The sequence below is a fragment of the Dryobates pubescens genome, chromosome Z (assembly GCF_014839835.1).
Source record: "Dryobates pubescens isolate bDryPub1 chromosome Z, bDryPub1.pri, whole genome shotgun sequence".
Lineage (NCBI taxonomy): Eukaryota > Metazoa > Chordata > Aves > Piciformes > Picidae > Dryobates > Dryobates pubescens.
The window spans coordinates 85,963,900-86,251,571 of record NC_071657.1 but is presented as its reverse complement, the minus strand read 5'-3'; the positions used below and the strand labels follow the sequence as shown (position 1 = coordinate 86,251,571).

The window sequence follows — 287,672 nt, the reverse complement described above, 5'->3', positions numbered from 1 at the left end:
GCTTGTTGAACATGCCAGAGAGCCCAAAAACCGTGGACAGATTTCTACACCACAAACAGCTTTAAAAGCTCACAATGCTTCTTGCTCTACCCTAATGGTTTGGGAGCCCTTGTGCTTTCCTGCCTGCCACACAGCCAGGGAAGGGGCTTGCACTCTCACTTCCTAATATGCGCTGCACAGAGCCCACTGGGTCAGGCTGAACATCTTGAAGAGGTGGCAGAGCACACCCTGAAAAGTAATCCTGGTTCCACCATCAGCCCTTCTCACCACCAGCACTGCAACATGACAGTCTCTAACAAGGGACAGTGGAGAGCAACAACAATTTCATTCTTAATTCTTGGACCCCAGCATAGCCTTGCATACCCATCTGAGCTCCCTCAGCTGCTGTGGTAGTCAATTATGGTCCAGAGCTTTCAGGAGCAGGGTGCCCCTAAAGGTTTTGGGATTCCACCTTCAACATTTCACCACTGTATTGCAGAGCTGTCAGGAGCTAGCCACCATATTCCTAGGTTGTAGCCTGCAGAAGAAGGACATTTCAACATTCATTAAAATGTCCCTGAGTCCATGCTCAGTCACTAATTTTCTGTGGGACCTGGGGGACTCAGACCCTTTTTAAAACCCATTAATTGCTTCTTTCTTTCCCCTGGAGAGGCTGGTAGCCCCCCCAAGGCTTGCCAGTGGATGAGCAGTTCAGACCCAAATTAAAACTCAAACTAGACAATTACTCCAAGAATGAGAATGTCCACTTCCCAGCACAGCTGAATTCCAAGGGTGCATCTGCAGCCCGTCATCCCCCTCAAAGGGTATCACGGCAACAGGACAGCAGCGAGGCCCTCTCCCCAGAGGCGTTGTGGAACATATGACTTTTGTCTTAGTGTCTTATCAAGGCCAGTTTAATCTAAGCTTCCATCTTTGCTCCCACTATCTGCATCACTTCCCACATGGCAACAGATAGCTGGCCTTGCTACCCAGTCATTCAGCAGTCTGGGCCAGGCATTGTATGGGTCTCAGGAGGACTGGTCCTGCCAACTGGCTAATGATCTGCTCTCTTGTTCAAGGCAGCACTCCAGTCACTGTGGCCTTTCAAGGATATGAAAAAAATTCTGTCAGATCCAGCAGCTCAATAACACTTTGCCTTGGACTTCTGCAGACAAGCACCAGGGACCAGAGGGATAGAAAGAGATACAGGAGAACCGAAATGGGGATTTCCTCCTGGTTGTATTTTATTTCCATGCTGTCTCTGCAGCTTCTCATTCAAGCCAGTGAGAAGAGACAAATCGCTGGAGACAACCTGCTTTACAGGAGTTTCTGTTTCCATTTTGTGGCCTCTGGGGTTCTTTCCATACTGCCCCCAAGCCTCCTAGTGAGTGGCTTGATGTTTGCAGAGGTTTCTCACCTCCTCTGAGCAAAAATACAACTGTTTGTTCAGCTTCTCAGGGGGCTGGTTATCTTGTTAGATTTGTAAGAGCATTTAACAGGTTGTTTAGCCATGTGCCCTTGAAATATTTCAGGCAGCATCTTCCAAAAGTACCATCAGCATCATGCTGAGCTCAAGCTAATTACCTCCATCTCCCAGCAGGACAATTGGCTGTATCCAGCGCAGTGCTGACCCAGCCTCATGGCTGCCTTGACAGGCACGTCTGTGTCTGCCTGCCTCAAAGTCTGGGCAGACACCAACTGAGCATCTCCTGAATCTCTCCCCTCCTCAGTTCCTTGCTGTGCCCACATGTGAAGGTAGTAAAGAGGACACAGAGGACACAGTCTCAGGCTGCGCCAGGGGAGGTTTAGGTTGGATGTTAGGAAGAAATTCTTCATAGAGAGAGTGATTACCCATTGGAATGGGCTGCCTGGAGAGGTGGTGGAGTCACCACCACTGAAGGCATTTAGGAATAGACTTGATGGGGTGTTTGGTGCCATGGTTTAGTTGTTTAGGTGGTGTTGGATTGGTTGATGGGTTGGATGCAATGATCTTGAAGGTCTCTTCCAACCTGGTTTATTCTATTCTATTCTATTCTATTCTATTCTATTCTATTCTATTCTATTCTATTCTATTCTATTCTATTCTATTCTATTCTAAAACAACTGCTGCAGAGATGGGAACCTGCCCAGATCAAGACTTCCCTTCTCCTGGCATAGAGGTTGTAATTCCATGACAGAGTCCTAAAACATTCCAGGTTTTTAAGGGCATTCTTGACATCTCTTGGCCACCTCTTCTGCCTGGGACAGAAGTGGCATCTCAGAGAATCCCTCAGGGCCATGAGGGAGCTCACAACTTCCCTGGTCTGCAAGTCCCATCCTGTATGCTCCCTATAAGCCGTCACAAAAGTACCCTTTCCTCTCTGCCCTCACTTATTCTCAAGATGGTGGTGGCCTCTCCTTAACATGACCCACTGAAATACTTGCCTATCTCTCAGGCTACTTCTTGGGCTGCAAAGGTCACCCTCTTATACCTGACATGTCCAAGCAAATATTGTCAGACCTCCTCAATCCTGCAATGCATAAGGCCATGTTCCCTATCATCTCCCTTGCATTGTGACTGTTCCTATTCAAACAGAAGAGAAGATGGCAGAGCTGTCTTGCCAAGTTAAGCATAGAATTCTGGGAGGATATGAAGTTCCAGAGGCCATCACCAAAACAGGCTCACTCCCTTCCATTCCCATAGGGTCAAGGTCAGCAGGCAGAACTGGCAGGGCTACCACAGCAGCTGGGGAAAAGGAGCAGCTCAAATATGCAATAACCATGTGGGATGAAGACGGTTACCTCAGGAGGAATAAATGTCACCAGTGTGAGTCACGCATCATCGCACCCTTGTTAGCAACTTCCAGCTTGTTGCATCTCCTGTGTAATTCATAACAACTTAACGAGGCTACTGATAGCAAATTAGCCAAACACCAGTAAGCGGGGAATGTGGTCATCACATTCATCCTGCCAACTGGTGGGTAATTATCTCACTGTGCCTAACAAGGACTGATTGCAGGCTGTTTCCCACAGTCTACCAGTATCATTTAAACTTTAGGAGGGGTCCTGGACAGCAAATGCTTTTTTTCAGTGCTTTTTGTACTTTTGTATATGGTTGATACTGGAGTATCAAGTATCTTCCCCATGTTTGTAATGGGACTAGAGATTCAGAGAGGAGCGTGTTGCATCAATGTCATGGCTCTTTTGTCCTTTCAGCATCATCACAGTATCACAGTATAACTAAGGTTGGAAGAGACCCCAAGGATCATCAAGTCCAACCTGTCTCCACAGACCTCATGACTAGACCATGGCACCAAGTGCCACATCCAATCTCCTCTTGAACACCTCCAGGGACGGTGACTCCACCACCTCCCTGGGCAGCACATTCCAATGACGAATGACTCGCTCAGTGAAGAACTTTCTCCTCACCTCAAGTCTAAGCCTCCCCTGGCGCAGCTCGAGACTGTGTCCCCTTAAGACACAGTCTTGTCATGAGACAGCAGGGGATGTTGCCAGTGTTCCTTTGGGAAATGGATGAGTATGGATGCAAAGCCAATCTCTGGGGGCTGGCAGCAGAGCTAAGGGGCTCCAGTCTGCAGGAAGCCACCAAGAAGTCAGTACAGACAGAAGGGACCTACTTGTCCAACAGGTCGCAGGAAGCTGCAGTTAGAGGGAAGCACAACGTATCTGAATGCCTTGCCCTGCACAGAGCTGCTTGCTTGGAGTTTGGGTACAAGGGATACAAGGGGATACAAGGGGGGCGATGCAGCCCAGAGCAGAGGAACAGTTGCTTTCCAAGCCTGGAAGGTGCTAGAAGAAAAACCCCAAGGGTATTTTACCCAGCTGCATGTGCTATGCCCCACACCAAGGAAAAAATACTGCAAACACTGCATTTAGCCAGACACATGCTGCTTGTCTCTGGGACACTCCAAAACAAAGCTCCAGGCATCTGCAGCAGGGTTCTACAAGCAGGGTTCCACCCCTCAGACTGTATTTTCTGTAGCAGCTTATGCTGCCCACCACCCTTTGGTGCCCATAGTGAGTCTGATGATTGAAGGATACTCCTGTGGCCCCAGACTTTGGGAAGGCCATTTGTCCACTTGGGCCAAGAATAAGTGTCATTTCAGGGTGTGTAAATGGCAATGTGCTGTACAGAAGAAACTCTGAGAGGAGAGTCAGGAGGAGAATGACTCCTAAAAACATCCTCAAACACCAGGGATGAAGTGGCTTCCTGCCAGATTCTCCAGATGTTTAATTAATACTGCAAGACCCCTGCTCATCTAGCTGATCCCAGGGCAAAAGTCTCAGCTCAGTTCTGCAATGGGATGGAGGCAGCTGGTGAGCTGCCAAGCTTGGAGCTCTTCCTACTGGCCTTTCTCCTCCTTCCTGATCTGAGTACCCAATATTTCTGCCTGTTAGGAGCAGTAAGACACAAACCTCAAAGAGAGACTCAAAGGGAGACAAAGCAGGGCTGAACCCAGTCCTTGGGAGACTCCCATCCCCTGCCCACCATGCAGAGATTTGTTTCCAAAGGGGCATCAAGGACCAACAGCATGCAGGAAATGTCCCTGTAGGGCAAACCAATGATGGCGTGCAGACTAACCTGATAAATCCTACCAGCCATAGTGCAGCTGGCCATGAAAACATCTTCTCTTTTTGCTCTGGGTCTACTGCAAGCATACAAGAGCACATCAGCATTGGATGACAACTCCTGGCACAGCATGGCTGGTCATGGAGGACTGCCCAGAGCAGACAAACAGGCTCAGGCATGATGAGCTGAAAAGTTACTCAAGATACAACTGAGCTGTTACACAATCAAAGGCTGATATCAAGAAGACCAAAGGAAGTCCCACCATGCATTTTCTCCCCAGCTCACCAGCTGATTTTGTCAGCTGGAGACCCTTCTTTCCAAGATGATCATGGCGAGGGATTTCATGGATCCAGATGAAGATGTCAACCCTCTTCTGACATAGCAAGTGTTACAAGGCAGGCAGGGGTGTCTGCTGTGCTTTGCTTCATTGCAGGCCTAGCTTATCCTCAGAGATGTGGATTTAGAGCAAGAAACCTCTCCTAAAGGAGAAGAAGGGGTGGGAGGTGGCAAGGAGAACACCAGGTTGAACACTTACAGTCTCTATACCTGCCATGGCTCTGAAACCAAATTAGCACTCAAAAAGCATTTCCCTTTGTGATTCCAAGATGATTTTTTTTGGCACCAGAGAGGATTTTGCACAGAGCATTTGGTCCCTGAGCCCACTAAAAGAGCCATGACACTTTGCCATGTCCTCTGAGCCAATGGTACTCAAAACCCACATGTAATGTCACCATTACATGCATGCAGAGATGGCAAAATCCCACCCTGTCAGTGCTCACTTGAGAAAAGGGAATGATGTTACAATGAGGATGTTTATTAAGAAGAATCTGAATGAGATAAAGAACCAAAGAGATGAAAGGTGCACAAGCCTTTTGAAGGCTCAGCACGGTCACATTCCTCCTTGCAGAAAGACCAGGTTAAACAGCAGGGGAAGGGAGGAAAGGAGATAGTCTTCACCATGTCCAAGTGGGGACTTACAAAGGCACACAGTCTCCAGCTGGTTATCATGACCTGATTTCCCAAGTCAGCCCTGGACAGTGGGGAGGTCATGCTAGATTCAAACATTCACTTGGAGTAAATTAGGCTAATGGGTTCTATTTGCTCTTGGTCACTTGAGCCTTAAAAATGCTTGGTGAGATGAGAGGAGGAGGAAACAGGAAGAAAAAGGAGAAAATAGGGAGAGAGAGTAAGATAAGAAGTAGGAGGGAAAGATATCACCACAGAATCACAGAATCACCAAGGCTGGAAGAGACCTCAAAGATCATCAAGTCCAACCTGTCTCCACAGACCTCATGACTAAACCATGGCACCAAGTGCCACGTCCAATCCCCTCTTGAACACCTCCAGGGACAGTGACTCCACCCTTGGATTCAGAGATTTCTTCACAGGATTAGTCCAAGTTCTGCAGTGGCAGGTGTACATCCAGCAAGGACTTCTGTGGTAGATACATGGGCCCAAGAAGCTGCAATCCTTTTATATCCCTCAGGTGTGAGGTGTCCTCCCCAGTTCACAAAGGGAGGCTGTGCTGACTTGCAGGAGTGCCCTCCAATGTAATGCCTACCACAGGCCTTGCAGTAGTATAGAGCAAGGAAAGGAAGAACTCCACCTTCACAGAATTTATCACTTCCTGGTGTTAAACTATCTGCCAGGAAAATTTCTGGCCAGTAGCTCCAGAAAGCAAATCGTTGAGAGAGGTGGAGGGCCATCAAAAGCCGTTGCCTTGTCTATTCAGGCCAGGTATTGCCACACATTATTTGAGACAGCAGAAAGTAAGGCTTTTGCAGCAAGTTGAATGCAAATACACAATAAGGCAGCCAGAAAAGAGTGTGAAGATTAATTGCCCTGGCCATGAAAGTGAACATCCCCTTTAGCAGCCACAAGAGCCACAGAGTCTGCAGGACCACAAAATTATGAGATGTGGATGACCCCACAGCAGGACAAAGAAGAGGACTGGGTTTATTCAAACACACTGCAAGCAAGCCTGGAAAGGCTCCCACCCTGGAAGTCTTACTGTCTACCTCAAAACAAACTTGAAGACAATCATGGAATCATAGAATCAATAAGGTTGGAAAAGACCTCAAAGATCATCAAGTCCAACCTACCACCCAAGACCTCATGTTCACTAGACCATGGCACCAAGTGCCACATCCAATCCCTGCTTGAACACCTCCAGGGATGGTGACTCCACCACCTCCCTGGGCAGCACATTCCAATGCGTAACAACTCTCTCAGTGAAGAACTTTCTCCTCATCTCAAATCTAAACCTCCCGTGGTGCAGCTTGAGATTCTGTCCTTTAATTATGGTGCTGGTTGCCTGGGAGAAGAGACCAACCCCTCCTGGCTACAACCTACCTTCAGGCAGTTGTAGACAGCAATAAGGTCTGCCCTGAGCCTCCTCTTCTCCAGGCTAAACAATCCCAGCTCCCTCAGCCTCTCCTCGCAGAGCTTATGCTCGAGGCCTCTCACCAGCCTCATTGCCCTTCTCTGGAGACAAGCATCAAAATGACCCTTAAAGGAACTGAGGTGGAAGCAGGAAAGCAGAGATGTTTTCTCCCTGGTTAGAGGCAGGAAAAAAGGCTGGGACACATGCCTGGTTTCTCAGCAGATGGACAGAGTCCTGGAAGAGGGGAGCATGCTTGGTCTGTTCGTGAATGCGCTAGGAAAAGAGACAGACAATGAGGCCAGAATTGTGCCAGAATCACATGCTTAAGGTGACCTGATTTTTAAAAGCTATCATAAGATCTGGCAAAACTGCTCATCAATGAAATGACAAGTGAAATACAAGGTCAAGGAACACAACGGGCTCAAGAACTGGGTACTGCTTCTCCACACAACAGGGAGCAGCTCAGAAGTGTTAGCAGTTGTCAGAAAATGACGACAACACCTCAAACACCACCATGCTACATTGCAAATCTTTATCCATGGACACTGTGTGCTTCTGCTCTCCTGGTTCAGAAAGGCTAAATGGAGATGACACAATGTCTGGGACATCCTCTTCACCATGAGGACCTGAGTCAGGTGGGACTGCCTCCTGGAAAAGACTGTGCAGGGCAAATGAGAAAAAAATCTGTAAAGAGCTGGAGAAGGCATGGAAGAAACAAATACATTCTTTACAGCCTCTTTCTATAAGGAGAGGTCAGCAGGTGAACTTATCATGCTCCAGCAAGCCCTGTGCTTGTGGCAGACTGAAATGTTGTCTGGGAGAGGAAGCAGGCCGTGCTGAGTACATGTTGTGCATGGGCTAGGTCCAGATTGTCTCTAGATCTTACAGTAGTGCCTCTCCCTCTTTTGCAAGGATAACTGTATCCTGAAAGATGATGGGTCTGCAGGAGTAGATTGGAGCAGGACCGGTGGCTCCAGTAGTCACTTTCATGCCTTCAAAGGAAAAAAAGATGCCTGATTTCCCCAGGATTCATGATCCTTATGTTCACCCTAGGATGGCCACAATGATAACATCCTGAAAACCCAGAATCTGTCTCCTCCTCTTCAGGGATTTCATCCCACACACCTCATGCACATCCAGCAGCCTACCTAAATACTCCACGGGCTCCCTCCCAGCCAAACTGGGTGACCCTTCCCTCCCAACATTGTCCTGTACATCACCCAGTGCACCATGAGACCTGCTACAGGCATCTGGCAAGTGTCCTTTTTTGTCATCTTCTGTCTGTGGGGCAGGTGAGCATTCAGGCTTTGGAGGTAATGAGCTCATGGTGACAAGGTAAAGCAAGATTTCTTGGTGGTGTGGCTTGGCCAAACAATTAACATAAATGCAGCTACTCTCAGTCCCAATGCTGGGCAGCCCAGAGCAGCATGGTTGGTGATGCCTATGGTGAAGTTTGTGCTAGTTTTGCATGGACAGTAATGCCTGGATCAAAGGAGCTTGTGAAGGAAATTAAATGCAGTATGGGTAGGCTCCCTGTGCCTGCCTGTTATAAATACACACCACAGATGTTAGCTTTTAGGCTTAAATTCCACCTTCTAAATGAGCTATTATTTCAGCACAGCCAAGCAGACAGATGAGATTCTTGCTTTTGTATTTTGATGAGTAAAGAGGATCTAACATCTTGGATGCCTCTGATCCAGACCAGAGCTTTCTTCTGCACCTAATCAGCTACAATCCCTGTCCCTCTGCCCTAATACGGAGCAGCAAGAAGCTTCAGGTATTGATCAGGGAGTACAACATCTTTACCAAAAAGTAGCTAGATTATCTCCCTGATTAGATGTTAAACTTGATGCTAGAAAACCAGCAGGGACCTCTGAGATGCTGCTTCCCAAAGAAGCAGGATGCTGCTGATGGGCACTGTCTTGGATCCAGGATAAGATGTTTCTGGGGTATACCTACCCCATTTTCAGGGCAGGGACTCTTGAGGTAGCAGGGATGAGAAGCTCTTGCCTCCACCTGGAATCTCTTCAGATGTTGCAGATCATGGCCTTGCTGAGCCTCATTTTTGAGGCTCATCCCTGTGCATAGCAGAGTTCCTTTCTTAATCTCAGCTTCAATACCCTGTGAGCAGACGCCAGTAGCTGTCATGATCTGTAGAACAGTGAGCTGTTTTGGGGAGACCAGGAACAAACTGAAGATCTAAGGAACCAGCTATCCACATTGTTTGAGCTTCAGCTTTCTCATTTTCTTTACCAGGAGCCAAATCCAACTTTGATGCAGACCAGAGATCACAGCTGGCAGAATCAGACCCTGACAGCAGACCATGTCCATGTGTGCAGGAGGTCTCATCTGAACACAAACTCTGAGTCCCATGCTTCAAGGTCATTTGCAGGGCAAATAGCCCCTCACCAGCTCCTTTGCAGTTGAAATGGATTGTGGAATGTGACAACAGCATGTCTGCTGCTGAAAAACATCCTCCAAAACAGTTCCTGCACACAGGATGCTGCAGGAGGCTGATAGGCAGCTATCAAGTTTGAGACAAATGCTAAGGTTGAGCAGGGCTGTGGGATCCCACTGAGAAATGATTTTCCCCAGGAAATCCATGAGATGAGCTGCTATGGACCACTCTGGGCACCTTTGAGGAGCACCCATGGAGAGAGCTAGAAAACACTAATGAATCAGAAGCTGAGCTGAAGGCACACAGGAAGCAAAACTAAAGAAGCTTTTCAATCTGATTATCAAGGAAGCAGTGGCCCTGTTTCAAGGTAGACAGCAACCAAGAAGGAGAAATATTTCCAGAGCAGTACCACAGCAAGCAGGCTGCAAATTCACCTCTTACTTGCCTTATTAACAGCAAGGTGTCAAAAAGGGAACACTCCTTTCCCAAAATGTTTAGAGGCCAGACTCTGCTTGGTGCAGAGGAGGGCCTCTCCCTGCTCAAGGGGCTCCAGATTCACAGGACTGGAAACAAGAGCAGGATTGAGGCCCACAGACCTTTGTTTCTTTGATTATTAAAGGAAAAAAGAAAAAGAAGGGGAAAAAAAGCCCCAGACAACTTTGCTCTTTTTTAACAAATGGTACTTTCAGGCTGATGAAAGGGGAGTAAGTTGACATAGTGACTACAGGGGCTGTCTGCACAGAGGGAAAGTGGCTGACAGCCAGAAATGCAGAGTGCTGCTCCAAGCCTTCCCCACCTACTGATACTATGTCTTTACCCTAGGACTGTTTCCTTCTGTGACAAAGGATGCTCATCTTTGGAAAAGCAGCATCGGGGGATTAGGTCACTTGACACCAGTTCTTCATGCCCCTGCTGATCTCTGAGGACATTTCACAAGGCAAGGCTTCTTTCCTGGTACTTCATTAGATGTGGGAAAAAAACTTCTAGCCTCACCCCTTGGCAGGGAGATTTCTCCCTTATCCTGCCCATCAGTTCAGTCAGCCAATTTTAGCAGAGACCCTGTTCCTTGGGAGACAGATGGTAACCCACCAATTCATTTCATCCACCGCATCACACACGCATTGCTAACAGACCTTCATGCCACAGGCTGCCATACCCATGTCCCCATCCTGCTCCCAGGAGTCATCCACCCTCTGCCACCAAAACCAAACATCAGAAACTCTGCAGCTTGTTTTCATGTCCTTGGGTTGGTTTGTTTTTCCATGGGCTATTTTTATTCTTGCCCTGATCCCAGTCATACTAGGGATTTAATATTTCAGCCAAAGCAATAAGAAATAAAGAGCAGTGAAAGTGAATTGGGATCCAGAGCATTTCAATAAATTAAAAGGAAAAAAAAAATTAAAAACAAAACACATATTAAAGAGGGAAGAAAAAAAAGGCACACACACAAAAAGAGACATAGCCCAGCACAGAGGAAGCAAAGCAATCAGAGCAAAAGCTGTCAGCTTTGCCAGTTCCCGTTTGTTCTCAGATCAAATTCACTGCCTCTCTCATCCAAAAGTGAAAACTCCCAAGTCTCCCTTATGCTCCCCGTGGAAGTGTTTTCCATATTGTGCTTTGACACTCCTGATGCTCTTTTACCCAAGCTGCCCTCTGTCAAGCCACTTTGCCCATGTTTCTTTTGCACCACATTATGTCCTCAACACAAGTCTGGGGACAAGGTGACATCTGGCAATGCTCCCCTGGCCAGCAGGTTCCTCCAAGGCACCAGCCCAGGCTTCCTGTCCCCACATCGCTTTCCTACCAATACTATCTGGCCTTCAGGAAAATCTAGCCCTAGCCAAGGCTCATTCATCAAATAAGCCCAAGACCATGAGGTGCTCAGCAGGGAAGGGTTTTGGTGCTGACGTCCAATTGGTAATGTCTACAGAAATGTCCTCTCCCTGCAGCACCCTGAAGTTCCAAATCTCCAGTAAAATCTGCCTCTTCTCTGCTGAGGTCTGGTCACCAGACACTGGAAACGAAGAGTAAAAGCTTTGCAAGCAAAAGGACAGAGAATGTCTCTACAGTCCGTGTTGGCTGCAAACACTCCCACAGCAGCTTCACAATTAAGTATCTGATTAATTACTACAGAAGCCCTCCTGGTGGGAATTTCACATGATCCTGTCCTATCTGTGTACCCAAATGTGCTTATGTCCATCAGGGGTGGCAAGCCTCAAAGCATCCCTGCTGCCGCAGTGAATGCCCTCTGCAGAGATGAGGGGTTTGGAAGTCGTCAGTAGGATTGGTCATGTAGGATGGTCCTCTGTGTATAGTCAAGATATTTAAGAGATGTTTTTCATGTACTTGAGGTGTCAAGGGCACTAAGTTATGCATGTACTGGGTGATCAAGTAGGATTGTGGATAGTAAGACTGTAAGAACTTTGTGAGATAACATTTCACAGAGTCTCTTCTGGCCAAGCTGAAGAACCAACAGCAAAAACTCTTGTAAAAGAGACTCTCATCACCACCAGACAGTGATCAGCTCTCCCATCCAGTGGACTTATTTCCCCACACAAGGTTTATCCTATGTCAATATCCAAGTAAATTAATTGGTTGGACTGGGCTTTTTTGTAAGTTATCACTCAGTGCAATGTTTGACAGACACAGTCCCACACAACCCCTCTGTCTGGTTGACTTTTGCAGATACTGAATCCATAACCCAGAGCCTCTTCCTTAACTGTCCTGACCCATCAAAGACTCAGTCTTGCCAAGCCATTTCCCAGCCTTGCTTTTGTGGTGACTCTAAAGATCCCCAAAGCAATGGGATTTTGATCCAGGCACTCTAGGCATGATTTAATTTTAATCTGTTTTCAGCAGAGAAGTGGATCAACACCTCCATCTCCTAAAGTCTTTGCAGAGATGCACTCAACCCCTCTAAGACTGAGGCAGAGGTTGTAACAAGAAGAAAATCAAATCACAAAACACTAGTAATTATCAGTATCCCAATTATCCATCAGCAGTAGCAGCCAGCCACTGGGAGTCAGGGGAGGAGAGCCAGCAACCTTGTGGCATTGCTGTGTCCTCAGGCACACAGCTCACCTTCACACTGCCTGAACTTGCACCGGTCTGTACACCACTGAGGACAGCCCTGGGGACACACATGGGGAGACCTTTACCTCCTTGCCCTGGCTCCAAGATGGCATTTCAGCACTGCAGTCACTGCACTGCAGCTATGGAGACCCATGTTGACTTGCCTACTTGTAAGCTACACTCTCATGATGGATTGCTAACAGCATAGAAGTCAGTTTAATATCATTTCCCTTGTTATTATCTCTTAGCTGCTGCCCAGCAATTTGCTCAAACTTCTATAAAATTCCTTGCCAAACAAGCCCTAGCCCAAATAGGCCTCCATGTCCACAGGACTCTATTTATAACTGAGATCCCATTTAGCAGATAAGCCAAGAGAATTCAAACAGGATTTAAGCTAAGCAGTTATCTGTAGCTGGCGGCTACAGTGTGCATTCACATTAGATTTACTGGGGACATGGAAGGTGGAGGGACAGGAGAGCAAACAGCCTCTGGGGCAGCCTGCCAGAAACCCAAGGGATGCAATTGCATGGCAACAGACATGGGTCTGGGAGAATTTGGGAGCAGCCAAAGATCAGGGAGTAAATTCCTTTCCCTGGAACCTGGGGAGCCTTCTGCACACTCCAGAATCTTACAGGTGTCAGTGTCATTTCCATCTTCCTCTGGCTTCACACCACAAACCCAGGCATGTTTTGCTTGCAAGGGCTTCACTTGTCTTCCCAGATAGATATTACAGTGTAAGATGATGCACTTAACAGTGTTGTGAAATCTGCCATAAAGTTTACTGCCCTACATCAATATAATGCCTTGCAAAGTTAATACAGGGATATCTATTTTATAACAAGGGCAAATAAAAACATCTCCCATTAGCAGCCAGCATTTGGAGTTGCATTTCTGATAGCCAGATGCTGCAATGTGATGGGTGAAGAATACTAATACATATATGTATAAACCTATGCACATGTGCATACCCATACATAGCTATATCAAAATGAGAGACTATGGGATTTGCTCAGACATTCTGGAGTGTTCAGAGGGTTTATTTCCGTGCTGCAGAAGAGATTGGCTACAGATCCAGGGGCACTTTCCTGCTATTACACCATGTCAATTTTTCATCATCTCAGAGGCCCTTGCCATGGAAAAATGGATAACTTTAAATTGATCCAAGGGCAGGGTTAAACATCTGGATGTAAATGCATCAAGGAGTAAAAAGCAAAAAGGGATCAGTTACTTTCCATGCAAACAATGGTACTTGGATCAGTGATTCGGAGCACTGAATTTGGGGATTCCTCTGTCATCTCTAGGGAAGTGGAGGTTTGTAGAAATAAAAACTCCTTTGGTACCTGTGGACATTTCCAGTGAGCTGGAGCTCTGTGCCCCACAGCTGTCTGTGCTGATGTTTGTGGGGTGCACATGGCAGGCTGAGCATCTGTGGACCAAAATGGGGCTGCTGGCTGCAAATCCAGCAGTGCTGAGCTGAACCCAGCCCTTGCAGTTAACAGCCCCTCATCAACCCCCAGCCAGGCTCCATCCATATGATGGCTCTAGTCCAACACAACCAGCCTGAATGCCCTTAGCTCCTTTCTGCTCCTTCTCTGGCTGTCCTGGCTACTTGAAGCCAAAGATTTTGACAGCTGTGCTCCTGATTTCTCTGCTTCTAGCCCAAACATATCCTTTTGTTTTTATTACTCACTCAGACACAACCCTGGTGGGGAGAGATAATGAATTTTCACAGGGTCTGTCACAGTCTCTTCCCCAGAGGTCAACAGCTGACCCAGTAGCCACCTAGAAGATGCTGGGTGAGAGCTATGTGGTTGTTTGTCACCCCTGGAGCGTGGAAGAGGACACTCCAGCTTCCCAGTATACCTATGCTCCTCTCTGCTCATGTATTCCCACAACATCACCCCTGCCCTAGCTTTTCAGTCTCAAAAGCAATGGGTACACCCCAAAGCCACAGCAGCAGCTATTAGAGAAGGTGTCTCATTTACATTTTCCACTGCATCTTGCCTATTCCTCATCCCCTCACCATCCCATCCATGTTAGCAGTTGGGATGCAGCAAGACCAGTCCCCTTAGCTGCACCAGAGTCCTAGGGCTTGCACTGATGTCATGAAGAGCAGTATTTTTAGCTTAAGTTCAAGTTCCCATCACCTAGGGATGGAAACTCTGCCACCACCATCCTCCCTGGCATCACCCATGTCCTGTGTTCAGCCTCACCTTGCCTTGTCTCTCTCTACCCTCCCACTACAGACACCATGACATCAGCTTGTCATAGAATCATAGAATCAATAAGGTTGGAAAAGACCTCAAAGATCATCAAGTCCAACCTGTCACCCAAGACCTCATGATCATTAAACCACAGCACCAAGTGCCACGTCCATCAGGTAGTACTATGGACATGATATTTTTTGGTTCTCTTGCAAAGTGCTGAAAGATGTGAAATGAAAGGTATTAAATACAATTGAAGTGTGGAAAGACTGTGTCCAACAGGACTAGCCTTTTTTCCTTCCACATGATAGTCTACATGGCACAGCCTGGGGAGCACGAGAAGGGAGACTAGCACCAAACAATGCCAGCCCTGACTGCATACAGCTTTGCAAACATGAAAAGAAAGGTCTTAAGTCAGGGCAAGCCCCCACCGAAAGCCCAAGTGATGGATAATGCCAGCCTACAGTCAAACAAAACATTACAAGCCTCTGAAAAGAAAATGCTGGGAGGAATTGGTTATACATCACCACCACCTGCTGGGTAATGCAGGAAAGATCCACAGCTGCTGCCACCCTGTCAGGTAAGGTCATCCCAAAAAGTGTGCAGGAACCCCCAGACACAGTTGCCTACCTCTCTGGCAGGTATTGCCATGCAAAGAAAGCAGTGTTCCATCGGCAGTCTGCAAGCACTGAGATTTTAAGAGCGTGTGTGAGGCTCATCTTTTGTATTACTGCACCAGCAACAGGCCAAATAACAGACAGCTGGCAGAGGATGAGATTAATAAAGAGTTAAATAAAGGTAAAATAATTAGAGTCCTGCTTGTGGGGCATATGGAGAATTGGGCTTGTCAGAGCAGCTTGGTCTAATTTTTTGTGGAGATTACGAATTTGACGGAGAGAGATAATAGCGTTGCCATAATGTACTTAGGCTCTTGTAAGCCATTTGATCTGCCCCTGCCTGACACTGATTAATAAACCAGAACTACAGCAAGTCAACACAGTACATGAGATGTTTGAAAAAGCAGCAAATGAGGACACCCAAATGGGATTAAAGAAGGGGAGCTGCCTTCAAGAGAGCATTTTCTGGGTTGTCCCCAAGTCTCATCCATTGCATGTGTACATGAGAAGTGGACAAAAAGATACAACCTTCCTGCAAGTTGGGACGACACTGGCAGCACCAACAGGGCCCTGGCCAGGGGCACCAGTTCTGAGGAGGCTCTCTATGCTCCCCCAGGGAATGTTCATCTCAGATTGCAGGCTGTTAGAGCTGAAAAGCTTGTTGCAATCCTGGCCAGCCAGCATGGATTCAGGAAGGGCAGGTCCTGCCTGACCAACCTGATCTCCTTCTATGATCAGGTGACTGCCTGGTGGATGTGGGGCAGGCTGTGGATGTAGTCTGCCTGGACTTCAGCAAGGCCTTTGACACCGCGCCCCACAGCAAACTCCTGGCCAAGCTGTCAGCCCATGGCTTGGACAGCAGCACTCTGTGCTGGGTTAGGAACTGGCTGGAGGGCCGGCCCAGAGAGTGGTGGTGAATGGTGCCACATCCAGCTGGCAGCCAGTCACTAGTGGTGTGCCCCAGGGATCAGTGCTGGGCCCCATCCTGTTCAATATCATTACTGATGATCTGGATGAGGGGATTGAGTCCATCATCAGTAAATTTGCAGAGGACAGCAAGTGGGGGCAGGTGTTGATCTGTTAGAGGGTTGGAGAGCTCTGCAGAGGGACCTTGACAGGCTGGACAGATGGGCAGAGTCCAAGGGCATGAGATTGAACACATCCAAGTGCTGGGTTCTGCACATTGGCCACAACAACTGGGATCAGAGTGGCTAGAAAGCAGCAAGGTAGAGAGGGACCTGGGAGTACTGGTTGATAGTAGTCTGAACATGAGGCAGCAATGTGCCCAGGTGGCCAAGAAGGCCAATGGCATCCTGGCCTGCATCAGGAACAGTGTGGCCAGCAGGAGCAGGGAGGTCATTCTGCCCCTGTACACTGCACTGGTTAGGCCACACCTTGAGTCCTGTGTCCAGTTCTGGGCCCCTCAGTTTAGGAAGGATGTTGACTTGCTGGAATATGTCCACAGGAGGGCAACAAAGTTGGTGAGGGGTTTGGAGCACAAGCCCTATGAGGAGAGGCTGAGGGAGCTGGGGTTGTTTAGCCTGGAGAAGAGGAGACTTGGGGGACACCTTCTTGCTGTCTACAACTACCTGAAGGGAGGTTGTAGCCAGGTGGGGGTTGGTCTCTTCTATCAGGTGGCCAGCACCAGAACAAGAGGACAGAGTCTCAAGCTGTGCCAGGGGAGGTTAAGGCTGGATGGTAGGAAGAAGTTCTTCACAGAAAGACTGATTGGTCATTGGAATGTGCTGCCCAGGGAGGTGGTGGAATCACCATCACTGGAGGTATTTAAGAAGAGACTGGATGAGGCATTTGGTGCCATGGTTTAGTTGATTAGATGTTGTTGGATGATAGGTTGGATTTGATGATCTCAAAGGTCTTTTCCAACCTGCTTAATTCTATTCTGTCCTATTCATCCACCAGTACCTACAAGTCCTTCCCCATAGGGTTACTCTGAATCCACTTATTTCCCAGCATGCAATGGGAAACCAATACCTGGAGATCCTGAGGGTCTTCTCCAACCTGACTGTTTCTGCAATTCTGTGATTTATACTTAGAATTGCTTTGACTGAGATGCAGGACCTTGCCCTGGCTGATCTTCACATGGTTCACACAGGCCCAATTCTCAAGGTGATCCAGGCTCCTCTGGATGGCATTCCAGCATTCTCTCCAGCAGTTAACAGCACCTCACAGCTTGGTATCATCTGCAGTCTTCTGAGGATGCACTCCATTCCACTGTCCATGTTGCCAGCAAATCCCAATATCGACCCCTGAGAAATACCATTTTTCACTGGTCTGCACTTGGACACTGAGCCTTTGACCATAACCACACAGCTAGTTCCTTAGGAGAACAGTGGATCATGCCCAGCAGAGCCCTCACAAGTCCAAATCCCCCCACCTCAGAGGGTCTCAAGCAGTAATTAGAAGCACTTCCTATAGAAAGTTTCCAGTGATGGTCTACCCTCCTTCCTCAGTGAGTTATACTGACTGTGATAAATGCATGAAAGATACTAGAGGGATGATGATAAGGAGCAACTGGGAAGCAGGGAGCACCATGCTGAAGATCTGGACTGCCCTATCTCAACTCTCCCTGTTGCTGCCTGACAGCACTGAGCTTAGCCCATCAAAATCCCCATAAAGCCATCACACTGGAGCTGTCCTCACCACCTTGGTCATTAGCCCCCAGGTCCTGGTACCAAATTTGTCACAACCCCCAGAGCATCCCCCCACAGATCTGTGGCGTCATTCCCAAATTAGGTTCCCTCCCTCTGCATTTCTTACAGCCCCTCCACTCCTGCCCTTTTCCATGGGAATGGGCAGGCACTTTGGACAGAGATTATTTTTCATCCAGAAAATGCCATTTCATCAAAACACTTTCTAAGAAAAGATCACTTCAGAAGAATTTCTCTTTCCTCTTTCCAAAAAGCCTTCTTGGGAAAAAAAAGATGAAAAAAAAAAAAAAACAAAACAAAACAAAATAAAAGAAAAAAAGAGAAAGAAAGGGGGGGAAAAAAGCCAGCAAAAGACATGAAATGGTTTAACTATCCTGTTTCATCAGCTTTAAATGAAAAATAAATCTTTCCCCCCCCCCTTCACCCCCAACAGGTGCCAAATGACTTTTCATTTGGAAATGGAAGATCGTTATCATCTTCAAAAACAATCAGATAGAAAAGGGTGAAATCAAAAGAAAATCTCTGGAAAATGTTAAACACTCAGCTGAATCCAAAAAAGCAATCAGGAGATGGGGTGCATTCTGCCAGGTTCCCTGAGGCAGCTTTCATCCCAGTTCAGGGCAGGACAAGGCTCATGAGTCTTGACAAGCATACCAGAACTGTGGGGCTGATTCCCATGCCCTATCCCAGCATGGGCTCTACAGAATACAGCAAAACACCTTCTAACCTATACACTTGCTGAAAGAAGAGACCTCACAACTCACGACACGCCAAGGCAGCAGAACTTCAACATCTGAAGGTAGAAATGGGGCTGAGGGACTCCTGAGGAACAGGTCTTGTTGAAGGTGCAGAGCAGCACAGATGCTGGGGTGGGAAGCAGGGGTCTGATGTTTCTTTTTCAGCCTCCCCACACATGTTTGTAGCCCCCTGACATCCCCATCCCTCAGCTGTTACAGTTTAGGCTGCGTGGGGAGTGGGAATGCCAGCAATCAGGCATCCAGAAGGGAATGCAGGCCCAGTTCAATATTGAAAGAAGAAGGCTTTGAAAGGAGTACACTCATTTTCCTGTTTTGTCCATTGCCAAGAAAACCAGGAAGATGAAGGAAGGGGTGAAGGGGTGGGGGGAACAGTGGAAAAAATGTCTTGGCTGGGCTCTCTCTGCCTTTTATCTCGTAGGCAGCTTGCCAAGACAGGGTCTTCCCCCTGCTGAGCCTGTTGGCAGATCAAATGGAAGAAGAGAAGAGTTATAACCCACCCCCACCACTCCCTCACCCCTCCAGATCCTCTCCCCATAAGTAAAAGGAAAGGAGGAAAGAGTAAATGATGTCAGCAGTTCCCACCCCAGCTGCTGGACAACCAGCCATCAACCTGGCGTCCATGGTGGACCAGTAGACATCCCCCACAACCTGCAAAGGAACTTCAGAGAGATTCAGATGTGGTCTGTGGGGGAGCATGTCCCCATGGAGAGGACAGAACTGCTCCATGGCTTTGAACCAAGAAAGCAGGTCACCAGTGGCCCTGGTGAGCATCTCCCCAGGGTCTTGCTGTGCCCTTTCCTCCATCATGCCAGAACCTTCAGAGCCAGCTTCAGAGCAAATAGCTTAATTAAATGCCTTTATTCCAAGGACTCCCTGTGTGTGTGTTTATGTATTTATAGATTAGTAGTTAATAAGGTAAGAGGCTTTATTGTAACTAAATTGATTTCTTCACCTTTTTCCCCGCCATTCCTTCTGTATTTTTTCCCACTTCCCAGTCACCAGACTGTCCTTTCCTGTTGCAGGGTTTCCTGTGGGACCCTCACTTTCACTGCCCAGTAGTGCCAGAGGGATATGGTGGGAACACAATCACAGCAAGAACCTAACCAGGGAAATCTGAGGGACTGATGTCGCTGAAGGCATGTGTTTCAGGGAGGACAGATAAGTACACAAGCATTGGCTGTGACTGTTTGGGGGGGGAAGAAGAGACCCCCAGCATGTATGGTATGTCCACCTTGGCAGACACAGTGGACACCAGTGGGGTTGGGAGCTTCAGACGTCCCCCACCCAAGGACACTCCATTTCCCAACAAAGCCACAAGTCCACAGAAGGAAATTCCAGCTCTAAGCTCACCTGCAGACCCCTAAGGATTGCTTGTCAGTCTGTGCAATCCCGTCATCTTGTTCTTTCCAGCGCACTTCAACTTCCTTACGTTGTAAGTAAATTGTTAACAGCATGTTGGTCCCATGCATTGGGTTCTTCACTCAAAGCTATGGCTTCAACATATACACATGAGGAACCAAGACCAGGGAAGAGTACACTTTGCTAATTCATCACACAGCATCCCAGATGACTCAAAAATCTCACAGTGTTCACAGCTTCTTGCTATGATAATTACCAAAAAAAGTCATTAATTAAACTGGTAAATGCAGTCACTGCCCAAGCTGGGACCTGGGTATTACTCTGAGATGGGCAGAGATCTGTGTTGCACTTCCCTTCCTTACTGCCTGCCTGCTTGCTTCTTCCTGCTGCCCTTTCTTCCCTCTTTCCTCTCTCCCTCCCTCCTTCTTACCCCATGCCCCCTGCTCCTGCCAAGGGCAGACAGAGATACTCTATCCCCTTCCCATCCCTGGGCAGCAGAAGCCAAAGCCATAATTAAACTTGGCTGGGAGAAATGTGAATCAAAAGGCTGTTAAAAAAGAAAAGAAATGTGGGTACCTGTGGGATTACATGAGCCAGAAAAATGCAAGCCGGCTTCCAGCTGCCCATAAAATAGATGCTCTCTTCTTTCCCATTGGCAGGGTTTGGCTGTGCACAAAAAGGCTGGAAAGAGGATTTTTATGGGAGTTATTTATAGCCTAGATGAATAGCAGTGCGTCTGTCAGTGGGTTTCTGCCTCACACTGTGTGCTGAGGTTGGACTGAGTAAGGGGTGCCAGCCTCAGCAGGTGCCACCACACCGGGTTTGGGATGGCAGCAGCAAACCTAGATACAGCCCTAGGCCCCAGCCACCCCTTCTTGCAGAAATGGGAGTGGCATCAAGAGAGGAGAAATCAGGACAAAAAAAGGATGGGAATGAGCCCTGAAGGGCAGCTGTTTGCTCTCCAGCAGCTTTGTCTTGGACAGTGTTACTATGCACCTGCCTGGGGACAAGCAACAGGCTGTCCCAGCCCGAGAGCCACAACACACCAGGACCATCCATGGGATATCCATTGTGCCCCTGGCATCTTCACTCTTGGCCTAGATGCTTTTCTTTTCATTCCCAGTTAGATGGAGACATCTGAGAAGTCTTTTCCCCCAGGAAGCTGGTGCAAAGAATCATCTCTTTGTGAACAAAGTAAGCTTAAAATCATCACCAGACTCCAAGCGAAGCTCAGAAGTTGGCACTTCAAGGAGCACATTCATTAAATAAAAGGGGTGAGAAAAAGAAAAGGGAGAGAAGAGGAGAAACAGAAAAAAAAAATTACCTTGTTGAATTAATCAGGCTTCACTGTAATGTTCAGCCTCAGATTTTATTTCCTGTAATAAGCCCATTAATACGGGTGTCTATAGCAGGGGGCTTTTAGCAGCAGGCACCATTAGTGTAACGAGGAAGGGCTAATAGAGTTTTATTGGAATTTTTAGTCCAACATCACAGCCTTTTAAAACAGCTGTCTCAATAGGCATTATTATTCTGATTAACATTCAGACAGCACAAATCATAGTGATGCCCTTGGTGTCCTGCAGGCTTTGTCATAATCATTCCAAGTTCCCGACGTGTTGGCTAGTCCTCAGCAGGGGAAATTCTAGACCCTAGCAGAGGCTGGTGGTCATTTCTTTTCTCCTATGCCAATGTATCATCTACCTCTGAGGGAGCCTGCAGGGTTGTAGTGGAGTGGGGTCCCGCTGTTACTGAAGCATGGTGGAAGCAACAGGAACTGGACAGATGCTTTTTGAGCATCTCTGATCCTCAGGGGAATTTGAAACTGGGATGGGAAGATTTGGAAAATCAAGCTGGCATCCTGGGTACACATCCTGGTTTCACTCACTCTGTTTCTTGCCCACATGAGAATCCCAGGTGGGATGAAGCCAGGTCCAAGCTGGGGGCATCATGAGGGTGTCACAGCAGCTGTCATACAGACCCAGAGCGCTTGCAGGGCTGGCACAGGGGCTCCTACCACCAGGTCAGCCAATGCGGATGGGGTTCTGGCCTCTACATTATGGATCCTATTCAAGCCATGGGGAAACCAAGGCACAAGAACTGTGCACAGTGAACTGCCCACAAGGACAACACAGGAAGCCCAGGAGTCCTGCCTCCCAGCCACACAACCAGGAGAGTGGATAAGCTGCCATGAGTAACAGGAAACTGAGAGCAAAATAATTGAGAGACTTAACACCAAAACCAAATAGGCTGCTGTTGCAGTTTGAAGGAGGAACTTTAGCATAGTCCCTGACTGCAAGGAAGTAAAATAAATTAACATTGGATGTAAAAGGAAAATAATGATAAGGTCTATATAATTCATTGGATTGCTAATGGGAATATAAAGCAGAGGCATAAACAGTTCTTGCTCTCTTTTCTTCTGTCACTCTCTCCAAGGTTATCTCTGTTTTGACTCCTGTGTGAGGTAACGGGAAAGAAGGAGGGAGTGGGGGAGAAGGTGAATCGGTCCCCCAGATCTGTCCAGGGGGCTCTGAGGAGTTTCTGTGTTGTTTATAAATTGTAAATATACAGAGATTGTACATATATTGTAGATTTTGTACGTATTTATTGCATTTCATATTTCTAGGATGTGGTTTGCCTGTAAATACAGCTACATTTGCTTCCATCCCAAACTGAGCTGAGCTGAAAACTTATTTTTGGGGGTAGTTTCTCCAAATTAGCTGGGGGGTAATTTCAACACACACACCACACACACACAGAGCTGCAAATGCAGTTTTGGCTTTTATCTGTCACATTCTGTTCTATGGGGGTAATTGTTGGGGATGTTTTATGCAATCGAGCATGTCACCATGCTCAGGAAACAGCAGCTGGCTCATTGCAGCTCTGGCTGCACCCTGCAGGGTTTAAACCACTCTGGCTGCACTGCAGCAGGTGGTTCATTGTGGAGCTGGGCAAGGAAGCCTGAGAGCAGTGGACAGGCTGGAGACCTACTAATTATTCATAGAATCACAGAATTGTTTCAGTTGGAAGAGTCTTTTAATATCTAGTCCAACTTCCAACCTGAGGCCGCAATAGCCATTAAATCATGCTCTGAAGTGCCATGCCCACATGTTTCCTGAAGACCTCCAGGGACAGTGACTCCAACACCTCCCTGGGCAACCTATTCCAATGCCTGAGCACTCTTTCTGTAAAGATTTTTTTCCTAATATCCAATCTAAACCTCCCTTGGCACATTTTCAGGCCATTTCCACTCATTCTATCACTTGATACTAGGAAGAGGAGACCAACGCCCACCTCATTACAACCTCTTTCTTCAGGTAGTTGTAGAAAGCAATGTGGTCTCCCCCCAGCCTCCTCTTCTCCAGACTAAGCAATCCCAGTTTCCTCAACCATCCCTCATAAGATTTGTTCTCTAGACCCTTCACCAGACATGGTCCAGCACCTCAATGCTCTTGTAGTGAGGGCCCCAAAACTAAACACAGTATTTAAGGTGTGGCTTTACTAGTGCCAAGTACAGGGGCACAATAGTTTTCCTACTCTTGCTGGCCACACTATTCCTGATACAGAATTACTTTCTCATTAGTATCTGATTAGAATCTCTGCACCTCCTCTGCTCTCCTAAGGGCTCTGCCTCTGCCAGGCATCACCTTGTGCTCAGGCAAAACCCCAAGGGCTGAATTTCTATCGCAGATCCACCCAGGTGTTGCAATATCTCCCTGTTCCCAGTGCTGCCTTAGTGGCTTTTCAACATTGCTGAACATAATTAGCAGCAATTTACAGCTTCCTTCTCTGGAACATCAGGACAAGGGTGGATCCATCCTTCCCAGTGGCTACAAGATAGGCACAGATGTTTGTGAGCTCTCACAGCTGGCTCAAGCAGCAGGGGCATCCTGGACACAACTGAGATATCTGATCTCAGCTGTGCCAGGAGTTGAGCGGATTTTACACGTCCTGGTCACTGCAAGGTCTCCTGCTTTCTCCCAGCATCTCCCCAACTAGTGGATAACCCCATTCTGCAGCTGAGCCTGTCAGCTGCCCCTAGCTCAGACCCAGCCCCTGTCCTCTCATCCACACCTGCTCCCCTCCCTCCACAGATAGTTGTGTTTGGATTGAATCCAGTGGGAATCTGGACCCTTATGGGGATTCTTTTCTCTAAACAGAGGCCCTTGACTCTGGGACAGGGTCCCAGAGTGGGAGAGAAGCTCAAAACCACGTGCAATGACAGGCCCCAACTGCTACGAGCCAAGCCCCAAGGTATTTTCCCAACCCAAGACATGCAGGAAATTCAAAGGGAAGCTAGGGAAATCCACTGATTAGTAACTACATGGATGATGCAGTGTGACAGTATTTAATTACCTGCAGGTCTCAGATGTTTAACAAACTAAATTCCACCCCTGGGGGTGCTGTCCTAAAGCTCATGCAGATCCTGAAGCTGGCTGCTGCAGGCAGGCAGCATCCAGACATCTTCTTGTGTCCACATGGTACCAGCAGCCCTCCCACGACTCATGGTCCCCAAGGGCTCTGAAAGGGCCTTGCAGGGAGGTCTCAGTGACCATCAGCAGTGAAAAACACCAGCTGGCTGAAGCACGGGCAAGCTACCTCCAAAATTGTTTCCTGCTGGTCTCAGCCTTGAGGCAAGTCCCTGCCGAGGCAGATGCTGAGTCTGGGGAAGATGCTCCAGGTGACCTGTGACAAGCTGGATGCTGTTTTTTGCCCCCAAGGTTGCTCCCATGCTCCTGTGTGTCCATCTAAGCCAAGATCTAAAAGGGGGATGGGCTGTGTGTTTCATTCTCCTGGCACAGCATGTCTCCCCGCAGGATGGAGCTGTGTGATGCAGGGCACTAGGGTGTTTAGCATCTGCTTAAAAATGTTAATTGTGGCCTAGTTTAGACCAGGACAGATGCTCTGTTGCCCCAAAAGGGACAAAAGAATGACACTCACACAAATGGATTGGATAGTCATGGAAAGTTTAAATGGAAAAAGCAATTAATATTCTACAAAAACTACAAAGCATAGTGGTGAGCACAGCAAAGCTTTCAGAGTTCCTTTATACCTCACCAAAAGCCCCTTTCTTAACCCTCACTGCTAGGCTGGTCTCAGGCTGGCCAGGCCTGAAATTGACCCTCCCCCTCAGCCCCCCCTTCTTATCCTGGCATTGGGCCTAAATAGACCAAAGAGGCCTGAGATACTCCCTCACCATTACCAAATAAGAAAGCATCTCCCACATGAGCAGAGAGGGAAGAAAGAGAAAGACTTTGCATCCAGGTTTATAAGGGGTGCAGGATTTACGGGTAGAAATATGCTATTTGCTGTGTCCACCCACTAGGCCGGACGCTCTGGACCCTGGAGGTGTAACAAGAAAATGCCTACTGAAGTACCCCCTACTCCTGTGCAGTCTCCCATCCAAATACTCACTGGACCCGACCCTGCTTAGATCCTGAGATCACATGAGATCAGGCAGCTGCAGGCTGGGTTAAGCATTTGATTACATCTATTAGAAATGGGAAGGATTTCACTTTCCCTCACTCATCGTTTCCTCCCTCCTCCCCTCTTCTTCTTTCCTCTTTCTCCCTCCCTCCCTTTCTTCCTTTCATCCTTCCCCCGTTCCATCTTCTCTCCCTCCTTGCCTCCTTCCCTTGCTTCACCCCTTCCTTCCCTTTTTCCTTCCAACATTCCTGAAGTCCCCATTCAGTCACAGGTAGCAGGAGGCAAAGTGAAACTCAACCATAAGGGCAAAAAACAACAGTAAAACTGGATTGAAATGACAGCCATAAACCCAGCACCAGGAGGGACAGTAAAGCTACAGCTTGGCAGGAGCTGGCAAGCCTGCACTAAGACTTTTTTTTTTTAATTAAAACACTCTGGTCACAGATTAACTTCCTTTGCTTAATATTTATTGTTTCATTGTGCTGGAAGGCAGTAAGGAGAGGAAGAGGGGTGGGCACTGGGGATGGGACCTGCAGTAGCTCTTCAGCTCTGCAGCTGCCTAGGACATGGATATGTTATCAAAGATGGCAAACTTGCCTCCAGTAGTTACCCTTCACCATTGAGTGCTTGCACCAAAGGTGCATCAGGGAAGCATCCCTGAGTAGCATCCTAGGACTTACCTGTGGCTGCAGGAGTCAAGTGTCAGAGCTGGGGATGCTCTGGGTCTCCCAAACATACAGGACAGGGGCAGTGATGGAGACATACATTGCTACAATCCATAAGGACTGGTTTGCATCTGCTGAGACAAAGCCCTTGCAGCTTCACAGACTGACCCATTTGAATCTGTGGCACACAAAAAATGGGATGAAGAGCAGACTAGATTTCTGATCATCCACTTTCAAGAGTCTTTACATTTCTGATCCCCCACTGGGCTTATCCCTTGCTCCATGCAGGCTACAGGATGTGCAAGAAGCACCACAGCCCTTTCCTAATCTCTCACAGCCATATTAATGTGCCTGAGGCAGCAAACACCTCCATAGGACCTCCGTGCATTTTCAATGCAGTAATTCCACGCTTGAGCTTCGTCTCAGCTCTCATCGCCTGCCTTGCTCATCCTTCTAGAGCAGCTCAGGGCAGGGATCAGAGAGGATGTGTTTGCCCTGGATACTGGGGGAGAGGAGCTCAGTACGAGGGCAATTGCATCACAGGGACATTTGTCCCAGGATCTCTGATAGCTCCCCAGCAGAAGTGAAATGACATACAGACACATTCCTACAGGGAATCCCAGTGGACCTCAGTTTCCCTTTGATGTTTCCAGGTCAGGAGCAATGGCCAGGTGCCAGCAATCCACCATTACACACCCAGCCAATACCCTCACCATAAACCACCTTTTGATTACAACTGGACTAAGCATAAAAGGCTTTGGGGCATAACAGCACAATAGCAATGGTTCCTATGAATGCTTTTGCACCCCCAGCAGCTCCATTCACATCAGTCCAATGCTGTCCTGTGCCACAGGAAAAGCTTATTGCTTCTTTTCAGCCTCTCACACCCCCTCACACAAACTAGAAACGTCAGGGCAAGAAGAATCTAATGTGAGAAGGGGAAGCAGGATGGGGGACCCTCAGCAAAGACAGAAGCCAGTTCTCACACTCAGCTGTACCCCCACTTTTCCTCTACCTGTCACCAACTTCTACCCTGAACATTTCAGATTTCTTGGGTGGGAAAGAAAAAAAACAAACAAACTACTGTTTCTCAGGTCATGCCCAAGCTATTTTAGCAGCAGCTAAACTCCAGTAGCTGTTATGTGGCAGGAAGGGCATCCCAGCATGGGCACCAGCGCTTGATCATAAGCGCTGCATCCCCAGCCTCCATCCTAAATCACAATACAAGGGGCCGTTCATTAGGCAGTATTTAATTAAGCAATATGGATCCTGTCTCGATATTTACAATCCCACTTGTTCTAATTTATTAGCAAGAGAGTCTCATTTTTAAAGACAGCAACTGTAAAGTTTAATACCGCTTGACTTACTGCGAGTTCCATTTATGGCCATGGGCCGAGGCACTGCAGCCCTGCCTGGGAGCTGGTGGGCTATTAAATCAGACCTAACTGGGCATGCAGGGAGCTGACTAGCTTTGTTACAACCAGTTCAGCAGCTAATTACCCCAATCTGGATTCCCACATTTAAGTCAATTCGTTGCCACTTTTCCAGGGCCCTGGGGAAGAGCAGCCACGTTCAGAGGTTGGCATGAAGGCACTCACAGTGATGAGCAGGGACAGGGGCTTCACTGGGGGTTGTCTCAGAGCCTAGACAGATACTGAGTGCCCCAGGAGGATAGAACTGTTTTCAAGAGGCCAGGCTTTGAGATGGTGCATGCCACCTGCAGGCATGCTATATATAGTGATGGATCCAAGCTCAAAAGTCACCCAAAAACTCATTGTCTCCTCCCCAAAACCCTTGGGCATCTGGGGAGCCCTGAGGCCAGGTGGCAGGATGGTTTACGGGTTCTGTGACGGGGCAGTTGAAGAGGAGGATGAGGTTAGCGTGCTCTTAGTCTCTGGCCAGGTTCTTCTCTCTGCCTCTGTCCCATAGGTAGGGGAGCAATGCACAGGTGGAGCACAAGAACCACAGCTCTCCTCGCCACTTGCTGTCTTATAGGTAGGAGAAAAGGTCTCTCTCGTCACAGCGTATTTCTAGTGTCCAGAAGCCCACTTGTGGGTTTGACATGAATAGGAACCTCATCAGGAGTTACAAGAATGGCTACTTAGGGACAAAAACTGTTTGTGTGAAGATATGACAGCATTCCCCCACATCAGCTGTGAGACATCATCCATACCACAGATGGGCACAGGGATGGGGAAAGGGGACAGCAGCACCATGAGCAGGATGATGAAACAGTCCATTGCTGGATCCAGGTAGTCAGTCTACAACAGTCTCAGTACCCACAGCTTGCAGAAGAAGGGCTGCAGCGAAACAGCCCCAGATGGAGAGGAGGAAGGAAGCAGTTCCAGACCTGAGCAAGTCTCGATGATGTAAGTTTGCCCACCTTCAGCCCTCCACAAGCTGCTGGCTAAGCTTTGGGCGGCATCAATCTCTCACTGCTGCCCACTCCTCTGCAAGCCTGCAGCACTCAGAGCAAGCCCAGAGCTCCCTCCAGGGAGGAAGAGAGGGCAATGCAGAGACAGGAACAGCAGAAAGCAGCAGGGGGCTGATGGCACATTCCCTGCTGCCCACACTGTTATCCCTCCCGAGCAGATGGAGGTCCCCACCAGAGAGCCCAAAGCTTGCACCCAGGGCCGAGATCCACAAAGGCACAGGCAGAGGCACTTTGCTTAAAGGTTTTATTGGTGAGGGGGGCTGTGCCCCTCCATGGGGCAAGCAGCACTCCCAATCCCACCAGAAAGACTGGACTGGTAAGGAGAGTAAGCCCTTTAGTGGTGGTAGCAACATACTGCAGAGACGGAAGACAGCCTAGGATAGGGAAGACAGAAGAAACAGCACCACCTTTGCAAGGACGTCACAGGATTAGAACTGGGGCAAAACCGGTCCCAAGGCTGATCCAAGCTGTAGATCAGAGTGCTCAGAAGTGATGTGAGTTGCCAGGCCTCAGCTCGCACCATCCCCAGCTGACTGCTCTCACTGGCCCCAGGGAACACAGGCAAGAGCTGGCTTCACTGCTCACCATCACATCTCCTTGGCCCTTTCCTTGTAGTGCACCTCAGGGAGGTTTCTCAGGCGCTCAGCTGCCTGCAGGGCATAGAACAAGAAGCAGCCAGCAGCTGGTCCTGGGGACGGCCCTGGCACAGGACCCTCTGCTACCCACAATCCCTTCCTAAAATGCACTCACCTGCTCTGGGGTGAGGTCACGCTGTGCCTGTGCCAGCATCTCATAGCCCACCATGAACTTGCGGACAGTGGCAGAGCGGAGCAGTGGGGGGTAGTAGTGGGCATGGAGCTGCCAATGCCCGCAGTCCTCCTCCAGGTAGGGGCCCATAGGTGCTCCTGCCAGGGGTACAGCCACTGCATGAGCCCCAAGGAGGGGACGGGAACATGAATAAGGGTTGCAGCAGGTCCCACAGCCATGCCACTCACCATGCCAGCCCATGGAGTAGGGAAAAGAAATTTCAAAGAGATTGTCATACTTGATGAGCAGCCTCTTCATAATGGAGGCCAGACCTGCAGGAAAGTGCTGGGAATTCATATCTGGAGTTGCCAAGCCTCCTCAAAGGGCAAGCAGCACACCAGGCCTTGGCGGGGGGTCACTGTCAGCACTCCCCACCTGGGTCAATGACAGGTAGGAGGGATGCACTTCCCAGTTCCCAGCCTCCCCGTCCATGCAGACAGCCTAAGCAATACAGCAGGAGGAGGACCCATTCTTTAGCATCTGAATGCCTAAAGTATTGGGCACCACATGCTTCGACTCAAAAAGAGCACTAGTCCTCATACCACTGCTGCCTGTGTCTGGATATCCAGCTCTTGTCCTGGCACAACAGGAGTACCAGTCCTCATCCCAAGAGGTGCCCAGCAGCCCTAGACCCCAAGGGATCACGGACCCTCCATCACCAGCAGAGACTGTCGTAGAGTTGCCTCCTCATAAAGGATGAGCCCAAAGAACATGGGACAGGATCCAACAAGGTGAAGAGCCACTCACTGTCCCTCTCGCCCTCGCTGAGGTCCTGGAGGCGGCAGACATGGCGGCGGGGCAGCAGCAGGGTCTGGTAGGGCCAGGTGGCCCAGTACGGCACCACAACTAGCCAGTCCTCATTCTCCACCACCAGCCGCTCCTGCAGGACACAGTGATCCATGAGGACACACACAGCCCTAACAGGCCAGAAATGGGTTCTTATGGAAGCCTCCCTATTCAGAGGCTGTTTGTACATATCCAGCTCTCAGGGAGGGCATTCCTCAGTTCATAGATTTATAAAATGGTTTAGGATGGAAAGGACCTTGAAGATCATCTAAATTCCAACCTCCCTGCCATGGCAGGGACACCTTCCCCTAGACCAGACTACTCAAGGCCTCATCCAGCCTCACCTTGAACATCTCCAGGGAGGGAGCATCCATAACCTCCCTGGGCAACCTGTTCCCTCATTGTAAATAATTTCTTTCTAATATCCAGTCTAAATCCACCCTCCTCAAGCTTCAATCCATTCCCTCTCATCCTATCACTACAAGCTCTAGTAAAAAGTCCCTTCACAGTTTTCTTGTAGGCTTCTTTCAGGTAGTAGAAGGCTGCAATAAGGGATATGGACAAGAGACATGTTCTCACCTTCCGATGAGCCTCCTGCTCGGCGTACTCCAGCAGCATGGGCACACCATGCTGGCTCAGATGCTGCCGCTGGGTTCGATCCTCCAGGCGTGCCTCATTCGGGAGAAAACTGCTGGCCCACACCTGGGAGGAACATTTGGGCATGGAGCTTGGTTACCTGCATCCCACATTTGTAGGGGTGCCCCAGCCACACTGCCCATCTGCGGTTGCATGCTGCCATCAGGTGGAGAGTCAAACATGTGGCAGCCACAAAGGACTGTCCCTAGAAAGGAGGGTGACAGCACACTCTGTATAGCCTCACTGCAAAAAGCTTTGGGATCAGGACAGGGGGGATTGCCATGCACATTTTCCTTCTGGGTTTGTTGTAGGGCTGCCTACAAGGAATCATGGCTAAGCCAGGTCATGGGTGGTGCAGCCTCACCTGGCAGTGGGGGTGCGGGTTGGAGCAGCCCATCATCGCTCCCTTGTTCTCAAAGATCTGCAGAAGAAGAGGTGCAACCAGCAGGTCCCAGCCCCAGGGTCCCTGCTGCAGGCTGCCATGGTGTTCTCAGCACACCAGGAAAGCATCCCACAGGAGAGTGGAGCCTCACACCTGTCTGGAAAGGCTCAGAGGGGCAGGAGATGGGCACAGGGAACCCATGTGCAACTGGGATGGTCCCATGCCCAACTGTTGCCAGAGCACTTATCCCTGGCCCCCCATGTCCACATGAGCCCCATGGGGCAAGGAAAGAAGAGCAGCCCCCACCAGCTCCAGACCTGCACCCAGGGGTAGGAGGCACCAAGCTCCGTGGCCAGCTCTGCCCATGTGTTGATGACAGCCCGGATCTCTGCCACGGACATGAGAGGAAGCGTCAGGTCCGACCAGGGGTGGAAGCACATCACCTTGCTGCAGAGACACACGTGGCTAGGACTGCGGAGTGTTTTCTAGTACCCCTACAGCCCTGCCAGGTCACAGTGGAACAGGGAACGGGGACAAGAACCACGAAGTGCTCCCAAAACAGAGCAGGCATGCACAGAACAGGCAGCACAAGGAGGAGAGCAAGCTCAGTTTGGCTCCATCCCACAGGTCCTGGCTGACATTGTAGCCCAGGGGCCCTGAGTCACGGGGGTACTCACCACACCCCCCGGGCTGCTGCTGCTCGAAACAATGGATGATCACTGTCATCTAAGAAAGGACAGAGTTAGGGAGAAGGGAGCAGCCCTGGGGCAGCAATCTGAGGCTGTGGGTCTCCTGCAGCCTGCTCTCCCCCCAGAAGTTACCAGGCTCTGGGGCATCAGGCTGCAGCGCAGGGAAGTCATTCGGGAAGACAAAGGTGCCCTCGTACTGGGGGTTCACCTGCCAGGGCAAGAGATGGAATTAGGGGAGGACGAGATGGTGGAAGTAACCTAGACTCCAAGATCTCTGGTGGTACCTCGCCGTTGGCCCGGGTGGTCCCGGGGCAGAGAGGGTTGTTGGGGTCCCAGCGGGGTACATCCTCGGGAGGCGGCTTCTCCACCTGCCCCTGCCAGGGCCGCTTCATCCGGTGGGCAGACACCAGCACCCAGTCGTCCCGCAGAGGGTTGTAACGAGTGTGCTGGTGCGCTGCATGGGGGCAGAAGCGGAGCGTCAGCAGGGGAAGGACGCGGGGTGCAGGCCCACCGCAGGCGGGACACCTCCCGTCACACGTCCCATCTGTGGGTAACCCTGTAAGGCAGTCTGCACCCCCTCAGCTTCACCCTTTCCTCCCCGTCTCAGTCCGAGTGTGGAGGAGGTGTGGTCCCGCTGCCACCCCCTTGCGCTCGGACAGAGAGGGTCGCACAGCTCCCACTGCCCGGAGCTGGGGTGGGGTCCGCAGGGAGGCAACCCCAGCCGTACCACTGGCGCGGAAGCGGCCTCCCCGCTTCTCTTCGGGCCCTGCCGGCGACGACTCCATGCCGAGGCGCTCCCGGAAGCCCCGGAGGCAACAGCGACGACACCGCCCCCTAGGACCGTCCCCTTCCAGCCACCTCCACCGTCGCTCCGCTCCGCCCCGCCCCGTCGCGCCGGCGCAGGGCTGCCCGGCGCCGGGCGTGGCGTGGCCGCGGCGGGGGCGGTCTCGCTCCCCCTCCCGGGGGCGGCGGGGCGGAGCGGCGGCAAGAGGCATGGGGACGACGGGGCGGCGGGCGCTGCGGGCTGGGCTGGTGCTGGGAGCGCTGGTGCTGGTGCTGCAGGGGCTGCGCGGCTGGCTCGCCGCCAAACGGTACGAGTTCACCCCCGCCGAGATCGCCCAGCTCGCCCGGCACCACGCGGGTACGCGGCCGCCCGTGAGGATGGGGCCCCACCGGCCATAGGGGGTAGGGGGAAGCGGGAACGAGGAGGGGCCGGGACGGGGAGCGGGAAGTAGAACCGAAGGTGTGGCGAGGGGTTGCAGCGGCCTGTGCTGAGGAAGGGACCCACAGCCGGGATGTGGAATCGAGGAGGTTCCGTTGCGGGGGCCGGGGGTCAGGAAAGGGCTGTGGGGCTGGGACTGGGGCAGAAGGACTTGTGTGGGGAAGAGATCAGTGTCGAGGAGCTTCCAGGAAGTGGGGTGGGGGAGACTGGAATGAAAGAAAGGTGGGCACAGGGACAGCAACATCATTCAGCCTGCGTGGTGTTGAACTCGGAGTTAAAGAGTGCTCTCGGTGCTGGGACAGCGCCAGGTCGGGAATCAAAGCCCACGCTGGTCAGGGGCATAACCAACCCCACAGTCAGGGCTGGAGGGAAGGGAGAATTGGTCTCGTAGGGCATAAGGTGTTCCGTCGCAGCAGAGGAGCTGTATGGCACTGGGACAGGGACACTGGCATTTTGCTTGGGTTCCCCATACTGCCTCACACCTGTAGTGGGTTGTAGGGCTGGAATGCTCAGTACCATGCTTCCTTCCTTACAGCTTGGGGAGGCAGTGGTGCCATGGGGGCTGAAGGCTGAAAAGAGGAGGCATCTTCCCTGGGCAGATCTCTGTAGGGATGTGCTGAGACCCTGTGGCTGGAGGAGATTTGGGGGAGGGGAGGCAGCAAAGCTTTCTGCATGCTACGGATTCTCAGTGACCCCGGGTGCTGCAGGGCTGGACCATGAACAGGCTTTCTCCAAGATCATCGTGGAGCTACGGAAGAAGCATCCAGGCCACATCCTGCCAGATGAGGACCTGCAGTGGGTGTTTGTGAATGCGGGCGGGTGGATGGGCTCCATGTGCCTCCTGCATGCCTCACTCACAGAGTATGTGCTACTCTTTGGGACAGCTGTCGACACTGGGGGCCACTCAGGTAAGCAGGGGGACAGGGATGGTGAGCAAGTGATACTGCTGAGCGCTTTCCACTCCACTCATTCAGGTCCAGCAACCCTGGCCATGGTATTCCCAGCATGGGGAGCATCCTGCTCTGCTTCTCTTATGAGGGAAACAATGCTGGAAAAACACCCACTTCATGGGGACCAGCTCCCATGGTGTCCTGCAGCACCTGCAGGTCTCTGTGCATGCCATGACATGTGGCCAGGACTCTCTGCATCCAGCTGGCAGATCACTATCTGGCATCACATCTCTCAGTGTTTCAGAAGGGAGTGAATGCCAACCATGCTGAAAACAATGGGGCTTAAGGACACCAAGTACCCCAGGCTGGTGGGATACAGCCAGTCAAATGTAGCAGAAGTACCAGGCCTGGGTTGCACATGTGCATGGGCCGGGGCCCTGGGGCTGGCATCCTTACTCCCAGAGGGCTGCTTCATGGTTCAGATCTGAATGCCCAAGCTGTCCACAGCAGGGACTCGCTAAGCCAGTGATATGTGTCCTTCCCACAGGTCGATACTGGGCAGATATCTCTGACACTGTTATCTCTGGGACCTTCCGGCAGTGGAAAGAGGGGACCACCAGAAGTGAGATCTACTACCCAGGTAAGCATAGCAGCTGTGGAGCCCTGTGGGCATCATCCACATCCTAGGGATCAGACACTCTGCAAGCTGGTGCTCCATTTTTGCAGAGCCTCTTGCAGCTGGCAGAAGCCAAGGGCTCAGGATGGGGTGGTCTGTGTCCCTAGAGGCACATCCCAGCATCTTACTGGATGCCAATAAAACAAAAGCAAGCAAGACTTGGGAGGGTCTCGGGTGCTTCCCTCTGCAGGTCCCAGCCATACATGTCTCCTCTTTGGTCATGGTGTGGGGCAGCCACTGGGAGCTATGATGGTTGTATGTGTTAACAGGAGACACCATTGTGCACCAAGCAGGGGAGGCCACATCGGTGCAGTGGAGTGCAGGCACCTGGATGGTGGAGTACGGTCGAGGCTTCATCCCTTCTACGCTCGCCTTCGCCCTGGCTGACACCCTCTTCAGCACTCAGGACTTTGTCACCCTCTTCTACACCTTGCGTGTCTATGCCAAGGGCTTGCTCCTGGAAGCCAATGCCTTCTTCAGCACCTGGGGCTGCTGAGCCCACCTCACAGGGGCACCCTGCCAGGCACAGCTGGCTCCTCCTCTCCTACCCTTCCTCCTTTTTCCTCCACCTCCTCAAGCCCAGTTCTAGCAGAGGCAGCAGGAGATCCCTGTGCCTCCTTCAATTTGTTCTATCCTTCCCCATGGGCCCGCTGGGTGCTAGGACAGAGGGACCATAGTGGTCACAGCCATAAAGACTGCCAATTCTCTTTACTACCTGCCTCCCCCATCTCTTGATCAGGGCTATGTCCATCTCTAAGGCCTGGAGTGGCCTTGCAGGGCATGAACATACCTGTGTGCCTTTGGCATGCAGCAGGAGAGGTGCTGGAGCTGGTTGTCCGCAGGCTCTGCAAAATTTCTGCAGTTCCTGAGATCATCAGGAGGAGGACACCTCCCTCAGGGCAGGTTGTACTACTGGGTGAGCTGGGCCAGAGCACCCATTGTAAAGGTCAGCCAAGAAGTTCCCCATTTCCCTGGCAGTCTGACAGGGCTGCAGTCAGCACAGGGTGCTGTGTCCAGCTGGCAGCATCTCCTGTGGTTCCATCTCCACTGATGTGCATTGGCAGCACAGACTGTCACTCTGGCAAAAATCTGTTCTGGGACCTTCCAGCAGTGGGGGGATACCCAGCCTCTGTGCTGGAGGTCCCTCCTGGTCTGCTGTGTTGTCATCTGCCCCTGGGGATAGCTGGAACTATAAGAGTCCCTTTCCTGCAGCCCCTCCCTGCAGTCCCCCCACAAGGGGTTGAGCCACTGTCTGTCGCCTTACCCAAGAGTCCGTTCTTTTGGCCTCTGGGCTATGCACATAGGAATGTGTCTGCAGGTGCCCAAACCTCTAGTAGCTCAGGATGCAATCTCACCCCTCAGAATGCTTCCCCTGACTAGGGACAGACACCCTGTTTGGTTCCCAGTGTGGAGTCCTGGCTGCCATGGGAGTACTGTGGTCCCCTAACTGAGCCTCGCTGTGGACACTTCTTGCAGCCCAGTGGCTGGGCTCTTCTGGGCTTGCTGCTTGGTGGAGGGCTTTCACTTACTGTGCTGCTGCCAAATTTGTGTGTCCCTGGCCACCAGGCCTGTAGCATGTTGCCCCTCCTGTACTGTGGACTGTCCCTGTCCTGCTGACTGGCAGCCCCACACATAGGCTACTTCTGAATTTGCCACCTGAAAAAAGGTATCAGTAATAAAATTCATTCATCCCACCCAGCTGGGTCTCTGGGATAATCTCTGCAGCATGCTGATAGACTGCCATGAGGAATGGTGCTGAATCTGGCCAGCACTGGGCTCAGCAGGGGTCCTGCTGGCAGCTGCAGACAGCTGGGTGTACCCAGGGAAGCCAGCAGTGTCCTATCTGGGGCCCTGGGAGCTGTAGGTTGTGATTTGGGGCAGGATCAGCCCCTTCTCAGGTCCCGGGGACCAGCAGGAGATGGTGCTGTTACTCCTCACTCCAGTGGAGTCTCTGGGGAGCAGAAGCCTGGGCTGTTGCCTGGGCCCTGCTTCCATTGGAGACCCAAGAGTCACAAAAGCTCCATCCTTTTGGGGGGACAATGCTGATGGTGGGCATGTGGCCCTGAGGGTGAGTGGATCCTGATGTTAGAGGTTGGTGGTACCAAAAGGTTTACACAGATGCACAAAGGTGCACTCTGCAGTGTGAGAGCACAGGAGAGAAACAGAGTGCATAGGCTGCGTGCATGTGTGTGCGTTTGTGTGCTCACACTGTCAGGTCGCATGCACGTGTGCATATGGGTGCCAGCAGGACGGTTGTGTGTGTCTTGGCAGGGCAGCGGGCTATGTGTAGGTGTGTATACATCTAGGTGGAACAGTTTGCAGGTGAGTGTAGTCAGAGCAGTTGGGGGTTGCACCTGTGTGTACGGGTAGAACAACTGGGCTACAGACAGAGCAAGTGCGCGCATAGGAGCGCTCAGGCACGTACAGGTAGGAGACTTGTGCGTGCCCATGTGTGTGGGCAAAAGAGCTGTGCACACGTGCAGGTGAGACGAGTCCCCTTGCAGGTGAGATGTGTGTGCACAGCCCACAGTGTACAGGTCAGCAGGACATCCAGATACACACACGCACACCTCTCTGCCTATGGGCAGACGGCGTGTGTGTGTGCGTGCATGCGTGTAGGCAGCCTGTGTGTGCGAAGCTGCCCCGGCCCCATGCCATGCCCATTCCCTGGGGTTCAGCAGGGCGCTGTGGAGGAACACGAGCAATCCCGTGCTGGCCTGCACTGGAAGGCGCTAACTCAGCAGCTCGTATCAATACTACTCCACTTACAGCGAAGGCCACGTAATGAAAATCCAATGGGCATGCTGGTGGGAGTAAATAAGTATGCCATTAAAATGAGAAAATCAAAGCTCTGGACAGGTCTTTTCTCTTGCCCATTGATTTCTTTTATTACGGAAATATTGCTGCTAAATAACATTAGTGTGAACAATCTCAGCAGTGTTTTCTGTAGTGCCCATGTCAATAACTCCATCACGGGTGGGGGATCCCTCCCCACCCTGGCCATGGGGCTGGCCCCAGCAAAAGGCTGCTCCACAAACAACTTCCTCACTATCCCCAGCTAAGCTGGGATGTGTGCAGCAAAGAACCCAGGCACCATGGGGAGGCTGGGGCAAGTGCCACTGGAATGGAGCTGGGTTAGGATCCAGGAGTTCTGGCTCCTTTGCTGTGGCTGGAGTTGCCCCCAGCCCAGCACTGAGCAGGGACAGTGACAATACTCGAGTGTGCATGTTTCCAGACCGTTAAGGAACAGGTAAGTCTCTCCAGTGGCAGGCAAATTGAGATGAGACATGGCTAGAGTGTATCCTGTAGGTTCTTGCTGCCTCTGCCCATCCCTCTCCTCTCACAGTATCACCAAGGTTGGAAGAGACCTCAAAGATCATCGAGTCCAACCTGTCACCACAGACCTCATGGCTAGACCATGGCACCAAGTGCCACATCCAATCCCCTCTTGAGCACCTCTAGGGATGGTGACTCCACTACCTCCCTGGACAGCCCATTCCGATGATGAATGACTCTCCTCCTCATCCATGCCCGAGTCTGTGCTATACTGACCCAGTTCCACATGGCTTGCCATCACTTGCATTACATTAAGAAACGGATGGGAACTCCTGAGCAGTCACCCAGCTCCTGCACAGCACTAGTCTCAGGGCTGGGGCTTGCACTCAAGCCCTACCCTCTCTTTATTGGCTGCCCACAGTAGGCACCCAGCATTCCCTAAGATACCCATCAGTGGCAGGGACATCCTTGCAAGGCTGAAGGATGTGACCAAGACATACAGGAGATATGCACCCTTTGGTACCCAAAGGCTAGGTGGGACCTTAGGGCACATGATAGGACACACCTTGTGAGATAGCTGGAGATGGGCAAGGAGACTCAGCCACAGGTACCTGCACTGTGAGTCTGGCTCCGTCCCAGCCCCAGCTGAAGCAACCACAAGTGGCATCTCCCTGGAGCCATCACCAGAACAAATGGACATCGCTGCCCACAAAACACTTTCCCCCTGCAGCTCATTCTATCTTGCTGTCCCTCAACATGCAGTGGGTATTGATCAGCCCACAGGATCTATCTCCTGATTCTTCCTGCGGTATCTCTCTGCTCCAAGTATCCCTCAATCTGTTCTGCTGTCTACTGTGCCCATCTATACCTCCAGTATCTATCTGTGCCGCCTCCACTGCAGCCATCGATAGCCGTTTGTCTGGGTGATTTCTCTTTATCTTCAGCTAGGAGCCTCATCAGACCCCAATAGCACAAAGATGCTGAGCAGGAGAGTGAAGGGGACATGGTCCTGCTTTCTGCTCTGGGAAGAGCCTGAACACACACTTTGTGACACAAAGTCCCAGAACTGGGAGGCTCTAGGGAGGAACTGAGTTGTGCTGACTCATAGAGCTGGTTTCCTTGGTGGCTGTGCCCAGTGATGGGACACCTCATACAGACTTCAGTTCTGCCACTAGCCACCCTATCCATATCCCTCACCTCTGTGTGCTGTTGACCCAAGCACTCCAACCCTCTGCCTCAGAGAAGAGGAGCTTTTCCAAACATCCGAGTTCCCATTGGGCCATGGAGAAGTGCCATCATCACCACATCTGACTCATTCCCTTCAGACTATCCTTCATCTCTGGCTCTCCTCACTCCAGGGTGCAAGGGACAGGGCAAATCCCAGCACAGACTGCCAGCACAGAAAAAGAGGCTCAAGCCATGTGCACTGGAGAACATCATCCAGCCACAAACATAGTGACACTCACAGGGGCTGGTAAGCGCTGGGAGGCCCCTGCCCCTGCTGCAGTGGGATGGGATGCCCTAGTCCAAGCTACAGCTGTCCAGCCCTGAAACGGGACGGCTGACAGCTAATTTATCTCCTGTGCAAAGATAAACAGTGCCCGGGGCCCCTGTGGGGTCGGGAGCTGCCCTGGCCTTCCAGTGAAGGAGCTCATTTTTCCGGTAAAGCCTCTCTGGCAAGGATGCTGTGCCATGCTGGGTGCTGCCAAGCTGCCAGGAGGTCAAGGATTCAGTCTGACAGTCACCAGTGGCAGGACAAGAGGCAGTTTATCCAGAGATGCTCATGGAGAAGCTGGAAGGTGCAGAAGCAGCGGTGCTCAGAGGCACTGGCTTTTCTCCACAAAGAGATGCAGTGATGAGGACAGACAGCCTGGGCTACAGAAGCCTGAGAGTGAAGCCAGCTCCCATTGTAGCTGTGGCTAGCAGCTGTTTCCACTCCACACAAAAGGCAGGACTTGGCCAGAGGTGGCCCTGGACGAGACAGAGCCAGCAGTCCTCGACACCCAGAGCTCTTGTCACCGCATGCCACCAAAACCTGGTGCAGCAGCATCAGGTCTTGGTGACAAACTGCTGTGGCTGCAGGATGGAGCCAAAGCCACTGTTCACTGTGCCCCAAGTTGTTGAATGTTGCTGCTGCTCATCTCACAGGTACTCATGTAAATCCTGAAGCTGCCCCGGCCAAAAAAAAAAAGCACAGGGAAGAGCAGGCACTTCCTTTGCCTCCTGATGAAATTGGCTCCATAGGAAAAAGGGTCATAAAAACCACTGGCAAGCAGTGTGGGGATGTTGTTGGCAGGTGAAGTCCTGTACCTCTCCATGGGATCTGGCGCACCCACAGCAGTGAGGTTCATCAGTGGATGCATTTATGAGCTGGGGTACTGCATGCTCCCCCCAGTGTGATGTCTGGAGAGGCTTAATAGTACCCTTTTGCCTCAGGTAACGCCACTGTGTCCTTCCAGTGACAGAGGAGAAGCGTGACCTCATCCTGCCCATGGTAGGCAGGGGCCAGGGAACTAGGAGCCTGTTTAGATCTCCAGGCCATGTTGCAGTCTGACATTTCCAACCGCAGTTGGCACACACAGCACCCCTCAGGAGGACTCCTTGGTGGCTCCAGAGAGAGCTCGAGCACCAGCATGAAGCATGCTGCAGTGACACCCCTGTTCTTGCGGACAATAGTGTGAGAAATTGTATTGCCTTTAATATTTGGCTTTCGCAAGGACCGTGGGGTTCGGTCGCTGGGCTGATTGGTTCGTGATGGTCTGTATTGTGTAGGGCATTGGGAGAGAAAGGTGAGGCGCCAACAGGTCTAAAGACTGACCAGGTCAAAAGTGCAGGTTTTGTCTCAGTCCTGATGGAGAGGGGTGGGAGCGTGCTGGAGAATAGATGAATATGTACGTTTTAATATATTAATATGTATGTTTGCCGTCTCTATAAGTTCAGCTCGTGTTGTTAGGGTGCGCCTCTAGCAAACTCGCTCTGCGCCCAGAGCTGTGTTGCCTTTATTTTATAATAAACCGGTCATAAATTTCAGCAGTGAGCTCGTTTCTCACAATAGTCAGGGCTTAATGCTTGGGGCTCACCTGAAACACTTCTTTGCACCCACACATGGATTGACAGCACGGGTACACACACCCAGTTCCCCTGAATACAGATGCATGTGAACTCCTGCCTGCACACAGCACATGCACCCACCCCTCCCAAGGCAGACTGGTGAGCGCACAAAACGCACACACCCAGCACCCTGCGTATGCATACAAGCACTAACTGTTGTCCCCAACAGCACACACACATCCTGCACAGGCTCAGCCTCTCTCACACGGTGTGCAGCTGCAGATACGTATGTGCATGCAAACAGCTCTGTGTCCTCCTAGGATGTGAACACACCCTACATGCAGTGTGCACACACATACAGGGCAGCAGTGCTGGTGGATGATCATGGCCTTCCCTGCACACACAGGTCCCAGCTGCACAGAAACCTCTGTGCTCACTCTGCACACACATGTGCTGGACTCTTAGCTGGCCCAGTGGGTGCTCACCTGTGTGCACAAACCACACAGACGAACCACATAGACACTCATGAACGAAATCACAGAATGGTTTGCACTGGAAGGGATATTAAAGGTCGCCTAGTCCAACCCCCCCTGCAGTTAGCCCGGACGTCTGCAATTAGCTCAGGTTGCTCAGAGCCCCATCCACAGCACTCATGTACCTTGCACATACAAGGACCCTCTGCATATGTGTGCAATGGGCAGAGAACATTGTTAGGCATTGTTAGAACACCCACTCCTCTATCCCCACACATACATGTATGCATAGTTGGACACCACACCCCTCTCCCTGCATCTCCCTGCTCACATGCCTTGCCCAGACACACGAACACTCCGGCCCGCCCAGCCCCCTGTGCCCCGGCCCCATTCCCTCCCGCGGCCCCACACAGGGCGGCCCCGGGCCGGCTCTCAGCGGGCCGGTCCCGAGGCTATCCCCCGGGGCTGCAGCAAGCCCGGCCCTCCCCGGATGACTCCCTTGACGTGAGCTAGCAAATGGGAGCAGGGAGGGGTGTTGCTGCCTGCCTGCCACTTGTTGCAGGGGAAAAAAAAAAAAAAAAAAAAAGGAAGAAAGAGAGAAAGAAAGAAAAGAGGGGAAAATCCCACCCACCCTCATCTGCGACGGAATAAAAGAAATATCGGCAGGCGCAGAGCCATGTGAGCGGCGGGCCGGGACCGGGCGGAGCAGCCGGCCGTGCCCCCCGGGACGGCGGGGCGAGCCCCGGGCGGCGCTCCGAGCCGGCGGCATGGTGGAAAACCCCAGCCTGGCAGCCAAACCCGCCCTGGTGAGGGCCGGCGCGGCCGCACCGCGACGGGACGGGGTGGAGGGGCCCCGGCAGCGCGGGGGTGCACGATGGGAGCGGGCTGTGGGCACCCCCGATCGGACAGGGAGAGGGATCGGGGTATGCGATGGGAGAGGGGCGAGGATCCGGGGAGGACAGGACGCTCAGTGGGGCCATGGATGGGATGTCCGGCGAGACCAGGACAAGGTTCCCGGCGGGGCTGGGGCGCGGAGGAGGACCTCGGTAAAGACAGTCTCGGGACTATAGATGCGGGGCTCCCTGACAAGTTGCGATCCCTAATAGGACCGGGGCGGCTTGTCCCTAGCAGCCCCAGCTAACGGAGGAGAGGGGCTCCCCTCAAGACCTAGAGGCAAAGGTCCTGTCCCCAGTGGGAGCGGGAAGGGCGTCCCCCAGAGGAGCGGGGATGAGGTCCCAAAAGGCTGGGACCCGATGGGGTAGTCCACCGGGTGGGAGCTAGGAGGGTGCCGGGTGGTCCCTGCGGGGGAAGGAACCCGTTCGGCAGCGAGAGCCAAGCCTGGTGCGGCGGCAGCAGCTCCTCTGCCAACTTTTGGGGCAGGGCTCCTGGGAGCATGGGGGTTGGGGGCGAGAGCGGGTGGGGTGTGCTTCCTTCCCTCCCTCCTCCTCCGGCGGCGGCGCTCAGGCCGTGCCCTGTGCCCGCAGCCGGCCGCCCCGCTGCGGGGGCCGGCGCCGGCGGGGGGGCTGCGCTTGGCGGCTGTGATGGAGAGTCTGCAGCGGCAGCAGGCAGCCCGCCTGGCCCGCGGCCCCGACGGCGCACACCGGCGGCCTCCGGGGGAGCCCGATCCCGGGCCGCTGCTTGCCGCTCCCCGCCGCCGCCTGGCCCCTGACCCGCGCCCGCCGCCCGCCACCGCGGGAGGGGAGGAGGAAGAGGAAGAGGAGGAGGAGGAGGATGAGGGGGAGGAAGAGGAAGAAGGAGAGCCCCGCGAGCTGCCGCGTCCCCCACACCACGAATGGACCTACGAAGAGCAGTTCAAGCAGGTAGGAGGCATCTGCCACACCAGCGCACCGGCACCAGCTCCACCGGGCGGGCACTCCCAGTGTCCACCCATGGTCTCCGAACTCAGGGTTCAACCTTCCTTTAATGAGCACCGTTTATGCTCCCTCTTTCGCCCCCCCCCCCCCCCCCCGCCTCCAAACCCTGTCTGCATCCCACCTTAAATGGGTAACCCTACTGACCCAAGCTTCATCCCAAGCAAACATTCCCAGTATCCCCTTTACCTCCTGACATTATTGCCATGCCCCCATAAATGAGTCTGCACCATTCCCTTTCCTCTGCCCCCAAATCTTATCTCAGACAAGTATAGTCAGTGGAAGCCAGCACCCCCATCCTGGAGCCCCCTCCTGCTCCAAATGGATTCCCTCTGAATGTTTCTTGCTGTCTCTGTCCCTGAGCTCTGTCCTACCCCAACAGGCATCCTCATGTGCTCTCCATCTCCCTGCCACCAAAACGCATCTCACCCAAGACCTCCTTAGTGACCCCTATTCCTGTCCGCAGGCCCCACAGTAGGACAGGGTGACAGTGTGCCTACTCTGAGCCATGCAAGCTCCATACCTGGTGCTTTCTGTAAAAGGGTAAAACAAGGTGACTTGTCCACTGAAGTTATGCAGAATTGAGCAAGGGCAAAGGCTTCAGTGCACGGTCACCCCATGGAGCCAGTGGGCCACAGAGATGAACTCTCCACTAGAGCTGGGGCATGTTGCAGCTGGTCAGCGCTGCTCATTGATTTCTTATATTGGCTGGGGGGAGCAGTGCCTCGACCCTGTCACCTCACTCCTGGTGGACACAGGGGAGACTGGTGTCACAGAGACCTGGTGCAGGGGATGGGTTCCTGGGGCTTGTATATATGGTGGACAAAAGGCTTCTCTCTGTTAAAGTGTGTGTGGATCGCGTCTGTGCTGGGTTATGCACACAGGTGCAGGAGTGGAGTGCGGATTGCATAGCGCCAGGCTGAGATAGTGCTCCCTGTGTGCTCAGCTTCATTGTAGGAGGAGAGAGAGGCAACGCTGGTGGCAGGGTGGGTCGCAGGGAGGCTGTGGCAAAGGGATGGAGCAGGCAGAAAAGTTCCTGTACAACTGGTGGGTAGCTTTATAGGGAGGCATTGTATAGAGGGCAGTGGAACAAACAGACTTACTAGCTCATCCACAGTGGCTCAGCCAGGAAGGGATGGAGACAGCAGTAGGGACCAGACTTTCGGGAGTAATGGGGCCATGCCACTGCCTTTCTTGTTTCGAGATGGTGCAACACAGTTTGATGTGGAGGGGCAGGGCAGGGCTCACCCGCCCAGGCAGGAGCGCAGGCAGGAGGCAGGCAGCGTGTGCTCCTCAGCCGTGCCCGGGAAGGCTGCCCTCGCCCGACTCTGCCTCGAAAGCAGCCCGGGGAGATCCGCGATGGGTACGCTGCCGAGACTGAACAGCTTGTCCGGGAAGTATTACGTTACACCCCGCTGCCCCGAGAAAGGCTGACTGTCCGGTTCCTGGGGTCAGTTGGGCGGTGGGAAGTGGCTCCTCCCGCCCAGGCCTGGGCAAGCAGCACACACAGAAAGCATCCCCGGCATTTCTCGCCTTTCAGCCTCATGCCCTCTCCCTGGCTGGGGCTGTGGAGCAAAACCGGCAGCTCCGTATGAATACTGGGAGATGGAAAACAGCGGAGGTTGGGGCAGGAGGTAGGATCCACCACCTCTTCCCACGACGAGAGCTGTCTCCTTCCTTGCTTGCTCTGCTTTTTCCTCCAACCCTATTTGGAAAGGTAATGGATCCTTGCTCCACAGACCCTTACATGGGTTCCCAGCTGGTAACAGGTCCTAGCTAGCCCAGGGGTCAGTGGGATATCGCTGATGTTAGTACTTGCGAGTGCACAGGGTCAAAGGATCTGACTATCTCTGGGTGGCTTATATGGGATGAAACAGGGAGCAGGGAAAGGAGTTACTGGGACCAGCCCTGTCCTGCCTTTGCATTGTGCTGCCATGTATGTGTTCTCAGTTTGGGTCAGACTGTGGTGCCAACTTGCCTTGGGGTCTGCAGAATGTCTGTCACTTTTGTCCGTCCCCTATGATCATCTGGAATGGGATGTGCCTGGGAGGGACATACCTGCCCTGGGCTCTCCTCAGGCTGCAAGACTGTGCCTCGCCCAGCTTGGGGAACAGGTTCTTCACTCTCAGCAGGGGCTGAAAGGGGAGGGTGGCCATGCTCCAGCTTTTGAAGGTTTCCCAGGAGCTGGGCTGTGATGCTGTGGGACACAAAGGGCAGCATGTGCCTGCTTGCAAGCTGCCAGGGTACTGGCAGTTTGTGCATGAGGGCCCTGGCACAAGGTAGAGACTGCAGTGGCCAGGGCTGTTTCCCACTGCGAACCCCTGCTTGAAGTTTTTCCATGGCACTAGTGGCATCACCTGGGACAGGCCTCAGAGTCTGTCCCTGCAGTCACTCTCCTGCTTGGGGAGAGAGAGCTAAGTGAACAGAAACTACCAAATTTAGTGTGGTTTGTGGAGGGTGTGCAAAGAGCCACTTCCCTGATTCTCTGCAGTGAGGAAGAGGCTATGATGAGGATAGTGTTGGAGGTTGGTTTAGGACCAGCCATGAGGGGTTCTCCACACAGTGTGGTGTTGGTTAAAATGGGAGCAGAGGATGGGGCTGCAGTGGAGAAACCCGTGGAGGGTTAATAGGCAACCACTGCTTTGGCCAGATTTGGTTTTAGGGGAAGTATCCCATGTGTTTGACTTGGTTTTACATGTTTCTTGAGGCACCAGTTTGGGGGGGCTGGTGGGACCTTTGCTCTGATCTGGGAGGGCTGCTCTGATGTTGGGGGTTGTGAGACCACCTCACCCTTACCTCTTGCATCAGCCCCTGGCGCCAGTCTGTGTACACTTGATAAGGACACATTGGGTTAGAGACGTGGGCAAAGGTCTGGGAAGTTTTCTGGATCCAGTACTGCAAGGCAGCTCCAGCCCTGGGATGGGGGCCTCAGAGTGGGGTCTGACTGTGTGCTGCCCATGAGTCCCCCCTTCCCTGAGGACAAGCATGGCACCAACTTGTGGTGCAATGTTGCTGTGTCAAGTGTTTGACTTGGAGGGCACTAGGAAAAGCCTGGCATTGATGGTGCCATCTCAGCCCCATGAACTGAGCTTTTGCCCACAGGGAGTCGTGTACACATATAAAGACAGGTGCCCTGTCTTTCCTCCATGCAAAGGAATAGCAGCACCAGAAGCCAGGGCTTCCCTCTCCATTCCCTAGCTCTTCCCAGAGGTTGCATTGTGGGGAGGCTCAGGGCTCAAACACTTAGGTGTTTTCTCTGTTCCTCTGGCAGCAGACTGCTGTTATCAGCATGTCTTCTCTGTCAGAGCCCTGCCAGCACATTCAGATCCATCTGTTTTCTGTCAGGGACATCAGGGTAGCCCTGTCCGGGAGCAGCTGGGGAGACTTTGGGGTGTCTTGTAGCCTCACTGGCTAGTTCGGCGACTGGCTTTGCCAGCAGCTGTTCATCATGATCCTTGAACAGTGCTGGTGTGGCTCTTGCCATGGTGCTGTTCCTGCACTGTCAGTCCCTGATGCTGGCAGTTGCCTTTTGCACCCACTTGCCCTTTACATGCATTTATGGGAGAATCACGGGCTGTGAACCAGTGTACTTGCATCTCAAAGCCTGGAGGAACGTGCCTCAAGCTGACTGCAGCCCTCCTTGTGCCATGAACCTCTGCCCTATGCCTCAGCATCATCCTGAAAATAGAGTGGCAGGGCCTGTGGTGTACATCCTCCCATCTTCATTCTTAGTGCTTTACCCTGCAGAGTCGTCCTTGTCTGCGAGGGAATGGAGGTAGTTTAGAAAGGTGACCGCAGGGAGAGGGGGGGTAGTCTCTGCCTCACCCTGAAGCACGAATTCAACCCAGGTGCAGAGGCAACAACAGCAGGGTTCCCAGGGCTAAATTAAGAGGGTCTCTGATTACATCGCTGAGGTGGGGAGGATGAACATGGTGTTTGCTCCTGTCCATGGCTGCCTGGAGGCTTCTCAGTCCCTTCTTCTGGGACCACCTGCCATGGGGAGGCAGAGGTGGCAAGGGTCAATGTTACAATCGCTGGCAGTGGGAGCTCTGACTGCCCCTGCTGCCCAGTGCGAGTGCAAGGGCACAGGGCAGGAGCAGGGGCTGCTGGGCTACAGCCAGGAGTGTGTATAGAGGTGTATGTCTGTGCATACAGACCAGTGCCAATGTTTGAATCTGCATACATGCCCTTGAAAGTATGGGGGTGTACCTGTGTGTTTCTGAATCCATGTGAGTGTCAATGAATGTGGGACTCATAGGAATGCCCACGTGTGTAAGGATCCCTGGGGGACCTATGTGTTTATATGGATCTATCTAAGTGCCCACATGTGTACATACCTTGTGAGGTCTGGTAGGTGTATATGAGTGCCCAAGTGTGTGGATGTGGCCAAGTGTTCACAGACCCACATATGTGTGTGTGCAGGGGTGTGTATGGCACTGTGTGTGTGCCCACACACACATGCGGTGCCCACACATGTCTGAACACTCCCATGTGTGTATTTAGGGCCCTGTGTGGCGTCCCAGCATGTATGGACGCTCCTCCATATGCATGGACCAGTGTCTCCATGTAAAGAGCTGTGTGGACATGTGAGTATTTGAGGCAGGGTTTAGGGGTTGAGTCCCCATCCAAGACAGCCCCTGTGCCCCTTGCCCCAGCCCACAGGTGCTGAGTGGACCTGGTGAGTATGAGCCTCACTACAATACAGGGGATACTGAGAGCCTTGGTGGCTGCTGCAACACCACCTCCCAAGTCAAGGCTTGGGATCAAGGGCTCCAAAGATGAGGTGTGAAAACTAATCAAGGGTGTGAGAGTAAAGATGCTGTGGGTGGGAGATGAGGTGGCTGTCTCCAGGTCCCTCCCTCTCTGCCACATCAGATCAGATGTGAGTAGGGAATCTGTGATGACTTGTGCCTTTGCTAATCTGCCTGCTGGATTAACAATGGAGGTAAATCCCTTGTGCCAAGTGTGGGCTGGGTAGGGCTTCTGCATGAAAGTGAGGAGGGGGCATCTGGTCCCATTGGGATGCCCATGGGGAGTTTTCAGCATTTTGGGGGTATGGAAGTGAGCTCAGGTGTGTGTGTTGGGAGTGTGTGTAAGGGTCAGTGTGTATAGGGAATGTGTAAGCATGTTCCAGGGGGAGAGTGTACAGAATAATGGAATTATTTTTGTCAGAAAAGACCTCTAAGATCATCAAGTCCAACCATCAACCTATCACCACCATGGCCATTAAACCTCTTCCCAGAGTGTGCTATGTCCACACGTTTCTTGAACACCTCCAGGGATGGTGACACCAGCATCTCCCTGTGATACCTTTTCCAATGCCTGACCACTCCTTCCATAAAGCATTGTCTCCTTTTGTGGCAGGCAGCTTTCCAGCCACTCTGCCCCAGGCCTGTAGCATTTTGTGGGTTGTTGTGACCTGAGTACAGAACCTGGCACTCATCTTTGTTAAAATCTCATACAAGTGACCTCAGTCCATTGATCCAGCCTGTCCAGATCCCTTTGCAGAGCCTTCCTACCCTCAAGCAGATCAACACTGCCACCCACATTAGTGTCATCTGTCGACTTACTGACAGTGCACTCAATTCCCTCATCCAGAACATCGAGCACATTCAAGGTGCCAGTTGCATCCTGGGCTGCGTTGAAAGGAGTGTGGCCACCAGACCAAGAGAGGTGATTCTGCCACTTTGCTCTGGTAAGACCTCACCTGGAGTACTGCACCCCGTTCTGGAGCCCTCAACACAAGAAGGATGTGGACCTGATGGAGGGGGTCCAGGGGAAGGCAAATAATAAGGGAGGTGGAACACCTCTTATACAAGGACAGGCTGAGGGAGCTGGGGTCGCCCAGCCTTTTAAAGAGAAGTCTTTGAGACCTGACAGTGGCCTTCCAGTACCTGAAGAGGCCCTGCAAGAAGGCTGGAAAGGGACTGTTTACAAAGGCCTGTAGTGATAGGATGAGGGCCAATGGTTTTAAATTAGAGAATGGTAGATTTAGGTTGGACTTATGAAGGAAGTTCTTTACCATAGGGGAACAGGTTGCCCAGGGAGGTAGTTGAAGCCCTGTCCTTGGAGATATTCAAGGTCAGGCTCAATAGGCTTAGACAAACTGATCTAATGGAAGATGACCCTGGCTCACTGCAGGGGGGTTGGGCTAGATGACCTTTGGAGGTCCCTTACAACCCAGACCATTCTATGATTTTATGACACTGTGTACATAGGGGTTGCATGGGCGTGCACAGGATGTGTGTGCACGCAGGGGAATGACTGCGTCCACGGCAATCGTGAGCAGAGTGTGGATGTGGGTGTGCAGAGGGTGTCTGTGGGTATAGGTGGTGTGTGAGTGTGCATACAGTGTGTGGGGGTGTGCGAAGATGGTGTGCAAAGGGGATGGATGAATGTGCACAAGGGGCCTGTGTGCCCAGGGAGTGTGTACAAGGTGTGCCAAAGACTGCAGAGGGGTTGTGTTTGCCGGGGAGAGGGGGGATGTCCAGGGGCTGTGTGAGCATTCACTGGGAGGGCTGCTTGCCCACGGAGAGTATGTCTGCAGGTGAGCATGCACAACGAGAACAGGCTCACAATGTTTGCATGTGCAGGGCAAGCCGGGGGCCTGGAGGGTGAGGTGTGTCTTTGTGGGTGGATGTGCACTGGGTGCAGAGGGCCAGTGTGCTAGCTTCTGTGCATAGGAGTCTTGGAGACCTGTCCCCTGGCACACAGGGCCACCCACAGGGGTGGAAGCAGTCATGTTGGTGGGGCTGTGTTCCTCACTGAAGGCTGCAGCTTGGGGCTGCACCACACTGGATCCAGTGCACACATCCTGTGTCCAGCGGTGAGGCAGGAGTGAACACCAGTCCCAGAAGCCCTTTCTGCTCAAGGCATGTGGCTCCTCTGGAGGTGTAGGCAGGGTCCAGGGTTGCTGGCATCAAGGAGGGGCGCACACCAGCCCTTCTACCCTCTTGTGCTTTCAGAGCAGCCAGAGGAACAAGATGGAGATGCATGAAGAGGTCACCAGACACCCAATCCACATTACAGGCATGTGCAAAACTCCCCAAGGTGTATACTCCCATAACTCACCCAGCCCTGCAGAAGGTGTGTACATGCACCTTCAATGTGTGCAAGGGCATTCTGTGTGCACATCCACAGTGGGTGTGCTCATGCTCATCCCTCAAGGGACACCTGGGGTTGTGTTGGGGTTGGAGAGGGGTCCTCAGGCTCCGGTCACCCCAGGAGAGATTGATGTGGAGACAGGGATGGAAAGGGAAGCAGGAATGGAGAGGGAAGCAAGGATGGAGGGGGAGGAGGTGGCATTACAAGCACCAGCGGGTCAGAAAGGTTAACCTGAACAAATCCTCTCGTTGACTCACTGCCTGCTCAGCCATGAACAAGTAACAAGGGGATGATCGTGGGGGTCACAAGCTCACTGAGACCCAGACCCCCCTCCCATGCTGCCTCCTTAAGATAGGCAGATGTAGGGCAGTGTGACAGAGCCATGGATGGTGCTGACAGTGGCACTACACAGCATTTCTTCTCTGGCTCCAGCCCTTGGGAGAGCCATGCTGGCCCTCCGTGCCTCAGTTTCCCCTCCTGAGAAATGAGTTGAGGATAAGACTGGGGACCCTGCAAGCCCTGACTTCACCCTGGGGGGACAGGCTGGGGCAGGGGAGGGGGAAAGGGGAGATGTCCCAAGGCCAGCATGGCCAGCCAGCAAACAGTCCCTCACCTTGCACAGAGCCGGGTTAATGTTTGCAGCAGGCAGCTCTCCTGGGAGCGGCGGCACTGCGGCGGGGACAGGGATTTTAATGACCTGCTGAATCCAACGCATTATCAGTGCTGATTAAACCTGCTGCTCTATAAAGCAACGTTAAATATTAAGCATGATGAAAGCTTTGAGGGGAGGCTGTGGCACAAGGACAGGGTTCCAGACAGAGGTGTCCAGACACATCAGTGGGGTGACTGCTGAGGCCGGGGATGTCGGGACAAGCAGACACCCCAGTGCCCCTTGGAGCTGCAAGATCAGGGGAGCAACCCCCCTGACAAGAGCCAGCAGCACCTTCACATGCAGCCAATGTCCAGGCAAAGCCCTCCCATAACCATTAACTTATTAATGACTGGTGACAGAGGCAGGCAGTGGCTTGCAAGGTCAGGGGGTGGTTTGTGCCCAGGGGGGAGCAAAGTGTCCCCCGGCTCTGGCAGTGGAAATGTGAAGGGGACACAAGTGAGCCCTCAGCTCCTGCATGTGTGCCCCATGTCTGAGAGGGGACTATGGTGGGGTGCAGGGGCACTGGGATGGTCAGGGCTGTGTGTCAATTTGAAATAGCCAGTTCCTGTGCTTGAAATCCTGCAGAATGAACTGAGGCACTGATGACTTTCTGTCCCCACCCTATGCCACCAGGACACGGAGGACGGCACACCAATGTCTGAGTGCCTGGCTGTGCACCATCTTTCTGGGAAGAAGCCAGGGACCCCTAGTTCAGGGGCAACTGTCATGCCCCAGAGGGGTGCAAGGACTCCAAAATAGCCCATCAGCAGTTGGCCACCTGTAGTGTGCAGCTTCACGCTGGGGGGCTGTGGAGAAGTGTGGAGATGAGCATTACCTGAGCTCCCTGCGTGAGCAGTGGCCAGATGGAAAAATTAGCAGTGCGGCTAATCAATGCAGTGCATATTAAGTGGCTCAGGATTAGGTGGGGGGGATGTGAGGCTGTGGGGAGCCAAGCAGGGCCTGAGATCGATAAGGCTTGTATTAAGTGGATTAAATTTTGGTTGCTGATCTGAGCCCTCACTGCCAGCAGGAGATGGCTGAGGGGGGCTGCAGGGTCCCACTGTGATTGCTTTCCTTGGCAGCAGGGCTGGAGCTGGGAGGGGGTCTTGCCAGTGCAACACAGCCTGAAAATGCCTGGAGAGGTGGCTTAGCACCTCGCCACATCCACCCTCAGTCTAGGGAATCAGCTCTGCTTAGGGTGCCAGGGCCTCCAGCTCCAGCCCACCAGCTCCTTCAGCTGCAGGAGAGGCATCTCCTGGAAGACTGAGAGGTGGTAACGATGTTATTTAATCGTGATGAGAAGGAAGGGGAGGGAGCCACAAGGTCTATTCAAATCCCTTTAATAAACCATGTTCGACCCACTGACCTCTAACCTGCCTGACAGGCCCCGTTATCCCCATCCCCTAAGGAATAAAGACATCGCCATGGCAATAGGATGACAGGAGGAGGTGGAGTCCCCAGGGATGCACCTAGGATGGAATGGGTGGAAGGACAGCCTGCTCTGACCCTACACCAGCACCCAAGCAGCAGTCCTGAGTGGAAGTGGCATGGTGGTGTGGGTTATGGGGCTTTTGGGGGTCCAAGCACTGTGGACAGGGTCCTCAAGGCTGGCAGAGCAGAGTTGTGCTGCACACTTGGTGGGATATCGATCCTGGGCTTGACAGTTTAATACTTCTGTTTATAGAGGAATATAGTTACATCGATGGCATTAAATGAGTTACTAATTATATCAATACAAACACGATTAAAAGGGTCCTTGCTCATAGGTCACTACACGCAGGAGCCACTTCTCATGTTGCACAACTGCCCCTGAGCAGGGCTTGCCATGGCTGCTCTAAGGTGCACAGTGGCGGCATGTTCTGGGGTGGTGTGTGCTCCTGCATCTGAGGGGTGTCCCTCCAGGGAAGACGTGCCCATCTGGGGTTGTGCATGCCCATCTGGTGCTGGACATGCTCATCCAGGCTTGTGAGAGCCTGTCTTGGATAGCATGTGCATGTATGGGTTTGTGCATCCACAGTTAGGGTGTGTGCCCATGGAGGGCTGTGCATGCACTTGTTGGGTGGTGGATGCTCATGCAGAGTCGTATGCACCTGTGAAGGGTTGTGCATGCTCACCTGGGGTCATGCCTGCCCACCCGGGGTTCCTGTAGGAGTCTGTGCACATGATTGTTTGTGCCTGTGTAGGGACTTGTGCCTGTGCAGGTTGTGTATGCATGTACAGGGTTCTGCACACTCAGCTGTGCCCATGCAGGGTTGCGAACAGCAACGCAGGGTTGTGCACACTTGTGTAGGGTTGTATGTGCCCTTCCAAGCTTGGTGTGGCCCTGGGGGGGAATGTGTGCACACACTTTTGTGGGGTTGTACATGCACAAGAAGGGTTGTGCACATTTATATGGGCATGTGGGGTCATATTACTCACACAAGGTTGTACACAGTCATGAGGGGTTGTGTGAGCCCTATTGAATTGTACATGACTGCACAGGTTTGTTCAGGTGGGCTTACCAGGCTTGTGCACAGCTGTGTGGGGTCCTGTCAGCCCATGTAGGGTTGTCTACACCAATGTGAGGCATGTGTCACCCCACTGGGGCTTTCTGAGGGGTCCCTCCTTGCCTAGAGGGTGTGGCAGACCAACACCCATGCCATTATCTGTGCTACCACCCATGCCACCTCTCTGCCATTCTTATGAACTTGTAATGCCTGGCTTCTGTAGAGAGCCTTGACTGGGACTCAGCCCACACCACATCAGCAAGAATCCCCCCCAAACCACCTCATCTCCAGCCTAAGTATCCCCAAATGTCATGGGACATTCAGTGTTTCTGAGGGCACCCAAGGGCTCTGTCAACTGGTACCCTGTTACTCAGCTTCTCTCTAGTCCCCAGTTAAAAGGTGACCTTTTCTGCCCATTTGATGTAATGTGGTTTTGCATCTTTGTGCCCTGTAGATAAAAAGTTGGAAGTTAATAAATCATGGAAAAATAGATCCCAACACTTGGAGGTGCTTTGGGGACTGGATGCAGTGGTGGCATGCACTGGGTGGGGTCCTGCCAGCCTTGGTGGCAGAAGTGGCATGCAGGTGTCCGGCAGAGATGCGAGTGTAGGACTGCTTTGACATCTCACCCCCCCAGAAGATGGTGGCTTCACCTCGTTGTGAGATGGGCAGCAGTTGCTGGTTTGGGGTAGGGTTGCTTTGACAAGCCAGGAGATCGAAGAGGGGGGAAATGGGCTTGGTGTGGTGCAGAGCCCTGCTGCATGCAGGGACAGGCAGGGAAATGTAGGCAAAGCCTGGCTCACACAGCCTTCCCCGGGCAGAAATCAAAGCAACCCCCTGGAGCTCTGCTTCGAGCCTGACCTAGTTACCATAATCAATGGATGAAGTTGCTCCTGGGAAGGGGCAAAGCAATGGGGAGGGGGCACAAAGCAGGACAGGGAGGTCTGCAGTGGAGGAGAAGAACGGGATGCTACCACCCAGGGGTCTGGGCATGCCAAGAAAACCCAGCTGCATGAAGGCAGTGGGTGAGTGGCACCCAGAGGACAGGGAAGAGGCAGAGATGGAGCACCACAGAGTGACTCTGAGCCAGTCAGCCAGCACCTACGTTTGCAGTGGGAGACTGACAGTAACACCCATAGACTTGGTTAAGAACAGGTAGTTAACACCCATCTGTTAGATAAGGGACAGGCATCTGGCACTCATGGATTAGATGAGGGATTGTGTTAGATGTGATGGTGATGGGAGCCATGGGGCATCGCTGCATCCCTGTGTGTCCCCATATGCCCCCATCCCTGCATCCCCACATCCCTACATTCCCATGTCCATGCAGCCCTGCAGCCCCATATCCCTGCATTCATCTGTCCCCGCCGCATCCCTGCATCCCCCATCCCCACGTCCCTGCAGCCTGACATCGCTGCAGCACAGCTCCCTTTATCTTCCCGGTGAATGATGTGCTGTGTGGAGGTGGGGGTGCACCCTTTCTATTGTTTTTTAACGGCCTTTCCCAGCACAATTGTTTTTTTAAACGACTCTATTTTGTGCCTGACTTTGTTTTCCAGCTTGCATTTCTTTGTATATGTTTTGGAAATCCATTCTGGACTGCTGAGTTTTGTTTCTTTTCAATGTCTTTAAATTCTTGCCGGGCTTGCTGGGAGGAATTGGTGTCTATAGCACCTTCGATTGGTGCTAATTTTTCCTTCATGTGCTCTGACTTCTACTGCTGGGCCATTGATCTGTCAGGCTCCAATTTGTCATGGTCACCCAAGCACTGTGCTGGAATCAGGCGAGTCCTGGCTTTCAGATGGAGCTGGCATCTTACGTCCCTAGTGTAGGGGTGGCACTTGCCACCCCAGTACCATCCTTCAGCTCAGCCTGGGGAACCGTGTGTCCAGACCTGCAACCATCCAACACGCCTAAGTGTGAGAAAGGAACTCACTGCTGAAATTTATAACCAGTTTATTATAAAATAAAGGCAACACAGCGCTGGGCACACAGCGAGTTTGCTAGAGGCGCACCCTAACAACACGAGCTGAACTTATAGAGACGGCAAACATACATATTAATAGATTAAAACGTACATTCCCCAGCACGCTCCCACCCCTCTCCATCAGGACTGAGACAAAACCTGCACTTTTGATCTGGCCAGTCTTTAGACCTGTTGGCGCCTCACCTTTCTCTCCCAATGCCCTACACAATACGGACCATCACGAACCAATCAGCCCAACGACCGAACCCCACGGTCCCTGCGAAAGCCAAATATTAAAGGCAACACAATTTCTCACATAAGCATCCTGAGAGCCTTGTGTGTGCACGTCTGTGCAAAGCCCTGAATGCTCACCAGCTTGCACCCATGCTGGTCCATCCATGCATTTTCTGGGTCACACAAGCGCCAGTGTCTGCAGACACGATGATGCGCTCCTGGTTGTGCGCAGAGTGTGTGCCTCTTGCTTTGCACATGCACACCAGCTGCAAGAAGTCCTTGCACCCTGTGGGGACCTGTCGCTGCTGTGCTCACACTCCGGTCCCCATGGGCAGTTGGGGAAGGTGACTTTGGGGTCCCCAAAACTGGCCAGGAGAGAGAGATTTGAAATCACAATGCCCAGCTGACACAGGAGGATTTGCAGCATGTCCCTTTGCAGAGGCGCCTCATGCTGTCCTTGACCATTGATCAGGCCCAATCTTGCAGTGACACAGCTCAGGCCACGCTTACCAGGTCACTGATAGCCCTGTCAACCTCGGTTGTGCAGCAGCCCCTGGTACTTGCAGCTCCCTCACCAGCACCCAGCACTATGGCCCTGACAGCTCTCCTGGTGCTGGAACAGGACCAACATCTCAGCTGCACGGGTGTATGCGTGTCCCTGTAGATAAGGGTGCTGATCCCATTCTGGGACCTGGTGAACAGTGGCACTTGGGAAGTGCTGGGAGGCTGCTGAGCCAAAACGGGGCTGAGCATTCCAGTCTCGGGGACCTGCCCAGGGGCCCAGAACTTTCTGCTGCTCATAGGCAGACAATATATGGGCATCACCTTCCTGCACTGTGGGAGGGCATAGCGAAAACTGAGGTACAGATTCAGCATCTCTGTGGCAAGGGTGCAAAACAGTTAGTGGTGTGCAGGGAGCCTATGCTAGGCCCTAAGCATGGGGAGAGCCTGGCACTGCCAGCATCATGACACAGAGAGAGCCTTTAACTACTGGCAGAACAGGCAGGTGGGGCCAGGGATGATGCCAGGTGCTGGCACAGATCTTGATGCAAGATCCTGGCACAGGCAGGGTCCTGCCCCGAGCACTGCCCCCTCTGCCTCATGGACTCCCACTCTTCTTCCTCTTTCCTCCAGCTCTACGAACTGGATGAGGACCCAAAACGCAAAGAGTTCCTGGATGACCTTTTCAGCTTCATGCAGAAGAGAGGTAAAGATGGGTGGCTGGGGTGGGCATCACTGGCACACCTGCCTTGGCTGCCTGGGAGGGCTCAAGCTGTGGTCCCCTGGGACTATGAGCTGCTCTGAGTCTTCATGAGCCTCTTAGACAGGTTCTGTAGTGACTCCTGCTTACATAACCACACGTGAGTAAACTCACACGCAGCAGATTTGCCCCCATTGCCCCAGGCAGACCCCCCATGTACGGCTGGCCAGAGGGGCTTCCCTGGGCCCCCCAGGGATGGGGGTGATGACAGTTGCCAGTGCGTGCAGGGATGCTCTCTGGCAGTGCCTGCTGGTGATGATGTCCATTAGCATACCCCCTGGTGACAGCCAATAGCAGCACCCATTAAGGCTCATTTGCAGGGCTTTTGCCGTGATGTGGGGTTGAGATGTCCCTGACAGTTGCAATAAAATACATCTGTATGCATTTCATATTTAGTATTTCTGGTGGTGATATCTTCAGACACCGCCGTAACTTACTCACAAAGTGTACAGGTTCTGTTAGTCAGTTGTGGGTATTGCATTCCACACGTGAAGACAGTTAAATGATTTAAGCACAAACCTGAGAATTTCCAGTACAGCCATTTGAACTGGAAGGAAAGGTGCCGTGATCTGCAGTTTCCCACAAGGGGGATTCTGTAGCAGATCAGTCAGAGACTCACAGCTTGCTCCTTTGTCCAGTATCTTCACAGATGCTGTAACTGTAATTCAAGTGGCTCTTGGCTCTCTCCCCTGTGCCCAGTTCATGGTCTGGAGCCCTTCCTTGGCTCAGAGAGGGCTAAGGGACCTCTCTCATGTGCTCCATTGCCGGGCTGTAGCCTTCCTTCCCTTGGCTCCTCTGGGATTCGGTTCTCTTGGGGCTTTTCCTCTTTCTGCCTCTGGCACAGGGATCTTGGACTGTTGGTTGCCTTGGTCCAGGTGCAAGGCCCAGGTGTGGTTTGCCTGCTTGGCCAAGCTCTTTAGCTGCAACTCTGGCAGCATTTGGCTCTTGTTGCTTTCTGGGTGAGAACAAGGCAAGTTGCCTACCATCTGGGCTGGTTTAAATACCAGCTGAAGGCAACTTTATGCCCATTGGTAAGAGAAACTCTAGCAAGGTTATCAAGGCTGAACCTATAGAATGGGAAACACCCAAACAGGGCCAGGGGCACACACGGTTCACAGGTGTGTTACAAGGTTAATTATGTGTGCTAGACGTTTACCTGGACCATCTAGACCCCAGGGAATGTCCATCTTTGCACATTCATAGGTGCTTAATGCATTGTTAGGGCATGTTTTGGGGCTTATCCCTTCAGGACAGCAGTGCCCACTGGTGATGCCCTTTAGGGCTCCTCATTAGCTGTGCATGGTGAGGGTGCCAATTACTTGCACCTCTCAGCAGCGCCTGTGATGAGGCAGGAGTGGAGTCAGCAGTGCAGACAGTGTCAGGCACCCAGGGGTTAAAGGCTCAGCAGCAGCCCAACCCCATTGGAAATCTTTGCTATCGGCATGGGGGGCCATCGGGACTCAATAAATGCTTTAACCTTCGCCCTCCTGGCCCAGCCTGGGACAATTAAAAGTTGCAGAGCAGGAGCATGTGGCCAGCTGTATTAATTAGAGCCTTTTGTTGGTGTGTGGATTAATGAACATGCCGCTCAATAGCCAGTAAAGCCCAGACAGAGGTTAATGCCGAGCTAATTAACAGGGGATGGCTAGGGTACAGTGGGGCTGGCTGTGTGTGGGGCAAGGGTGATCAGAAAGGGGGACACACCCTGGCTGTGGCCATGGGAAGGGTGGTGAGGCAGCAGTGATTGACTTCTGTGTTTGAGCGTGACCCCACAAGCTCGTTTCACTTAGATCTGTGCTGCAGGTTGCTGGCACAGCCATGGGGCTTATGCTGGGGCCTGGCTGGAGGAGGGGGACACTATATATCATCCTGGGGATGCTCCCTGGTCCCCCTGGATGTAGTATGGAGCTCCAGGGAGCGAGTGGAAGCATCAGCGCTGCCTCATCCCCCAGCATCCATCAGCCACAAGATTCATCGGCTGTACTGCGGCTTCATTATCTCTCTCTCCAGAGCTAATTAACTTTCTAGCCATTGGGGCTGGGACTAATTAAGTGAGTGCTTGGTGATGCAGGGAGGAGGGAGGGAGTCCAGTGCCTCCTTGCCAATGCTGCTTCTCATCCCTTGGTGTCCAGCTGTCCAGTTCCTGTCGTCTCCATCCCAGTAGATGCCTCCTCCAAGTAGGTGGCACTCCTCTGGTGGACAGGCAGGTGTGGGAGTGCAGGTGTGGGTGTGCATGTGCCTCTTGGAGGACTGGGGGGCTTTGGAGCCAGGTAGCAAAGAGAAAGGGGGCAGAGAGGCTATAAGGCAAAAACAGCGTCCCAGGAGTCAGTGGTAGTTGGCTGAGAAGCAGCACCCCTGAGCCAGTGTGGGTGCTCTTGGGGTACTCCGGAGTGCATGGGCAAGGGGGCTGTGACCCCCATCTGTATCTCTAACGTATTAGTGGGCCAGAGCACATTGATGCCTACTGAATGAGCCTAATAAAAGGGGATCTATCCCCCCTTGCTCTCTGTCAGAGCAGATTCTGCACTGGCATTTCAGTGGGGTGGAAAGTCAGCAGAGATGAAAAATGGGGACATTGGGAACCCCATGGCACAGAGCAGATACACCTGGCACAGGTGGCACGTGGGGGTGATACCAGCACCCCAAAAGTGGAGAGCTGGGACATAAGGGGCTGCTCCTGCATTTTCTCCCTGGGGGTTGGCAAGGTCCCCCTTGTCTCCCTGCCAAGCTGAGTGTGCCGCTGATAACACGGGGCCATTAATTAATCAAGGAGCTAATTGCAGCACCACAATGGCCGTATCACATCCCTGGGCTTTTGTGCCGCTCACACTAGCCAGGGCCATCACTCTGCAGGGACGCAGACAGGTCCCTTTGTCATCAGGATGGGCACCGGATGCCTGCCCTGTGCAGCCCCAAGATTAATGGCGAGCCACTTCCATTAGCCACAGCTGGGGAGGGTAGAAGAGAAAAGATGTCTGTGGGCCATCGATCAGGGGCTGAGACTCTGCAAACTCGTTGGCATGTTGGGGTGATGGGAAGTCCTGGATAAGGCCCCTCACAAGGTGATGGAGCCAGTGCCAGCAGCCCCCAGGCAGGACTATTGAGGGACCACTGGCCAATATCAAGTCAATATCTCTGCCTTTTTCCTGGGAGAGTAAAATCTCTCAGCCTCCCTGACAGAGCAAACAACACAGACACACACAAAAAAAAAAGTTAAATGAACTCAGTAAAGGAATAAAAAGAGCTCATTTTTCAGGCTTATGTGAAGAAGCTGAGCCAATATCAAGGCCATAAATTAGGGATGCTGGAGGAGGGCTGTGAGTGACGGCTTCGTTTGAGGAGTGAAGCGCTGCCCTGACAGCCTCCCCTGGCCAAATGAATGGCTTTCCAATACTGCCTGTGCCCCGCCACCTCACAGGAGGAATAAATGTAGAGTGGAATGGGACAGGATAGGATAGGATCCTCATCCCTCTTCTGCCCTGCTGAAGCCTCTGGCTACTGCCCAGGCCATCACTCCGAGGTGCCATGGGGCAGAGCAAGGCAGTGAGGCTGTTTGGGGTTCTGGGAAAGCACGAAGGGTGCTGTAGCCAGACCTGGTGGCTGTGGCAAATACACCAGTCCATTCTGAGCTCACAGAGCCTGTGTAACCCCATGTTTGCTTGCCCTATAGCCTTGATGAGAGAGAGGGGTGATGCTGGGGAAGAGAGCTCTCTCTCTACTGGAAGCACTTGAAGGGAATTTGGGGTCAGATCTCTGAAGGCATTTCACTGAAGGTCTTTAGTAGTTGGGTGCTGCTGGGGAGATCTCTGGAGTGGGGAGTCTCTCCAACATCTCCTGGGAGAGTCCCTCTCTATGGGGCTCAGAGAGGGATTTTTAAGAGAGAAAACCTCTCTATAAGGCGTTCATAGAATGAATCTCTCTAGAAGGTTTATGGAGGGAGACCCTCTTCAAAGAGGGTTATAGAGTGAGTCCTTTTATAAAGTTTAGCTGGGATGTCTCTTCATGGGGCTCTGAAGGGGGTTACAGAGAATAACCTTCTAAGATGCTCTGAGAGGTTGTGGAGGAGGCACTGTAGGTACTGTGCCCCTGCATTCCAACAAAGAGTGTACCCAGCCCTACTCACAGCTTCATTGATGGGAACCCTGTGCCAGTATGAGAGGGTCTGCCCTTCTCACAGGCACAGTGCTTCTGTCCCAGGCACCCTGGTGTCCTGCCTGCATCCTCCTTGCACATGGGTGTGTGTCCCCCTGGGGGGCAGCTGATACAGCAGGGGCTGCATCCCCAGGGAGTGAGGGTTCCTAGTGGGCTCACCCCACACCCTTTTCTCTCTCATTTGTGGCCTGAAGGGACACCTGTGAACCGCATCCCCATCATGGCCAAGCAGGTGCTGGACCTGTACACACTTTACCGACTGGTGACGGACAAGGGTGGCCTGGTCGAAGTCATCAACAAGAAGATCTGGCGTGAGATCACGAAGGGCCTCAACCTACCTACCTCCATCACCAGCGCTGCCTTCACCCTTCGCACTCAGTGAGCTCCTGGCAGTGGGTGGGGGACACTTGCCCACTAAGCTTGGATGTCCCTGTGCCCTGAGTGGAGGTTGGCAGGGAGTACCCCAAAAGGGGATGAAGGGCTCTGCCCCTTCCCAGATGCCATCCAACCCTTGTCCCCAGCACAGGGCTGGTTAGGAGGCTGATTATAGAATGGAATGGAATGGAATGGAATGGAATGGAATGGAATGGAATGGAATGGAATGGAATAGAATAGAATAGAATAGAATAGAATAGAATAGAATAGAATAGAATAGAATAGAATAGAATAGAATAGAATAGAATAGACCAGGTTGGAAGAGACCTTCAAGATCATCACGTCCAACCTATCATCCAACACCACCTAATCAACTAAACCATGCAACCAAGCACCCTATCAAGTCTCCTCCTGAACACCTCCAGTGATGGTGACTCCACCACCTCCTCAGGCAGCCCATTCCAATGGGCAATCACTCTTTCTGTGTAAAACTTCCTCCTAAATCTAAATCTCCCCTGGCACAGCCTGTGTCCTCTTGTTCTGGTGCTGGTTGCCTGGGAGAAGAGGCCAACCTCTGCCTGTCTACAACCTCCCTTCAGGTAGTTGTAGAGAGCAAGAAAGTCACCCCTGAGCCTTCTCTTTTCCAGGCTAAGCAGCCCCAGCTCCCTCAGCCTCTCCTCATAGGGTTTGTGTTCCAAACCCCTCACCAACTTTGTTGCCCTTCTCTGGACACACTCCAGCAAGTCAACATCCTTCCTAAACTGAGGGGCCCAGAACTGGACACAGTACTCGAGGTGTGGCCTAATGGCCACATTATGCTGGGTCTCATCCTCATTCTTCCCCTATGCAGATACATGAAGTACTTATATCCCTACGAATGTGAGAAGCAGGCACTCAGCTCTCCTGGAGAGCTCCAAGCTGCCATAGACAGTAACCGCCGGGAGGGACGGAGGCAAGCTTTCGGCACAGCACTGTTCAACTACTCTCCAGCTGGCACTCCAACTCTGATGGGCTCTCCCAAAATGCCTCTGCCAGCTCTTAGCATCTCCACACACAACTGTGGCCAGCTGGGACAAGTGCATGCCATTAAGAAAGGTGGGTGAGGAGCACATCTGCCCTGCAGCAGGCATCCCTCCTGCCTGGGATGGATGCTACTTCAGCAGCAGAGTTAACTGCCTCTCTGCTCTTGCCCAGATGCTACTCCAGCAGCAGGGTTATTCCCTCTCTGTCCTTGCCCTTTTTTCTTGGGGAACAAAGGAACAATTTTGTTCATCTAATCCCCTTCTGGAACTGAGAAAGCTTTATTTCTCCTGTGTTTGTAGAGGGGCCAAGCCCAGGTCCTGATGGTGGCAGCCCACCTTGTCCCATGCTACTGGGATAGAGGTGACACTGGCTAATGATCGTGAGATGGGGTGACAACTCGGGGACCTGCTGAGCTTTCCTTGTCATTGCAGAGGATGGCATGCTGGCAGCAGCAGTGCCAGGGCACATTACTATCCCGGTGGGACTGGCCAGGCATCACCTCACAGCAGCCCAAGCAGCAGCTGCCTCGCAAGCAGCGGTGCTGGAGCAGCTGCGGGAGAAGTTGGAGACTGGGGAACCTCCAGAGAAGAAGGTGGCCCTGACAGTGGAGGAGCAGCAGCGGCTGGTGCAACACACGCTGCAGCACAACCTGCTGGCTGTGGCTTCCCAGTTCCCCATGAACGTCAAGATCTCCAACCGAGGTGGCGAGATGCAACACCTCAGCTCGGGTCACCCCTTTCCCTGGCACACCAGGAGGGAGCAGCCGCTGCTGGGAGGCTGGCACTCTGCTTCTCTCTCAGACGGGTTCTTGTTTCTGTTTCTCTTAATGCTCATATTGGTATTTCCTTTCCCCAGATGACAGACAGGAGACTGCATTGAACCTGTCCACCAACGGCATTAGCAGTATCAACATGTCAATAGAAATAAATGGAGTTGTCTACACAGGTAAATAGAAAGGCCGCTTGGCCCGTGTAATTGCGGCCGGGAAATCCAATAACTTATAGCCACTGCCTGGCCAGCGAGTCTTTCCTTCAATCTGATGTCTTTACTATAAAATCCATCGTAATGAAGTGGCAGGGCCTGGGGAGAGGGGGCAGAAGAAGGAGGGGGTCAGCGAGGGTGGAAATTGGTCCCCAGCAGGTGCCAGCTATGAAGGTCCAAAGTCAGGGAGGGAGGGAGGGAGGGAGTGACAAGTGGATGGATGGACAGACAGACATGGGCTGAGAAGTGCAAAAAGGCACCTGGGTTCATCCCCTATGGGAGGGCACTGAAAGCAAGACTTTGATCTGGGGTCACTCTATTGCTGGCGTGCCCAGAGGGTCCCTGGCTAGATGCAGGGGTTCGCTGGGTGAGTAGCACGGTGTTGAGTGCAGGGCAGGCTCCTGGAGTGCTTTGCTAGAGCAGAGGCTTTTTCAGGATGTGATTCTGTGATTCCACCTGGCTACGCAGTTCATCCCATGGCCCCCAGCAACCTGCCTGCCCTACTGAGGCACCTCCTATTAAAATCAATGGCTCTCTATTCAGGACTTAAATATTTAATGAGCTGGAAAGGTCATGGCTAATCAGCGCATAGAGTTGCCAGCCAAACAGCCCTAGGCCGCCACACAGGCTGCCCAAAGTGGGTGAGGGTGGTTGGGCTGGGGGACAATGTGATGAGAAGGACTGGAGTCACCAGGGGTACTGATTCTACCCTCCCCAGCCTGGATGCTGGGGCCAGATCCCCAACACTGATCTTGCCCTTAACCTCCTTACTCTTGCTCCTCAGGTGTCCTGTTCGCCCGCCGGCCCCCAACCACTCCGGCCCCCAGCGGAGGAAGTACCCAGAGTCGGCCAAACCTGGTGCCTGCACCAAACCCACTTCTCCTAGCCCCCTCACACAGCTACACTCCCACCAGCACCTCACTGTAAAGGAGATGTCAGCCCTCAACAAAAGCAGTGGGGATCCCCAGAGCCTGGGAGGCTGAGCTGTGAAACCCAGCTGGGCCACCAAGGTGGGATGGGGAGCCCAATGGTGCCTCTTGCTGCACTATTCAGCTGTATTTGTGCACGTCTGGGGGCACCCACATGGGCCATTTTGCCACTCACTGCCACATGTGAGACCTCTTCCCCACACATTCCCTCTAACATGCTCACCTTCCTTCCCAGGCACTGCCCTGAAGTGACCCACCCCCATACAGCTCCCATCAGCCCTGAGGCACTGCTGGGCCATGTGTGCTGCATCCTCTGCACACTGCAGCCTCTATACGCACCTCGATGTACCTGCTGCAGCCCCTATACGCACCTCAGTGCTTACACTATCCTCCACATTGTCACACTCAATGCACATGCCATATCTCATGTACTGTCTCCCCTATACACCTCTCTATGCACACTACTTTCCTTTTACACACTCTTGGTGCATACACTGTATCCCCTATACACCTCTTTGGTGCCCACACTGCATCACCTGTTCACACCCTCCATGCAAACACTGCAGTCCCTGCACACTGCAGCCCCTATAAACTGTAACCCCTGTACACTGTATCCCCTATATACTGCACCCCCTACACAGCCCTCCTGTGCTGCCTAAGCTTGCTGCCCCTGCCCTGAGGCATGCCTCAGGGCCCTGGGTGCCCCCTGGTCACCCCAGGGGTGATGTCACCTCCAGCCCCTGGATCCTCGACTCAGGCGGGCTACCCTGTGGGGCAGTTATTGGGGATATTGGTGGGAAGGGAGGGAGTGAGATGTTGCAGGTAGTTAGATGGGGCTGGAGCTTACTGGGGGTAGAGGGGCTAGAGCCTGTGCACTTGCAGGGTCTTGTTGGTGGGGTTAGGACTGGAAGGTTCAGAAGTGCTCTCCACCACCAAAGATTGTCTGGATGCCAGGTTCCAGGGCGGGGGGCAGGGAGACTGAGGGCACTCTGAACTACCTCGTTGGGTCCAGGTGGGTGCTTCCTCCACCCATCTGTACCCCTGGGTGCCAAAGAAGGTGAGTGTGGAGCAACACTCACCTCTACCTCAGCACAGAGGGGTCAGGGCTTGTTGCTGCCAGGCTCCCCTCAGCATTCCCATCACAGCCACTCAACTCTGTGTATCTATTAAAGGAAATTAGCTGCTGAACCCAACCAGTCTTGAGGGTGGTATGCATGACCTTTAGCCACCTACCAAGTCCCAGTGCCCAGGCTCGGGACAGTCTGTGTGTGCAGTACACCACCACAGGCTGTGACATTCTGGGGTGGCAGCTATGGTGCCTGAGGTTTCACAGCCTACCTCACCTTTGCCTTAAGGAAAAAGTTGTCTAAAATTCTTGGAGACTTTGGGTTGCATTCACCAGTGTTCAGGCATGCTCTGGAAAAGACTGGGCACCAACCCTGTATGTGCCAACCAGCCTGTGGCAATTTACCCACAGGTGAGTTAGACTGCCTGTGCCAAGCAAGGGGCATGGCTGTGGGACTGCTAAGGCCATGGGACTGAGGTTGCACTCGGCGAGATGCAAGCAGTGCTGGGTCATCCTGGCACCTGGGCAGTACCCACAGAAGGCCCAGGTAACCCATCTGGATCTGGGAGACACAGGCACACATGGGTGCTTGTGGGTGTGTATGTAGGTGCACATGGGAAAGCACTGCGATGTGTGGACACTGAGTGCCACACACATACTGGCAGATCACTTGTGCTGCCTTGCACAGACTTGGTGGCATGTACACCACACCCATGTAGACAGCCACACTTGCACAGACCTGTGCAAACACGTGCTCACGCACTTGCACACACATACAGCCACCTATACATTTGGGGCACAGAGGCCTCATAGGGACAGACGCTACAGCCTATGGCAGCCATCAGGACAGGCCCACCCATGAAGCTAGGACCCTGGCGTCCAAGGGCACAGAGCCTGCTGCTTCAGAGGTGGTCTGCGGGGGCATTCCGGCCCAGACCCCCAGGCCCAGCCGTGTAGTGGAGGCGCTGTCCAGGGTGCTGCAGCGGATGGGGGTACACAGGACACAAAGGGGTCACAGTGGGGAGATGGCACAGGACCCCTGCAGAGGACCCTAGGGCTGCCCCTAGTGGGGTGGGACAGGGAGGACCTGTAGGTGGATATGAGAGTGAGGGGAGTCTCAACATGGGAGAGAAAAGGGATGTGGTATATGCGTGAACCTGGCCATAGCAGGGGTTTGTTCTGGAGACTGGCAACAAGTGTCATCCTTGAAGGGTCCATGCTGCATCCAGTGCTGCTTAGTGTCTTCATCAATGGCATTGTGGAATCCAGTGCATCAGCCTTGCTGATGACACCAAGCTTCTTAAGAGGTGCAGTTGACATGCCTGAGGAATGGGTGCTATGCATAGCTTGGGAAGTGGGCTTGTGTGAACTTCATGAGGTTCAATAAGGCCAAGTGCAAGGTCCTGCACCTGAGTCAGGGCAGCCCCTGGTATCACTAGGCTGGAAGATGACGTGATCAAGATAGCCCTGTCTTGAGAGTGTTGGTGAGTATAAAGCTGGACATGAGCCAGAAATGTGTTCTCACAGCCCAGAAGGCTCAGCCTTACCCTGGACCTCATCAAAAGAAATGTGACCAGCAGGTTGAGGGAGGTGATTCTGCCCCTCTGCTCTTGTGAGACACCACCTGGAGAACTGTGACCAGTCATGGGGCTGCCAGTGTAAGAGTGACATGGACCTGTTTGATCAGGCTCAGAGGATGGCCACAAACTGATCAGAAGGATGGAGCACCTGGTCTGTGAGGACAGACTGAGACAGTAGGGTTGTTCAGCCTGGAGAATCCCCTAGGAGGACCTTACTGCAGCTTTTCAGTACTTAAAGTACTTAAACCTATAAGAAAGATGGGGACAGGCATTTTGGCAAGGCCTGTTACGATGGGACAAGAGGCAATGGCTTTAAACTAAATGAAACAAGATTCAGACTAGATACAGGGAAGAATATTTTCACAAAGGTGGTTAAACACTGGCACAGGTTGCCCAGAGAGGTCATAGGTGCCCCACAGCTGGAAACAGTCAAGGAAATGAAAGACTGGACAGGGCTCTGAATGACTTGATCTATTTGAAGATGTCCTTGCTCACTGCAGGGTGGTTGGACTAAATGTCCTTTAAAGGTCCCTTCCAACCAAAATTAATGATTCCTCTGTGTGTGAATGTGTTGTCTAGGCTGGAGTGGGGTTTCCCTCTGTGTCCACATGTGTTTGTGAATGTGTCTATGTGTGCAAGATGCTTCCAGGGTGTTTGTTCCAGGGTAGTGGTACCAGAATGTGAGACAGCTAAGCCGTGCCACAGAAGACCTGCAGCCTCAGTACAGCCCACCAAGCAGAGCTAGAGTGGGATCAATGCAACCTTAAGTGAGGTTTTGTGTCCCCTGTCACTGCTAGGGAGTGCTGGCCACAACTCATTGAGCACTAGGGCCCCAGGGAGCCGGGAGGACACAAGCAGACCCCTGTCCCCACTCGGCCAGGGGCCACACATAGGGTGATGTGTGTTGCCATGCTCCCTGGGGGGCTCAGGAACACAGCTGCTGTCACCTGAGTAACCAGCCCTGATCGATGCCCACTTCCCGTATCCTGCAGGGACTGTAATTGAGAAGGAAGGAAGAGACAGAGGATGTGGGGATGATCCAGCCCAGAAGAAGTTTTGGATATAGACTCAGTGCTGAACTAGTGGGCAGGTGGCTGTGGCATCAATGTGCCATTGCAAGCTCCAGGGATGGAGATGGGATCAAAGGCCTCCCTCTCAGCCCCAAGGACCAGGGGGCAGATTCACTGTGTATTCTTGCTGGGCTGGTGCTGGGGGCAGCCAGTGCTGCAACACCAAAAGCCTTATCCCATCCAAAACACAAAGCCCGAGTGTTACTTTAAAGGATGAATGTCCCCCAATCTCAAAGCTTCCCAGTGCGTGAGTCCCAGGGCTGCCTGAATTTCTCACCTTGGGGAAGCGGGTGATCTATGACTGTCTAGCAGTGGCATTTGCGTGGTCATGGACATTGCCTGTCATATTTGGCACAGTTCACAATAAAGCCAGTACTCCCCAAACACGGACCAGTGCTGTGTGCACAGCCTCCAGCCTCTCCTGCAGCCCACAGCCACTTCTGCTAATTAAGCCATTTCTATTTCTCGCCTTTGTTGAACAAAGCACAGCTCTTCTGCTCTGAAGATCCTTCTTCCTCAGCCCAGCTATCGATCCCTGGGAAAACCAGCAGAGCACACAGAGCCCCAGCCTGCACCACCTGCCCAAGTGCTCTGCGCAGCTCCTTCAGGGTGATATGGGTGGCCACAGGAGTTGCTGGGGCCCTGGGCCATCCTGTAGGAACCCATCTAGACAAAGAAAGCTTTTTCAGGGCACGGTGGGGTTTGTTCTCAGCAAAGGGTGCTGGGAGGGTTCCCAGAGCCGTCCAGCCTGTATTGCTAGCTATGCTAATGAAGTACTCACTATCAGCAGATGGTTTGACCTGAGCCTGTCTTGGGGCCTTGACAGGGTGTTCTCTGGTGCCTGGGGCATGGTGATGTAACACCCAGCCCTATGCTCACAGCCCACACGGGACAGAGCCTGGGGCTGCTCTGGCGCTGCTGAGGTTGCATGGTCACGATGGGGCAGTGGCAGACTGGGCCATGGGGGGCAGGAAACATCAGAAGGTCCTTTGAAGACTCCTGAACTTCTCCCTCTACGATTTGGAGAGTGTCTGGGCTTTGTGGCAGATGCTATTAGCGTGAATTCATCTCATTCCTCCGAGAGATCCCTGTAACGGTGAGTGCCAGTCGCAGGTAGTGGCACGGCTGGGGCTGGCTGCTCATTCATTCGTGCTTCACGTTTCGGCGAGCGTTACCTGGGGCGGTCGCTGGCAGACTGCGGCCCTAGGGGAAAGCCTGCGGCAGTCTCCTGGATTTTAAAGGCCCTGTATCCACGGGCAGGATCAATTTCTTTTCGTACATTCGAGCGCCCCCTTCCTGGAGCACCGCTCTGCCATGAAGCGGCGTTCGACCACTCCGGGTGGGGGAGACCTCCACACCTCCCTCTGCCGTGCAAATCACCCTCGAACGCCGCAGCCTCTCCCCTCCGCCCCCGCGAAGGGCTTCGCACCTCACACCCGGTCGCCGGGAGGCAGCTGCGCCTCCCCGCCCCGGCGCGCCCGGTCTCCATGGCAGCGGGGCCGCGCGCCGCCGTAGGGCGGGGCGGAAGCGCGCGCTTGCTGCTTCCGGCGGGCGGCAAGATGGCGGCGGCGGCGGAGCTGCAGCGGCTGCAGTGGCGCCTGGAGGAGCTGGAGCGTCGCGTTGGCGGCAGCGACGGGACCTGCGGGCCGCGCAAGGTGCACAGCTGTGGCGGGGGGCAGCTGCCGGGGGACGGCTCCCGCCGCCTCGGGGCCCGCCCTGGCCGCCTCTCGGGGTCCGCAGGCCGGGCGGGGTCTGACAGGCCCGTCCCCTTCCTCTCTGCCTTTGCAGGTGGCGGACGAGCTGGTGAAGGTGCAAGTGGCGCTGAGCAATATCGCCGGCAAGAGAGAGAGGATCAAAATCCTGTTTAAGAAAAGTGAGCGGCCTCGGGTGGGCACTGGGGGTGCTGCGGGAGCTTGCAAGCACTGTGTGGCGTTTCGCTCCTCTAACAGGAATCTCTTTTCTTCCCGCGTAACCTCCTGTTATTTCGGGCTCTTGTGTGTTTGGCTGAAAAATAAGTAACTGAGTGTGGTCTTTCTAATCGTAGTTCTCCTTTTTGGCTTTTCATTTAGCTTTTGCTGCAGCCAGTTGTTTGACGTTTGCCTATTTGCCCCGCCTATTCTTCAGGGCGTGGAGCAGCTGAGGGAACCGGGATTGGAGTATTTAGTCTGGAGAAGAGGAGGCTAGCTAGAGAGAGCGTGCTCTACAGCTGTCTGAAAACAAAAGGTTGTATTGAGGTCTCTCCAGTAACGAGCGATGGGACAAGAGGAAAGTGCCTCAAGATGCAGCAGGAGAAGTTTAGTTTGGACAGCAAGAAACATTTCTTCAACAAAAATATTGAGCAGTGAATTAGGCTGCCCAGGGAAGTTGTGCAGTCCCCATCCCTGGAGGGCTTTAAACTTTGTGTAGATGTGGTGCTGAGGGACATGATTTTGTGGTGACCTGGCAGTTCTGCATTAATGGTTGGAGTTGATGATCTTGAAGGTCTTTTCCAATTTAAACTGTTCTATGATTGTATGGAGTGCAGCCTTTGAAGGTTCTTGGAGCATGAGCTCCTGAAATGATTTCTTGCACAGCTGAACTTCTTGGGTATGCTGCTAGAGCAGCTCTCCCTGTGTGTGTAGTGGGAGCAATAAGGATCACATGCTGCCACTGCTGAATGGATATGGGGAGTATCAGCAGCAGACAGTGGGGTGGTGCTTTGTTGTGCAAAGCAGTTTCTTGGCCAAGTTTGCTGTCTGGTATCAGAGAAGGAGTAGGATGGATAGAGAATGTTGTTGTGGTCCAAGGCTGCAGAGGTCATTCGGTATAAAAATGTAAACCATCTATTTGTAGACAACTTTGAAGACCAGGATGGAGAGCTATTGGCTGATTTTGTTTTGAGGACAGAAAGAATCAGGTTTCACATACCTTTAATATCATCATTCAAGTAAAAAGCAAGGGTGTTACAGGTTAACACAGTGGTTGTTTAGCTGGAGCCATATGTCACTTCTTGGCCACAGTGCTCCAAAGTCACGTGTTTTCAAGTCCTATACAAATTTCATTAATCTGGAAAAAATTTACCCTAAGTCAACAGCATTTATGAAGTAATCTGATGTATTCAATAAGGTCTCCTACTTTTTGTCTTCATGTATGATTTTCACTCTAGTTGAAGATGTAATAAAGTACCTCGACCCTCAGTACATTGATAGAATGGCTGTTCCAGATGCTATGAAGCTGCAGTTCATCTTGGCAGGTATGGCATGAAATGAGAGGAGAGGGGGTAGATTTTCTAGCACTGCAAAAGCTGCCTTTTGCCTGAGATAGGTTGGGATGGATTTATTTGGTGGTGGAGTCACCGTCCCTCGAGGTGTTCAAGAGGGGATTGGACGTGGCACTTGGTGCCATGGTCTAGTCAGGAGGTCTGTGGAGACAGGTTGGACTCGATGATCTTTGAAGTCTCTTCCAACCTTGGTGATACTGTGATACTGTAAAGGTCTGGCAAGGCACACTCTTTAGAGCTGTTAGAGAGATGGTTTATCCCAGCATCTGTCCCACCCTGGTGCTCCCTTGCACATGACCATGCTGCAGTTTTATCAGTTCCAATCTTTGTCAGTTTAACCACAAATTAATAAAAGGTGGAAAGGCAAATCTGGAGCTAGAATAGTTTTCCTCAGCCCATTTCCAATTCTCTAGACTGTGACAAAATGGAAGACCTTTGGAGCCTTGTCTTCTGTTGCCACAAAGAACTTGGTTCAGCCTTATCTTGGTATCATCTGAGAATGAAACTTGGTGGAGATTCTCCTGCCTTAAACTGGTGTAAACCAAGATTCAGGGGTGAGCAACACAAAAGTGCAAAACAAATCGTGAGCAAGCCCCTTTGTGCATAGCTAGGTCAGCTGGGAAAGTTACCTCACCACCCTCTGAAAAGCCACAGCAGAATCTTGTACTCAGTGATTTTGTTTCTTGTCTCTTCCCCACCAGAGGAGCAGGTTATTCCTTCCCGAGCAGCCCTTCTGGAGCAGGTGAAGAACCTCCAGCCCATCTTGGACAGTGCCAATATCCAAGGTACACATGTTGTTCTGAAAGTCTGAGCTGCAAATGCAGACCCCAGGCTGTTGCCTATCCTGTTTCCTTTTTCCTGTTTTTTTTTCAATTTAGCTTCAGACTAGAGGAGAGGACAGCTAAGCACAGAACTTGGTGTGAGTAAAGCAGGTACAAACTTAGTGGCATGACTGCTCCTCCCTTAATGCTGCTCTGATGTCCCATGCATAGCACAGGAAGGAGGTGATAGAGTAGGTCAGGTAGCAGGTCAGAAACTGCAGCGTGGCAGAGCCGGTGGAGACCAGCAGACTGTTCCTGCTTGTGAACTCTTCTACTTCTAGAACACCCCTGCTCCTGGCATAGGTGAAGGTGCCTTTTTAATTGCTTGCCATAATACTCATCTGAGTAGTTTACTCTGATGTACTTTGATAAACCCACACTGCAGGCATCTCCTTACTTACACCATCCAGAAGCAGTTAGGAGGCAAACTTGTCACTTAATGTACAGGTTGGCTGGGGGATTTTTTTGTTGTATAAAAGGAGTGTTGGTGGCATGTGGCACTTGGATTCAGAGTGCTGCTGTGATTTACTGGTGGAGAAGGAGTGGTCTTTATTTTGGGAACTACTTCCTGGTGCTGTGAAAGAAACAAAACGGATTCCTCTTCTGTGCTTTCAGCTGTTCCTGACCATGCAGCCAAGCTACAGCGACTCTCTCAAATCCACATCCAGCAGCAGGTAGTGTGAATGTTCTTGACAGTCTTGGCTAGCAAGGAGGAGAAACCATTTGTCAGTGGCTGCACTGACAGCCCTGTATTTGCAATTGCTCAAATTGCTTGTGTATGGCAGATATTTTTCAATCCCATGATATTAATACTGCAGTCTTAAAGAAGTTTGAGCACTGTGGGGGAGAAGTAGCCAGTATTTCTGACAATTGAGTTGGAAATTGAGCTGGAAAAGTGTTTTGTCTACTATAACACAGGTCAAAACGAAGGTTTGTGATGCATTTAACTACTTGGCATTCCTCCTTTCACTGAGACACTCAGGTAAAGCATTAACACTTTTCCAGTGTCTTAGTCTCTGGAAGGCTTCTGATACTGTCACCATGTCACTCCATCCTTTCCTTCCCCATCTGAGCACTGCCAGAGCTCACAGTGAGTAGCCTGGGCAGTGCCTTTCAGCAGTTTGCTGTGAGTTTGTTCTGTGGCAGGAAAAGCATGGATGTTGAAGAGGGGCAGGCAGCAGTGCAAGCAGTGCAAGGCTTTGGTGCTTTACCTGCATAAGTGTTTGTAACCTTTCTCTTGGGTGCTAAAACCCAGCTGCAGCCGTGGCCTGAGCCCTAATCTCAGTACTGGCCTTAGATGAGTGTACCCTGGTGCTGTCAGGGACTGGAGGGACAGATAACCTGCAGCTGATTTATTGCTGGCTCACTCTGGCTCCTAATTTTGCAGGAACAGCGTCATGATCTCACTGACAGCGTCAAGACACTCCTTGAGGACTACAACAAAATGGTATCCTTTGAGCCTTGGAACTGACACAGCTGGGCTGCCTGCCTGTTTTCCTGGGCTGCCTCCTCCCATCAGATCCTGTTGGATCCCCAGGCCTGCATATAATGGCCAGTGCCCATTCTGAGGTGGTGACATCTGTGTTCCTGTCAAACTCCTCTGAGGAGCAGAGCTGAGGGTCAAAACTGCCTTCTGAGATAGGAAGGGCAGGGTGCTACTGGTGAGCCAGAGGCCCTGTGCTGAATCTGCTCATGGTGTGCCTCAGCACTAAGGAGCAGCACAGTCTGCCTGCTGGTGCAGACACCATACTGGCTGGCTGGCATCTCTGGTGACTACTGGTCCTTGTAACCTAAGCAGATAACCCTGGCTCTGTGGGATTCTAAACTCACAGTTGGTAGGGAGCTTTACTCCTTTCTGTGGAAAGCCCCTTGAAATGCAGCCCTGCACGGTGTTCAGAGGTGCATTCTGGACTCCCATTGGTGTTTGAAGCTATGCAGTGGCTCTGCACTTGGATGGCTTGAGTCCGTGCAGTTTTCTGCAGTGTGGTGCCCCAGACTTCCTCTCTCCCAAGGAATGAAGAATGGAGCTCTCAGGCTGTTGGGATGCTCTGACCTTGGTTTCTTCCCTGCAGTTTCCACATCTCTTTCCTTAAGAATCGTGTTCAGACCTTGCTTCTCTCCAAGCAGTTTGTCCAGTGGAATGAAATACTGACACGACTGGAAGTGGCCAAGGAAGCAAAACCTGTAGCAGAGTGATGGCAGAGTCGGGAGCACAGAGAACCCTGGGAATCCTGCTGGCCTTGTTCCTCTCTGGAAAGGCCGCAGCATGGCTTGCACCCTGCTGTCTTGGAATCTTCCTGCTTGGTGTCAGCATGCTGTGAATGACATCACAAGCAGCTGGGGTCATCCTGGCTCCACAACTGAGCTGTTGGCTCCCAGTCAAAGCCACACTACTCCTTAATAGGCCACTGTTTGCAAATCTTGCACTTCCCTAAAATACCTTTTGGGCTTTTAACATATTTAAGAATCCCTTTCTGCTTTTACTGTGGGCCATAGTAAAATCCTGAAAAACTAACTGAGTTGACTTTTCCTGTGTTCTAATTCTCTTGCCTGCACAGACTGTCGCTGCACATGTGTTTTCCCCAGGCAGTGAATTGGCAGTTGTGGCAGCCAGCAGGAGATTGGTGCTTTCATTCAGCCTTGGGCCAAGGTGAATCCCTGCTGGTTCCCCAGTTTCCCAAGACTGTGATATGTGCTCTTATGGATCATTCTTCCTTGCTGAGAGGAGGCAGAGGCTTGTGCCTTCATCTTGCCTCTGCTCAACCAAGTGACTGTGGCATGCCAGAGCCCATGGCCAGCTCCTTACCCTTCAGAGAGAGGTATGAGTTGTGCCTTGCCTGGTCTGTCCATAGCATGGAGTTTCTTACAGTGCAAAGGTGTACCTGAGTTTGAGGTCATGCATTTGAAAGGGTGTCAAACTGATCTACTTGATGAGATGTGCAACCTAGGAGTCCTGCCCAGAAGTCTGGAGGGCTGGAACCAAAGCAGGGCTTCGGTCTCCCCTGGGTCCCTCTGGGTGCCTGGGAAGCTCTATTGGGCCAGTGTTCAGGCTGGGACTTCACAGCATGGAGTGCTGTGTTCAGCTCTGGAGTCCTCAATGCAGAAAAGATGGGGACCTGTTGGGACTGGATCCCGAAGAGGGACACAAAAATCGTCAGAGGGCTGTAACACCTCTCGTATGAGGACAGGCAGAGAGTTGGGGTTGTTCAGCCTGAATGGGGGGACATCTTGTGGCCTTTCAGTACTTGAAGGGGGCCTATAGGCCAGGGGCAGGCTTTTTGGCAGGGCCTGTTGTGAATGGTTTTAAACTAAAAGAGGGTATATCCAGACTTGTATCTAAGGCAGAAACTTTTTCAGTGAGGGTGGTGAAACACTGCACAGGCTGCCCAGAGAGGGGGTGGAAGCCACCTGCCTCTGTACTCTCCAGGTCAGGTTGGAGAGGGGTCTCAGCAGCTTGGCGCAGCGGCTGACGCCCCTGCTGATTGCAGGGGCTTGGACCGGATGGCCTTCAATGGTTGCTCCCAGCCCCTTCCGTGGTTCGGCTGCCGGGGCCCCGCCCCGGGGCGGCGCCGCCTGCAGCCTCCTCCTCCGCCTGCCGCTCGCGCTGCGCACGCCTGCCCGGCCGCCATCTTGTCGCGAGGGGCGCGCGGAAGTGCCCGCAGGTGAGATGCCCCCGGCCCCGGGACCGTGCAGCGGCACCTGGCCTCCCCGCAGACCCTCATGACACGGCCTGTGGCTGTCCCCGCCTGCCTTATCTCCCATGGCCGCGGCCTGGCCTCTCCTCAGGCCCCTGTGGAAGCCTCCTGGCTTCGCTCCTCCCGCGGTAGCCGGCGTTCGGTCTGCCTCCGCCGTGCTTGCCCCATCACGGCGGCCTGGCCTTTCCCAGGGCCCTGTGACAAAACCCTCGTCTGCCTCTGCCCCCCGACGGCAGCCTCCCACATCGATTCCCAGCAGCAGTGGCTTTGCCGAGCACTCTCAGCCGCCCCCGTCGCAGCTGCCCGGGAACGGCTTGGCCTTCCTAAGCTGTACATCAGAGAGCTCGACCTTCCCTGCCCTCGTCTGACAGCCCCCATCCCCTTCCCCCGCAGCAGCCGCGTCCCCGCTGGCTACCGCAGGGTCCGGCGCTGCGCTCCCCCAGCGCGGCAAGATGCACCTCTGCCGCGGGCAGCGGGGTGGGCGCAGCGGGAGGGCCGCGCCTCCTGCGTGCGGAGAGCGGGCAGCGGCCGGCCCCGCCTCCGGAAGGGACGGCTCCCGGTGAATCGGGGCTGACGCTTCCACGGATATTAACGCCTCAGTGCTAGGCACCTCGGGCTCTCAGCGGTGGGAGGGATGTGCCATACGCAGTTTAGGCAGGCCTCGGATAGCACGCCGGTAGACGGGCCCTGCCTTGGCAGAGCGGGGAGATAGGAGACTCGACCTTTCTGTCTTTAGCTTTCCCTCAGAGAAAGTTGTTGGTTTTTTTTTTCTTTTCTTGTGTTGATTTCTGTTGCCCTTCTCAAAGGCCACATCTCTGCTGCTTGCAGCCCCTGGCTTGGCTCTGTGACCTGCACTGTTCTATCTAGTATCCAGTCCCTGGCCTTTCACCAAAGATGGCCATTTGCAGGGCTAGGAGCCCCATGAGCCTGTTCGTATGACACACCTGAGCAGGTGAGCTGTGCCTGGGTTAATCATGGGCATGTTCTGGTGGAGCTCATGGGGCACAGCTGTGATCAGTATTCCCTGTGTTTTTCCCTGGGATGCTGTCTGTATTTTTTTACTTTACCCTGCCCTAACATCAGCTATGTTCCTTTCACTGCCTGCCTGTCAGAGCCCAGGCTGCACTGTGGCACTGTTTGTGCCGTGGGTATGTGCTGAGGGAGATGGGGTACTAGTGACTGCTCAGTATGAGTGGAATGTTCTTGCCAGTCTTTTGGACTTGCCTTTTCAGGATCCCCAACTTGGAGTGCCCTTTAAAGAAAAGGCTGAAGCTGCCTGGGGTGAGAGGTTTTGTGCAGCAGTTATAGTGGGAGTTTCTATTGATGGATCTGTTTTCTTTTTCAGCACTGTAGAATGGAGAACTATAAGAAGGCCAAAGTAGTGGAGAAACCGTGTCCTCTTCCTTTCACCAACCTGCCCCCTGATATTATTGAAATGAAAGTGAAGGATGGGAGCAAAATCAGGAATTTGATGGGCTATGCCATCAGCAAGATGGAGCTGGACTCAGTGAGGCAGATCCTGTTCACTGGTTCAGGCAAGGCCGTGAGCAAGACCATTACCTGTGTGGAAATCATGAAACGAAGACTTGGAGAACTGCACCAGATCACCAAAGTGCTCTTCAAACAGATAGAAGAGATCTGGGAACCCATTGTGCCTGAGGCAGGCCTCGATGCCTTGACAGTGAAGAGAAACATTCCTGCCATATGTGTTCTACTCAGCAAGGATGCCCTCAATCCTCAGGAACCGGGATACCAGGCTCCAGGCTCTTTCGATGCCTTCTGGATTGAAACACTTAAAGCAGAGTCCCAGAGCCAGATGAAGAGGAAGCAGGGTGGAGGCAGAGGAGCCAGCAGCACAGGAAAGCACCCTCGATCCACTGGAGGAGGACCGGGGGAGTCCGGTGGCAAGTCCTGAAATGCCAGCACCGTGTTTGGATGTAGTATGGGGAAGTTGCTGAAACAAGCAAGCTGCTATAGCTGGACAGCTGCTGCTGAACATGGGGTTTTGCAGAGTTGTTAGGGGAGGGCAGGATAAGTTAACTGTTTAAACATGGATGTGATAGCTGTTTGAAACTGTTTTGACAAGTTTTCCTTGTCAAACGCTGCCCAGCCGTACTCCATAGCATGTGGAGACAGGAGTTGCCTCTGCTTCAGCCTGCTCTGTTGGTGTCTGGTCAGCAAGACTCAGTACAGGGCTGCTCACTGAGCAGGGTTCCAGCTGCATGGGGCAGTGTGGCAGCCCAGGCATCCGGTCTGCATGTCAGGCAGCTGCATGTGTGGCAGGCAGAGGTGGCTCTTGCTGTGGTACGGAGGGCAGATGGGACCTGACATGGATTCCCTGGCAGCCATCTGCATCACTGGGGCTTGCGTGAGTGGACAGTGGGGCACAGGGCTGTGTCGGCCACTTCTGTCCTCCAGAGTCCACCTACAGAGCCTGTCGGGTGGTTTGAACGTAGGGCTTCGGGGATACAGCTCTGTCTGAGATTGATTGGACGTAGCATTCTTTCTGCCCTTCTTTCACCTTGGTGGAGCTGATGGTTCCACCAGCCTCTGCCAAAGTGGCAGGAGTCTCAACTCGTGTCACAACTAGCCTGAAATCCTGTAGCTGTGCAAGTGCCCTGGTGTGGTAATAATGGTGAGGTCCAAAGGACCCTGTTTTCACATTCTGCTCCTTCATAATACACAGAGATGGGTTTAAAATAAAGTTTCCTCTTCATGTAACTGTGAAATTTGTCATGTCGTCTTCATCCCACTGGAGGTCACCCTGTAAGCAGTGGTGGTGATGTGGCTGCCAGCTGAAGTTCTCTCTCTGCTCTCCGAAGAAGAGGGAACCTGTGGAGGAAGAAGGGACCTGCTCCGCCTTTTAGTCCTCTTGTTACCATCAGTGGACTCTGATGCAAGGAGGGAAGGTTTTCTTCCTGCCTTCACTGTTTAATATCCAAGAAAGGTCAAGGTAGGGCTTTACCCTGGGAAGCTATTTTTTTGTTCTTTTAAATTGCCTAGAACCACAGCTTTGGAAAGACTCGGCCCAAGCACTGCCAGGTGAGGCAGAGGATGGGCTATCTTTTTTCTTTCTTTTTTCTTCCTGGAGCAGCTCTGCTAAGTGATGATGTGCAGGGCTAAAGTGCTGTTCGCTGTGAAAGGCTGAGCTGTCCCTGGGACAACTCTTGCTCACACTCTATATCCTGAGCACTGCCTTGTCCTGTCTACTCTTCCCAGGTTACTGCCTGTGTTGGTGAGCTGCAGTTGGACTTGATGGTCTGCTTTGTCAACTCTGTAGGAAACTACAAGCATTTCAAGAAGGGATTTTACCTAAATCAGGGGAGCAAGAGAGGGACAGCACATACCTGTCTGACCTTATGCCTGCACAGGCAAGACTTCACCTATATTTGATGCCAACCATTTGTTGGATCAGTGCTGGGTTTACACATCTTGTCCTACTGCTTTCTGGTGGTCTTGTCAGGCTCTGCCTGCATGTTGTCCCCAGGGCTCACAAGGTGCTTGGGGGAATTGCTCAAACCGCTGCTGTGCCAGCACAGGTGGAACCTGGAGATGGGGCAGAGTTAAGCCAATTCATCTGGTGCTGTTCCCAGCTGCTACTCCCCCAACTCTAAGGATGAGACATTTTTTCTTGACTGATTAGCAAATTGGCAATAGATGCTAAGGAAAGTACTCGAGTGCTTCTGACATTGCAGCACATGACGAGCTTGTGTTTGCTCACTTAAAAACACCGTCTTAGCCCGGAGCTAGATGCTCAAGCAGTCCATGTCCTCCTCCCTCACCAATGCCTTCTCACAAAAGATGCAAAGTGGTTTTAGTTTTTATTTCACCCTTTGAGTTGAGCCTTGGCTGGCTGTGGTGGTTCTCCCTCCTGGGTGCTGCAGCACCTGGCACCCCAGGGCTTTCCATCCCCAGGACCAGAGCATAAGCCCCTGACTATTGCAGCCTGGACCAGTCCATGCAGCCAGCCAGAAGGGGTCCCCAGCTCTCTTAGGATCTCCTCATCTACTCCTCATCTGCCTCCCGCTGTCTCCAGATCTCATGTAGCACGTGAAGCTGCTTGGCCCGACAGGCCCCCTGCACTCTCAGGAGCTGCAGCAGATTGTCCTCCTCCATGTCACTGCTGTGTGTCTGTGTCAGCGTGTGGACATGTGGCCTGGCCATGGCTTTTCAGAGCAGCTGTAGGTGCTAGTATCTGATCCCTAGGGTCTCCAGGAACCCCTGCAGCAGTTGGAAAAGCCCCTGTCTGTCCTTCCCTAGCCACCTCCCCTTTGTACCTTACACCAGAGTGTCTCTGGTTACAGCCGAGCACGTGTGGGACGTGCTGTCACATAGACAGGCTGCCCTGTGCCTCTGTTTCTCCATGGCTCAGGACAGGATGAGCTTGCTGTGCCTGTGAGGGTGCTGCTGCTCAGATTGTTGGGGCACTGAAGATCCCTAAATGAGCTGCTGCCCCGACCTGGTGTCTGTGTCCATCCCTGTCCAACTGCGGACAATGTGTCCCCATAGGGACCGCTGCCCAGCCTTGGCCGCTCCATCCTTGGTATCCTTGAGCCCTGATGTGCATGGAGCCAGGTGTACGTCTGTGCATGCAGGTGTGTGCACAGCTGTGAACAGATGTCAGTGTGCACAGGTGCATGTGTGCAGGGGGTGTGTGTGTGTGCAGGCTGTGTATGTTTGCCAGTCTCCAGTCAACTGCAGCCTCCCTATTTAGTCAAGACTGTTGCTAAATGATGGAAAGTGGCTTTGTGAGCAGTTACACCAGCTCTCAGTACCTGTTGGTGTATGCCATCTGGCCCCAGAGACTTGTGTATGTCTTAAGTGGTGCAGTAGCTCACTAACCATTTCCTCTTGGATTACAGGGGCTTCATTCTGCTCCTCATCCCTATCTTTTAGCTCAGGGGGCTAGGTATCTAGCAAACAACTGGCCTTACTACTGAAGACTGAGGCAAAGGGGGCAATGAAGAACAGTGAAGAGGTGATTTGGAACAGTCAGCATGGCTTCACCAAGGGCAAATCCTGCCTGACAAACCTGGTGGACTTCTATGAACAGGTGACAACATTAATAGATGCAAGCAACTGATGTCATTTCCCTGGACCTGAGCAAAGCCTTCAACACTGTCCTGCACCATATCCTGGTCTCCAAACTGGTGACACATGGGTTGGATGGGTGGACCACTGATGGATAAAGAACTGGCTTGATGGCTGCACCCAAAGAGTGGCTGTCAATGGGTCCATGCCCCAGTGGAGGCAGTGACAAGTGGAGTCCCTCAGGGATCAGTCCTGGGACCAGTCTTGTTCAACATCTTTGTGGGTGCCATGGACAGTGGCATTGAGTGCACCCTCAGCAAGTTTGCTGATGACACCAAGCTGTGTGGTGCAGCAGACACGCTGGAGGGAAGGGATGCCATCCAGAGGGACCTGGACAGGCTGGAGAGGTGCCTCATGAGGTTCAACAAGACCAAGGGCAGGGTCCTGCATCTGGGTGGAGGCAATCCCAGGCACAAATCCAGGCTGGGCAGTGACTGGCTGGAAAGCAGCCCTGAGGAGAGAGACTTGGGGGTGCTGCTGGACAGGATGCTCAACAGGAGCTCTCAGTGTGCACTTGCAGCCTGGAAAGCCAAGCAGATCCTGGGCTGCATCAAGAGAAGTGTGGCCAGCAGGTCAAGGGAGGTGATTCTCCCCCTCTGCTCAGCTCTGGTGAGACCCCACCTGGAGTACTGCATCCAGTTCTGGAGCCCCTATTACAAGAGGGATCTGGAGGTGCTGGAAGATGTCCAGAGAAGGGCCATGAGGATGGTCAGAGGGCTGGAGCACCTCTCCTGTGAGGACAGACTGAAGGAGTTGGGGCTGTTCAGTCTGGAGAAGAGAAGGCTCCAAGGTGACCTAATTGTGGCCTTCCAGTATCTGAAGGGGGCCTACAAGAAGGCTGGGGAGGGACTTCTCAGGATCTCAGGTAGTGATAGGACTAGGGGGAATGGAATGAAGCTGGAGGTGGGGAGATTCAGGCTGGAGGTGGGAAGATTCAGGCTGGAGGTGAGGAGGAAGTAGTTCACCATGAGAGTGGTGAAGCCCTGGAATAGGTTGTCCAGGGAGGTGGTTGAGGCCCCATCCCTGGAGGTGTTTAAGCCCAGGCTGGATGAGGCTCTGGCCAGCCTGATCCAGTGTGGGGTGTCCCTGCCTATGGCAGGGGGGTTGGAACTAGATGATCCTTGTGGTCCCTTCCAACCCTGACTGATACTAATGAGTTCCTCAGCCTTTTCCTTGTCCTTGACCACAATGTTCTTCTGTCCGACAAAGGACAGAGATTCTCCTTAGTCCTCCTTACATTGCTAATATATTTGCAGAAGCACTTCCTGTTCTCTTTACAGAAGAAGCCTCTGAGGACACCTCATTGTGGCCTTCCAGTATCTGAAGAGGACCTATAAGAAAGCTGGGGAGGGACGTTTTAGGGTGTTGGGTGGTGACAGGACTAGGGGGAATGAATCCAAGCTAGAGGAGAGGAGATTCGGATCCCCATTCCTGGAGGTTTTTAAGGCCAGGCTGGATGTGGCTCTGGGCAACCTGATCTAGTGGAGGGTGTCCCTGCCCATGGCAGGGAGGCTGGAACTAGATGATCCTTGGGGTCCCTTCCAACCCTGACAATTCTGTGATTCTGTGAAATTTCCAGTGGAGCTTTGGCCCTTCTCATTTCCCCCCTGCATAGTTTCATTGAAACTTCATAGTCCTCCTCAGTGCTCTTCTTCCAAATGTCTCTATTCAGTCAGGCTGGCCTTCTTCCACAATAACTCATCTTTCAACATGTGTTCCTGTGCCTTTAAGACTTCTATCTTGAGCAGTGTCCAGCCTTCCTTTCCTGGACTCCTCGGCCCTTCAGGACTGCCTCCCAGGGGACTTTGTTGAGTCAGGCAGCACAAGCAAAATAGCAGGACAGAACAACAGCATGGGCAGTGCAATATAAGCAGTTGGGAAAGGAGGGATCTGGACAGGATGATGTCAATGGTATGAGATTCAACAAGGTTAAGAGTCAGGCCCAGCACTTCAGTCACAACAACCCCAGGCAACACCACAGGCTTGGGGCAGAGTGGCTGGAAAGCTGCCTGGGAGAAAAGGACCTGGAAGTGCTGGTTGACAGATGGCTGAACATGAGCCAGCAGTGCGGTCAGGTAGTCAAGAAGGTGACCAGTGTTCTGGCCTGCAGCAGGAATAATGTGGCCAGCAGGGGTAGGGAAGTGATCTGGCCCCTATACTTGGTGCTAGTGAGGCCACACCTCAAACATTTTGTTCAGTTTTGAGGTCTTCTCTACAGGAAGAACACTGAGTTGCTGGACAGTGTCCAAAGAAGGGCAGGGAAGCTGGTGAAAGGTCTAAAGCACAAGTTTTATGAGGAGTGGCTTGAGGGAGCTGGGGTTGTTTAGCCTGAAGAGAAGGAGGCTGAAGCGCCACCATATCGCTCTGTAGAGGATCTTGTAGTGAGGTGGAGGGTGGTCTCCTCTCCCAGATAGCAAGTGACCGACAAGAGCAATCAGTCTCCCGTTGTGCCCGCGAAGGTGTCAGTTGGAAAGGGCTGTCCCGGGCAGCGCTGTGTCCCCATCCCTTCTACAGGGATGCTACAGGGATGCAGCGCTGAGAGGCGGTTTGGTGGCGGCCTGGCAGCGCTGGCTCAGCGGCCGGACCCGATGGGTCTCCATCACCGCCAGCCGCCCCGGGACGGGGCACGGCGCCGCGGGCCCGCGCCGGCAGAGCGCGCGCCGCACGGCGGCTCTCCCCGCCCCTCACGTGGGCGCCGGCCGAGGGGCGGGCACCGGGCCGAGCGCTCGCCCAATGGCGCACGAGCGGCGGGGGGGCGGTGGCCAATGGGCGGGGGGCGGGGCCTCCCCTCCCGGGAGCGGGCAGCTCGCTGGCTGCGGCATCCGCCGGGCGGCCGCGCCGGGACCGCGCCCGGGGCCATACCGGCAGCGAGCGCCGCCAGCCCTCTTTCGCACCGCCACGCCGCGACCTAGCTCCGCTCACCGGCGCTCCGCACCGCGCACTGAGGCCCGGCGCCGGTACTCCGCTCCGCCCCGGGAGCCTGCGCCGGGACCCCGCTCCGCGCACCGGGACCTGGCCCCGGTAGCGCTGCCCCGCCAGCCCGCCCGCCAGCGGGGTCCCGGCGGCTCCCGGAGCGGAGACAGGTAGGTAACGCCAGGGCCCCTGCGACGGGAGGGCGGATTCGGCGGGACCTGTTGCTGCCCGGTGCTCCGCTGCGGGCCGTGGGCTTCGCGGGTTTGTCGCCGCTCGTCAGGGCGGGAGATTAGAGGCAATTGGGTCCCCCGAAACTGGGACGAAAGAAAGGGTTGCCCCAACCCGCCACCAGCTGCCCACCCAGCCGTTCCCCGCGTTTTGCAGTTCGGAACCTCGCAGCGGGTGCAGGCGGCAGCAAAATCACGTGGAGAGGGCGTAAGGTCTGGGCCAAGGCTGCCTTGAAGTCATCCAGAGATATCCCGGAGAAGGAGGGTTTGGGCCGGCATGAGGCGACGAGTCTCCCCCTGGGGACACCTCCAGTTTGGTAGGGAACAGAGGGGTACAGCCGGGGTGTGGTGTGCTGGGAAGATCCCCCAAACAGCAGCTGACCTGGGAGCAATGGCAGCTTCCAAACCCCAACGGAGCCCCTGGGTCACTGTCTGCTGGCACCCCCACGGCTCAGGCAGCTTGTCCCCTCGTGCTGGCAGTGACAGTGACTGTCTCCCTTCCAGGTGCAGGAAGGAGGAGCAGGGTCCCCGTGTCCCCACTGCCCTGCCGGAGGAGGGGAAGCTGAGAGAAAGCTCTGATAATCCTTTCCAACAACGCAGTGAAGCCCAGGACACAGCTGCGAGCAGCCAAAGTGTGACCGGTGACGCTGTCCTGCTGCCCATCTGGCCCCATCCCCATCCCGCTGCCCGCACCATCGCCATCCCCTTTGTCCACTGCCAATGCCAGTGGGTGGAGGCCATGCGCTCAGTTGCTGCGCTGGCATCCTGAGCGTGGGGCCGAGTTGCAGGCCCCGCTTTTTCCAACGGGACAGTGGCGATGGGGGCTGCTCTCTCCACCGGAGCGGTTGTGGCAATTTCTTTTAACTGTATCATTGCGCTGCTCATCCTCATCCTCTTCCTCATCCTCTGCAAGGCATGCAGGACCCCCTCATGCCCCACGAAGAGCCCTGCTTCTGATGCAGATGAGGCAAGGAATGAAGAGAAGTACCTGCTGCAGCCGTGAGCTGCCTGGGGACTTGGGTACCAGGCTGTGTTGAAGGAGTTGCACCAGCCTGGATTCCTGCTCTGGGACTGGTGCGCTGGACCAGGCACTATGAGAGCAGAGGGGATGCCAAGCTGCTCACAGGGCCTGTGACACCGGGCAGAGGCCTTTGTTATGTGGAGTCCCTGTGGATGCCCACAGTGACCACAGGGATGAAGAGTGGCTAGGGACATGCTATGGGGATATTTCTGCATGTCCCAGCAGCCAGCAAGCACAGCAGGAGCTCTGTTCTCGACTGCATCCTGTCTTTGGGGATAACCTGTGGGCTCCTTGCTGGTGCTTGGGGCCTGGGCCAAAGGCCACTGTGTCACAGACCTGAGTGGGACCAGCTGGTGGCTTGAAATGGTGAGGTAGTGGGAATGGTATGGGCACCTGTCCCTTGGTGGGCTGGCTGCCCCATGGTGGGATGTGTCCAGGGGAACTTCAGCAGCCATGGTTCTATTAGCAAAGCAGGGTGTTACCAGTCTGGATGTCTTTAGGGGTGGCCCTGGGTGCCATGTTCCCCCCACCTCAGGAGGGCATCTGGCACCTCTCTGCCCTGGCACCCTGTTTAACGAGCCACAGGAGGGTCTGCATGGTCTTTCCATTTGTTTCTGGTCTTTTTGTCAATCTCCTCCAGCACTGGCACCAGCACTGCTAGGCAAACAGCCCTCCAGCCCTGCTTGCCTTCCTGCCTGCTCCCAGTGGAGGCCAGACAGTGGGGTCTGACCCCAGTGAGAGCAGCCTGGAATGGCTTTTTGCTGTGAAAGTGGGAGGTGTGGAGAGATGAGGACAAACAGCATTTTGTCTTTCAGCCCCATCACTCCCCAAGGACCAAAGTGGCTCTCTGAGGAGGGATGCTGGCAGTCTGGCTGATCTCCAAACCTGGCAGCCGCATTCCCCCACCCTGCCTCTGGTTGCTGTGGGTTCTGGAGGGCTCTGCCCTGCTCATCCTAGAGCTGAGCAATAGTCAAGCTGGCACAGCCACTGCAATAAGAGGACAGAGGAGTGGGCTGTGCTGGGAGGGATGCCAGCCAGGGTCCCTCTGCAGGCTGGGCCAGGCCTGGCAAAGCCTGCAGTTGCTCCCCATGTCAGATGTAGCTAATGCACCCTTTGCAGCATTGGTTTTATTAGACTAATAAACTAATTTTAGGACCAGGCAGTGTTTCTGAGCTCTGAACAGTGCCTGAAAAACTGGGAGACAGCCTGTCCTGCCAGTGCTGAGGAGTGGCTGCCCCAGGGCTGGTGGCCTATGTCCCTGCAGGACTGTGGGCAGTTTGCTGCATTATGGTGACAAGGAAGTATTCATCTGTCTGTGAATTTTAAATGCTGGGTGAGAAACCTGTCTGCTGGGGGCTGTCAGCAAGGAGCACTCGCCAGGCCCGGTGCTAGAGACACTGGAGAGTTTCCAAGCTGTGGCCTTAAGATACAAAGATGCTTGTGAGGGATGCAGGTAAGCAGAGGGAGGGGACTTGCCAACAGTAGTGGCAAGCATGTCCCTTTTCATCAGCATGCAGTGAGGCCACCCTGTCTCCTGCTGCCACCACAGCCACGTAGCAGCTAATCCCTCTGCTGCAAAATGCCAGAGCAAACCACAGTGTCCAGCTGTTCCCAGACACCAAATGGGCAGAGGTGGTCAAGCCCCATGGTGAAACAGGTGGGGAGAGGGGAACTGTGACTGTCCTGAAGATGGTGGCCAGCAGCTGCTTTGATAAACCAGCTGGAGTAATGGCACATCCCTCTCCAACAGCTGTGGGTGGTGAGGGCTGGGTCCTCAGTCACCTGTCTTAAGCTGCCACCCCAAAAGCCACCATGCTGTGTGTGGCTGACCCCACAAATGGCTGTGAGGCTGCAGCTCAGTGCATGTTCTCTGGCCACCTGGGACTGGGTGCCATCAAGCTGCAGCCCTGAGGTTTCCCTAGGGCTGGTGGAACCAGCCCTGACCTGCTTTTCATAGCACTGCCCTGGCGCAGGCCCAGCCAAGGCTGGGGAAGAACCGAGGGCTTTGCAGCTCTCGGGTACCAAGCGTGGGGAGTGAGCCTGACCGCAGAGACGACTGCACACCATGGCTCCCCCAGCACCTCTTTATTTGTTGGGGCACAAAGGCCAAGTGTTCCCACAATGCAAAGAGCAGCATCGTGGGCCGCTGGCTTTGCATGCTAAGCAGCTGCTGATCAAAGCTGGGCTTGTTCAGCCAGTGGCCCTCTGTAGAGCCACCAGCTGCCTCGCTCACTTCTCTGTCTTGCTCTCTGGATCTCTCACCAGGTTAAGCAACTTGTCCAGCTTTGGAATTTCCACCTCTGGGCCCTTCTTAATCTCCTGGCCTTTCTTTGCCTGTGAAGAAAGTAAGCATGGCAGAGCTGTGAGCAGGGAGATCCATAGGGATGGGTAGGGGTCTGGCACAGGGAGAGCTGTTGGTCTGCTGTGTTCCAGCTCTCATCCTTTGCCAGGGGCTCATCCACAGGGGGAGGCATTTGCCTATCCCTCTATTTCGAGCCCAAGCCCAAGGTGTGTTAAAACCCCCAATGGACTGTGGAAGGCCAGTAAGGAAGGGTTTGCATAGGCACGTGAGATCCGTTGATCCACCACAGTGACACAAACACACTTCTGCCTCTCTCCTCCTAGCCTTTCTCAGCCTTATGGGACTGGACCAGCCTCTAAGCCCTCCAATATTTCTCCTAGATTGCAGGGAGGTACCAGGAATGCACAACTTCAGGGCAGTGACAGTGATGTAGATGTTCAGACCTCCCCAAAATGATCCCACCATGCCCATCCCATGCTGGTGTTCCTTGGCAGAGGCACCCTCAGGAGTGGGTATCATTCTTTCTGCACCAAAACAACTTTTCCTAGGAAGGCAAGCCGCTGTTGAGAGCCCCTAACCTGGTGGGAAGAAGTGAGTCAGGGCTCCAAGATGGGCTTTCCTGTGCCTGGGCATGCCCTGAGCATCCACTGAAGCAGCACCATGCCTCATTGCACATGGCTGAGCCAACCACATGAGTAGGTAGGATGAGCTCTTCCCAGTGTCTTCCAGCACCTGTTCTAAGCCTCCATCAGCTTCCTCCATCGGTGCTAGAGAAAACTGTCAGCATCTTGGTAAAAATCATGTAGCATGAGGGAAAAAAGCTTGTTCAGTTCAATCCTTGTTTGCTTGGGAGCAGCAGAAGCTTCCAGGTCTGGTGGGGGATGATGTCTCTGCTAGGGGTACCAGTGCCACCCAGTGCTTCAGGCAGTGTGGCATACCTGCTGTAGGCTGCAGCATCAGTGCATTTCTCTCATGAGTGCTTGGGGCATTTAGGAAAGTGACAACTAGATTCAGGTTCTTCAGGTACATGCATGTGAGACAGCTGCAGCAGAGGAATTTTCCAGTCTGTGTTTAGCACACCAAGCCGTCCTGCAACTGATCATCTATCCCTCAGGGGTCCTCCAGAACAGCATTCACTCAACTGCTGCCTCCTGTCACACAGCCCTGCCTTCCATTCTCAGCCTTCCCCTTTGCCAGCCAGCCAGATCTCCCCTTGCCTCTGGATCTGAGGGGAAGTGGGCCATGCTCTGGGGCTTGCAAGCTCCTCTGTGCCCAACATGGTTTTAGGCAACCTATAAAGCATATGCCAGGCAGAGGTCAGTGGAAGGGCTAGTAGCCAGTCTGGCATGTGGCAGAGGTGGCAGCAGGTCCTCAACCTTGTGGCAGAGCAAGAGGGAACATCACGGCACAAGGCTTGGAGCCAGTCTATGGAAAGTTGCTGTGCTGGCTCCAGGCATTCCCAAGGCACAGCCTCTGCATGGGGATGCTCTTGAAGGGCAAGGGAGAAACACACAGTGTCTGAGCAAGGAGGCCTCTTGCTTTCTTCTCTCTCCACTTAGATCCAAAAGATCAGTTGTCATGCTGAATCAGCTTCTCCAATGGCCTCGTATGCAGCAGTTACGAAGATGGACCTTTCCTTCAGCACTGGAGAGAAATGCCTGGGCATGCCAGAGAAAGCTGTAGGGCTGCAGGGACCTTACTACTTTTCTCCAGCAAACGTGGGCATCACTCAAGGTGATGACCACTGGTGAAGAAGTCCCAGGGGATCCCCAGTCTGCTCCCTCATCCCAAAACAGCACAGCCCTGACAGAGCAGAGGTTTCCTTGGCTGCTAGAGGGCACAGCTGGGATGAAAGCAGCCCTGGGTGGAAGAAACAAAACATGGAAACCCCTCTGCTCCCAGGAAGGGAGCCCCACTCGTGACCTGAGTGCTTGGATGAGTTAAGGTTGATTTTATTTGCCAAGTCCAATGACTGCACACCGGGACAGGGCTGGTTTGTATTGTTGCTAAGTGAGCAGCACCCTTTGTGGTTCTGGTCTGGGCAGTGGGAGCGATGTTTGTGTTAATGGCCCACGTCACAGCTGAGCATCTCTCTGAGAGTGTTGGGATAAACACAGCTGCTCAGGGTATTTCAGGACTTAGCTATTTCTGCAGAAAAGCTGCTTTGCTATCTGACAGCACTCAAAACACTCCTTTTGGCAGCCCACGTCACACAGCACCATGCACAAGTCTTTGGGACAGGCTAAAGAGGACACTACTTTGCTTAGCCAGGAAAAGGAAATACTGAAGCTATATCCCATCAATCTAACTCCATTCCAAGCCTTTTGCTCTCCCCAGTGATGGGTTCAGGGGGAATACTTGGCTGATGCCTTCCAGGTAGTAATGCCAAGTCCATGGGGGCTATGTCTGAGCCTTGCTGAAGTCAACAGCCACAGGCAAGGCTCAGCTCCTAATCACTGAGCTGCCCCTAAAACCTTGACTTTCACAGTGGCTCAGCTTCTTTGGTGATTCTGAGCAAGCTGCAACAAAGCCACATGCAAGCCTGTAATGAGCTGTAACTGAACCAGAGGCCTAATTTAATGCCACATAACCAGGCAAGCAGGATAATACAGGGGAGGAAAATTAAAATGTCCTTTTGGAGGCACTGGAATGGAAAGTTTCCCTTTATTCCTCCATCTGCTTTTCCCGGGGCGCCTATGCATGTGAGCTGGCTGGGCTGCTGCAGGCTGGCTGATGGCACCACCACAGCACTGTGGCATCTGCTTGGATGCACGTGGCAGCTTCCTACAGATCCAGGGACTTTGCCTGCATCAGGCCTCTGAGGAGCAGCCCTTCTTGGAACAGAGCTGTTAGAATTTCCTGGAGCATATGTGACTCAGGGAAGCATCACCTTCATGCACAGCTGCCAATGAGCTCTGCTTCCTGGTGGATGTCACAACCAGGTGTGGAAAAGTTACTAATGGAGTTCTGCCACCTGGCACGTAGCTGAGCCCATCCTCTGCCTGCATCCCTGCTTACCTCACACCCATGGGGTTTACTCGAAGCTGAGGGGAGTCAGGGCACAGAATCCCCTGCATAGAGCTGACAGATGTAGAGCTGAGGAGTTTGTAGAGTTGTCTGTCCCTAAGGATCTTATAAACTGGGTACCAGAGTCACTCACAGCAGTGTTTACATTGATTTTATCATTAACAGTCCCCAGCAGGAGAGCAAAACGCTCTTGGCTGAAATAGTGATGAGGGATTTGTCAGGAAAGCTCATGGAAATGGTAGAAAAAGTACTCTGTGGGGATGGACTCTGCCTCTCTGACAGACTGTGAGCTCTGAGAGGTGAGATGCAGGAAGACCCCCATGCTGCTGTGTTCACAGCCAGGTCCGCTTTTGTCCTTATGCTCCCTTTGCCTTATGCCTAGGCTCCACTCTGGCTCTCCAGGCAGGGAAACGCAGGCATGGGGCTTCTGGCCCTATAGACACTGCAAGGCACAGGTGCTACAGCGCCCTTGATTGTTCTTTTAGCCCCAAAGGTGAATGCTGACAATGTAAGTGAAGCTGAAGGTGGAGGGTGACTGAGGTGAAGTCCCAGGGTGAGGGCAGAGAGAGGACAAGGATGAGAACAAGGATGAGGTCTGGCTCTTAGAAGACCCTAGATCCATCACCCTGGAAGCCCCAGCCCACTCCCTGCTGGCACATACTGAACCCTACATCCAGGATGTGGTAGTCAATTTAAACTGGATTCCTTGATCTTGGCTGATGCCTTCATTCCCTAGCTGAACAGCAAACTGCTGAGTTAATGTAACTCCCATAAAAGCCACGATGCTGGCACTTTCCAGCATACTTTTTCTTTGTCCCCCCTCCTTGGTGGAATAATCATAAAACATCTGCTTCAAGGTTTCAATTAAACAAAGCAAAACGTATTTATGTTTTAAAGTAGTGAGGAAGCCAACCCTGCTGGTATAAACATAAGCAGAAAAGTCCTCATAACTTCCTTGGGAGCAGACAGAACACTACTCCCTACTGAGTTTTGGTCAAGGGGTGCAGCCCTGGATTTGCCCTGATGTCATCATAACACTGATAGTTTCAGTCTCTGCTCTTCTTGACAGGATGGGATTTCTGGCACATCTGTGCCCAGATCCTGGCCACTTTACAAAGCAGCCCAGTAACCTAGGACATTAACTTCCTGTGCAAAACAGGGTTTTGAAGGAGGTTAGAAGCTCCAAGGAGCCACCAATGGGGCTTCCCAAAACTCCCATTCTTAGTGTCAGTGGAAAGGAGCACACAGCCTGCCAGGTATGTTGCCTCTGGAGAAGACTTTTTCTCATCCTTTCTGCCTTGCTCAGAGGTAGGTAAAGGTGACACCTGCAGGGTAAGGGCTCCTCCACTGGCAAAACACACCAGTGACAAGTCCAGCAAATTCTATTGGGAAGGCCAAGGAAACCCAAACTCCTTCATGAACACAGAAAACTATTCCTCCCCTGGGCTGTGAACAAAACATGGAGATGTGATATGACCTGCAGCTCTGAAGCCTTCATAAAACTACCCTGTCATGCTCTTATTTCTGTTGCTCTCCTGTTGCTGTTATATAGCTGTCAAAGGTGGAATTATGCTGAACTGGAGGCATTACCTGTGGCAGGATCACCTCTGGGCTTTCAACAAGCCCATTTACATTCAGGAGAAACTTGCTTATCCACAGAGAGCCCCAAGTCACCCTTGCAGTCTAGTTTGACAGTGTTGCTCCTGGCCCACAGAAGGATTAGCTGACACGATGGAGAGAAGGATTTAGGCTTATTTTGCTATTGTTTGGAAATAAATGATGCAGGAAATGTCCTGCTTGCAGGCAATGAAATAATCAGAAAACTCCAGGGGACAGCTGGGAGGTTCAGGTATCAGCAATGACAAAGGATCATTGCCCTCAAAGATGCTCATCTTTCCAGCTTCAGCTGAAAACTGTTCTGTTCAGGGCAAGAAGCTCTCCTTGCTCCAGCACACGTTTGACTCAGACTTCTGCTGGCATCTTCATCAGACCATGGCAAGGCACAACAGAGCAGACAGCTCTCATGTAACTGCACCAGTGCAGGTTAGGAGCTGATGCAAGAGAGCAGCCCTGCGGAGAAGGACCTGGGAGTCCTGATGGATACCAAGTTATCTATGGGACAGCAATGTGCCCTTGTGGCCAAGAAGGCCAATGGGATCCTGGGGTGCATTAAGAGGAGCGTGTCCAGCAGGTCCAGGGAGGTTCTCCTCCCCCTCTACTCTGCCCTGGTGAGACCTCACCTAGAATATTGCATCCAGTTTTGATCTCCCCAGTTCAAGAGTCCAACAGAGGGCTATGAGGATGATTAAGAGACTGGAGCACTGCCTTAAGAGGAGAGGCTAAGAGACCTGGGTCTGTTTAGTCTGGAGAGGAGAAGACTTAGAAGGGATTTAATAAATGTACATAAATATCTGAGGACTGGGTGTCACTTGCACCCTGTGGTAGGACAAGGGGTAATGGATGTAAACTACAGCACAGGAGGTTCCACCTATACATGAAGAGGAGCTTCCTCACTGTGAGGGTCACAGAGCACTGGAACAGGCTGCCCAGAGAGGTGGTGGAGTCTCCTTCACTGGAGACTTTCAAGACTTTCAAGGATGCATTCCTGTGTAACTTGTGCTAGGACTGTATGGTCCTGCTCTTGTAGGGGGGTTGACTCAATGATCTCCAGCGGTCCCTTCCAACCCCTAACATCCTGTGAACCTGTGATGGCCCCAGGTGACCTGCCCTTGCTTGCTGAAAGTTACCAAAGAAGCCACTGGAATGAGCAAAGACACAGCCAATAAAGGGGCAGGAGCAATATCGATCAGGCAGAAGGTGCAAATGAAACTGGATCAGACCCAGGAGGGGCTGGGAATATCACTGGGAATAAACCAGAAGGAATTCATAGTATCATAGTATCAGTCAGGGTTGGAAGGGACCACAAGGATCATCTAGTTCCAACCCCCCTGCCATAGGCAGGGACACCCCACACTGGATCAGGCTGGCCAGACCCTCATCCAGCCTGGGCTTAAACACCTCCAGGGATGGGGCCTCAACCACCTCCCTGGACAACCTATTCCAGGGCTTCACCACTCTCATGGTGAAGAACTTCCTCCTCACCTCCAGCCTGAATCTCCCCACCTCCAGCTCCATCCCATTCCCCCTAGTCCTATCACTACCTGAGATCCTGAGAAGTCCCTCCCCAGCCTTCTTGTAGGCCCCCTTCAGATACTGGAAGGCCACAGTTAGGTCACCTCAGACCCTTCTATTCTCCAGACTGAACAGCCCCAACTCCTTCAGTCTGTCCTCACAGGAGAGGTGCTCCAGCCCTCTGATCATCCTCATGGCCCTTCCCTGGACATCTTCCAGCACCTCCAGATCCCTCTTGTAATAGGGGCTCCAGAACTGGAGGCAGTACTCCAGGTGGGGTCTCACCAGAGCTGAGCAGAGGGGGAGAATCACCTCCCTTGACCTGCTGGCCACACTTCTCTTGATGCAGCCCAGGATCTGCTTGGCTTTCTGGGCTGCAAGTGCACACTGAGAGCTCATGTTGAGCTTCTTGTCCCCCAGCACCCCCAAGTCTCTCTCCTCAGGGCTGCTTTCCAGCCAGTCACTGCCCAGCCTGGATTTGTGCCTGGGGTTGCCTCGACCCAGATGCAGGACCCTGCCCTTGGTCTTGTTGAACCTGATGAGGTTGGCTTGTGCTCACCTCTCCAGCCTGTCAAGGTCCCTCTGGATGGCATCCCTTCCCTCCAGCGTGTCTGCTGCACCACACAGCTTGGTGTCATCAGCAAACTTGCTGAGGGTGCACTCAATGCCCCTGTCCATGGCACCCACAAAGATGTTGACCAAGACTGGTCCCAGGACTGATCCCTGAGGGACTCCACTTGTCACTGCCTCCACTGGGGCATGGACCCATTGACAGCCACTCTTTGGGTGCAGCCATCAAGGCAGTTCTTTATCCATCAGTGGTCCACCCATCCAATCCATGTGTCACCAGTTTGGAGACCAGGATATGGTGCGGGACAGTGTTGAAGGCTTTGCTCAGGTCCAGGTAAAAAACATCATTGGGTGACCTCAAGAGATAAAGGCAGTGGTTCCTGTATCTGAATTGTGGGTACTTGCCCACAGCATGACATGGGGCTGTCTGGCTTACAAATAGCCATGGGAGAGAGAAGAGATTGTTTGATGGGATGGATGGGCTCTGAAGCAGCAGAGAGCTATTAGCAAGTTCAAAACTTTGTCCACAGCCACAAGGGAGGACAGCCATCATCACAGCTCTGTCTGCTCTGCCAAAGGCTGGCTCACCCCGCTTGCAGAGTTCTCTGTCCAGGAAAAGAAGTCCACACAGGAGGAGCCAAACCCTTCCCTGTGGATGTCAGCAGCTCCACCAAAGCTGCAAAAGAGTATGGCTTTCACTTTCGTGCTGATTGGTGCCATGGTGCGATCTCTGCTGATCCTCAGCAAGGAGCTCAAGAAAAACTAAGCAGCAATCCTCTGAAGCATGTTGTGGCAAGTTGTGCTAACAAGATTTAATGAAGCATCAACAGTGCCCTCAGAAAGCACTTGCCAGCTGGCTGGAGCCAGTGATGTACCCTGGCTGAGTACAGGAAGCTGCCCAACAGCACAGCCCATCTCATAGTGACTACTGTGAGGCCTTACTAGGCCTGAGAGCAGGGGAGAATGAGGAGGGTGCTGGTGGGCATTGCAGGGTGCAGGACAAACAAGGCTCACATAAGGTTTAAGAAAGGCTGAGCACCAAGCTCTTCTTCTGGGGCACTAACCAAGCAATTTGGCTTCCAGCTACTTTGAATATTCCCTGTTCTTGCTAACTTCAGAGCCATGAGCAATGTCTCTAACACACCATCAATTTAGCCACCTAAAAATAGATATAAGAATACCACACTTAGCAGCCATGCATGAAAACTTTAGTGAGCAAGGCCAAGCTGAGCACAGACAGTGCCTGTGGCAGTCCCCACAGCTCCTCCAAGCTGGAAATTACAATGACTTACTAACTTCTGAATTTATCCCAGGACCAGCTACAGAAAGCCACCAAAACAATTCAAAACAATTATTCTTCTGCCTTTCCCATATCTGACATTTATGGGGTAAAACCAGGAATGTGGTTGATCACAGAATCACAGAATCAACCAGGTTGGAAAAGACCACAGAGATCAAGTTCAACCTATTACCTAATACTAACACCTCATGACAACTAAACCATGGCTCCAAGTGACAGATCCAGTCCCCCTCTTGAACACCTCCAGGGATGGTGACTCCACCACCTCCCTGGGCAGCACATTCTAAGGGCCAGTCACTCTTTCTGTGAAGAACTTTCTGCTCGCCTCAAGACTTAATCCTCCCCTGGTGCAGCTTGAGACTGTGTCCTTTTGTTCTGGTGCTGGTTGCCTGGGAGAAGAGACCAACCCCTTCATGGCTACAACTTCCCTTCAGGTAGTTGTAGACAGCAATAAGGTCTCCCCTGAGCCTCCTCTTCTCCAGGCTAAACAACCCCAGCTCCTTCAGCCTCTCCTCACAGGGCTGTGCTCAAGGCCTCTCCCCAGCCTCGTTGCCCTTCTCTGGACACGTTCAAGTGTCTTGATGTCCTTCTTAAACTGAGGGGCCCAGAACTGGACACAGGACTCAAGGTGTGGTCTAACCAATGCAGAGTCCAGGGGCACAATGACTTCCCTGCTCCTGCTGGCCACACTATACTTGATGCATGCCAGGATGCCATTGGCCTTCTTGGCCACCTGGGCACGCTGCTGGCTCATGTTCAGCCATCTGTCAATCAGTACCCCCAGGTGCCTTTCTGTTTGGCAGCTCTCCAGCCACTCTGACCCCAGCCTGTAGCACTGCATGGCGTTGTTGTGGCCAAAGTGCAGCACCTGGCACTTGGACTTGTTGCCATCCTGTCGGACTCTGCCCATCTGTCCAGCCTGTCAAGGTCCCTCTGCCCTCTACCTCCCTTCTACCCTCTAACCAATCAACATCTGCTCCCAACTTGGTGTCATCTGCAAATTTACTGATGATGGACTCAATCCCTTCATCCAGACCATCAATAAAGATGGAGCTTTCAATATGCAGCAAAATAAGGAGGAGCAATAACAGAACTCTTACTTTGGACTTCCAGAGGGCAGACTTCAGCTTATTTGAGCAGCTGATTTGGAGAGTACCCTGGGTAGCAGCCCTTAAGGGCAAAGGGGTCTAGGATGGTTGGACCTACTTCAAACAGGAGCTCTTGAAGGCACAGGAACAGGCTGTGCCCACGTGCTGAAAGATGAGGTGGGGGGAAGGCGATTGGCCTGGATGGGCAAGCAGCTCCTGAAGGAATTAAGGGCAAAAAGGAGGGTGTGTTGCCTTTGGAAAGGGGGGAGGCAACTCGAGATATGTTTAAGGATGTTGTTAGATCATGTAGGAGAAAGATTAGAAAGGCAAAAGCCCAGTCAGAACTCGAGCTGGCCACTGCTGTGAAAGATGAAAAAAGCACATTTATAAATGTATTAATGCTAAAAAGAGAGGCAAGAAGAACCTCCACTCCTTATTGGACCTGGAGGGGAACACTGTAACTAAAGATGAGGAAAAGGCTGAGGTACTAAATACCTTCCTTGCCTCAATTTGAACAGTAAGACAGGAGGGCTTCAGGACAACTGGCCTCCTGAACTGGTAGATGAGGTCAGGGAGCAGTATAATGCCCCTGAAATCCAGGAGGAAGCAGTTAGAGACTTGCTGAGCCACTTGGATCCTCTCAAGTCCATGGGACCGGATGGGAGTGCTGAGAGTTGGCAGATGAGCTGGCCAAGCCTCTCTCCATCATTTACCATCAGTCCTGGCTCACTGGAGAGGTCCCAGATGACTGGAAGCTGGCCAATGTGGTGCCCATCCACAAGAAGGGCCAGTTGGAAGAACCAGGGAATTCCAGACCTGTGAGCCTGACCTCAGTGCCAGGCAAGATTATGGAAGAGGTCATCTTGAGTGCAATCACACAGCACTTACAGGATGGCCAAGGGATCAGGCCCAGCCAGCATGGATTTAGGAAGGGCAGGTCCTGCCTAACCAACCGGATCTCCTTCTATGATCAGGTGACTGCCTGGTGGATGTGGGGCAGGCTGTGGATGTAGTCTACCTGGACATCAGCAAGGCCTTTGACACCATCCCCCACAGCAAACTGCTGGCCAAGCTGTCAGCTCGTGGCTTGGACAGCAGCACTCTGTGCTGGGTTAGGAACTGGCTGGAGGGCTGAGCCGAGAGTGGTGGTGAATGGTGCCACATCCAGCAGGCAGCCAGTCACTAGTGGTGTCCCCCAGGGATCAGTGCTGGGCTCCATCCTGTTCAATATCTTTCTTCATGATCTGGATGAGGGGGTCGAGTCCATCATCAGTAAATTTGCAGAGGATACCAAGCTGGGGGCAGGAGTTGATCTGCTAGAGGGTAGGAGAGCTCTCCAGAGGGACCTGGGCAGGCTGGAGAGATGGGCAGAGTCCAACAAGATGACAAATCCAAGTGCCAGTGGCCAGCAGGAGCAGGGAGGTCATTCTGCCCCTGTACTCAGCACTGGTTAGGCCACACCTTGAGAAAGTTGTCCAGTTCTGGGCCCCTCGGTTTAGGAAAGATGTTGATTTGCTGGAACGTGTCCAGAGAAGGGCAATGAGGCTGGTGACAGGCTGGACAGATGGGCAGAGTCCGACAGGATGGCAACAAGTCCAAGTGCCAGGTGCTGCACTTTGGCCACAACAACGCCATGCAGTGCTACAGGCTGGGGTCAGAGTGGCTGGAGAGCTGCCAAACAGAAAGGCACCTGGGGGTACTGATTGACAGATGGCTGAACATGAGCCAGCAGCGTGCCCAGGTGGCCAAGAAGGCCAATGGCATCCTGGCATGCATCAAGTATAGTGTGGCCAGCAGGAGCAGGGAAGTCATTGTGCCCCTGGACTCTGCATTGGTTAGACCACACCTTGAGTCCTGTGTCCAGTTCTGGGCCCCTCAGTTTAAGAAGGACATTGAGACACTTGAATGTGTCCAGAGAAGGGCAGTAAGGCTGGGGAGAGGCCTTGAGCACAAGCCCTGTGAGGAGAGGCTGAAGGAGCTGGGGTTGTTTAGCCTGGAGAAGAGGAGGCTCAGGGGAGACCTTATTGCTGTCTACAACTACCTGAAGGGAGGTTGTAACCAGGTGGGGACTGGTCTCTTCTCCCAGGCAACCAGCACCAGAACAAGGGGACACAGTCTAAAGCTGTGCCAGGGGAGGTTTAGTCTCGAGGTGAGGAGAAAGTTCTTCACAGAAAGAGTGACTGGCCCTTGGAATGTGCTGCCCAGGGAGGTGGTGGAGTCACCATGCCTGGAGGTGTTCAACATGGGATTGGACATGGCACTTGGTGCCATGGTTTAGTAGTCACGAGGTCTGTGGTGACTAGTTGTACTTGATGATCTTTGAGGTCCTTTCCAACCTTATTGATTCTATTCTGTTCTGTTCTATTCTATTCTATTCTATTCTATTCTATTCTATTCTATTCTATTCTATTCTATTCTATTCTATTCTATTCTATTCATAATCAGTGCATCCTAGACAGCCTTCTACCATCACATCTCCCACCAGCTCTTCTCTATTTGAGAACAGCAGGTCAAGCAGGTCCTCACCCCTGGTAGGCTCACATAGCAGCTGTGCTAAGAAGCTGTCCTTCATACACTCTAAGAACCTTCTGGACTGCCTCCTCTCTGCTAAGTTCCCAGCAGATATCTGGCAGGTTAAAGTCACCCAGAAAAACAAGGGCTGGTGATCCTGAGACCACCTCCAGCTGCTTGTAGAATACTTTATCTACCTGTAACAGACTCCAACCAGGATGTCAGTTTTGTTAGCCTTCCCTCTGATTTTTACCCATAGGCACTGAATCTTTTCATCCTTAACCTCAAGTTCTGTGGCACCGAGAGATTCCCTGCTATCCAGGACCACCTGTATATGATGGTCTGAAACAGGCCAAACAAGCAAATACCCTTAACGCTGCCCTTCCTCAATATTGTGATAAGGAAGCATCATCAACAAACAGACTCTCTCTCCTTCAGGAGGTCACAGTGCCAGCCCTGGAGACAATTTAGCCACACTCCAGCTTAAGCAGTGTGTGTTGTGTGCAGGAGGTGAGAGCAGCATTGCCTTCAGTCATCATCACCCTTGGTCATAGAGTCAAGCCAAGAGCAGCCTGCTCAAATGAAGCAGTGTGATGAGATGATAGACTCCTCGCAAGGTGCATGAATAAGATTTCCACTCATATCAGTTCACAAATTTAGTGGTAAACACTGGGACAAATCATTGTGTACTCAGTGCACAAGATAATTGTCCTCCCCACAGAGGCATTGTAAAATGGCTGGAGTGAGGAAAAAAGCCCAAAAGCTTTTGCCTTCAGCCCAGGGGGTTCTGATAATGCAAACAACCACTGGGATAAGGACAGAGGGATGAGCTGCTCTTTTCTTTGCCTCCTTGGTGCATCTGCCATTGCCTTTGAACCATGGATTCAGCCCTGCTGAGCTCAGACTCTCTGCAGTGCTGTCGGGTGCTCCTGGATGGGATGGATTACTTTAATTAGTCCTTAGCACTGCTCAATGGGAAGTGCCATTACCCAAAGCCTGCCCACATGCTGTGTGTTATAAAGGCTTGGGGGGGCATCAGCACTGGATATTTTAGCTGTGGGATCTCACAAACCCAAGTGGTAAGAAGCAAGGAAGTGAGAACTGCATTTTACAAATCACTGGACAGGCAATGCCTTGGCTTATAGCTCAACTTCAAATCCTGCTGCACTGCCAGCGAAACTCAGACACCAAACCTCAATGCAACCTAAACAACCTCAGAGATGCTCAGGCTTCCATAGCTCTTGTGCCGACCACAAAGAGCCATATCTGCAGCACCTTTTAACTTGAGCTGGCAGCCTTCAGTGGAAGGTTAGGGCAGGCACAGCACCTACAGGGCATGTACATCAAACACATCCAAAGGGGCGAAATGCCAGCTGCCAGGTAGCATCCTCAGCCACCCAGCGACATTCTTTTATCACTCAGCCTCTCTTTTCATTTTCTTACTTCAGCTTTACCTTGGTGTTTTTACATGATAGCTCAGCAGGCTGCTACAGATTACAGTTTAATGTAAGCAACTAAACATTGATGCAGCTCCTGCAATACTTTGGTACTGCTGTTATCTTGTGCAGCATGGCACCTCTTGAGAGGCTATTTGCAGTTATTTGAATGGTGTAATTTAAAAAAGTTGCAATTCTACCTCTTCCTCTGACTGTCAGTACTAAAAATACATATATTTATCCTGAGATCATTTTTTAAACAGTGCTAACAAAGTCCAGCTGCTTTTTCCCTTTTAGCACAGCACCTTCCTTAAAACTTTTGTTATGACAATTCATTATTTTTTTTTAATACAGCCCACAAAAATATTTGCATAGGAAATGTCTTCTTGCTTGCTATGAACACAAGAGTGCTTGAATATACTTCACTCTGGGTACATCCAAGCACACTGGAAACTGAGTTTTGCTCTAAACAGAAGTGAAGATAAATGTCTTCACTCACAGATGCCCCATATTTAGTAGGTTTAAATGCCAATGGCATGAAAATATATTATAGCTAATACTGCTCTGCTTACTGAAAGAGCTCAGTCTACAATCTGATGTCAGGCCACAGTGCTCTGTCCCTCTCTCCTGCTTTCCATGACTGCACTTGAACTCGGGGGTGCTCCAGAAATAGCACTAGATATTTCAACCACACGAAAATTTGTGTCGTCTCAACAGCACATTCTCGTGTGTAGGCTTCATTTAAATCACAGTGTCACCTGGGGCAGGGCTAAAAGGTTAGTCCACCAGTACACCCTTGTCCTTGGTGAGAGCAGGTAACTTCTAAATTGCTTCTGACAGATACTTGTCCAGCACTTGACCCAGTCCTTGAGGTGCCCAGCACAATGTGCCCCAAATGGTGGATTGTCACACTCTGCTCCTATCACCTGCATGGCCATTTCTTTTGAAAACTCCCAGGGATGGTGCTGCCAGCCTATCTCCTGGTGATGGCTGCAGCATGTCCCTCTCACACCCACAGAATTCTTCTCCCTAAGTCTTTTGCTGCCAACTTATAACCTTCCTTCCTTACCCTGATAACCCAGGACTTCTTTAGCGGTGTGCATATTCCTTGATTTCATCGTCTCAGTTGGCCTAGTTGTCCTTGCTGCTGTCCTCCATCTCATGACCTTCAAGCCTGGTACACCAAATTGGAACTCGGGCTTTTTGCTCTGCTAAGTGATGCAGCAGGGTCGGTTCATGTGCTCTGCTCATGCCTCCCTTGCCTATGCTCTCCAATACACCATCTCTGCTACAGAAGGGCACTGCTGGCAAGCAAGATCTTTTTCTGTTCACTTTCTAAGTCGATTATTCCTACATCTCCTTTCCTTATTCTACTTTGCCTCCATTCTCACCAAAGTGTATCCTGTTTACTTCAGACCATGTCTTTCATTTGCCACAAATTAGATGACTTGCACAGCTTCTCTCCACCTGCTGCACAGAAAACAGACAGGCAAATGATAAATGCCACACAAGTACTCCCAAACCTGGGATACACTGTTAGTCTGAACTGTGTGGAACATCATGCTAAATTGCATCAGTTATGCTGCAGCATGCAGATCAGGGCTTAAAAGGGGTCACTGAGAAGCTGGACACAGGATGAGCATGGGAAATCCTGAGCTAGAGTTGCTGCTTTCCTTCAGGATCTGATCCTGGTACAGTAGCTCAGAAACCTCTTCCTCCCCCACAGAGTGACAAGACTTAGCTGTAAACCATCACAGTGCCCCTTTTCCTTGGCAGCTCCTGGTCAGCAGCTTGTCTTCTGAAGATGGGCTTGGAAGTGTGCTGCTTGGTGGAGGATGGCCATCAGTGCTTGTTGGCAGACATCTCTTGAGCCCACACTGATGTTGAGGTTGTGTTACACACTCACTGTTCATGTTCACAGTGACCCAGCGACACTGGATTGTGCCTGTACAAATGCAGGGCCCAAGGACTACCTATCATCCAGGAGACAGGATAAAACAACACAGGAGAAAGCCAGTGATTTTCTGCAAGGCAGCGCAGGGAAATGATCCTCTGGGACACAGGCACCCGTGGACCACCTTGCTTCCTTCTGGGAGACACTGTCAGCAGTAGGCAGATCTGCCCTGACTTGATTAACAAGTGCTTTGCAATGCAGGGCAGACCTGAACACTGGCTGTATATGATGGGAATGGAGGCTGGATTTGAGGATGGTCCTGTCCCACCAGCAGACCCAGATTCTATATGAATGGTGACTTATTCCTACCCACGTCTCATTCTGTCCCTGCCACCCAAAAGCATTGAGTATTCCAGGACCTGCTTGCAGACAAAGATGAGGTGCAGGTCTAAAGGCTGTGTTTGGGTAAGCTGTACAGGCAGGAGACAGCCATTTTAATGACAATCCATTCTTAAGACTCTGATCTGGCTCCAGCCCAAATCTTTGTGCTAAGCTCCTTGACATCCTGTTTAGAAAAGTATTATTAAAACCTAATTGTTTCATGCATATATTGCTGTTTTGATTATAACAGAAGTAGAAGAGACATGTGAGCAATAATCAATCTGACTGATGCTAATACATATCGGAAGAAAGAACTGGCCATGGGAAAAGCCAATACGCCATCATCTCTGTAAATCACAAGGATATATTCCTGGTGGCTGTTCATGTGGCCAGCAGTGCAGTTACAGTGTGGCCAGGGACAGCCTCCACAAACTGCTCTTTGCTTTGAGTCACTGACCAGGATGCTGCACCTGAATTAATTTTACATGCTTGCTGCTGTGTCTCTGTTGTACCAAAATGTAATTACTTCAGTGCCATAGACCAGTTAAAACCATCTGCTCAGCTGGCTGCTGAAACTAATGGACTTTCTTTGAAGCAGAGTATTGCTAAATAAAATCAGGTTGGGAAGAAAACAATGTATAAGTCATTATGGTCCTTAAGGTAAGCACTTAGCAAGGTAATTTCTCCATCGCTCAGCAAGTCCCACCAGTACCAGAGATAGAACAAGGTTAATAAGCAGCTGACAGCTTCAGCAAGGCAGTGGCCAAGCTGGCAGGAGAACTATCTGACAATTAATTGCAAATTTAAGGACTGGAGGAAACCTGTCAGCAGAGGTTAATAGAAGCTGATTGTACATGCCTAAGACTAAGTAGACAGACCTGCTACATTAAGAGAACAAGTGGTACAAAGCCTGTCCCCTTATTGAGGGTGAAAACAACACACCAGCAAACATGGCTTGACCCTCGCCCTGCTCTTTGAGCTGATGAAACTGGGACAGAGGGGGATCACAGAATCACAGGAAACATCTGGTGGGTAGAGACTTCAAAAATCATCCAGTCCAACCCTTGACTCTGCTCTGAAGGGTCAACACTAAACCATTTCCCTAAGTGCTAAGTCCACACACTGCTTGAACACCTCCAGGGACAGTGATTCCACCACTGCCCTGGGCAGACCAGTGTTTGATGACCCTCTGTGAAGAAATATTTCCTAGCATCCAGCCTGAATCTCCCCTGGCACAGCTTGAAACCATTTCCTCTAGTGCTGTCACTTGACACCAAGGAGAAGAGGCTGACACCCTCGTAGCTTCAACCTTCCATCAGGTAGTTGTAGAGAGTCAGGAGGTCTCCCCTCAGCCTTCTCTTCTCCAGACTGAACAACCCCAGCTCCCTCAGATGCTCCATGTGCTCCAGACCCCTCATGAGCCTTGCTGCCCTTCTCTGGACAAGCTCCAGCACCTCAATGTCCTTCCTATAGTGAGGGCCCCAGAACTGAACACAGTACTGGAGGTGTGGCTTCACCAGTGCTGAGTACAGGGGGACGATGCCCTCCCTGTTCCAGCTGGCCACAGTGTTTCTAATACAAGCCAGGATACTATTTGCTTTCTTGGCCACCTGGGCACACTGCTGACTCATAGAATACATAGAATACATAGAATACATAGAATAAACCAGGTTGGAAGAGACTATCAACCAGAACCCCTAGGTTCCTCTCCAACTCACAGCTTTCCAACCACATACCCCCAGATAGGGAGCTTACCATGGGACTGTCCTGCTGCAAAGCCTCCCTACCCTCTAGCAGATCAGCGCAGGCACCCAGCTTGGTGTCATCCGTATTTACTGAGGATACATTCAACCTGCTGATCCACATCATTGGTAAAGACACTAAAGAGAACAGGTCCCAGTACTGAACCCTGGGGGATGCCACTAGTAACTGGGTGTCATTCAGACTTAACTCCACTCACCACCACTCTTTGGGCAGGACATCTAGCCAGTTTTTTATGCAGTGAAGAGTGCACTTGTCCAAGCCTTGTGCCATGAGTTTCTGAAGGAGAATGTTGTAGGACACAGTGTCAAAGGTTTTACTAAAGTCCAGGCAGACAATGTCTGCCTCACTCACTAGGTGGGTCAGCTTATTGTATGACTGGGCCAATGCTGCCAGGCAAACAGCCAGCATGTATCCTGGAAGGCTCATAGAGGAGGTACCTTCTCAGTGGAGAAAGTAGAGATCTTGCCTCAACTGGATGCCATTCTGGCTGCAGATTCCCTCAGCATGGCGAGATGATTATCTCAGAAAGAGTCACTTCTTCCCAGGCTTTCCTGTTTCTATTCTGATCTGCGTCCATGCATGGACCCTCCTGATATCACCCTGGTATGAGGAGCTCCCTGAAACCCAGAGAGGTTATCAGGCAGGAGGAAGTAATAAAGACTGAACAAGAACAAGCTGAGACACCTCAGCTGACCTAGAGAAATAGTGGAAGCAAGTCCTTTGTAGAAATAATGTTGCCTCATACCCTTATATCCCACTGCTTCTCCCACAAAACAGTTAACCATGTGGGATCCTGTAAGTAAAGCACTGTGAGATGCAAACACCACAAATGCTGAGAGATGGTGGTTTCTCCAGACACCTTCCTAACTGTGCTCTTCCCCCTTGATATGAGGGAGTGCTCAGCATCATTTAAGAGCTGGGAGAACCATAGGTCAGCAGGGGCTGAGCCCATTGCACTGCTGCATGCCTGGCACTGAGCATCAAGAACAATTCTGAAAAGAGACATTTTCATAGCTGGCAGCCAAGCAGGATACAAAAGAAAGACAGAAAGGGACCACTTATGCTCAGAAAATTAAATCCAAATCTATTTCCAGTAATTGTACTTCCATTAACACCCTATTTGCCATAAAGATGCATAAAACCCCTAAGTGAGAACTGCCACTGCTCTGAAAGTGAGAAGAAGGTAACAGGGGAAGTTGTGCCAGACTCTCCCTAGCTTGAGAAATCCTTAAGTAGCCTGGATCATTGTGAATGATTATTGTTTGTAATTTAGCATTCCCCAGCAGCCATCTGTAAATGAACCAGAAATCCAGTGACAGCAGCAGTGAACCCACAACAGAGCTGATTTATTCCACCAGCCACTGATTTAACCATAGACAAATGCAATGTTTCCTATATGACCATCTGGGGTTTGGATGCATTGTGGTGAATGTAACATAAGCCAAATTCCCTTGTCACTCCCTGCTGAAATCATAGAATCCTTCTTGCAGGCATGAGATTAGTGACTGGCTTGGTGATAAAAATCAAACTGTAAAAAGTCTTAAATTTCAGCTATGTATATGAGGCTTCCAGCTTCACCTATGGAAGCAGGGGCAGAAGGTACTTTAAGGAATGAACTAAGATGTTGACAAACATGACTGAGTTGAGCAAAGACTACCAAGACTGATGAAGGCTGAAGGATTTTTACTGAGAAGACACTAAGGGTGCTAGGATTGTTCAGCCTGAAGACAAGATAGTTTTAGGTGATCTAATAGGATACTGCCAGCATCTAAGTGGAGGATATCAAGAAGACAGAGGTAGACTCTTTACAGGAGTGCATAGCAGGAGACTGAGGCACAACATCCATAAACAGGGAAGGTGTGGTGGCTTGAAGATGACATAAGAAAGCTTTTCTCCACAGTGATAGCTAACTATTGGAACACAGCTCCAGAAAGAGTGTGGGAGCTTCCACTTTAGAGGTTTTCAAGATAAGTCTAAGCCCTGAGCTTAGTCTTGTTTGACCTCAGGGCTGACCCTGCTTTAAGATGGAGTTTAGACTAGAGACCTCCCAACATCTCTTCCTGCCTGAACATGCTTGTGCCTCTGAGTCCAGGATGTTCTTCACCACAAACTCTAAACTGAAGGATGAGTTTTGCAGCTCTCTCCCACTTTGTTGTTCTGTTCCTACTACAGGCAGCATTTCTAAGCAAATATTCTTTTAAATATACAGTGCTCACAGTGCTGGGACTGGTGCAGAGCAATCCAGCCCTTACCACGGCAATTACCAGCCCCTGGTGAATGCTGATGTGTTGTGAAAGGTGACAGGTTCCTCAGCAGCCACCTCCCAGGGTACCAAAATGTTGAGGAAGCTGTGCATATCAATTTGAATGTTGCTATTAGAGTGGTAAAGAGAGGAAGAAAGTCTCTCAGTGAAAAATGACAAGCAGGAAGCACTGGAAGAAATCCATGGAAAGCAGAAGCCTGAGGCAGATGGCTAGAGGACCAAGGAGGAAGTTGCATGAAGAGTCCCTGAGAGTTGGCACCATAAGGATCAAAAAGTGAAGACTGTTTCCTCTTGCTTACTGACAAACGGAAAAGCTCCAGTCTAACACAAAAGGGGAGCTTATATAATCCCAGGCACATAGGGCAAGTGTACCTTTTCCTCCTAGGCTTATTTCAATGACAGAAAAGGGATAAACACTGATTTAATGCCAATCTGTGCTCACTGTTACTGTAACACCTTGCTGGTTTTGAATACACATTAATCCATAAGCCAGTAAATAAGCCAGAATCAAAAGAGTTGAATTCAGGAGTCTGTAAATATATTCCTATACAGCTACCCAGCCTGTTCCAATATGTGATTACCTCTTCATGAAAGCTGTGGATCTCTCTCTAATACTGCCTGTCAATCCCTGATCATTTCAAGGAGGTCAAAAATGAAAGCAGATTTCATGTAAGACTAGGAATAACTGTTACAATGAACTCGGTCAGTAAACTGATCATGCCAATGACTCCTCATGGAGCTAGAGCACAACCTTCAGTAAAAGACCAGGAGTTTTGACCTGAAGGAGTTTCAAGGGATAGAGACAAACAAGTACCATGCTAAATATATGTGCTTTAGTGCTTGTTTGAATTGGTTAGCCTTTGACTTAACACCACAACATCAGCTAAACCATGCCACCAAGTGCCACATCCAGTAGCACAGCATAGCATAGAATAGCATAGAACAGAATTAACCAGGTTGGAAGAGACCTTTGAGATCATTGAGTCCAACCTATCATCCAACACTATCTAATCAACTAAACCATGGCACCAAGCACCCCATCCAGTCTCTTCCTAAACACCTCCAGTGATGGTGACTCCACCACCTCCCTGGGCAGCACATTCCAATGGCCAATCACTCTTTCTATGAAGAACTTCTTTCTAACATCCAGACTAAACCTCCCTGGTGCAGCTTGAGACTGTGTCCTCTTGTTCTGGTGCTAGTTGCCTGGGAGAAGAGACCAATCCCCTCCTGGCTACAACCTCCCTTCAGGTAGTTGTAGACAGCAATAAGATCTCCCCTGAGCATCCTCTTCTCCAGTCTTTTCTTAAAGACCTATAGTGATGGTGACTCCACCACCTCCCTGGGCAGTCCATTTCAGTGCCCAATCAGCCTTTCTGTGAGGAAGTGCTTCCTAATATCTAACCTAAACCTCCCCTGGCACAGCTTCATACCATGCCCTCATCCTGTCACTAGTTGCCTGGGAGAAGAGTCTGACCCTCAACTGGCTACAACCTCCTTTTAGGTAGTTGTAGAGCATGGTAAGGTCCCCCGTAAGTCTGCCCTTCTCCAGGCTGAACAACCCCATCCTCCCTCAGACATATCACATAACTCATGGCACTTCTGCAGCACCTTTCAGCCCACTCTGCCTAAGCCTTTTGCTAACTCTTGGCTTGCCCACTTGCAGAGAGGAGAAGGGACAAGGCACTGTCAGTGGTTTCATTGCAAGCTGTGGAAAGCAGAAACTGTCACTGTGAAGTACTGTGAATCATAGGGACCCAGGACATACCTCCTCCAATAAACCCCTGACAGTGACTCATCTCAGAACAGAACACAGGATGTTCCACCTAAACATAAGGGAAAACTTCTTTACTTTGAGGGTGACAGGGGCAGTGGAACAGGCTGTCCAGATGTTGTGGAATCTCCTTCTCTGGACTCTTTTAAAACCCACCTGGACATGTTCCTGTGCAACCTGATCTAGGTGAACCTGCTGGAGGGTTGGACAAGATGATCTCCAGAGGTCCCCTCTGACCGCTATTGCTCTGTGATTCTGTGACTCCAACCTGCATAAGGGGCTGGTACAGAGAGGAGGGGAGTAGCCTTTCTCCTGTGACTGCCAGCTCAGACTGGGACCACAACTATGATGACTGTTTCAGAGACAAAGGAACTGCCAAGCCTTCTCTTTCTCTTCCTTTGCAGGTTGGCAATGGTGGGTCTCATTTCCTTGTTGCTTTTCTGACTTACAGCTTGTGGTGGTGAGAGAAAGTTCAGTTCTCCCCCCACACACACAAGCTAACCTTGACTCAAAATGAAGATCTGACTGATTGCAGAAGACCTTGCCTACAGCACCAGCTGGGCTGGAAAAAATCATGCCCAGCAGCGCAGCCTTGGCTATGAGCAAGGTACAAACACAGTGAAGAATGACATTTCCCTACCAGACAAGAGGTAAAACATGAAGTTTCTCCTGCTTCTGCAGAAGGGATGGAAGATACCTATGCAAGTCTTTGTGCCCTATGCCCACCCCAGGATTTCCATCCTCAGGAACTGCATCTCAGGCTGAAGCTACTAAAGGCTCTTCCCATTGTGGAAACAAAACCCAGATCTCTTTCTTTTGATGCTGCTTTAGGTTGGGAAATCCTGTGAGGCTGGGCTGAGGTGCTACCTCCTCAGTCCTGCCTTTGGCTTTGTGGCAGCAGATCACCAAGTGTTTCTCATGCTGGGCTTTCCCTTCCCTTCTGCAGCGTGAGTTTTCCAGCCCCTTGGCTGCAGGAGCCATTTGGAATGCAGTGTTTTTATAGCATGGCTTCTCTTCTTGAACAAGCATTTGTAATTGAAACCAAATCCATCAGCCTTTTGCTCTGCTCTACAAACTCTAACCATGCAGCAAAGCCTGGCACACCTGTGTGTTTGTTTTTTAATGGATTGAAAGACACTAAATTATTAATTTCCTTCATTCCCATTGGATGTCTTTTCACTGTCAAGGCCAGATAAAATGAGAATTTTTGAGTTCCTTTTCCTGGTTTCTTCAGTGCAGATCAAAGCAGTAAGCCTAATCCTGGAGAGGGATAAGCACCCTTCAGTTTCACAGCTGCATTTGGTAAAGCAGTTTCTGGTCATTCTGGTTTCAGTGCCTGACTTCTGATGGTAAGTCAATATAATCCTCAGAAAGTCAGAGAAAGCTGAGTAGTGTTTATATCTATGCCCCCTTTGCACTCCTAGGAAGGCACCTTTTCCCTTTCCTGCCATTCTGAGTCCTTAGGGTATCACAGCTGAAAACAACCAAGTGGAGAGTCTGCTCCAGTAAGGCATTGGTTTGCATGTAATCAGACAGTGCAGGCTTGCAGGGAGGCACAATGCCTTTTATGAGCTCAGCTGATATGTGTTAGGAAAATACAAGACAAGCTTTAAGGCACATGCACCTCTCTTTTCTTCCCAGTTGTATTTATTTGCTTAATAAAAGGTGTTACTGGGCTCACACACTTTGGCTTGCTTATGTTGTTTGAGTCTATCCTGGCAACGATAGCCCCATGTGCCTTGGGGAGGCAGTTGTTTTCACACCAGCTTCACCTAACTGCCTTCATCTGAAGCACTTATCTTTGGGAGTTTCAGAGGATGACAGGGATCAGAAAGATGAAAAAGGTAAGTGCAATAACAATGTTTTAAAAAGAGAGAACCACAGCCCCTTTGGTTTAAACTCAATTTTCAGAAGATGAGTGGAACAAGACAGTGACCTATAAGAGCTTGTGAGGACATGCATCACAGACCTGATGGGTTTGTGTGGTAAGGTTTTGGTGCTAGAGGGGCTAGAGTGGTGGGCTCTGTGAGAAGCTGCTAGAAGCTTCCCCTCATGTCTAACAGAGCCAATGCAGCCAGCTCCTATATGGACTCACCTCAGGCCAAGGCCAAGGTCATCAGCAACAGAGGTAGCATCCCTGTGAGGAGATGAGAAAAGTTGCTGTGCAACAGCAATAGCAGCCAGAGAGAGAAGTGAGAATATGTGATGGAAACAACTGTGCGGACACCAAGGGCAGAGAACAAGGAGGGGGAGGAGGTGTTCAATACATTGGAGCAGAGATTGTCCCCCTGAAGCCTGTGTGGAAGACAACAGTAAGGCAGGCTGTCATGGAAGTCCAACGTGCAGCAGATATCCACCAGCAGCCCATGGAGAACCCCACACCAGAGCAGGTGGATGCCCAAAGGAGGCTGTGACCATGTGAGAAATCCATGCTGGAGCAGGCTCCGGGCAGGACCTGCGAAGAGAGAAGAGCTCAAAGCCTAGAACAGGTTTGCTGGCAAGACTTGTGACCTTGTGGGAGACCCATGCTGGAGCAGTCTGAAGGATGGCACCCTGTGGAAGGAACCCATAAAGCAGAAGCTTGTGAAGAAATGCAGCCCATGGGAAAGATTCACACTAGAGAAATCCACGGATAACTCTCTCTTGTGGGAGTGAGCTCATGCTGGAGCAGGGGAAGAGTGTGAGGAGTCCTCTCTGTGAGGAGGAAGGAATGGCAGAGACAATGTGATGAACTGATCACAACCCCCATTCCACATCCCCTTGTGCTGCTGCAGCAGGAGGAGATAGAGAAAATCAGGAGTAAAGCTGAGCCTGGGAAGAAAGGACAGGTAGAACTAAGGTGTTTTTAAGATCTGGTTTTATTTCTTATTGCCCTACTCTGAATTGAGTGGTAGTAAATTAAACTAATTTCCATAAGTCTGTTTCAATGGTAATCAGTGAATGATCTCTCTCTGTCCTTATCTTGACCCATAAGCCTTTCATTGTATTTTCTGTCTCCTGTCTAGCCAAGGAAAGGGAGTGAGAAAGGATCTGTGCTGGGCACCTGGCAACCAGCCAGAGTCAACCTGTGACAACAGCTAACATGGATTTGTACCAAAGAAGTCATGCTGAACCAGTATGATTTCTTTTTGTGATAAAGTTGATAGACCTTGTGGACAGGAAAGACACAGAAGTCATTCATCTCAACCTCAGGAAGTCTTTATCTTTGCCTACCTTGATATTCTGATCTCCCAGTGAGGCAAAAGTTCTGCATCAAGTGGCTAAAGGCTGGTAAAATTGAATAGCTGTTCCCGGAGCTGTCAGCACAGAATTGTGTGCAATACTCTCGGCTCCATGGTCTGGAGGGGTTCTGGTCAGCATTTCTATTGCTGCTTGGACAATGGGACAGATGGGAAGGCTGCAGGTGTCCAGGAAGGCAGGACCGGAATTGGAAATGACTTTGCTGGAGCAGAGATGTGACCTGGAAAACCTGTACCTGATTTAACAGGGACAAATGCAAGATATTGCAAGGGAGCAGGGACAATTCCCTGCACAAATACGGGATCGTGGGGAGAGACTGCTCCGTGATCAGGGTTGGTGTTAGAGAGATAATAATCTAGACAGCACCCACCCCTCCTGTGATGTTGAAAAAGTCAGCTGTGTCAGTGCAGAGAAATGGGAACATCATGACCATGCATGTCAAAGGATTGCTCTGTGGAGGGTAGTGAGAGTCCTGTGCCCGTAAGACACCATGCAGCAGGGGCAGAGCTTCTGGGACACAGTTTAGGGATAACGAGGAGGAGATTTCCTTCCAACAGGCTGGAGGTGGGAAACAAAACACTGCCCAGGCAGGACGGGTCTCTGCACTGCTCAGGACCCCATGGGGGTTTAGGAGCTCAACCATCACCCAGATTAAGAACAGTAGGATGTCAGGCAGCTCCTTGGTGGGACGTGGAAGTAGGAGAGGGTAGGAATGTTTGCCTTAAGGCGGCCTCACACAGCTGGCGTCTGGCATCCCATCCTGCAGAAACAGCCGGTGAATTGGAGCGTAACAGCTTCTCTCCAGGAGAAGCTTAGAGCTACTTTGTTTGCAGCCATGGACACATCTCCCACAGCTGGCAGGACTGTAAGGCAGCCCCTCTTCTACTCTGCTTTGCAGGGCTCTTCTCTTCTTTTTCTCCGTAGGATAAACATAATCCTTTTGTGTCAGTTCCATCATGGTGAGCACCAAGATACTCTATTCATCATCAGCTCCTTCCACTCCCTCATTTAAACAATTGCCCATTGAGCCCATCAAATTAGTTTGGGCAAGGGCCATTTATTTGGCATGCCTGCCAGGGTGCATGTCTTTTCTTTTGGACAAGGCTGGTAGGTGGCACGAGTGAAAGTTGGGGAGAAGATGGGCAGAGGCTGGGAGCAGCTCAGAGGTTTTGATCAGGGCAAGCAGGGACATGGAGGTCTGTAAGCAGACACACCCAGGAACAGCAGGTGAAGTCTGCAAGCTAAGAGACTAGATTTTACAGCAATGCATTTGGGATGTGTTTTACAAGGGCACAGACATAATCTCCCAGACAAATTTCAAGGCACTCTTCTGGCTCTTCTAGCCACATCTCTTCCTACTCCATGTCACACTCTTTGTCACTGCAGAAAATACGATCAAGCTCTGCAATGAGGTACATTGTCTCAGAGTGCATGGACGAGGTATTGAGTTCCACAAGCAAGGAAAACAGCTTGAAGAAGCCAAGTGAGTCCTTAGGTGCCCAGAACACTGCACAGCCACGAATTGCAGAGAAGGTTACAGTTCTGCACCTCAGTTCCACACATGGAGGCCAAAAGAATCCCTGTGGATATGCAGAGCTAACAGGGACCTGCTCATCTGCATTCCAGGGTTTTGTGTGCTTAGCTGGTCAAGAAACCCATGGGATACCTGCTGCTCCCTACTTGTGCCATGACCCAGCTCCTTGTCCTTGACCTTATACTACTGCCATCTCTTCCCTTGGCTGCACACTGGGACCTGCACTCTCATTCTCCCCTTCTCACTCCTCTGTCTGCCAGGTTGGACAGCTGAGGAATGACACAGGGCCAAGACGGTTGCAGGACAGGAGCTGTAACAACACACACATCACTGCTGTGCCTGTGGGCAAGCATCTTTCTGTGGCCCCTTGCTAAATTTCACCAGGTTCCCAGAGGCCTGGATGCCCCAACTTAAAATTTTGGGCTTGATATCCTGTGACACAGTTCTCCAGGCTGTTTAGCCTGGAGAAGACTGAGAGGGGATGTTATCAATGCTTATAAATACCTAAAGGCTGGGCTCTTTTCAGTCATGCCCAGTAACAAGACAAGTGGAAACTGGCACACACCTGAACATAGGAAGTACCACCAAAGCATAAGGTAAAACCTCTTTGCTTTGAGGGTGACAGAGCACTGATACAGGCTCTCCAGAGAGGTTGTGAAGTCTTTGGAAACTTCCAAAACCTGTCTGGACACATTCCTGTGCAGCCTGTTCTAGGTGAACCTGCTTTAGCAGTGGTGTTGGACTAGATGAGTCCTAGAGGTCCCTTCCAATCCCTGCCATCCTATGATTTTGTGACATTCGGCTGTCTTTCTATGATGGACAAGGCAGGGATGCAGAAACGCCTGCAGGTGCTGGGCCCTGGTAGGACAGGGGTGTCCATCAGTGCACCCCAACAGTGGCTGCCCTCCTGAAGAGTGAATGGATGTATCCCAAAAGCACTCAACAGGAGGGATGCACAGAGAAAAGAAGCTGTAGGACAGCAGATCCATGGTGTCTATGTACACCTCTTATTTGGTTGCTGTGAATCCCAGGGACATGGGTGTCCTCATCCCACTTTACCATGAAGAGAAGTTGCATCCTCACAATGAAAGAAGCAAGTTCTAGGTCTTCCAGGCTCCAGCCACTGCTTTGCACCACATGCCTATGACAACCCATTGCCTTGCCCTTCAAACACACCCTGTGGCTCATGAGCTGAGCTAACAAGATTTCCTCCTCCACAGCCCTGCGGCAAAGCCAGTGCTCAAGAATAACTACAGTCCCATGAGCTGCTTGGGGCTCTCTGGTAAAAAAGTAACTTGCCCTCAGATGACCTAGAGGCAGCTGTAATCAGTTACAGGAGTGGGCTGGGCACCATATAGCCTCTGCAGGAGATGCTGCAGGCTGGCAGGCCTGCTCACACCTAGCCATTGCTGGGGGCAATGAAAGTCTTCCTGAAAGTCTTCCTAAAATTCTCCCATCCTGGATCTTCCAAAGTCATCCTTTGATAAACACCTGTTCACCCAAGGGTTGCCCTACCCTTGTACTGGATATTTTATTTAGGCAAAGAACTGATAATTTCTCTGGTTCCCCCAGGGGCATAGAAATGAATTCATAGAGGACAGCTAAAGACAGGACAGCTAAGGACAGCCTCCTCTCTGCTGTGTTAAGTTCCCTGCCAGATATCTGCTGGGAACTTAACACAGCAGAGAGGAGGCAGTCTAGAAGGTTCTTTGAGTGTGTGGAGGATAGCTTCTTATCACAACTGCTGTGTGAGCCTACCAGGGGTAAGGCTATGTAGAATAGAATATTATAGAATAGATTAGAATATTATAGAATAGAATAGAATAGAATAGACCAGACCAGGTTGGAAGAGAGCTTCAAGATCATTGTGTCCAACCTATCATCCAACACCACCTAATCAACTAAACCATGGCACCAAGCACCCTATCAAGTCTCCTCCTGAACACCTCCAGTGATGGTGACTCCACCACCTCCTCAGGCAGCCCATTCCAATGGGCAATCACTCTCTCTGTATAGAACTTCCTCCTAACCTCCAGCCTAAACCTCCCCTGGCACAGCCTGAGACTGTGTCCTCTTGTTCTGGTGCTGGTTGCCTGGGAGAAGAGACCAACCTCCACCTGTCTACAACCTCCCTTAAGGTAGTTGTAGACAGCAATAAGGTCAGCCTTGAGTCTCCTCTTGTCCAGGCTAAGCAATCCCAGCTCCCTCAGTCTCTCCTCGTAGGGCTTGTGTTCCAAACCCCTCCCCAGCTTTGTTGCCCTTCTCTGGACTCGTTCCAGCAAGTCAACCTCCTTCCTAAACTGAGGGGCCCAGAACTGGACACAGGACTCGAGGTGTGGCCTAACCAGTGCAGTGTACAGGGGCAGAATGACCTCCCTGCTCCTGCTGGCCACACTGTTCCCGATGCAGGCCAGGATGCCACTGGCCCTCCTGGCTGCCTGGGCACACTGCAGGCTCATGTTCAGCCTACCATTGACCAGTACCCCCAGGCCCCTCTCTACCTGGCCGCTCTCCAGCCACTCTGACCCCAGCCTGTAGCACTGCATGGGGTTGTTGTGGCCAATGTGCAGAACCCAGCACTTGGATGTGTTCAATCTCATGGCCTTGGACTCTGCCCATCTGTCCAGCCTGTCGAGGTCCCTCTGCAGAGCTCTCCAACCCTCTAACAGATCAACACCTGCCCCCACTTGCTGTCCTCTGCAAATTTACTGATGATGGACTCAATCCCCTCATCCAGATCATCAGTAATGATATTGAACAGGATGGGGCCCAGCACTGATCCCTGGGGCACACCACTAGTGACTGGCTGCCAGCTGGATGTGGCACCATTCACCACCACTCTCTGGGCTCGGCCCTCCAGCCAGTTCCTAACCCAGCACAGAGTGCTGTCTACAACTACCTGAAGGGAGATTGTAGCCAGGCAGAGGTTGGTCTCTTCTCCCAGGCAGCCAGCACCAGAACAAGAGGACACAGTCTCAAGCTGCACCAGGGGAGGTTTAGGCTGGATGTTAGGAAGAAAGTTTTCACAGAGAGAGTGATTGCACATTGGAATGTGCTGCCCAGGGAGGTGGTGGAGTCACCATCACTGGCAGTCTTTAGAAAGAGACTGGATGAGGTGCTTGGTGCCACGGTTTAGTTGATTAGACAGTGTTGGGTGATAGGTTGGACTCAATGATCTCAGAGGTCTTTTCCAACCTTGTTAATTCTGTATTCTGTATTCTGAAAGTGGGAGGAGAGGTGAGCCAAGCAGACCATGAGGCTGGCCAGTGCCAATCTTACCATAACATGATGTGTCCACTCTTCTGCTGCCACAGATTGCTGCCAAAGCACCAGAGGAAGCAGAGGCTCCATCTTAAAGAGGAGCTGTGCAAGCTGAACAGGCACCAGAATTCATGACCTCTGCAGGCATTAAACAAGGCTCATTCTCACGCATTAGGCATTTCCCAGGAAAGGCAGTGATGGGCACACTGGGCTGTGGAGGAACCACCCGGGCTTCTGGGTCTTGGGGAACTCTAGGATGGTGGGCACCAAAGTACAGACACAGTCTGTTCACAGGGAAGAGGACATGAAGCTTGGAGAGAAAACAATTCTTGTAGCAACAGAACCGTGCTGGCATGGATCAATACATGGGAAGGAGTAAAATAAGGCTCCACTAAAAGACATTCTGCTTGGTCCAAATCCAGAGATTACTCTTGAATAACCATAAGACATCAAACCCAGTGGACATACAACAGATCTTACTCTAGAGAGAAGCATTTAGCTCAGGGACTTGACTACCATTTCTCACAAAACCAAATGCCCCTAACATTTTCCCCCAAACCCTCAGCACTGTAAAATGAAGTAGTCCTGCATCACTTTCAAACATGGACAATGCTTTCTATTGCATCAATCTTAAAAAAGGAAACTAGAAGATCAAAGCCACTCCTCCTACTTCTGTCCATGTCCCCCTGACAGCATGCAGCACCTCAGAGCATGAGACTTGCACTTTAGAAATAATTAATAGGTACTATTGAATTTTCATTAAATTGGACCTTTTCTTGCTTCAGTTGCCAGTGTTTCCATTAATGTACTAAACACACTCCATCCTCACCACTGAGAATTTACTTCAGCTTAAAATAACTTGTAAATACGTGGATGTTGTCTCTCCACCAGCTGTCAAGCCCAGTGGTCACAGGAAGTGACATTACACAGAAAAATAAGGTTGAAGACATGTGGCTAGTGCAGTGAAAGGAAGAAAACCCACATCTCTTTGACCCTGGGGTTTCTCAGTTACACAGAGCTCTTGACTCCCTTCACATAGTCTGGGTCCAAATCAAAAGTTAGTTCTCCAAAAAGAATAAAACTGATGTAATGAGCAATGATTCAAGCTCTTTAGCTCAGCTGCTGGCTTGTGTGTCAAACAGTACTAGTGTCTAAAGTTGCTATGTCTCTCTCTGGGATCCAGAAGCAGTACCTGTAATGTGATACTTTGCACATCTGAATTTGTGCCACAAAGCCACCTTTCTGTGCACAGTGGATATCGCCAAGGTCTCCACATGAATATCCAAAGACTTCAGTCCTGCTCAAGAAGGACTAGAGCCTGATGGCACAAGAGCCATCTCCTTTCCCAGGAAATGGCTTTTCAGGAATAAACATTTCCCTCATTTTCCTCAGGCTATGCTAGACTGGGAGGTATTCTCATGTGGGACAGCAGAGGAAGAAGAGATCCTCAAGGTCTGCAAAGGTCTTCCTCCCAGCAAATTTTCCAGCACAGTGGCAGGGCAGAAAATATGTTGGGCAAAGAGCAGGTGGAGTCACCAAGTTGGAAGAGACCTCAAAGATCGTCAAGTCCAACCTGTCACCACAGACCTCATGACTAAACCATGGCACCAAGTGCCATGTCCAATCCCCTCTTGAACACCTCCAGGCATGGTGACTCCACCACCTCCCTGGGCAGCACATTCCAATGCCTAACAACTCACTCTGTGAAGAACTTTCTCCTCACTTCGAGCCTGAACTTCCCCTGGTGCAGCTTGAGACTGTGTCCTCTTGTTCTGGTGCTGGTTGCCTGGGAGAAGAGACCAACCCCATCCTGGCTACAACCTCCCTTCAGGTAGTTGTAGAAAGCAATGAGGACACCCCTGAGCCTCCTCTCCTACAGACTGAACAACCCCAGCTCCCTCAGCCTCTCCTCATAGGGCTTGTGCTCAAGGCCTCTCCCCAGCCTTGTTGCCCTTCTCTGGACACATTCAAGTGTCTCGATGTCCTTCCTAAACTGAGGGGCTCAGAACTGGACACAGGACTCAAGGTGTGGCCTAACCAATGCAGAGTCCAGGGGCACAATGACCTCCCTGCTCCTGCTGGCCACACTATTCTTAATGCAGGCCAGGATGCCATTGACCCTGCTGGGCACCTGGGCACACTGCTGGCTCATGTTCAGCCCACTATCAACCAGTAGCCCCGGGTCCCTTCCTGTGTGGCTGCTCTCCAGCCACTCTGACCCCAGCCTGTTGCACTACATGTGGTTGTTGTGGCCGAAGTGCAGCACCTGGCACTTGGATTTCTTAAATGTCATCATGCTGGACTCTGCCCATGTGTCCAGCCTGTCAAGGTCCCTCTGCAGAGCCCTTCTACCCTCTAACAGATCAACATCTGCTCCCAACTTGGTGCCATCTGCAAATTTGCTGATGACTGACTCAATCCCCTCATCCAGATCATCAGTGAAGACATTGAACAGGATGGGGCCCAGCACTGATCCTTGGGGGACACCACTGGTGACTGGCTGCCAGCTGGATGTGGCACCATTCACCACCACTCTCTGGGCTCAGCCCTCCAGCCAGTTCCCAACCCTGCACAGAGTGCTGCTGTCCAAGCCATGGGCTGACAGCTTGGCCAGGAGTTTGCTATGGGGGACAGTGTCAAAGGCCTTGCTGAAGTCCAGGCAGACTACATCCACAGCCTTCCCCACATCCACCAGGCAGTCACCTGATCATAGAAGGAGATCAGGTTGGTCAGGCAGGATCTGCCCTTCCTAAATCCATGTTGGCTGGAAGGGGCAAGGCAGCCTGCTTTTGCCAGTGCATGCCAGTATGCCCTTTGGTAGACACTGCTTTATAGTTATGAGTCACAGATCTGCATAGCAAAATGGCCACAGGTCACATGAAATGCTAGTGACACATTGTTAAGATGCACACAAGCAGTGTGGCCTCTTGCTGGCCTCAGAGTGTGTTAGGACCATCATGCACAGATAGCAGGGACTGTCAAGCAACCACCTCCAGCCCCTCTTGCTCCAAGGCAGTCTCAAAGGGGCTTGTCCCTTCAGATATATCTCTAACCTACTTGTCTTGAAGGCCTCCAGCACTGGATTTCCTTCCCATAAAAAGGAATCAGTTCTGGTGCATATGTCCTTACGTAGCCCACACAAACAACACAGAAAACTGTAAACAGGCAAAAACCAGAGTTGCAGGATTCCCCATGGTGCTCAGCTCTTCCTCTAATAGTACAGAGAGCAGCTATCTGCAACTAGGCTAAATAACAGAGAAAAGACTTAAAGCAAAGCAAAAAGTATTTGCAAATCTCAGAGGAAGAAAAGTCATCAAGCTGCAGGTCGGTTTTTATGAAACCCAAGTTTATTTGGTGTGCCTCCTTATCAGGGGGCCAAGCTGCATCTGGAGGAGGCAATCCTGATGTAGGCAAGACACAGCAGTACTCAACACCAAATTCCTCCAGCACTGCTTGTGCTCTATGCTTTTGGGTCACTGCACAATTAACCAGCCCTGAAGAGACGCACGGAAATCAGCACTGCTCAAACAGCACAGAAGCAACCACAGGAATTTCAATGAGAGAGGAGGATTTGCATGAAAACAGAAGGACCAGGAATTAGACCACCAGAAGAGCAACACTCAAGCTGCTTGGAGAGGAGAGGTGATTGCTTTCCTCTCAGACAGAATGATGTTGCATGAGAGCTGTTGAAATAGAAACTTTGGGGACAAAATGTACTTCCCTCAGTGATAAAGTACTCACCAGTCCAGAACTGATGTGATTTCACATAACAGTAGGAGTTGGAAGTGACCTCTGGAGATCATTTAGTCCAACCTCCCTGCTAAAGCAGGTTCACCTAGAGCAGGTTGCACAGGAATGTGTCCAGGCAGGTTCTGAATATCTCCAGAAAAGGAGACTTCACAGTCTCTCCAGGCAGCCTTTTCCAGTGCTCTGTCACCCTCAAAGGAAAGAAGTTTTCCCTCATGTTTAAGTGGAATTCCCTGTGCTCAGATTGGTGCCTATTTCACTGCTAGAGACTACAAGGAGGATGCAATCTCAAGTCCCAGGACATAGCAAAGGAGACACTGCTAGGGAGAGGGATAAGCTGAAGAAGAGATTTCAGCCACTTTCCTACTGTCTCCTTAAAGCTTTGACCACTCCCGCCAGACTTCAGCAAATTCTCTTCCCTCCACCTCCTGAAAACTCGACCATTCTTCCAAAGTCAATCACAGTCCCCCAAATCCCAAATGATCCCTTCCAGACCCTGCCATCAGTCTGGTCAGAGTCAACATGCTTCAAGCAGCAAAACTCAATGCCCATTCCTTGGCTGAGCAGCCTTGGAATGGACCTAGCCAAGACCAGCTTCATCAGGGTTGCAGAGAGGGTGGGGAACACAAGGAGTCCAGAGGTGGTTCTGGCTGGAGTGGTAAGCACAGAGAGAGCACATCAGCTGCTCAGCCTGAGCACACGGACAAGAAGGCTCAGAGACACTCCATGCCCTTCTCTTGTCCCCAGACCACAAGCCCTTCACAGGCACCCAGTGTCAGACTCACAGGTATGTGCCTGCAGCTCCTGACCCATGCACAGTCCTGCTGCCATGTCCTGGGATGAGGGAGCAGCTGTGTTCCCCTTCCAACTCCACTCATACCCAGCTAGAATCTGTCAGCCAGAATTTGTCTGGCATGTAACTCAGTTGTTCTCAAGGGGCAGAGAAAGAGGTGACTTGCATGTGAAGAAATGAGTAGCAAGAACAGAGACTGAGATAATCTTCTTAGAAATTTGAAGATAAATATCCAAGACAAGCAGCAGGCCAAGAAGATGGCTGCCTCCCTGCTATCAGCCTGCGTACTGGTCAAGAAATTTGCCTTATTTTCAGCAAATGCTGTACTATAACCTTTCTTTGACCTGCTTTCTTTTCTTCTCTCTGCTGTATTCTCCCAACATTTCTAAAAACTCCTCACCTTTTTTTTGGTTTTGTTTTTGGGTTTGGTTTGTGTTTTTTTTTACTATCTCCTGCTTACTTTTGTTATTGACAGTGGCTGTGTCAGCCTGTTTTAGCTGGTTAAAAAAAAAGCTCACGAACAGCTACATTCTTCTGACTGCAATGACAAAATGCTTTAATTTCTTCCAACCCTCACATGAAACCTGGAAGGCTTACTAATTAAACAGCTCTGCCCCAAACTGATTCTTCTTACAGCAATGCTTCCCTAGGGTGAACTCAACCACAAAGGTCATTATGAATTAGGGACGATACTTTATTAGTTAAACAATTCCTGCCTGACAACTGCTGCAATATTTAAGGAGCGCTTGGAGTCCGAAAAGTGGCTTGGACAACAGCAGAGTGCCCTTTGTTCCTGCTGTTGCATCTTAAAATACTGCAAGCATTTCTTCTTCACCTCTGAGCTCTGAGCTAACAGACTTAAACTAGCATCACCAGGTTTCCTTGCAGAGGACTGTATTTGTTGGCATATGCGGGGCTGGATGCTTGGGGAAACAGGTGACCAGCATGGCCAGTGTAGGACAGTGTTGGTCATGGTTTGATTGCAAATCCATCTTCAGCAAGCTCTGCTCTCTGCCTCATGATTGCACATCCCACAATGCTTGGGTTCAGCCATCCTTGCTTTCCCTGTCTCTGTGCTCCCTAGGCTCTTAGGGCTAGTGCTTAGCATATGGGTATCATGCTCCCAGGACTCCCAGGGGACTCACACAATTTAGACACAACAGTCATAGGCACAGAAAACCTCTACTACAAGCACAACACATGGAAATAAGTACATCTTACTGCCTTGGGGCAAGAGAATGTCTCTGTCCTGCCTCAGAAACTTCAGCCTGAGCAAATCATCAGGGCAAATACACAAAGATGTCTGCTGTGCTTGGCATGAGCACAGGGATCTCTGCAGCCTCTGTACAAACAGATGTGTCCTTGACAAAAGTGTCTGATAAGTGCCCTGTCCCCAGTTTCCTCTCAACAACAAATGCATCTTCTCCCATGTGCCACTAAATGATTTAGGAGGCCAAAACTCAAAAGGAGTTTTAGGCATTTTTTGAAACTCTTACTGTGAGACTTTGTGAAAGTCACTTCTGAAAATGCCACCTGAGTGCTTTTGAGAAGTTCTCCCCTTGGCATATTTGTTCTGCCAAGTGCTCATAAATGAGGCTGCACTAACATCACTGACAGCAAAACTTACAGTATTAAATAACACTTCTTAAAGATCCCAAAGTGTTTTAGAAACACTAATTAATTAAGCACAGATCAACTCTGCAAATTATTTAAAGTGCTCTTGAACCTCTCCTCCTCACTCAAGGACATGAGGAATGAAACAAGGTCTGACAAGAACCCAGAGTCCTTAACCTCTCTGTTTCCACTTATTCACCACACCAGCTTTAACTAATAGGCAAAATAGAATAGATTTAGGATGGATGAAATCCCACTGGGATGAAGTTATCACAATGTCTCTTGGCAGGCCTATCTTGGAAGCACAGCAACAGCCAAGGAATCCACAGAACATGGAGCAGACAGCACCACTTCTATTTTTAGGAGACCAGGGTTTGGAATGACATGTGGCTGTTAAGGACTCTCTCAGAAAAGGGTGATTAGTCTGCTAGTCATACCTGTCAAAAGTAGTTGTCCCAGCTGTGTGGGAGGTTAGTAGAGAAGCTTCACAAGCAAATCTCGGTGTGAAACAGAGGGGCAGTGGGACCCAGATAAGCCCCTTGTCTGTCCTGTCCCATAGGTACCCTGAGTTCTGCCAGACCTCATCAAAAGCCACCTTCCCATATCCAAAGGTGTTAATGGAAGCAAGACCAGACACAAGAGCTTGCAAATGCTTGGGGGTATTGTGAAGGCCCCAGAAACACTGGCCATGTCTTGTCCTTCTAGATATTGGGCAAGTCTCTTCACTGGGCTCTGCAGGGATCAACTACCAGAGAAAACAGACTAGGATACACAGGTACTGAGCCAGGCACAGACAGGTTTCTCTATCTGCAAGGAGACAGCTGGGATGCCAGGACTTCCCTGCACAAATTTAGATCCCCTCTATTTACAAAAATCTATGGATATTTTGCCACTGATAACTTGGCTCTGGGGACTCATGAAAAAGAAGGAGAAGTGAAGTCAATTTTACAGAATGAAGCTGCCTGCACAGGGTAAAGGTTCAAAGAGCACGTTGACTTGATCTTCAGAGGAGCCAGGATCGATAACCCTGGAAGTACATCTGACTCCCCACAGTGAAAAGAGACTCTTGCAAACATGGCTTGAAGCTTGCTGCTAACTAATAACACAAAGACTGGTGCTGGCGCAGGAAGAAGGTAGAGAGGAGGACACAGTGGATGGCACTGCCTCTTCTGCCAGGGTTTCACTTCTCTCTGTAAAGCACCCTTTTGCTGCAGCTAAATCTCCTCACCATAGGAACCCTTAAACCACATTTGGTGCAGCACAGCACCCGAGAAAGATGGGCTTGGTAACCTAGCTCACTTGTCCACTTGTGGCACAGAAAGGCTGCTGAACTGGCTGGGCTAGATCTGCCCCTTTGCCACCACACTATGTCATCTGTTTCAAATTCTAAGCTCAGGGAAGAGGTGGCTGTAACCAGGGGACCTGGACACATCACCAGCCATGCCTGAATGGGTCTCCTTCTTGCCTGCATGTGCAGGAAACATTTAGTTCAGTGTTTAGAGTCACTTCAAACCTAACCAAGCAAGCAAAAGACAGATAGCTTAATAACATCAGAGCAGCAGAGTCCATTTCCATCCCATTTATATGTCGCCTGGGAAATGGTACCCATTGGTTTAAGGTAAGAGATAAGTGGCTGAGCTACTCATGAGATCACAATTTAAATTGCTTTGTCCACAACATGCAATTTGGCTCTGAAGAAAGATGACAAAAGCAGATAAAGCCATTCATATCTGCACAGAGGGCTGTTGCCAGCCACGAGGAGTGGGAGTCATTTAAATTCATTCTGACCCACAGTGCAGTATTGCTGGGTGCTGCTCAGCCCACAGCTGGGGTATAGAGGAGAGCAAGTGTGCTTATATGTGTGACTCCACTGATGAAGCCTCATGCTTTCAAGGTCCATGGCCAACACATTGCCTGCCCATGTCCAGGAAGAGCTCACAAAACTGCCAGGAAACTTGTCTTGAGCCAAGCCAATGGCAGCCCTGAGAGCTCAGATGGTCTCAGGCTATGATTTCAATGGAAATAGAGAAATGTAAAGCACATAAGATGTCCTCCACAACTCCTATACCCAGCCCCAAACAGAGTGGCATACTACTGTGTTTTCTATGCCTTCTCAGTACAGGGAAAATTTACATTTCCAGTGGTGTTTGGCTGAGGGAGCTAACTAAAACTCACTCAGAAGACCCTGGAGTGACACTATGGTGATTGGTTCCTGGCCAAAGAACCTGCCTAACACAGTAGGTTAGTAGATTATATAAAAGCTTTGGAGCATATAAGCAAAAGATGATTGTCTTGAGAGATCATTTTCTTGGTTCAGTTCTAAACAGCCTGACACTGAAAAGGCTTCACTAAAGAAGAAACAACTGGGTATGAGAGTTACAAGGGCTCAGAAAAGGTGCTCCATTTACAGGCATTCCATTCACAGTTTCATGAATCCCAGAAAGAAACTGTGTGGGAGAGGTCATCACCCTTCACGACTGGCCTTAATGGCTAGGTGGGGAAAGGGATTTCACCAATTCACAATGGCACATGCATTCCCTTGCTGTCACTTGAGACAAAGGCCCCAGGTCTCCTCATAAGGTAAAGACAGTACTTGCTCATTTACAGGTCAGATGACATGTCAGGGTACAGGCTCTGATGACCCAGGTAGTGGGAAGACTCAGGAAGGAGATGAACCTCCTTTACTTGGTTTCAAGAAGTTTTGCAAACAAAACCCAAAGCTCAGAAAAGATGTGAGCGCTTTGGGAAGCTAATGAACCTCTGCAGAGTTTCTGACTCTCTCCGGACCATGGTGAGAAAGTGCTTACATGCAGCAGACCCCCTTCCCACCAGTCTCCTTGTGCCCAAGAGCAAATAGAGCCTTCTTACTCATACAGGAACAGAGGCAGGAATCCAGTATTTCAAACACCCTATGCAAAAAGGACTGAGGAAATCTTAAGCACCTAGCTAAAAGAGAACAACTTTGCCAACATCATTGCACAGAAGAAGGCACACAGAGACCCACTGCAGTTTGCTTCCTCCGTTAGGGGAATGCAGGTTGTCTTTACCTTGGGCATCTTGCGCAGATTGGGAGAGAGCTTCAAGGAGATAATGTGGCCTCTTTCATCTCCAACGACGACAATGGGATAGACAGGGTTAAACTGGATGTGGCATGCTTTATTTTTCTTCTTGGTCACCACTAGCTGGGTACAGAGAGCTTCATACTTATTAATGTTCAGATCAAACACATGGGCCTGGGGATAAAAAGGCAAAGAATGCAAAAGGGATTAATCAGGCAGGAACATCCCTCAGTAACAGAACAATGGCTGAAGAAAACCGACAGAAAAGGCCCCATGGAAAGGCAGCCTCAGCACACAATTACCATCTGCAGTCAGGGCCTTTGTCCTCTTTTAAGTAATCAGTGTGCACAAACTGTCTACTGCTTTTGAGGCACTGTCCCCCTCCTGCAGGAACTCATGGAGTGAGGAACAGTTCCCTGCTGCGGGTGCAAGCTCTTTCCAAGGCCCTTGGCAAGGCTCCAGCTGATCTCAACTGGATAAGGATCAGAGCCAGTACAGCTAACTCCACAGGTCTTAATCTCCCTTCTCAGTGCTGCAAGTAATAAGACAACCAGGTGTTAAATCAGAGTCTAACACAGGCTGATGCACAAAGAGGGGAGTGATGTCAGAAATACTTCTTGCCTCTTTCCAACATTTGCAGTTTAATAATAACATTAAAGACTCAAACCAGCAATTAATAGGGAAGTGATGGGAACACGGACAGTATGACTAAGGGTGTACCCGGGGATAAAGCCAGGGAAGCAAATGCACAGCACAGGACTGCTCAGTACTGGCAGCCCACTCTGGCCCAGCTGTTTCAGATGCTGTGCCTGCTCAGATGTCCCTCTCCCACAGCACTGAGAGAAGTGCCAGGTAAATACAGGCAAGGCGATAAATGTGAGGATGGAGTGAGACAGGCCCAAGGCCCTGCTTAGGCCAGGTTCACACTGCCATGGAGGTCAGATCTATGGCACTGATAAAGCAGTGACATAGACCTGCCACATCAACAATTGCACAATAGTGCATGTTTCATCATGACTCCAAAGACAACAGTGGTAGTTACTGGAGAGAGTGTGTTAACATAACATTATCTCCCAATAACTGCAATTAGCTCCTGTCATTATTACAACTTACAAAGGCTAATAAAACACTATGTCCTTCTCTTCCCTGGTGCTGAAGAGAGAAGTGCCCAGCATGCTGGATTGCCACCCTGAATCCAACACAGAGACTTTCAGCCTGGTGTTTCTTTTCCCTTTTCTGTCCTCAGAATAACAAAGGAAGGAAATATTTTATGCTAAGTACAGTAGGAGTAGGGGGTGGAAATTAGAATCACAGAATCATAGAATCAAGAAGGTTGGAAAAGACCTCAGAGATCATCAAGTCCAACCTGTCATCCAACACCTCATGACTAACTAAACCATGGCTTCAAGTGCCACATCCAATCATTTTCTGAACACCTCCAGGGATGGTGACTCCACCACCTCCCTGGGCAGCCCATTCCAATGGCTAACAACTCTCTCTGTGAAGAACTTTCTCCTCTCCTCAAGCCTAAACTTCCTCTGGTGCAGCTTGAGACTGTGTCCGCTTGTTCTAGTGCTGGTTGCCTGGGAGAAGAGACCAAACCCCTCCTGGCTACAACCTCCCTTCAGGTAGTTGTAGACAGCAATAAGGTCTCCCCTGAGCCTCCTCTTCTCTAGGCTAAACAACCCCAGCTCCCTCAGCCTCTCCTCACAGGGCTGTGCTCAAGGCCTCTCCCCAGCCTCGTTGCCCTTCTCTGGACACATTCAAGTGTCTCGATGTCCTTCTTAAACTGAGGGGCCCAGAACTGGACACAGGACTCAAGGTGTGGCCTAACCAGTGCAGAGTCCAGGGGCACAATGACCTCCCTGCTCCTGCTGGCCACACTATTCTTAATGCTGGCCAGGATGCCATTGGCCTTCTGGGCCACTTGGGCACACTGCTGGCTCATGTTCAGGTGCCTGTCAATCAGCACCCCCAGGTGCCTTTCTGTTTGGCAGCTCTCCAGCCACTCTGACCCCAGCCTGTAGCGCTGCATGTCTCAATGTCCTTCTTAAATTGAGTGGCCCAGACAGTGTTCCTCTGTATTAAATAACTTTCACTGACATCCTCTGCCTGTTTTTTATCCTACCTCATATAGACTTTCACTAATTATTATAAACTATAATCAAAATGACAAGTGAATTCAAAATGAATGGTCCAAATTCGAAATCTTTTCCTGGTAAGAGATCAACTGCTCCTTTGATAGGGTGAAAAGAGTACAAATTTAGGAAGTCCTGATTTCTTTTGGAAAAACACAGCTCAACTATTCCAGGATTCTCTGCTGCTTGCCCTTCAGCTTAAAATGGTCCCATTATTCACATGGGAAATCTACACCCTGAAAGAAGATCACGGAAGAAGAAGCTGTTGAGTGTCTTGTTTACCAGCACTTACAAGACAAATGAGATATTATTTCAGCATTGTGCCACAATTTGAACCTAGGAATTATCTGAAATCAGTGTTATCCTATGAAAATTTATCCCACAGAGTGTGGAAGGCTTTGTATCATTTCAGTACATGTACGTTTCCATCATGAATCAAAGACTTGGTGAATTTGATCTGAATCCATGTATAATAAAGAGCTGGACAATGTGCAAGCATATGTCCCATGCAGCTTCATGAGCCACTGTGTTTTCATAGAGGGGGTTTGGAATACAAGCCCTATGAGGGGAGGCTGAGGGAGCTGGGGTTGCTTAGCCTGGAGAAGAGGAGGCTCAGGGGTGACCTTATTGCTGTCTACAACTACCTTAAGGGAGGTTGTGGACAGGTCGATGTTGGTCTCTTCTCCCAGGCAACCAGCACCAGAACAAGAGGACACAGTCTCAGGCTGTGCCAGGGGAGGTTTAGGCTGGATGTTAGGAAGAAGTTCTATACAGAGAGAGTGATTGCCCATTGGAATGGGCTGCCCAGGGAGGTGGTGGAGTCACCAACATTGGAGGTGTTCAGGAGGGAATTTGATAGGGTGCTTGGTGCCATGGGTTAGTTGATTAGGTGGTGTTGGATTAGTTGATAGGTTGGACACGAAGATCTTGAAGGTCTCTTCCAACCTGGTCTATTCTATTCTATTCTATTCTATTCTATTCTATTCTATTCTATTCTATTCTATTCTATTCTATTCTATTCTATTCTATGCTATTCTATGCTATTCTATCCATTGTGATGTTTTCAGTCTGAGCAAGAGAACCACACAAAGGTTTCTCAGAAGCATAAAACAAGACAAGGGAAAATCCATCCAGACTGAAGTAAAATAAGTATTTCCAAATGGGAAAGAGCTTGAAAAGTGGACAATGTTCTCATAGGTTTTGAAGCAATCCAGGAAAGTAGGGATGACAAGAAGAGAATCCAAAACATCAGGAAAAGGCAAGGATCTGCATTTTGGATAGTCTTTTCCTAGTCAGCAGAAGCATAGGTGGAAAAAATGTTTCATTTTTGTCTTCTTAAAATATCAGATGCCAGCATTAAATTCTGAATCTAGACCTCACACTTGAGGTCCCACAGTCCAGCCACAGTAATCTCAATTTCCTAACTCTAGGCATAAATAAAAGTGGTTTTCCTCATTTGTACTTTGCACCTGGTGTGTTACTATCTCTGAAAAGGGAAAAGCTCTCTTTCAATCATATCAGCCCCACATGACCCACTGTCACTGAAGATTTAATTACTTGCCTTCACAGAATACATTTGTATTAATTTAAGGGCATGATTCATCACCACCTCCCAGTAGTGCAAACTCAATGCCAGGTAACCTAAGAGCCTGGGAAATGTCCACTGTTTGAGTAGCATCAATTAATCTAGGAGGAAAAAAATAAAAAGGCAACATGGAATTAGTGGGCAGGTTTCTTTCAGGCAGACAGGTCTGCACTGCTGTTCTGTAAGCAGCAGAGAGGAGGACGCTGGCATGTCTGAAGGCTCAGTGCTGGTGTGGTGTGCAATGCAAATTACTCTGGGTAATGCCACTGACTGCCCAGACAAGCGCAATGCCTGGGACAAGAACTCAAAACCACCAGCATTGTGGAGAAGGTCAAGAGCAAACAAATTTAGGAATGTCTCCCTACTATAAAGCTCCTTTTAGTGTGAGCTTCTAAACAAATGGGCTTGTTTTCCATTGCCAGGGGAATCATGGAAAAGAACAAACTATTTCAGTTCTTCAGATCGAAACATCACTCTCATATCAGCTGTCAGACACTCCAGATGGAGGGGTGGACTATGGGTGTTTGGAAGAACTTAAGAGGCTTTGATTTAGAAGCTTGCAGGCATTCTCAGGAGAGAGGGAAATGGGGATAGATCAACAGTGTTATTTGTGCTTTGGGGTACAAGGCTTCCTACAACACTTAAGGGGTCTTGACAGTGCTGCAAAGCAGTAGAGTTGCATGAGACCAGCACCCTCTGCAGATTTGCCTGGGGCTTGGGACAGGATTTTCTGCCCAAAGAATGGGAGACTAAAAAACTGCAGATATTCCCTGAGGCTCCTAGTCCCATAAACTGTGTTGATGGCTCAGGTTACTAAGGATTAAGGATTATGGAGTAGGATCCACTTGGATCTCCCACCTCAGAGACTCACCAGCAGCACATAGCTTCTCTCCACCTCACCAACCTGGCATCTCCTATTCCTCCAGAATATAGGTCACTGCCTACTTGTAAAGACAGCCTCTCAGGTCTTGCAAGACCTTGCAAGACCCTCTCTATGACCTAGACAAGTGCAACCACGACCCACTGCTGCCCAACCCCAAAGTGTGACTTAAGTACCAGATTCACAGGGAGCTAGGATGACCAGAGCCACATCTAAACCCTCTCTGTGAAAATCAAGTGTCTTCATAGGGCAGCCTTCTTCTCCATTGTGTGTGACACTGGGGGAGATAATGCCTGTGTCACCTGGCTTAGCTGGAGGAGCCTCATCACTGTAGGGCTGCATCTCAGATTTCCCCCATTCAGTAAGAAGTGGGTCCCAATGTAGGAAAACAGTATCAGCCTCAGCTGATTTGACTCAGCTTCCACAAGTCAGCAATAAATCAAAGCCTCACCATGCAGAAGAGCCAATATTTTTTCAGACAGGCTGAAGACCATTTGACCTCTCCTGGAAACTGCTACATTGTTTAACAAGAGAAAGTGCTTGTTTATCCCAGCTAACTTCCTTTTCGGGCACCACTTCAGCCAGCTTTCCTCCGCTCTGAGAATCTTAGTGATTAGAATAACCTCCTTCATGTCTCAGTCCTGCACACTCCTCAATGCTGTTATCTGGTGCTAAATACCTCATATATCCTACCCTTGAGCTGGCTGCACTTCAGTTTGGTCTAAAATGATTGCCCATGACTTATTTTTGTTCCCCTTTAACATTAATAATATGCTTTGGAATGAACTACAAAGCCTCCTTCTGCTCTTCACTTTTGTACTAAATTTAATGTTACTTTCCAAATCACTCCTGAAAGGTGAAAGTCAAACAGAGAAATTAATCCTTGCTGAACTTTTGCCATAGCTGAACTGACGATAGCGGCCAGCACCTCTGCACTATGCTGCAATTCCTTTTGCAATAGCAGAGGTGACCCTTCCTTAGAGACCAGCACCCAAAGTCTAGCCTGAGCCTCAGCTGTGCTCATGAGGTGACTCTCCCCTCTATCTTCCAAGGTTTGACTCAGCCGTACAGTGTAAGTCGGGGCATGGCAGCACAGGCAGTCCTTGGCCCTAGCCTGCCTTACAGTCTTGCTGCTTCCCCAGTTACTCTGCATATTGCATGTTAGGTTTGTGTCTTTACTGAATTTCTTGTCACTGATTGCAAGTTGCTGCTGAGGGTGTTCAGGTTTTACAATTGCAGTTCAGGCACCAACCTACTTAAGTCCCGTTTGCTTAGTCCCCACACAAATACTGTTCAGTTTCAGTGCCTGCCCCTGTTTCTAAAGCATCCCTAGTTGTACTGCACACTCTGCTGAGCATGACTTCCATAGTGCCTTCTCATCTGTTTTCTTATGAGCTTGTGCTAACAGTGCTCCTGAAGTCAACCACTGAGCATGTATTACACCTCCTTCCTCTGATCCACCAGTTGTTAGTCTCAAGCACAGTATTAGATAATTTTTATATGAAATGGCCTTACGAAAGCCTTACTGGCTGTTCCTTGGGATCTACCAGTGTTTACAAATGGACCATCCTACCATCTCCCTAATCTTTCCTGCACGGCTCTGCTGTTGAATGCTGGGCAAAGAGACTTTCCTTTAGTTCTCTGACATTTTTCTACTCAGCCATCCCCAGAACAGGGAGACTGTTTCGACTAGTCCCTTTTGTGTCCTGGGGCGAAGCTCTCAAGGCTGTGCTATGTTAATACATTCTAGCTGTGCCAGTTTCCCTGTGCTCTCTCTACTGTGACCCACAGCCCAGCCTCTGATGTTAGGCTAAAACTATGTCCTCATAGACTAGGACTAAGATCCATTTCTTCACACATTGGCAGGGTCGGGTCTATGCCTCGCTATGGACAGACAGTGCTGGAGGCTGTGGCATGGATGAAGACAGGCAGCTGCACAAGCAGGGCAGCACTGAGTCAGACAGGAGAAGGGGTCATGCTCTCTGCCACCTGCAGTCCCACAGCAGGCCAACAAAGTTGTTCACAAGGCATTGAACAGTCCCACTTGGGAGACTAGCATTTTAAATGAACCAGCAAGTATTTATAAAATGCCAAGCAACAAACATCAAGGTTCAGGAGCTGCTGTCCCTGTACAGCATGATGGAGCAGACAGCTGGAGGCTCTCAGGAGCCCTAATGCCCATTGTCCTCATTCACAAATTGAAACCTAAGGGAGGGGCCATTCTTAGTGGTGGCCAATAATGAAGACAGGCACTTAGGAGCAGCTTTATAAACTCTTGCAAATGCTTCTGATGTGCTATGTGCCCCTAACAGAGCTTATTCAAAGTTGAACAGGTGAACCAATGAACAGGAGATGCTGCCCAAGTAATTTTTTCACTCATATACGTCCATGTAAGAAGGCAACATTGGTTCTTGTGTGGCTGAATCACAGAATCACGGAAACATTCAGGTTGGAAAAGACCCTCAGGATCACCAACTCCAACCAATAACCCTACTCTACAAGGTTCACCCCTAAACCATTTTCCCAAGCACCATATCCAAACAACCTTTAAACACACCCAGGGTTGGTGACTCACCCACCTCCCTGGGCAGTACATTCCAATGCCTGACCACTATTTCTGTGAATTTTTTTTTTCCTAATGCCTAGTCTGAACTTACCCAGCCACAGCTTTAGGCCATTTGAAATTCTTCATAGAGAGAGTGATTGCCCATTGGAATGGGCTGCCCAGGGAGGTGATGAAGTTACCATTACTGGAGGTGCTTAGGGGGAGACTTGATGGGGTACTTGATGCCATGGTTTAGTTGATTAGATAGTGTTGGATGATGGGTTGGATGCGATGATCTCGAAGGTCTCTTCCAGCCTGGTTTATTCTATTCTATTCTATTCTATTGACATTTCCTCTTGTTCTATCACTAATAATCTGTGAGAAGAGACTAGCACCAGCCTCTCCACAATGTCCTTTCAGGTAGTTGTAGAAAGCAATGAGGTCTCTCAGTCTCCTCTTTTCCAAACTAACCATCCCCAGCTCCTTCAGTGGCTTTTCACAGGATTTATTCTCTAGGCCCTTCACAGCTTCGTTGCCCTCCTCTGCACTTGCACCAGCACCTCCAAAATTCTGTTGTATTGAGGTGCCCAAAACTGGGCACAATAGGTGTGGCCTCACCAGAGCTGAGTACAAGGGAACAAACACCTCCCTACTCCTGCTGGACACAGCATTTCTGGTACAAGCCAGGATGCCACTGGCTTTCTTGGCCACCTGCTTGCTCATATTCAGTTGCTTGGTGATTAGAACCCCCAGGTCCCTTACTGCCAGACAGCTCTCCAGCCACACTTCCCCAAGCCTGTAGTGCAGCTTGGAGTTGTCGTTCCTTATCCACCAAACAGCCCACCCATCAAATCCGTATCTCTCCAACTTGGCAAGTAGGATGTTGTGGGGGACTGTGTCAAAGGCCTTGCAGAAGTCCAGGTAGATCACATCCATAGGTTGTCCCTTATCCACTGACACAGTCACTTTATCATAGAAAGCCACTAGGTTAGTCAAGCAGGATTTGCCCCCAGTAAAGCCATGCTGGCTGTCTTGAACCATCTCCCTGTCCTCCACGTGCCTCAGCATGGCATCTAGGAGGATCGGTTCCATGACCTTACCAGGCACAGAGGTGAGGCTGACAGGTCAGTAGTTCCTAGGGTCCTCCTTTCTACCCTTTTTAAAAATGGGTGTGATGTTTCCATTCTTCCAGTCCCCAGGGACCTCACCTGACTGCCAGGACTTCTCAAATATCATGGGGAGTGGTCTGGCAACTACATCAGCTAATTCCCTCAGGATTCAGGGATGCATTTCATCAGGCCCCATGGACTTGACTATCTTCAGGTTCCTCAGATGATCACACATCTTGTCTTCATTTACAGTGGCAGGGACTTTGTCTCCCTGGTCTCCAACTTGTGGTCCAGCAACATGAGAGCCATGAGGAGAGGGGTTTCCAGTGAAGACTGAGCAAAAATGTTGTTGAGACTCTCAGCCTTCTCATCCATTGTAACTAGTTCCCCACTGTTGCTTATCAGGTGGCTCACACGTTCTTTTCTGGTTAATGTACCTATAGAAGCCTTTATTGTCTTTCATTACATCCCTTGCCAAGTTCAGTTGCAGGTGTGCCTTGGCCTTCCTGACCTTGTCCCTACACAGATGGGCAACATCCATATACTGTTCCCAGGATGCCTGTCCCTTCTTTCATTTCCTGTGTAGTCCCAGCTTGCCCTTTAGTTTGACCAGCCCATAATAGCTCAGCCATAGTGGTCTCTTGCCTTCCTTGCCCAATTTCTTACACATGAGGACTGAGATATTTTGTGCTTTGTAGAGAGTATCTTTAAAGATCTGCCAGCTCTGTTCTGCTCCCTTGTCCCTGAGGGCAGTTTCTCTTGGGGTCCTATTTACTAACTCCTTGAAGAGCTGGAAGTTTGCTTTCCTAAAATTTAGCATCCTAACTATATTTCTGATGAGCTTCATACCCCTTAGGACAGTGAACTGCACTAGCACATGATCACTGCAGCTCAGGCTGCCTTTGACTATGACATCCCTGATGACTTCACTTGTGTCTATGACCAACAGATCCAATAATGTGTCCCCTCAAGTAGGCCTGTTAATTTCTTGTCTTAAGAAGTTGTCATCCAGGCACTCTAGGAGCCTCCTGGATTGCCTACAACTAGCCATGCTACTTTTCCAACAGATGTGGGGGGAGGTTAAAATCCCCCATCAGGACAAGAGCCTGTGAACACGATGTCTCCTTGAGCTGGAGCAAGAAGGCTTCATCAGTAGGCGCCACTTGGTCAGGTGGCCTGTAGTATGTGAGCATGTAGCATGTGAGTCAGCAGTGATGTCCTGAGGTACCTGATGCACATTGTAAGCTGTGAAACCCACCACAACATGTTATGATGGGATGGGAGCTGCAGCAGGACAGAGGTGAGGGCTCAGACCCTTCAGCATAAACAAAACTCTTCCAGCATGGCTTTATGCTCTACACCCAGCTTTTAGGGGAGAGAGAAATGTCAGTGTACAGAGAGCCTGGTGGCTGTGGGGGAAGAAGGGAGGATACCCTGACTGGCACAAAGTGGAGGTATCATTAATTCTAGGGATTCTGCCCAGCTGCCTCATTGAGCTTTGACATGCCACCAAACTTTGTTTTAAAGCAGACATATGTCTGCCCAGCAGTCCATATCAATCTCAAAGATTCAGCAGGGAATAAGAAAGAGCCTTTTAAGCTTTGTGGCAGAAGAAAATGAACAGTTTTACCAGCAAACAACCACTTACACTGTGAATGCAATTTCAAAGTTCTTTTAAGACAGCCCCTGCCCACTTCAGCTTACTCAAAGGCTCTTCCAAGCAATGGCAAAGGGTCATGCACTCATTTAGTGTTTTCACATCTCATCAGTTGCACCAGCCATGGTGCACAGAGCCAGGAGACACTTTTCCCCAGCCTTGCAGAGTTAGAAATGGCCCCATAAGGCATAGATGAATCCCATGGGCTACTGCAGAAGGGTGGGAGGAAAGACTTAGATGCAGTAGGGACATCTGTAGCTGTGAGAAATTCACAGTTTTGGCTTTCCTGGGCAAAAGCATCGACTGATATCAAGAGGCAGGTCTGATGGCACCTCTGGTTCATCCCCTACAAGGAGAAGCAGGATTAGGGCCAAAATTCCCAGTGAAATATTTGCAAGTCTGAAAGGTTTAGCAAGTATTTTACCTGCAAAATCAGTCAGGCTTTTAAAGACAGAGATTGGCATTTGCTGCCAGTCAGTGATAAATGGGCACAATGTCTCTGCAAACTGCTTTATGAACACACATGTATACTAATGCTAAACAAGTGGTTCTCTCTGAGCTGGGAAAAGACAGGTGTCAGGGCATTTCTTCAGCATCCTATCCTGTAAGTTAGATACAGCAGAAACATGGTCTTCATGACTTATCATGCAAAACATTTGATCAGTAAAACATATTTATATAAGCAGCAAAGGGCACACTCACTTCCCGAACAACACAAACCATCAGGTAATCTGCTGGAGGTTGGTATTGTTCCAAGTATTTCACATCTTGAAAGGTCAACAGCTTCAGTAATGGGGAAAAGTCCTGGCGTGTATGTCTGAGAGACTTTCTCTGCAGAGTGCACACTTGGATGGCATTTCTCTTGAGGCTGCCAATATTTACTAAAGATGACCATAACATCACCTTGCTCTTTCTGCATTAGTCACGAAGGGCACAGATCACAAAAACATGAAAGCAAATGGGCTTGTACTAAGTGCATACTTCTAAGCCTGTTGTTAACCCCCTGGGATCATCCTTCTCACACAAGGATATTTCATAGTGAAGATAATTCAGATTGGAGGAGACCCCCAGAAATCTCTATTTCAATGCCCAAACTAGAGCCACCTCTAAGATCAGATGCAGCTCCTCACAGCCCTACTCAACCTGATCTTGAAGACCTCCATGGACAGAAATAGCACAGAGATGTGGACAGAGATGGCATGCCCACAGACACTGATGCACCTCTGGGCAAGCTGTTCCATTGCTTCACTGTCTTCACAGTAGAAATTTTCCCTGCTGTCTGGTTCAAACCTCTTCTTTAAATTAATTTTAGCAGCTGTATCTCATCTTCCCTTTATGTACTTTTGTGAAGAGCTTCGGTCTAATTCCTTGATCATCTCCTTATGAGCACTGGCAGGCTGCTTCTGGGTTTCTTCTACAGATTGAACAAGTCCAACTCATCCACGAGCTATTGCATGAGGTGACTGTAGCCCACAGTCTGGGATCCATCCATCTGGGGACACTTGTGACATGAATGTCTTTGGCTTTTTTAACAAAGGTAACAATTCATGTATGAATTCAGAAAAAGAAAGCACCCACATGCTCTGAGTGAGCCAGAAGTGGGGGTCTGTAGCATTGCCTCTGTGCAGCACAATCTCCCAACACCACTCCCTCATTTAAGTGGACAAGGAAAGACCAATGGATGTCATCTATATGAAATTCTATAAAGCCTTTGACACAATCCCTTCTCTCTAATCTGGAGAGATATAGATTTGATGGGTGGACTGTACAGTGAATAATGAATTGGCTGGATGACCACATCCAAGGGTCGTAGTGAATGGCTTCATGTCCAGAGTGAGATAGTTGAAAGGTGGAGTCCCTAGGGGTCCATACTGGGAGTAGTGCTGTTCAACATCTTCATCAATGATACAGATAATGAGACTGAGTGCATCCTCAGCATATTTGCAGATGATGACAAGCTGAATGGTATGGTTGGATAGGATGCCATCCAGAGAAGGACCTAAACAGGCTGCACCTAGGTTAAGGCAATTTTCAATTGGGGCATGATGAGATTGAGAGCAGCCCTGAAGAGAGTAGCTTGGGGGTGCTGGGGGACAAAATGTTGGACATGACCCAACAATGTGCATTTGCAGCCCAGAAGGCCAATTGTGTCCTGGGCTGCATCAAAAGAAGTGTGGCCAGCAGGTCAAGGGAGCTCATTTTGCCCTTCTACTTTGGTGAGACTTCTCCTGGAGCAGTGTGTCCACCTCTGCAGCCCCCAACACGTGAGAGACATGGACCTGCTGAGTGAGTCCAGAGGAGAGCTACAAAGATGGTCAGAGGGCAGTATGAGGACAGGCAGAGAGAGCCAGGGCTGTTCAGCCTTGAGAAGGCTCCAAACCTTATGGCTACATTTCAGTATCTGAAGGGGACCTACAGGAAGGCTAGGGAAGGACTGTTTGGAAGGGCTTGTAGTGATAGGAAGACGGGCAATGGTTTGAAACTGGAGCAGGATAGATTTAGGTTGGACATCAGCCAGAAGTTCTTTACAATGAGAATGGTGAAATACTAGAACAGGCTGCCCCATTTCTGGAGACATTCAAGATCAGATTTGATGGTGCCCTGAGCAACCTGATCTAGTTGGAGGTGTCTGTGCTCACTGCAGTGGGGTTGAACAAGATGACATTCGAGGGTCCCTTCCAACCTGATGCATTCTGTGTGATTCTGTGTGTAAAAGAAGCACAAGAAGGAAATTTCAGGCATGATTAGAGCTTTACATGCTTTGTATTTTTTTCTGCTTTAAGCGTAAGGTTGAGATGGGCTTAAAGCAAACTCCCAAAGGCAAATCCTGCTGAATGCCACAGGGATTGAACTCCATTGCTCCCCATTTCTCTGTCCTTCTAATAAGCTATCCCACATCCCCAGATTTCCTATACCCTTAGTGCAAGAGTCCAAGTATCTACATCCACCTTCACATGGTTTTTTTTCCAAAGAGGGTCTCTCATCCTAGATATCCTTTTACTTCATGTGAGGCTTTCACCACTTACAGCCTAAACTAAGCTAGGTGTTCTCTAACCTCATTTTATTTCAGTGCTAATCACATCACTATCTGCACCCAGGTCCCTGCAGGAGATAGCCTGAAGGAATCACAGAGCTGCTGCCAGCCAACTAAGCTGCAGGACTCATGTTTGGAAATAATAGATCTCTCCACCTGTCTGCTATAGGAACCACTGTGGAGTCTTCAAGAAATGTAAGTGTCATCTGAAATGCAATCACAGAGCCAAACTGTAGTGGTCTTAGGACACTGATTGAAACCAAAACTGAATGCTCTATAGCAATGACTCTTAGTGCACCCAGCAGAGAATAGCTTCCATAAAAGCAGCTGGTTGTCCAGTCCTTTTAAAATCAGGCCACTTATTTAGGCACCTAATTACAGAACTGGGAGGTATTTTCTATTTTCCCAGGTGGTGTTTGCATGGATATGAATGCCTCAGTCATCATTTTATTGCAATTTTCATTGCAAATCATTTATGATCATTCTGAAATTAAATGGCCCTCACAGAGAGCAGGAGACTAAGGAAATTACCCAGAACATGATAAAGAGCAGTAGAAGCAGTTAGCATCCACGGCACCAGCAGAAGAACGTGCAAACTCAAGGTGTTTGGAACAAGTAGTGCTGTCCAAAGCAGATGTCCAGCTGCCAATGGACACATTTTATCATAATGCCTCTGCTCTTTACAGCTTTTCTTACATCTCCGTCTCCTGGATTTACAGGATCTTTCAGACACTCAAATGCCCCAATTTCTAAGTCAGTCTTTCAAGTTAGGGGGCTGATACATGCATTTTGGACACATAGCATCAGCTTGAATAAGGAAATATGCTTTTTCAAAATATGCCAGGTATTCCATAAAGACTTCAGTTAAGGCCTGAGTTTAAAACTGCTTTCAGGTACTCTTCAAGTTTTGCAGGTATGATTATGTGCAGATGCAAACCTAGAGGCTTTTAACACAGGAGACTTTTGATGGTTTATGTTCTGGCTGAACGTCCTATAGTTTTCTGTACCACAAAATCTTCTGTTAATATCCTGTTAATGTAGGTCTCTTCCCCCTGCCCCCTGCATTTACAGAGACTGCCCTCCACAAGACAGAGTTATTCCCAAGAAGTGTACTCTGCTACAAAGTGGAATATGTCTGGGAACAAAAAGGCTGTAAACAACTATTCATTCCACTTCCACAATAGATCACAGTATCACAGTACATTGGAGATTGGAAGGGACCTCCAGGGATCATCAGGTCCAACCCCCATGCCAAAGCAGGATCACCTAGGGTAGTCCACACAGAAATGAATCCAGACAGGTTTTGAATGTGTCTAGAGAAGGAGACTCCACAACCTCTCTGGGCAGCCTGCTCCAGTGCTCCATCACCCTCAGTGTAAAGAAGTTTATCCTCATGTTGAGGTGAAATCTTCTGTGATCTACAAAGTTGTGTCAAAATATAAATTAAACCATGTCTCAGACACACCCTGATGCAACCAGCATGGTTAGACAGAGGCCCAGGCAGCACCAGTCCTGGCCAGCCTGCTGCAATGGTAAGGCAGCTCTTGCCTTGACCTTTCCCAGTAGGCAGCCCAGTTCTGGAGTGCTCATGGCTGATGGCCACTCTCCTCAGAGTTTGTGTCTAAAGGCAGAAAGCAGAATTAGATCCTACTTGATTAGGATCTAATTAGTATTACTAAATTAGATCCAAGATAGGATACCCAAGGTGAGACATCTTGGGTGCAGTTCTTCTGGGTCATACAGCATTCTCTCTCATCCACAGCCTCATACATACTCCAGGCTCGCTGATGCTGCAGCTAATGTGATGGCAGCAATACAACTACAGTCACTGCAGCAGCAGCTAGAACAAGCTAAGGGTGGGATGGAAAACACTGTAGCACCAAGTCTTGCCAAGACCATAGGAGTTTCTCTGCAGCAGGTAAATCTCTGACAAAGAGCCTGACTCAGGTTACTAGCACGAAGCCTCCCTAGAAATGAGCTACCAGCACAGAAACCCGACCACATAAACAAGAAATGCAAGTACACCCAGTGTTTATCCTCCATCTGCTCATGCTGCCCAGAGTGTATCACTGCCTCCATACATCTCCATCCTCTTCCCCACAGTTAGGCACTAGAACACAGATAGGGTACCCAAAGTTCTCTGCACTGCTCACCCCTGCACTCAGTTGAGGCTGTGAATGTCAGCAGGAGTCTTGCCAAGTTTGACGACACATGCAACCTCACTTCACTTGTGGAATACAAGTCAGATGTGTAGAATAGAGTAGAATAGAATAAACCAGGTTGGAAGAGACCTTCAAGATCATCGCATCCAACCCATCATCCAACACCACCTAATCAACTAAACCACACAACCAAGCACCCTATCAAGTCTCCTCCTGAACACCTCCAATGATGGCAATTCCACCACCTCCCTGGGCAGCCTATTCCAATGGGCAATAATTCTCTCTGTGTAGAATTTTCTCCTAACACCCAGTCTGAACCCCCCCTGGCGCAGCCTGAGACTGTGTCCTCTTGTTCTGGTGCTGGTTGCCTGGGAGAAGAGACCAACCTCTGCCTGACTACAACCTCCCTTCAGGTAGTTGTAGACAGCAATAAGGTCACCCCTGAGCCTCCTCTTCTCCAGGCTAAGCAACCCCAGCTCCCTCAGCCTCTCCTCGTAGGGCTTGTGTTCCCAACCCCTCACCAACTTTGTTGCCCTTCTCTGGACACGCTCCAGCAAGTCAACATCCTTCCTAAACTGAGGGGCCCAGAACTGGACACAGTACTCAAGGTGTGGCCTAACCAGTGCAGTGTACAGGGGCAGAATGACCTCCCTGCTCCTGCTGGCCACACTGTTCCTGATGCAGGCCAGGATGCCATTGGCCCTCCTGTCTGCCTGGGCACACTGCAGGCTCATGGTCAGCCTACCATCGACCAGCACCCCCAGGTCCCTCTCTGCCTGGCTGCTCTCCAGCCACTGACCCCAGCCTTCAGCACTGCACAGCTCTGTGTAGCTCTGAATGCATCTATTTCATTTACATAGTCTCTTCATTTGGTATGTGGGAGTAAAGGCCCAAAACTAATCCTGCCTGCAAGGGAAAATCATCAGCATTGCTTTCTGCAGCCTGTGGTACTCTGAGCTTCCCAGAGAGACCAGGTGCCCCACTGAAGAAATTTTTATTACTGAGCTTGGAAAAGACAAATTCACAGCCCATGCTGGTGTATCAGTGAAATGAATTCTTTTGTTGTAACATAAAGGTTAAACTGCAATGAAGTTGCCAAGACATCACTTCAATGATAGAGACATATAAAGGCATCTAAGGCTAGAGTAATTTGCCCAAACTGCACATACTTTACAATTTATACCAGTAAAACATACAGCTCACGGTGTCAGATATTTACCAGGCCCAAATTAATCCTCTGAGCTACTAGGATGAATGGCTAGGGGCAAAAACATAACTGCCATCATCTCAATATTAGAACTGATCTAAGTACTTTGTTACCAAATCATTACTCTTGGAGACAGCCTCACACAGTGGGAAAATGTTTATTTAATTGGAACAAAGTTCTATTGGCTGACCCTGGGCATATTACTATAATTGATTTTTTTAACATCAACACAAGTATATAACCACTTTATTCTGTATCTTCTTGATACCTTGCATGTTCAGACCCAACGCCCTGATATCAGCTCATCCTAGGAGCATCATCTCTCCATTCCAAGGGAGGCACTGGTTAATAAGCTGATTTCACATGGGAGTTCAGTGTTTTCCCCCTGGCATGTGCAAGCTGCATACCTGCACTGATGTGGTCAACACATGAGCAAGCAGGGATTTAGATAGATTTGACACAGCAATGTTAATGCATCAGGAGAAGCACAAGAAGCAATGAGCAATTCACCTTTAGAGGTGCTTTCTTCTCTGTCCTCTGAGTACCTCTTATTAGGACTGCAGGACTGCACCCAAGAAGTACCTGTGCTTAGTGGAGAGGGACAACATGAATTGCTAAAGCTTTTGTCAGGGCTGTAGAGAGATATGCAGCTCATTCTCAGCACCTGCTAAAAGCCCTCTGATTTATGATATAACATCAACTGTTCAAATGATTGGGCTGCAGCTGAGAGAGATTTGTGGCCTTGATGCTTGTAGAGGTATGGTAGACCTTAAGAGGAGGAGTAAGAAATGCTGCTGCCCACATTTTCTCATCTCTGTTGCTTTATGACTTTTATGTCCTCCCTAATCAGACTGAGCAAAAAGGAATTAATAGTTTTACAGCCCTGAACTACCAAATGAACCTGCCATCCTGAGGCAAGCATCTTAGGCAAGCTGCAGCCAGCTCAGCCCATCACTGTGGTGGATGCCTGCTGGTGGGGAATCTACTGCTCCCTGACATGCCTGGACAAATTGGAATGACCTGTCCCCATGCTCAGCTATAATCTCCCTTGACTTTCTCTCAGCTTGAATTAGAGCAGTGCTGCTCCCAGCCTCTCACCTTGCCATCAATGGTGACTGCAGCAAAAACTGTGGAGGAGTAAGGAGACCAGGCAACATCCCCTACAGCAGAATTCAGGTCATAAACAAACATTGGAGTCCTGTAAAAGAAAAAAAAAAAAAAGACAGAGGGAGAACTCATTTAAACACATACCATTCTGGAAGTGAAGCATTGAGCTATGGCCACTTTGATGCTGCAGCCTGTGCTGTTGAAGGCCAGCTGCAGAAATGGGAGATGGGTTATTTCTGTATGTCAGATAACAGCCAAGGTCTGAGCCAATAGCAAATCAAAGCAAAGCTGAGCATCAACCCAAATGGGTCAGGATTAGCCCTGCTGCAAAGAGAAGGAAGCTGGGATGTTGCTTTCTTTCTGAAAGCATTATGAAACCTTCCCCACAACATGTACAGCAAGGTGGAGTCTCTCTGGTTAATAATCATATTGGAAAAAATAATTTTCCCTCTCTGGACTTCTGACAACAACATTGAGTATTAGAGCAGTATTGGCAACAGCAAACATTTGATTCTGATTTACAACAAATCGGTTTCCTGATTGAAAACAGACATTCCTCAACCAATAATTCTGACCTTCATGATGTATTTTTAAATGTTCAAGTTTCTTTTGTTTCCCTCTCTGTCTCTTAGGAGGTGTCTTGCTCCTAAGGCCATAAGCCAGCAGCTGACATTTCTTTATAGCATGGCTCCAGAAGAATAACCCTACCACAGTAGGTCCTGTTTGAAGAAAGCCAGGTCCAAAGTGAAGCAGGCAGGCTCTGTGCTGAGTTGCACTGTTTGGCAAGGTCCTGGGGCAACCAGTGCTAAATCTTGTATCTTACACCTGGGGCTTACAAGTCTGAGTCATCAGCCCCAAAACCAGATTTAAGATTGCAATTAGCCATACCAGCTACTAAGGAGGAAACTGAGACTGAGATAAGAGCAGAACAGACACATACAGCTGGCATGTCCCCACCCATGCCACCACCCAGCAGGACCTACTTGATGGTGTGATCCCAAATCTTGACTGTCCAGTCAGAGCTGCAGGAAATGAAGACTTTCAAATGGTAGGGATTCCAGCTGACTGAGTCCACAGCCATGTGATGGGCTTCAAACACATCCAGAAACTGGCTTGAATAGTTTTTGGAACACTGTGGTGGAAAAATGGAGTCAGTAATCAGAGCTAGACCTTCATTTGGAGCTCACATTCCTGCAGAAAGATGCCTCTGAATACTTGTATGGCCTCTCAGGCTCTTCTGGACTGGCTGGGAAGAGATGGCTAGTACCCAGCTACAGAAACTAAATAATCTAGCATATGCTGTTTCAGACCACTTGCAGGCAATACTGATCCTGAATTGAAGTTGTCTGGTTGGATTTACAGCCAGAGCCAGGTCACAGAGCCCATTCTGCACTACAGGAGTTCTCTCACCTTCCTGCCAGCCCAAGGCTCCTGCTATGCCTCTGTAAAAGGCTCTCAGGAAAGGCAAGAGGCTGTTGTGTGGCTCAGGAGCACACAGCACTATCGCATTTGAAATGCCACAGTTGAAACCTTCAGTAACAGTCTTCTCAGCACAGGACTGACCTAGCAGAGCCTTTGGCTCTAAAGATTTTGGGAAGAAGCCTAAAGTCCCTACCCTGCTATGACCCTGCAGCAACATGCTCTGAAAGCCTGCTCCATCACACAGCTCTGGAGCTCTTTTTCTTGTGCTACTTGTGACCTCTTGGAGGGGTGTGAGCATCACAAGAAGTGGGCCAGCACTCAGGCATGACCTCTACAGACAGGTGGGCCACTTTATATCCTAGCCAAGAGTAGCCTGTAAACGGGATAAACCCTGCCCCTGGACACAAAGGCCAGGCCAGCAGCTTCACAGTTGCAAATACTACTAAATGGCAAAATGCAGCATATGTGAGAGAGCTGGAAAATATTTGGGAAACTTGGAAAAGTCACTTTGTGACTGAATTCATGAAGGGAGGGAGAAATTATAATCCCCTTGCTGCACAAGCACAATATGGAACTTGGTCCAGATCCTGTTGGTTCTGTGGACACAGAAAAATGAAATTATCCTTCCCAAAACTCCTCCTCTCCAAGACAACTGAGGACTTCATCTTACATGTAATGTCCTCTTGCTTGTGGTCTTGCACACAAGTTGTATCCACACAGCAGGTTGGGATTGGTTTCAGGATTTTGTGTCAGTCTGCCTCAGTACTGCCACTACACAGAGTTTTCAGCACCTGTCATTACACCCCAATGAACACAGAAACACATCACCTGCCTGAGCAGCAGGATTCCTGAAGTGTTACATGGCTTTAATTTTTGCAAGCCAAAGCTCTAACTAATCATAAGAACTGTCTTCCTCTATAGCCCTTGAGCACTGGTGAAGCAGACATAAAATAGGGTGGGAGAGGAGTTGGGGAGATAGAAGTAGGTGGAGGATGCTAAACTATGGCAAAATTAATGCTGGGGGGGAAACTTCAACCCACCACAACACAGCAGCAGCTCCTGCACCTCCGGGAGGTTTGCTGTGGTAGAAGTGGAAACAAAAATGTAGCTCATGTCCCACCAAGACTTACTGGCAGTGCATATATCTTGCTACCAGTTTGGTGAGCACTCTGTCTCTGAATTATTGTCCTTGTGTGTAATTATGGGACTGAAGTCTGATTTAATGGCATGTTTCATAACTTTGCTTCATAATTATTATTGTTCAGCCACCAGGAAAATTGGTACTTGGCTGGTTTCAAAGTCATTTTTCTGGGAAACAGGTCACGAGTAATCAACAGAAAATAGAAGCTACTTTATTAATCTGTTCTTTCAATGTTGTGGATTGAAGGTCCCCAATACCCCCGTTTTGAAGGGTGAGATCCTAACCAGATTTACCCACATTCAACAGAACTGTTATGCTCTGTTTTTAAAGCCTTGTCGGGGTTGCGGCCTTGATCAGTGCAGCTCTCCAGGCACTGGTACAGGAGGACCAGCCCCATGCTATGTTCACCCCAGCCTTTGATGCTGTCTCTGATGTGTGAGAGAGAGCCTTGTTCTTCCCAAAACACATTTTGAAGAAACACCATAAACTTCAGGAAAACTCAGAAAGAATTATGACATTAATGAGTCTCTGAGCTAACTAGAACTGCTGGCAAGGTCTTCCCTTACTATTCACTGACAAAACCCTACAGTTATTAGACACATGTCAAGATGGAAACAAAACTGCTGGAAAATGTGACAAGTAAGTCCTGACAAGGCAGCTTTGAAAAAGGATGAGTAGATTCAGGGACCAGGCATTTGTGCAGCCTGTCTGATCTTCTAGAGCACTGGTCCAATTTGCTGAGAGTGTTTTTCCCCTATTTAGATGGCAGAACATGTGCGTGAACAGGAAATGGTATTTTTATGATGACACAGGAGGGCAAAGATGTGTCTATGGCAATACAGGAAACAAGTAAGGTCACTGGTGATAGAGCCACAAAATATTGTGGGGGAATACTGGGAGGAAAGGAGAACTCCAAGGACACAAAACGTATGAATAACCTTTATTAACAGCACTTTGCTTTGTTCTAGGCCTTAGTGTGACACAAAACTTCCCAACATCACTGGTGAATGGAGGGCTGTTAGTGTCCATATGATACAGATGGTTTCTTTAGTTCACTAACAGAAACATTGAGACCTTAGGCAATAAAGAAACCTAAAAACTAATCTTTTTCAAAGGAGGTTTGTATCTGGCAACAGTAAGTACAGCCCAACACTGGCACTCCCAGATGGATCAGGACGTTCAGCTGCCCGTCAGGAAGCGCTGACACAAATGTGTCCTGCATTGTGAGCTGCTGTTACCAACATCACCAGAGGGTCTCCTTGGTTTTTGTTCAGTGCCTTCTTATACAGAAGAAGCACTAAGATTTGTAGAAAGGCTTATGAATGCAAGCCAAGGCATGTGAAGGCATCAGAAGAAACAACAGAAAATGGTATAAGAAAGAGCCTGTGTTCATGGATGGCAAATTCAGTCAGTCAAGTGATGAAATAACTGGGCAGAACAAATAAAAGTCCCAAGGATAAGGTGATAAGAAGATCAGGAACAGAACTCAAGCCATAAAATACCTAGACAAGAAAAAAAAACTTTGCCTGAGACAAAGCAAGACTAGGCACTTAGGCAAATGATCTCTCCATTACTAAAGGGTCACTGGAAGTTGGAGCCTATCTAGAAACCAGTTTGTCATCATCATTTAAGGAAAAAACAAGAGATATGATAAGGATTCAATATCTTTTGTCATCTGTATAACCAAAAGAAATCCTGTCCTGACCACAGAGATACAAATGTCCTGGTGTTTAATATGAAAGAATGAGTATGAATGAAATAAGATTTGTTTTAAAAAAGAATCCCCTTTTCCTTCTCTACAGTCTTGCACTGAGTTTTATTTATATGCATTTGTTACCCCCCTCAATCAAACTGCCTAGGACTGAAAAGAAACCTCTCCTACATTAATATGCTCTCTTGAAACCCTGCTTACTAACAAGTAATTCTAACCAAAGAGTTGAAGCCTCAGCATTTCAGCCTGAATCTCAGAGACCATTTTTTGATAACAAAGTGGAACAACTCCTAAACAGAAAATAAGATATGCAAAGAGGCAATTTTGCATTACAGAATCATATTCATGCAGAAACAGTTTGTCCTCTATGTAAAAGGGCAACAGATAGGTCTGTGTGTAATTAAGATAACGATTTCTTGGCTTCAGAAACACCATTAACTAAGTAATTTTTATAAATTCACGATAAGTGTTCTGCAGCTAAAGCATTAACATAATATCATTCAGTTTGGGGGCATGTCTGCTCTCTGAAAAAATGCTTCACTGAAATTCACTTTCCAATTTATTTCATAAATAACCTAAAATCCATTCCATGTGGAGTGCAGCCCATGTCTGATCCCTGGCTCACAGAGCATGTAATGACTGTCAGGATTTCTGTTCCCTATGTTAGCCCATACAAGGTGATGGAAGATTGCCTCTTCCTGCCCATGGGAACACCTGAATTTTATAGAGTAGTGTTGCACAATGTGAGAGTAGTCCCACTTTTTGCTCAGGCTCACCAACACAGGAATGCTTTGTTCCTTACCAGTGACCCTGAAGGCAGACTCAGCAGCAATAAAAGATGAAAATCCTCTATAACAGGCTGTCTCTGCTGTGTCCACCCAAGAAATGGTCAAAATATGCTTGTTGCTGGGGATCACTTCTTATGCTAAAATTTCATCATAGTTCTAGTTTCACTGAAAATTCAGATTTGCCAGTGCAAATGCTGCCAAATTCTATTCCTGTTCATTACTCTTCTGTGAAGAATTTCCTTTGCCATGTAACTCAGACATGACACCAGCCTGAACATTCCTCCTGAAGGGCTACTGATGGCCGTCACCTAACACTCACATCCACTCTCATATTCACTGACAGCTGTCTCTCACCTAAGTACAGAGAAAATTGAAATATATGGTTCCTTACCATCTTTTGATGAGTACCCAATACCCAGGGTACCAGTGTAGAACATCTGCCCACAATTGAACAGATGCCTTGTATCCCAACAGAATCACCAAAAAGCCATTGCATCTGCCTCACTGCCCATCGCACATCAACCCAACACACACACCCCCTCCAGACACACTTTTCACACCTCTCTTCTGTATCTGTCTAGACTAATGCAAGTGGGCACTACTCAGAAATCCTCCCTAGATACTGCCTGGCAGAGGAAGACATTTCAATCAGCATCATCTCTCTGGGAGCAACATACATTTTTTAAGTCCATCTTGCCTAAATGATTGATACTTATTTCAGAATACAGTTTCCTTTGGTTTCTTTTCCTCTGTTTTGTTTCCCTTTTGCTAGTGGGACATTGGAAAGGAGCTTACAGCATCCTCTAGGGATGGCTGGATGGATCTGCTCTCTGTGTTAGGCTCCTGCTGATAGTCCACTCCACTGAAGGCCTGTGGCTATCACACTCACAAAGCCCCAAAGCCAGCTCAGAGGAATGCTGTGCAAACAGAATTTACATGAGGACTCACCATCACTGAAAGTGCTTAAAAAGAGACTGGATGAGGCACTTGGTGCCATGGTTTAGTTGATTAGATGGTGTTGGGTGATAGGTTGGACTTGATGATCTCAAAGGTCTTTTCCAACCTGGTTTATCCAATCCTATCCTATCCTATCCTATCCTATCCTATCCTATCCTATCCTATCCTATCCTATCCTATCCTATCCTATCCTATTTATTTCTTTTCAAGGCTAAATACTGCAGAGGTTGAAGCTTCCTATTTTATCTTGATATGTTAATAAAAACAAGGTCTGTGTTCTGTTCTCTGCTTGTCTGTCCTCGCCAACAACTTTTGTTCTCACTGGCAATCTCAGACAGCTGGTTGCATATGGGACTTGGCAATATTAAGGTCTTACACATTCTATAAAAAGGAATGGTCACTGAATGCAAATATCTGGGCCCCCACTCTTAGAGTGCCCCCACTCTAAGAAGGGCCAATGAGGCTCGGCTGCTGCCTTCACCACATGCCAGGAGCTGGCTGGCCAACAGCTTCTTGGTGTTGGGCACCAAGGTGTCAGGCTGCAGTAGGGAAGGATGTAGCCAATACTGTCTGCAGAAATACAGGGTTATAGCATTGAGGTGGGATCTCCAAGCTGGGCATGGTATGGTGGTGAATAGAGGGCAGAAGGATCAGAGTAAATAGTGAGGAATGAGAGATGGGTGAAAATGAGTGAAAATTAGAGGGAAGACCAGCAGGGCAGACATCCTGGTTGGAATCTGTTATAGACCACCCAACCAGGAGGAAGATGTTGATGAAGCATTCTATAGGCAACTTAAGGCTGTCTCAAGATCGCCTGACCTTGTTCTCACGGGTGACTTTAACCTGCCTGACAACTGCTGGGATCTCAACACAGCAGAAAGGAGGCAGTAGAGGAGGTTCTTAGAGTGCATGGAGGATAGCTTCTTATCCTAGGTGCAGTGTGAGCCTACCAGGGGGAGAAGGCAGAGTTACTTAACACCTTCTTTGCCTCAATTTTTACTAGCAGGACAGAATGTCTTCCAGACAGCTGGCCTGCAGAGCTGGCAGAAGGAGCCAGGGAGCAGCATAGTTTCCCTCTGTTCCAGAATGGGGTAATTAGAGATCACCTCAGCCGCTTGGATCCCCACAAGTCCATGGGACCAGATGGGATCCATCCTAGGGTGCTGAGAGAGCTGGCAGAAGGGCTGGTTGGATGAACCAGGGAATTCCAGGCCTGTCAGCCTGACCTCAGTGCCAGGCAAGATTATGGAAGAGGTCATCTTGAGTGCAATCACACAGCACTTACAGGATGGCCAAGGGATCAGGCCCAGCCAGCATGGATTCAGGAAGGGCAGGTCCTGCCTGACCAACCTGACCTCCTTCTATGATCAGTTGACTGCCTGGTGGATGTGGGGAGGCCTGTGGATGTAGTCTACATGGACCTCATCAAGGCCTTTGACACTGTCCCCCACAGCAAACTCCTGGCCAAGCTATCAGCCCAGGGTGGGAGCACACTGCGATGGGTTAGGAACTGGCTGGAGGGCCGAGCCCAGAGAGTGGTGGTGAATGGTGCCACATCCAGCTGGCAGCCAGTCACTAGTGGTGTCCCCCAAGGATCAGTGCTGGGCCCCATCCTGTTCAATATCTTTATTGATGATCTGGATGAGGGCATTGAGTCCCTCATCAGTAAATTTGCAGATGACACCAAGCTGGGGGCAGAAGTTGATCTGCTGGAGGGTAGAGAGGCTCTGCAGAGGGACCTCGACAGGCTGGGCAGATGGGCAGAGTCCAACGGCATGAGATTTAACACATCCAAGTGCCGGGTTCTGCACATTGGCCATAGCAACCCCATGCAGTGCTACAGGCTGGGGTCAGAGTGGCTGGAGAGCAGCCAGGTGGAGAGGGACCTGGGGATGGTAGGCAGAACATGAGCCTGCAGTGTGCCCAGGCAGCCAGGAGGGCAAACAGCATCCTGGCCTGCATCAGGAACAGTGTGGCCAGCAGGAGCAGGGAGGTCATTCTGCCCCAGTACACTGCACTGGTTAGGCCACACCTTGAGTCCTGTGTCCAGTTCTGGGCCCCTCAGTTTAGGAAGGATGTTGACTTGCTGGAACATGTCCAGAGAAGGGCAACAAAGTTGGTGAGGGGCTTGGAACACAAGCCCTATGAGGAGAGACTGAGGGAGCTGGGGTTGCTTAGCCTGGAGAAGAGGAGACTCAGGGGTGACCTTATTGCTGTCTACAACTACCTGAAGGGAGGTTGTAGACAGGTGGAGGTTGGTCTCTTCTCCCAGGCAATCAGAACCGGAACAAGAGGACACAGTCTCAGGCTGTGCCAGGGGAGGTTTAGGCTGGAGGTTAGGAGGAAGTTCTACACAGAGACAGTGGTTGCCTATTGGAATGGGCTGCCCGAGGAGGTGGTGGAATCACCATCACTGGAGGTGTTCAGGAGGAGACTTGACAGGATGCTTGGTTTCATGGTTTAGTTGATTAGGTGGTGTTGGATGATAGGTTGGACGCAATGATCTTGAATGTCTCTTCCAATCTGGTTTATTCTATTCTATTCTATTCTATTCTATTCTATTCTATTCTATTCTATTCTATTCTATTCTATTCTAGGACAAGAAGAAAGTGAGACTAAGAAAAGGATCTGGGTTGTAATTGTGGAAGGGAAGGCTGCAGCACACTAAGTCATAGGAAACAAGGCTTCATTAGCCTCATTGCTCATGTGATAACAGATCTAAAAAGTAGAACAGATGAGATTTTTCATGCCATTTCTCCATAGCCATGAGGACAGAGTTAAGATGCCTTTTAACTTCTGCTCTGATCATAGTTAGCACCTCACTTGCACAGCTGCCATCTGCAAAGCACTCTGGGATGCAGTGTGCATGAAAATCATTTCTGCAAAATAAGGCCTTAATTGGGTCTGTGCAGAGAGCTCCCTGCAACCCTCTATGGCTCTGTGCTAGTCTCAGGCTCACCACGGGGATCCAAGGGCAGGACTGGGCTCTGAAGTTCTACTTTATTACTGCCTCAACACACAGTTAGGATGATGAACATGAAAGACAAGCATGGAGCAATGGACAAAGAAACCATTCTTACCTTATAGATCTTTCCCTCTTCAGTACCAACAAGAAACAAATAGTCTATCTTTTTGTGAAAATCAAACGATGTCCCACAGCCTGTTAACAGAATAAAGGTTTGTCAGACAGAGAATTTGTTCATCTGGCCAGAACACACGCCCTGCCTATAGTACACACACACTGCCAGTGTTTTCAGAAGTGGTTCATTAGCCAGAAGTTCACAAAAGTAATTAGAGCCACTCCTTCTGCAAACACTTTCCAATCTGTACCTGTCCTCAAGACCTCCAGTTTGAAAAGCCAGCACAGAAAACAGAGAAAGGGAACTGAAAGAACTGTAAGGGAACTGTAAGAACAGATTGGCCCAAGAGTCACATTGATAAGAATTTAAAATGCCTGGTGCAATTTTAAGAGTCATGAGGATCAAGCTTGCCTCCCATTGGGGGAGAACAAAGCTTTTCTGTTTGTTTAGCATTCCCAAATATAGAAATGGTTTTCCATGCATAAAAGAGCCCAGAGAGGAAACCCCACATCATACCTCCCTGTGCCCTTGCCACCCTTAGCTCAGAAGGCATTCATCAGGCTTACTTTGGCAAAGCCAATAACAAAGGATGTGATTTGGGAAGAAATCTTCTGCCAGGCACAGAAGAATCCTCTTATCTTCAAAAACCCCTGAACTGAGCAACACTGTGAATCATGTTTAAACCAGGTTTTAACCATGACAGGATGTGACTTCTTGTAATTTTGTAGCTTCTGCTTCCAAGGCAGATGCAACATCATTCAAGAAAACCAATTCACATAGCAGTGTGTTTCAGCAGGATCCACGAGGAGCAGATGGGATGTCTGCTGAGTGCCAAGGCAAGTTGGGGCTGTTGATCAGTAGGGATGCCCACAGCAATCATCACACAAGAAATAGCAACAAGCAGACAAGGCTCAGAAGCAGGGCTGCAGAGAAGGTTCTGCAAAGGCGGCTGTCTTAAATGTTATGAAGGAATTGTTAAGGCTGTTTCAACCCTGTAATACTTTCTGCATTTTTAACTTTCAAATAGATTGTTAAATATTCAAGACAAGTCTTTGAAAATCCATTTCCCAGTAACACTAACAGATAATCCTAAAGCCACTGGGAGTTCTGTAGTGTGCTGCTTTAGTTGGAGTCTTGCAACCTATGCAAACCTCCAGCAGTTACTAAACTAGAAACACAGTAATATTTAAATGCAGAGCAAATGCCTGCTCCAAACCAAGGCCACAGCATCACAGCCAAAAGCAGGTGCAGTAGGATGATTAAGGGATTCCTCATGGCTCCTGGGTAGTCTTGGACCTCCAGCGTTGACTCATCCCATTGTATCTCAAACATAGGACTGTCAGGATGAGAAGATTCAGCCTAGAAGGACTACACTGTCTCCATTTTTTTATGGAGGGAATGTAACACAGTAGCTGAGAATAGATGCTGTGGTTTATGAGAGCCAAACCCCCATATGGCACACCTCACCACTGGTTTGACGTGTTGTGTACTCCAGAAAGAGCAAAGATTGTTTTTCATCGTGATTTGGCCAGTCCAGATCCATGTTCTGTACACAGAACAAAACTTAGTTTTGAAAACACAGGTAATCAGATAATCATAAAGTGCCCTGGGTTGGAAGGGACCTTCAAAGGTCTCGTAGTCCAACCCACCTTGCAGTAACCAGGGACATCCCCAGGTAGATCAGGTTGCTTAGCCCCAGCAAGGCTGACCTTGAATATTTCCAGGGTTGCAGCCTCTACCACCTTCCTGGGCAACTTGTTCCAGTGTTCCACCAACCTTGCAGTAAAGAATGCCTTCTTAATGTCCAATCTACATCTACCCTTCTCTAGTTTAAAACCATTACCACTTGTCCTAGAGCTACAGGCCATTGTGAATAGTAGCTCCACAACTCTCTCATGGGCCCCCTTCAAGTACTGGAAGGTTGCTACAAGGTCTCCCCAGAGCTTTCTCTTTTCCAGGGTGAACAACACCAACTCTCTTAGACTGTCTTCTTAGGAGAGGTGTTCCAGCCCTCTCATCATTTTTGTGGCCCTTTTCCAGACCTTCCCCATCAGCTCCACATCCTTCTTCTGTTGAGGGCCCCAGAGCCACAGTACTCAAGGTGAGGTTTCACCAGAATTGAGCAGAGTGGTGTAGGAGAAGGGTTGTTTTCAGATAGCTTTGGAAGGCTATAGGGAAGATTTGCCTTTGCTCGAATTAGAGAAGGCTGTGCTCGGTCTGTGACTCAGAAAAGAATGTCAACATCTTGTAACTGAAGGAGAGAAATTAGGCAGAATTTGGTTGGGTGTGTTAAAATACTGTTTTGTTAATTTAACCTATTGTATGCCTTAATTACACACATGCCAGTAGAAAACGACCAGTTGAGACGTGACACATGTGCCTTCTGATAGACTATATAACTTTGCTCTATAATGGAATAAATTTCTTTGCCTGTTAACATCTTGTCCTGGAAGATTGTGCTTGGGGTGAATCAAACATCTATATTACAACAGAGTGGCAGAGTCACCTCTCTTTATCTGCTGGCCATGCTTCCTTTGACCATCAAATGCTTTGCAGGAGTCCAGATAGATGATATCCTGTGGTCTTCCCTTGTCCACTGATGTTGCTACTGCATTGTAGAAAGCTGTTAGATTGGTCAGGCAGGACTTGCCCTTAGTAAAGCCTTAGTAAAGCTTAGTAAAGCCTGGCTGTCTTGAATCAACTCCATCCTCCATATGCCTTATGAGAACTTCTAGGAGGATTTGTTCCATGATCTTCCCAGGCACAGAGGTGAGGCTGTGAGGCTGTGAGGCTGGTAGTTCCCAGGGCCCTTTTTCCTACCACTGTTATAGATGGGTGCAATGTGTGCCTTCTTCCAGTCACCAGGGACTTACTGCCAGGACTTGACAAACATCGTGGAGGGTGGCCTGGCAACTGCACTAGCCAATTCCTTCAGGACTCAGGGGTGCACCTTATCAGGTCCCAGAGACTTGCACAGGTTCCCCAGGCAGTCATGATCCTTGTCTTCACTTACAGTGGGTGGGACTTTTTCCCCTTGCTCCCTGTCTTGTGGTCCTTCAGCTTGGGAGGAGAGAGGCTGCCAGTGAAGATTGAGGCAAAAATGTATTTGAGACCCTCAGCCTTCTCCTTGTCTGTTGTTACTAGCTCACCATTCTTGCTCATCATGGGGGTTCATTTTCTTTAACTTTCCTTTTGTGGTTGACATACCTGTAGAAGCCCTTCAGATTCAGGTTGAGCTGCACCCTGGCCTTTCTGACCTGATCTCTACACAACTGGGCATCATCACTATCCTCTTCCCCAGTTACCTGTCCCTGCTTGAACTACCTGTGCAGTTCTTTCTCACCTTTTAGTTTGACCAGCAGGTCTTGACTCATCCATTCTAGTCTCTTCCCTTCCTTGATTGATTTCTTACACATGGAGATTGAGAGTTCTTGCACTTCACCAAAAATGACCTGTTCTGATCTCTTGTCCCTGAAGATCATTTCCCAGGGGATCCTGCTGACTAACTCTTTGAAAAGCTGGAAGTTAGCTTTGCTAAAATTCAGGGTCCTGACTTTGATCCTTGAGAGGCTGAGGGAGCTGGGATTGTTCAGCCTGGAGAAGAGAAGGATCAGGGGTGACCTCATTGCCCTCTACAACTACCTGAAAGGTGGTTGTAGACAGGAAGGGGTTGGTCTCTTCTCCCAGGCAACCAGCACCAGAACAAGGGGACACAGTCTCAAGCTGTGCCAGGGGAGGTTTAGACTCGAGGTGAGGAAAAAGTTCTTCACCAAGCAAGTCATTCGTCATTGGAATGGGCTGCCCAGGGAGGTGGTGGAGTCACCGTCCCTGGAGGTGTTTAAGGGGAGATTGGACGTGGCACTTGGTGCCATGGTCTAGTTGTGGGGTCTGTTGGGACAGGTTGGACTTGATGATCCTTGGGGTCTCTTCCAACCTTGGTTATACTGTGATACTGTGATACTGTGATACTTGTCTGACTTGTATCCCTTAGGACTATGAACTCCACCAGTGTGTGGTTGCTGCAGCCCAGACTGCCCCCAACCTTGACATCCCTGATGAGTTTCCCTGTGTTGGTGACCATCAGATCCAACATTGCATCCTCCTGGTTAGGGCTGTGTATTCCCCATCTTAAGAAGTTATCTTTGATGCACTCCAAGAGTGCATCGCTCCTGCTTTTCCTCCTGTGCTGCCATTCCAGTAGATGTTGAGGTGGATGAAATTCCCCAGCAGGACAAGAGCCTGTGGGCACAATGCCTCCTGTAGCTAGCTTAAGAAGGCTTCATCAGTGGGCTCTGCTTGATCAGGTTGCCTGTAGAAGACACCAACAACAAGGTTCCCCTTGTTGTCTTGGTCCCTAACTTCTACCCATAACCTTTCAACTTGCTTGTGGCTATTCTTTAAGGATCTCTCTTCACACTGTATCCATTTCTTAGCATAGAGGGCAACATCTCCCCCCCACACCCCTTTGTGGTGACAGGTTGGACTCGATGATCTTTGAGGTCTCTTCCAACCTTAGTGATACTGAATCATCTTCCATTCTCTCCTGTCCTTTCCAAACAGCTCATAGCCATTGACAGCCACACTCCAGTTACAAGATTTGTCCTACCAGGTTTCACTAAACCCACTATATTGCAGCTTTCCGGCAGCATGATGGAATCCAGCTCCTCCTGTTTGTTGCCCATGCTGCATGTGCTCATGCAGGAGCACTTCAGCTGGGCTGTTGGCTGTGTCACCTTCTTAGAGGAACACCCTTTAATTCCCTTGAGGTGTTTCACTGATATTTCCCTGTTGGCCCCTACTATCTCAGGAGCCTCTGGCTTTACCTCTGTGCTGCATCATGCCCCAGTGCTACAGGTCGAGGGCACTTATTAGCACCCTGTCTCTCTAACTCTGGTGTGTCATCCCACAGCTCATAACAGACAAGCCTGATGTTACTATCCCCCCTCCCTCTTCACATCTTGTTTAGAGCCCTGTTGATCAGCCCTGCAATCTCCTGAGCAAAGAGCCCTTTAGAGAAGGGCACTGTGATACTGTGAGAAAGGTGTCTCTCATTTGATTCCAGCAAATCTGCTGCCACATAAGCTGTCCTGTTATCAAAAACCCCAAAGGTGTGGCAGTGACGCCAGCCATGGAACCATATATTAATATACTGGATCCTTCTGTTCCCTCCAATGTCACTGCCCGCAACTGGAAAGAGAGAGGAAAATATAACCTGTTCTCTGGATCCCCTTACCAGCCTTCCCAGGGGCCTGAAGTCTCTTTTGATCACTCTTGGACTACAAGTTGCAACTTCATTTTCACCTACAGGGAAGATCAGTAATGGCTAATCCTCTGAGTACCATACCAAGCCAGAAAATGTCCTAGTGATATCCTTAACCCAGGCAGCATACCTCCCTACAAGGAGGGTCCACCCTGCACGCTGGACCCTTTGTTCACCTCCAAAGGGATTCTCCTGCAACTATGAACCTTCTTTTCTTCCTTGTGGACATAGTTGTGATACAGGCAGCAATGCCTGTGCCTTGTCCACATTGGGATATTCCAGTAAAATCAACATTTTTTTAAATGGATGTTCAACTTTTTCTGCAAGTAAAGGCAAGATATAACCAGCAAAGCTTGGGTGAATTAGAGGCCATTGCTCCAGATAGGCTTTGCCCTACTACATGATGAAAGTAAGGAGGTGTAACCTTCTTTCCATCTCAGTATTGCACTCCCTATTTAATTCCCTAGAATGACTGATTAGAGGCTGTGTATCAGTAATTAATCAGCATGGCAAGGACTTGGACTCCTACCAGGCATTTGCAGCTGCAGTCCTTCTGGCCCCTGCAAAGTTGTTCCCTCTGCTGACAGCTTGATGACATCTGTATGAACCAGCTCATTCTGCAAGCAGAAGAGATTCCACATGAATAACATGCTTTACAGCAACAATTCAGAAACATTCAGTACTTCAAAACAGCAAATTTTATGGAGGAATTTTTAAAAGCTGTCCAAAAGTTGCTTAATCTTTCCTGCTCACAGTTGGCAGCTTGCTAGCATGATGTTTGCATAAAACCTCCAGGAAAATCATGCTTTGGTGCACTGGAGCTGAGAGCCACTTGTATCTCACACAGACACATGCAGCTGACGTGGAAAGTTTTGCCTTTCAGGACCAAGGTTTTTGAGTAAGGGTTAGCATTTGTCTTGAGTGAAATCACCATGCATGATTTAAGATGGATATTTGCAAATTATCATGGAGCTGACTAAATCCCACATTAATGGACAGCAATTTACCACCTTGCCAGTCTTCGCTTCTTGCCATCTTTCTTCTACTCCCAGGGCAGCCTCAGTTCCCAGCATTCAAAATCTCATGGACTCTGAGATTCAAATGCAGTATCTGGCAAGGAGCTCCCCCACAGGAAAAGTGCCCAGTGCTGCTGTTAACAGTAGAGCTCTAAAAAATTCTCTTTGCAGGCTTCAGAATTGATGCACTGTTGAATATAGGGCAAAAAGGTTGTGTCCCCAAGAGTTTACAGTTGAGGAGGGAGACAGAACACAGATGAAAATAGACACAATGTGGGTGAGTATGAGGAAACCACAAGAGGGTAAAGATCCATTCTTAGAATAGCTTTGGGAATGAAAATACTACTGCAGAATGGAGTTGGTTGTGAAAATAAGAATACCCTGGGCTGATAATAAGAACAAAGAACCAAAGATTAAATTAGTGAGCAGTGTGGGCTGAGGACTGCATGTTTCCATGAATCTGCAGATTTCCCACTGGAGTACAGTGAGAACAAAACATAACTTCGTAGCTTAGTGAATCAGTCTTTAGCTGGAGCTTCTCTAAGCCTGGAGCAGGACTCAGGTGGGAAAAGAGATTCTGTCTGGCAAAGTCAATGCTAAGGAATTGCATGTTAGGGAAGGTAGGCATCTATTCAGTACTGCAGTTCAGAGGGTACAGCATTCTGCAAGACATTTTTACTATATTTTGGGGGTGCAAATTTATAGAAAGCTGAAGAAAAGTAAAAACTCATAAAAGAATGTACTTTGCTGTCAGTACTTTACAATGCTGCACACCCACATGCCCTGGCCTACTGGTGGCAGTACCTGTTTCTGTGAGAGTAGCAAGAAGCAGAACAGACTCCTGTGTCGTGCTCAGGTGTATTTCTAACAAGCCCAGTTTTGTGTCCTATCCCATTCAAATCTAGTTTAAAGTTCTTTCAATGAACCCTGCTAGCTCCTGTGCTAGGGTCCTTTTGCCCCGTGGAAACAGGGGCAACAGGTTGGACTTGATGATCTTTGAGGTCTCTTCCAACCTTGGTGATACTGTGATACTGTGACACCAATGTTTGAAAGATGGTGTGGTAGCGAGGCCTTTTGGCCTGCCATTTCAGAAGAGGTAGGGAATGGAAAGCATGCAGCAGCAAAATGCAAGGGTTATTGGTGAGTTAGTAAACATGGGAGCACTTGAGAACAGCAATCATGAAATGATACAGTTCTCAGTTGCTGGAGAAAGCAGAACTGCCACCTTGGAATTCCAGTAGGCAGACTTTTGCCAGTTTTGGAGAAGCTAGTCAACAGAGTCCCTTGGGAGGTAGTCCTGAAGGGTCAAGGAGTCTGGGAAGGCTGCACATGCTTCAGGAAGGAAGTCTTATAGATGCAGAAAGAGTTCAGGAAGATCAGTCACCAGAAAATAAGGCTGGTCTGGCTGGATGGAGATATTTGGTTACTGTTTAGGGAGAAAGGGAGAGTTTATGGTCTTTGGAAGAAGAGACAGGCAACTGAAGAAGGACTACAAAGTTATTGTGAGGCTGTACAGGGAGATAATTAGAAGGGCTGAAGCCCAGCTGGAAATTAATTTGATTTCATCTGTAAAGAGAACAGGAAATGCTTCTACAAATATATTAGCAACAAAAGGAGGGCTAAGGAGAATCTCTGTCCTTTGTTGGATACAGGGTGGAACATCGTGGTCAAGGATGAGGAAAGGCTGAGGTACTCCATGCCTTCTTTGGCTCAGTCTTTAGTAGTAAGACCAGTTGTTTGCTGGATATCCAGCCCCCTGAGCTGGAATACAGGGATGGGGAGCAGAATGAAACCTTCATAATCCAAGAGTAAATGGTTAATGACATGCAGCACCACTGAGATGTACAGAAGTCTGTGGGGCCAGATGGCACACACCTGAGGGTACCAAGGAAGCTGGCAGAAGTGCTCACCAAGCTACTTCACATCATTTACCAGTAGTCCTGGCTAAATGGAGAAGTTGGAAGAAGGATCTGGGGAACTGTAGATCTGTCAGTGCCAAGAAAGGTCATGAACAGATCATCTTGAATGCCATTATGCAACATGTGCAGGGAAAGCAGTTGATCAGGCCCAGTGATCATGGGTTCCTGAAGGGCAGGTCCTGCTTGACAAATCTGATCTTCTACAACAGGGTTACCTGCTGAGTGGATGAAGGAAAGGCTGTGGATGGACTTTGTATCTGGACTTTGGTAAATCATTGACATTCTCTCACACAACATCCTCCTGGAGAAACTGGAGAAACTGGCTGCTCATGGCTTGGATGGGTGGATACCTCATAGGGTAAAAAAATGGCTGATAGACAGGCCCAAAGAGTGGTGGTGAATGGATTTAAATATAGTTGGTGGCCAATCACAAGTGGTGTTTCATGGGGCTCAATACTGGGGCCACTTGTCTTTAATATCTTTATCAATGATCTGGATGAGGCAATCGAGTGCACCCTCAGTAAGTTCTCAGATGGCACCAAACTGGTGGCAGTGTTGATCTGTTTGAGGGTAGGAAAGCTCTACAGAGGGACCTGGACAGGCTGGATTGTTGGGCTGAGGCCAGCTGTATGAGATCCAACAAAGACAAGTGCTGTGTCCTGCACCTGTGTCACAACAACCCCATGCAACATTAGAGGCTTGGGGAACAGTCACTGGAAAGCTGCCCAGCAGAAAGGACCTGAGGGTGCTGCTTGACAGCTCCTCACCATGAGCCAGCAGTGTGCCCAGGTGGCCAAGAAGGCCAACAGCACCCTGGCTTGTATCAGCAATAGGGTGGACAATAGGGGCAAGGCAGTGATTGTCCCACTGTACTCAACACTGTTGAGGACACACTTTGAGTACTTTGGGTCCCTCATTACCAGTAAGATATTTATGTGTTGGAGAGGGTTCAGAGAAGGGCAATGAAGCTGGTGGACTCAATGATCTTAAAGGTGTTTTCCAACCAAAGCAATTCTATGGCTCTGTATACCTAGTATATCTAACAGAAGACAGGTGTGATCTTGTCAGGCCCAGCCATGAGCTAGCACACTTTCTGTTCTTGTAGGAAGAGAAACCACACAAGACTTTTTCTCTAAGAACACATCTTTCTGTAGCCAGTCTCTGAAGATACCTCCCAACACATTCACGTGGCCAGAGCCTCTGTGGGCAGTTCCTGTAATCTCTCATCTTAACAATGGATCTTACTTATGCAGGCTTCCCTGTTGTGCTGCTTTTATTCTGTACTCAGCTTTACAGTCTGGAAAATGCATCCCTTCCTGGGGCTGTTTGTTGCCAAAGCCATTCGCATATTCCTCTGGGTATACAGACTGTAGACAGTTTGGTCTTCCAGGAATACTGAACAATAATATGTTGCTCCTGCCTAATAATTGCAAAGCACTTTGTAAGCATTAGTGACTTAGCCCTTGCAGCTGCCTGTTTTGCTTTGGTCATTATTACCCTCAAGTGACAAAGGAGGCCAAGAGCTGTTCAGTAATTTAGCTCTTGATCACGTAGGAAGGCTAAACTGCAGACACTAATCAAACCTGGGGTTGCTGAGGATTAGCCTGAAAAGCAGTGCCAGGCTGCATCCCAGCTGATTTGTTGATGTATCTCTTATTGCTCTCCTTTTTGATAGGTAACTGTGGCAGTTCAGGCTGGGTGCCTCCTGTTACTGCCACATAAGCTGTGCCTTTGGTGTCCAGAGTGTCCAACCCAGTAGGTGGACACAGGAAACAGCGTATTTCATACCCATAATATCCTGCACTCTATAAATCCATCTGCAAAGTCATTCTCTTCCTCTTTCTTGCTTCTCTGCTCCCATGGGAGATGCTCCCTATCAGGTAATGGTGGGGGAGTTACCTCAATGCCTCTTAGGCCTGGCTAGGCCTAATGCCAGGAGGAGAAGGAGGAGGGGCAGTCTCAGACCTGGTCAGGCTGAGACCTGCCTAGCAGTAAGGGGAGGAGAGGGGGGGGAAGAAAGAGCCCTAGGGGTTTTGGGTGTACCCTCAGGTGGGGAGATGGGAAATGTTGGAGTCCTTTGGGTGTGCTGGAAGGGACTCTGTATGCTTTGGGGTATCTGTCACTGTGCATGTACTTTCTGTAAAACACTACTTGCTTTTTCATTTAAACTTTCCATCACTTTTGCAATCCATTTGTGTGAGTGTCATTCTTTTGCCCCTCTCAGGGTCAAGAGAGGATCTACCTGGCCTCAAACCAGGATAGTAACATGTGCACCAAAGGTGGAAGAGTAGAGTCACCCAGCCATAGAGGTCCTGCCTCCTTCCTTGCTGTTTTGCCCCTACATAATGACTCAAAACCAAGTCAAGATGTTAGCCTGAGGATACACAGCTCTCGTGTTGTCTCACAAAGTTTCTGCAAAGTGGCTGTATCCATTTCTAACAGACACAACCACTATGGCAGATCACCTCTCCCTAGGTAACATTTGCAGACTCCTTTATCTAAATTTTGAGTGTGGCTTGCCAAAGGCGCATCTGGAAGTAAAAAATTAGTTTATTCACTTTCCACTCTTAGTGTTGGAAGTGTAGAACAATTATCAGTGTTTGAAGAAGCTTTACTTCTGGATAGTTTTGTCAAAAAGATTAATGAGACTCTCATTTATTCCCTATTTGCACTATGGATTTGCAGGGCAGAAGACCTCTGGAGTCTCTTAAATTTTATTCTAAATAAGACCCAGACATAGCCCTTTTGTAACACTGGAATTCAAACAGATTGTCCATTTCTTCTTGCTGGGTAATAAAGCACAGATTGTAACAAAACATTCTTTTCATTCTGTTTCTTGCTTTCCCTATTGAAACTTCATCCAGAAAAAACCCACCAAAACAAAACCAAAACACAATACAAAACCAACCAACCAACCAACCAAAACCTCACCAAAACCCAAACCCAACCAATCAGCCAAACCCCAATAAACAGGAAAAATACAAACAAACAAACAAAACCAAACAAACCAACCCCACCAAAATCAGACAGGACTTAAAACTTCATGTTTTCTCCTGCTGCCTGGCAAGTACATACCAGCTCTGGCAATTTCTGAGGTAACCTCACCTCAAAAAAGTCTTCTAACAGTGCTTTAAACAGTAGTGCAAGAACCTGCCATCATGCTAAGTGGATGCAGGTCTTAGAAGTCATGCTAAGGATGCTTAAGTAGATATATTTACATGCTCAAGGGATAGGGGGAAAAAATTGGCTTATGATGTGGGAGCACAGTTACACATGGATGAATCATGGAAATGTTTCCAAGGACCTTCTTCTACCAGGTGTGTTGCCATCAAAGTACCTCTCAGAGTTAGGTTGTTCCCAGTTGTAGTACTTCTCTGAACAAAGTCAACACAGTGTTTCTTGCATCATAAGTGAGGCAGGCTGAACACACTCAGTTACTGAGGCTCAGCTCAAAGGTGTAACCTTCCAAGTCACCTCAACTGGATGTGTTCAGCTGTAGGTGTGTATTACACTCTTCAGCATAAGCCTCTTGTGCGTTTCTGCTCAGGAGATAAAACCAGAGCTGAGTGCAAGGGCAATGCTAGCATGTTCCTCTTTAGGGAGCTCTGAGAGCAATTTTAGGAGAAGGATTTGATACACACTTGCAGGAGGAACTTACTAATCCATGCCATCTGCATGCACGTATCATGTTCATTAGAAGAGGTTCCCATTCTTGAAGTCAGCATGAGACTAAGATTTAGATATGTGAGATGTGAATCCTTACCCATGAAAGTGAGGCCTACAATTTTCAGAAGAGACAAACCTCAAGCAGCTTGATATAACAAACTGAAATCATGAGCATCCAAGGATGTAAAAAAACCTTCCTTGCTTGTTGGGGAATAACAGGCAGATGCTTCAAACTCATATTTAGTGCAATTCAATTATTTTTTTAAATAAAAGATTTCAAAATTTTCAAAACGTAAAATCAAATAGCCAGCAGAAAAAACACATGCTAAGATTCAGAGAGATAAATCCAAGTGTCATTAACCCTAAGTTTCTGCAAATATGACCTTACTCTATGCTACTTTGACCACAATGAGAGAAATTTGGACTATCCTTCTCCTATTCTGAACTGCATCTGTAGCGCAGCATTTTGAAGGTAAGAGTCTTGCGGGTGAGCAATAAAGCAGACTGTTCTGCTCTGTCTCTAGATGATCCCACCATGTCAAGGAACGTTTCAGAGCAAGGGCAAGTCTTGAATTTCTCTCATACTCAGGACCATAGGGTGCTAGACATGCAGGCAGGATGAAGGTTAGGTCCTGAGCAAGCAGCAGGATGATTCTTACCATTTTAGACTCTACTATGAAGCCTCAGACCCAGCTGTAGCTGCATCTGAAATTTTTTGCTGCCACTTCTTTTCAAAGCTGACTCATTACAAATTAACAAACCCCCAAACCTTAATACCTCATTGAACTTTGGAGGCAATTTGTTAAGTGGGAAAATAAATTGCTATCTACTGTTTACCTTAATTAAAGTCCATGAAACAATCCGTCCATCTGAGGAGACAGAGAAGAAATTCAAATTGTTGTCCATGTCATCCTTCTGCCACTTCACCTTAAAGGAAGAAGACAGTCCCAGTCAGCACAGGGCACTCATCAGCAGCAGGACAGAGTCTTATGCCCTCAGGAGGGTCTCCTGAAAGAATACATTAGAGGCCTCCTGGTGCACAAAATATATGAACACCCTTACCTCCACAGGCAGTTTCAGAAGTGCCTTTGGCACTCCATCACTCACTTTCCTGAAAGGATGCTGCAGAGCATCCAGCTCCACATCTGGAGACTCTGCACCTTCCCATGGCCATCTCCCACAGCAGTGACAGGAGCACTGCCTTCTAGCCTTCTAGTATGGGTCTTGTGAGGTGTCAGTGCTATGCAGTGCTCTGCACTACAGCATTCCGTCTCAGACAACTCTGAGACATCTCCAGACAATACCAGCAGTGCCACAGACATAGAAAGGTCCCCAAGAAACACACTGATCCTGCACAAACTAATTCCTTCCCATTTGGCTGATAACTCCAACTGCAGTGCCATACAGCTACTCTTCAGCCAGACAACCTCCAATTAGCTTTCTGTCCCTATATAGAATAGGAATAGAATAGAATAAACCAGGTTGGAAGAGACCTTCAAGATCATGGTGTCCAACCTATCATCCAACACCACCTAATCAACTAAACCATGCAACCAAGCATCCTGTCAAGCCTCACCCTGCACACCCCCAGCAACGGTGACCCCACCACCTCCCCAGGCAGCCCATTCCAGTGGGCAATCACTCTCTCTGTGTAAAACTTCCTCCTAACCTCTAGCCTAAACCTCCCCTGGCGCAGCCTGAGACTGTGTCCTCTTGTTCTGGTACTGCTTGCCTGGGAGAAGAGACCAACCTCTGCCTGTCTACAACCTCCCTTCAGGTAGTTGTAGACAGCAATAAGGTCACCCCTGAGTCTCCTCTTCTCCAGGCTAAGCAACCCCAGCTCCCTCAGCCTCTCCTCATAGGGCTTGTGTTCCAAGCCCCTCACCAACCTTGTTGCCCTTCTCTGGACTCGTTCCAGTAAGTCAACATCCTTCCTAAACTGAGGGGCCCAGAACTGGACACAGTACTCGAGGTGTGGCCTAACCAGTGCAGTGTACAGGGGCAGAATGACCTCCCTGCTCCTGCTGGCCACACTGTTCCTGATGCAGGCCAGGATGCCATTGGCCCTCCTGGCTGCCTGGGCACACTGCAGGCTCATGTTCAGACTACCATCGACCAGCACCCCCAGGTCCCTTTCCACCTGACTGTTCTCCAGCCACTCTGACCCAGCCTGTAGCTCTGCATGGGGTTGTTGTGGCCAGTGTGCAGAACCCGGCACTTGGATGTGTTCAGTCTCATGGTGTTGGACTCTGCCCATCTGCCCAGCCTGTCGAGGTCCCTCTGCAGAGCCTCTCTACCCTCCAGCAGATCAACTCCTGCCCCCAGCTTGGTGTCGTCAGCAAATTTACTGATGATGGACTCGATGCCCTCGTCCAGATCATCAATAAAGATGTTAAAGAGCATGGGGCCCAGCACTGATCCCTGGGGCACACCACTAGTGACTGGCTGCCAGCTGGATGTGGCACCATTCACCACCACTCTCTGGGCTTGGCCCTCCAGCCAGTTCCTAACCCATCGCAGTGTGCTCCCATCCAAGCCATGGGCTGACAGCTTGGCCAGGAGTTTGCTATGGGGGACAGTGTCAAAGGCCTTGCTGAGGTCCAGGTAGACTACATCCACAGCCTGCCCCACATCCACCAGGCAGTCACCTGATCATAGAAGGAGATCAGGTTGGTCAGGCAGGACCTGCCCTTCCTGAATCCATGCTGGCTGGGCCTGATCCCTTGGCCATCCTGTAAGTGCTGTGTGACTGTACTCAAGATGACCTCTTCCATAATCTTTCCTGGCACTGAGGTCAGGCTGACAGGCCTGGAATTCCCTGGCTCATCCAACAGGCCCTTCTTGTGGATGGGCACCACGTTGGCCAGCTTCCAGTCCTCTGGGATCTCTCCAGTGAGCCAGAACTGCCGAAAAATGATGGAGAGTGGCTTGGCCAGCTCATCTGCCAGCTCTCTCAGCACCCTAGGATGGATCCCATCTGGTCCCATGGACTTGTGGGGATCCAAGTGTCTAAGCAGATCACCAGCTACCCCATTCTGGAACAGAGGGAAACTCTGCTGCTCCCTGAATCCTTCTGCCAGCTCTGCAGGCCAGCTGTCTGGAAGACATTCTGTCCTGCCAGAAAAAATTGAGGCAAAGAAGGTGTTAAGTAACTGCCTTCTCCTCATCCTTTGTTACAACTTTCCCCTCCATGTCCACCAAGGAGTGGAGGTTGTCCCTGCCCTTCCTCTTGCTATTAATGTATTTATAGAAGGACTTTTTGTTGTCCTTCACAGCAGAGGCCAGTCTAAGCTCCAAATGTGCTTTTGCCTCCCTAATTTTCTTCCTACAAGACCTAGCAACATCCTTAAACTTTTCATGGGTTGCCTCACCTTTCTTCCAAAGATGGTACACCCTCTTTTTTTCCCCTTAGTTCTTTTAGAAGTTCGTTGCCCATCCAGGCTGGCCATCTGCCCCGGCGGCTCCTCTTCCGGCGCATTGGCACAGCCTGATCCTGTGCCTTCAAGAGTTCCTCCTTGAAGTAGTCCCAGCTCTCCTGGACCCCTTTGTTTCTAAGGGCTGTTTCCCAAGGAACCTTCTGAGTTAGTTCCTTGAGTAGCCTGAAGTCCACCCTCCAGAAGTCCAGAGTGGAGGTTTTGTTGCTGCCCCTCTTAGCTTGCCCTAATACTGAAAATTCAATTATCTCGTGGTCACGAGATGCAGATCATATGGGATGCAGACCAGCCCTTGCAGGCAACATGTGTCATGGGTTCTTGCGGTACTTCCGTTTCAGGGAGATGAAAATGTCTCCATTAAAACTGAAATCCTTCCTACACCTTCAGAGTATCTCTCTGCCGGGTAAGGAGATTTGCCTTTTGGCTGTGACAGCTCAGCAGGAGAGATTAGAACTCAGATAAATGGCTTACAGTTTAGGAAAGACATTTGAGTTAGACCAAAAGCATTAAGGACACTCGATTTTCAGATCTGGGAATTCAATCAGACTGAAGGGAAAAGGATGACTTGTCACTGGGCCTGTCAGCACACACTCCTCTGGGCATCTGTCAGTTTGGTATGGGGACAAACACCCCAGCAGGTTCTGCTGAGGTTTTCAAAGGTTCCTGTTCAACGAGTGTAGCAGATGCATCTCCCTAAACCCTTAAACATGATAAATGGGTACGATTATCCAAGAGTTTACCAAATACTCTATAACCAGCTATTTATCTGGTACCTGGTCCAGAAAACAAGCAGCATTCTTTAACTACACAGATTGGGTATTCTGATGATACTTCATTGGGAAAACCAAACCAAACCAAACCAAAACAGTGTTATTTCTGTTTTGTAAAATTGTTTATACTGTGAAGGTCTCTGGAGCACGAAAATTCAGCAAGAGACTCAGCAAAGGGTAGTTAATCCTCTAGTGGATGGCTTTCCTACCTAGAACACACTATTCTCAAGAAGAAAAAAAACCACACCAAACATAAAAGGAATCCATCTGAGAATACTCCAAAATGTCAATTTCATGTCTGTAAGGTGCATCTGAAGAGTCCTGAGTGGCATATACCCTTGAGTATCCTTACAGAGAAGAAATTAGAATAGAATAGAATAGAATAGAATAGAATAGAATAGAATAGAATAGAACATAATAAACTAGAATAGAATAGAACAGAATAAACCAGGTTAGAAGAGACCTTTGAGATCATCGCATCCAACCTATCATCCAACACCACCTAATCAACTAAACCATGCAACCAAGCACCCCATCAAGTCTCCTCCTGCACACCTCCAATGATGGTGACTCCACCACCTCCCTGGGCAGCCCATTCCAATAGGCAATCACTCTCTCTGATGTGAAGGACAATAAAAAGTCCTTCTATAAATATATTAATAGCAAGAGGAAGGGCAGGGACAACCTCCACTCCTTGGTTGACATGGAAGGAAATGTTGTAACACAGGATGAGGAAAAGGCAGAGGTACTTAACACCTTCTTTACCTCAGTTTTTACTAGCTGGAAAGAACGTCTACCAGACAGCTGGCCTGCAGAACTGGCAGAGGGAGCCAGGGAGCTGCATGGTTTCCCTGTGTTCCATGAGCAAGTGATAGGAGCTCTCCTCAGCAGCTTGGACCCCCACACGGTCTCAAGCTGCGCCAGGGGAGATTCAGGCTGGATGTTAGAAAAAAGTTCTATACAGAAAGAGTGATTGCCCATTGGAATGGGCTGCCTGGGGAGGAGGTGGAGTCGCCATCACTGGAGGTTTTTAGGAGAAGACTTGACGGGGTACTTGGTGCTGTGGGTTAGTTGCTTGGGCGGTGTTGGATTGGTTGATGGGTTGGACGCGATGATCTTGAAGGTCTCTTCCAACCTGGTTTATTCTATGTATATTCTATGTATATTCTCTGTGTAGAATTTCTTCCTAACCTCCAGCCTAAACATTCCCTGGCACAGCTTGAGACTGTGTCCTCTTGTTCTGGTGCTGGTTGCCTGGGAGAAGAGACCAACCTCCACCTGTCTACAACGTTGTAGAGAGCAATAAGGTCTGCCCTGAGCCTCCTCTTCTCCAGGCTAAATCTCCAAGTGGAACCACCTCTGCTGTCATTGAAGTAACAACATAATTCATTTTGCCCCAGAATAAAATCTCTAATGATAAAACCACAGGGTGAAAGGCACATATGGATTATAATGCTGGGCATTGCACACAAAATGTGCTGGCTACATCTATTCCAGGAACATCTCCCTGGGATCATGAGCTACTGCTGACAATGACAGTCACCAGCAGCTGCTTCAGATGAAGGGGTTGGTGTAATGAGGAGTTTTAATTCAAAATGAGTAATACAGAGTTCAGGGGAACTGGCTACGAACACAGGTGAAATATATCTCATACTGGGCAAAGGGAAAAGGGAACTGTTCCAAATAAGACTTTTTAAAAATGTGACTAGAAAATTGTCTGACAATGTTTTCATTTGCATGTCCACCACAACTCTAATTCATGTTCTTCTTCATCAGCCTCCTTTCCCAAATATTTGGAAAAATCAGTCATGCTTCCCACTCTGTTTCTAATGCAAACTGACTTTGCTTGAGGTAGGGGAAGACAGCATCTCCTGTGAAAGTGCTGGGCAGAGGTTTTGCCATGTAAACTGAGCAGCAGCTAGTACAGAGTGAATCAGATACCCTTTACTGGGACAGTGCTATGCTGCAAGACAAGGGGTTCCCCAGTATCTGAAACCTGCAGCTTGAACCCAGCAATGCCCTGAGCTACACATGGAAGACAAATGCAGGTGACACGTAACTGTGCTGCAGTCAGCATGGGTGTGAGCTGTCCTGAAGCATACAGATGCCATGCAGGTTGCTGACAAATTCCACACACCAGGATCCGAGCTGGTCCATACACTATCTTGCCCCCTATCAGAGTATACATCCAGGCACTCATTAGTGATCTTGGCTTGAGCTGTGTAGGGGCAGTTGCAGCTGAGTTCCCAGCTCTGCTATTGCCAAACAGAGCAGATATTTTGCACTCAAGCTAGCACCAAGTGACAGCCCATCAAACCAGTGAAAAATACATGAGTGAAGGCTCAGTGGATGGAGTCAACCCAGATCACCCTGTGCAGACACAACTTCAAAAGCCTCGTATCTATGCTAACATGTGTTGCAGGAACCTCATCTGGAGGTCACTGACAGCATAAGCACTATCATGAGCTCATGGATTTTTTTGACAATCCAGTTTCTTTCAGCTTCCCCCAAACAAAGACCTTTCCCCCAGGAATACTGACTCCAAATACCCTCTCCTTCCCTATTCAGGTTTTCTGCTATCTGTACCCAGGTGTCACCACTACCTTTCTTCATCTATTTCACAGACAGATAGACATATTAGAGTGATCAGACCCCCACCCCCCCACCCCCCCACCCCAAAAGCAAGCAGGCTGATTTGCTTGGGGTACTCTTGTTCCTAGATTCAAAGCAGTTAACGGGACATGAGTTAGATATATAGCATAGAGAGCTTGAACATAGTCCCTCAAGAGCATCAGGATCTGCCTGCAGATGACTGTCAGCAGCTCCCAGTGACATTAACTTGAATTTCAGAAAACAGAAAGTGGCACTTAGTAGTTTCAATTTCCCTTCAATACCTCTGACATCTTAATAGTGTTTGTGATCTTTTTTCTCCCGATCTCTGAATCTCATGAACACTTATTAGAGTAATTAGCCTTCATGATACTGCAATCAAATTGGGCATCTGCTCAGAACTGGCCTTTTCTCCACTCCCAGAGGTCCACGAACATGGCACAATCTCCTGTCATTTCAGAAACATTACTGTGCATGGTGGAGCATTTGATGAGAGAACCAGGCAATTTTGCATGTAGTGACAAGAGTTAATTCTTTCCTGAAGCATGTGATAACCAGCCCAGGATTTGGGACACATGAGAAAATTAACAGAAAAGTTCCATTGTGATAAACCAAGACTAAAGAACCACAAGAGAAAGTAAAATGTGTGTAAACAGCAGGAAGGAAACAAGTAAAAATAGAGCAGCAAGATGGGACCTGTAATAAAATCAAGGATCTGCTGCTACTTTTCCAGTGTGATCTTTAATCTGACTGTTTTTGTGGTCCAAAATCAGTGTGTGAAACTCACTGCTACCACTTTTAATTTTTTATTTCTTAAAACTTGTTTGTTTTAAAGAAGTTGAGGCCACTCAAACCACTAGTTGTTCATAGAAAAAATAAAGATTAAAACCTGCATGCTCTCTCCTACGAACAGCAGGTTAGAGTGGCAATCATTCATTCACTCTTTGCAAGGGAATACCATATTTTCTGTCTATGGCATCTGTCAGCGGCTCCTGTCCAGCTGGATATTATGCCATTTATCCAACCTGATTTGAAAATTCCTGTGTTTCTGATGCCATTTCTACAAAAGAAATAATGCTTGATCAGTTTGCATGGCACAGAGGCTGTTAGTCACCTTGCATTAACAACATACAATTAATTGGCCAAAATCATCCTGGCCAGGAGGCTGGCTCATGTGCTTTGCAGGCAGCCACAGGCAAGATGGAGATCTGCCTGCCTCTCTTGTGAGGTGACACCTGCTGCTGCAAACACCCATCCCTCTGGCTGGCACTCAGCTTGCCAAAGCTCAGCTGTGAGATGGCACATGCAATACATGCTCAATTGACTGATGAGTAATTCCTTCCCTTTCTATTAATTATCCTTCAATGAGCCCTCTGACAGCATTGCAGTACCACAGCCCTGCTGACACCTGCTAAGTGAAATAAGAAGACTTTGATTATTCAGTCCCTGAAAAAAAAAAAGGAATAAAGTCTGTCTCAGGTAGAGAAAAGGAAAGATGAAGGCATTATCAAATCCTCAGGAGACTCTTACATGTACTGAGCAAGTAAGGCACTAAGAAGATTCTAAGCAGCAAACAACTCCTTGAGCTGCTGAGGCAAGTTCTTGCCAATATAACTCAGGGACAAATTTGTTCAAATGCCAACCTGACAATCAGCACAGTCCTAAGTAAAGCCATCATGAAAATGCAAAGTGTTTGAAGGGGCCTGAAAAGGATATTTATTCTGCTCTGAGGCAAAATGATCTTGAAGTCTCTTCCAACCTGGTCTATTCTATTCTATTCTATTCTATTCTATTCTATTCTATTCTATTCTATTCTATTCTATTCTATTCTATTCTATTCTATTCTATGATAAAACACACCCCTATCATGGAGCTGTTCTCACAAGCCTCCAGTAACAGGGACTCAACAATCTCCCTGTAACATATATCAGTGCTTAATTGGCCTTATACAAGAAATTTCCTTTACCACAAGTCAATCCAATTACTCCTTACTATCTTCCTCAGTGGACACAGAGAACTACAGTTTATTCCTCCTTTCATAACAGTCTTTAAATGGCCAAGTCACTGTGTAACTGCACCTTTCTCTTCTTTCCCAACTCAACAAAACCAATTGCTTCAAAAGTTGTTTCCAGATCCTGATCCCCAAGCCTTCACCATCCCCTGTTCTTCCTCTTCAGGCCTTCACTGCAGCTGCAAACAGATGGTAGAGGGACATCCCCAAGCACTAGCAGACAGGAGTTACAATCTCCTCTATCTTACATTCCTGATAAGAAATCATAATGACACGGGTCTTTCTGCAACAGTATTGCATCACTGACCACTGGCAGTGTTCTGCTGTATTTTCTCCTTCTGGCACCCAGCTACCTATCCGGTCATCCCCTGTTTCATATCACAGTACCTAATTGCCACTTTCTAAAAGCAATATTTGCTTCTTGTCTTTACTGAATTTCATTGCATTGATTTTGGACCTTTCTTCCAGTTTAGCAAGATCATTTGGAACATAATCATGTCTCCAAAAGTGGCTTTTCCTCCCAAGAGCACTTCCCTATTCTGTAATTGGAGTTATTAATGAAAATATAGATCTAAAGAAGACCAGGACTGAGTGGAGGGTCTCTCCTAAAGCATCTTCAGCATCTAACAGCAAGCTGTTCTTTGAGCATACTGCCTGAGACATCTGAGCTTCCTCTATATGGTGATTCCACCTAATTCATATTTTTCTGCTTTGGTTACAAGAATGTCACTCTGTGAGCTTGAACCAAAAGCTTTAGTCAAGTTAAAACAGAGAGAGGTGATAACCTTGACTGCCTCCCCCTTCTTCATGAAGCCCATTTCTCAGAAAGAAAATAAAGAAATTATGCTGGCTTGACAATTTATTGTGGACAAATTCAAGTCAGCTTCCCTGAATCACCTTATTATCTGGGCATTTACAAATGGTTTTGCCATTTGTTCCAATGCTTTTCCAGTCATCAAAATTAGTGACTTTTCACTTCTTCCAGCTCTTTGAGACCTTTCCTGCTTTTCATGGTCATGCTTGTCCTGCAGGCCATAGTGCAGCCTGATGTAGTGTTGTGCTACCATCCATAACTTGCAGGACCCTGTGGCTGTCTTAGAATGCCTGTAGCCTGTGTGAATCCTCCAGATACTGGTTTCTGGGCTCTGGTGCCTTGTCCATGCCACTATTCTTCCTGCATGCAAGGATAGTCCCTTTGAGAAACAAGCTGCAGAAACTTCTTTTGCCAGATATGGGCTCTACAGCATCACTGGCAAGTGTTTGGGGATTGATGACAGCAGATTTTATATGTACCATATTCCAGTCTGCCCACGTCACAGGTACACAAATGTGTCTGAGTCCATAGGCAGCAGCAGAGTGATGCTTCCCTTCATCCATGCCCCAGGGCACAACCCAACCCTGCTTCTGAGTCAAGGTACTCAATCGGCTTGGATGCTGTAAATAGGCTTGCACATTAGCACTAGTCTCTGCTTAAAATACAGGATGGATGTAACCCAAAACCTCCCCGAAATGCTTGTTAATGGTCTGAAATTGCTTTGGCTAGTTCTTTAAGTGCTCCAGGGTATCACAGAATCACAACTGCTACTGTTTCCACAGAATCACAGAACTGATGGAGAGGTATAAATAAAAATTGCTTTGATTTACATACATACGTATAAATAAATACATTGAAAAATAGTCCTGTCTTACAGCCTGGGTTTTCTTGCCAGTCTTGCTGATGAGCAAGAACCTGTCTCATCTAAATTTTTTTTTAATATGCTCTTTCCCTATTTTGACTTTTATCCTGTTCTTTCATCCTCTTGTTACATTAATCATGCTAAGCAGCCAGTCTCAGACACTTACTGTAAGATTAAACAATACTACATCAAATATTTCATCTTTCTCCACAGCACTGTTAGCTGAAAGGTAGCTTTAGTAATGAGCTTATATCCTTCATTCCTTTAGCTTCTAATACACTTCACAAAGGTTTTCCCCTTCCCTTGCATGATAGCCACAGCTCATATTGCACCTTCATTTTCTTAGTATTAATTTGGCTTTTTACTTTTCTCTAATTTTCAGCATTAGACACATGTCCTTATTTCTGTGCTTCAAGAGTTTCTTTGTAACTCACTGCCAAGCTCCAGATGCAGCTGTATGGCCCATTCTTGGAGAGCTTGCCATTCTGTCCAGCCTAGTAGCTCAGGGAGTTCACCCATCTGGCTCCATAGCTGAACAGAGCCAGAGTTTGCTGCAGAAGCTCATCAGTGCATCATGGGAGCACAAGTGCTTCCCAGCCCCTCTGGGCTCTCCCAGACATCCTATTTTCCCCATGTCTTGAGTACAGAGGGCTAAACAGGGATATCTGGGAACTTCTTACAGTCACACTGGCTGAGGGCTTTTACTTAAGACTTCCCACTGGCAAACATCTGCTGCTTGAACAATCACACAAACACAGAGAGGCAATCAGCCCTCAGGTCCCTCTAGCTCTGCCTGCCCTGGCAGCAAAGCACAGACACAAACCCACTGTCAAAATCACATTTCCCCAGTGTCTTTATGCACAAGCCTGGGCCAAAACAAAGTGCCAGAACTCTGGAGTTCTCCCGTGGTAGAAGAGCTGAACATATGCTTTGATTTAGTAAGGATACAAACTCTCATGGTGCAGGTCACCATCTGAGAGATGAACATAGTGTGGATGCTTTTAGAGGCAGACAGACTAATCTAACCAGGAGTGTTCATCCAAATCTGGATGTGTTAGTCCAGTGGTGGGTGCTTTTGCTCTGTGTAGAGGGTACTTTGTCCATTTTGCTGCTATCCAGTTTTTCAGTCTGCCTCAGCATAATCATCTGAGGGCTCATGTTGAAGTGTTGATTTACAATACATTGCTCTACAGGTCACACCTTTTGGAGTGAGACTGATCTCCCCTGTGGTCTGATGTGAGTGTTTTCCCGGACTCCTCTTTAGCAGCAGTCTCTGACTTGAGCTAAGAAGTAGTTCTCATTTCATGCCTCTGTTGCCTCCAAATGTGTTTCTTGTTGGTTCCTGCCAGGGACTTTCAGCAGAATGGCATCCAGAAACATGTCATTACTAGCAGAGAAGAAATCTTTCACATTCCCCTCCTATTAATGACAAATTTCCATTGTTTTTTGTTCTTCTATCTTATATTTTTTTTCCCCCTCTATCCTGTGTCATGTGCCTCTGCTGTTTGCCCAAGGGATCTGCTGTGGTGAAAGTCTCCTAAGGCAGCCATCTGATCTTGAGCCCACTGTTTTTCTGTTTTGCTGCATTGTATGATTTGTCCCTTCATGCTGCTGAGATGAAGTAATGCTTCTACAACAAAGTTTCCAAATGCCCTCCATCAAGGACATTGCCAGCTATTCTTCATTTACTGCTTATCATGCACCCCAGCCTGGCACTGTAAGTAGCATGTGTGTTTGAGGTGACTGAGTGAACAATTCTGGAGGAATATCTTGTGACATGGAGTGATTAGTATGCCCATCTTGAAGCCAGGAAGGCAGTGTACATCATAAAGGGCTTCTGCCCTGTGGTGCATGCTCAAGCAAAAGAGATTGCTGGTTTGTATCAGGGCTTTCAGCCATCTATTGCACTGGGAAGCAGACTGCATTTCTTCAGTGGAATATCTAGCAAGAATGAAAGACCTCAAAACAAACAACAACAAAAAAGGTTTTGGTCAACATTGCCATAGAAAACATTACTCTCTGATTGTATTCTCAGAGGCCCTGCTATGAAGCCCTGTCCTCATCCACATCCCTGACCTCAAGAAACGGTGCTGGTAAAAGCACACAGCTGAAGAGAAACATTGATCAGATCCCCTCTCTTCTCTCCTCAAGACTACATAGCCCCAGGGATCTCAGTCTCTCTTATAGGGGAGATCCTCAAGTCCCCTAATCATCCTTGTGGCTCTCTGTTGGATTACCTCCAGCAGTTCTCTGTCTTTCTTGAACTGGGGAGCCCAAAACTGGAAGCAATATTCCAGGTGAGATCTCAGCAGGGCAGAGAAGAGAGGTAGAAGAACCTCCCTAGACCTTCTGGACACACCCTTCTTGATGCACCCCAGGATACCATTGGCTTTCTTGGCCACAAGGGCACATTGTTGTTCTATGGAGAACTTGCTGTCCACCAGCACTCCAAGGTCTTTCTCCATGGAGCTGCTTTCCAGCAGGGCAGCCCCTAATCTGTACTCATGAATTTGCTGAGGGTACTTTCAATCCCCTCATCACCTTGCTTCTTTGTCTGTTGATATTAAACTCTAACATGTTGTGGTCACTGCAACCAAGATTACCCCCAGCCTTATCATCCAAAACCAGTCCTACTTTGTTTGTTAATACCAGGTCCAGCATTGCACTTCTCCTTGCTGGTTCTTCAGCTGCTTGCAGAAGAAAATTGTCATCAGTGAACTGCAGGAACCTTTTGGACTGTTTGTGCTTGGCTGTGTGATCTTTCCAACTAATATCAGGGTGGCTGAAGTCACCCATGAGCACCAGGGCACTTGGTCTTGAGGCTACTTCAAGCTGCCTTTAGGCCTTGTCAGTAGCTTCTTCCTGGTTCGGTGGTCTATAGTAAACACCTGCAACTGCATTGTACCTTCCCTTTTACCCATAAGCTTTCAACACTTTCATCATCTCCCCCCGTGTTAAGCTCAACACATTCTACTTGCTTATTCACATAGAGAGCAACTCCACCACCTTGCCTTGTCAGTCTGTCCTTCCTGAAAAGTACATAGTCATCCATAACCACATTCCAGTCATGGGAGCTGTCCCACCATGGCTTTGTAATTGCAACAAGATCATAGCCCTGTGACTGCTCCCAGATCTCTAGTTCATCCTGCTTATTTCCCATGCTTCTTGTGTTGGTATACAGGCACTTCAGAGACTGAGCAGAGGAGTATCTGTTACCATTGTGGGAGTTGCATAATCCACTATCCCCTACAGCCCCTGTGATAGCAGTGGTGTTGGCATCCTTCCTCACACTTGGCACAGGAATGTCCTCAGTGAGGTTAATTTTTCCCTCTTCCACCCTCAAAATTAGTCTAAACACCTATCGATCAGCTCTGCCAGTTCTTGTCCCAGGATTGTTTTTCCTCTTAGAGACAAACAGTTTTTTTCTATAGTCAGCAGTCTGGAGTCTTGCAGAGTAGCCCAAAATCCTGCTGTCGACACCACTCCTGCAGCCAGCAAGGTTCATCTTAGCCTCTGCCTTTTTAGATCACATTCATGGTTTGCAGACAGGAAGACAGGTACCAGAATGGACCATAGATAAAGCAGAAATATTAAGCCCTTCTTTCTTTCAGGGCCTTGTAAAAAGATAAATTGTAACTAGACACTTAACAGGTCAGGCTGCTGAGATAAGACAGATATTTCCTACTGTGCAAGGCCTGATAAGGCCTGATTAGGCTGGAGGTTAGGAGGAAGTTCTACACAGAGAGAGTGATTGCCCATTGGAATGGGCTGCCCGAGGAGGTGGTGGAGTTGCCATCATTGGAGGTGTTCAGGAGGAGACTTGATAGGGTGCTTGGTTGCATGGTTTAATTGATTAGGTGGGTTGGATTGGTTGATAGGTTGGACACTATGATCTTGAAGGTCTCTTCCATCCTGGTCTGGTCTATTCTATTCTATTCTATTCTATTCTATTCTATTCTATTCTATTCTATACTATTCTATTCTATTCTATTCTATAAAATTCAGCCTAGAGTGCTTAAGGGAGCAGCTGATGCAATCTCGAAATCATTAGCAATTATCTATGAAAACTAGAAGACAGGAGAGGTCCTGGAGGATATGAACAGGGAAGAATGCCCCCAGGAATGCCAGACCAAAACCTATTTTGAAGCATAGGTTAGAGGACAGTGGACCAGTCAGCCTAACACTGAACTCTGTGAGCAGGAACAAAGTATTAAGTCATCCATACACACGTAGAGGATAAGAAGATAAGGAATGGTGAATATGGGCTTGTCAAGGAAAGATCTTGTCAAACAAAATTTATTTCCTTCCTTAGCAGGGTAATGGATCTAAAGAATTAGAGGGAAGAAATAAATGTGATTTACTTTTAATTTTGTAAGGCTTTTGGCATGCTCCCTGTGATGTTTTCAGAATCAAGCTAAGGAAAAAAAAATGTCTAAATGGAATTACTATGATGTGGATTTTCAAGAGTTACAATCAGTGATTTCCTGACCACTTGGGAGAACATCTCTGTATGGTGCCCACAAGAGACTCTTCTGCAAGCAGTTGTATTCAATATTTTCACTAGTAAGTGGCATAATAGATTGCAAAATATACAGCATATTTGCAGATGCCATTGTTTAGAGACAGAGGATTCTGTTACAACCAGGTCTCAAAGTTATCTTGACAAACTAGAGACATAATTTGAAAATAATAATGATGACTGGGATAAAGACAAGTGCAGAGGGACACCGTCAGAAAGAAGAACACAAATAAACACATGGCAATTTCTGGCTAAGATAAAGTAGTGCAGTAATGATCAGAGGATGGTGCAGTGACACTGCTAGAGGAGTGGGGGAATTACAGAAATTCTTTTCATATGCAGTAAAATGTGTCTGCCATGTAGGACATAGTACATAATGGGTCCAGTCTGTAGGTACTGTTGAAGACATCTAGATTGCCCAGCCTCATTTGGAAGAAAGCACTTCAGGATTAGTAACACAACATCTATGATGGTATGAAGTGAAGAAGAAGATGACACTCTCAAAGCCTCTGCCAGTACTCATTTCTGTGATTCATAAACAGCTCCCCAGTTACAGAAAGAAAGGTTCGGTCTGATTTTAAATGCAGTCTCACCTCTCATGAGTTTGCTGCATGTCATGTTCAACTACACTGTGACTCCTTCATTCACTGCAATAAATGAGACTGCTTTGTATAGCAGACAAGTCTTTTGAGTGTGAGTAAAACTGATGGAGAGATATAAATAATAATTACTTTGATTTACATACATACATATAAATAAATACATTGAAAAACATTTCTATCTTAAAACCTCTGTCTTCTTTTAAATGCAAATGCTTCAGCTATGACAGTAATCTGCAGAGAAGGGACCTGTTAAGCTAAGGAAGGTTCTCAGTGCTATTCTGTCCTTTGGAGAAACATTTGTTGATGTTCTACTGTTAAATGATGCAACAAGACAGAATGGATCAGCATAATGTGCTTAGGAAGTAAACTCACCCCCATGACAGAAGCTGTTAAGGAGATAAGGTCTGTAAGGACTAATTGTTTTTAAAAGTGAGCCAGCAATATTTAGATACTTAGCTGTAGTATTTTTCATTAGGGAGAAAATGTTTTACAGTTGATGACCATCAAAACGTTCAAAGATCCCAATGCAGTCAGTTTGCACTTCCTTTGTATCTCTTGCATCTCTAGTGATCAATTCTAACCTAAGGTACTCCCTGCCATCCTACCTAAAATAGAAGTAGGGATTTACTTAGGTGTCAGCTGACTTTATCTACTGTCCTTTTGTGTAACACAGCTTTCCTGATCATAAACATGATGGTTAGGAGGGTCAGGGTGGCTACAGGCCTGGTAACAGTAGATGGATAGTGAAACAAAGGAAGTTGCTTCATCTGCAAGGAAGTTGGGTAGCATCCAAGGCAGCCAGCTTGGTGTGACCATATCTCACCAAGCAAGAATGAAGGAGGAAGAACTCTTCAGCCTACTGCTATGATAACCAAAAGCATCTTGTAATGGGTTGGGGCAGATCCCCTCCCCGCCACAGGCAGAAATAACGACTCAGACAAACGGATTGCAAAAGTGATGAAAGTTTAAATAGGAAAACAATAACAAACAACAATGAAAGTTTTACAGAGACCCACAAGCACCATGACAAAGAGAGAGATCCCAGAACATACCCAAGAACATCCCATCCCCACCTGGGGGTACACCCAAACCCCCCCCAGGGCTCTTTCTTCCCCCCCCCAACCCAGCCTTGGGCCTGGGCAGGCCCAAGGGAGGCAGCTCATGCCATTTTACCTAGGCAGCAGCAGGGGATGAAAGAGGAAGTGAAGACCCTGCATGGCCTTTTTATAGGGGAGCAGGGCATTTTGGGAATGGAATACCTGGTCCCTGTGACCACCCCCTGGGCTGGGCCCACCCCTTGGGACCTCCCAGGTGTGGCCTGCGCAGTGGCATCTGGGCCAGCACCCAGCCTAAACCACCACACATCTGAAAACACAGACATGGCACAGCTGGAACAAAGACACAGCACAGCTCCTGGAGCAGCCCTTGACTACAGGCTGTCAGTCACCAGTGTCGTGGGCATGAGATTGGCTGATGGTTTTATTTATGGGTACTAGCAAACACCAGGCTTATCCAGTGGAAGATGATTGCTCCTTCATGAGGCAATAGCAGGGACTTCCCATCTAAAAAATTACAAATGCCTTCTCTCATTCCAGCAGTGTATGGGTACTTAAAAGCTTCACTACAAGCATTCCTGGTTTTAGCTTCTTCAAAGTCCCTGACAGTTTCCAGATAGCAGAGGGAAAGCAGTCAGATGTGCTCACCAGCAATGATAACTCACTGTAAAATAAAGCAACCATGTCATATTTAGCCCCATAAATGCTCCTTTTCTCAAAAATCACTTCTTTCTTGCAGCTAGATCAAGTGCCCTTCACATTGATGGTATCTTTCTGGGACCCATAGCCTCACACGCCACTTCTGAGTACCAATGAACTCAAGGGTGCAAGACCAGCAGACAGGAGAAAAGAATCAGGCCCACTACATCAGCGTGTTCACACCTCAATCACAAATTTGAGGTGCATAAAAAGGGGCAGCAAAAACTTCTCCTAAGAATGATCATATTTGATGATACTAGGAGGGACTCAGCACTGAGCTGGGAGCACAGCCACACGAGTATTACTGATGTAGGGCAAAGGCCTAGTCTGGGACTTGTGCATCACTCATACTTCAGGGACTCAGATTCATATGGAGGAAGCAGAGCTCAGTTACAAATAGCACTGAATAATGCTGCTCTTACTTTCAGTTTGTTTTCTTCCTGCTAGGATTTGGATGCTCTGCTTTGTACAGTGTTTCACCAGGAATCTGCTTGCTTATTCCCCTAACAGCAGTTAGCACTGAATTTATTAGGATGACAAGTTAACAGCTAAGGAGCCAGGAACCAGACATTAGATTCTCACTTCTGAGTCCCACAGTGGCCATGTTCCCATGTCAGACACAGCATGCAGCTGAGTGATGGGTGCCAGAGGCCAGCAAAACTCAGGGGTATTTTACCAACTGTAATTCACAACTCTCGGTTTCAGTTCTGAGTCTACTCACTCAACAAGATTTCCAATTTACAGACAAAATACTAAGTTCCTCTGTGTGCAGAGCAAGCAGACACACACGGCAGGCTCACATCCAAATCCCCAAGCTGTCTGATGTTGCTAAATCAGAGATAACATCTGTAATGTGCCTGACAGCAGGTTCCCATCATCACACGATTGAGCTGGCTTACAGCAGAACAGTTCTGGGGAGAGATGGCCTAGGGGCTTGCTGGATGCTGAGGATCCTGGATACCACACCACACTAATCTGTGGAGCTTACCATGGCACAAGGGGTGGGAAGTGGATGAGAATTATGGCCAGTCCCAGCTCCCCACATCTCATCATATATCTGCAACCTTATTTCCATCATCTTTGTCCAGTTTGCCTTCAACTCTGTCATTAACATTGTCTTATAGAATAGCATAGAATTAACCAGGCTGGAAAAGACCTTCGAGATCATCAAGTCCAACCTATCACCCAACACCATATAATCAACTGAACCATGGCACCAAGTGCCTCATCCAGGCTCTTCTTAAACACTTTCAGTGATGGTGACTCCACCACCTCCCTGGGCAATCCATTCCAATGGGCAATCACTCCTTCTGTGAAGAACTTCTTCCTAGCATCCAGCCTAAACCTCCCCTAGTGCAGCTTGAGACTGTGTCCTCTTGTTCTGGTGATGGTTGGCTGGGAGAAGAGACCAACCCCCACCTGGCTACAACCTCCTTTCAGGTAGTTGTAGAGAGCAATAAAGTCTCCTCTGAGCTTCCTCTTCTCCAGGCTAAGCAATCCCAGCTCCCTCAGCCTCTCCTCATAGGGCTTGTGCTCCAACCCCCTCCCCAGTTTTGCTGCCCTTCTCTGGACACATTCCAGCAACTCAACATCTTTCCTAAACTGAGTGGCCCAGAACTGGACACTGGACTGGCCTAACCAGTGCTGAGTACAGGGGCAGAATGACTTCCCTGCTCCTGCTGGCCACACTAGTCCTCATACAGGCCAGGATGCCATTGGCCTTCTTGGCCACCTGGGCACACTGCTGCCTCATGTTCAGCCTACTATCAACCAGTACCCCCAGATCCCTTTCTGCCTGGCTGGTCTCCAGCCACTTTGACCCCAGCCTGTAGCACTGCATGGGGTTGTTGTGGCCAATGTGCAGAACCCGGCACTTAGCTGTGTTAAATCTCATACTGTTGGACTCTGCCCATCTATCCAGCCTGTCAAGGTCAGAGAGAGCTCTGACCTGCTCCTAGCTTGGTGTCATCTGCAAATTTACTGATGATGGACTCAATCCCCTCATCCAGATCATCAGTAAAGATATTGAACAGGATGGGGCCCAGCACTGATCTTTCTTTCATCTTCAGAGAAGGACTCTGCTGTTTCAAAAGCTGTATCAGTGCCATTAAGACCCATCCGGTTTATAGGCTTTCTATACCTACTCTGAAGATCCAGCAATCATCAGTTAAATCTCACATGCCAGCAAAGTACTTTTTTTCCACTAAGATCCAACAGAGTTTCCTGATTCCCATTAAATATTTAGTTAACTTCTGCGATTGCTATAAAGCAGTAGAACAGCATTCCAAGATCCAAGCAACCAAACAGACTACAACTTCTCTTTTAAACATCAAGCTAACATTTTCCAACATCCCAAGGGGCTCCTGAATTTCATAAACTAGTACCAATACAACTAACAGGCAAAATAAACTATTTCTACTTTGCTTGCAGACACTATGAAAAAATATACAGCCTGAAAATCCACAACAAGATGATGTAGACTCTGAGTTAAAAGAAAAGGGTGAAGAAAAACGCATTTCCAGGGTATAATCTACTTAGCAAACAGCAGCGAGACCATAAGGTAAGAAGTAAGTTCAGCATCTGTATGAAGTACAGAGGGAAAGGCAGCATCAAAGCAGAATAAGCTCCTTTTCAGATAAATGCTACACAATCTGCAAGTGATTCCTTGCAAGAGGACTTCTAACTCACAAGAATCCATACCCAAGGTACAATTTCAAAAGAACCATATACAGAAACTTAATCTCCAGAAGGCAGAGTTCCTTACCACCTCAAAAAACCCCCACATCTTACTTAAAAGACAGGACATTTGGTTCATTGTTGTCAGAGGTACTTAGGAAGCAGCATTTGGACAATTACCTTGCCTAATTTTAAAGTGTCTCAAAAAATATCCAACAAGGTTTTGAATGAGGTACAAAAATGCTGAGAAAGTTTTTAACCAGCATTTCTGTCACATCAATGTTTTGCACTTTCTGCAACCTGCACCATTCCCCTACATAAGCTAATGAAGCTTTCAGATAAATTTCCATAGCTCAGAAGAGTCTTTCCAAAAAAAAAAACCAATGAAACTTAACTCTGTGTGAAAGAGGATTTCCTCCAGCAAGGCTGTGACATTTCAGTGAGCTGTCCCAGAGATTAAGGGTAATCACAAAGCTGCTGATCTTGACCCTGTTTTCAACAGCAAGCATATGGCAACCCTTCCTAAGCACAGCCCTTCCTGCTCACACTTCCTTCCAGGAGAGGACAAGGGAGTAAACACATGACAGATGTCTGTCAGGCACGAAAGGCGTTGCGGGCTGCAGTGAGGAGTGTTGTGTCATGTTGTTAACAGACCAGTGCAACTGCTTCAGCTACAGCCTCATTGGAATCAGTGTAGGGAGCACAACTGCAGCTAAGGACTGCTCCAACAAGGAATCCTCTGATACATTGACATCTCTGGATGCCAGATGCACTCTGGCTGGCCTAAGTATGCTTTTCCCACTTCTCTGCACATGCACTGAATGACTGAAGTGACCTTTCTGGTGAGGATACAGCAGCCTCCTTTTGTCCTGCAACACCAGAGGTTAATTAGAATTTTTTTTGCCCTGTTTACACTGGGCCAGGTATGCAACACAGGACTGGTAGCAAGAAAAAAGCAGTAGAAAGCTGGGGCTGAAGAGGAAGGTCCTCTGTGCGTATGTTGCACTGGCTTAGTATGAGAGATACAGTTCACTTCTGTTACTCTAAAGGTTTTGCGCTGAACGATCCTCACCGTCAGATTTCTGCTCTATTATTCCCTCAGGCTACACTCTTCCATTTGCCTGCTCATATTCTGATGCTCTTCATCTCTATCTCAGGTTCATCCTCCTTGTTTTCAGGTCTCTGTTGCTCTCTTTTCTTCTCCACATTTCTATTTTTCTTCTAGAGTTATCCCCTGTAAGTATACTCACAGAGCTGAACGAGGTTTTTTCCACTGAACTACCCCCAGCAAATACTTGTTTTGTGTTCCTTAGTGATGAAGGCAACAGGAAGAGTGTTGAGCCTCTTCTGAGACAGTTCATCTTTATTCTGACCTTGATAGCAACTTTCCATCTATTCTTTTTCTTTTATTTCCTTTGCATCAAACTCTTTACTTGCCTGAAGCTAAAGAAACAAAATATTATGTGAAGCAGTAACATCTCAGAGGCAATGCAAGCTGCAAAATCTGTTTGTCTGACTGCAGATGACAGATTTAGGAGACTGCCCGTCATCAGAAATGAAACAATGTGGTGGTATGACAGTGGATTATGAACAAAATGCTTTTTCTTCTCCTAAGTGCAGTGAATACAGTCAGCTTCCTGGAAAGGTTTTTGGGTGGGTGGGTTTGCTTTGGTTTGCTTTGGTTTGGTTTGTTTTGTTTCATTTTGGTTTGGTTTGGTTTGGTTTGGGGGGGGGAGGGGCAGGCTGTGGAACTATGCCCAGAAGGACAAGTAGGGTGGAGAACAAGAGGTCATGCTGTCATGCTGTAACCGAACTCCTTTAGTTCCATCAGGAAAGAAAGTCAGTGATTTTGGGGTGGTTTCATGAACTGCTAAGATCCAGTGTAGGCTTGTTCAAGGATGTTGAAAGTAGAGATGGAGAGGGGATCACACAATTATGGGGCAAACTCCAGTGAGCAAGTCTCAGGAAGGCAACGAGGCTCATGAGGGGCCTGCCTGGAGCACATGACCTATGAGGAGCATCTGAGGGAGCTGTGGATGTTCAGTCTGGAGAAGAGGAGGCTGAAGGGAGATCTCATCACTCTCCACAGCTGCCTGAAGGGAGATTGGTATGAGGAGGGGTCCAGCCTCTTCTCCTTTGTGGCAAGTGACAGAACTAGAGGAGTGGTCTCAGGCTGCACCAGGGGAGTTTTAGGCTGGATATTAGCAAATATTTCTTCACAGAGAGGGCTATCAAACATTGGCATGGTCTGCCCTGGCTCGCGGTACTCACCGCCCCTGGAGGTGTTTAAGCAGTGTGTGGACCTGGCACTTAGGGACATGGTTTAGTGTTGACCCTTCAGTGCAGGGTTGAGGGTTGGACTGGATATCTTTGAGATGTCTTCCAACCGGATGTTTCCTGTGATTCTGTGATCTCGTTTACATTTGAGATGGGACTTCCATGGGAAACTGTTCTAGTTTGCTTTGGCAGTTTCAGGCTATTGCCAGTCTTGCCCTTTTTGTTGTAACCATGACCATCACATTTAACCTGAATGGCATTTGGTAAAGAGTTAGCAAGCAGTGGCCATCCCTTCATCCTCCCACACATGACTATAATGCAGAAAATAATTCTTTCAGGATGCCTTCTGAAGCTCCATGGTATCAGCTCCTCAGGGAGGTCAGATGAGCTTCAGTAAATTAACAACGAACCACATTGCTTTTCTAATCACTGATTTTTCCACAGCAATTCCAAAGCACACAGTGAGTACAGGCAGTATTTCCACAGCTTAGACTTGCTCTAAGCACAGCCAAAAGTAATGTTCCACTTCCAGACCTTAGGGTCAACATTCTGCAGCAGGAGTTTAGCCAGAAATTGTAGTAGTGAGCAAGTCTTTAAAAAAGTAATAAAAAAAATAAATACATTTCCAAGCCTCTGCAGTAGTATTGGTTCTGTACTAGTCCCAGCAGCAAATAGAAATAACATGCTTCGGGTGAAAGTGATCTAGAAGCACACAGAGAAAACAAATCTGTTGAATAAGATGTATTTTAAGGAGATTGATCAGCAGAAACAAATGTTCACACAGAAGATCGTTTCAGTTATCCATCTCTGCTTCGGAATTGTTCCAGCTTCCAAACACTCCAAACCTAAAATATTTAGTATGTCCCAGTGAAGAAAAGTAAGAAAACCCCCACTCTCTTCAGATGTAAGAAAACCCTGATCATCATCTTTTTAAAAAGAGAAGGGATAAAGTATGAACAAAGCTCCTATGCTGGCAAAGAGAGAAGCTCTATTTTGAGAGCTCTTCCCAGCAGGGGAAGAGTCAATTCTACCCAGAGGAGACTGCTCTTGTAGGCTCTGGGTGCCAAGGACTAGTTCAAGCTGTCACACTTTGGCCACCTTCCTTAACATCCAGAGCCAAGCCCTGGGACGGAAATATTGGCTCATATGGGTACCCTGTTCAGGACTGGCATTCTTGGAGTACTCAGTGTGGGAGAAATGGAAGTGTAAGGATTTTGCTGACTATTTGGAACATTATTTTGATCATAGCCTTTTGCCCAGCAGAACATTACAGGCTTGACATAGTTTCTGTTGCTCAAACTGCAACAGACTCCTTTTAAGGTGATATTCACAGCCAAAGGCAGAGGCCTGAATACAATGACCTGGGATACCATTTCTAGTTCCTATGCTCCCATGAGACCTAAGGTTTCAGTGGTGTATTAGACACATTGCATAGCAGGCATTCACATGCACATGTATATGTATGTGTTCATTTCTTTCTGGCTTTGGATCTTAGCCAATTGGTTATAAGGAATTAAAAATTAATACTTCAAAACAAGTCAGAATTTTCCATTATTTACAATGCAATAGCATTTAATACATGGAAGACAATTGCCAAATCTGTAGGCACGTACTCCTATGCTCTTTAAAAATATGGAGCAAGGTATCAGGCAGGCAAATTCATTATCAGGTAACAGAATTAGAAAATTTATACTGTTCTATTTTGCTTAACAAGCTATTTTACATCAGCTTTGTTTTATGCAAACTTACAGAAATATTGCTGAGTCACTGAAGATTAAATGGCACAAGAAAAGAGCTGTCAACTTGCTTTACTTGCTTCTCATCGTCTTGCTTCCATTGTGAAAGGGATGTATTGTTTCAGAAGGAAGGAGCCAGGCAGTCTAGAGAACAAAGGCTCCTAATTGTTCAGGAGAACTTTGTTACTTTTCTAATTGGTCTTCAAAGTCACGGGCTTGCAGTGCTTACACTGCAAGGACTGAACACGTTCGACACAGCCTGGTCTAGACCAGGCTTCATACTACTTGGGGTGTTGGTGAAGAATAGAGCACCTTTAAACTAAATGTGAGAAACAAAGCATCACTTTCTAGAATCATTTAATATTGAATGAAGAATAACAATCCAATGTCGCAACATAACAGACAGTCCTTTGTGTTGCTTCTCCTGCCGTCAAACGGAGAGAAATTTTTTTCTAAACCTTTTGGCTGATACTGACCAATGCCTGGGGTTCAGATCTTTCCAGCAGAGCTACAACATCTTGTCCTGATTGCTGTGCAATCATTGTTGCACATGGATTTCATAGCAAGTCAAAAACTGTAAAGTTTGAAACAAATACCAGTACTTTACTGCAGAATAAAAAAAGGAATAATGATTCTTAGCTCTCAGTCTTTGGAAATAAGGAGGAATGGGAGTCTGCTCATATCTACATCTACATATCTACATATCTCATATCTACATCTATTCATATCCATGAAGCAGTTTTGCTCATTTTTCAGAGTTATCTCTCTGGAGTGTCTAAGAATTTTTTTCACCTCTAAGCCATATTACTGGCAGGAGTACACATCAACATACTCCTAAAAACCCCATACAGACTGCTTCTACTGCTTAACATACCTACATCTGGTCTGTAGGAATTAAGGCCCCTAATAACACTCCTTAAGCACACTTTGTTATTCCCAGTAGCATCTGGGGCCCAAATGACCTGAGATTCTGGTGGTAACAACTGTTGACCTCTCTTACTGTGCCACAGCAAGGCCATGAAAAGCTCTGTGTAGCAGTTTTGTCAGGCTTTTTTACTGGAAGCCCAAACTGCAATGGGGGAAGCTTGGAGTTTTCTCTGTGTGTGTGTGTGTGCGCATGTGTGTTTGCCTGACACACTGCATTATGATAACAGACCTTGGATGAGGTACTATGCTGACCTGTAAGAGGAGCTGAAATGTTACATTTGCATAACTTCTCTGTTTATAGCAAGCACCAGGCTTGCCTCCTCTTTGCACATTCCAGAATGATCTGCAATCCCATCAGGATCCCTTGATTTCTTGGACTTTTGCTGGAAGATGAGCCAGGGCTGGGAGATAATCTATGCATGGCAGGAAACATTGACAGTATGCCTAGAGGTGTAACTGCATTAGGGAGCCTAAATCAGGTGAACAGCAATAGTTAACAGTAGCAGCACAAATAATTCAGGCTAGGAAACCAAATGCACACTGCTGCACCTCAGCAGGCTCATAGAGACTGTGTGAATAGCTGCTGCAGCACTTTTATTGCTATAAACAAGATCAAAAGCATCTGTGCCTTCCAGTGCTCCACTCTTAACTCAGGTGACACTGTAGACATAACTACACTGTAGACATTGCTATATAACTAGAAACATACTCACTCCAGTTTTTCAGAACATTATCCATCTGGTGATACTTTGTGAATGATACCAGAGTGGCATTACTTTAAGAGCATTACCTGCACATCACAATTCTTAATTCACTAGAATTCTTCAATGTCAGCTACTAAGTAGCGTGTCTTGAATCCCAAAGGCAGCCAATTCCACAGGCAGCTACCTTTGGGTTTACTGTGCCCAAAAGAGCTGAGCTGTCTTTTGGAACTGACACACACATTTTATACACTCATCATCATTTGCTGCTGTGTGATTTTGTGTTTGGAACACCGATAGAATTGCATGCTAATATATAAAGAGGAGTTTGGTTCCTCCTAAAACAGAAGTAATTTATAATTGTGAATAGTAAGGAGAAATAATTGTTTATATTAAACCTTTGCTCACATGTTTAGTTTCTGTTGAGGAGCAAGGACTTATGCAATTGCTCTGCCTTGCTGCATATGTCCAAATAAGCTCAAAATACAACTTAATAACAATCACTAATGCATATATTAATCCCACACCTCTCCACACGCAGCACTTTCCCTGCTGTGCCTAAACTCAGCCCAGGAAAAAGCTTAGAAGAAAGGAAGAGCACCCTTACCTGCCACACTGGCTCTGTGTGCTTTCCTGACTTAGCACTGCTCTTGTAGCTGAACTGGGAGGTTGCCTTCTTCAGGTTGCAGACGGCCACATTGCCATCATAGAGGCCCACTGCTATGAGGTAGGGGTGGTCATTATGGAAGTCTAGGCACATGATGCCACTGTCACTGCTGAAGACATACTCTGGGAAGGAGGGGTTCTTCATGGTGTAGAGCAGGAGCATGCCCCCTCCTTGCTTCATGAAGTCATCTAAACAAAGACAAGTTTTGCTGTTAAATCTGTTTGAAAGATACTCTGCTATTGGGATATATGGGTTAGGCACTCACCTGTGCCTAAAACTAACCCAAATGCAAAGTAATGTGGGAAAGACATCAGTCGCAGAACCAAATAGTCACGCTTGCATGCCTGTATCTGAACATCCTTTCCCTCATTGATATGTCATCCCCAGGACATGGCTTCAATCTGCTTAAGCAGAAAAGATACTGTTCTGGCAGTATTTTTTCTAGGAGAGAGACTTGAGAAATCTTGGAGGGAAATGCAGACAAAAAGGAATCTTGTGGACATCTCTCTCTTTAGGTTAGGATTTCACTAACTTTGCACAGATGCAGGCTGAACCAAGGATAGCAATGTTTCAATTTTTGTATTGTCCATATTTGACACTACAGCCTCTACTTCTTCTTTGAAGAAAAGCATTCCACTGAAGAATCTGTAAAGCATCATATCCACTGTCACTACACATAACTGTACAATGCACAAGTCACTACATCTTTATTTCCTGCTTATGTCCAACATCTACTTGCTTGGCACAGAACCTTTTTTCCCAAGACTTCCCATTTTCTATTGACTTTCAACTTTCCTTTGAGCTGCCTGAAATTCATTCAGGAGCTTCCTGCTTCTCATTCTCAAAAGGACCATCTTTCTTTTGAGTGTTTTATCATGTCCTGACTATGTCTGCAATTCTCAGATTTTTTTGCTTGTCTGAAAAAAACACAATTTCTGAATTCTTTTGAACTGGAAGAAAAGCTGTTGATGTAGATAAGCTCTTCAGAAACAAAGAAGGAGCTTTCCTAATATATAAAAACAATGCTTTCTCTGAGAGTATGCTAGGCATCTCTCCAAGCACTTTTTCTTAGTGTCAAATGCCCTTGGGCACATAGTCATATGGGAAACAAATTTACTGCTTTCTGTGCATCAGATACCTACTATATGTCCTATTTCCAGAACAATCCTCTCCTTTGAAAGTTCTTCCTATGTCTCTTAACATTTTGACCAGACTCCAGGATAAGGACTTGGTGACAACACTAACTTCAGGGACTTCTCCTTGGAAGCAAGCTGATCCCAAATCAGCATGCAGGTGCATACATTGCTTACCTAAAATTTTTCAGAGTCACACAGAAAATATTCAAAGGACCAGTAAAGAAACACACATCAACATAACTGTTAGTGACGTTTTGTATTTGAATTGTGGAAGTATTTTATTTTATAGGTCTTTCTCTACTCTGGGGCCAGGCAGGGTAAATGGCTTCCTTATTTTGCAAAAAAGATGAGTTTCAAATACAAGCATTACTTTAAATATATCTGAACCTCAGTAATATTGTTAAGAGGGTTTTTTTTCTGGAAGAGGGGGAAGCTGATTCCTAGAATTCTACCTGAAAAGGAAGTGAATTTGCTTTCCTCATCAGAGACTTGCTCTGTCCCTTTGAATTCACGGAATTGTCTTTGTTCTTAGCCAAGTAATGTCAGTGACCTGGTATTAAGTTGACATCCAGTCCCTCTCTTCAGGCAAAAACACTTGGGAAGGCTGTGGAAATGACCTACCAGTACTGACTCACAGCACAATTGACTATGAACTGAAATTGCTTAGACAGCCTTTGAATCTGATCAATTTCATGCTCTTATTTTTCCTGGTGTGTGCAGGCTGGCCAGGTGTATTTCCAAAATGTCTGTGTGCACATTCATCTGTTGGCACTGTGTTTAAGGGCCTCAGGAAACTGCCCCCCATGCCTCCTGCACAGAGCAGAGAAGACACCACTTCAGAGGATAATTCATCCACCAAAGATCTGAAATGGGTTTTGGATGTGCTTCTCTCTCCACTGATCTGGCAGTATCATAGGCCAGCCACATTCCCTAATTAGAGACGATAGAGCAGGCCTTCTGTGGGAAGAAGAGACAGCAGAGTGAAACACAGGGTTTATTTTGCAGAACAAGACACCCAAGTTCAGGTCTACAAGCAGCTGGCTGGCTGTGCAGTGAGTCTAAGCTCCTGCTCTTATCAGTATGGGCTAACCAGTGCACTTTGCTGAGAGTAGAAAATTCACTTTAAAGAAGGTGAAAGGGTAAAAAGGAGGACCCTGGAAATTACCAACCTGTCAGCCTCATTTCTGTGCCTGGGAAGATCATGGAACAGATCCTCATGGATGCTATACTAGAGCACACGGAAGACAGGGAGGTGATTCAAGACGCCCAGCATGATTTCACCAAGGGTAAGTCCTGCCTCACCAAACTAGTGGATTTCTATGATGGTGTAACTACACCAGTGGACAGGGGACGACCAACAGATGTCATCTATCTGGACTTCTGTAAAGCCTTTGAGACAGTTCCCCGCAACACCCTTCTCTCTAACCTGGAAAGATATGGATTTGATGGGTGGACCACCCAGTGGATAGGGAATTGGTTGAATGATTGCATCCAAAGGGTAGTGATCAACAGCTCAGTGTCCAGATGGAGATGGGTGATAAGTGCAGTCTCTCAGGGATCCTGGGACATGTGCTGTTCAATATCTTCATCAATGATATAGACAGTGAGATTGAGTACACCTTCAGCAATTTTGCAGATGATACCTAGATGAGTGGTGCAGCTGATAAGACTGAAGGACAGGATGCCATCCAGAGAGAGACCTAAACAGGCTGGAGAAGTGGGTTTAGGAGAATTGCATGTGGTTCAATAAGGCAAAGTGCAAGGTTCTGCACCTAGGTCAGGGCAATCCTAGATATCAGTACAGCATGGGGATGATGAAGTTGAGAGCAGCAGTGAAGAAAGGAACTTAAAGGTGCTGGTGGATGAGAAGCTTGTCATGAGCCAGCAGTATGCACTTGCAGCCCAGAAGGCAAACTGCATCTTAGGCTGCATCAAAAGAAGTGTGGCCACTAGGTCAAGAGAGCTGATTTTGCCCCTCTACTTTGGAGAGACTTCTGGAGTACTGTGTCCATATCTGGGGACCCCAACACATGAGAGACATAGACCTGCTGGATCAGGTCCAGAGGAAAGCCACAAAGATAATCAGAGGGCTGGAGAACCTCTCCTATGAAGACAGGCTGAAAGAAGTGGGGCTGTTCAGCCTGGAGAAGAGATGGGTCTGAGGAGACCTTTTAACTGCATTCCAATATCTGAAGGGGACCTACAGAAAGGATAGGGAAGAGCTGTTTTGAAGGGCGTGTAGCAATAGGACAAGGGGCAATGGTTTTAAACTGGAGCGGGGCAGATTTAGACTGGACATAAGGAAGAAGTTCTTTACAATGACACTGATAAAATACCTACACATATAGCCCAGGGACCTGGTTGAAGCCTTGCTCCTGGAAACATTCAAGATCAGACTTGATGTGGCCCTAGGCAGCCTTATCTAGTGGAGGTGTCCCTGATCACTGCAGGCAAGTTGGATGAGATGGACTTTTAGGGTCCCTTCTAACCCAATGCAATATGTGAATCTATGAAAGGTCCTTATATTAGGTCTGCTGATTTACTTTCTGGGTTCCACTGACTGTAATGGCCAGCCTGCTACTGAGTGTTAAACCCCTCTTAAATGAGAAGCTGAATCCTACTCATGTCTTCTTTATGTTATGAAATGTTGCAGATGTTGGTTAAACCTTAGATGTGTGAATACTGCGCATTAGTCTGGATAACACGATTTCTAAAATACAGCCTATTTCTGATGAAAGGTAAAGAGGAGAATAACCCACAACTGACAATGAAGCATGGCACATAAATCCTAGTAAAACAAAAACCTTCTGTGAGCAGGCCTATGAATCTGTTCCAATGAAGGATGATTCCCACCCTAAACTATGACATAATAACATGTTCTTTAATAAATGAAAAAAAGAAAGAAAACAGGGCTTAAAGTTCCAGAAAGGCAGGAACAGCACATACCCACAGTAGCATATCTTTGGTACAGCTTTGAAGCATGGCCTTTTCAAGAAAAAGGTTTGTGTTTTTCAGAAAAACAAAACCAACCAACCAAACACACACACAAAACAACCCACCACCAAAACCCGGCAAAGCACTGCAGTGTGCCCCAAATCCTGTGTAGATGATTTCTCAGGGTGCATGCAGTTCACTGAAGCACTGTTAGGAGACTGCAGAGCACACAGCAAAACAGAGAGTACAGACCCAAGAGCTGACAATAGCTGCACCAATGCTGGAGGTGAAAGCAGCAGCTCCAGATCTGAGACAGCTACTCAGCACTGCATGGGTACACACCAGCATGCACTGGGAGAGCAGAGGATCTGCCCCACACAGACCCACAAAATGCAAACTGGCTCTTTTTTCTGAGATACAAAAGGGTCAAAGGTACTGGATATATCAGACAGGTATTCTAACAATCAGTGCCAGCAGGAGGTGTTATGCTTTATAGGAGGATACAGGGCAGCACATGAAGAGGAGAGTGTTGCTGTAACGAGGAAAAGCTGCATGTTATGGGGATCCACAGTGCTCACCTGAGTGGAGGCTAAATTTCAGACTCTGACACATAACAAGTGTATGTGGGAAGACAAGTTCTGCTAACGAAAGATGCAGATAGCATGATTAATGGTCTCAGACTAGAGAATTAAGCCTGTGAACATCACATGCAATCAAAATAGTTTCAAACCAGCCATTACTGTTGTCTAAAATATTAATCAGCATTTGCATTTAGAGCTGAAAAGATTCCAGCCAAACCCTTTACAGAAAAATACCAATTTAGTGGTAACAAAGTGACTAAGAATTTCATTGTGGCATCACCAAATAGTTTATGCAAAAGATAAATCCAAAAACCATCTAAAGCATTCTTTCTGATGAATGTGTCTGTTTTAACAGAATTTCAATGCATAATTTTCCTTAGCTGAATTTTAAACAATTGCAAATGTTCGATACCAGATCAAAATACTGTGTTTGCTAGAGAGAACATTTTTTAATGCATATCCATCCTTTTTGGTTCACTAAGAAACCCATAAGATATGCTTGGTTTTCCTCCTTTCCCTCCAAAATGCTTAGTGACTGAATCAGTACACTCAATTAAACAGTATCTTCAAGTTAGAAACCACAATGCTTGGGCTAAGTGCTGCGCTCTCGTGATAAATCTCAGTGTGGAGACCCCACCATGGCCAAGAGTCGAAGCAGATATTTTTACAACGCAACTGCTACAGTTTCTTGTGTGATAGGGTAAAATTACCTTCTCTTTGGAGGTTTTAAAACCCCAAACACCACAGCCTTACATCCTAGATCCTCTGATGCTTGGGATTCTGCAAATCAAGTTCACCAGCTATCTTGCTGATACGGCTTGGACCAAGAAATGACCATGCTAGAAGAAACCACTGCTGCTTAAAACCTGTCCTTTCTCTTCTGACAGTCCATCTGAAAACTGAAGCTAGCTGGAGAATCAGGGTTGTGAACAGCTGCTTGTTTTTGAGCATCACAGCTGCACAAGCACATCCACTCTCTACTCCTAGATATGCCCACACCTTGATGACCTTGCTGCCTGAGGCTCTATCATATAGGCTTGAATTTCTGAGAAGGCACAGGAAGGCGCTGGCTATCCTTTACACTTGGTTAGACAATCTCCTGTGGGGAGAAGAGATCAATTTCAAAGACAAATATTTTGGTAGCCAAATGAATGGCTCAGCTGTTTATTTGCCTTTCAGATACTTAAAGTGTAGAGGACAAAAAAGGTTATCTGCAACTTACCCAAGCAAATTATTACTGTTATCCAAGTCTACAAAACCCTGAGCACAGCCTAAAAATTTGCCTGTGATACAGCCTGTATTGTACAGACAGATGACTGAGCAAGTCACAAATTACTGAATTCTCAATATTGGGTGGTTTTGTTTTTTTTTCTATCAGTGCGCAAAACCTGTGCAGCATGGCACTGAGCACTGGCTAATCTAATCCACTGTGAAACATGCTGGGTGAGTTTGTGCCGCTTCAGCAAGACTCTCTCCTGACTTTTTCTCAATAGCTCTGCAGACTCCACACTTTGCTGCGGTCACAGAATGGGTCTGCTGTAAGAAAAGAAAATGGCTGGCTTTGAGCCTAGCTGTATGCCAGTAGTTCAGAAAAATCAGGAAACAGCAAATCTTTCTGAGGAACTCTGAGTCTGGGCGTGTGTTGAGTGTGTTTTCAAAGGCTCTTGAGGAGTAACAATAGCAACTAGAAGTTTTGCAGCACTTTGGAGTGCTTTAAGCCTGCATTCACAACACTGCTTTTAACAGCCAAGGGAATGAGAAGGGGCAGTGGAGGAGACTGCAAAAAGCAAACTAGAAGAACAGGGAGCACAACTGAGCCTTCACAAGGCTCTGCTCAGTGAGGCCACATCCTAGCATCCATGAGAATTTAAATGAAACACTGATGCCATTCTTGTTCCTGTTCCCTAAAATGCCCAGAAGACTCAAGAACACTTTTGTGTTGATATAGGCCCTGGTCACCATGGCTCCAGCTCTGACCCATGCTGTGGGCAGGGAAAAGACTAACACTGAACTTTCAAAACAGTCCCTTCCCAGAAAAGAAAATATTTTGAGAATTCATTACTTTGTCGCTCAGGGCCAGAAAGTCTGGCCTCCTCTCTTTCACAGCTCTCAGATGTTACTGGTAGACCCTGTTCTGAGCCAAACAACTTGGTTTTGGCTGGTACATGCACACTTCATTTGAAGATCTCTAAAGACAAAGAAGCCACTGTTTCATTTTGCAGTTTTTTTCAATGTTGAATCACTTTGATTAGAAAGCTGCACCTAATTCCTTATTTGACTTCACTGGCTTTGCACTGTTAATTCTTAGTATGCCTATCTTGGCATTGGAATGTAGGACTGCTTTATATCTGCTCCTTCCTTTTCATTAAGATAATTCAAAACTCAATGATAGTAATTTTTCAGCATACTTTCGATGACCCTCACAGCCTGGAATAAACAAAACCAAAACAAAACAAAAGCCAAAAGAACACCATAAACCATTTATTTTCACTATCACTGCACAGAGTCCTGCTCAGAAAAAAAAAAAAGAAAATCCCTGTGAACCAACACAATGTTTACCCCGCTAATCAAAGGTGCTGCCTTCACAGCTCTGAAAAGAAAGCTGCTTTTCAACAGACATGGAGAACAGTAGAATATTAAGAAATTTTCCACAGATATGTGGAGGATGTCACATAGCTAGGACTTAATGCCAGGGCCAGATAAAATTCACTTGCAGGCCAAATTTCAAATCGATACTGTTCTCCCTACACCTTTAGGACATCTTCTCTAGTTACTGATCAAACTTAGGGTTCTTCACAGAACTGTCTACACTTTTTCTGCATGTTTTAAAAAATGTTGGCTTCAGAAGAAAACATAATATTCCAATATTAGTCTCACTAATGTTTAAATCATATCTGTGTTGCCACTCAGGACACTCTGTATTCCAGGATCACATTCAGCTGCCTTGCAAAATGTCACGCAGGGAACTCAAATTTATTGCTTGTCCACAAAAGCCTTTTTCTTTCCATTTCCCCCCACCCCAATGCCTTCCAAACCACAGCACTATTCCTTGTTTAGAGAGGTATAATGTCATATTTGGCTACATTAAAATGCATTTGGTTTGAATAATTCCATCTTAACACAAGATTAATCACACGGTAAGACATCCCTTTCCCCAGCATGATTTACAACTCCACCTGCCTTTTCATCAGTCACACATTTCATCTGATGCAAGTTTATATTTCCATTCAGAGGAGCAATGAAAACAAAGCCCAGCTCCAGGGCTACCACAGATCCTGACAGCACCCCTTCTGAGACACTGTCTCAGATGATAACTCCACTGAAATTTGTTTTCTGACACTTGCCAATGGAAGTTCCACTCCTCTGTGGAGCCCACTTCTGCTGGGCTGAACTCAGTGAGTAAGAGCGCTTCCTACCACAGGGAAATACCTACCCTCCAGTTAGCAGTGTTCACACTGGAAGATCTGCAAGCTCTGAGCAAGCCCATCAGTGCAGTGGAAGAAAATTGTAGATCCCTTGGATATAGGCTGATTGAGATGTTTGAATGCCAGATTTAATGTTCTGCTTGACACCTTTCTCCAGCTGCTGCACTAATTCCTGGTACTTCTGATCAAATTAATGTTATTAGCTGGGGTTCTGTTTAGGAAGCACAGAATTTGCAGTTTGGATAGGAGAGGGAAAAGACCAAAATTGCCAATTATTTTTTTTTTTAACATTTTAGAAAAGACAAAATTGACAGGTGACAAGGCAACCGATAATGTATGTATGTCCTGAGGTCATGTTGCAGTCCTAATAACTCCTGTGAGCTTCACACATGTCAGAGGCAAGACAGACACCTCAGAAGCATGAATGGATAGGTACAAACAGCCTTTAAGAAAACAGGCTGTCGGGTATATTTGTGTTTCATTCTAAAATACATTCTGCAAAGTAATACAAGAGAGATTATAGTCAACTGGGCCAGCAGAAATGAGAAGTTTAGAAAGTGCCTGGAACAATGCACTGTTTGTCAGTGCAAGCAAGAGCAGAGGCTCAGAAGCATAAAAGAGCAGGGGAGATCAGGATGATAAGATGCAGGGACTTCCTGAAAACGACACGATCTGGCTCATGGCTCACCTCTCCCTGGGCTCACATAAAGGCAAGCAGGTGAGCACCTCAAAAAGAGAAGGCATGTATGAGTTTGCAATGCTCTATGTAAACCCAGAGTTTTCTCATTCTGATCAGATAGGGGTTTTCATGACAGATTTAGGAGGCACATTTTTCTCTTTAAATAAGATATTTATAAGGGCTTGGTTTTACAACATAAACAGTAATTGTGCAACTGCCCACACATTATGAATGCTAACTTTCCCTGTGAAGATACTCAAATAAAATGGATAAAGAGTCCATGTCTTTATCTTACACAATAATAGTATACAACTAGCGAACCGGGACATTTGTATTCCAGACCCTGCTGTGCCAAGATCAGCTGCTGTGTTTTCAGCCCTTTCTTCCTACTTCTCACAGCACTTTTGAGGATACACTTAAGAGAAGTGGAAGGAAATGGGTGACTTCTGAGGACTACAAAAGTTTTGTATTTCAGTAACATCAAAAGCAACACTCCTGTTGTTTTCAGGAATGCATTTACGTCTTTACCTTCAGCTAGACAGACTAACAATCTCACATAATTTGCTCCCATAGCTCCTCAGAAACCAAGGCGTGGAGGATACTTCCCAATTCCAGCAGCCACGGAGGAGCACTCTGGAGCTGAGAAACTGCAGAAGTGCTAATCCTACCTATATGCACCTGGCAGTAGTTAGCACAACCAGATGAACTCTTGCACTTGCCTTCTTTTGTACCAGCAGCTTAAGCTGCAATCTGGATAGTGTTTCACCAACATACCCGAGGCTCTGCTTCCTCTATTCTCATTCTAAAAAACTGATGTGCTTACATTTGCAACCAACTAAATATTTAAGAGTGCCACCAAGTGGACAAGTAGGTAGCTTCCAGGAGGCACAAATCATTTAGAAATCCTCAGGACCATGGGGATGGTAACAAATGGGCATCTATAAATGTCCTGCCTTTGGATAATCACACCAGCCTGCTGTTGCTGCAAATAAGCCAGGCTGCCAGTATCTCAGTACTGACCTGAAGAGCTCTGAGGGGAATGCACACACTGCAGGAAATGCCTATGTGTTTCATAATTCAAGGACAGGAACATTAGAATTTTATGAAGGTGATGTAGCCTCTTGAAAGTAGACAGATGCCTGTTGAGATGGACATGTGTAGGACAGACTGTGGAGAAGTCAATTAGAAATGATTCTGCAGCTCAGAGAACTTTTTTGAAGACATTTGGCAGAAGACCTAAATTTGAGGAGCAAAGAAGCAGCAGAGTTACACACACAACCTGCAGTCAGTTTTGCACAGGCATGTACTTCAAGAACAATGAATATTGAGAGCAATCATTGCAGCTCAAACACCTGCTCCTACCCTGTCTGTAGCAGTGGTTAACATCAAATGCTTAGGAAAGCGTGTAAAGGCAGAGCATAAAATCAGTAATATTTCTTCTAGAACACTGTCTAGGCTGATAGTAATTTGTGGTTAAGTATCTCCTAGGTTCCCAGTGGCCCTCTTCCCGTGCCCTTGCACAGCCACCTACTAATCATTACATCTGGACAGTATCTATCAGCATTCCTACTTGTATAAGGCTCAAATATACACCAGATATTTAGTTCTTCTCACAGTAATTTGCTCTTTTTGGCTTGTTCTTATTTTTAGTACATGAAATATTGTGCATCTCAAGCAGATATGTGAAGTATGTAATTGGTCATTAGTATAAGTGGTTTTTGAGAGCTACTAAAAGTAGATTTCAGAGGAAAAAAATTAGTTTAAAAAAGAAAAAACAGAAGTATTTTTTGTATTTGTTAGTCTCAAATAACGCCAGTTCACAATGTCTATGGGAACAAGCAACAGCCTTCAGTCCTTTGATGAGATAACAAATGCAGAAGAAAAAAGACAGTTATGGTACAAAGAGAAAGGATCCTTCAGACTGAAATTTCCAAGCAGCACCTAGCTGTTACGAGGGAATGGCATTGGTCCAAACCAGTCACATAAAACACCAAGCATTTGTACAAAGCATTGGCCACCTGAGCCAAGGTGGTGAAAAGAGTGGACTTGGGTACCTCCCACATACATGAAGGGGTTGCAGTGGGTCCTGGTCAAGGCAAAGCTAAGCTACCTGTGACTGTGAACACAGCAAAACACTCAGCCACTTCAGAAAGCAAACACCACATTACAAATGTGAATAGTAGCTCTCGGTGTTTTGCTGAACACCTGCCTGCCCATGGGAACTGGTTGATGAGTTAACTGTTTTACTTTGCTTCTGTGCACACTTTTATTGTTACCTGTTCAACAGTCTTTGTGTCAACTCATGAATTTTCTCACTTTCACCCTTCTGATTCTCTCCCCCATCTCAATGGGATGCAGGCAGGGGTAGTGGGGGACCAGCTGGGTCATGCTGCTGGCTGGGTTTAAACCATGACACTTGCTATGAAGATCACTCACAGTGTTGGAAAGCATTCCATCAGGCACCATTTGGTGGAGGATCAGAAGAATGCCAATGAACCTCAGTCAGCTCACTTATACTTGACATGGATATCTCAGTGGTGAGAAAGAATTAGCAATAGCTCTTGAAGCAATACCTGCTGGCTCTCTTTTCTTGCAGATGAGACTCTTCCTAAAAATAATCACTCAGTAAAATTTAGCAATGATATAAATCCAGTGTGATAATATTAATAAATTAAGGATGCCTAGGTTACCTAGTCTTGTACACAGTAAACCTCAAGTTCTTCACAAAGGAAAGTTGTATTCTCATTATCTTATAGCCAGGAAAACAGAACTCTGGAGGAGCTGCTGAAGACACAACTCAAAGCTAGTTATGTGATTCACCAGATTCCTCCCTAATACAGAGATTTAAGCATGCCTGAATAATTTTATTCTATGTTTTCTAGTTGACTTCAAGTCACTTTAAGACACAGTGTCTTAAAACTTAGATCTATCCTCTCCCACACATACTACAGCAGTGATTTATTTGAGAACAAAACATGCAGCACTCAGAATAATTAAAAATCCCCAAGCAAATAAACAATGCACATACCCCCCAAATCTCTAAAGAAAAAAATCCCTCCAAAAAACCCAACAGCACACACACAAACAACAAAAAACCCACCACAAGTGAAAAACCACATGCCACAAAACATGCAGAGTTTTTTAATACTGCTGTGGTTTTTAAAACAAATATTCAGAATTTTTAAAGTATATTAATGTGAATGTGAAGCAGTCTATAATATGAAGTACCAGAGGGCAGGATACAGATATTACTGGGTATATTCTGACAGTCTGACAACCTAAGCATGAAGTGAAGAACTGAAAACTGTGACTGAGATCCCTAAGTGGGGATCAACAGAAAAGGGATGTTACAATGAAGAACGTGTGGGCTTGTTTTGAAGCAGTAAGAAAACAAAGGTAACCTAAAAAGAGTTTGTCTGTTGCACACGTTCCAACTCTACAGAAAACATTAAATTGGATTTCCTTCTGGTTTTTACTGATCTGCTCTGTTGAAAAATGATCCTCACTCATCTCCAGAACAAAAGAGAGAAAAGTATTTGAAAAAAAAAAAGTCTTTAATGGGCCCTTATAAAACTTCTTTTTACTACTATGCCCTAAGAATAATGATGAGCTATTTAACTGCAGGAGCTTACAAAGTATCATACGTATTGCTAGAATTAATGATGGAATGAGCCCGACACAGATTTATAAATTCTAAGCTCAAAAGAGATCATGGTGATGAATAAATCCTGTATTCATTCTTATGCTTGATCACTTTCACCATTAAAATTTTAATCTATTTCCATCTTTTTGAGATATCTGAATTCTACTTGCAATTGCTAGATTCTGTCCAAGATGGAAAAAAGATAAAAAGTCCTCTTCTGTAAGACACCTCCTTCCAGTACCCAACAAAGCAGTCAAACCCCTACTTAAATGTCTCCTTAACAAGCTAAGGTGATCTGTTTAATTACTATTTAAGTCATTGTGGTTTAAGCCCACCATGTGACAAAAAAAAAATCCACCACACGCTCACTCTCTCACTGCTGCCACCTTTCTGGTAGAATGGGGAGGAGAAAACACAACAAAAGACTCAGGCTGAGACAAATGACAGCGAAGGCTCACTCACCACTTAAGAATGTGGGCAAAAGACACACAAGACTTGGGGAAACAAAATCAATTTGAACAAAACCTCTACCAATTCACCAGCTGAATTGGACCAGGGCAGTGATGAATGCAAAAAGATCTGAAAAACATCTCTCTACCTCTCACTTCTTCCCAGGCTCAGATTTGCTACCTCCTCCCCACTAGCAGTGCATGGGGCAGGGTATGGGGGTTGTGGTCAGTCCCAGCCCATAACAAGCTTGTGGCTGCTGCTGCTTCTTCCTCTTCAGGGGAAAAACTCCTCACAGTGCTCCCCTGAGACAACATGGCATGCCTCCCACAGGAGACAGTCCTCCACAAACCTCTTCGATACCATCTCTCTTGCAGGCTGTAATTCCTGCAACAATAGACTGCTCCGGTGTGGGCCTCCCTCAGAATCATGGACTTCTTCAAAACCAAAACCCTACCCCAGCATGGAGTCCTCCTCAGGCTGCAGATAGAATTCTGCTCCACCATTCTGTCTAAGGACTGCAAGGGTTCAGCCTGCCATCTCAGCAAGAGTTAAAGGGGATGGCTGTTCTGGCATTCCTCCTCCCCTCCATCTCACTGACCTCGATGTCCACATGGTAGCATCTCTCTTCTGTTCCACTCCTCTCCCAAAACAAAGGAACTTGCCCAACAGGTTTTCCCCTGTTAAATATGTTATTTTAGAAGTGCTGGTTGGCTTGGCTTTGGCCAGAGGCAGGTCTGACTTGGAGCTGGGAGAGCTTCTTGAAGCTTCTTACAAGGAGCTGTAACACAAACCCAACAATCACACTATGGCTCTTCTCTCAACATTTTTTGGCGTTAACAACTGAATTGTTAACAGCTGGATACAACATTCCAGCAAATGTCTCCCCAGCTTCATACACAGAAATAGCAACTCAGAAATGGCACCTCCTCCCTTCTGCTGCTCTAGATGCATACAGCATACCATGACAGACCTCTTTAGATACAATTCCACAACTGCTTTTTCAGATTTAGCTAGCAGTTTTCTTCCTAAGAGTGTACATTAGGACAGGAGAGTAAGAAAATGTTAGAAAAAAGTTCTATACAGAAAGAGTGATTGCACATTGGAATGGGCTGCCTGGGGAGGTGGTGGAGTCGCCATCACTGGAGGTTTTTAGGAGAAGACTTGATGGGGTACTTGGTGCTGTGGGTTAGTTGCTTGGGCGGTGTTGGATTGGTTGATGGGTTGGACGCGATGATCTTGAAGGTCTCTTCCAACCTGGTTTATTCTATGTATTCTATGTATTCTATGTATTTTCAAGTCCAGCTTCATGACTGACATAAAATAATCTAACCATGGGGTGCTATTAAAAGAGGTAATCTTTTCCTCTGACATTTTTTTCTTCCTTCCTCTGTGTTCTAAGCCCAGGGAACCTGTGTTTGCTGATCTGGCTGAAAAATAAATCAGTTTAAGTGGCACTGTTGTCTTCGGGTACTAATGGTGATACCGCATGCATGTAACACTCAATCTACACAAATAGTAGTTCTCAAAAGAAATCCAAGGAGGACTCTGAAGCTGCCCAGTGACCCACCTTTCTGACTGTTCACTAGCCAGCAAAGAGAGACAGCTGATTTAGCAAGCTTCCTGTTCTTTGTGGGAGCAGGGGATGACTGGGACAAGTTAGGGGCTCTCCAAGGCAGTATCATGTTTTGATGGCAGAAGCTTGGTGAGGCAGTGGTCCAGGCTGAATAACCTCTCAGGGGAAAAAAAAGTGCCTCTAGAATCACTGCCTCTCCATAGACATTGCTGGAACCTCTATTCTGTGTCTAGGACTGCCCTGCAGGATCTCAGATGAATGTAGCTCTGGATACATGCTGTCTTCTGTGAGTCCTTTGGCTTGGATTTTTTATCACTATGAGTGGAAGAAAAATTTCCTAATACTAGCTGGGAAGATACAGACAGCCAGGGCAGAAAGGGACTTAAACACCTGTGAGAGACTAAAATCTTGTCTCTTCTGATGTGACTCAACAAAGATAAAACCCCCTTTGCTGCTTGCCTGCACTACAGCTGGCCTGACAACAATGGACCAAGGCCACAGCCATCGATACCTTCGGCAATATGCATACAAGATCATCTCCACCCATCAGGACCATTCTTGGATACAAATTACCTTGTGATTGTATCATGATAACAAAGGATAATGATTGCTCACTGGACTGCAGCTGTCCTGGAAATGGGCAGAGGCAAATCGACCTAAAAACTGTACAAAAGACTTGAGCAACTACTGGCTTGGGAGAAGGAAAACACAGAAGAAAAACACAGGAGAAAAACACAGGAGAAGGACAATGCCGCTGAGAAGGAAAACACAAGAGAAGGAAAAGCCAGGGACAGTGCTGCTCTGAAGAAAAATGGAGAGAATACCAGGAGAGGAAAAATGACAGAGACATCATCATGGAGCCTGGAAGAAGCAGACCAAGAGGAACTCTCTCTCCATGTCCTAAGTTCCACCTGCTGCAACTCATGGAGCTGAAGTGGCTGCCCAGAGGACATCTCTTCTGCAGCACCCTTCCCCTACAGATCCAACATCTCCTGCAGCACCTTTCCTCCACAGACTCAAACTGTCTTGGGAGGTGAGGGGTGTGGTAATATAATTCCTCTCCTCTTCACTCTCTCTCTTGTCTCTCTCTCTCTCTCCCCTTCTGATCCATCCACTTTATTTGTGCAATAAATAGTCTAGCTGTTGATATTTTGGCCTAATTTGTGCCTCTAATTTCATAACATGGGAATATTCAAAAGAACTCTCTTTCCCTCTCCAGACCGAGACAACATCACAGCTATGGAAACTATTTAAGTAAATAAAACATGGAAGACAAGATTCTGCCCCCTCTGCAATCCCAGGTCACCATGGAGAAGCTGTTGCACTCATTTGCTCTGACGTCAGCCTAAACAACAAACAAACAACTACACCACCAGGATGGAAGGCAAAGGCAACTAGAAATTAGCTCTGCTGCAAAAAGTGTCTTACAGGTCACCCAACTCATAAGTATTTCTACTTTAATCTTTCCTGCAAGTTGGATCTTTTCATGGTTTTATTTTTTTAACAGCTAGCTGCTGTAGCTGGAGCAGAAAGGGCTTCAAGCCAACACCAAAAAGCTGACCTCTCATGTTGGGAGAAGGGAGAGAAGACAGCATAGAGAGAAGACAGCAAGAAAGGCAAGCTCCTGTGCTCCTGAGCACTGCTTCGATCTCTTAAGCTCTCCAATAAGATTTGCTCACCAGGATCAGTTTAGACAAATTATTAAAACCAGCTGATGAATGAAAGCAACATGTAGCAACAGGCTACAGTGCTTGGCAGGACTAGTGCTGTTCTCATTTCTGTGCTTTCATATCAGTTCTTCCTCCACAAAGCATCTAATCAGCCAATGCTACAGAGCAGAAAATTAATGGTTTCCTTCAGAGAGAAGCCTCATGATGCCAGAGAGCACTGTGTGATTGTTTGTAAATATTTGATTAGAAAAGGCCAGTAAAATTGGTGTGAAACCATGAAAGAATTACTGCTATGCCACCATCCAGTAGGGATATTTAAAGTACAGTGAAGATGCCAGACAACATTAACACATGGTACTACACCAAGTGTCTTCACCATTGACTCTGCCCATACAAAGCTAGAATTGTAGAACCATAAAATGCTAGGAACTGGAAGGGTTCTCCCAGAGATCATCAAGTCCAAAGCCCCTGCAAAGCAGAACCACCAAGGGGAGATCACACAGAAATGCATCCAGGTGGATTTTTAAGAGCTCTGGAGAAGGAGAATCCAACACCTCTCTGAGCAATTCCCACAGATCAGTCTGTAAGCAGTTGATTGACAACAGCTGATATAGTTTCCAGGCGATGTGTTCATCATTCTGCACACAAAGGGGGGTCTTGGAGCATGCTGTCAATCCTCTCTTTGCCAGGCAAAACAGAGGACAGGGTTTGTGATGGGAATGAGCCCTGCCTTGATAATGTGTCTTTTGAAAATCTTCCATCAAAGAGCAAAGCAAATGACCAGCCATTCAAGTTTCACTTTGGATGTCTTCACACAACAGAACCCTATTTTGGGTAACTGCTCCCTTGCAGGAGTCTCTATTCAACTAGAAGGACATTAGTAGGGCAGTCTGTAATGAACTTCTAGGTCCACCGTGTGCACATCCATACAAGGCATTAAATGGGTTCTGCTGCCAGAAGGCAGCATGACCACAGGAAAGGAGACTCTCCTCCAGGAAGGACAGGTACATTGCTTGCCCACCTGGCTGAGCCCACCTGGCTGTACTGGGAAATTCTCCATTTGGTTTTGCAGCCCAAGCTGTGTTCCTTCACCTCTGAATTTCAGGTTTGGAGATGTCAACTCTCTGTCAAGGTGCCCTCTTGCAGTTTTTTCTCCAGCAAGTGAGTGAGACAATTCCAGGACAAGCTGTTTAAGAGGAGATAAGAGCCCACATCCTCTTGAGCTTTGTGGTGGGCTGAAACTACCCCCAACTCAACTGAGAGAATTACACCTCAAAATAAATTTGCCAGACTAGCTCAGTGGGATGGAAGCAAATGAAACTATATTTACAGGCAAAACTACAATCTAGAACTATGAAATGCAATGAATATGTACAAAATATAATACATTTACATGTATTTACAATTTATAAACAACACAAGAACTCCCCTGGGCAAAACCAGGGGACTACCAATAGCTCCTCCCTCTTCCTCCCCCCAGGACAAGGGAAAGAGTAAGAGAAAAAAAGCAGAGAGTAGCTTGTTAGCACTTAGCCACAACAAAAGAAATGCAGGGTCAGAAAGCCAGCAAAAGGTACCAGCTAGTATCTGCTAGAGCAAAGAGCTGAGAAAGAGAAAAATGTTAGTTTATACAACTAACTTTATGTTAGTTATCAGACCCCTGGGATGATTTAGATCTTATTATTAGGGGTGAAACCAGCAGCCCAGCTGAAGTGCATGTACACTAATGCAGAGTATGGGTAACAAACATGAGGAGCTGGCAGCCTTGTTACAGCAGGAAAGTTATGATGTAGGTGCCATCACAGAGATGTGGTGGGATGACTCACATGACTGGAGCACCATAACTGATAGCTCTTCAGGAGAGACAGGCAAGGGAGAAGGGGTGGAGGGATGGCCCTGTAGATCAGGGAGGCTCTAGATGCCATGGAACTAGAGATCAAGGATGAACAACTTGAATGCCTGAGGGTGAGAATTAGAGGGAAGGCCAACAAGGCTGACATCCTGGTTGGAGTCTGTTATAGACCACCCAACCAGGATGAAGAGGTTGATGAATTATTTTATAGGCAGCTAGAGGCTGTCTCAAGATCACCAGACCTTGTACTTATGGGCAATTTTATCCTGCCTGATATCTGCTGGGAATGTAACATAGCAGAGAGGAGGCAATCTAGAAGGTTCTTGGAGGGTATGGAGGATAGCTTCTTAGCCTGGAGAAGAGGAGGCTCAGGGGTGACCTTATTACTCTCTACAACTACCTGAAGGGAGGTTGTAGACAGACGGATGTTGGTCTCTTCTCCCAGGCGGCCAGTACCAGAACAAGAGGACACAGTCTCAGGCTGCGCCAGGGAAGGTTCAGGCTAGATGTTAGGAAAAAGTTCTATACAGAGAGAGTGATTGCCCATTGGAATGGGCTGCCTGGGGAGGTGGTGGAGTCGCCATCATTGGAGGTTTTCAGGAGAAGAGTTGATGGGGTGCTTGGTGTCGTGGGTTAGTTGTTTGGGTGGTGTTGGATTGGTTGATGGGTTGGACGCAATGATCTTGAAGGTCTCTTCCAACCTGGTGTATTCTATGTATTCTATGTATTCTATGTATTATCCCAGCTGCTGTGTGAGCCTACCAAGGGTAAGGCTTTGCTTGACCTTCTTTCTACAAGCAGAGAAGGGCTGGTGGGAGATGTGGTGGTTGGAGGCTGCCTGGGGTCCAGTGACCATGAAATAATTGAGTTTTCAATATGCAGTCAAGCTAAGAGGGGCAGCAACAAAACCTCCACTTGGGACTTCAGGTTACTCAAGGAACTAACTCAGAAGGTACCTTGGGAAACAGCCCTTAAAAACAAAGGGGTCCAGGAGGGCTGGACCTACTTCAAGAATGAACTCTTGAAGGCTCAGGAACAGGCTGTGCCAATGTGCCGGAAGATGAGCTGCCAGGGCAGATGGCCAGCCTGGATGGGCAGTGAACCTCTGAGTGAATTAAGGGGAAAAAAGAGGGTGTATCATCTTTGGAAGGAAGGAGAGGTAACCCATGAAATGTTTAAGGATATTGCTAGGTCATGTAGGAAAAGAATTAGAGAGGCAAAAGCCCATTCAGAGCTTAGACTGGCCTCTGCTGTGAAGGACAACAAAAAATCCTTCTACAAATATATTAACAGCAAGAGGAGGGACAAGGACAACCTCCACTCCTTAGTGGACATGGAGGGGAATATAGCAACACAAGATGAGGAAAAGGCAGAGGTACTTAACACCTTATTTGCCTCAATTTTTAATAGCAGGACAGATTGTCTTCCAGACAACTGGCCTCCTGAGCTGGCAGATGGAGACAGTGACCAGTATAGATCTCCTGTAATCCAGGAGGTTGGACAGCAGCACTCTGTGATGGGTTAGGAACTGGCTGGAGGGCTGAGCCCAGAGAGTGGTGGTGAATGGTGCCACATCCAGCTGGCAGCCAGTCACTAGTGGTGTCCCCCAGGGATCAGTGCTGGGCCCCATCCTGTTCAATATCTTTCTTCATGATCTGGATGAGGAGATTGAGTCCATCATCAGTAAATTTGCAGGTGACACCAAGCTGGGGGCAGGTGTTGATCTGTTGGAATGTAGGAGAGCTCTGCAGAGGGACCTCAACAGGCTGGAGAGATGGGCAGAGTCCAAGGGCATGAGATTGAACACATCCAAGTGCCAGGTTCTACACATTGGCCACAACAACCCCATGCAGTGCTACAGGCTGGGGTCAGAGTAGCTGGAGAGCAGCCAGGCAGAAAGTGACCTGGGGGTACTGGTTGATGGTAGGCTGAACATGAGCCTGCAGTGTGCCCAGGTGGCCAAGAAGGCCAATAGCATCCTGGCCTGTATGAGGACTACTGTGGCCAGCAGGAGCAGGGAGGTCATTGTGCCCCTGTACTCAGCATTGCCTAGGCTGTTAGGAAGAAGTTCTTCACAGAAGGATTGATTTGCCATTGGAATGGGCTGCCCAGAGAGGTGGTGGAGCCACCATCACTGGAAGTTTTTAAGAAGAGACTGGGTGAAGCACTTGGTGCCATGGTTTAGTTGATTAGCTGGTGTTGGGTGATAGGTTGGACTTGATGATCTCAAAGATCTTTTCAACCTGTTTAATTCTATTCTATTCTATTCTATTCTATTCTATTCTATTCTATCCTATCCTATCCTATCCTATTCCCTTTACATCCACCACTTTCTACTCAAGAGTTGTGGATAATTTCCTAGATGTCAACCTAGAACTGTCACAAGCTTTAAGCCACTAGTCTTAAAATTGCCACAAGTTTGTCCTAAGCCATTAGGCAGAATTAATCCTGTATTGATATAGAGAAATGATTCCTGGAGGCCCACTCCAGCCTCATTTTAGATCATACTTTACTTTATACTTCAACTTTTGTATGAAGCCAGCACTTCAATAGCCAATAGTCACACCGATAGTCACACCTTCAGACATCACTAAATACCTTACCAGTGGAAAAAAGTGGCCTAATTTTGATCCTGTTTATGTGAACAGAAATCAGATATAATTCCATAGCCAGACACACTGGCAAATCTAGTAATGAAATCAGAATATGGCCTAGCAGTATTTTAGATGTTGCCTGATTGTCTTCTGCTATGCAAAACAGAAAACACCAGCAATCTTTCATTATCCAATTGTCTTGGTCATTACACATGGTTTCCAGAATTCCTGCTCTGCAGCTGTTTGCCCAAACTAACAATATTTTCATTTCCCACTTCAGCTGAAGGTCACATTCCCTCCTTTCTTGTAAGTAATTCCACAGTTATGTAAATGTATATGCTATGTAAAAGACAAAATGCACAATTAATAGTGCAAATGGCACTCAGTTTGGCTTGGAGAAAGATGACAATTCAAGATATAAAAGAATTCAGACTGGTAAAACAATAGCTTGTTAAAATGTAAATCAGCTGTTGGTCAGCATAGAACATGGTCCCAACAGACTGTCATTTGTACATTAATTGAGATTTCCTTTTGGTGGCACCTAGCTTGAGAGTCCAGTAATTAATACACAGTAGCACAGCTCAAGAAACATCATTACAGCCTTGGTATTCAGGCTGGGACTACATGCTGTCAGCTGTAATACCATATGCAAGAAATGATAAGAATTTGTTTCGAAGAAGAAAAAGAAATTGCAATTTTCAGAGCATGGTGTGAAGTCTGTAAGGATTAGAGGCTTCCAGAGATCCTGCAGTACAAGAAGCATAGAAGAAGCAGCTAAGCTCTGACACCTTCAAAGTATAGGAGATCCCAGTGGGGCTTGGTGTTTGGTTGGAAATCTCAAAAATACTTTTGAAAATGTAAATTTCAGACTGCCTTTTGCAAAACTTGGTTACTTCTTCTCAGCAGGAATACAAAATTGAAAAGCTACATTAAAAAATCATATACAGATAAGCAAAAATGCTTTAAAAGAAGCAAATTAACACTAAAAAGCATCAAAATATAAAAGCAGGACCAGACCTGTGACTTCCCAGTGATTTCCTGTTGTATTCCAGGGATCAGAGTGGAGCTGCAACCCTGTCTCACAAGATGTGAAATGGCAAAAGTTGCAAGTCATCAAATTTGCATAACCACGAACCCCCTGGGATTTTTCTCAGACAACAGAAGCCCATTTGTTTGGGAACCACTGCCTCTACCTTCATGAGAAGACACTGTTTAGAGAGTTGGGTAAGGCATCCTATCAGGGCTGCCACGGCTGCAATAACAGGAGGGTTTTTCCCCCAAGGCTCAGATTTATTATTTAAACACAAGTGCTGTTTCTGCTTTGTTTCAGAACAAAACATTGCTAGCCCTCATGACAATGAAGAAAATTTTTAAAACAACAGATTCCACCATGAGAGCATGGGAGGCAAATAAAAAGAAGTATTACCGTCCATAATAATCTCATGATTTTGAGAGCCTGCCTTGTGATCTTTGAACAATGAGACAAGACAATATCATCTTCAGGGAAAAAAATCATAACTACCAAATAAATTTTCCCTATTCCCTGAAACACAAACTCCCAGTGCTTATTAGCAGTGCCTTTTCTCCTTACAGTTCTTCCTGTTTTCTCACTTTCATATGTCAAACAGCTCTGCTGAAGACATAATAAACACTCATGTTGCATTCGAAACATTTTAAAACACATTATTTTTGTCATAGACAAAGGCATTTATATTCTGTCACTCCCTGTCTCCCTAAATTCTGTTCCACAGACTGTTTTAGTAACTTAACTTGTTTTGCTTTTTTAAAGTCACCTATCCAAATTAACAACTCTTAGTTAATACACTTGTTACATTTCTGCATACAAGTAGAGAGATATTTTTTCTATAGTAGTTTGTAACAGAAATTATTTACATACATAGCCTTGCCTTTAAGGTCGGCAATGTCATACAGTATAGCATGGGGCAGGTAAGACATAGAGAGGGCTTACACTGACAATATTTTGCATATTTTCTGCTATGGAATAGACTAGACTAGGCTAGACTAGACTAGAACAGAATAGAACAGAATAAACCCATAATCCAACACCACCTAATCAACTAAACCATGCAACCAAGAACCCTATCAAGTCTCCTCCTAAACACCTTCAATGATGGTGATTCCACCACCTCCCTGGGCAGCACATTCTGCGCTATAACTCACCTTGAATACTGTGTCCAGTTCTGGGCCCCTCAGTTTAAGAAGGACAATGAGACTCTTGAACATGTCCAGAGAAGGGCAATGAGGCTGGTGAGAGGCCTCAAGCACAAGCCCTATGAGGAGAGGCTGAGGGAGTTGGGGTTTTTTAGCCTGGAGAAGAGGAGGCTCAGGGGAGACCTTATTGCTGTCTACAACTACCTGAAGGGAGGTTGTAGCCAGGAAGGGGTTAGTCTCTTCTCCCAGGCAACCAGCACCAGAGCAAGAGGACACAGTCTCAAGCTGCACCTGGGGAAGTTTAGGCTGTAGGTGAGAAGAAAGTTCTTCACTGAGCAAGTCGTTCGTCATTGGAATGGGCTGCCCAGGGAGGTGGTGGAGTCACCATCCCTGGAGGTGTTCAAGAGGGGATTGGACGTGGCACGTGGTGCTGTGGTTTAGTAGTCATGAGGTCTTGGGTGACAGGTTGGACTTGATGATCCTTGAGGTCTCTTCCAACCTTATTGATTCTATGATTCTAACATGACTCCAGGGTTTAACTCACATACATGCTGCTCATGCTGATTCATATAGCAGTGCTATACAACTTACATCCTCGGCAAAGATTCTTCTAGAGTGCACAGCATCTTGGTGTGGGAGTAAGAAGTTCAGAAATACAGCACCAGAAGTGGAAGTTGGGTTAACAACTAAGCCACCTGGACAACGTGGTACTCAGTGCCACACCACTGCTCAGGTGGTCTGATAATGAACTCTGCAGAATCTCAGAAAGAGTGATTTATCTTTTCCTCACATGAGGCAGAGGAGCTGATAATTTCATCTCAGTGTACAAACAAAAGTATTGTCACAATATAAGGAAGTCTAATCCAAACAAACTGATTGGAACAGCATGTTTCAGAGTACTTAAGCATTACAGCTGAAAGTTGCTGCATGCACTGCATCACAGCCACACAGTAACATGCTCATTAAGAATTACTGCAGCACCTTTCACGTTTCAGGACAGAAACAAGGATGTTTTTTTACAGCAACCCCCTCAACACACATTATCCCTTTCCTTTACTCCCTTACAAATTAGACTCTACAAAAGAATCACCATTAATGTGCTTCCTTAGCTTGAAGGACGGAATGCAACTGAAAAATGCAGATGACCTGACCAGACTGAAGACTGCAAAGGTCAACTTTAAACTAAATTTTAACAATATTCTGTACAAATTATTTGTATGTGACTGAGTTTTTCAACAGCAACACTTCACTACAGAGTTTGCATTTCTACAGTCAAGACAGATAACAACAGTTCTATCATCTCACTGAGGATTTTAAAACTTTTGAGCTTTATAATGCTGAACTGACTAACCACAGTAAACTATGATTTAGGAGATAATCAAAACTTAAGGAATCAGCATCATTCCTTATCTGCATGGATGATTACGGGGACCATAATTGCTTCCCTGTTCCTTCCTACTGGCCACACTGGTTTTGACACAAACCAGGATGTTGTTGGCCTTCTTGGCCACCAAAGCACATTGATGGCTCCTATTCAACTGGCAGTCAACCAACACCCCAAGGTCCTTTTCTGCCAAGCAGCTTTCCAGACACTTTTCCTTAGGCCTGCAGCATTGCATGGCATTGTTGTGATCCAAGTGAAGCACCTGGCCCTTGACTTTGTTGAACCTCATACCATTGACTTTGTCCCATCAGTTCAGTCTGTTCAGAGTTGTCTGTAGAGCCTTCCTATCCTCAAACTGATCAACACTCCCACCAAATTGGTGTCTTCTGCAAACTTACTGATTCCCTTTCATTCCCTATCATTGACGATCACTAAAGAGAAAGTGTCATATTAATCTGTATTACTGTCAGATAAAAGGATTTTACATAATTCCCATCCTTGGTGAATCTACCTCATCCTTGAAATCCTAATGCAAAGAGTTAAATCATGTCTGGATCATCAATCTTTCTACTGTTATTGTTCATATAGAACTCAATGCCCTAAGATTTAAGAAATGTGCTTTGTAGTCCATATCAAAGTTTTAGAAATGACAAAGCAAGCAGAAGAAAATCAAGTCCTTTAAAGTACAAACTGTTATGGAAAAATAATTTAGTATCTGGCATAAGTAAATACATTACAGCTAATGTAGGCTCATGTTTTACCCAAAGTTCGCTATTTGTCTGCCTAAACATTGGGTTATCAGGGGAAGAGAACATGTGTTGGAGTTGGCTGCAGAAATCACTAGCTGCTCCCTCAGTGACTGGAACCTGATACTCAAGCATGGTAACACAGCCAGTGGGGTCAGAGCCTCGGCAGCCAAGGTTTTTCTCACTGCTCTTGAGAAGTGATGCTGGTGAGGGTGATCAGGGCCACTGCAAATTATACTGCCTTCAGGGCTCTGACAATAATTTTGTTACTTTGAGTCTGCAAAGTAGATTAAATTCCAGGACTTTTGATACAGAATAGTCAATATATAATGGTAATGTAACCTTGGTATTTGGAGGAAATGTGAAGTACAAGATCAAAAAAGTGTTTGGCTTATAGAACATCTGTATTCCAGAAAAAGTCTTTAAAACGGAGGGTAAACTGATGATTTCAAGAGAGTATGTAGAGCTGTTTTCCCTATCCTTGATATCTGTTGATCATGTTCTCCTGCTGAGTGAGGGACACTCTCAGTACAGACGGACGGAAAATCTTTTAGCAGCTTTTCACTGTGAGACCATCACCTCGACATGGAAAACAAAGAGACTTAACTCATCTCTGCTTGGTGTCTCTTGTGCAGATGATGAAAAAAAGAACTCCCACAGAAACTTAAATGTAGCTGTTTCCAGGGACATAGCTAAGAAAGGGAATGTGTCAGACTGGCATTTTCAAAGAGGTGAGATGCCATGGTACACACATGTTTAGTCTCCTATGTTTAAAAATGCACTAATCAAACCACCTGGGCTAGACAGAGAGGTAAGTAGGTGGCAGTTAATGGCCTGCAATTCACTGGAGATACAACAGGAAGGCTGAGCAACTCCTTTGATCCCCAAGCTCTACAAACTCTGTTAATACTTCTCTTTCCACTAACACATCAACAGTGCTCCTTACTATTTCATGGTTAACAAAATGCTACAGCAAAAAGATGGTATTATGATCTGATTTAAAATTAAGTAAGTGGAAAGGTTAAGGCCAGGAAAATTTAGGCAACACTTAGAGAATTTAATTACAAATCAGTAAATAACCCACCAACTGACATGAATCTTTCACATGATTCATTTAGTGAATCATACACATTAGATTATATTTACTAACAGAGCTGACCATAAAATAGGTACTGTCAATTTTACACTTCCAGACCTTGTATATGTGGTAAGAGATATTTGGGATCTAGAGAAAAGATTTTAAAGTGTTGTACTTTTCAGTGTAGTCATGCTTAATTGATCATCAATAATCCAGACATAGGATAGCTTAAACTTTTAACACTGATCCTAGGCAGGTTTTTCAGAAAGCGTCAGACCATGGTGGAAGATACAGATTTTTGCAAGTTAACTTTAAAGTCCCTAACACTTAGGGACAGTGTCTCTAAAAAGGTTAAAAGAGCAAATAAATCTGATTCCTGAAGAACATAAGGGGGTTTTTTTCTACATTAAATCTTGTTTTAAGTGGAAGGGGGGTGGGGGGAGAGAATCACAGCTGCAACAGACCAAAATATCACATCTTTAAAATTTCCACATCTTAAAATTTCCAGCGGTGGGGAATTCACCAGATGCCAAAATTAATTGCTCTCAATTACCCATCTGTTGTTAAAAGCCATGTTTTTTCTGGCCTGAATTCTTGCAGCTCCAGCTTTTCTTTGATCTTGTTACATCATTTGTCTGACAGATTAAAAGATCCCTTTGTTACATGATCTGCTTTTCCAACATAGGGAGTTAACAGAGTGCAATCCAGCTACCTAACAAGCTTTTCTTTGACAAGCTGGGAAAAAAACAAACCAAACCCAACCCAACCCAAAACAAACAAACAAATAAACCCACAAGCAAATTCCTTGAATTTGTCTCCAAGGTCAGTTGTCCTGTTCTTAGATCATTCCTTTGCTCCTTTTTGAACCCTACAGTTTATCACCCTTTTCCTTGGCATGTCACAAGTGCTAAGCATGCCTTTCCAGGGTGGTCATTCCTGCAATAAATGCAAAAAGTTCCTTTAGTCTCTCAGCTCCTTTGCAAACCCCTCTCTTTATAGAGCCAAGGATCTCTGAAGCAGTGCAGCACTGGAATTTCATCACAAGCTTTTTTGAAAATCATTGCTCCTCAAGACAGGGCTTGTGTGGTTACATGGCTTTAATTTCTTTGAACACATGCTCAGACACTGTTACAAAGACTAATAGACTGTGGCACAAAGGGACCTAAATCACTCTTTGATCTGATTGCTCCATTGCTTACCACACCCCAGACATTTGCCTCATCAAAATGTTTTATCAGCAGTGATTTTCTGTTTATTTATTCTTCACAAATGAAAACATAGATTAGCATTAGACCTAGTTACTAATGACTTTTGATATGCTCGTCTCAGAGTCATCTGATTGCTACATTTTATTTCCTGCCCTTGTTCCCCCAGCAGCCTCTTTTAATAAATACAATGTAGTCATGGAAAACTCCTTACAGCTAATAAAAAGTCACATAGCACCAACAGCACTCATAAATGAATACAGAGTAGGCCCATGTCCTCCAGCATTTTTGGTTTTGATTGTTGGGGTATTCTTCAACAATTCACAAAAGAGACTTACAGGTTCCTTTTTTTTCCCCTTTTTTTTTTTTTTAATTGCTCTGTGCTTATTTTGTTGATGATTGTTTTCTGTATTGTAATATTCCCTTATAGCAGCAGCTCTACATATTGCTTAGTGCAGCCTCAGTGTGCCTGAGTTAACAAGCATAATAATTTAAAATCACTGGCAACTAAGCAACCATTATGTTTTAATTGGGAGATTGTCTTTCTTCTTTTATTTTTTTCCTTCTTTCTTTTTTTTTTTTTTTACCTTCTCAACCTAAAACTCACTATGGATAGTTAGATAACACTGTTATATCAACTACCTTTAGTAACTGGCATCATCAGCATACAGAAAAGCTGACAGTCTTTCAACTTACAGGACAAATATCCAACATGTCCATAAACAATACATTCACAGCTAAAAGGAAACACTTGGATGCCATGTTGGCATAATGCAGTTCTCAAACCTGTTACCAAAAAAATCAGAGTGAACCTCCTGGGTCTTTTACCATACATATTGCATTCTATCTATGTCAAATCTGTGCTGGGCCTATGCCCATGAATAGACATGGAGACACTATTGCAAAGCTGGGATGTGTTCTAGCATTTAGTGCTCTATAAAAATGTAGGCCAAAGAGCAAGCTGAATCCAGACTGCACTATGAACTTCTCTTTGAGATGAGTGTGCCATATGAATCTGTCAGCCTTTTGTGATATTGCTCTCAGTAAACTTCAGTACTTACTGTAGGGTGTCAAAAGACTGACTCTCACCTTCCAGCACACATGATGTGACTAGGGAGCTGCCAGCCCTCTCCCTCCAGTGCAGTTGCCTCACATGAGCCACATGAGCACACAGCCACACAAGACAATTTCATCTAAGCAAGTTAAAATGCTTTTTATCTCTCTAAATGTCTTCAATCTCTATCCTCAATATAAAAATAAACTTATGCAGCTTAGAGAAAGATTAGCAGGGAACTCTGCTCCCAGAAGTCTTCTCTGCCTATTCTGGGAACATTATTTAAATACACCAACATTTCAAAAGCCACCTAGAAGAGGCTTTCTAAGAGCTGGTTCAGAGATCTGAATCTGTTAGGCAGTATTCAATCCTCTTAGTGTTTTTCCTTAAAGCTCTTTGGTCATTTATCAGAAAATACCAAATTCAATAGCAGAGTGTTATGTAAATCCAGTCTAGCATATCTTCCACATGCTGCTTAAAACAGTTTGCAGAATTTCTAACACTGACTCTCCTTAAACCTGCAGCCTGTACTCTTAAATCAGAGTTTCCAGGTGTTTAGGGCTTATCCTTCTGAAACACATTCCACATTGTAACATCTTGTGTCCTCTATTGGACTTTGCTATACCAGGAATTACACTGCATACAATCTTCATTAAGTGGACTGATTTAGTCTTCCAACACGTGTTTTAAACAAAATACTATCTTGTATGGAGAAGGACAAATACCCTTTAAAAACCCTTTTCATTTCCCTTTCATATGACTTTATAATGTATCTGTATGTTTCAGAGAGCTGGGCTCCATAAGCTGTTATTTCCATTCAACCATCTCATAGGAAACTTGAAGTCTACATTTCAAGATCAAATAAAGTATTATAGCTTGTAATAAGCAGGTAACATGAATTAATGATTACAGAACTTTTCTGTATGCAGTGAGATTATTTCAGTGCAAGGACCACAGTCCTGCTGAATTAGATACCCAGACCTATGAAGAGGGTAAAAGTCTTGTCAAAGCTGCCATCCCTCTTGTCAGGATGACTGATGAAGTAACTGTGCAAACAAGAATGTATCTCCACATTCATTTATCATTCAGTTAAGTACATCATGCTAATGATTTTAAAATTTATACAGCATAGAATTAGCAGAGTATATACTGGCTGGATTAGTTCACTGTCAGATCTTAAAACAGAGCTACAATCAGAAAGAGAAATGAACAGAGATGGTTTATCATAGAACAGAATCATAGACTCAATAAGGTTGGAAAAGACCTCAAAGATCATCAAGTCCAACCTGTCACCCAAGACCTCATGACTACTAAACCACAGCACCACGTGCCATGTCCAATCCCCTCTTGAACACCTCCAGGGATGGTGACTCCACCACCTCCCTGGGCAGCACATTCCAATGGCTAACAACTCTCTCGTGAAGAACTTTCTCCTCACCTTGAGCCTAAACTTCCCCGGGCACAGCTTGAGACTGTGTCCTCTCATTCTGGTGCTGGTTGCCTGGGAGAAGAGACCAATCCCCTCCTGGCTACAACCACCCTTCAGGTAGTTGTAGACAGCAATAAGGTCTCCCCTGAGCCTCCTCTTCTCCAGGCTAAAAAACCCCAACTCCCTCAGCCTCTCCTCACAGGGCTTGTGTTTGAGGTCTCTCACCAGCTTTGTTGCCCTTCTCTGGACATATTCCAGCAAGTCAACATCCTTCCTAAACTGAGGGGCCAAGAACTGGACACAGCACTCAAGGTGTGGCCTAACCAGTGCTGAGTACAGAGGCACAATGACTTCCCTGCTCCTGCTGGCCACACCATTCCTGACACAGGCCAGGATGCCAATGGCCTTCTTAGCCACCTGGGCACATTGCTCGCTCGTGTTCAGCTGGCTGTCAGTCACTAGCCCCAGGTCCCTCTCTGTTTGGGAGCTCTCCAGCCACTCCGACCCCAGCCTGTAGCTCTGCATCGGGTTGCTGTGGCCAAAGTGCAGCACCTGGCACTTGGACTTGTTGAATGTCGTCATGTTGGACTCTGCCCATCTGTCCAGCCTGTCAAGGTCCCTCTGGAGAGCCCTTCCACCCTCTCCAGAAGATTCACAGACATCAGTTCTTAGTCCAGCACTAGTTAATAATTTTGGCTTGATCTACATAATGATACAAAAATTTGCTGATAGAACCTTAAGATGATGCGGAAGTGGGTGGAATGCATAAAAACTAGGTTAGTAGACCTGGTTATGGCTTTTTCACTCAAGCAGAATGTGGGCACATTGGAGAAAGTTTAGAGAAATTAACATAGCAGATGGAAAAATCTTGAGCGTGGCTTGATGAGGTCAGCTTAAGAAGATAAAAATAGGAGATGCCTTCAGAGTATGTGAACACTTACACAACTTACAGAGAAGGGATTTGCTAAAAAGTCTTTTTAAGCTTGCTGCCCAGAAAATAACAAGTTTCAGTGGCTGCAAACTTAAAGTAGACAACTTCAGCCTTGAAATGAGTTACTATTTACTGGGGGCAGACCAATTTAGTTGTAACAGTGTATATCAGGAAGGTGAAGGACTCACCATAAGATGGAGTTTTGAGAGGCAAACTGAGCAGCATTCTAAAAGGTATGCTTTGAGCCAGGCTTTTAGAAAAATCCTCCAGTCAACACATGAAGGTATGTGGTAAAGGATGCATTAGGCCCACAATTATGTCAAAATATTGCCAAAACATGTCCCTACATGTTTTGCTGACTTCCCCTTTCCCCCTCCTTTCTGGAGTGGGTACTCAGCCCAGAGCTGAGAAAACAAAGGGCCAGGAGTCAACAAGCCTGGGTAAACAACCCAACCTGCCTTGTTGGGATGAACAAGAGCATGCGCCCACCACATGGGATGCTTGTGCTGTGCTTGGGCTTATTCTGGCTATATGCTCTGCCATAGGCTAAAGGTTTGTTGACCAAGTTTGACTATTGGCTAAATCCAAGCCTTGAGCAAGTTATAAATATTATCCAAATTGTAAACAACTTTTTCTTTTGCTCTCTCTTGCTCTTTTGCACTCTAGCTCTCACTTCTTGCATATGCTCTGCCCACGTGCATGTGTTCTGCCTTTGTCAACAGTCTGGTGACAAGTCTGCTATCCAGGAAGAGCAACCATACCTCAGTTTACCCGGAAACCAGCAAAGAGTCCTTCATATAAGCTGCACTGAAACTACAGCCAGCATTGCATAGCATCTGCAGTCCCACTAGTAGGAAGAAGCTGCCTAACTAACCCTGGAGGGACAGAGGCCCGGGAAGCCAAGCCAGAGGAGAACTTGCATGAATCCCTTTTGGCAGTTCTAAGCGTGTCTGCTGCAAGCACAAAGCAGCCCTTAGTGCACCCATTTGCAAAGCCAGAACCACGCCCATCTGCTCCTGTGCTGGCTGCTAAGTTGTGGGAGAAGGAGCCGCCCATCACTCCACATACCCAACAGCCCAAGTACCAGGGCGACGCAGCTGCCATGTCACCCTAGAAATGGGAAAAGCAGCCACCAAGAGAAACTGGTGACCCTCGCTCATTCCAAGCTGAGCCAGGGGGAATGCCGCTCCATGCTGACATCCCTCTCCCCATCCTGCCCTCTACTCCCCCCACCTCCAGCCGTTTCAGGAGGAGAATTGCTCCCCCACAGCATCCTGTAAACTCTGCAGTGCCACCTGCATCAAGGGAATCGCCAAGAGCCTGTTCCAACTGAATAAGCCTCCAAGATGCAACCCGGCAGCAGCAGGAGACAGCTACTTGCACTGCATCTGGAAGGGACTGTCCAGAGCCAGCCATGAGCCTCCTGCTGAGTCCCTGAACCTCAGCAGCAACCAGTGCAGCAACCTGCTTGGACGCCAGTTTAGCAAATGAAACTGTATCTTTTAAGTGTTCACATGTTTAGCACCACTTTTGGTTCTGTTTAAAACCCCTGCTTTAGCCTGCAACCCGTGGATTATAACACAGCCGCACCTGGTTATGCCCGGAGTCACAATTCAGGAACGAAAAATTGATTTAAGTCTCTTTGAAAGGTTGCTTAAATTGTACGTGCCTGACACGTAGGCTCACCACTGTATTCATCCACCAGGTGTCCTGCTGAGTCGTCCCCTAGTGGACAAGCAGCAGATGCACCCTAGTTCTCTTACTGAATAACTGTTTTGTATTTTTCTAATTTGGCTCAAAATTGTTAAACTCTACCAGTTTATGGAATTATACCCACAATTATACACAAGACTATGTGTATACATACTGCAAAAAGGTTTTAAATAATTTTATATTAGTACATAATAATAATTATTATTATTAATATTTATTATTTCCTATTAATAACTATGAGACTGTGCTTTCTTTCTTGACTCCAAAAAGCCTGCCCTCTCCAAGAATGGCATGGCTGTACTCTACAGACATGAGCAGGATCACACCTCTTGTTCTCTTACATACCACAGGGAACTTGTACTGCAAACATTCTGAATTCTCACCCGAGACATCATTCTGGACTGTAGATTGGAAGATAAGGTTTACTTCATGTGTGCTCCAAGCCAAATGCTAGATCCTGCCTCATCTATGATGATATCAAGCTGAGTGGTGTGGTTGATATGCTGGAGAGAAGGAATGTCATCCAGAGGGATCTCAACAGCCTTGAGAGGTGAGACCATGCAAACCTCATGAAGATCAACAAGGCCAAGTTCAAGATCTTGTACTATGGTTGGGGCAATCCCAAACATGAATACACGTGATGACTGGATTGAGAGCAGCCTTGGAGAAGGACTTGAGGGTAGTGGTAGGTGGAAACTGAATATGAGTCAGCAATGTCTGCTCACAGCCCAAAAAAATTATATCTGGGCTGCATCAAAAGAAATGTGTCCAGCATGCCAAGGCAGGTGATGCTGCCCCTCTGCTCCATTCTGGTGCCACCACCCATGGAGTCCAGTTCTGGGACTCCCACTCCAAGAAAGACACAGACCGGCTTGCGCAGTTCCAGAGTAGGGCTGTGATGATGATTTGGGTTTGAAGTACCTCCCCTATGCAGAGCAGAAGGGCAGAATCACCTCTCTTAGTCTGCTGGCCACACTTCTTTTGATGCAGCCCAGGATACAATTTGTATTCTGGGCTGTAAGCATGCCTGGTTGGTTCATGCCCAGCTTTTTATCCACTACGACCCACAAGGCCACTTCTGCAGGACTGCTCTCTATCTCATCATGCCCCAGCCTGGACAGAGAATAAGGACATTGCATTTGTGAGAAAAGGACCTCACACCTCATGAACTTCATCTGAGCCCACATCAGCAGTTTGTCCAGGTCCCTTTGGATGGCAGAGACAGATGAGGTTGTTTAGCCTACAGAAGAGAAGGCTCTGGGAGACCTTCTAGCAGCCTTCCAATAATTAAATGGGGTCTACAGCAAAGATGGCGAGGCATCCTTTATCAGGGTGCCTAGTGATAGGGCAAGGGATACTAGTCTTCAATTAAAAGAAGGTAGATTTAGATTGGATGTATGGAATTTCTTCACTGTGAGGGTGGTGAGACACTGGAACAGGTTGCACAACAGAGAATTTGTGGATGCCCCCTCCTTGGAAGTGTTCAAGGCCAGACTGGATGGGGCTTTGAGCAACCTGGTATAGCAGAAAGTCCCTGCCCATGGCAGGGAGCTTGGAACTAGTTGATCTTGGTATCTTCCAATCCAAATAATTTTGTGATTCCTTCCTTGTGCTTCTTCAAATTTCAGAAATATTTTGCAAGACAACGAAGTATTTTGCCTAGCAAAAGTCTTTGGGGCTTGGAACAGCATGTGTACAAACCTATGTGGTGATGGAGCTGATCTTAATTTTCATTAAATCTTTGGAGTGAATACTAGATTGGGACTTCTCCAGTAGTTATTTTTTTCCACTGTTTGCTTTATAGAAAGGGGGCCCAGGCTTCTTGCACTGAAAGAGGGAGAGGAAAATGGCATAACTCCAAAGTCACTCGCTCAGTCTGCAGGATGACTTTTCCCCTCTAGTAGTGAGATGGTTTTGTTACCAGTTGTTTTCTTTAACTTCTAATTTAAATGCCTATGAGATTCTACAAACACTCACTACCAGTAATGTAGCAATATAAGCATCAATGAATCCTTTTTTCAATTGTCTGTGCAAGATCACATGCTGGCCATGAAGCTGTTTGCAAGGTAAGAGACAGAAGTTCTTTGACCATGCTAGTCATATTTGACATTCATCTTGCTATCTTGTCTTCACAACCCTTCCTGAAGAGGGTGTTCATCAATGTTACTGAGGAGCTAGTTCCTTGAGGAACTGTATTTCATTCTTTAGAGCTGGAAGCTCATAGAATCACAGAATGATTTGTGTTAGAAGGGACTTCACAGATTACCATGTCCCAAGCTCTTTTCACTAAACCAGGTTGCTCAAAGCCCCATCCTACCTGGGAGATCCAGGACCTCTCTGTGCAATCCATTCTAGAGTCTCACCACCCTCACAGTGAAGAACTTCCTTCACTAATCTAAATGTAGCTTCTTTTACTTCAAAGCCATTATCCCCTGTCCTACCACTACCTGCCAAGGAGCACTAAGGATGTCTGAAGTGCCGGTGATGAATGAGACCTCCAGTAGGTACGAAGGTGTATGAAGCACAGATGTGATCAGGAAGTAGCAGTATCTTGCTGTTAAAGCCACTTGATTAATTTTCGCCTTTCCATCAGCCTCAACCAGTGGAGAGCAGTAAATAAGACTGTCCATATGCATTGGGCAGTGCCTTTGAGAAATGGGAAAACACAAGACTGTCTAGTAAGTACTCTCAGTCTACCTGTGTTCACTTGACAAGAGCTGGCCTATGGTCTCAGTGTTTACCCATGACTTCTCAGGAAGCATCAGGGCATCTGTTAAATACTAGTTCATCTTTGTGAAAGCTCTGCCCTAGATTTTATATCAGTCTAGCTCAGTCACAGACTTGTAACAACTCTTACTTTGGATGCTGCCAAAACAGCGTAAGGATCCTGTACTAGCTTTGCTCATGATGATTTTACACAAGAAAGCCAGAGCAGTATAGACATTGTTAGGTGGTCTACTTCTATCTGCATGAAGCCCTATTTTGGACCCAGAACTGTGAAGAACTGAGAAGATAACTTTGCCAGATATATCAGATTGCCGGTTCTTTGGGTGTTTGTACTCCTCACCCATCCTTGTGACTCTCAAGTGCAAAGAAACAATAGAACAAACACAGATACTGTTTTTCCCTTCTCACCTCAACTGCTGGCGGGTGGAAGCTGCATCAGAAAAGCCATATCTGTAGGCTGTCAAGGGAGCACTGGCTCTGGAAGATGAACTGAGTTGATTACTAAGATTACTAAGGCCTAAGCTTGTGTTCATAGTGCTCCCATCAGCAAGGCAAAACACAAGCCCAACACCCATCACAGCCTCTTTGAACTCTGCACTGCAGGCTGTAAATCTAGCCAGAAATCCAGCAATCTCATTTACACAAAAACAAAAACAGAAAGACAGCTCCTCCTGATGGGAATACAAAATAACTCCAGCCAAGTAGCACAGATCTTGAATTGCAAATTTTAATGACAGTATTTCTTTGTTCAGTAGAAACTCTCTCGTGCCAAAGAAATGCCATTTGCATCAAAAACCTTCACCCAAATAAATCACCAGTGAAAACTCCTGAAATGCAACACAAAAGCAAGCAAGAATCTGGAGCCCTCTTAGTAAACAACTCACCACACTGGACCCGCAGTAAACAAGGGACCTTTTGTTTCAAAAAGTATACTCTGGGCAGTAGAACAAATGTGTTACTTGTATCTTGGCAGCGCTCCCAAACATGAAGCACTAAAGACTGGTGATGTAATTATGAGCACTGTTGACCCCAGACCCAAAAATCTAGGTTCTGCCCTTGGCTCTGTCCCAGCCCCTCTGTGACCCCAGGATTATCTCCTCTGGCCAGGATTCATCTTGCCTCACTATATCATCATTGTGTAACAAATCAGGCAAGGAAGGGAAGAGACCAGAACAGATGAGTCAAGGTATGCTGGTCACACTAAAAGGTAAGAAAGAATTGCACAGGCAGTTCAAGCAGGGACAGATATCTTGGGAAGAGTATATGGGTGCTGCCCAATTATGTAGGAATGAGGTCAGGAAGGCCAGGGTGAATCTGGACCTACACTTGGCTTGTGGTATGAAAAATAACAAGAAAGGGCTCCACAGGTATGACAACCAGAAAAGGAAAGTTAAAGAAAATGAACCCCCAGGATGAGCAAGAATGATGAGCAAGTAACAACAGACATGGAGAAGGCAGACGGCCTCAAAACCTCTCTCCCCACTTCTCCCAAGCTGAAGGACCACAAGACAGGACCAGGTCAACAAAGTTCCACCACTCTAAGTGAAGACAAAAATTATGACCACCTGAGGGACCTGAGCATGCACAAGTCTATGGGACCTGATGAGATGCATCCCTAAGTGAATTGGCTAATGTAGCTGCCAAGCCATGCCATGATGTTTGAAAAGTCCTGGCAGTCAGGTGATGTTCCTGGGGACTGGAAGAAAGGAAACATTAAACCCATTTTTAACAAGGGAAGAAAGGAGGACCCTGGGAACTGTTGACTTTTCAGCCTCACCTCTCTGCTTGGGAATATCATGGAATAGATCTTTCTAGACGTTCTGATAAGGCACATTGATGACAGGGAGTTGATTCATGACAATCAGCACGGCTATCAAGGGTGAGTCCTGTCTGCCCAAACTAGTGGCTTTCTACAATGGAGTGACTACATCAATAGACAAGGAAAGACCAAAGGATGTCATCTATCTGGACTTCTTCCTCACAACATCCTTCTCCCTGAGCTGGAGTGGTATAGACTCAATATGTAGATTGTTTGGTGGATAAGGATGTGGCCAGATGGTTGCATCCAGAGGGTAGTGGTCAATGGTTCAATGTCCAGAAGGAGATGGATGACAAGTGGTATCCCTCAGAGTCAGTGCTAGGACCTGTGCTGTTTCATATCTTCAGCAATGATATAAACAATGGGATTGAGTGCACCTTCAAGCAAGTTTACAGACGACACCAGCCTGAATAATGTGGTCAATATGCCAGGGGAATGGAATGTTATTCAGAAGAACTTAGACAAGCTGCAGAAGCAGGCCCAGGTGAACTTCATGAAGTTCAATGAGGCCAAGGGTAGAGTCAGGACAATCTCCAATATCAATACAGGCTGGGGGAGGATGTGACAGAGAACAGCCTTACAGAGAATAGCTTGGGGATGCTGGGGAATGAAAAGCTGGACATGAGCCAACAATGTGCACTTGCAGCCCAGAAGGCAAAGCACATCCTGGGCTGCATCAAATGAGGTGCACCCAACAGATTGAGAGAGGCGACTCTGCCATGAGACCTCACCTGGAGTACTGTGTCCAGCTCTGGGGACCTCAACACAAGAAGGACATGGACCTTCTGGAGAAAACCCAGAGGATGGCCACAAAAATGATCAGAGGGCTGGAGCACATCTCCTATGAAGACAGGCTGAGAGTTCAGGTTGTTCAGCCTGGAGAAGAAAGACTCCAAGAAGACCCTATAGCAGCCTTCCAGTACCTGAAGGAGGCCTACAAGAAAGGCAGGGAAGAAATGTTTACAAAGACATGTAGCAATAGGTCAAGAGGCAATGGTTTTAAACTAGGGAAAGGTAGATTTAGATTGGACATTAGGATGAAGTTTTTTACTATAAGGGTGGTAGAACACTGAAACAAGTTACCCATGTGGTGGAGGGCACATCCCTGGAAACATTCAAGGTCAGGCTTGCTGGGGCTCTGAGCAACTGGAATCTAGGTAGGGATGTCCCTGCTCACTGCAGGGGGTTTGAACTATAAGACCTTTGAAGGTCCTTTCTGACCCAGTGCCTTCTGTGATGCTATCATCCAAGAGACAGGCATTATGTCTAGGTGCTCTGTCTATGCTCACTCTACAAGTCCATGGGGAGATACCACCCCCTTCCAGAGGGTACTTCTCTTTTCTCACAAACACCAGGATTACTGCAGTATAGATGGCCTCTGGATGTATTGACCTCTCACTACTGAGTAAAGGAGAAGCTTGGGGCAGAGTCTCAGCTCCTAGCTGTTAGCTGGCTAAGATGAACTATGTCCTTTGTGCCTGCTATATATGATAAGAAATCTTCTGGATCTCTTGCCCACTTTTATGGCAAGCCACTCAACTAGGGTCTGCCTGCCTCTGCACCTGTGTATTGCCATTGCCACTGGCAGAACACTAACACCAAATATTTCTGCACAAGTCAGAAAGCACACATGAGAGTCTTGCTTGGTTTAACAAGTTAGAACAGGCTAAATGAGGAAGTTAACATTCTTGAGCTTGTATCTCTCCTCCTGTACCTGGGTGGCAGGGCAGTGCCCATTCCTACACTCTGTGAGCATGGGGGCTGTGACTACAGCAAGATTTTACTCTGCTGTACTCTGCTGATTCTAATCTGCTCTCTAGAAGAGCTGCTGCCTGCTGAATTAAAGAGATTGTCAGATCAATTTAGGCTTCTTGGCAAACTAACAGGAACATTTCCAGGGCTCAGATGGAGTGAACTTCAAGAGAAGAGTGAAACATTAAGAGGAAAGGGAAATGTTGCAATATTGCAAGCAGAATGCAGTCCTTACTGGTATAAATGAAGACAACCCATCTGGCTGCATTGTCAAAGCAGAGAGATACAGGAGAATGATTATTTGGAATTACACCAAAGGCCCTTGTAGCCAAGAATCTTACCTACTGAGTAGCAATTGCTTGAATACTGTGAGAACCTTAGCCAGTACAGGTCAATCCTGTGACCCAGCTTCCAGCATCTCACAACTGCAAGCTTACGGAATCAGACAGTTTGTCCTTCCAACATCAGACTGGCCTTCCATTAGTTTATGTATCATCTTTCAAACTATGTGTATCTCTGTCCTCCTGACCACAAAGCAAGAAGTTCCACAAATTTATCATGTGTTTAGTTACTCTATTTGCATCTGTCTTAATCCTGCTACTCAGTAATTTCATAGCATCTCCCTCATTCATGGGTTATGGGCAAGAATGAGCATTTGACATCTTTTCACTTTCCCCATGCCACTTAGGATTCTACAGACCCACATCAAGGCGCTCTCCCTTGTCTGCTATAGGAGGCCTAGACTGTTTCTTGCTCTCTGATCTAAAGTCACTACAAACATTTCTATGCATCCTTGATCTTTTCCAATCCTTCCCCATCCTAACACCTTCTTTGAACTTCACAGCTAGAACTGCACTCAGTAAGTCAAGATGCCAGTTTATGATGGGTCACATTTGGTTCTCTTTTTAGTTTTCACTTGTTGCTTCTGCTGCTTCTTTAGATGTAGTTTTCCATTTTGTTTCCACTTCATGCAGACATTTTGTTTTCTTTTTGTTTCATAATAGTCCCCATAGTTTGTTTACCTGAAGGATGGCCAAGAGCTCAGGTCCAGCCAACATGGATTTAGGAAGGGCAGGTCCTGCCTCTCCAACCTGATCTCCTTCTATGATCAGATGACCCATCTGGTGGATGTGGGGAGGCCTGTGGATGTAGTCTATCTGGACTTCAGCAAGGCCTTTGACACCGTCCCCCACAGTAAACTGCTGGCTAAGCTGTCAGCTCGTGGATTGGACAGCAACACTCTGTGCTGGGTTAGGAACTGGCTGGAGGGCTGAGCCCAGAGAGTGGTGGTGAATGGTGCCACAGCCAGCTGGCAGCCAGTCACCAGTGGCATCCCCTAGGGATCAGTGCTGGGCCCCATCCTCTTTAACATCTTCATTGATGATATGGATGAGGGGATTGAGTCAGTCATCAGCAAGTTTGCAAATGACACCAAGTTGGGAACAGATGTTAGTCAGTTAGAGGGTAGAAAGGCTCTGCAGAGGGACCTTGACCGACTGGACAGATGGGCAGAGTCCAATGGGATGGCATTTAACAAGTCCAAGTGCCAGGTGCTGCACTTTGGCCACGGCAACCCCATGCAGAGCTACAGGCTGGGGTCAGAGTGGCTGGAGAGCTCCCAAACAGAGAGGGACCTGGGGGTGTTGATTGACACCCGCCTAAGCATGAGCCAGCAGTGTGCTCAGGTGGCCAAGAGGGCCAATGGCATCCTGGCCTGTATTAGGAATAGTGTGGCCAGCAGGAGCAGGGAGGTCATTGTGCCCCTGGACTCTGCATTGGTTAGGCCACACCTTGAGTACTGTGTCCAGTTCTGGGCCCCTCAGTTTAAGAAGGACATCGAGACACTTGAACGTGTCCAGAGAAGGGCAACAAGGCTGGGGAGAGGCCTTGAGCACAAGCCCTATGAGGAGAGGCTGAGGGAGCTGGGATTGTTTAGCCTGGAGAAGAGAAGGATCAGGGGTGACCTCATTGCCCTCTACAACTACCTGAAAGGTGGTTGTAGACAGGAAGGGGTTGGTCTCTTCTTCACTGAGCGAGTCGTTCGTCATTGGAATGGGCTACCCAGGGAGGTGGTGGAGTTGCCGTCCCTGGAGGTGTTCAAGGGGAGATTGGACGTGGCACTTGGTGCCATGGTCTAGTTGTGAGGTCTGTTGGGACAGGTTGGACTTGATGATCCTTGGGGTCTCTTCCAACCTTAGTCATACTGTGATACTGTGATACTGTTTTTTGGTGTTTTGGTTTTTTTTGGTTGGTTGTTTTTTTATTTTGTTTTGGTTGTTTTTTGTTGTTTCTGGGAGGGGGGGAGGTTTTGTTCGATTGTTTTGGCTGGTTGTTTGTTGTGTTGTTTGTGTTTTTTCCTTTTGCGAAGCACTCTCAATTGTTCAAAAAAGAAACATGTGTTTGAATGACTTCAAGATCACTTCACTTTCCCAGACAGTGGCACATATGGTATTTCTCAACAATTAATGTCATTAGCCATTTTATCACCACTGAGAACATTCAGCATTCATAACAATAAAAATTAAATAAAATAATAATTTTAAAAAGGGCCTTCCCTTAAAAGAAATACTAATCTACTTGCCTTGGTAGTCTGGAATATTCAAAACAGATTCTAACTTTTTCAGCACAAAGAACACCAGCAAAAATGTCCACCTGTAACTCACAATCTAGATTAACTGAAATGGCTGGTGAGCAAAGATGTAGCTACTGGTAAGTTCCTCTCTTTGGCTATCCTGCTTTCTGTCCTCTACAAAGAATTTCTAGGGTTGGGGTATTTAGGCTAAAAATTTTATTGCCTAATCACACTACCTGAAATTCTCAGCCACTGGTTACCTGTAGCACCATGACTAACTTTTGTTTCAAGCCAAACAGAGAAGTATGAGTGCCCTACTGAAGAGTCAGCTTTTAGTTACATAAAATACTAACTCAGTGAAGTACAATTCTCTTGCTAGAGACTGTGGAAAGACTAACTGCATCGAAATACCTACTTTATCTCACAAATCTAGTGTAGTTTGACTGTTCTGTAGTCTGTCACCTTGCAGCACGGAGAAGTCTCTGCTGCCTTTGCAATACTGTTCTTTGACCTTCTCTACTTTGTGTCAGAGTTAATGGTAATGCTTGGAGGGAGGCATTTTTTGCAAGGACTAGATGTTCTGGAGTTGTGCAGGTCAGGTACTGCTCTGTATAAAAAGCAGTGAAGGATTAAAATAGCTTAGAATTTCAGTCATTTGTCTGTATACCCGTTAATTAGAAAGCTCATCTGATATACAGCTGTAACTTTAAAGTCATTGTCCACTACATGAGAAAGCCAGCAATGTGACTCTATGGTTGCTACTAACAGTGGAAAAGAGTCCTGGTGCATGCCAGAAGCACTTTCAGGAAACCTGAACAATTTACTGCTGAGGAGATAACACTAAGGGTCCCACACTACCTGTGCAAGAACAATTCCAGTAAAACTTATTTGACATCTAGTCTTTTCCCTATGACAATTCTCCTGGGAGGACATGGTCCGTGGGAGGAACTATCAGAATTCTCTTCACTGCCTAAAAATCTCTTCATGACAGTCAGAACTTCAGGTAGAGCTAGAAAGTAGAAAAGAGTGAGAGAATGGAAGAGGAGATACTTATGCATATCTGTACCATCTCATTTACACAGAAATAACAGCGGAGATGTGAAGACAAGAATTCAGAATACAACAGTAAGTGTATCTGTAACATAAGATAAGGAACAGGAGCAAATGCAAGGTAGCTAATATACATTCCATTCCAACATGGAATAAACTCATCAGGTAGACTTAATGCACACAGCAGAACAACAACAACAAAATGTGAGAAAACATCAGCTTATTGGAATTCTTTTCCATTTCCTGAACATGAGAACAGTAATATTGGGTAGAGATTAATATGGAGTAGTACAACAACCCTTTTAATCTTATGTTCATTGCTAGACAAAATTTTCTTATGTCCAGCAGGGAAAATGCCTTTTCACAATATCCAGGTTTGATGTGCCCTAATGGAGAGGCTATCCTTGGAGACTTATGTGGAACGTGTCTCCTAACAAGAAAGCAATGAATTTACACTTAGAAAAGTCTCATAATTAGCTTCTCACAAAATATATCTGGTCTTCCAGCAACTGAAAAATCAGAGCCCATCAAGTAAGACAAATGGATTAAGTGGTGCTTCGAGAGGCAAGTCATTGATTGAAGGGAGAGTCAGAACTGTCATAATCCAAAAGCCCTGGCTAATGCTGACTGTGCCTACATATTTCTGGAAGTTAATGTCATGGAATATAAAGACCTAATGCCTATCTTGAGTTAAATCTCAGTTTACTCCTTTGAAATCAGTTGAGTCCTTCCTATGAGATGCAATCCATGCCCAAGCACAGTATGATTTGGTTTCAGTGCATCTGTTAAATATTTCTATCTCTCAATGATTATTTTGCATTTGTTACTTACAAGAGCCATACCCCACTGCAAATAGGTCCTTGTACTTTGGATTCCTGTAATGAGAAAATATATATAATAATGCATTTATTATTAACCATATAGTTCCACACAAATGCACAGTGCTTCACACATTAATATCAGAGTCCATTCTCACAGGACTGCATACAGTCTGAAGGCTTGACCCCTTGAATACGTGTACTAGCAAAGTTCAGGTGCAAGTACTTTCAGATTCAATATGTATAAAAAAGATAGGAACTCAGAAGACCATAGCAGTAGATGAAAAATATAAAAAGGTCACAGACAGGCATGATGCCAATCTCCAGCACTTCTTGTCTTATTAATTTCATAATCATGGGAAGTATACTTTTTTGGTTTTTTTGAAGAGCTCTTTGAGGAAAGAAAAAAGGAAGGAATATGTCAGTTTCCATTTCCGAGGGGCAAGATTAAAGAAGTTTCTAAACTACAACAGGATAATACCAATAAACTTACTTTACTTACTGTCATTAAATAATGCAGGGTGCTTTAAGAAACTGCTATCAGTCTATGAATTCATGACTATTTCTACAGACCAGGAAGGGAAATTGCCTTCTGACCCCATTGGTGAACGGGGTATTTGCTGCAGCACATTGATTCTGAACAATTAGTCATCTATTATATCTTCTAAGTCCTTTTATTTGAAAAACATCTACTTTCTTTACAACCTGTGTGTGGGTAGTTACTGTAGGGTTTATATTGGACAAAGATGAGTACTTTTGCCCTCTCTGAGCTCACATGGCACAACCAGTGGGTAAACATTCTCTTTAATGACTGCATGTGAAAAATATCTAATGAGTATTTTCTTTGACTTGTTATCATAATTGGTAAAATAAAACCATTGCTCTTTTCATTTCTCCTTTTTCTCTTGGGCTAATCTCTAGGCATCCCAAGGCTCTTGCCCTGTCTTCTAAATTCACCATCACTGCTAACAATGAGAATTAAAATTAAATTAGAAAAGCTTATTACATAGGGCAATTTGGTGTCATTCTTCCAATTTCAGAGCTATCTTTCTGCCATCATTTCCTGGAAAGAAGAATAAGAGGAACACAAACTATTGATTAAAGATACTTTTTCTCCCAAATTTACATCTCATTTTACCACTATTTTTGCATGCTTGATGTTCCATTGAAGCATAATTACTATAGTGACTTAAAAGGACAGAAGACTGCAATCCTGCACTGTTCCTCCCATAGATCCTCTTTGGCAAGACACACTACATCACAAACAAGTGAGAGGAGTCCTCACTGCAGGGGAGCACAAGGCAGGAGATGACTATGTATGTGTCAAGTCTCAAGCTAAATGCATGATCTAAGTGAGTTCATAAACTAAGTCAGAAGGATCATCAAGCATGTTAAAAACTAAAATCATTTGTTCACATTGGTGGTCAGTGTTTATTCCATGGTGATAACATCTCAGAAAATGAGAGCTGATTAGAAAGTATCAATGATTGGTTTTGAACTGAATGGGAATAACTATGAAGAAGTGTACTGCATGGCAAAGGCATATTAAACTGAACTGTGCAAGACCCCAAGATAAAAACACACTGGGTCTGGGCAGTGATTGAATAAGTACAATGCAAAGAAGGTTTTGTCTGGTATCAGTGCCTTAGAATCCTAGAGTCCATGGTGTTACCCGTCCGGCACACACTACGTTTGCATTTCCCTTCCTGCTGTTTTAAGTCTTCAGTGTTGGTAACTGTCAAAAATACAGTCACTATCCCTTCTCCTCCCGTGGGCTTTTCAGGATTGATTCCTTCAGCATATTGTCCAAAGATATGACATGTTGAGACAGTTTAGGCTGTGCCTTTAAGAAAGATAGCTGCAAATTCTCTAGCTGAATACTCAGGTGTAAAAAAGAAAACAAGAAAGATAATTCTAAACAAATTTCATTGGTCAGATGTGAGATGTACCATAGCAATATCTCTCATTCTTTTCTCTCAGTCTCACTCCATCTCTTTCTGGTGGCATGCATGCCGTCCTGGACACAGAGTCTGCTATCAACAAAACCTGAGATAAGCATTAATGAGTTACTAATGATGTATTTGAGCTAATTAAAAATCCCTCTAACATCTTTCCTTTTCGATTTTCTTCTTATTAACTAGAGGGAAAAGGGAGGGGGCAGTTGTGGGGAGAGGCAAGGTGGAATCCTTCTGCCCAAGGAGGATTTCTGTGCTGTTTGCCTTTTGTAAATACCTGTATAGTATTGTAAATACTGTATACTCTGTACATATTCATTTCATTCCATTACTGCTTGCAAAATCCAGCTTCATTCGCTTCTCCAACTGGGTTCAGCTGAGCTTTTGTTGACGTGCGTGGGTTAAACCATCACACATGTCTATCGCAGCTTTCCCAAAAAGGGAGTCTCTGCTGCACTCACTTTAGCCTAGCACCACACAGAGCCTACTGTGACCTAATCTTTTATTGAATGGAACCTTACAGCCTTACAAAAAGGCATGTTGCATCCAGAAGCAATAGGCATGTCCATGAGCTGTCAAAGCAGCTGACTGATTATTCAAGAATTTTCCCAGAGAAACCAGACCTGCCTTGTCTAAAGGGCCATGACATTCAAGTCCCCTGCTAAACAGCCAAGACTAAGTTTGCAATAAAGAAACGTACCAGGAGATGGCAGTAACAGCAAGGCTCTTGGTTTTGTCATACTGGAACTTCCAGAGTGGGAGGAGCGTTCCTTGCTGGTCCCTGTATTCATCTGAGGCATCTTCAAAATATTTAAAATCTACATTGCAAAAAAATATCAAGGAAAAAGTCACAGTGTAGAAATGGGAAGTGCCAGGGAAGCTTTAAAAAACAATCTGTCATCCTCACAGCCTCCACACAACCCAATCGTTACTATAAAAACTGTCTCAGTCATTAAATCTCAGCTGCAAACCTGCACCTAACCCTGTAAATGCATTTTAACCAAGCACCAAGTATTCATGTAATAAATAAACAAATAAATAAATAAATAGCAGATGACCTAGAAACAGACAAAGGATGAACAAGAAAGCAGAATCCCAGAGTGAGAAATTACCTCAGGCTGCTCCCAAAGCTAGGTGCAGCCTTTCAGGTGGGTGCTGATTAGAGACAGCAAACCCTCACAAAGTAATATGGACACCAAGTAGGCCACTGTGGCCCACTGTATGGCAATGAAGAGATACTTGGCACTGGCTGCAGCCAGCAGCACCTGCATCCAGGAGGGAAGTGCTGCACGGAGAGCAATATTGATGAGACCTGCTGTCCTCAGACAGCTAAGGGCAGGGTAGATGTGGCAGGCCCTTTGCACGTCCATGCTCTGCTGTACTGTTTGTCTTGTCTGATTTACCAGGTACCTAGCCCTGCTTATTTTACCTCTCCCTCCCCTCTCTTCCCCTCCTTTTCCCCTTTCCCTTTCCTTTTCCCTTTCTCTTTCCTGTGGTCACTCTCTGTAGGACTTCTTGACTCACAAGCATTTTCCAGCAGAATGGTACCTTGTGCAATGTCATCAAATGTGTTCTGATTCACTATCCGTTCCACTATTTTAGCAGCCTTTGAGATCTTGGTTGTATCATCACTCTGTTGAAAAACAAGGAAGAGAAAATGTGCTTACAAGTCCTTCAGACCTTATGTGACTGAAAAAGTTTGGTCCTTCAATCTTGAATATAGGACAATTTGAAGCTCCTCACACCAGCATTCAATGATAAGGACACTGGAATTAAGGAAATGATTTTATTTTAAATTTAGCAAGAGTCCACCCACAGCTGAGCTGCAGTAATTACAGTGTTTGTTCCTCATTTAGCTCAGTTGGAAGGTACTTATCTGTGAGGGCAGTTAAAATACTGTCTTCCTCAACTCATTCAAGCTACCTCATAATGGGAAGAGCTAAAAGCACACATATGATCCCTCCCCCATCTCACTTGATAATAGTTCATTAGCTTCAATAATTAAATCATAAATGCTTGATCATGCATGAGCATCCTCTCAGCTCTACTTGGAGAACTTTAAGGTCTCTTGTTAAGTAAAGATCCCAGGATTTAGGAATCCTTCAGTCAGTTACCGGGTAATTCCAACTTGATGTATTCACAGACTGATAAGCTCCCACAACATGTAACCAAAGGGCAATTGAGTTATGCAAAGGGCAATTTGCTGTTCAGCTCTTCTGGAAATTCTTTCAACAGGGTGGGAAACTGCATCCTCCTGGCTAGGGAACACCAAAAATGGGCAAGCTGAATATGTGGGGGTACGCAGATTCACCTGCATATGTGCAAGTGCTGAAAACCTTTTGGGGAATGGCATTTTTCAAGGCCTGCAGTCCCTTTGTATCAGTAATAACATTTCAGGCCAGGATTGCCTAGGAACCCACCAGAAATAGTAAACTCGGCTAAGAACACATCAAAAATGTGACCAGTGGGGACAAAGTAACTAGATGTAAGTTGTTGATACAGAAGGAGACAAAATTGGAGAAAGGGGACAATCCAGATGGAAGAGGAAAGAAGCAGCACTGACACTAGGAAAAACAGTAGCTGACTGTCAGCACGTGGCTGGCTGGTATGCTTGTCAGACAGAGCTTTGTGCCTGATCACATACCCTAATAACCATCTTTTCTATTCCCAGTTACTTGTGCGAGCTCTCTATCCTGTGCGTGTTCGATCACTAGCAAAATCCAAACTGGATTAACTGGCAATTGGGAAAAGAACTCTGGGGGCCAGTAACTGCAAGGATGGATCTTAAAAGCCCTGAGATTATTCTGGGCCACAAGGACAATGCCAGAACAGCTCTGTGCAATGATGTGAGAATGCCAAGGCATGTGCAAAGTGCACTGAGATCATGCTGCTTCAAGGACCTGAATCACTATCTACTAACACTGTCCCACAGCCCCCAAAGCACCATCAGGGCTTCAAAGCTTTTAATCTTAAAACCCCTGCTAGAGACTGATGGCTACCAACACAGCATGATTTCCTCTACTGTGATGACACACAAGGGAGACAGCCAGACTGGATGGGCAAGGAGCTTCTAAAGGAATTAAGAGGGAAAAAGAAGGTATATCACCTCAGGAAAAAAGGGAGGGGGAGGGGGGGGGGGAGGGGGGAAGGGGGTGTTGTCCCAGGAGGAGTTTAAGGATATTGCAAGGTCATGCAGGAAAAAAATTAGAGAGGCAGAAGCCCATTTAGAACTTAGACTGGCCAATGCTGTGAAGAAGAATAAAAAAAGTTTCTATAAATATATTAATGGCAAAAGAAGAGGCAAGGACAACCTCCACTCTTTATTGGATGCAGAGGGGAAAACTGTAACTAAAGATGAGGAAAAGGCAGAGGTACCTAATACCTTCTTTTACTCAATCTTTCATAGTGGGACAGGTTGTCTTCCAGACAACTGGCCTCCTGAGCTGGCAGATGGAGACAGTGACCAGCATAGTTTTCCTGTCATCCAGGAGGAAGCAGTAAGAGACCTGCTGGACACTTGGATCCCCACAGGTCCATGGGACCAGATGGAATCCAACCTAGGGTGCTGAGAGAGCTGGCAGATGAGCTGGCCAAGACACTCTCCATCATTTTTCACCAGTCCTGGCTCATTGGAGAGGTCCCAGATGACTGGAAGCTGGCCAGTGTGGTGCCCATCCACAAGAAGGGCTGGTTGGATGAGACAGGGAATTCCAGACCTGTCAGCCTGACCTCAGTGCCAGGCAAGATCATGGAACAGGTCATCCTGAGTGCAACCACACAGCACTTACAGGATGGCCAAGGGATCAGGCCCAGCCAGCATGGATTTGGGAAGGGCAGGTCCTGCCTGACCAACCTGATCTCCTTCTATGATCAAGTGACCACCTGGTGGATGTGGGGAAGGCTGTGGATGCAGTCTACCTGGGCTTAAGCAAAGTCTTTGACACCATCCCCCACAGCAAACTCCTGGCCAAGCTGTCAGCCCATGGCTTGGACAGATTCACTCTGAAATGGGTCAAGAAGTGGCTGGAGGGCCGAGCCCAGCGAGTGGTGGTGAATGGTGCCACATCCAGCTGGCGGCCAGTCACTAGTAGTATCCCTCAGGGATCAGTACTGGGCCTCATCCTGTTTAATATATTTCTTGATGATCTGGATGAGGGGATTGAGTCCATCATCAGTAAATTTGCAGATGACAGCAAGTTAGGAGCAGGTGTTGATCTGTTGGAGGGTAGGAGGGCCCTGCAGAGCAACCTTGACAGGCTGGATGGGTAGGCAGGGTCTGACGGGATGAGATTTAACAAGGCTAAGTGCCTGGTTCTACACATTGGCCACAACAACCCCATGCAGTGCTACAAGCTGGGGACAGAGTGGCTGGAGAGCAGCCAGGCAAAAAGGGGTCTGGGGATGGTGGTTGATAGTAGGCTGAAGATGAGCCAGCAGAGTGCCCAGGTGGCCAGGAGAGCCAATGGCATCCTGGCCTGTATCAGGAATAGTGTGGCCAGCAAGACAAGGGAGATTATTCTTCCCCTGTACTCAGCACTGCTCAGGCCACACCTTGAGTACTGTGTCTAGTTCTGGGCCACTCAATTCGAGATGTTGAGGTACTGGAACATGTCCGGAGAAGGGTGATGAAACTAGTGAGGGGCCTGGAACACAAGCCCTATTCTATTCTATTCTATTCTATTCTATTCTATTCTATTCTATTCTATTCTATTCTATTCTATTCTATTCCATTCCATTCCATTCCATTCCATTCCATTCCATTCCATTCCATTCCATTCCATTCCATTCTATTTTACTGATATTAATATATGAACACCTTTGCATCCTTACATTGTGGAACCTCAAAGTACACACAGCACTTGAGGTGAGAATGCACCAATGCTGGGCAGAGGGACAATCACTTCTTTCCACTGGTTAGCTATGGCTAGCTTAATGCACTTCAGGATACAGCTGCCCCCTTTGTCTGCCAAGGTGCATTACTGACTGGTACTAAGCATTCAATCAACCAAATTACACAACAGAATGATACATCAGGGCCAGCTTTTTCTGTTATACCATTCTACAGAAAACAGAGGAATGTGAGAGAAGCAGTATAGCTTATACAGGAAGAAATAGTGTAGCCAGCAGGAGCAGGGAAGTCATTCTGCCTCTGTACTCAGCACTGGTTAGGCCACACCTTGAGTCCTGTGTCCAGTTCTGGGCCCCTCAGTTTAAGAAAGCCATTGAGACACTTGAACATGTCCAGAGAAGGGCAACAAGGCTGGGGAGAGGTCTTGAGCACAAGCCCTGTGAGGAGAGGCTGAGAGAGCTGGGGTTGCTTAGCCTGGAGAAGAGTAGGCTCAAGGGAGACCTTATTGCTCTCTACAACTACCTGAAGGGAGGTTGTAGCCAGGAAGGGGTTGGTCTCTTCTCTCAGGCAACCATCACTGGAACAAGAGGACACAGTCTCAAACTGCACCAGGGGAAGTTTAGGCTTGAATTGAGAAGAAAGTTCTTCACAGAGAGTTGTTAGCCATTGGAATGTGCTGCCCAGGGAGGTGGTGGAGTCACCATCCCTGGAGGTGTTCCAAAAGGGATTGGATGTGGCACTTAAAGCCATGGTTTAGTAGTCATGAGGTCTTGGGTGACAGGTTGGACTTGATGATCTTTGAGGTCTTTTCCAACCTTATTGATTCTGTTCTATGAGGAGAGGCTGAGGGAGCTGGGGTTGCTTAGCCTGGAGAAGAGGAGGCTCAGGGGTGACCTTTTTGCTCTCTACAACTACCTGAAGGGAGGTTGTAGCCAGGTGGGGGTTGGTCTCTTCTCCCAGGCAACCAGCACAAGAACAAGAGGACACAGTCTCAAGTTGTGCCAGGGGAGGTTCAGGCTCAATGTTAGGAAGAAGTTCTTCACAGAGAGAGTGATTTGCCATTGGAATGGGCTGCCCAGAGAGGTGGTGGAGTCGCTGTCCCTGGAGATCTTCAAGAAAAGACTGGATGAGGCACTTAGTGCCATGGTCTAGTTGATTGGATAGGGCTGGGTGATAGGTTGGACTGGACGATCTTGGAGGTCTCTTCCAACCTGGGTGATTCTATGGTTCTATGATTCTGTGACACTGAAAAGTAACTTGTCATCCTTGACACAGCTCAGAGAGTGCCCTGAACATGAAAATAAAAAGTGAAATGACTTGCCAAGACTACAGCACACAGTCACAATTAGAACTAAGAATATGACTTCAGATGATGTGCATGCCAGCTCTGTCCTTCTTTTTTGGGCTCTGCACAGACTCATGGGAAACTTCAAAGAGCACAAACCTCAGAGGGCTGTACAAAGATGACAGGACAAAGGAGGGGGCAGAAATAAGACAATTCTACAATCTGCAACACCTTTTATAAATCCATAGCTTGCTTACAACTTCCATATTTTGTGCAGTCATCTCCCATCTCAGAAGGGATAAAGTAGAACTTGGAACCAAGTTCAGAGAAAGGCAAAATAGCATGGTCCAAGTCTGGAATGGTTTCTATGCTAAGTAAAACTGGGTAGGCTGGGACTTGCCAGTCCAGAGAAGAGATGGCTTGGGAAGACACAAGTTAGGTCTATGACCCAGAAAGCACAGACAGGGACTGACTATTCGCTCTCTCTTTTGATATAAAAAGTAAGGGTGCCAAGTGAAGCTAGTGGAAGTCAAATCAAACTGAAACAAAAGGACTCTTATAGAATGATGACACATCTGTGCAACTCCTTGCCAGTGGGTGTTGTAGATAGATGAATTTTTCATGATTTCAGGGAACACTGAACAAGTATGTCTTGGCACCTTCCTCCACACATCAGATGTAGGAAATATCTAAAAATAGATGAAGGCTGAAAGAATATTTGGAACTGGAATATATTCTTGCTGTGTTCTTACACTCCCTTACACCTTCCCTTGTGGTTAGAGCCTTGAGGTAAAACAGTGTGGCCACTCTTACATTCTTCAAGTTTTCCTTGGGTCTGTGTGAGGACTTCTTGAGAACAGCACAGAAAATATATTGTCATATTCAGATATTTTGAAATTTTGCCACAGTAAGATATTCCCCACAGTAAGATATTCCCATTAGGAATTCATAAGTATTAAGAGAAATTGAGGAGAAAGTGAAAGAGGATTCTTGAAAGAAGTAGAAATCAATACTCTCACAGCCCCCACCTGAAAAACCATGCAGTAACTGCCCATACAGGCACCAGTACAGGTTAGGGGCTGCCCTGCTGGAAAGCAGCTCCACAGAGAAAGACGTTGGAGTCCTAGTGGACAGTAAATTCGCCTTGGGACAACAATGTGCCCTTGTGGCCAAGAAAGCCAATGGTATCCTGGGGTGCATCAAGAAGGGTGTGTCCAGAAGGTCTAGGGAGGTTCTTCTACCTCTCTTCTCTGCCCTGCTGAGATCTCACCTGGAATATTGCTTCCAGTTTTGGGCTCCCCAGTTCAAGAGAGACAGGGACCTCCTGGAGAGAGTCCAACAGAGAGCCACAAGGATGATTAGGTGACTTGAGCACCTCCTATATGAAGAGAGACTCAGAGACCTGGGGCTGTTTACTCTTGCGAAGACTGAGAGGAGATTTCATCATTGTCTATAAATGTCAAGTGGAGGGGGGCAAGCTCTTTTCAGTGGTGCACAGCAATAAGACAAGAAACAACAGATTTCACCTCAACATGAAGAGAAACTTCTTTACAGTGAGGGTGACAGAGCACTGGAACAGGCTCCCCAGGGAGGTTGTGGAGTCTCCTCCTGTAACATTCAAAACCCACCTGGATGTATTCCTGTGTGAACTATCCTAGATGATCCTGCTTTTGGCAAATGGGGTGGACCCAGTGATCTCTGGAGGCTGCTTCCAACCTCTTGTACTGTGTTACTGTGGTACTGTGATACCTCTAGCAACACATGTACTGTGACTTCATAAACTTCTAGCATGCAAAAAAAAAAGCACCCCACCACAGCACAGGGGGTTTGCCCATCCAATACCTCCATGCATTGCAAACATCCAATTGCAAAAAACAGATAAAGTTCTCTAGATTGAAACCTGTCAAATAGTTACTAGCTTCAAGAATTGTACTCATTTATTCATACCTGTGTTTGCTTTTCATTCTGATACACTGTAAACAGCAGATTGAATACAGAAGAGTTGATAACTCAACCATTGCTAGAGATGACTAGGAACAGGTGAACAATAATGTGAAGTTTAATCAAATTGTAATTTCAGCTATTCAATTTCAGTTATTTCAAAAATGAGCTGTAGTCACCCAGGAGGTTACAAGCCTCAAGAGGTGTATATCAGAAACAGGCAATATCAGACAAGTCAGCCAGGACCTCACAGATTCAGGAACACACATTTCTCTGCTAAATATGAATTTTGTTTGGACTTCTAAAGGCACTGTTCAACCACCCCTTCTTTGGAGTAGATTATAAAATGTTCCAGTGCAGTAAGTTCCAGCTTTAACATATTCATAACTGGTTCCATTCTCTATTCTTTCTCTCTGTATTAATTGTTTTACCTCATATAGTGTCAGAAGTCAGACTAATGGTACCATTTTTACCCCTCCTACACATAAAATTTCCTTGTGATACTTCAATCACATAGGTCCATCCATCTGTAGACAGATGCATTAAAATCCTCACTAACAGACTTGTGATTTCTCAGGGTGAAAGGAGCTAGCCAGCACCAACTTCATTGCATTAAGTACTATGCATTTTGCTTCATTTCTATGTTAACACACAACATAAGGAGGACCATACTGTATCAGATCAAGAGTATCTCTGGGCCAGAATCCTCTCTGTAGTCACACCCATAAGCAGATGGCTTACAACCAATAAGAACAGGACAAGCAGATACAACACTCTTGCCTGCTTAGTTCTCTCCACTTTCGACCACTTTCAGCTCAGAAAAATTAACATCATTCCTCTTTGGTATTGTGTCTTCTCCATCTTCACTTTGCTGCCTTTATTGAAAATAAAGGAAAAGCTTCAAATATGGTGCAGCACACTCTCTTCTTCCTCTTCCCCTTCCCCTTCCTTTTCAAGCCCTATAAGGAGAGACTGAGGGAGCTGGGGTTGCTTAGCCTGGAGAAAAGGAGACTCAGGGGTGACCTTATTGCTCTCTATAACTACCTTAAGGGAGGTTGTAGACAGGCAGAAGTTGGTCTCTTCTCCCAGGCAACCAGCACCAGAACAAGAGGACACAGTCTCAGGCTGCACCAGGGGACTTTTAGGCTGGAGGTTAGGAGGAAGTTTTCCACAGAGAGAGTGATTGCCCATTGGAATGGGCTGCCCGAGAAGGTGGTGGAGTCACCATCACTGGAGGTGTTCAGGAGGAGACTTGATAGGGTGCTTGGTTGCATGGTTTAGTTGATTAGGTGGGTTGTATTAGTTGATAGGTTGGATGCGATGATCTTGAAGGTCTCTTCCAACCTGGTCTATTCTATTCCATTCTATTCCATTCTATTCTATTCTATTCTATTCTATTCTATTCTATTCTATTCTATTCTATTCTATTCTATTCCTATTCCTCCTCCTCTTCCCTTTCCCCTTCCCCTTCCTCCTCCGCTTTCCCTTGCCCTTCCCCTCCCCTTCCTTTTCTTCTTCCTTCTCCTTTTTTCCTCTCTGGTTTTAGTCATTGCATCCTTGATCCAGATCAGATACATCTTCCTTCAGAAATGATCAAATATAGTATGTCCTCAGGAAAGGTTTAACTGGAAAACCTCTGTTTCAGTTGCCATCTCTGGTCCAAAGTTCCACCAGACCCACTTCTCCATTTCCTGACCCGAGCCCAGAAGTACAGATTGAACCGTGAATTTCCATGGACCTAAACATGACCAGATGTCATGCCTGTTGTAAGTGTCATTTTAGCCTTGCAATTTCTGGTTGCATTTTTCCAGTTAATGACTGGAAAATTAATCAGGTTATTCAGACAATTTAGTCTAGTCCACCAGCCTCACAGAAGGCCTTAACTTGTGTGGAGGACTGGCTAAAGGCTAAGGGACACAAAGATGAGCTGACCGAAGGTGATTTAGCAAAACACAGGACGCAGCTGGCCTAGTTAATGGTACAAGATGCAGCTGGTCCAGCTTGGTCCAGCTGATAGAGCGTGACTTGGCAAGGTATAGTGGATTTTGACCAATCATGGACAAGGACAGAGTCACCTTGAAGAGTTTTAGGAGGAATCGTGGCCAACAAAAAGAGGAACTTGTGGTTAGCTTATCAGGATGGAAAACCGCAAGAGGCAGGTTTGACATTGAACATGTAACCAATAGCATGATAAAGATTTGCATATATGAATGAGCTATCCTATATAACCTGTGTGATTTTCAATAAAGTTTGAAGCTTGCTTATCAATCACATTGATTGAGTCGTCAAGTCTTCCCGCACTGCGACAAATGGTGGCCCGTACGGGGACGATCTTTCTGCAGGCAGAACTGATTCCCTGCCATCGGGTTTTTTTTTTCCTTCCTTTCTTTTCTTTCCTCTCTTTCTTCTCCTTTTGACGGGGACATAGGCCCGTCCTGTGATCCGCCACGGAGGCGACGAGGTGAATTCCGCCACGGGGGCGATGAGCCAGTCCAGTGTGAGGATGCCGGCCCTGTTGCAGCGCAGGAGGTGATTCACCTTGGAGACACGACGTGTAAGAGGCCCCTGGGTTCAATCCCCAGCATCTCCGCCACGAAGTGATCCAGCCGAAGACGCTGCGAGAGCGACCTCAAAAGGCTGCAAGGAAATAGGTGCGCACCTAGGGTAATTATGGAGAGGCAAGCAGCGTATGGTTTATTTAAGTGCTTTTTAGAAAAGCGGCATGTACAAGGTGTAGACCTGAATAAGGATTTAATGGGGTTATTTATGTATGGGGTAGCAAAAGAGTGTTTTAAGGACCCTAATACTGTTTTTGAGGAAGGAGAGTGGCGCAAGTTAGGAGAAATATTATGGGAAGGCATGTTAGATGATGATAAGACTGCAAGGAAATTGTCAAGGCCGTGGCAAGAATGCATAAACTGTATTGAAAACTATGAGCTGGAACAGCGGATGGCTGCTGGAGTTACAGCAAACTTGTCAGGACAAGATGCAGCCCCAGTTGTATCTGAATTGCAACCAAACGACGTGTTTGAGAGGTATCGACCGATCGACCGGGGCCGCCCCCGATACCACACTGCGTTTTACCAGCCACCACCACTGCCGTCTGCACCCAGCGGGGAAAAAGCCGAGAAAAGGCAGCTCAAGTGTGTCTGATCCCGTTCATCAACATCTTCCTCTGATATCGCCAGCGAGGGCTCGGATTCGGAGGACCACAACACCGGTAGCGAGGAATTCAAACAGCGCCGACTTTGTTTTACGGCCCCTCTGAGAAACAGCGGAGCGCTTGGGGGCTCGCGGCTACGGCGTTCTTACCACCGCACCCCGCCCGCCAGCCCTGCCGGCCCCCGCGGATACCGACGGCTCCGACAAAGGCAGTGCCGACTGACGCACCACTGATACCGGCAGCACTGACAGCAGCGGCAGCCCAGCGGCGGCCGCTTGCCCGGCCCCCACCCTTTCCCCCGCAGAGGCTTGCACTAGCGACCCCCCCTCCCCCGCCTTCCCAGTGGCTTTAGCCGCAACTCTGTTTGCACTTAAAGCAACAGTGTTCATTTTTTCCTTTTTGGTTGTAATGTTTTTCAGAGATTTGTTATTTAGAGTTTTGCTAAGTTTTTGTAATAAGAATGATGACTGGTATGCATTTGGTACTTGTGGGTGGTTAATACATAGCCATTGTGCTAAGGTGTGAAGATTTGTTATTTAGAGTTTTGCTGGGTTGTCCTGGTGAGCGTGATGAATGGTATGCATTTAGTACTTGTGGGTAATTAATGCATGGTTATTGTACTGAGGTGTGTGTACTTAGTGATGAGTTTATCTTGTGAGATTTTTTTTTTGGTTCGAACCTTTTTGTTTTTTTGTTTTTTTTTTTTTTGTGTTTGCCTAGGCATTTTAAAGGAGCTCCATGTAATATTGTAATAATGTTAAGGTTTGTAGTAAATAGGTATTCATTTTTTAAGGTGTTCTTTAGCTAATGTAAGGTTTTTAGATTCCTTTTTTAGACATAGACTATAAAAGAAAAATAAAGAAAAAATATAAAAAAAAAAGTGTGAACAAAAAGGGTAACAAATGCAAAGAACAAAAAATTTTAAAATGGTAAACAAAAAGGTGACAAGTGTAAAGAAAAAGTTTAAACATACAAAATATAACAAAAGTACAAAAACTCTGGATATAAAAAACATAGAAAGAAGACATCAGGAAAGTTAAAATGCACAATAATAATAAAAGGAATTAATCGAAATGCAGAAGGTTACAAAATATAATAAAAAGCAGTAATATAAATAAAAATAGAAAATAAAAAAAATAAAAAATTTGAAGAATATAAGATCAAACAAAAGATTAAATATTAGATTAAAAAAAAAAAGAAAAGAAAAAAAAGGGTTAAAAATAAAAAGGTGATTAGAATAACAAATTAAAATACAGATTAAAAATTATAACAACAAAATACAAATAATAATTAGGAAAGTAGACAAGAAATAAATTTTAAAAGCAAATGGCAAGTAGGCCGCCTCAAGCCTTCTTTCCTGCTACCTGTGATCATCGCAACAAACAACAGCAGAGGAGTCAAGACCATGAGGACACAGCATCTCTCATGAAGCTGAACATTGATCATTTGGGATCACAAACGTTGTTTAGAAAAATGTACCATGGTTCCACGTGAATTAGGACTGAATTTTGATTTTGTTTGTTATAAATTTTGTAGAAAATGATAAACTTTATTGTAATGAGTGTTAACAATTAACGATAATTGGTAGTTAACAGGAACCGTGGAAACAACTTAGTTATAATAGTTATTGAAATAACAGAGGACAGTAACAAAAATAAGAATTATAGCACTGATTGAGACACCAAACAGTGAATAAACTAACAGTTTACGTTGCCTTTGACCAATCACCTCGATGCTGTGATGTATGTTGAAGTCACGGCCATAATTATATTGGGCAACGCAATGAAGCTTTTTGTTTTTGCTGTTTGTTTGCATGTTATTTTTGACCATGTTATTGTAGCGATAGGAGTATAGTGGCAAAGTACAGGTTGTCAATGGACAAGGAGCTGGACTCGAACGTGTATTGTGTTTGGAGGTATGTTTAAAGGGCAGTAAGGTTTTGAGCAAGTGTTACAAAGTTAGAGGAAAGTGCCGGTTGAGATGTTTGAAAAACTATTATTTATTTTTTAAGGAGAACGGGGGAGAAGGAGGATACCACTGTATTGGAATGGATCTTCCCCTCCCTGTAACCAAATGTAACCAAAAATAATAATTTAACAAAAAATTGAAATTTTGGAAGGAATGTGTTGTTTTAACTTGTTGGATAATAGTGTTTTTATATATAAGCAGATCAAATGGTTGGAGGAATATAATTAGAAAATTGAGAAGAATATGAATTTTTGATACCAGGTTTTAATTGTGGTTTGGGTGTTTATTTATTTGGTTAATGTCAATTGTAAAGGAGGGTTGTGATTGGTGGGAATTGTTTTATTGACATTGTTAGTTGTGAGAATTGTTTATGTTTGTGTTGTTGTTCAGGTAAGGAAGATCACAGCCAGAAAATTGCAAAAGATGTCAACCCACTTGATGATTGGTTTTGTTCATGGTTTGGAGGTGTATCCCCGTGGATTATGTCACTTGTTAAGGAAGGTTTGTGATGGTTAGGCATTATTATACTCATATTGTTGGTTGTTAAGATTGTTTATACTTGTATTGTTACCCAAGTTAAACAGATGACTATTTTTGTTTTGTTTGTTAAAGAAAACGGGGGAATTGTGGAGGACTGGCTAAAGGCTAAGGGACACAAAGATGAGCTGACCGAAGGTGATTTAGCAAAACACAGGACGCAGCTGGCCTAGTTAATGGTACAAGATGCAGCTGGTCCAGCTTGGTCCAGCTGATAGAGCGTGACTTGGCAAGGTATAGTGGATTTTGACCAATCATGGACAAGGACAGAGTCACCTTGAAGAGTTTTAGGAGGAATCGTGGCCAACAAAAAGAGGAACTTGTGGTTAGCTTATCAGGATGGAAAACCGCAAGAGGCAGGTTTGACATTGAACATGTAACCAATAGCATGATAAAGATTTGCATATATGAATGAGCTATCCTATATAACCTGTGTGATTTTCAATAAAGTTTGAAGCTTGCTTATCAATCACATTGATTGAGTCGTCAAGTCTTCCCGCACTGCGACAAACTTGGGACACTGATTATGCATAAAAGAATCTTTCCCTTTTACTTGATTTTCTGGCTTATCTGCAAGCTCCCTGGGAAGAGCTAACAGTGAAAAGCAAAACCTCAAAGATAGGGACCATGGGTGCCTGAATTACAGCTTCCCAGTGTTGCTAGTGGAGCATGCAGTAGCTTTTTAACAATATGGTTTCACTGATAGACATTTTATTTAATTTTCATTACCAGCTTTTTGCAGCCCATCCTTTACACCCATAATTGTACCACTCACTTCAGGTTTAATTCTCCAAAACACACTCAGGTTAAAGGCTTACTACTCTTTGAAAGGACTATGAATTTCAATAGCAGAATTCACAGGAAGAAGCCTGTCAGAACATGTTCCTGGTCTACTTATACTGTAAGTGTTACTGAGGTCGCTAAACCAGCCAAATCCTCCACAGTGTAATCAGCCATAGAGTACGAAAATGCTAAAGCCAGTTTCAGAATTCCTCTTCTCAGTTAGAGAATCATAGAATCAATAAGGTTGGAAAAGACCTCAGAGATCAAGCCCAACCTATCACCCAACACCTCATGACAACTAAACCATGGCTTCCAGTGCCTTGTCCAATTCTTTTTTGAACACCTCCAGGGACGGTGACTCCACCACTTCCCTGGGCAGCACATTCCAGTGTCCAATCACTCTTTCTGTGAAGAATTCTCCTCACCTTGAGCCTAGAATTCCCCTGCTGCAGCTTGAGACTGTGTCCTCTTGTTCTGGTGCTGGTTGCCTGGGAGAGGAGACCAACCCCCACCTGGCTACAACCTCCCTTCAGGAAGCTGTAGACAGCAATAAGGTCTCATCAGGTCCATGTCCTTCCTATACTGAGAGCTCCAGACCTGGACACAGTACTCCAGGTGAGGTCTCGTCAGAGATCTGCTGGCCACACATCTTTTGATGCACCCCAAGATGCAACTGACCTTCTGGACTGCAAGCTCATACTGTCTGCTCATGTACTGCTTCTCATCCATCGCCAGCCCTAAATCCTTTTCCACAGGGCTGCTTTCTATCACCTCACCCCCCAGTCTGTATTGATAGTGAGGATGGTTCTGGCCCAGGTGCAGAATTCTGCACTTGCTCTTGTTGAACTTCATGAGGTTCACCTGGGCCCACCTCTCCAGCTTGTCTGGGTCCTTCTGGATGACATCTCATCCCTCTGGCATATCAACACTCAGATTGGTGTCATCTGCAAAACTGCTGATGGTGCAGTTGATCCCACTGTGTATATCGTTCATAAAAACATTAAACAGCACAGGTCCCAGTATGGACCCCTGAGGGACACCTCCTGTCACTGCACTCCATCTCTTCAAGCCATTGAGCACCACCCTCTGGATGCAACTATCCAGCCAATTCCTTATCCACTGAACAGTCCACCCATCAAATCCCTATCTCTCCAACTTGGTGAGCAAAGATGCTGTGGGGGACAGTGTCAAAGGCCTTGCAGAAGTCCAGGTAGATCACATCCATAGGTTGTCCCTCATCCACTGACACAGTCACTTTAGCATAGAAAGCTGCAAGGTTATAGTCAGGTAGGATTTGCCCCTACCAAAGCCATGCTGGCTGTCTTGAATCATCTCCCTGTCCTCCATGTGCCTTACCATGGTATCTAGGAGGATCTGTTCCATGATCTTCCCAGGCACAGAGGTGAGGCTGACAGGTCAGTAGTTCCTAGGGTCCTCCTTTCTACCCTTTTTAAAAATGGGTGTGATGTTTCCATTCTTCCAGTCCCCAGGGACCTCACCTGACTGCCAGGACTTCTCAAATATCATGGGGAGTGGTCTGGCAACTACATCAGCTAATTCCCTCAGGATTCAGGGATGCATTTCATCAGGCCCCATGGACTTGAATATCTTCAGGTTCCTCAGATGATCACACACCTTGTCTGCACTTACAGTGGGAGGGATTTTGTCACCCTGGTCTTCAACTTGTGGTCCATCAACATGAGAGCCATGAGGAGAGGGGTTGCCAGTGAAGACTGAAGCAAAAATGTTGTTAAGAATCTCAGTCTTCTCATCCATTGTAACTGGTTCCCCACTGTTGCTCCTCAGTGGGAGTACACTTTCTTTAACCCTCCTTTACTGATTGATGTACCTGTAGAAGCCTTTCTTATTTTGCTTTACATCCCTTGCCATGTTCAGTTCCAGCTGTGCCTTTGCCTTCCTGATCTCATCCCTAGACAGCTGGGCACTGTCCTTATACTCCTCCCAGGATGCCTGTCCTTTCTTTAATTTCTTGTGTAGCCCCAGCTTGATACTTAGTTTTACCAGCAGGTCACAGCTCAGCCATGGTGGTCTCTTGCCACCCTTGCCCAATTTCTTACACGTGGAGACTGAGATCTTTTGTGCTCTATAGAGAGCATCTTTAAAGATCTGCCAGGGTTCTGTTCCCTTGCCCCTGAGGGCCATTTCCCCTGGGATCCTATTTACTAACTCCTTGAAAAGCTGGAGGTGTGCTTTCCTAAAATTTAGAGTTCTAACTGTGCTTCTGATGGGCTTCATACTCCTTAGGACAGTGAACTGCACTAGCACATGATCACTGCTGCCCAGGCTGCCTTCAACTTTGACATCCCTGATGACTTCACCCACTTTTGTGACCAACAGATCCAACAATGTATCTCCTTGCGCAGGGCTGTTCATTTCTTGATTTAAGAAATTGTTGTCTAGGCACTGTAGGAGCATCTGGACTGATTTTGTATAGATCAAACTCTTAAATCTTAATAGCAACATTTAAAACATTCTGGAATGTGAATAAAATCTTTCAGGGTTTCTGTATTATATTCTCAGTGTTTGAACTGGAATCACATTTTTAAGATGGGGATATTGTCACTTTAGGGGAATGAACTGTGGCATCCTGGATGCCAGAATTTTTTTCACCCCACCATTTAACTATTAGACATGATAATAAACTCCCAAGGGAGGTGGCAGATTCCCCTACATTAGACAGTTCCAAAGCCCAACTTGGCAGTGTGCTGGGCCATCTGATTTAAACTATGTTCTTACCCTGAAAGTTTGGACTAGATGATCCTTGAGGTCCATTCCAACCTGCTATTCTATGAATCTATGAATCCCTGCAAGGGACTCCTAGGCTAGCTGCTGACAGAGCAGCCTGCTCAGTATCACCCTCACAGCAAGATTCTAACACTAGCTCAGAGCTTGGCAGGAGTTATTACACCACCTATTCTGAGAAGCTAGACTAATGGAGGCTAAACTCAGCAGCTCTGATACTCCATAAGACTGAGTGCCTGACTTCCTCTTGGGACAATCACATCACTATGACCGAGGTATCAATGTGCTGTGCAATTACTGACTGTGGCACAGCACTTCAAACTCTGGGAAGAGATGCTTCCATCACTTCCCAACTAAATGAATAAAAAATGTATCGAAGATTCCTCTGAAAATTAGGTCAAGCCTCCCAGAATTTTAAGCATGTAGGCTTTGATTTTGATGAATTATTATTAACTTTTATATAAATGATGTATTATATGCCATTGGTATGTATTCAACTAGAAAATACTTACAATTCTGTAAGATTATCATTAAAATAATGGAAAACACTGAACTATGTTTTGCTACAGTGCTTTACTGAAATTTCAAAATGATCCTAAATTTCTTTGTCTTTCAGATTGGAAGATTGCACCTAAAACCTCTGCATCTTTTCAAAGTCTTTGAAAAGTCACAGTGTTCCTTATTTTCCTTCTTTTATCCCTCATGTATTCATTGAAAATGAGACACAAACTTGAGAACATGCAAAATAAAAGAAAGCCATACGTGTCACTTGGAAATCAAGTTTGAAAAGAAAAAAAATTACTTCAAACTGTTCTGTTCCCTTTAAAAGTACAGGGAAGTGGAAATCCTGTTTTTAAAACACAGTTCCTAGAGAAAACTGATTTTTGCATTTCTTAGGGTTGTTACATGCCAGCTGAGACAGCTTGCTACACAGCCAGCATGACTCAACAAATTTCACTTGATTTGCATTACAGATGCATCCACCACCACTCCGGGCAGACTTTTCCCAACATTGTGAAACATACCTGTGACACCAGAGAGGTCAACTTTCTTCCCTTCTTCTTCTCCTCTTCTTTCTGTGCTGTCTGAGCTTTTGATTTTTCTTTCTCTTTTGACTCTTCCACTTTCTGAAGTTCTTCCATATAGGCATCATAGATCTCCCACTGAGGGACAGAAAAAAACAGGATTAATCAGGATCACATTATATTCCAGAAAACATCCATCTACACCATCACAAAAACATGATAGGCCTCACAACACTAACACTGCCGCTGCAATCACTTGGCTTGTTGATCTCTAATTCTCAGGTCATCTATCAGAAAAAAAAAAAAGAAAACAAACTTTAACTATCAGAAGGAAAGATCTCAGGCCAGTTATTCTGTGATTTCAAGTTCAGGAATAGACAGAGACACCTTTACTCTCTCTCCTAGAACTTTTCTGCAACAGCATTTTTTAAGCAGCTGCTGCTATTACCTTACACTTTCTTCCTGGTGCTCCTGCAGTACACTGGTAAGAAAACAATGTTTGCAGTACCAGTTTGGTACACTGGTTTGAAATAGTATTTGCATCAGTGACAAATACATTTTGTAAATATCTGTGAGAATTAATCAACAGAATTAGTTGGATTCTCTTTCCAGTGAAGGCTATAGCATATTTCCATATTATATTATTTTGGTTTTCTTTTACATTTTTAAGAGATGGAGAAAATACTATGTAGTTCTTCATCATGAATAAACAGGTACATTCCCACTGTGCAAAACAGAGACAAGTATATTGCAACAAGCTTAGAGTGATCCTTCCACATTCTTTATGCTGTACTTCTCATTGGGTTTAGCAAGGATTTAGAAACCTGCTTTCACATACTGATAAACTTAGACAAAGCAAAAAACACAGTATTGCATGTATCAAATTCTTAACAACACTCCCCAAAAATTCCAAAATCTTTCTAAACTCCCAGCTGCATGAAATCTTCAGAGGTTTCTATTCTCTAAACACAGTGCTCAAAGTGGAACTAGCATGGGGTGCATTTTCACTATTTTCATTCTTTTGTTCCTGCATTTTGAGCCCCCATTGAACCTGCCTCTGACAGATTTGGCTGATGGAGGTATCCTGCAGCTGACCAGCTATAGAATGATAGAGTACAGTTTCTCCTAAATAACCAGCTCACCCATGACATGTAAATAGATGTTCTTGTAGTAACAGGACAGTCCTCAACATAGAGAGCCATGTTCCCATAGAAGTCAGTCTCTGCAAGCTGCAGCCCACCTCTTGCTGAGTCCAGAACCATTCTCTCAAATTTGGGCTGTTCAGCCTGCAGAGGAGAAGGCTCCAGAAGACCTTATAACTACATTTCAGTTTCTGAGGAAGACCTACAGGAAGGGTGGGGAAAGGACTATTTAAATGGACTTGTAGTGACAGGATGAGGAGCAATGGCTTTACACTTGAGCCGGGTAGATTTAGGTTGGGTAAGGAGGAAGTTCTTTAAAATGAGGTGGTGAAATACTGGAAGGGGTTGCCCAGAAGTGTGGTGGAGGCCCCATCCATAGAGATATTCAAGGCCAAATTTGATGAGGCCCTGAGCAATCTGATGTAGTTGGAGATGTCCCTGCTCACTGCAGGGGAGCTGGACAACATAGAATAGAATAGAATAGAATAGAATAGAATAGAATAGAATAGAATAGAATAGAATAGAATAGAATAGAATAGAATAGACCCTCAAGATCATTGTGTCCAACCTATCATCCAACACCACCTAATCAACTAAACCATGCAACCAAGCACCCTATCAAGTCTTCTCCTGAACACCTCCAGTGATGGTGCCTCTACCACCTCCCCGGGCAGCCCATTCCAATGGGCAATCACTCTCTCTGTGTAGAACTTCCTCCTAAGCTCCAGCCTAAACCTTTCCTGGTGCAGCCTGAGACTGTGTCCTCTTTTTCTGGTGCTGGTTGCCTGGGAGAAGAGACCAACCTCTGCCTGTCTACAACCTCCCTTAAGATGACATTTCAGGGTCCCTTCCAATCCCAGGCAACCTGTGAATCTGTTTTCCTGTTTCCACTCATTTAAGACTCTCTAAAACAGGATGGCCAGAGTCTGGCAAAAAAACAGATCCATTAAAAGCAGCTAAACTGGGGCATTTGACAGTAAAATTATAAACTATCATCAAGTTCATCCACTAAGACAGAAGAGGGCCACACTAGTTTGCTCTCAGATTAAAACCAGAGATCAAAGCCACAGTGGGAATTCATTCCACTTGAAGGAACACAAACATAGCAATCTTGCTTTCCCTTTCTCATTATGCAGTTTTCTAAATATACGCTATGAAAACTTTAAAAGGACAAATAATATACCTGGTTAGCAGTGCCTGAAAAATTTCTGTAAGGTGTAGGCTCCGACTGACATGCTCTTTCCTGAATAAAAACAAAGCATAGAAAGCATTGAAACTTCTTGTAGCAACATAGTGCAGCTGTGGAAACATCATTCCCATCGCAGGTATTTAGGGTAATATTGATCTAAGATTAATTCAGTGTTCAAATAGCTCCTAGAGCACAGCACAAACATTATCAGTGATCATGCAACTACAAATAGTTTTTCTTATGGACCAAAGATTTTTGGATTTTTTTTTTTTTCAGTATACTTAAAATATTTAATTCCAGTATTTAATTTTGAAGAAGCCAAAATGGTCTACTCTACCTCTGCCATTTGAAACATTCTGATACTTATTATGGTATCAGTTATGATATCCTACAAAAATTGAGTTTTGGCCTATGTATTAAAACCCCTCTTGGATACAGGAATTAAAGCAAAAGAGTTGAACAGAATGATAACCTATAAACAACTCACATGTTGTCACTGAAATAATAGTTTTACCACCATTACATCAACATTCTGAAACAAATGAGTATGTTTCTGTGAAACATTCGTTTCACAGAACAGCATTTTCTTTCAGAAAGCTGTTGTGTCAGGACATTTTTAAGAAGCTGCTTGTAGCATTTCACTGACCTCTGGAATGCAGCAGTCTCAGAGGTGTAAACTGCACATTCTGTACAGCACACAGCAGTACTTCACAGCTATTTAAGGTCTATATTCTTCTTTCAGAATCAGAATTACAGAGAAGCACACAAGCCTCTCCCAATTAAACCAATGGGAAGAGAATATGCAGGTCAGGTGACAGAAAAACAACAAATTCCATGGCATCGGCAGGGATTTCTGAAAGATGCAGAATCTTAGCTCAGACTTTGCAGCATGCACCCCACTGTTGGATAAACTCTCCTGAGATCCTCCATCTCTACTATCGGGCAGAGATGGCATTTCTTTTGGAAGCTAGTAGATCCAGCAACACATTAACTTTTAGATCTCTCCTAGCCCGTCAGATGTAAACGCATCTCACTTTTGGTATGATGGCTGCAAGAAGGCAGGCAGGCTCTCTGGGGAAGCCATATATACTCTGATTCCAGGGCAGCAAGGGAAACAAATGATTTTTTTTCTCTGAAATTTGTACCTTCAATTTAGAAAGCTCCTTTCTGAACACTGACCTGGCGACCATTATCATCAGTATCGCTTGGTCAGAACACCTCGTGAAGACATATTTACAGGGAATGGCTGCAGGCTTGGCCAGAGGGAACATAAAGTTTTGGGTCTGTTCTTATCAGAAAGTGCGTGAACAGGGCAGAAGGCAAAAGTACCAAAGGGCAGCAGTAAAGATTTGTCATGTGTCTGTTTCTCTAGTACCTGTGCTTAATACAGGTATGACCTTTACATTTTAATAAAGGGGCTCTTACATCTCTGCTTCATGGGTATGAATTTAAGTACAAGGCCATAAAGGGATTTTGTGGCAAAAGGAAATTGAATTAATGTACTCCAAGCTTTCAGATACTAGCTTAACTATTGCCCTGTACTTTTTCAGATGAAAAAATAGACATGAAGGATGTTACATCCAAGTATGGGTTTAAGGATTTTCAACAGCACTGAAACTTCTAGGCAATTCAAGAGGCCATGAGGTAAGAATTTTTCTGTCATCATTTTCATCACCCCAAATGTTTTATCACAGTAAAATGCTGGGATTTTTCTCCTGATAATCTCTACACATATGACAGGGTAGAACACAAACACAGATGGCACACATGCTCTCCCAAAGAAAAGAGCACTGAAATAACTAAGCAAATGGCAGCAAACCTGCATAGGATTGTTGAGCGTCCTTGAAGCTCTCTCAATGAAGTTGAACTGATTTGCAAGCTTCTGCTCCTTCACTGCTGGAGGAGGAGGCTCTTCAGCTTCTGCTGCCTCTGCTGGCTCTGCTGCTTCTGCTGCTCCTGAACCCTCTGCCTCTTCCTCTTCTGCAACCTGCAAGAAAAGAGAGCAGTGACTCCACCATGAAAGAACTAGATATTAATTTATTTCTTCAGATGTGCTTCTCAGACTGCTGAACTTCTGCTGCCTAGTGGAGGAGACAGTAATTGAAGATTCAATACTTAAGATGTAAATTAGGAGACTTCCAGAAATCAGATCAAGGAAATTATGCAATGATGTCTAAACAGGAATAGAGAAAACCAGGAACTGAAGTAACTTTAAAACAAAGTCTGACATAACAGATATTACGCCAGGACTGCCTTTGATAAAATGGACTCAGGGATCAGAAGACTGTGTTACAATCCCTACTACCTTGTATTTTCTTTTCCCTGTTAGATGGTGCCTTTTACTTGAAAATAATATGAATTTTATTCCAGGGCCTGACACTGTACAGATAGGAACAAACTTCTCACAACATATTCCTTCCCTGATCATCCAACTGCCTTTAAACCAAGCTACTGCTTATTTCACATAATCATACCTGATGCTTTCTCCCTGCCACATTTTGTTTTTCATCAGTTTCTCTTGCAAGAACAAGCATGCTGTCCAGGAAGATTCCAGATCATAGAATCATAGAATTGTTTTGGCTGGAAAAGACTCCTAAGATCATTGAGTCAAACTGTCAACATAATACCACCATGGCCAAACTACATCCCAAAGTTCTGTGTCCACACATTTCATGAACACCTCCAGGGACAATGATTCTACCATCTCCCTGGTTAACCTGTCCCAGTGCCTGACCATTCTTTCCATAAAGAAATTTTCCCTAGCATTCAAAACCCCCTGGTACAATTTCAGGACATTTCCTCTTGTGCTATCACCCTGATACTAGAACGAAGAGACTGACACCCATCACACTACAGCCGCCTTTCTGGCAGTTGTAGAGATCAATGAGATCTTCCCTCAGCCTTTTCTACTCCAGACTAAACAATCCCAGTTCCCTCAGCTAGTCCTTGTAAGATTTGTTCTCCTGACCCTTCACCAGCTTTGTTGCCCTTCTTTGGACACACTTCAACACCACAGATGTTTTTCTCATAGTGAGGGGCCCAAAACTGAACACAGTATTCAAGATGTGGCCTGACAAGTGTGAATCCCTACACCTGCTAGTCACACTATTCCTGATACAGGCAGGACACTGTTTGCTTTCTTGGCAACCTGAGCACACTGCTGGCTCATGTTCAGCCTCTCTCAACCAAGACTCCAAGATCCTGTTCCATCAGGCATCTTTCCAGCCACTCTGTCCCAAGCCTGTGAAGTTGCCTGGGGTTGTTGTGACCCAAGTGCATGACCAGGCACTTGTTAAACCTCATACAATTGATCTCGCCCATTGATCTAGCCTGTCCAGACCTCTTTGCTGAGATCTACCTCAAGCAGATTATCCAATTTAGTGTCATCTGCAAACTTACTGAGTTTGCTCAATTCCCTCTTCCAGATCATTGGTGAAGATATTGGAGAACTGGCATCAATACTGAGCCGTGGGGAAAACCACTTGTGACTGGCCACCAACTGGATTGAACTCCATTCACCACAAGCTCTTTGGGCCTGTCTATCAGCCATTTTTTTATGCAGTGAAGCATCCACCCACCCAAGCCATGAGCAGTCAGTTTCTCCAGGAGGATGCTGTGGGAAACAGTGTCAAAGGCTTTATTATAGTCCAGGTATACAATATCACAGCCTTTCCCTTACTCACTAAGCAGGTTATCTTGTCATAGGAGGAGATCAGTTTCATTAAGAATGACCTGCTCTTCATGAACCCATGGTGACTGGATCTGAACACCTGGCTGTCCTGCACATGCTGCATAATGGCACTCAAGATGACCAGGATATTTCCCCCATGAATCCAGCTAAGGATAGAGATTCTCCTTAGTCTTCCTCCTGTTGCTAATATATTTGTAGAAGCATTTCCTGTTCTCTTTTACAGATGAAGCCAAATTAATTTCCTATTGGGCCTTTCTAATTTTCCCCCTGCACAGTGTCATGACAATCTTGCAGTCCTCTCAAGTGTCCTGCCCCTTCTTCCAAAGACCATAAACTCTTATTATCTTCTTAAGCAGCAACCAAATCTCTCTATTCTCTCAATTTTTCCCTGCAGATTCATTTGTAAGCACATGGGGACAGCCTGTTCCTGTGCCTTTGAGATTTCCCTCTTGAGCAGTGTCCAGTTTTCCTGGACTCCCTGGCACCTTAGGGCTGTCTCCCAAGGAATTTTGTCCACCAGCCCCCAAAACAGGCTAAAGTCTGCCAGAAGTCCCAGGTGATAGTTCTGCTGACCATCTTCTTTACTTCTTCAGCAACTGAGAATTCTGTCATTTCATCATTATTGTGCACAACACTGCCCTCAACCATTACATAGCCCAGAAGTTCTCTGTTCACAAATAGCAGGCCTGGCATGACACCTTCCCTTAACACCTGCCTCAGGAAGTTATCCTCTACACTCCCTAGGAACATTCAGGACTGCTCCCTCCCTGCTGTGTTGTATTTCCAGCAGACATCATGGAAGCCCCACATGATCATGAGACTTCTCCCAGATACTTAAAGAATATTTTATCTGTCTCTTCATCCTGGTTGGGTGGTCTATAACAGACTCCCACCAGAATATCTATTTTGTTGGCCTGCCTGATTCAACCTCAACACAACCACTTCCTGACATACAGGGCTATACCACCGTCTCTGCCTTCTGAAGAGTTTATAGCCATCAATTGTGGCACTCCAGTAGTGTGAGACATCCTACCATGCTCCTGTGATAGCTACTATATCATAATTTTTCCCTTAGACAACAGCTTCTAGCTCCTTATGCTGCATGCATTGGTGTAGATGCACTGCATCTGGTCTAAAGGTCTTGCCATTTTTTTGTGATGAGAAGTCCCAGTTTCTGCCTGGCTGTTCTCAGGTGTTCCTGTGCTGCCCCAGGCTTATTCCTAGACAGAGTGGTTTGTGCCCTTCCCTCTTCAAATCTGGTTTAAATCTCTTTCAATGAGCCCTGCTAGCTCTTGAGCTTGGATCCTTTTCCCACCCTGAGACAGGTATATCCTGTCTGCTGCCAGCAGACTGGTGTCCTGTAAATCAATCCATGATTAAAGAACACAAAATCCTGCCAGAGACACCAGGCTTGCAGTCAGGCATTGGTCTGGCTCTTCCTATTTATTCCTTCATCACACCCTGCAACTAGGGGGATAGAGGAGAACCAGTCATCCTATGGCCTTGATTGCCCTTGGACTTCTTGTCCTTACTTCATCACTGCCTACTCCCAGCAAATTACACTGGTATGTTGATACAGTATCTGGATAAAGCCAGATCTGGTGCAAGAGGCCTCATCCCCCTACATAGCTTTTCCAAACCGAAACCAGCAGGAGGATCCAACCTTTGTGATTCTGTGATTCTGTGATCCCAGCTGTTCAGAAGAATCTGCAGGATATCACCTTCAGCAGCCTTCTCAGGCATAAAAGAATCTTTTGCAGGAGCTTCTGAGCAAGCCCGTTTTATAATAAACAAACTTCAAATCTGGTATTAAAATTAAAATGGACAGCTTTCAGATGGCTATGCAGAATTACCTGAGTGTCTCCTGTGCCTTCTTCATCTTTAACCTCTGCTTCTTCAGGTGTTACTGCAGAAGGAGCCTTTTCTGATGATAGAAAGGGTAAGTCACTAACCCCAGGATAACATCACATATTATCTTATGTTGTTCATATCTAGCCTATCTTCTCAAGATTTCATATACAAATGCAACCTTTTTTAACACTATCTCATCAGGCAATACAGTCACCAATCCTCATCTCACTGGATGGTTGTTTCCTCAAAGCCACAAAGAGAGACAGTGTTCTTACTAGAATGAAACTGTAGTGATTCCAGATGGATTTGAAGAAATACGTTATTTTTTTTAAAAAATCAAGTCAAGCTTCTGAAATCCAGTTTTGATCTGAATAGCTTTGTTTTCTGGGTATCCTTTCAGCTCCAGGCCTTTCTGCCCTCCAAAAATGGCTGCAATTATGTACAAATATGAAGAAAGTTTTCAAGGCACACAGGAACTATAACATGATTTGTTCTTTTTCATATGAAAAAAAAAAATCAATATACTAGTCTTGTTAAAGAATGCCTATGTTCCGGTCATAGCCTTGACTGCTAGACATTACAGCATTCAGCTGCTTGAAATGAGTTTTTTCAAGGACAGATGGACAGAGTCCAATGGCATGGCATTCAACAAGTCCAAGTGCCGGGTGCTGCACTTTGGCCACAGCAACCCCATGCAGAGCTACAGGCTGGGCTCAGAGTGGCTGGAGAGCTCCCAAACAGAGAGGGACCTGGGCGTACTGATTGACAGCTGCCTAAACATGAGCCAGCAGTGTGCCCAGGTGGCCAAGAAGGCCAACGGCATCCTGGCCTGCATTAGGAATAGTGTGGCCAGCAGGAGCAGGGAAGTCATTGTGCCCCTGGACTCTGCATTGGTTAGGCGACACCTTGAGTACTGTGTCCAGTTCTGGGCCCCTCAGTTTAAGAAGGATATCAAGACACGTGAATGTGTCCAGAGAAGGAAAACGAGGCTGGGGAGAGGCCTTGAGCACAGCCCTATGAGGAGAGGCTGAGGGAGCTGGGGTTGTTTAGCCTGGAGAAGAGGAGGCTCAGGGGTGACCTCATTGCCCTCTACAACTACCTGAAAGGTGGTTGTAGCCAGGAGGGGGTTGGTCTCTTCTGCCAGGCAACCAGCACCATAACAAGGGGGGACAGTCTCAAATTGCACCAGGAGAAGTTTAGGCTTGAGGTGAGGAGAAAGTTCTTCACCGAGCGAGTCGTTCGCCATTGGAATATGCTGCCCAGGGAGGTGGTGGAGACACCGTCCCTGGAGGTGTTCAAGAGGGGATTGGACGTGGCACTTGGTGCCATGGTCTAGTCATGAGGTCTGTGGTGACAGGTTGGACTCGATGATCTTTGAGGTCTCTTCCAACCTTAGTGATACTGTGATACTGTTTTGGAACCTATGAAAAGTACTGCCAGCAACAACAATCCATGCTTCTGTGGCATTGAAGATCCTATTCTACACTTTGTGCTACTTCAAATCATTACACACATTCTGCTAAATCTAAAATAAAAGAGGCACTGATCCTCAGCAGCTTATCCAGTTACCTAGTAAGCATCTAACAGTTACCACCTTGAAAGAGCATTCTGTGACAGAACTATTCCTTTCAAAAACAGCAGAAATATGAGAAAGTCAGTAGACAGTACATCTTTCCCTGCTGAAAACTGAAACTTAGAACTCTTTACTAACAACTGAGCTCTTTAGCTTTTGATTAATCATTCTGACTGAAAACATTAAAGTGGCTATAGTAGCTCAGATAAAAGTCCAGCTAATTCAGCATCTTGTCTAGAGACGGATGTCCTGGTAAGAGTGCAAGAACTGGTCAAGTATATGATAGTTTCCTGAATGCTCACTCAGCTTCCAAATATTTTTGCTTTAATACTTTAAATCATGACTGAAATTTTCAAAGGTTAGCAAGTTTAAATACATATGCCAAGTTAATAGCACTGGAAGATGTTTAAAAGACACTAAATAACTCAAAAAAATTCAGTATTGATGTTCACATGGCTCAAAAAGCATGCACTGTTTTCTACACTGTTGCAAACATCTGGCTGATTGTCTTTTCTGGTTTTGTTTCCAAGAAGGATGCAAGCCAAAATGGGAGCTGCTCAGTCCTATGGTCATGAAGCATGATCATTTATTCCCTCATGTTGAAAAAGTGGTACCAGTGAGTATCTGACAATTACTGTGGTTTCAGATAATAAACCTGCCTTCTGAAGTGGTTAATTTGATAGTCTGCCGTCTGCCTTCATCTGAATCTTTGAGTATCATGTTTCCATTCAAAGAGAAATGAATGGCCATTTGATCCACATGGCTTATTGGCTTGTATGCTCGTTCCTACAAAGAGATAAAAAACAATAAAATCAGAGTGGAAAATAAACATTTTACAGCAGAAATACTGCATGGCCTAAATTGCTAAAACTAAGAAAGCCCATATTAATAAATAAATATATGTCTCTTATTGCCATAAGCACACAGAATTTCTTACAGCAAGTACTCATGTGTCAGGACACTGAAAGTCATATATTAAAACAGAACATGAAACCTCTTGCTCTTGACCACTACCACAACAAGTGAGTTTAAATTTTGTTCTAGGAGACTTCTTATTACACAGCACTTCTTCATGTCCTGTTATACTGATATCCCTGAATGAGTTATTTTACCTACACAAGAGCAACCTCATAAGCTGAAAGCAGCTCTGATCTGGAGACAGTACAGGCTTTTACCACCATGCCCAGATTATAAGCACTGTACTAATTCAGCTATTTTATAGTAGTTTGGCTGCTGCTTGCTTGTGAACCACTGAAAAGTTCAGGCCCACACATAGGCTCAAATTGTGTATTAAGATTTTGAGTTGCACTTAAAGGCAATCAGAAGCCACTGCAGAGCACAGGTACTTCAATAGTTTCCCCTGTACCAGTCATAGCATAGCACTGAGCCCACACAGTCACTGTGGAGAATTTGAAGATATGAATCATTCATTACCTCTTTCTACCCCATAAATATGGAAAACTCCAAATAGAAAAGAAGGTGACCTATTTGCTTCAACAAGATTGATTTCCTTTCTCTGGTGATCTCATGTAATGGTTGGTCAAACTACTTACAGTAGCACAGAGATGAGACAGTCTCAGTAACAGTTTACCTGATTGTCTGTGTCTGTTTCCTGCCTATGGCTGGGAGCAATCAAATGCCACAGCTGTCCCCATGTCCCTTCATTATGGGAGGAGTAGGAGGCAAGGCCATCAGTCTACTCTTCACCTGAGGCAGCCCATGTTGCTAGCTATACATGCTAGCAGGAGAATGCTGTTCCAGGGTAATGCAGCATATGCTTTCCATACACAAATGTAAAGGTGTGACTCTTGGACATTTTCTGGCAGCCTTTGATGCATCCCTCCTGCTCACTCCTACTCATCATGAGCTCTTGTTCACTATTTCACAAAGCACAATTTTGGGCTCCACTATAATTCAAATGACTGAATCTCCATGTGAGGATACTGAGGCATAACTCTCTTACAGACTGAGTACAGCATTGTGTTTTGCCCTCTAACCACCACAGAATGGAAAAAGACACCACTCTAGATTAGCTGCATTAACAACAGTCACTGCCAGACCTTGTTGAGTAATTTTAACATCCTACTTCTGAATAAAGACATCAATGCTTTCAGATTTTCAGCCCCTGCAAAATCTCTTTAGGAACCATTGGCAGTACATACATAACAGGATGAAGCTACACTAAAAGGAAATGTACCTGGTTATAAATCAAAGGAAACCTCCAAATGAGCTGATTGCAGAAAAACTCATCCTGGATTTAGAGCTCAAGACACACTTACCTTAAAGCTGTATCTGACGATATTCTGGGGAGCGTGGGGATTATTAGCTGTCAGGATGCGTGTAATTTCCTCTTTTAATTCCTTTGCATGGAAATAAAATAACATCATAAATAAAATTTTACCATTAATATAACACAGACCATAGAAAAATCATCAGGTTATTGTGATTTTCAGTTTGCTGCAGTTACCTCATACAGAATACAGAATTAACCAGGCTGGAAAAGACCTTCAAGGTCATTGAGTCTGACCTATCACCTAACACCATATAATCAACTAAACCATGGCACCAAGTGCCTCATCCAATCTCTTCCTAAGCACCTCCAGTGATGGTGACTCCACCACTTTCCCAGGAAGCCCATTCAAAAGGCCAATCACTCTTTCTGTGAAGAACTTCTTCCTAACATCCAGTCTGACCCTCCCCTGGTGCAGCCAGAGACTGTGTCGTCTTCTTCTGGTGCTGGTTGCCTGGGAGAAGAGACCAGCCCCCACGTGGCTACAACCTCCCTTCAGGCAGTTGTAGACAACAATAAGGTCTCCTCTGAGCCTCCTCTTCTCCAGGCTAAGCAACCCCAGCTCCCTCAGCCTCTCCTCATAGGGCTTGTGCTCCAAACCCCTCACCAGCTTTGTTGCCCTTCTCTGGACACATTCTAGCAACTCAACATCTTTCCTAAACTGAGGGCTCAAGAACAGGACACAGAACTCAAGGTGTGGTGTAAGCAGTGCTGACTACAGGGGCAGAATGACCCCCCCTGCTGCTGCTGGCCACAGTATTCCTGATACAGGCCAGGATGCCATTGGCCTTCTTGGCCACCTGGGCACACTGTTGGCTCATGTTCAGCCTACTGTCAACCAGTACCCCAGGTCCCTTTCTGCCTGGCTACTCTCCAGCCACTCTGACCCCAGCCTGTAGCACTGCATGGGGTTGTTGTGGCCAATGTGTAGAACCTGGCACTTAGACATGTTAAATCTCATGCCCTTGGACTCTGCCCATCCCTCCAGCCTGTTGAGGTCCCTCTGCAGAGCTCTTATACCCTCTAACAGATCAACACCTGCCCCCAGCTTAGTGTCATCTGCAAATTTACTGATGGTGGACTCAATGCCCTCATCCAGATCATCCAGAAATATATTGAACAGGATGGGGCCCAGCACTGATCCCTGGGGGACACCACTGGTGACTGGCTGCCAGCTGGATGTGGCACCATTCACCACCACTCTCTGGGCTCGGCCCTCCAGCCAGTTCCTAGCCCAGCACAGAGTGCTGCTGTCCAAGCCACGAGCTGACAGCTTGGCCAGGAGTTTGCTGTGGTGAATGGTGTCAAAGACCTTGATGAAGTCCATGTAGACTACATCCACAGCCTTTCCCACATCCACCAGGCAGTCACCTGATCATAGAAGGAGATCAGGTTGGTCAGGCAGGACCTGCCCTTCCTAAATCCATGTTGGATGGGCCTGATCCCTTGGCCATCCTGCAAGTGCTGTGTGATTGCACTCAAGATGACCTGTTCCATAATCTTGCCTGGCACTGAGGTCAGACTGACAGGCCTGGAATTCCCTGTCTCCTCCATCCGTCCCTTCTTGTGGATTGGCATCACATTGGCCAGCTTCCAGTCATCTGGGACCTCTCCAGTGAGCCAGGACTGGTGAAAAAATGATGGAGAGTGTCTTGGCCAGCTCATCTGCCAGCTCTCTCCGCACCCTAGGTTGGATTCCATCCGGTCCGATGGACTTGTGGGGATCCAAGCAGCTAAGGAGGTCTTTAACTACTTCCTCCTGGATCACAGGGGAACTGTACTGCTCCCTGACTCCATCTGCCAGCTCAGGAGGGCAGCTGTCTGGAAGACAACCTATCCTGATATTAAAAATTGAGGCAAAGAAGGTGTTAAGTGCTTTTCCTTATTTTCAGTTACTATATTCCCCTCCATGTCCACTAAGGAGTGGAGGTTGTCCTTGCCCCTCCTCTTGCTGTTAATATATTTGTAGGATATTTTTTGTTGTCCTTCACAGCAGAGGCCAGTCTAAGCTCTAAATGGGCTTTTGCCTCCCTAATTCTTTTCCTGCATGACCTAGAAACATCCTTAAACACTCCATGGGTTCCCTCTCTTCCTTCCAAAGACGATACACCCTCTTTTTTCCCCTTAATTCACTCAGAAGCTCATTGCCCATCCAGGCTGGCCGTCTGCCCCGGCAGCTCATCTTCCGGCACATTGGCACAGCCTGCTCCTGAGCCTTCAAGAGTTCTTTCTTGAAGTAGGTCCAGCCCTCCTGGACCCCTTTGTTTTTAAGGGCTGTTTCCCAAGATACCTTCTGAGTTAGTTCCTTAAGTAATGTGAAGTCTGCCCCCCGAAAGTCCAGAGTGGAGGTTTTGTTGCTGCCCCTCTTAGCTTGACTGCATATTGAAAACTCAATTATTTCATGGTCACTGGACCACCACATCTCCCACCAGCCCTTCTCTGCTTGTAAAAAGAAAGCCAAGCCTTACCCATCATGTGCAGCTGATGCCTTCACAAGAGGCTTTATCTTGAAAACCAGCTCAGAGTGCAATCCAGAACAGTCATCCCTCTTCCCCTACCATAGTGCTTCATAGGGGTTTCTTGAATTTCTTCACTGTCTAAGCTATGGCAGCACTTGAAAAATGCTAGCTATATTCTATAGGGCAAGACCCACTTGTGCCTCGAAACATTCACTGTCCCAAAACAGGGTAAAACCCAAGCTCAGTAGCAGTGCTTGCAGGCTTGACCACTGGGGAGAAAACCAATTCTTTTCACTGCCTCAGTGTGGGGAAGTATGTATAGCTCCCCATCAAAAGCTTCTTGGAGGACAGGGAGTAATACTAGAGTTCTACAAGGCAGTGAGAAGACAGCTGCAGCTGGAATGGTCATCCACTACAATAGTATTGAACCAGGCTGAGCAGAAATGGCCATAAAAATGCAGGACACCTCCTTATCCTCCACATGACACACAAGCACCTGAAAAGCTCAGAGCTGGCTCTAGGGTCCTCTTTATCCAGGGGAAGCCCCAGCTCCCCACACAGTTATATTGTCTTAAGCCCAGAACTGTGTTTTAAATAACATTCTTGCCATTTTTCTGCAACAGGCACTGCTTAAGCAAGTACTAGAGTTGTATCTCATGGAATTTCCTCCCCCATAAAACTGGGTAAGAGGCATACTTCAGCTTATGGAGTTTTGCACACATCTCATGACAACTACAGGCACCATTTCACTCACAGCTTCAGTCAGGTCCAGTTGATCTGGGGGTTTGACTGCTGCCCCTTCATCTACCCCATCTCCCGCTTCAGTGGAGACATCTTCATCCTAGCACAGGAATGATAAGCCCATTAATGCACCAAGACTGTGACTACTTTGCTTCCTTTCCAAGCAGTACTTTTCCAGGCATGGAGAAAGAAAGTAAATCAGCATTTCCCCACCCATCTGCCATTGGAGCAGAGGAGATACTCCCAAATGCCAGGGCCATATCTGAAGATTACTGAATGGCAAGACTTGCCAGTAGAGTTCAGTGTGTTGCAGGAGCAGCCTGCTGCTGCAGACAGTTAGTGGCCTGTAACAGAACTGGAGTAACTTCAATAACAAAATTCAAGTAAATTAATTTCATGTTCAGTTTAAAAGTTGTCAGTAATGTTTCTTTTGACCATATATAACACCTAAATTAACCATTTTTTAGGAGTACTCAAGGACCTGCAATAACTTCTGAAGTGCTATTCTATAAGCTACACTTAGAAATAAGTATGAGATACAAAGCTGCAGGGATATGGCTTTTGGAGAAATGTTAACCATTTCCTTGCAGAGGCCAACAAGTCTGTATTCTCCCACAACAGACAGATGCTCTCCATGGACTAATGTCATGATATGGTATCAGTAACTGAAAATTAATTATTGCATGGATGAATTTCAATTAGTTGTCATTACAGATAAAGTGCCAGAACATGAAGTTGCTGATTAAAGTGTTTCACTGCTCCAAGCAAAATTTCTCCCTCAGTTTGAAATGTGTAATAGGTTGATCTAAAATAAATCAATTATTCTTTTCAATACAGTTCTCTTAGGTATGCTGAACTTCACAGCTATACAGAATTGCCAATGAGCTCAGGGTATATGTGCAGGCTGGTAGCAGGTATAAAGAGGACCCAGCAAAACTTAGCTATCTGCTGAGTGTCAAGAAAGTAAAAAGCACAATGCTATGTGAAAACATGCAGTGGTTGAAGGTAACAGAGAATTCTGTGTATGGGGAAGGTCACAGGCTGCAGTTTATCTTTTCCCCAAGGGAGCTGAAATGAGGCAAGCTGTAAGGAAGTCAAGCACTCTGGTACACAAGAGACCATGACAACAGAAGAGTTGTTTGTGATTTAGCGCTCCCCACATGAACACCTGCTTGTAGGACATTTATCATACACAACTCAATGCCAGTTAGTTCAATGGTTGCTTTCCTTGGCAAATCAGATTAAAAATGGTGTAAGCTTAATATTTTTATTTATGAATAAAATGTAAAAGTAAACAACTTCTCATTTTTAAAAGGTCAAAAGAGGAACATTTAACAAGACTATGATTTCTCCTAAGAAAGTGAAAAGCTATCACCATGCTTGTTCAAAGGTGTGTAAACCAGCTTTCTTCCATCCATGCCAGTGGAGATAAAGAAGAGGGAGTCAGGTTAAATAAGGCTATGCTAAATATCTATTTGCCCAACAGTATAACCGTCATCCTAAGGCTTACAGTCCAAAAGTTAGCACTCTCTAATGCTTGTGTTTTGATGCTAATTAAGGGAATACAGTCTGTGTTTTTAATTTTCTAACCTGAGCAGGTGGTTTTCTCACACTCTATGTCAGACTATATTTTTGAATTTGCATCCTAATAATTTTATCTTAGTGTTTCATATTGCATTTTACCTAAATTGTGCCTTTCCTTTATTATCTGCAATTTTTATTCTAACGTGCCCCTTCTCAGTGGAAATACAGAGCAATCTCTCACTGCTAAATCAGTTGGAATGTTACAAAGTCAATAATACAAGCCATTGCTTAGAGAAACTAAGTTGCATCTCAGAGGAAGGAAAGAAAAAAAAAATTAAGGCTTGTGGATTTGTGGATCTTACCCGTTTCTTAGGTACAGATTTAGCAGGCCTCGCTGGTGCTGTCTTTCCTCCTGAAGGTCCACTTTGGCCCTGAAGTGAGAACATACCCAACATAAACCTTCAAGGTACCTTGTTTCCTAATTTAACCAAAGCAGAATAAAGGTTTAATGTGCTTAATAATGCTTGCTTGAATGTCATGTTTCAAAAGCTGAATATAGCAATATTTTGTCAATACATCACCTGAATGCAAGGCAGTCGCTTTCATAACACAGTTCATCAGCATGAAAAATGCTAGGCTCTATACTTGTTACTGCTTATCTGTGATGCACCTGAATATCATACACACATGGTACTAGTCTATTACATATGCAGTCAGAAAGGCTGGTTTTGCCCCAGAGGAAAAGCTTTGCATGTCACAGTGAGCCCAAAGACAGCAGAACCATACCTACAAAGCCACAAGCACTGAAAACTAAGCAAAACACTGATGAGTAGCTGGGGAATTAATCATTGCCAACCTCCCTGAGCACATCACAGCATGCAAAATACTTATGACAGGCCTTAAGGAAAGCAATGAAATAATTGTTCACAGGGTGCCTTGTAGAACATTTCTAAGGTAGGTTACCTGGAAGTTAAGGAATAACAGAAGGGCATCAGTGACAAAGCTTTATGAAAACTTTACAAAAAGTGGGAATGGAAACAAGAGGAGACACTGAGGGACAGATAGGACCAAGAATCTGGAACACAGAGGGAGAAAGAGTTTATATATTAAACAAAGGAAACAATATCAGAAACCTTGTCAAGGACAGCTTCAGGAGGATCACAGAAAACAGTAGAGGAGTTACTTGGATTACAGTGTTTGACTGTGACAGGAAAGAAAGAAGTACCACAGATTCATAGAATCATAGAATGGCTTAGGTTGGAAGAGACTTTAGAGATCATCTCCTCCAAACTCCCTGCCATGGACAGGGACATCTCTCAAACAGATGAGCTTGCTCAAAGCCTCATCAACCTGCTCTTGAACACCCCTAAGGAGGAGGCATTCACAACCTCCCTGACCAGCCTATTCCAGAGTTCCACCATGCTCGTACTGAAAAACTTCTTACTAAGATCCAGTCTAAACCTACTCTCCCTCAGCTTAAAACCATTCCTGTGTGATCTGGCATAGGTGATCTTACTCTGGCACAGGGGTTGGATTAGATGATCTTTCAAGGTCCCTTCCAGCCCCTTACATTCTGTGATTCTGTGAATCCCTCTTGTCCTATCACTAGACACCCATATGAAAAGTCTCTTCCCAGCCTTCCTATAGGATCACTCGTATTGGAAGGCAGCTCTAAGGTCCCCCCCAGAGTCTTCTCCTCTTCAGGATGAACAACCCCAGCTCCCTCAGCCTGTCCTCATATCAGTGGTGTTCCAGCCCTTGGATTACCTTTACAGCCCTCCTCTGGACTCTTTCCAACAGCTCTGTGTCCTTCCTATGATGGCAATGCCAGACAGGGTCTCACATGAGCAAAGTAAAGGGGAGGAATCACCCCTCTTGACCTACTGGACACACTCTTCTTGATGCAGTCCAGAATACAATTTGCCTTCTGGGCTGCTTGAATTTACTGCCAGCTCATGTTGAGCTTCTCACCAGTCAGTATGCTCTTTCTTCAGAGCTACTCTCAACCCACTCTGCACCCAGCCTGTATTTGTGCCTGGGATTAGCCTGACCTAGATGCAGGACCTTGCACTTTGACTTGTTGTATCTCATGCAGTTGTCATTGGTTCACTTCTCAAGCCTGTCAAGATCCTTCTGGATAGCATCCCTTCCCTCAGGTGAGTCCACTGCACCACTCAGCTTGATGTCATCAGCAAACCTGCTGAGGGTGCACTCAATGCCACTGTCCATGTCACTGACAAAGATATTAAACAGCACTGGACCTACTACCAGACTTAGAGACAAGGATATCGTGCATGACAATGTTAAAAGAAGAGGGAAGGCAAACAAAGGGGTGGGGAAGCAAGCTCCCATAGGTTCATTGCATTCTTTACAAGAACATTACTGTTCCTTCCAGCTCAGATAAAAAGTTTGCCTAGACAAGTATCTGTCTCCAACAGTATTTAGAAGAAGATATCTATAGAAATTTCTCTGGGATGCCCTCTCAGTTGCCCTTTTTATTTTGCATCAGTGAACCTTTTTCTGCACAAATGTATTCAGTCATTTTGGAATCCATGCACGTTTTTAGCATGCACAAATTCCACAGTGAGGACTCCCATGGTAAAATTCCATGCAAATACAAAGAACTGCTGCATGATTTTTAAGTCTGCCGCTTTCTGCTTTCATCTGTTTTTTTCTAGTTCTTTTGAGGGGAAAACCCAGCTTAACAACATTATCTGTTGTTCAACCCCTTCTTCCACACCTCACACCTTTAGGAACACAAGTCTCTACAGAGATTCCTAGACTCCTCTCATGATTCCCCTTCATTATGAAAATTAAGCATTCACTTCTACCATCTGCTTCCTACTTATTATACAATTAAGCAGCCATAATGAATTTGACACAGTGTCCCCAAGCCTTTTACTAAATCACAGAATCACACAATACTTTGGGTTAGAAAGGACCTTAAAGATCATCTTCTTCCAACCCCTCTGCCCTGGGCAGGGAAACCTTTCACTATGCCAGGTTGCTCAAAGCCTCATCCAGCCTGGCCTTGCAGTCTTCCAGGGAGGGGGTATCCACAGCTCCTCTGGGCCACCTGTTGCAGTGTCTTATCACCCTCACACTGAAAAACATCTTCCCAATATCTAAACTGAATCTACCCACTTTCAGTTTAAAGCCATTACATCTTGTCCTATCTCTAGAGCCCCATTACTTGTTAAGATTTGACAATAAGAATTTAGGAAAGAAAAATTTTCAGAGGAGTACAAACTGTGGCAGAGATGGAGGGCTGTAACCTCCAGTGTTGTTTCTCTGTACAAGCTAAACTGCATAAAACTGCTGTTACATACAAGGTGCCGGGGTTATTTTTATTCCAGAAGATATGTATTAAAAGAGACAAAAAATGAGCACACTGATAAATTTCTATGCTCAGAATGTGCCTCACTTTGAAACACAAATTGTTATGATTCAGGTGGACAAAATAAAGGGTTATGAGATTTAGAATACACAATACAGAATACACAATACAGAATTAACCAGGTTGGAAAAGACCTTTGAGATCATCCAGTCCAACCTACCACCCAGCACCATCCAATCAACTAAACCATGGCACCAAGTGCCCCATCCAGGCTCTTTTAAAACATAATCCCACAGTGAGCTAGTAGCAGAGCAGAATGCCTGAACGCCCTGGCCTCACAGCCACTACCAATACCACTGGATTATTCAGCTGGCCAGTTTCCCCCATCTGATTGCTTGGCAACAGAGCATCCTATCCTACAAGGACCATGATGCGTGTGAATGACCCAGGATGTGGCATGACAGAAAATTATTAGAGATGGGGAACAGGCTTGACATTGGAGACCTCACAGCTGTACGTATCTCACCACTGTCAAAGAAATGCAGGGGCAGGGGAACTGGAAAAAGACAGGTTCAGGGGTAACAAAGAAAATTAATAGTATCTATCACACTTAAAAAGTAAAATCAAGTATAACATAGAACACCAGATCAGTGAAGAAAATGTATGAAAGCATGTTAGCTAACATATAAAAGAAACTCCGAGGGGCTCCTAGAGTGACATGGATATTTTGTCCTCCCCAGTGAAGGCCTCAAGATGCTGACAACTTGCCATAAGATCCACACTAACCCACCAATGACAGCAAAATTAAGTGATCAGCCTTGGGAACCAGAGAACCACAAGCAAAAGAACAGTAGGAACTGAGAAGACTGCATGCAATAATTTTAACTGTGTGCATATTATTTTCTGTAGTCATTACATCTGAATTGAAGATTTCAGTCACATTAACATTACATTTTTAGTTTTATATATATAAGTTGTGCTTCCTCTTTTTCTATAAACAGGATTTTGAGTGTAAAAAAGTTTTATAGACTATTTTTAAAAATGATCATGCTCTGTAAGTCTTAACTTTGATTCCATGCATGTTTTTATTCCATATCAAAGGGCAGCTGTCAGTACCACATCCAGTTGTGTACGACTGGGAGAGGGTGCTCAAGGAAGGGGTCTCATGGCATCAGTTAATGGGATTTACTGCCCTTCTCTGTTTGCCTTTTTCTTACTTTACTGCCATAAGTCCACACTGGCAGCTTGCTTCAGGACTCCCTGGGAAAGTAAAGTAGGGTATTTCCCCACAGCTGGGAGCAAAATCTTGAGTGGCAGAACAGCTATAAAATTGCATTTATTTTCTCTGGTATTTTGAAATAAATGAACTCCAACTTCCTTCTCCACCCTGAACAGTTATGCCTTACAACCACTTGGCCATCTACCACACAGATCCTTGTCCAAGTGCTACAAAGTATGGACACAGTTAGTCTACTCCAATACTAAACCTGAAGAGGAAAGAGGGAAGCCAGCATGCACTGACCAGTGTAGGCCTTGGGTTTTCCTATGCGTATGATCCACAAAGACAGGACAGATATCTGGAGCAGGTGAACACAAGTTTGTCTGGCAGATGGTAGTAGAGGCTAGGAAGGTGTTGGTCTTTAGGTCATTCAAGCAAAACTCTCATGTCCTGCCTAGGCAAGTCACCCCTCACAGCAGAGACTTTCGACAACAGAAGTTGAATATCTTATTTGTTGAATATCCTGGCCATTGAAGGTAAAACCACAGCTCTGCTAGACTCAATACTTTGCAGAAGTCAGCATAAAAAATTAGAAGGCAGCCTTCAGGATGCTAGTGTCATTCCTGTGGGGATGCACAACTGCAGCCTACACTGCGGAAGGTTCATCCCAAAGTACTTAAAACTGTTGGAATCTAGCTGGAAGGTGACAAAAACATGAAGACATGAGAGCCTAAGATTTTAGCAATATTTGGACTAGGCAACCCTCATCAAAACCAGTAAGTCTGTTCAAAACTATCACAAGAAGCAAGGTGGGGAACAAATATGGGTCAGTCAAAACCACAAAATGTTTTATATTGTCTACTAATTCAGATAACAGCACGAAGTCTAGTGCTGTGACACCTCCTAAAAAAAGGTAGTCCTGACATTCCTTTGTACTGGTGTGTCTGCATGTTATCATTTTACTATTTCTTCTGCAAGCTCCTACTTCCTGCAAATCTTCAAAGCCAGAACACTCTCCCTTCTTTCATACTTTTCCTTAAAACACCTCTCTGCCACATTAGCTCTTAGGAGTTCTCAGTATCTCCCAGGTGTTCTGTCACCACAGCTCTGAATTACAGCCATCGCTTCCTCATTCTTCCTTTTTCAGTGTCAGTGTGTTAGCCATAAAATATCATTCAAGATTTAATTCTTTTGTTCTGACAGCTCTTTCTTTGATCCACATCACACAGCGTTTGTACAGCAGGGAAGAACACACAAATGCTTTCACAATGCAAATGTAAAATAATCTGTGATTCAACAAAATGGTTGTCTGTTCACTAGCAAGATGCTCACAACTGGCCTTCACACACATCTCTGAAATCCAAGCACATATTTGCTGCTACATGGTTAACCACAGGCAAACCAAACCAAACCAAACAAAACCCCCCAAACTAACACCAAAACAAACAAACACCAAAACCCAAACAAACAAAACACACACACAAAACTAATCAATAAACCAACACCAAAACAACAGAAAAAGTTAACAGAATCATCTCAACGAGAAACACTCAGAAGTCAGAAAATGCCAGGATTAAGGTTGCTGGGGCAACCTTCAATTCATTCCATTGGGCACAGGCATTATGGTGCACAGCTTAATTCCATAATCATACACATTGTTTTTTGTACATTCTCTGCCTCACTTAAGGTCCCCTAAGCTTACAATGATAGAGTTCAGACAGTAAATGGCCTGCACAGTCTAAGTCAAGACACCTAACAAACATTTCAACAACAGTTGCATATTAGTAAATTCTATATAAACTGTCTTGCAATAAAAACCACCAACAATTTTCCTAAATCTGCCTAATTAGTGGTGCTACTGTTCCTACCTTTAATAATAATAATTAACAAGAAGAGGAGTATGGATAATTATGAGGAGTTCATATCAGGGAAAAAAAGAGAGAGCGAGCGAGAGTGTTGCCTGGGAGCTAAGGAACAAGTAGGAGGCATTAAGGACTTAAAAAGAGTTTCACATCTCCAGGTTACCTTCCTAACTCTGACCACCCTAGGAGGCCCTTCAATGATGTAGTGAATAAAGCCAGAGTGAGAATCTATGCATGCTAAACATATTTTAATCTGATGACCATTTTACACAGAATAAATGAACAGATTACCACAGTTCCCAAAGTGAAAAGCTGTTAGAAGCCCATAGCAGTCACAATACTTAAATTGCAGAAAACTCAAGCAACTCTCCTTTTCCAGGATGTGTTTATGACAGCAGGACCTAGACAGTCTTCCCTGGGCCAGACATCACCTATGCTACAAAACAAACTGACTGCCACAAAAATAGTGTAATCCAACAGGATGATACAGTTGCCTGCCCTAAGTGATCCTGCTTTGGTTGGACTCAATGATCTCTGGATTTCCAACTCCTAATATTCTGTGATTCTGTGAAGAGAAGAAACAGCTGAAAATTGACAATTTAACTGTCATTTAATCTTCCTTTCCCTTGTCACAGCTCCCTTCAACACAGACAAGCCACTAAGAGGTGCAAATAGCTGCAAAATCAAGTTCTTCCACAAGAAGTTTTCCTGCTGCTGACCTATACAACAAGCATTTCTAATTGTGTTTCTAGGTAGGGAAACTACAATAAGAAGAAAATAATGGATACTTCCCAAAGAACATTGTTGTAAATGAAAATAAGCACTGCCAGATTGGCATTTCTTAATAGCTATCTTATTTCTGCACCCCAGACAACTGTGATGGGAAAAACAAGCATCAGAGAGATGCAGCGTGCCCTCAGCAACCTAGTAACATGAAACCATCTTGGACTGCAATGAAAAAAAAAAAAAGAATCATACTCAACCATCCATTCAAGTCTTGTCCTTGGTTACCCTATCCATACTGATTATTACTCTTTCTTTTTGTTGGCAATGTGACAGCCACTAATTGTTCATCTGAGACTCATTAACCAAATTTAAACAAAACAGACTGGACTATCAATACCTGTCTTCATTACTGACTAGCAAAACTTCAGGAGTTTTTTCTACATCCTGGAACAACCAAATCTGGTTCTTTTTTAACAGCTATTTTCTATTGCCTTGCTTTACAATTATTTCATCCTCCATTGCAGAAAACCTATGACTTGCCACTGGCAATGATGATGGTAAATAGATCGTTTTGGTGCACTAATAAACAGAGATTTACTCTCAAGGGCAAGTGTTCATTTAAGAACCTGATTGAATCTTGAATTTGTGATTGTAGAAATCCTCCAGGAAAAAATATGTCCAACCCTCACATTCAGATCAAAGGCCAACCCTGACTAATCAAGCAGGAGATGCAATGACGGTATCATGCTGTTCTGCCATCCAAGAGGAGGTTCTTCACTATAACCTTTGCTGGGTCACACATCCTTTTCCTAGACTGTCAGACTAAAACGCCCCTTCCAGACCAGCTCTTGCAACCAGTCACTGTGTGGGGAGAAGTCAGGCACACCACTATAAATTAACTCTTTGAGTAATGTAAAATGTCTCCCTATGCTTAAAAGCATGAGGTAAGATGAGTAGATCTGAATTTCCAGGTCCAGCTTAAAATAACAGAAAATTTGGAGGCAGGGATGATGCAGGTTGATTACTCTGCAAAGCTGAACTGTCACTATGTATTAAGCATGTTTTCCAAGGGCTGAAAATTGATTACATATTAATGAAGCCCTTATATCATGGCAATGACAAACATAGACTGTTGTTGTTTTGTTGAGTTTTTTTAAAGATCATTGAAGAAGACATTTCTGGAGCTTTTCTGCTTCCTATGCTAGTTGTCACCATAGGACACTCAAACTGCAAGGCTGAGCAATCACAGAATGCTCCTGCTAACTTCATTTTTCTGAGCAGGGACATTGTTATTCCTACTTCCTCTGAAGCACAGAACAGAGGTTAACACATACTCTGGGAAAAAAACAAAACAAAACAAAACAAACAAACAAACAAAAAAACCAACAGGTGTTTGTAGGATTCTAGGGGCAAGAGAGAGAGAGTTTATAAGAGCTAAGCTTGACACTTCTGTAAAACCATTTAGTAATTCCCTGCTAGGTTTTTATTCTTGTTTTGAATAGTAAACCACTGCTTATCAGAAGGAGCAGAGAAGCACAGAACAAAAACAAAGTCAAAGGAAGCAAACTAACTTCTAGGCTGCCCTGCAGCAGTCATCCACTTACTAGGGATATTTGCCAATACATTTTATAACCTATTTTCTAGGAGGCCAAACTGAGTTTTTATTTTATATTCCATTGCTGGTTTAATGCATGTTTAAGAGCCAGTAAACACCTTAAAAGCTTTTTCTGGCATAATGATAAAATGTGCCTAACTTTCAACTGTGTCTAGGAGGGGGTCTCTTTTGTTAGTCTTTGGTAACTTACAAAACAGCAAAGCTGCTGCTTACATGTCAGTGGGTGCATGTGTAAAAAAGAAGTGCCTCACTGGCATTTCAGAAAGCATATTAACAGGGCAAAATTGACCTGTTCCTCTCGGTGGTATTGATCTTAACTGATAAAACTAGCCAGTCTGTTTTGGTGCACTGAAAATGCAAAGAAATGTATGCAATGCCTGTTAAGAAACCATAACCAAATCTTGCTTGTCCTTGGGGTGCTGTACAGGATTTTCATGGCAAGATTTTGGTAGCAGATGGGTTACGTGGGTGGCTTCTGTCAGAAGCTGCTAAAAGCTTCCCCTGTGGCTGATAGAACAAATGCCGCCTCCAAAACAGACCCACTGCTGGCCAAGGCTGACCCAATCAGCAACAATAGTAACACTGCTGGCATAACTTATTTAACAAGACATAAAAAGACCTGACGCACAACAGCAATTGCACCTGGATAAGGAGTGGAAATACGTGAGAGAAAACACTCTGCAGACATCAAGATCAATGAAGAAGGAAGTGAAAAAGGAGGTCCAGGTGCCAGCGCATAGATTCCCCTGCAGCATGTGGTGAAGACCATGGCAAGACAAGCTGTCTCCCTATAGCCCATAAAGGTACACAGTGGAACAGATCCACCTGCAGCCCATGGAGGATTGCACATTGGAGCAGGTGGATGCCTGAAGGAAGCTGTGACCATGTGGAAAGCCTGTGCTGGAGCAGATTCCTGGCAGGACTTGTGAGCCCATGGAGAGACAGGCCCATGCTGAAGCAGTATTTTTTGCCCTGTCAAGGACCCTGGCTGGAGCAATCTGTTCCTGAAGGACAGCATGCCATGGAAGGGACCAACACTGGAGCAGTTTGTGAAGAACCTGTGTTGGAGAAGTTCATGGAGGACTGTCTCCCAAGGGAGGGATCCCATGCTGGAGTAGGGGAGAAGTGTGAGGAGTACTCTCCTGGAAAAAGGACAAGCAGAGACAGTGTGTGATGAACTGATTACAACCCACCGTGGGGGGTGTGCTGGATTAACACAGCCCATTCTCACAAGCAAGCTCCCCACCCCATATACAGACAGTAGGAAAATAACACAAAAACCCTCTGAGTTAAGGAGTTTAATGAGATCACACACTGTACAACTTCCTTAGCAACAGCAAAAGCAGCAACAAAAGGCAGCGATATAAACAGTTTCCCCACCCAAGCACACAGCAGAAAAGACCAAAACCCAAAAAAAACAGAAAAAGCCCCTGGAACAGGAAGCTTTTCAAGTCACAATCTGAAATTCAAGTCCTATGATGCTTTGCTCCAGCCAGCACTTACGATGGCAGCATGGTGTTGAATAAACATCAAGAGATTCAACTCAACACTGTGACAGGGTGGTTGGACTGTCCCTTCTAAGTGTTGAAATTCTGTGATTCCCTGTCCCCCCCAGTGCCACTCAGGAGAAAAGGGGAGTAAATCTAAGCCCAGGAACAAGGCAGGGGTTTTTCAGGTTTGTTTTAATTTTCCATTATATTACTCTGATTGATTCCCCATTTGAGTACTTGTTCCTGTCCTTATCTTGAACCACAAGTGTTTCATTATATTTTCTCCCTCTGTCCAGTTGAGAATAGTGAGTGATAGAGCAGCTTTGCTGGGCACCTGACATTCTACCACAGTCAACAAACCACAGGTGGATTCAGCCACAGAGGTACATAGTAATACAGGTTGCTCTACACTGCTCATATGAGGCTTTTCCCTGAGCTGCAAAGCAAAGGCATGGAAATCTGGAACAAGCACCTCCAACACCATATCTGATAATGATGTTTAAAACAATAATCTCAAAACTATTACCCACTTTTTCTTTCCACCCAGGATCATGGGTGGGACTGACACAAGACTAACAGTGCACTGTTCCCTGTTTTATCAACAACTTTCTGCATGTTTGTGCATGTGCTAATACAGGTCAGCTGCAGAACAGGGTAAGAGTAGCTCTGAAGAAAAAGACTTGGGAGTGTTGTTTGATGAGAAGTTCAACAAGAACAAGCAGTGCCTTCATGCAGCCCAGAAGGTAAGTCATAATCTAGGTTGCATCGAGAAGAGTGTGGCCAGCCTGTCAAGTGATTCTTCCCCTTTACTGTGCTCTTGTGAGACCCCACCTCAAATACTGTATCCAGCTCTGGTGTTGCCATCATAAGGACATACAACTGCTGGAGAAAGTCCAGTGGAGGGCCACAAGGATGATCCAAGGGCTGGAGCATCTCTGCTTTGAGGATAGGCTGGAGAAGAGAAGACTCTGGGGTACCTTAAAGCTGCCTTCCAATACCTGAAAGGATCCTACAGGAAGGCTGGAGAGGGACTTTTCATATGGATTTCTAGTGACAAGACAAGAGGGAATGGTTTTAAGGTGAGGGGGAGTGGGTTCAGACTGGATCTTAGGAAGAAATTCTCCAGTATGAGGGTGGTGGGACTCTGGAATAGGCTGCCCAGGGAGGTTGTGGATGCCTCCTCCCCGGGGGTATTCAAGGACAGGTTGGATGAGGCATTGAGCAAGCTCATCCAGTTGAGAGGTGTCCCTCCCCATGGCAGAAAGGTTGGAGTAGAGGATCTCTGAGGTCCCTTCCAACCTCAGCTATTCTGTGTGTGATTCTGCCTTTACAATACATTCACTCAGTTTATCAAATAACATGTGAATCAAAGCCTCTTGGTTTCAGAATATTTGAGATAATGGCTACTGAGGATGATTGAAAATATATATGCCAAAATTCTAAAAATAAGAGAAACTGAAACCAAACATTTAATTCCAGGTTTAGTTTCTATCATTATTATTATTGATGGGTTTTATAGTTTTAGCATAAACAACTTCATTATGTAGGACTGTATTTGGCTTTAGGTTTTTAATTTGTGCTCTTTACAACATTATAAAGCCCTTTGTAACTTAATAATTAGTAGTAATTCTTAGAAGATCAGGAATGCCAGATCCTCTCTTCTACTCTTGTCTAATCTAAAACCTCTAAGTCTTCCCTCCACATGTGCAGAAACACCCAGAGGGTTCCCAGAGACCTCAGGGACCATGAGTGTGCCAGGTTTAGGCTATGCCTTTAAAATTTCATTACACATTTTGAGCAGAAAAGTAGAAAAATATAAATAAATCACTATTAGGTGTAAAAAGGGAAACTATAGATTATTCTAAACAATTTAATTGGAGAAAATATCTAGTATAAGACTGGCTGTACCAAAACAATTCTTTCTCTTTCTGATCTCTTCTCTGCTTGCTTTGCTTGGGAGAGATTAACCTGCTTTTGGCTGACCTTGGCTGCATTATTTTGGTTAAGTCTAACCACTGCTTTCTCTCTGCTCCTTTCTCCTTTTGCATGGGGCGGGCAGGGGAAGGGGCGCAGAGGAACAGCTTCCCTGGTCTTTTGACCAGGAGGGTTTTGTGTTGTTTGCTAATTGTAAATATCTGTAAATATTGTAAATACTGCATATTTGGTACATATTCATTGCATTCCATTGTAGAGTGTAGTTTTGCTTGTAAATACAGCTTCCATTTGCTTCCAGCTGAGCTAGTCTGGCAAAGTTAATGCTGGGGGGTGAAATTTCAACCCACCACATTACAAAAAAATTATTGGCACCTATTCAGTGTGGGGCAATTGCTTGCTTGATTAATTCCTGCTCAGATTAGGGAAGTAAAATGAAGCTGGTTTGGGTTTTAGAATAGAATAGAATAGACCAGGTTGGAAGAGACCTTCGAGATCATCGCGTTCAACCTATTATCCAACCTACCTAATCAACTAAACCATGCAACCAAGCACCCTATCAAGTCTCCTCCTGAACACCTCCAATGATGGCGACTCCACCACCTCCCTGGGCAGCCCATTCCAATGGGCATTCACTCTCTCTGTGTAGAACTTCCTCCTAACCTCCAGCCTAAACCTTTGCAGCCAGTAGCCATTAGCCAGGCAAAATCTCTTCCGCCTGCAGCAGCTGGAATGGAAGTGAGTCCAGTGGCAACTGCTGGGTCCCAAAGACCACTAGCTGATGCTGGTTTTGTGCAAACCCCTTCTAGTTCTGCTGATCCTGCTGCGAATTTGAAAGTGGCAGCAGTTAAGCAGGTTGCTCCTTTTGGATAAAAGGAGCAGGTGCAAGGCAGATGCAGAACAAGATCCCTCTGCTGATCAGGGACCTTCTGTTAAAAAGGATCCTTCTGAAGATGGGGAGAAAGTCTGCCTTAGAGATAGAGCTGAATTACTGAGGCCACCAGTGGATAGGGGAGATGCAGGACAGCATATGGGTTCTGGAAGTTAGGAGCTAATGGAGGTGCTTTGGAACTTAAAGAGGTCCTACGGAGGCTATCAGTAAGATCATGGAGACAGTCAGTCCGAGGAGGATGAGGATGACAGTCGGCTAATGTACCCAGGCAAGAAATGTGGAATGTAAGATAAAAATTACATTAGAGGAGAGAATGAGCCAATTCTGACATGGCTAGGGAGATGTTACGATACAGGGGCTCCTGCTTTAGTAGTAGGAGACAAGTCAGTATTGCAGATTGGAATCCTCTTGAAAGATAGTGGAATACATAGGCATCTAGGCAGGTGTCTTGGTAAGTTTTCTCTGTGGACACGCATTCTACTGGCAGCTCTTATGAGGTTCCCATACAGAGATGACCTTCCATGGAACCCTAAGCCTTGGAACACTATGGATGAGGGAATTAAGCATTTGAGAGTTTGCTGTAAGAGAAATGATGTATGGAGACCATTGTACTCTGAATCCTGGTGAAATTCCTGTAGGAACAGGTCTTGCCAAAAAGCTCATCAAACTTGCTCCTCCTAATTATGCTATTATTCTGGCAAGCAGAATTGTAGCAAGAAATTATGGGGGAACACCTCCTTCTGCTGGCCATTTCGCTGACCAAATGAGACAACTGGAGGATAGCCTCACATGTGTTTCTTTGGTCCAAGCCATTGAAACTCTGCATAAAAGAGATGAAGGAGGAATTAAAAACCTCCATATTCAAATTGGCAAAGGGGGATGATGCCAATTCTTCTTCTTCCAGATGGATACAAGTTTCAGCTGTTAGAAACAGATGTCCTCCAAGGCACCATTCCAAAATAGGTCAAACCAGAGAGAGGCAATCACGTGGGAGTATTTGGATAACTCTATGTGATCAGTTTGGTGAGAACATGAATAGATGGGATGGTCAACCAACTTATGGTCTTTTCAGGAGATTAAGGGATCTGCAGAGTGGCAGAGCCCGAGGTAACAATACCAGAAGGGTAGCTGTTACTTTTTCAGTTTCCCAGAACAACTCTAATAGCTCCAACAGTGATTCTAACTCTGACACTAAATGCTGTGCTAACTGCACATGCAGATGTAATCCCCATAATTAGTAGTGCCCTGCCTCCTGCCAGGGGGAGAAGAGGGATAATTGTGGTGAAGGCACATTATGCCCAGAATTATGCCCAGATATTGAAACGTGTCCCAGCACATAGACAAGTTCCCCCTCCTTTCATGAGAGGTACAAAAGCCAAGGTGACTCTCATCGCATGGGATGCTTGTGTTAATACCAAGTATGGGCATAATTCTAGCTTCATGCTTCCTATAGGCTGAAGCTGGTTGTTTACGAGAGTGGCCACTGGCCAAATCTAGCCTCAAGAAACCTATAAGTATAACCATAGCTTGTAAACACGTTGCCCTCTTTCACTTTGTTCTCTCTCTCCTTGCTTGAGATTGAGCTCATGCCATAGCCTTGCCATTAAGCCTGCATCCAGGCAGGCCTGATGAGCCTTAGTCCTGAGAGTATCTCCAGAGGAGGGACCAATGCTGAGAGACTTAGAAGCTACAGCATTGTATTACCAGTCTCTCTGGTCGGAAGAGCCCACCATGTCTTCAAGAGGACTGGACCCCCAAGGGTAAGATCTGCCCAGTTGCCAGGGAAGGGACTTAGCCAAGTCTGGCAGCCCAAACGTCTGCCTCAGCTTTATGCAGCAGACTGACAAGCTGCACAGCCTATGTGTCAACTTAGAGAGCAGGACCAGCGTCAGACGCATGCCTGCGCAACCCTGCCATCGTGGAAGAGGAGACTCTACTTCCACTGCTCTGTGCTCTGTGAGCCTCAGGGAAATCCAGAGCACTGTTTGTGCCCTGTGCTCCTAAGCTGGGACTGCTTCAATAAGGGTCCTGCCCACTCCTTTGAGCCAAGCAAAGGGGAAGCCACCACTCCACACAGCCACACTTCTTCCCCAGGGCCATCCACGCTGGCCCCAAAGACCCTTGCCACAGGGCTGACCCCGTCCTGTGACCAGTCCTACCGGCCCTGCTGGGCCAATCCTGTAGGACCGCTTCCTGATGTCTGGAGGGAGCTGCCTGAGTCCTGCGAAGGAAACCTGCCGTCCGGACCTGCTAGGAACCAGCCCGGCAACAGCAGCCTGCCAGAACCTAACCTTACTACAAACAAAGGACACAGTGTATCTTCCACATGCTTTTCACTCATTGACATTTGGTTCAAGGCACCCGCGTCTAGCAGAGTAACCTCCGTACATAGCTAAGCCACCAGCATCCCATTGAGTCACCATCTGGTGGACAAGCGGCAGAATTGCATCCTTGGTTATGTTAATAGAAAGTAATTCTGTAAATATTTTTAGTCCTGATTATAAATACTAAACCACTTATTGGATGTGTTTCACAATTGTGCACTAGCATATGTATATAAAATAGTGATTATTTGATTATTAATAATTTTAATAATTAATAAAACCACTGCTTTTATAATTCATCTTTCATATTAATAACCTCTTCATCACAATAATGGAGATAACAGAATCTATTGGGATGTGTACATTCAGTGGCCTGGCACTTCAAAATTTCAGAAGTACAGGGCCTTCATTGACACAGGAGCTCAGTGCACCATAATACCATCAAATTACCAAGGATCAGAGCCCGTCACTATTTTGGGAATCACTGGTGGATCTCAAGGGTTGACTGAGAAACAGGTTGACATAAGTTTACCTGGAAGAGTGGAAGAAACATACTGTTGTGACAGGATCTGATGCACCTTGTACTTTGGGAATTGATTTGCTGAGAGAAGGGCGTTTCAAAGACCCCAAGGGTTACAAATGGGCTTTTGGAATACCAACTGTAGAAACTGATGGAGAAAAACTGACATTGTGTATTAGACCTGAGTTTTCAGATTAATCTGCAGTTGTGGGACAATATAAGATAGAGGACATTAAGTTGCTGGTTGCTTCTCAGACTGTGCATCACAGACAATACAGAGCGAAGCACGACTCCTTGGTGCCCTTTCAGAATCTGATTCATCAGGTGGAAAGTCAGAATGTCATCAGCAAAACTCATTCACCTTTCAACAGTCCAGTGTGGCCTGTGCAAAAGCAGAATGGAGACTGGTGTCTGACAGTTGACTTCCATGTCCTGAATGAAGTAACTCCACCTATGAGTGCAGCTGTACCAGACATGATGGAACTCCAGTATGAGCTGGAATCCGAAGAGGCCAAATGGTATGCTACCATATGCATTGCTAATGCTTTCCTCTCTATGGCCATAGCTGGGTCTCAGTTTGTCTTTACCTGGAGAGGAATATACTTTCAATTGCTTGCCAGTGGGCTGGGTTCACAGTTTAAGCATGTGTTATGCAGTGATCCATGATGCTTTGGAGAAAGGTGGAGCTCCAGAACACATTCAGCTCACCGACGATATCATCATCTGGGGAAAAACTGCTGAAGAAGTCTTCAAGAAAGGTAACAAAATAATTGACCTTCTCTTGAAAGCAGGTTTGGCCAGTAAGTGAGACAAGGTGAAAGGACCTGCCAGAGAGATCTAGTTTCTGGGAGTGTGGTGGCAGGATGGATGCTGACACATTCCATTGGATGTGGTAAACAGAGTCTCCACCATGGCAATTCCCATGAACAAGAAAGAAACTCTACGTTTCTTAGGGACATTGGGATTTTTGAGACTACACATTCCTGGATACAGTCAGATTGTGAAACCTCTATATAACGTGACTTGAAAGAGGAACAGTTTCCAGTGGGGTCCTGAGCAACAAGTAGCCTTTGACCAGATAAAGCAAGAAGTAATCCAAGCAATGGGTTTGGGACCTGTCCAAACTGGTCCAGACATTAAAAACATTCTATACATGGCTGCAAGTGACAACAGCCCAACCTGGTGCTTACAGCAAAGAACTCTGGGTGAGACATGTGACATCTACTTGGTTTCTGGAGTCATGGCTACAGAGGCTCAGAGGCAAATTATACTTCAACAGAGAAAGAGATACTAGCTGCCCATGAAGGAGTAAAAGCTGCATCTGAAGTAATTGGAACTGAGTCACAACTTCTTCTAGCTCCTAGATTGCCAGTATAGAATTGGATGTTCAAAGCTAAAGGTTCCTCAC

The 287,672-nt window shown here is 47.2% G+C and overlaps 6 protein-coding genes across 6 annotated transcripts; 4 read left to right on the top strand and 2 right to left on the bottom strand.

Annotated features, from left to right (window-relative positions):
- Positions 1-28,469: 28,469 nt before the first annotated feature.
- GALT (galactose-1-phosphate uridylyltransferase) lies at positions 28,470-32,635 on the bottom strand. Its single transcript, XM_054178879.1, has 12 exons — positions 32,560-32,635; positions 32,117-32,286; positions 31,965-32,040; positions 31,821-31,869; positions 31,461-31,590; positions 31,126-31,182; positions 30,705-30,827; positions 30,087-30,219; positions 29,528-29,611; positions 29,283-29,437; positions 29,118-29,182; positions 28,470-28,906 (listed from the first exon to the last, which is right to left on the bottom strand). The coding sequence occupies exons 1-11, from the start codon at positions 32,615-32,617 to the stop codon at positions 29,120-29,122; spliced, it is 1,098 nt and encodes a 365-aa protein (XP_054034854.1). The 5' UTR covers positions 32,618-32,635; the 3' UTR covers positions 28,470-28,906; positions 29,118-29,119.
- Positions 32,636-32,772: 137 nt separating this feature from the next.
- Positions 32,773-35,225, top strand: SIGMAR1 (sigma non-opioid intracellular receptor 1). Its single transcript, XM_054178462.1, has 4 exons — positions 32,773-32,973; positions 33,762-33,962; positions 34,492-34,584; positions 34,890-35,225. The coding sequence occupies exons 1-4, from the start codon at positions 32,826-32,828 to the stop codon at positions 35,114-35,116; spliced, it is 669 nt and encodes a 222-aa protein (XP_054034437.1). The 5' UTR covers positions 32,773-32,825; the 3' UTR covers positions 35,117-35,225.
- A 7,700-nt stretch (positions 35,226-42,925) lies between these two features.
- On the top strand, positions 42,926-65,281 carry ARID3C (AT-rich interaction domain 3C). Its single transcript, XM_054178684.1, has 7 exons — positions 42,926-43,240; positions 56,868-56,940; positions 61,341-61,524; positions 62,372-62,616; positions 62,976-63,245; positions 63,400-63,489; positions 64,310-65,281. Exons 1-7 carry the CDS (start codon positions 42,962-42,964, stop codon positions 64,450-64,452), a joined length of 1,284 nt encoding a protein of 427 aa, XP_054034659.1. The 5' UTR covers positions 42,926-42,961; the 3' UTR covers positions 64,453-65,281.
- Positions 65,282-69,690: 4,409 nt separating this feature from the next.
- Positions 69,691-74,757, top strand: DCTN3 (dynactin subunit 3). Its single transcript, XM_054178685.1, has 7 exons — positions 69,691-69,825; positions 69,959-70,043; positions 71,316-71,402; positions 72,131-72,214; positions 72,866-72,924; positions 73,638-73,697; positions 74,357-74,757. Exons 1-7 carry the CDS (start codon positions 69,730-69,732, stop codon positions 74,444-74,446), a joined length of 561 nt encoding a protein of 186 aa, XP_054034660.1. The 5' UTR covers positions 69,691-69,729; the 3' UTR covers positions 74,447-74,757.
- A 2,480-nt stretch (positions 74,758-77,237) lies between these two features.
- RPP25L (ribonuclease P/MRP subunit p25 like) lies at positions 77,238-78,652 on the top strand. The gene has a single exon (XM_009908911.2). The coding sequence runs from the start codon at positions 77,300-77,302 to the stop codon at positions 77,858-77,860; it is 561 nt and encodes a 186-aa protein (XP_009907213.1). The 5' UTR covers positions 77,238-77,299; the 3' UTR covers positions 77,861-78,652.
- An 8,541-nt stretch (positions 78,653-87,193) lies between these two features.
- DNAI1 (dynein axonemal intermediate chain 1) lies at positions 87,194-271,768 on the bottom strand. Its single transcript, XM_054177810.1, has 20 exons — positions 271,745-271,768; positions 270,710-270,778; positions 268,837-268,923; positions 265,613-265,693; positions 263,993-264,119; positions 261,763-261,833; positions 258,038-258,205; positions 256,213-256,272; positions 253,888-254,025; positions 237,122-237,206; positions 236,274-236,391; positions 233,632-233,675; positions 190,572-190,819; positions 165,109-165,198; positions 158,200-158,287; positions 152,411-152,490; positions 144,295-144,443; positions 143,303-143,402; positions 125,876-126,061; positions 87,194-87,531 (listed from the first exon to the last, which is right to left on the bottom strand). Exons 1-20 carry the CDS (start codon positions 271,766-271,768, stop codon positions 87,427-87,429), a joined length of 2,118 nt encoding a protein of 705 aa, XP_054033785.1. The 3' UTR covers positions 87,194-87,426.
- Between the last annotated feature and the right edge of the window lie 15,904 nt (positions 271,769-287,672).

What these genes read in the sequence shown, in the direction of transcription:
- DNAI1 (XM_054177810.1), bottom strand. Translation starts at nt 271,768, where the DNA reads ATGGTGGAACTCTGGAATAGGCTG. An exon ending in AACTGGACCTGACTGAAGCT is followed by an intron (nt 265,694 to 268,836) that starts GTGAGTGAAATG and finishes TTCCATGCAAAG; the next exon opens with GAATTAAAAGAGGAAATTAC. An exon ending in TGACCTCTCTGGTGTCACAG is followed by an intron (nt 237,207 to 253,887) that starts GTATGTTTCACA and finishes GTTTTTCAACAG; the next exon opens with AGTGATGATACAACCAAGAT.
- RPP25L (XM_009908911.2), top strand. Translation starts at nt 77,300, where the DNA reads ATGGAGAACTATAAGAAGGCCAAAGTAGTGGAGAAACCGTGTCCTCTT.
- ARID3C (XM_054178684.1), top strand. Translation starts at nt 42,962, where the DNA reads ATGGAGAGTCTGCAGCGGCAGCAGGCAGCCCGCCTGGCCCGCGGCCCC. An exon ending in ACGAAGAGCAGTTCAAGCAG is followed by an intron (nt 43,241 to 56,867) that starts GTAGGAGGCATC and finishes TCTTTCCTCCAG; the next exon opens with CTCTACGAACTGGATGAGGA. An exon ending in AGTGCATGCCATTAAGAAAG is followed by an intron (nt 62,617 to 62,975) that starts GTGGGTGAGGAG and finishes TTGTCATTGCAG; the next exon opens with AGGATGGCATGCTGGCAGCA.
- DCTN3 (XM_054178685.1), top strand. Translation starts at nt 69,730, where the DNA reads ATGGCGGCGGCGGCGGAGCTGCAGCGGCTGCAGTGGCGCCTGGAGGAG. An exon ending in GCTGCAGTTCATCTTGGCAG is followed by an intron (nt 71,403 to 72,130) that starts GTATGGCATGAA and finishes CTTCCCCACCAG; the next exon opens with AGGAGCAGGTTATTCCTTCC. An exon ending in TTGAGGACTACAACAAAATG is followed by an intron (nt 73,698 to 74,356) that starts GTATCCTTTGAG and finishes AATCGTGTTCAG; the next exon opens with ACCTTGCTTCTCTCCAAGCA.
- SIGMAR1 (XM_054178462.1), top strand. Translation starts at nt 32,826, where the DNA reads ATGGGGACGACGGGGCGGCGGGCGCTGCGGGCTGGGCTGGTGCTGGGA. An exon ending in GCTCGCCCGGCACCACGCGG is followed by an intron (nt 32,974 to 33,761) that starts GTACGCGGCCGC and finishes CGGGTGCTGCAG; the next exon opens with GGCTGGACCATGAACAGGCT. An exon ending in CGACACTGGGGGCCACTCAG is followed by an intron (nt 33,963 to 34,491) that starts GTAAGCAGGGGG and finishes TCCTTCCCACAG; the next exon opens with GTCGATACTGGGCAGATATC.
- GALT (XM_054178879.1), bottom strand. Translation starts at nt 32,617, where the DNA reads ATGGAGTCGTCGCCGGCAGGGCCCGAAGAGAAGCGGGGAGGCCGCTTC. An exon ending in AGCAGGAGGCTCATCGGAAG is followed by an intron (nt 30,220 to 30,704) that starts GTGAGAACATGT and finishes TGTGTCCTGCAG; the next exon opens with GAGCGGCTGGTGGTGGAGAA. An exon ending in GTGACCTCACCCCAGAGCAG is followed by an intron (nt 29,183 to 29,282) that starts GTGAGTGCATTT and finishes TATGCCCTGCAG; the next exon opens with GCAGCTGAGCGCCTGAGAAA.